A 288,358-nucleotide genomic window follows, 5' to 3' on the forward strand; every position below is an offset into this window, starting at 1 on the left:
ACAAGAGAGGCAGCAGCCTCTTGTTTGAGTAGATGCCATAGTTAATTTAGAGATGACACTGCGAAAACAAAATTTCTCAGGTCTTACTTGGTTTTCTTCTTCTCTATCAAGAACAATCTTCGAGCCAGCAAGAAGAGCAAAACCCCAGCCAAGAGGAAATGAAAGTCTGAGATAGAGCAGAGATAAGAAGACAGCACCTAGCTGCTGCAGCTATGTCTCCAGGCTTGGATGAATGACATTCCAGAGCTGTTTGAATTCTGAACATGTACCCAGATACTGTAAGAGAAGCACAAAAAGCTGACAACAGAGAGTGGGAGAGAGAGAGAGAGAGAGAGAGAGAGAGAGAGAGAGAGAGAGAGAGAGAATAGACCCAGCAAGAACAAGAAATCATGATAGCAAATTCTGACACTCCTGGCAAAGCAAAGATTTCATGTTAGTGGTTCTGGTCTGTTGTTAATCAGAGCCAAGCCTTCAGCCCTGCCTGACCAAAACAGCCAGATTCTTAATGCCAAATACTGAACAGCCCCAATAGAATCTTTAAGGGATGCTCAAACTTCCCTCTGAAAATTTAAAAGCCAAATCTATGTCATCTGTACTGCTCTCAGCATTATCTTCTAAGTTCCCACAGTAGATCATTAAACTCTAAACCAGTGTCTCTGAACCTGTGGGTCATAATCTCTTTGAGGGTTGAATGACACATTCACAGGGGTTGCCTATCAGATATTCACATTATGATTCATAACAATAGCAAAATTACAATTAGGAAGTAACAACTAAAATCATTTTATGCCAGGGGTCACCCCAACATGAGGAACTGTATTAAAGGGTTTCAGCATTAGGAATGCTGAGAACCACTGTTCTAAACATTCCATGGTTTTTCTACCCCCAAATTTCAAAGTTCACCCACAATCCACCCCAAACAAAATGGCTGGATCTGCCACAGGAATACCCTATTTCTGGTACCAATTTCTGTCTTAACTGGGGTTTCTATGTTGAGATAAATCAGCATGATTAACAGCAACTAGGGGAGAAAAGGGGTTGTTTCAGCTTACAATTAACTCTTAGTTCACACTCCATTACTAAAGGAAATGAGGCTTCAGGTTTTGGGGTCACTTAAGTATACTATCATATCATATGCAAATAGTGATACCATAGAAAACATTGACACGACTGTCAAAAAAAATACAAAATGCAAAAAACTCCTAACCCAAACATCCAGGAAATCCAGGACACAATGAAAAGACCAAACCTAAGGATAATAGGTATAGAAGAGAGCGAAGATTCCCAACTTAAAGGGCCAGTAAATATCTTCAACAAAATTATATAGGAATAAATTTCTCCCAAACCGAATCCAAGAAAACATCAAAACAATCATCCACCATGATCAAGTAGGCTTTATCCCAGGAATGCAGGGATGGTTCAGTATTCGGAAATCCATCATCATAGTCCACTATATAAGCAAACTCAAAAACAAAAAACCCCCACATGATCATCTCACTAGATGCTGAGAAAATATTTGACAAAATTCAACACCCCTTCATGGTAAAAGTCTTGGAAAGATCAGGAATCCAAGGCCCATACCTAAACATTGTAAAAGCAATATACAGCAAGCCAGTAGCCAACATCAAACTAAACAGAGAGAAACTTGAAACAATCCCACTAAAATCAGAGACTAGACAAGGCTGCCCACTCTCTCCCTACCTATTCAATATAGTACTGGAAGTCCTAGCCAGAGCAATTAGACAACAAAAGGAGGTTAAAAAATACAAATTGGAAAGGAAGAAGTCAAAATATCACTATTTGCAGATGATATGATTAGTATACTTAAATGATCCCAAAACTTCCAACAGATAATTCCTAATCCTGATAAACAACTTCAGCAAAGTGGCTGGATAGAAAATTAACTCAAATAAATCAGTAACCTTCCTCTACTTAAAGGATAAGCAGACTGAGAAAGAAATTAGAGAAACAACACCCTTCACAATAGTCACAAATAATATAAAATACCTTGGTGTGAATCTAACCAAGCAAGCGACAGATCTGTATGACAAGAACTTCAAGTCTCTGAAGAAAGAAATCGAAGATCTCAGAAGATGGAAAGACCTCCTATGCTCATGGATTGGCAGGGTTAATGTAGTTAGAATGTTTCCTGGCTTGCTTCTCACAAACCACTTGGCTTGCTTTCTTTTACCACCCAGGACCAATTGCCCGCAGATAGCACCACCCACAACAGGCTGGGCTCTCCTACGTCAATTTCATCAATCAAAAAAATGTCCTCACTGACTGGTTCCACAAGATAACCTGATAGATACATTTCCTCAGCTGATATCTCTACATTCCAGATATTGTCTAGGTTTGTGTTGACAAATCTAACCAGCACAAAGTGTTTGCTGCCAAGCTTGATAACTGGAGTTGGATCCTTGACACCACATGTTGGAAGGAGAGAAGTGACTCTCTCTGACCTTCACACATAGGACATGCTCCCTAGTACACATCCCACATCCACCACTAAATAAAAAAAATAATTAAGGGGACAGAGTTCTTAAAGTTAAAAATAGAACCACCTCATGACTCATTAGTCTGATAGTTACATATTATGTAATAAGAGTAAATCACTACTTCACAGAGATATCCACATTCTGCATTCACTAAAGCATTATTCCCAACAGCTAAGGCATGGAAACAACTGACAGGTCCATCAAGAGATGAGTGAAGAAAGCAGTTGTGGAGTAGGCCAGGGTATGGTGGAATCCACTTTAGCACTAAGGAGGCTGAGGCGGTTGGATCTCAAGTCAAAAGCAAGCTGGACTGTTTATTGGAACCACACCCTCCTAAATAAGGAAGTTGAGGCATAAGTGTGTGTGGTGGGGGGGGGAGGGAGAGATGGGTGATTTATCTCTCTACTTCAAATCTGTTGAAACAGGCCTTATCTGTGTGCATTCAATAAGACTTGATTGAAGAACATTCTAGAAATCAGTGTCCTTCAATATTAGCAATAACAGCAGCCAAGATTTAGTCAGTGCCTGCTCTATGCCAAGCTCTTTCCCATGCCTTCGCTCACTAATCACCACAGAACATCATGACGATGGAAGCAAGCCGAGTGGCCAGAGTCAGACAAGTGGGCAAACACAATGTGTCATGCATATATGAAGGAATACTCTTCAATCTTAAAAAGGAAACACTGGCGTTTGCTAAAAACATAGAGGAACTTTCGAGACACTGTCACAAAAGCTATATGCTGCTACTCACTTACGCTCTCGTTCCACAGAGACCAAACCATGCAAACGGAGAGGAGAGTAGTGGTTGCCAGGGGGCTGCGCGGAGGGAGGATGAAGGGCTACTGCTCACTGAACATGCTCTCAGTTTTGCAAGATGACAAGCTGGGACGATGGATGACAGCAATGGCTGTGCCACAGTATGAGCTATCACTGAGCTTCGTAGATAAAGTCAGTTATTAGGATCCATTGATTAATTTGTGTGGGGTTTTTTTAACTACAATTTTAAAAGGCAAGGGGAAACTTTATAAACTAAAGACCATTTCTACATTAATTTTCTTTTCATTTTTTATTTTTTGAAATTATAATATAATCATCTGATTTCCCACTTCCTCTTTCTTCCCTTCAACCTCTTCCATGAAAACTTTGCTCTCAAATTCATGACCTCTCTTTCTTTCATTGTTGTTACATATTAAATACATACTAATAACACATATTCCTAAACACACAACTACAACCTTTCCAGTCCATACAATGTTATCTGGATTACATGATCCAGGTAACATTTTATATATATAAGGACGACTACCTGATATTGATTAGATAATCTTGGGGGACATTCTTCCCTGAAGAAGACTATTTCTCCTGCCAGAAGCATTCCCCAGTTATTCATGGTTCTTTGTTTTGGGTTGAAGCCCTGCAAACTTTCCACCGTCCACATCAGCATGCCCATCGTTCAGGTCTACCTCAGGAGCCATGGTGATGAGACTTCATAGCTGTAGCCTCTCTAACATTTCAAGAAGACACAGTCTCACAGCAAACTTCTTGCTCCTCTGATTCTTATCTTTCTGCCTCCTTTTACACAATGACCCTTGAGCCTTAGGTGTGGGGATTGTGTTGCAAATGTATCATTTGGGGCTGAGCATCATATGATCTCTTGTTCTCTGCATTTTGATTGGTTGCGATTTTCTATAATGGACCCCAACACCAGGCAAGAGAAACCTCCTTTTGAGTTGTTGGTCAGGGTGGTCCAAGAGACTCCTGAAACATTGTTGGGTACTGCTGTTGCCCTTGCTTGCCTTCAGATGTAGAACTTAAATCTCTACTGCTGAAGACACCATGCACTTCAGTCAGGACCCAGAGGACCCAAGGTGGATCTGACCTGAAGGCCTCTCCACGCCCAGGACTAGCTTTCACAGCACCAGAAGGCTCCCTGCAAGCTTCCAAAGGAGGGAGGCCGCCAACAGTGCTACCCAGCTCTGAGTTCTGTGAGCCACAAAAGTGACCAGCGTGGCACAGCAATCCTAAGTGTAGTAGTGGCACACGCACCTTGTTTGAAGCTAACAGTTCTCTAATTGGTCTCAAGGATCTGTTCAAAAAGAGAAAAACCAGCCAAGTACCCAGGGCTAGTGAAGTCATATTAGGGAAAAACCTACAACTGCCACTTCAGTGAACAGACATGATTCCTAACTACATTCTAAATACTTAAACTTATACCCATGGATACCTGGAATTTCCACCCCGGTGGCATCATGGAAATGCCTCTTTACCTTTATTTCATAGAAAAGATGGCCGAGCCTAAGAAGCTAAACTGCTGCTTATGGTCATGCAGTGGGCCCTGTGGAAGTAGAACTCACCCCACTCTATCATCAGTGGGCCATTTTCCTTAAGCCCTGTGCATGCCCATCCCTCTTTATGGGCCTGATGCAACCCTGTTGCATCAGCCACATGGTGATGGGCTGGAACACCTATGCAGACAGACATTCTTTGTACTGTATCTCCGAGATTTCACACTTCTTTCCAACCTTAGGAATTGGAGTGTCTTGTTTAGCTGAACAGAATTGCTATCAGTGTGGACTGTTTGTCAGGGGAGGAAAGGAAGTCTGGGAGCCTTCACCAAGGAAAATTCATATGAAACACATGTTGAGAAAATTCTAGTCCACAGGTTAAGTAAGCCTCATGACAACAACCTTTAAAGAACTACTCTTTGTTCACTTGACAAATATTTATTAGATGCCCTCCTCCCTCTATGTGCTTTATTGGTCTAGGTGTTTAGAGTGCAATAGTGAATGACGATGGCAAAGATCCCTGCCTTCTGTCAGGTGGAGGAGAGAGAAAATAACCAGGGAACATAATAACCAAGTTAGCGATGTGTAGCATACTAGGAGGCAGTGAGGACTTGACAGCTGCGGTTTTAAATTGGGTCAGCAAGAGAGACCTCCAGAGAAGGTGACATCTAATCAAAGGCCTGCAAGGGGCCAAAGAGGCAGCCATATCTGGAGGAAGAGCATTTGGGTGTGTGTGTGTGGAGGGGGAGGTTGTCCTGGAATCATCCAGTGCAAATACCTGGCCCAAGAGCATGCTGGGAGGAGTTGCTGCAAAGAGGCAATTGACTAGGATGGTGTTAGGAGGAGGAAGGAAGGAGCAAAGGGGGCGGGGCCTTTCAACCATGCTGAGCCTTGGGCTTCTCACCAAGCAGGACAGTAAACTACAGCAGAGAAGCAATAGGAACTGATTTACACCGAGTCTAATTAAATTCACTGTATTCAATATTGTTTTGACTTGAAAATATCGGTCTTATCATCACTGAGACCATTGCCCACAGGGACGTGAAGCTTATGTCTAGGCAAATGCCAGTACCGTGTTCAGAGAACCATCCAGGCCTACGGCTGAAGAGGGTGTGTGTGTGTGTGTGTGTGTGTGTGTGTGTGTGTGTGTGTGTAGGGGAGGTTGCTGAGTAAAAATAGTTGTGTCCTTTAGTTCAAAGAGCCTCTGGGAGGAATAGCTAATAACAATAGCTGTAAAGGTCAATGCAAATATTAAATGCTATCAAATTCTAACTACTACTTCAAAATAAAAAGCCTGCCATTATTCATTGGCCCAAGAGTCAGGACCTCTGGCAGCCTGCAGCTGGTCAGAGCCTTGGCGACTTTAAATAGTTGCAATAGTTCTCTATCCACAGCTCTGATGGAAGGGACTGTTCTCCCCTCCCCCATGTCCTCTGCAGCAAAACACAATCACGAGGGGCAGGGTTGGTGCTAATTTGTCTTCTATTCTGTTTTGTTAAAAACCATTAACTCTTAAAAGGTACTTACAAGGCTCGCTCCACAACCTTGCCCATGTGCACGGGCACACACGGAGAGAGCACTTGCTACGAGCTGTTTACAGCAAGGCACACAGTCATGGAAATTTTGCTGGAGATTGGTTTGTGTGGGAATCACACTGGAACACTGGCTGCTGGTGCCAGCTTTGAAACACAATGAATAGCTATTGTTCTCACAGAGGATCTGGCCTCTGGTGTCTACACACACCGAGGACTGTCTTCCTCTTCAGAAATAACTTCCAGGCATTATGTATTTTTTTTTTATAACTGTCGTCGCTGTACCCAATGTTCTAGATGCCTGGACAGAAGGAGAAGTACCTAAAGACATGTCAGTTGTCCTCCACAGAGGATTAAGTGCCTCGGTTTTGCTAAGTTAGTCCTGATTGTTACTTCACATGAGATATGCTTACAGACATCAGGTGACCTGCTGAATATCTACTAAGTGCCAGATTCTGTGTTTATATCATTCTCCTAAATATCACAGTGCAGTGAGAACAGACAGTAGATAGTATTTTGCAAATGAAGAGCTGAGGTTCGGAGATTAAGCCACTTGCTGGAGTTGTTTAATTCGCATCAGAGCTGGGATTTGAACCTAATTCTATTGACTAAACTCATGCTGCCATCAGGCAGACGTAGGCTGAGAAAATTGTCATCCAGTGGGTGAGGTAAGATGTACACAGATGGTGCAGATGGTGGCCCACTGGAGACTCTGCTGGGCACAGTCACATCTTTTCCCTGGAGTCCTACTGTCTGTAGGACCAGGGCTTGGGACAGAACAAGTACAAAGAACCCCAGCATTCAGAAGGCTGAAGCAGGAGGACTGCTGTGAGTTTCAAGTCACCTGTGCCTCAGGCTGTGACTCTGTATCAAAATCAATAAATTCATTAAAAAAAAAAAAAAAGATTTGCTAAGACATTGAAGAAAAAGAAAATCTGAGGCTACAGCTGTAACTCCCATGCTGGGAATGAAAATAAATCTAAAAGGTGATTTATCTCCCAGTGATGTTTTAGGAGACTCAGTTTCTGGGACACCCAGTCCGTTTCCTCTCAGCAGAGCCACACACCCTGGGAGCAGGCATTTGCTGGATGCTTAGTTATAATCTCTCAGCTCGAAATGTCTCATTCTGCTTTGTGGTTCTGTTCTGGGAGTCTGGCCTGCCAACTCCCTAGCAGGCTCTCTGCCATGAGTGCTGAACAGAGACGGGGAGGTTGGGGAGGGGAGAAAGGCCCCATTTTCTTTCTGCATTCTGGCTGCGTTCTATTTGCTTGGGCTGCCCTAGGCCCACTTTTTCAGCCCTGGTCATGATAGGTTTTACTTGAGGAGCCATAATTTATTCTAAACTTGCCGAGTGATCACTGTGAAAGAATGCAGGTGTTAATAACTCTGACCTCTTCCCGTGTCTCTCCAACCTCAGGGTTGGTGATATTTCCTCTGATAACTAGAACCATGAAATTTACTACACAATTTGCCCTTTAGTTCTTCAGTGTTTTCTTAAAATTTATGTTAAGATCTCTGCTTTAAAATAACCAATGTACTTTCTATCTCCCAACTGACATACAATTAATTCTGTTGTAAACTTAAATGGAAGCAAACTAGAAAGGCTTTTAGTATAAGCTAAGGTCCAATGCCATGTTTACAATATCTAGCTTGCTCCCTATACATACAGGAGGTTGGCTTTGCCTCCACCCAATTAAAGCTATACAATGGTTGGTTCTCCGCTGAAGGAGCCCACGTCTCCAGCACTAGGTCCTCCCTTACGCTCTGCTTACCTTTGCGCCATCCTCTCAGCCATGCCTTCTGTGGACCCACCATTCAGTTTTCCACGCCCTATGTTTCTCTTCAGCCCTCTGCTTAGTATTTATCCTTCAAAGTCCATCTCAGCTCGACCTCTTCTAAGAAAGCTTTTCTGTCTCTACTCTCTATTCATTTTCTACTCTGTACCCCCATGTGCCCAAGAATAAATATCCTCTTTTAGTGACTCGGAGCTTCGAGCTTCTTGAGGCCAAGCTGGGCATCGCTGCTTTAACTCTTGGTGGTCCTTCACAATTCATGGCTTAGAATTGTAATTTTTCCACTGTCTGCTATACAATCTTGACAAAGAGCTGGGGGGGAAAACCCAACTCATTGTTTAAGAAACTTTGAAACTCACTTTCTTTCTTCCTCTGTTTGGATGGAACACTCCTACGAACACAAAGCTGTTTGTATGTCTTTGCATTAGATTACATCCCTAGGAAGTGAGGATATTAGAATTGCCCGAGTGCAGTGCCAAGGAGGGCTGACATCATCAAGAACACAAAGCTGCAGATAATGAAGAAGGAAACATGGCCTCTTAGAATCTTGGAAAAAGAAAAGTAGTAATCCCTCTAGCCAGGGCAGACACTGTGGTGCTGAACCATCTCTCTCTCTCTCTCTCTCTCTCTCTCTTTTTTTTTTTTTCAATTACTTTGATTTTTAAGAGATGGGAGTCTTGCTATGCTACCCAGGCTGGCTTCAAACTCTCCGATTTAGGGGCCCACTTTGCAACAGTTCTCAAGTAGTTGGACCTTCGAGTGCATGCTACCTTGCTTATCTGTAAACCTCAATGTCACTTAAGAGCCCTGATCTTGCAGGAAGGTTAATGACGTGTCAATCAGAATCCAGCTCAATTCTTTTTTGTCACTAGCTGTAGGAGTATGGGATTTTAACATTTCCATTTGAATTGAACACAGTGGAAAGGTTATTGGGAAGTGATTCCGTCCCACATCTCCAGAGTTATGTCCCCTCCTGCTGGCTAACCACACTGGTGCTCCATAACTTGATGCCTCATCAAAAAACAAAGCTGCCCAGGGAACTCATGGCTACAATAACTTATGAGAACCAGGAGGCAAAGCAGTCAGTGTTATCCAACACTGGTCAAGGCTGCTGTGTGGTCAACACTGTAGAACAAAGACAAGAAGAAAAAGGAGGAGGAGGAGGAAGAGGAGGAGGAGGAGGAGGGAAACAGAAAGAGAGAGGAAAATGGAGGCAGGAAGGAGAAGAGAAAAGCTGGGGGAGGAGGGGAAGGAGGAGGAGCAAGAAAAGTGAAGGAGAGAAGAAGGGAAGGAGAAAAAAGAGGAGGGAGGAAGGAGGAGGAGGCAGTGGTGACAACAGCATAATGTCCTTTGGGCCTGTAATCCACCTCTTGTTCTTCTAGTAGGGAGATTGTCTGCTCTTTCAGGGAAAGAAAATGAGTTTGTTTGGTCAGAAGTAACTGTGACCTCTGTAAGACAGTGTGTTTTACACACAGAGATGGAACTTGACACTGGAGATGGCACAAGTACTCGCTTGAATTTTACTGAGAATAAATGAGTACCTGACACAGTCTCAGGGGTGTTGACATCTATTGGTTTCAAGAATTTCTGCTAAACAGCTTCATACCTGTTTTGTTGTCAGTTAGCATCTTAATAATGAAACTTTGTGTAAACTGGTCAATTGTGAATATTGACTTGACAGACCCACCTTTGGTTTTGTATTAAGCACAGCATGAAGAATGAAGTGACGAACCAATGAAAGAGATACATTCTTTTAAATCCAAAATGATAGCAGCAAGGGTAATCTTTAACATTTCCTCCTTATGAAGTGTAGAACACTTTATGTGGGATACGGATAGGAACTATTCTGAAAAGATTCACGGGACAATTAGACCATGGGCTAGTGTCTTCCCTTGGTTCTCCAGGGCCATTCCCTACCCTCATCACTCAGCACTGCCCCAGGAGGTACAACCTACAGGTAGTCAGTGGTTTGTGGTGGTTTGAATATACTTGGCCCATGAGAAGTGGCACTATTAAGAGATGTAGCCTTGTTGGAGGAAGGTAGTCACTGTGGGGGTAGGTTTTGAAGCTCTTCCCAGTGTGGAAGAGTCACACTCCTGGCTGCAGTCAGATCAAGATGCAGAACTTTCAACTCTTCTCCAGCACTGTGTGTGCCCGCACACTGCTAAGCTTCCTGCCATGACGTTAATGGATGGAACCTCTGAAAGTGTAAACCAGGCCCAATTAAACATTGTCCATTATAAGAGTTGCCTTGGTCATGGTGTCTCTTTGAAGCAATGGAAACCCTACCTTAGATAGAAGTTGGTACCAGGGTATTGCTATGAGGGGCCCAACCATGTTTTTGTTTGGAGGAATGTGGGTCTTAGGACTTTGAAAACCAGTGGAATGCTTTAAGTGGGGCTTAATGGGCTATCCTAGTAGGAATATGGAAGATGGTGGTGCTGAGAGTGATTTAAACTGTGGAGGCCGGCTGGCTCAAGGGGTTTCAGAGGAGAAGAATTTTAGAATGTGACCTAGAGACTGTACTTGTGATGTTTTGGTGAAGAATGTGGCTGCTTTTTGCCCTTGTCTGAAGAGTCTGCCTGAAACTAAGGTGAAGAGATTCAGATTAATTGCATTGACAAAGGAAGTCTCAAAACAGCCAAGCATAAACTTTGTCCTCTGGTTTATTCTCATGAAGAATGTTTTAATCAAGCATAGCAAGTTTAGAAAGAACAAATACAAAATGTATGGTTTAAGTTTGAAAGGGACACCAAGAAATGGAATGGAGCTAAATCCTATGTTCAAGGAGATAAACAGATTAAGAGAGTGGTGACCTCAGGGCAAGATTCCACCCAGCTAAGTTTATCGTTTATGTGTTTGCAGATGAGCAAGGAATAGTTATATCATGTAAGGCATTATTATGAATTGGTTAGTATTTTCATTTATACTTTTAATCTGGAATGAACTACAGTCCAGAAATGGAGGGCATACTTATGATCCAGATTATAAGGCTGAAAGACACATGCTTTTGATTCAGATCATGAGGCTTAGTGGCTGTGAACAGCTTAGGTTCAGGCATGGTGGTACATGTCTTTAATCCCAGGAGTTGACACAAGCATATCTCTGAAATCAAGGCCAGACTAGTACAGAGCAAGTTCTAAGAAGAGAAAAACTTAAATCCAGGTGTGGTGGTACATGTCTTTAATCCCAGAACTCTGGAGACAGAGGCATGCAGATCTCTTGAGTTCAAGGTCAGTTTACAAAGCAAGTTACCGGAAAGCCAAGCTTAGGCAGTGAAGGATGTAAAAGAACAAGGAGGGCATGTTCCACCTCCAGCAAGCAGCAGAACTTGGAAGCTTTGGCGATGTGGCTCTGGCTTTAGAGTCACGAATAGAAGGGTTTACTGGGATAATCGATGCTGGTTATCTAAGATGGTTAGAAGAGATCAGCATCACTGAGGTGAAATCTTCTGGGAAGTGTTTTCTGAGATTACAAAGAACTTATGTTCCAGAGATATCCAAGGTTGAACTCTTACACATTACCAAGGTAATGTGTAAGAGTCACCCAAGTGGTACTAGGTTTGAAAGCATGAAGGGGTCATGAAGAGCAGCTGAGGCTTGGTATTGTGAGAGGCCATGGAAGGCTATTGGTGAAAGTACAGACTCAGTTGCAGTTGACTTCCCAGGACTGAAGGGGTCGTGTAAAGAAGTTGATGCTCGCTACCATGAAGGGAGCCTGTGAGAGGGTATTGGTAAAGCCTAGTTGAAGTGAAAATTCCCAGCATGCTGGAAATGCCAATATCATGAGATGACCACCAAGAATAGCAGCAACAGTAAAGTGGAGTCAAGCAGACTCTGGAGTGCTACACCAGGCACAATTAGACATGTGACCCAGGTCCTTTGGAGGAGCATAGAGGATCATGTGTGAATCCCAGAAACTGGAATAAGAAGCTGTAATGTTGGTTGCCTTGGAGACCCCAAGATGTTTGCAATGCCAGAGCCATGGGATACCTGCCAAGGAAAGCTGCTAACAGGGAATGGAACTAGCCCAAGAGAAAGAATTGTGTTGCAGTCAACAAAGCCAAGTGGGGTTGGATATCAGACATGGAGATGCAGAGTTTGGAGTTGCCCCGCTGATTTTTGGTCTTGCTTTGGTCCAGTATTTTCTCATTAATGTTTTGGAATGGTAACATATATGCTTTGGTGTTGGAAATATGTGATCTACTTTTTGATTTTAGTTTTATAGAGAATTTTAATGAAGAGATTATATGAATTTCAGAAGAGTATGAACTTTGGACTTTTAAACATTGTTGAGAATGTGATAGACTACAGGGACTTTTGAAGTTGGACTAAATGAATTTCGTATTATGCTATGGCTAGGTATATCCCCCATAGATTATGTGTCTGAGCAAGCCCATGGGGGCCAGGGAGTGGAATGTGGTGGTTTGAATATGCTCAAAGTTCAGGGATAGAAATGTTCTATTCTTGTGGTGATTTAAATATGCTTGGCCCGTGGGAACTGGCACTTTTAGGAGGTGTGACCTTGTTGGAGTGGATGTGGCCTTGTTGGGGGAAGTGTGTTACTGTGTAGGCAGGTTTTGGGGGCTCCCGGTGCTCAAGCTCCCCCCAGTGCCAAAGAGTCAGCCCTCTCCTGTCTACCTTCAGATCAAGATATAGAACTCTCAGCTCCTTCTCCTATACCATGTCTGCCTGGAGGCTGCCATGCTTCCTGCCATGATGACAATGGACTGAACCTCTGAAACTGTAAGCCAGCCCTGATTAAATGTTTTCCTTTATAAAAATTGCCATGGTCATGGTGTCTCTTTACAATAATGAAACCCTAGCTAAGACAACTATTTTTGGAAGTCTACTTTCCAGGAAATTTGGTAACATTGGAAGTGCTACCAAAATCATTAATGCTACAGCAGCATACTGGAGCCTCTCATTCATGTATTAGATGATATTCCTTCAGTTGCTATATTACAGAAGGTTTAGAAAGTCTAACATAGAGGGTAGAAAAGCCAGAGCTACAAGCATCAGAAAGTGGGTATCAGTATCATAACTTTACCGATCATGGGAAAGGGTTTTGCATTTTCACAGCTGGTGCATCTCAGCTGATATTAGTTCAAGCAACATGTCTACCTATCTATTTGCGCCTTTGGGTTACCAGAAAGTTCATTTCTATGGTTACCTGATGTACTCAGAAAGCAGAAATGCAAGCAAAACATTAGCAGGGAACAGATGTTGCCTTGTACACATGATGAATGAGCAAGAACTTTTGCATTCCTTCATCCATCCCCAATGAACCAAAAAAGAACCAATTTTAAGCCTCTGGCAGGATGGGTAGAGTATTGAAAAGCCTAACATATGAACCAAATTTCAAAGGGTGCCCAGGGCTACCAGGCGATTTTTGGAACTGTGACATTTGCATCGAAGAGTGTGTCTGCACTAAGCATTTCATTATCCCCTATGACAGTCCTTTAAATCCTGAACTTTGCATTTGGAACTTATTTGTTTGAGAATACAAAATATAGCACTGTTTTATCCTTAGCTACACACAAGAAGTTTCATGATGCTTTTAGAGCTGATCTTGGGTAACATAATTGGCTATTTCTTTTCTGAAACATAATTATATCACATATTTTCATATTTCCTTCTGCCGCTTCTATGGTGACACCATTTACATATCTCAAGTGATGAGTCACAAAAAAGGGGCCATATGCTTATAACATATACTATCTGGCTCTCTATCCTACTAACTAAGACATAGGCAATTAAATAAATTCTTATTCACTAAGTTGGAAATGCTAAATAACTATCTTGTTAATGAAGCATCAGATTTAAGCAATGGAATACATAATGATTTTACCAGACTTTGAAAACTGATCTTGTATAGAATGGTGGTTTCGTGCAAAAGAAAGCCCATTCCTCAGCTGCCATTTCAAAGGCAGCAGGTGACAGCTAGGTAGGAAGCAGAGACAGAATGTGCATATGTATAAAACCAGCTAAGGGACAGTAGACACAGTAAGCTACATAAAACCTATTCTGATGGTCATAAATCTACAATGTGCATGTAAGCCATGTATTTAACATGAATGGCAATGTCAGCTAATATCTAAAACATAATTCATCTGTTCCTCTTCTGTTCGATCTTTTATCAGAAGGCTAGCTGGTTAAGAAGGATATTCTGTCTTGATATGAAGATAAGATTTGTTGAATATGTCTCCTTAATCTAATATACAAAAATAATGAAACCAAACACTTCCTCCTATTAACAAAATATGGTGCTATTAGCCTTTGATTAAACCACCATGTCTGGAAGTACGAAGGTAAAGGGGAATTCAATGAATTAATTTTACCAACATTTTTCCCTGAAGACTTTAGCCAGGTATTGAATCATTACTTGAAATAATATCAATAATATTAATAAAACTAAATTATCAAGATACATCTAATACTTATTCATCTTATAAAATATTTCCAGAAGATTGATATTTGTTCAAGTTAAGTGAGCAAACAAATTGTTTCTAAATTTACTGTGTCAAAATTTGTTTAAAACTGTGACAATCCTAGGGTTACCTTAATTTCCCCTGCCAATATGGATGGTCCCAAGACAGAGAAAGCAGAAGCAGTCTTCTTGGTTTCTTATAGAAAGCTAGTTGTTCTGGGAGTGAAATTTATGTTTATTTAACTTCCAAGTTGGAAGTCTCCAGCTACAAAGTAGATGTGAAATGGGGAGACACAAAACAACAAAAACAAACCTCTGTCCACCCACAGAGACAGCTGTAAAGGCGTCCCACAATTCGCCATTGCCTTCTGGTGAGTTCCCATTCACTACTAAGGCGCAAAAGCTGGAAATTCTCCTCAAAATGTGCTGCCCCAGCAAATTTTTGCTCAGGAGATGCCAACCTGGCTTCAGGAAGTGCATTGGCACAAGGGCCAGACACAGCAGTCCTAGAGCTGCCTGTCTAAAACTGCCTCAGGGGACCTCAGTCAGAGGCAGACAGCAAGCAATTCAATAGAAAGGCATCAGACCAATTTGTTTTCCAAGTTAAAAAAAATACTGCTGATATTACAGTCTCAAAGAATCCTGAGACCGTGCCATCTGGAGTCTCAGTGTGGCCTGCTTCTAATTACAGGAGATGGGGCTGGGGGTACTGAGGTCAAAAGGACCTGCAGGGTCTTCTGTGGAAGGGCCAGTATCACTGTGATCTGTGTCCTTCCTGGTGATGACCCTCCCTTCAGGGGGACTTTTCGAAGGCAGTGTCCCACTGCCTGGTGTAAACTGACATTTGTTGGCATGTATTAGAACTCGCAGTCTTGTAATAGCCTCTGGGAGCCACTTCAGCGGTCATGGGAAAATTAAAAAAAAAAAAAAAATCCCTTTGCTTAGAATTGATGTTCATTGTCTTCCCGAAGCATTATCTCTCCAATCCAAATGAACACAAGCCTGTTGACTGTCTCTATCTGATTAAACACAGCGATTCAAGCAAGACAAAGTAGTAGACAACCACGTAGTCTTCTTCATGCATAAGAGTGAGTGCTATGCCTACACGATCCTTTGAAACTCACTTTTGGGTGGGCAGTGTAGCTTAGCAGGAGAGCGGTTGCCTATCACATATTAGGCCAGAAGTTCAATTCCCAGTCCTGTGAAAAAAAGATACTATGGTTGGTGAAGATGGATTCATGGGTGAAGGATGAAGACCCAAGTTTGCATCCCTCTCACCTATGTAAAATATGGGCATGGGTTGGGGCACCCATAGTCCCAGCACTGAGGGGGGAAGAAGACAGGTTGATTCTTGGGCCCTGCTGACCAGCCAGGCTAGCTGAAACAGCAGACTCCAGGGTTAATGAGAGACCCTGTGCCATGATGTAAAGTAGAGTATGATGGAGGAAGACAGCAGACATAACTTCTGGCCTTCACATGTCCATGCACAGGTGTGCACATCTACACAAACGTGCACGTTCGCGCCTGTGTACACACATTCTGTGTGTGTGTGTCTCTCTCTCTCACACACACACCCTTTACCCAAACTTCCACTTAAAAGTATTTTTCTCTTTTCCATAGAAATATAAACTTTTGTAAGGAACTAGGTGAACCCTGCTGAGCAGAGCCATGCTGGATGAAGGACAATGGGGAAGGGCAGAATGTTAGTTGTTTGTCTTCCTCTACTTTGTTTAGAGGTCCTAAACACACTTCTGTGGAGCCCCAAGGCCCCGCCCAATACTGTAGAAAGCAGGGCTGATCTGATGTGGAGTACCTCGGTTAAACAGCAGGTTTGACAACCAACCCCAGGATAAGGGCATTTAAGTCAGATCTCCAACATGAATTAGATTAGGAAACTGGGGCCAACACAAGCAGCCAGGCCCCTTAGCCAGCACAGATAGGGGTCTAAAGCCCTGGTGGACAAGAAGAATATGAATGTTACGCCTAGGTATTTGCACATCTCCAGAAGGAAACATTAGTTACTAGATGCTCTGAGAGGGATGGTGAGATTTGTGAGTTAGAAAGATGGGTATAGGGGTGATACTGACGGGTGGAGCAAAATCACAAAGCTCAGTATGAGGGTGTCACAATAGGAGAGATGACGAGAGCTTTCTGAGAAGGGTTTGTGTGGCAGGGGATTTATAGGAGTATTTTGCTAGTGAAAAGGAAAATTCTAAGATAATGCTAATATATCCTGTTTATTTATTCATTCGATGAATACTTGCTGAGAATCTATCATGTGCCAGGCACAGTTCACAGATGGACAAGAATAACTTTTGCCTGCAAGAAGGCTACAGTCCAGTCAATGAGACCAGGGGTAATTAGGTAATTAAGGGGTCACTGGGCAGAAGGTAACACTACAGAACCACATTCATGATGACAGGAGATCAGAGGAGCATAGGAGGCTGTCTCCCCAGGTTTGCTCTCTTTCATTTCAACCCTCTTCTAGCATACCTTTCCTGAGGTAAGGACCAGAAAACAAATGACAGAATTTCTAGGTTCCTTGCAGCATCGGGTATGGACTTTGCCTATGCCAAACAGCAGAAAAGACTGAGCAAACCAGTGAGAGACTGAGCCCATTGTCCATCCAGGCTCTTGACTTTTCGGAAGTGGTAATGCCAGTGTCTAGCCCCCAGCTTCTGGGTACCATGCTGATGAAGACCTAAGCAGAGGCAGTGTGAACCTCTACCTTCAGTGCCTTCCGTGTCTTCTAGAGTTCCAGTTGTGGCAGAGGCATATGTCCTTCGTGGGCAAGCTTTGAAGTGTGAACTTGGGAATTGCTCTTAGAAACTGCCTACAGCCTTTCTACACTTCCAGTAATTTTATGGGCACCTAATCCTCTCCACTGATTGGCTTTTCTTTAAGCCAGCTAAGCAGTTGCAGCTGACTACTGTTAGCCGCAACTAATCCCTAACTGAACCAAAGGGACAGTTAGTGCTAGCTGGAGGTGGACAGAAAAGGCTTCTAGGAAAAGATAATGCTTGGGTGGCTTTGGAAGGATGCATGTAATTCACACAAGCAGAGAAGCAGGAAATATATAGTCCAGTCAAAGCCAGGAAGGTAAAAAGAGAGGGAGGTATTCAGAAAACTGTCTGGGGTTTACAAAAAGGACCAGCAGAAGGGCAGACAGGTGTGCATTCCTTAGAGCCTGCGTTAGCCAAGCATGTTGAGTTTTATTCATGGAACTTACTGGAACTTGTAAGCCAAGAAGTAATCTAAGCATATTTGCACGCTCAGAAGACAAGCTTGCAGGGCTGTGAAACAGTGCTGAGCATAACTGGAGCCGGACCACATCTGAAGAAGACTGAAATGATTCTAGCAAGAAACCGCCGAATAAAGGAGTCTGGAGACATGGCTCAGTGGTGAGAAGCACGTGCTGCTCTTGTCGAGGACTTGAGGTCATCCGTATATGGAGTGGATGCTCAATCCACCTTTGTTTGCAATGTTGCTGTCAATGGGATTTTTTATGTGATTAAAAATAATAATAATAAGGGTTTGTTACAGTATTGGTTTATCTTATCAAATATACTTAACTTCTCTAAACTCCAGCTGCCTCTTCAGACAATTCCAGTATCCACCTTCATGGTGCTGTTAGAAAAGAATTAAAAGAGAACCCATAATTGAGTCAGTGTGACAGAGGGAGCCCACGGTGTGCACAGAAAACCTGATACATCAGTTACCTAAGTATTACTCTATAACAGGATATTTTTGTTGCTTCTATAGGAAGCAGAATTCTGGAACAAACACCCAAAGATGTAAATCTTTGACTTTAATGACCTGCCCTTTCTGCTTTTATTCTCCTTTATCTAAACTTTTTCAGAATAGAATTTTTAAAAAAAATAATTTTGACCTTCCCAGATGTTACAATAACCAATATTTACTTTATCTTGATTGAGGTTTTATAGGCTTATTTATAATACTTTTCTTTTTTTTTTTAAACCCAATGCCCCCTTTGTCTATAGATTTGTCTCTCTCAAGCATTCACATGAATTCATTCTTCAAGCTGCTTATCTGCCGGATGAAGAACAGAGGTTGCATCTGCATTCTAGAAGCTGCAGGCAAAGTGGTTCAGAGGTGAGGAGGAAGCAGCAGTGGAAACAAATGAGAAGTTAGAAATAAAGTCTCTGCCTACTTCCAGTTCTCCTTTTAGGGGAAGTCTCCCTGGATGTCACAACCACGGCCAGGAGAGTGGCCATCATATCTCATGCTTTTAGGCATAGAACAGTGTGAAGAAGAAGCTTCAAAGAGTGAAGGTCTTGCTTCAGTCTTTCCTGAGCCCCTAAAGCATCACTAAGAGTAAACCATGGTGTCAGTGCATCAGGAGCCTCTTGTTGGTCCTCTTGCTTACTGAGTGGCCAGGGAAGTGGGTGCCGATAAGTTAAGAATATTTTATATCTTAGGCAGCTAATCAGTGCCCATAATTCAAATTATGGAGATGGGAGGGTCTCTACCATACTATCATGGTATGGAAAGCATGGCAGGACAGAAAGGCACAGGGATGCAGTTCACAGACTTCTTTGATGTTTTCTTTGAATTACAACTTAGTATTCATTCTTTAGGCTGGAGCGGACCACTTAGCCTGGGATGCATGCAGACTGGTACTATAGAATCCATGTCTGAGGCTCACACTCTCTCAGCCTATGTGCATTCACCTCTGTGTTCTCACTTGTCCTGGGAAAATGTCTCACCACAGATATATTGGGATGAGCATGCTAGCTCTAGCTTTCCCTCAGGCTCCCAGCAATAGGAAATAATGGACACGTGTATCTAACTGTCCTTACACAGTTCATAGCCGTTCTTTGTACCACCTGTTCAATTAGAAAGGGTGACCACATAGTCAAAGCTCATGAGGAACAGCTAGTACTCAAATCAAGCTAACTTTGGGGGCATATTTCCAGGAGTGGTATAGCTGGGTCCTGGGATAGATCTATTCCCAACTTTCTGAGAAACGGCCAAACTGATTTCCAAAGTGCTGTACAAGCTTGTGCTCCTACTAGCAATGGAGAGTACACCTTGCTCCATATCCTTGCCAGCATGTGCTGCCACTTGAGGTTTTGATCTTAGCCATTTGGGTTGGTATAAGATAGAATCTCAAGAGTCATTTTTGATTTGCACTTCCCTGATGACTAAGGACATTGAACATTTCTTTAAGTGTTTCTTGGCCATTCAAGATTCTTCTGTTGAGAATTCTGTTTACATCTGTACCCTAGCTTTTAATTGGATTATTTGGTCTGTTGATGTCTAATTTCTTGAGTTCTTTATATATTTTGCATATTAGTCCTCTGTTAGATGTAGAGTTGGTGAAGATCTTTTCACATTCTGTAGGCTGCCATTTTGTCCTATTGACAATGTCCTTAGCCTTGAAAAACCTTTTCAGCTTCAAATGAGGTCCCATTTATTAACTGTTGATCTTAGTGCCTGAACTATTGGTGTTCTGTTCAGGAATTTGTCTTCCATACCAACGGGTTCAAGGCAGTTCCCCACTTTCTCTTCTATTAGATTTATTGTGTCTTTGATTCTCTTGGACTTGGGCAGGGTGACAGATATGGTTCCATTTGCATTCTTCTACATGCAGACATCCAGGCACACCAGCACCATTTGTTGAAGATGCTTTCATTTTTCCATTGTATAGTTTTGGCTTCTTTGTCAAATATCAAGTGTCCTTAGGTGTGAGGGCTTATTTCTGGGTCTTCAATTATATTCCATTTAAAGGGCATAAGGAAGGGGCCATTTACATGGATGTAGGTAAGCAAGCCACAATGTGATATCCCAAAGACAGCAACAGTGGTGTGACCAACCCAAGGCTTGAAGGAGACTTAGGAGATTCAGACAGGCGAGAATTCTATGGAGACGGCTGTGTTGAACAATAAACACCCCACTCTCTCCTGGGATCTTAATCTGTTAAGGTGGAAAGCAGAGAGTGGAAGAGAGCATACCTCTCCCAGGCAGAGAATGGGAGGAGGGAAGCAGAGAGCGGCAGTGGAGAGACTCACTGAAGCCACCAGAGAGGGAAAGGCAGAGCTCAATGTGGACTTCTCAGATCAAGAGGCTTAGGAGATAGGAAAAGGAGTGTCTGGTGATCAGCTGGATCTACAGCTTGTGCTGGAGAAGAACCAGGGCTCACCAGGCTCAGCAAAGCCTGCTGTAGACCGGCCATCATGATGGGAGAAGGAAGAGATGGAGTCCACGTACAGACCAAGCCTTACTAAGTTAAGGGGCTGGAGAGAAGGGGCAGCAAGGACCGGAGTTTAAAAGATGGGCGTTCCTACATCACAGACAGCTCTCAGGTGTACTGTGCAGCAGGGAGGAGTCTGTGGGGCACAGCTACATGCAGACCATGTTATCAAGAGTGGGAGCAACGGATGCTTACTTCATGGGCACAACTCTTTTGAGCTCCTGCAGCAAAGAGAAGAAAGCAAATGGGAACGGGCTGGGGATGTGCAGTGGGGAGTCTGATGGTTGTTTTTAAAGAAGGAAGAAATACCAGTGTGCTTCTGTGCTCACAGGAACAACCCAAGGGAAAGAGGACATAGGGCTGTGACAGCAGGAAGTACCTGCTTTCCTAAATAAGGGGGTGGAGTGGCTGTCAGTTGGCACCTGGCTACTGTAGCCACCAAGCCTCTGTTTTCTCAGGGAGCTACAAATTGACCTTTTTCTTTACATAAAAAAATACGAAGTCTCCTGATATTTAAATGTTGGCAGTTAACTAAATATCTTTAACTCTGTGGAGGCCATGGAAAATTCATCTGTAGGCTGCTGGTTGGCAACATGCAAGGCTTCACCCCTCTCTGATTTATCAGGTGTAGCCCTGTTCTGGGAACGTCTCGATGACACTGGCTGTTTAATCTCTACAGTCTTTGAACCATCAGTGCCCAGTGCCCGGGCAGGGTAGCTAATGACACAGTTTTTGTCCCTTTCATAAAAGGCAGCGGAACTGAGGCTGCCAGAGCCTGCCGTACATCCTATACTTAAGTCCTCACAGTTAATACTTAGGCGTCACGTGTGCCCTTACCTCCTCCCACCTCCTCCTCACTAAGGAAACTGACTATTATCTGCAGGCCAATGCAAATAAAGGTCACCAAGAGACACTTGCAGGCCAAACACCAAATGCTGGCATGCAGTAGAAGGGCCTATTGTTTCAATGTTCCCAGCTAATAAAGAAAGTGTCAATCAAAGGAGGCCTCTGGCCTGCTCCATACTCCAAAGAGACCATAACTGTCAGCAAAGCTCCAAACTGGACAGCACTGGGCTCTCCAGAGATGACCAGCACCTGCTCAGAAAACTGCACAAGGTGTGACTTCACAGCCCTTTTCTGACCAGTGGAGGACACAGGACCCGCTAGGATGGGAGGAGGGAGAGTCAACTTCAATTTCAGGGCTGCTTTTCTTCAGGGGCAAGAGTGAGGAGGGGAAGCCATCTTGGAGCAAGTCTACATTTTTATACTCATGAAGGGCTGTTCCATTTATAAAAGAGTAAATCCTAGATCTTCCATTTTCCCCACAGAATATATGTGTTAGGAACACTTCTTGGGGCTGGAGTGAAGGACTGGAGGCGAAGAGCTTATCCTGCTCATACCTGAGTCTGCTCCAGATGGATCACAACTTCCTGCAGCTCCTGCTTCAGGGGATCTGACACTTCCTGGTCTCGGTGGGTACCTGCACTGTGCACATAGACCCATCCAGACACACAAGCACATAAACAAAAACAAATCTTAAACTGCTCCTTAGCTACAGGACTGGCTTGACCAAGTACCATGTGCCTCTGCCTGAAAGTAATTAGATGTGAAATGACTCCCTCCAGGTGAAAAGGATAAAAGCCAGGGTGTGGCAGCCACGGTGCTCACGCTCAGAACATAGCACCACCTTTTGCTTCATTTCTTTGGAGACCAACATGTTCCAATTATCGTTTTATACCCTAAGCTTTAAAACTGGTATGTTTCTTCCATTTTGTTAAAACTTTCCTGGGACAATGAGGGAGATGAAGGAGGTGTGAGCAGGTCAAAGAGAGACAAGACATGGTGTCTTGATTAGAGTTTTATTGCTATGAAGAGACACCATGACCAAGATAACTCTTATAAAGGAAAACATTTCATTGGGGTTGGCTTACGGTTTCAGAGGCTTAGTCCATTACCATCATGGCGGGAAGCATGGCAGTGTGCAGGCAGACATGAAGCTGAGTTCTATATCTTGACCCACAGGCAGCAGGATACTGGCTGCCACTCCCTCCACCAAGGCCACACCTCCTAACAGTGCCACTCCCTATGGTCCAATCATTCAAGCATATGATTCTATGTGGACCATTCCTATTCAAACCACCACACGGGGGGGGGGGGGGCTGAGGAGTTCAGCGGCTGAACTTAGCATCCGTGAGACCCTGGGTTTACTCCCTAGCACAAAACCAAGCCAACCAACCAAAAATCACCCTGCAAAGCTTGGCATGGTTATGCATGCTTATACTCCCAGGACTTACAAGGAAGCAGGAGGGTTTCTACAACATAGGTTAAAACATTCTCATTCTTTAAGAGAGAAATTGGTGCCTACAAGGATATTTCTCAAGAAGTCCCCACTGGAGACAGTGTAGGAGGACAGCAGTGGTGGCAAGTATAGTTTTTCAATGTAACATTTCAACAAAACGAGATGAATCCCCAAACATAAGCGGTTGGACTCAAGCTACCAACATTGTAAGATCTGTGTGGAGGCCTCACTGGTGTATGAAAGAGAAGGTGAAATGGGGCGTGGGGGGGGGGGGGCTTTGATAAATCCAATAACAGGTCCACAGCTACTCACAGGAAAGTATGGTGGGCCAGTCTGAGAACAGTGGAAACCAGGAAGCACTGGCCTTCACTGATTGCTCAGGATAGCCCAAGGCACCAGCTGTAACAAGGATGAACAGCTGCCTGTGGGCTCCTCAGTCCAGGTCACCAAGACTCTTTGTTAGTACAAGACCCAGTCTGATAACAGCTGCTGAGAGTATAACTAAAATGGATCAGAACCAGAATGGAGACAGAGTTGAGAAGAAAGCAAAGCAGAGAACCAGGACCAAGCCATGCAGAAAGCCAGCTGCTGACTATATGTGACTACTACTCAAGCTTCAGCGGGAGCTCAGGGAAGCAGGAAGGCTTTCCCCAACCCTGCACGGAAACAGTGAGAAGACACATGTCTTCTTAAAGAACCCAGCCTGGGTGAAGAAACAGCAGATTCCAGGGAGTGCAGCAGGCTAAAAGGTAAGCCTGGAACACCTCATCAAACCAAAATGGGGAAGCTTCATTGATCACTTAGCTTATGTGGGAGGATTTAGGAGCACTGTGAGGAGCACTGTGAGGAGCACTGTGAAGAGACTTCTGAGGGTCACAGATGCTATCTAGTTTTAAGTTGCAATGTGATATTAAATAAAGAATATTGAAATTTGTTAATAAGTTGACATTCATGAGTATTTTTTTAAAATAAGATTTATTCTTATATGTACAGGTGTTTTGCTACATGTATGCCTGGTACCTGAAGAAGCAGATGTTAGATCCCCTAGAGCTGGAGTTACAGGTGTTTGTGAGTCTCAGTGTTGTTGCTGAGAAGAGAACACCCATTCCCTGCAAGAGCGACAAATGTTCTGAACTGAGCCATCACTCCAGCCGCCACCCATGAGTTCTTAAGTGATGGTCCTAAAAAGAAATACTATAAAGAACTAATTACCTTGAGAATTAGTAAATAAAGAGAAACATGAGCACTTACCCATTCCCTACATGAGTTATGTCTTTGATTAGTCAATACAAATGAAATATCTTGTGTGTGTAGTGTGTGTGTGTGGTTGTGTGTGTGTGTGTGTGTGTGTGTGTGTGTGCATGTAGGTCAGAGGACAACCTTAAGTCTCGGTCCTTACCTTCTACTTTAAGATTGGTGTGTCTCTTGACCATCATTACATACACTAGACTAGACTAGTGAGCCTGGAAGTTTCTGGAGATTCTTCTCTGTGTTTACTGCTCTTCTATCTTATAGAATAACATCCTGAAACCACAACAGTGATTATGAAAACCCAAGATATGGTTACTTTTACTAGTACAGAGGGGCCTACGAAGAAATGGGGCATAAGGGAGGGGCTGAGTGACCAAGTTCTCTTCTTTGATGGAACTACACTTTATAATCATTAAATTCATAATAATTTAGTCAGTCACACACTCACACTGCAGCTTTTTTCTGTGCCCACACCTTATGTTTAATCATCTCACCTCATAGCCTCCACGAAGCTTAGCAGCTGGACCAGACAAGCTATGAAATCACCTTTTGGATAAGAGTTGATTAAATAGTGGAATCGAGCAATAAAGAGGGCCAGTCTCCACTAAAGACAATGCAGACACATAGTCATCACCAAAAAGACAAGAGACACAGACACTGCTCCATTGGCTCAACAACTGCTGGATGTGGGGAGCACTGTACTTCCCGTAGAGTGCTGGGATTTAGAGATCTTCTGAGGAAAAAGTAAAAGGATGAAAATATGAAGTGAAAAGGAAAGAGTGAAGACGAAGTCCCAGTCAGCTGAGTTGAGCACCCACCAGAAAGGGCTCTCCTGCTGTGTACGTGGGAGCAGGCTCTGGTGAGGTGATTCTGCAGCAAAAGCTACAGAAAGCTAACCAGGAAACAAGACCCCTTTCCTAGGATGCTGATGGACACACCAGAACTTTCTTTGGTCTTCCTCACCCTGGGGGAAGGAGAGTCATTGAACTTTTCTGAGAGAACTGTTAATTAATATGGCAGATACCTGAGGTTTTCACATCAGGAGATGAATGGAAGCATATTTTAATGGGGACAGGTCAGGAAAATGGAGCCTCACTCTGCAGACACCTTGTCAACAGGTTGTATATGGGCAAGGATTGGCAGGGGGTGTATGAGCTTCCAGAAAAGGCAACAAACCTGTCCCAGCCCTTCTGGTCACATTTACTGTTCCGCGCCCCTTCTGAGTCCCCTCCGCAAGAGAGACACGGGAGGCAGTGTTCGGGTAGTTACTACAGCAAGGCTTTATTCTTGTATCAGCTGAAGCAGAAGACACCAAGCCCGGAAAAGGCACTGCTTATATGCACCCTAGAGTGGCGTGTTCACTTCTGATTGGCTGTTCACTCATCACCCCATATTACGCCCTGGGATGGGCAGTGGCTTGGCGTGCTTTTGCCTCTTGCACCTGCGCAGTTTAGTTGTTTACTTGTGGGAGCACCGGATGCCCGTGCCATCTTGTAATGGAGAATTTTTTGCCCAATTAAACAAAAGTTCCCATCACAAGATCCTCCTAGCCACTAGAATAGACAACTAAGTGAAGCTCTTGCACAGGAGCCTGGGGTGATGTCTAGTTCGAATCCCATAGGTGAAGGAGTAAGTGCAGACAGGTCTAGCATCTGCCCAGGCATCTGCCCAGAAGACCGCTCACACTGTTCATCACTGCACAGACGAGCTGACCCTCACAGGAAGGCAGGACATCCTAATGGCTGGAAAGCAGGAATGACCAAACACTGGAGTCCTGACCTCTTCCACTTCCAAGCCCTGGAATCTTGTGTAAATTAATTAACCCCTCTGTACTCATTTTCTCATTGTAGAAAGTAGTTAGGTCTGCTTCACTAGCTGCTGTGAGTGTTCAGTGTAAGAGTGGATGAAAGGGCAAAGTATTTGACATTCTACAAAAGCTCCCTAAATGTGACCTCTCCCCTTTATTATTCTCAATATTGTCATTGTCTCTAAAAATAGACCATCAAGCAGCAAGTACTTTAGAACAAGGGTGGCTAAAGTATGCTCCCTTGCCTGTGGACTTGTTAGGAACCCAAGCTCATCCCACACCAACCTCAGATCTATTGAATCAGATCTTGGGCAGGGCATGGGAATCTGTTTTAACAGGCTCTTCGAGAGTCTAGGCCCATTGGGGATATGAGAACTGGTGATTTATAGCAAGTATATGCAAGTCTCTTGGAAATTTTAGCAGTCAGAGACAAGCTTGAGTTTTCCAGGAGGGCTCCGAAATTTTGTTTTAATGGACAGAGAACAACAAACATGAGATCTAGCCTTGATTCCTTCAGCTAGTGAATCTCAGCACAGCCTTGTTAGCCTTCTAAGTACAACTGAGGGCAGAGACTGTAGTTTGTCATCTACACGTTCCCAACATTTCCCACTGTCTGACAGGTTGCAGACACTTGATAAATATTCATTGCCCCAACAATGGATGAGCAGTTAGGAGAAAGGCTGCAAACAATTATCGATCATCGTGTCCAATCATCAGGGATCTCACATCTAAGGGAATCTAATTAAGGATTTTGTTTTTAAAAATCTTGGTAGAACTTAGGGAGCACCCATTTCTTTAGGTTAGTCAGCAACTTAAACACATTTTATTGCCTGACTTCCAATTGAAAAGGAAAAAATATTGAGTGATCTGAAAACCTCAACTTACTAAATCCCCAGTGAAATTGAATTTGAGTCAGTACTCAGTGAGCCCTGAGGTCAATGGGCGAGCAGACAACACATGGGAGTCCACAATGCTAGTGGTGCTTTGGCTCCAAATCTGAAGCTCTATCTTGGAAATAGAGAGGATGTAATTACTTTCTTGGTATATGCATATATGTGCACACACATTAATTACAGTTGAAACATGATGGCTTATCTGCTTATATCCTGAAGCATGACAAAATGCAGATTAATCAAAGAGAGACAAACAGAATAGACTCAAAATAATTTATGATGGGGATAAATAAAAATTTTGTTTGGGATGGATCTGATAATTCAATATTTCAATTAATCCCCACATCTCATTAAACTTGCATTCCTGTTAATTTAAAGTTGACGTATTTTGAACGTAGATGTCATATTATTGAGTTAAAATACCACATCTTCACAGAGAAAAACATAATATCCTTTAAGAATTAATACATAATACCATTGCAATTCCAGAAAGTACAGGAAAATTCAATGTAGTCTGGCATACATCCACACTTATAGACTGTGAAAAAATATTAAAGTAATAAAAAGCTGTCAAAGGCTATGATGTGAGAACCATCCATGTTTATTTTATGTCTTATATCAGTCTGTGTGGATAGCCCTGTGTGGAAGTGGACAGCTTCAGCTGCAATATTCTCACCAGAATGTATTTGGTTTCATCAATGCAAAATCTATTGTCACCAGCTTCAGAAGACTGGCCTCCTGGCCCAGGGACACTGCCGCTCTTGATATATTGACACACAGAAAGAATGGCAAGCATACATTAAGTGGAGTGACTCTATACATTAGAGCAAGAGAGAAAACCTGGATGAGTGAAAATGATTCCTTGGTGGTAGAATTAACTAACGAATTAATGAGGATGTTAGCACTGTCGGGCTTCACTTCTGTCTTAGGAATAACAAAGAAAGCCTCAGGCCCTAGAGCACATGGCAATAATTTTAAGTGGGCTGAGGAAGCTAAGAGATATCCCACAGAGCCTAACTTCCTCTCACGGTGATCTGACCCACTCATTCATGCATTCAGCACCTAGCTTTCTCTCACTTTTGGACTTGAGTGTACCTTTAGAGGTACTCCAGTATTTGAAAGTAGGCCAGCTGACTATTTTCCTTCATGTTCTACTGACTCTTTTTGGGGGGGAGGGAAGGTGTTCCTCATTTAAATCTTTACAATGTTCCACTAAAATAGTGATTGACCCCCCTATAGCAGTGGTGTTATAATGGAGAAAAATGGTCACATCCTTGTTTTTAAAGAGCCATACTGTCTGCTGGAGCTTTGACATGAAGGGATTTGGGTGCAGAAGAATGTGAAAAGTACCCCACCCCCTGGCCCACTCTAATCTGTGGGTGCCTGTTCAGACTATGTATCTGCTTGCCATCCTGGTGCTGTCTCTGTGATGGGTCAGAGGAGACAAGGCCTGTATCAGATGCCCAGCCATCATGTCATGCATGCATGGGCACATGTGTACATAGGTAGCACTTAGTATCTGCCAGCATTGATTCAGGAAATGGCTGTGAGGAGTGGGCCTCTAGACAGGGCAGAAGCTAGATGCAGATGTCTGAGCACATGTTTTCTTCCATGCCTGGCTCTGATGTAGTGTTGTCAGTGGCCAATGATTGGCCCCTCTAGATGCCTGGGCATCACTATTACTTTCCCAGTTGGCTGACATTTTTGAAAAAGCAATGGTATCACATGCTCCAAGAAACTGATGAATGGATAGAAAGAGACATTTTTAAAGGGAACTTATTGGATAGTTCCACAGAACTATATTCTCAGCCAAATAATCAAACTTGCTGGCTGCTTGTTTTTAGAGCTGTTTTCCCTCTGCTCATCTGCCCCAGAGTTCACTCCTTTACAATGGGCTTCAGAGCACCACAGTTAGGCAAAGACGATGAGACTGTAGAGGAGAGACAGCTGGAACCACTGGAGCTGGGATTTACCTCTCTCATGTGTGTCCATAGCATCCCTGATGGAAGAGAGACTTTTCGATTACATAGCTAGAACAAATCCTTTCTTGTTTAGGTGACTGGGAGTAAGAAATTATCACAGTTCCTTTCATGTATACAACCTTTCATATCAAAAGTGAACCCCATGGCCTTTTCGGTAGGAATTTGATCTAGGCACTTCACAAGGCCAAACCCATCTATCGGATTCCTTCCAGCACCCCAGCTCCTCTTCCTTCTACCATCGCTCTGACTGGTAGGATTTGCCTAACTGTACCATCACCATGACCTATGACTTCAACAATCTGGAGCTCCCTTACTCTTCAGTTATTGGGCCAGAGATAGAAGTGAAAGGTGGACATTTGGCAGGTGGGTCGAGTTGACAGATGGAACAGACTACCATGGAAATAGAGCCAAGAGTCAGGTGTCATGGCTTCTGGCCTCCAAAGAGACCTCCACAGTAAACATTAGAGCAACAATTCTCAATCCATTTGGGGGTTGAACAACCCTTTCACAGGGGTTGCATATCAGATGTTTACATTATGATTCATAACAGTAGCAAAATTACAGTTGTAAAGTAGCAACGAAAATAATTTTATGGTTGGGGTTACCACAACCTGAGGAACTGACAGGATATCTCAGCTACTGTCACCTTCTGAATTTCTGAATAAAGCCAGGAATGATGGAAGCTCTGATGGGTATACAGCAGATGTAATCCTTAGACAGGAAGACAGGAAGAGGTAAAGGAAACCACTCACTGGGTGAGTCACAGCTAGATAAGAAAGGGCAGTGTGATGATTTTGTGTATGTCAATGTGAATAGGCTACAGGGACCAAACACTTGGTCAAAAAGAACATGGGTGAGTAGGTGGCAGATGGGTGGAGACAGTGCACTCTGAGTAGTTTGTTGCCCATAACATGAGACCTCAGTCCACTCTTAGAAAACCTAATGAAAGAAGACTAGTTTCCCCCAAGCAAGAAGGAATTCTGCCCACAGACAGCTGTACACCTGAACATGGACTCCTTAGGTCTCTGGAGTGCCAGCCAACCTGCAGAATCTGGACTTTGTAGTCTCTACTCTTCGGAAGCTAATTCCTTAAAATAAGCTTCTATCTACACCCACACATCCTGTTACTTCTGCTTCTCCAAAGATCCCAGGCTAACACGGAAGTAAGTCACGAGAGAACAGACTTAGTGAAGGGGCAGTATGTTCTGGAGTCCCTGTAGGAAACGGCTGGCTGCTGGGAGCAGGAAGGCTGGAGTCATTAAACTCAGGTTCCGAATGCAGAACACACAGGAAGTGCAGGGGGTGGGGCATGAGAAAGCCTTTGAGGCTCCTGCTGGACACACTCCTTATGCAGCTGGACAGGCCCCACAAGCCCAGAGAAGCTATACCTCAATTGGAATGATGGGTTTGGAAAGGGGAGAGAACTGTGAGCCATGTTGCAGGCTGGGACAGTGCCTGTTAAAATTCTTCATTATCACCTGTGTCTTAATGTCTTCATACTGGACAAAGGTCTTTCCTGCCCAACTTACCCCTTTGCACCCTCCCAGCTCAGCTCCAGTCAGATCCAGGTCAGCCACACACATCTGGAAGCTGACTATGCTCTTGGCTGTCAAGACTTTCAACTCTAATCCGCTTGTCCGGGCCTTTTGCTCTGGCTCCATCCCTTGCTTTTCATAAGGAAGCTTTGAATGACACCCAGGAGGGTTCTTGCTTTGGCAAACACCCCCAGTATTCCAAAGACTATCTGGGCAGCAATCAAGAACCAGTCTTTCTTTCTTAAGCTTGGTGACTAAATGAGCTTTGAAGGGAGTCAACAGCATCTTCTGTGCAGCTGCTATGTAGGGCTATGAACCTACTAAAAAGTTGTAGGTACCTCCATCCCAGGCACACCCCAGGGTGAGAGCCCTCTCACTTTGTGGTAGGTGGCACAAGGGAAACACATATGGGCCTTGCAAAGATTCTGATGTGCAAGAGCAGGTGGCAGATGGGGACATTTCCAAACTCTTTGTTTTTTTTTTCTTCATAGTCTTGACTACCATCATCTCTATCAGATTTCCAATTTCAATTTTTAGTGTGAATCTGTGCTTTTGCAGTTGATTTCTAAACATCTCTTAACGTTGGCGCTTTATTTACAGAGTAATAAATAAAGCACATGCCTGATTTTAATGTTTATAGTAGTACAATAAATAGACAAGTGGACAGATGTTAATCAATTACACCTGATCCATCGCTTTCCCACTGACACACGTATCAGAGGCTCTGGCAGTACACTTTAAGGAACCAGGTGGGCTGATTTCCTTTGTGATGTGAGGAAAATTCTCCCTGTGATTCATTCTTTCCTTCCATAAAAATTGTTTGGGGATGAAAAAGGAGCATTAGGAACAATTCCTTTGCAAGTGGCTACCCCCGGAAGTTCAATCAAACCATGGCCTCTGTCTTCTCTTGCAGCACAGAAAACACCATTATGTAGTTCCACCTATAGCTGTCTTCCCTTGTTAGCTGTTCTCTTCACAATTAAGCAAGCTGGAGTATTTAATGGCAGAAATAAAGTATAATTTCTTTCTTCCTTAAACTAAATATTCTCTTTCCTTATTAAACTTCTTATTCACTGTGAAATTGAAAACACAGCTTTTTTCCCAATGACCAGATGGCCCAGAAAATTTAATCACTTCAAGCATTCCGCACTTCCTCTCCACCAGCATCGACGATGGCAGAACCAAGACACAAACTCCTCATTTGTCCCAGATGCCAATCTCAATTGAAAGACTTTCACAACACGATTATAAAAACCAGATATGCATGAGAAGTAAAGCTGGGAGAAGGAAATGTTACTGTAAGCTATATCATAAATCCTTCAGAGAAAAGTAACAGTAAATGAGTAAGAGCAATAAGTAAATATTACAGTCTTGATTAATATTTAATTCAATAAGAATGGCACAAAGTTTTTTCCAATTTATCTAGTAAGTCTGTTTGAGTTAAAATTTCCCAAGTTCACATTTAGTACTCCAGAAAGTCCACTAAAGGATTACTGAAGAGTAACACAGACAATGTGCATGGTACCAGAGTCACACAAGGCTAAAGACATAGCTCAGTGGGACAGTACTTGATTAGCAGACACAAGACTTTTGGTTTGATGCTACACATAAAAAACCAAGACCCCACTGGTTGATACCCTTTCTTACTATAGACTATTCCAAAGAATGTAGGCTTGTCATCTTTCTTAAGTATGGTTTTCTTTGATAGTTCAATCAAGGTAAATTGATGAACCTTTCTAAACCTGTTCTTCAATCTGAAAATCAGTATTGGGAATTACCTTCCTATGATTTATTGGTCAAGGAGACCCCAAAGCCATTCAAGCAGAACAGGTTATTGTCAATGGCCACCTTAACTACATGGCAAACTCACTGGTGAAGAAACTATACACTTTGGTTGCAGGACATAGGAATCAATCTTAAATTGGCTAGGAAACTCTACTGGTTGTCTCTTAGAGTCCTGGAAAGAGCTATGCAGGCTCCTGCAAAAGACATCTATGATATTACCAACACTGGATCCCATCTGCCACAACACTAACCTTTTAGGCAAGGTGTGCTCACTGGTACAATAGGGGCATGGTAGAGTGTGAGGTAAAAACTACTCTCTTGGTTGGATTTGAGGCCTGCTCCACAGGAAGCAATTCATGTCTGCTACTGTAAACATGGTCCATAGCTAGGGAAGTCATAGTGTCAGTATTGCTGTGTCATTTCGCTAAGTGGTCATGCTTTCAAACATCCTTCTAAATATTAATGTTTTTGTATTACTCCAAACCTTGGCCAGAGAAGCTTCCTAGAGTGGATAGTAGCTAATACAGAGATGCACTACTGTTGGAAGTGCTGAAAATAAGCTTATGAACATCAACATCAACCTTCCTCCACAAATGCTCAGGGAATATCACAGAAAAGAGGACAGAAAGATTGCAAGAGCTGGAGGATAAGGGACAGAATGCTGGGAAAAACTGTCCTCTGGAGATGACATGGCTACAGCATGCATCAACTCATAGCAGCTATGGTATCTGCACAAGACCTGTAACAACCCCAGCATGAAGTGGGACGCCCACCCCCCCAAACCCCACCAACTGAGGAGCTATTGGCAGTTGATAGCTACTGGGGAATGACAGTCACTTTTCTTTGGGAGCTACTGGTTGACCCATGCCCCAGTGGATGACCCCCACACCAATATGCATCTGTGTACCACTAGTTGGATTCAGTGGGTTTTAAAATTTAACAACAATGACAAAGAACAGCACATGAAGTAGGAGGGAGATGTGTGGGGAAGAGGCCCTGAGGATTGGAGTGAAGACGAGGGACAGACATGATGAAGACACATTCTACACATGTGTACAATTTTAAAACCCATGTTGTTAAGATTGGTCACATACAGAACAATTAACCACACAGAAAGGAAACTGTCCATAATTTGGTCTCTCCTATTATCAAGAGGTCTATTCTCTCTTTTTCCTCAGACAATTTTAGTGCTCTTACTTAAGTGGCAACCCGTAACTCTATAATATTTAAAATAATAGTCTGTTAGGGCTCCTAGGATTTGTCAAGGAAAATTACTTTGGAACAAGGATTTTTATTAATAGAGCTGTGAAGTGAAACCAAAACCAAAGAGTTAGCACATATTCCATGCTTGAAATAATGCACTTAGAAATATGTAGATCAGCCACAGCCACACTTGCTTTTAGAAGCCTGGGATGCAAAAACACCCTTAAAAGGCCAGCAGTAAGCTGTCATTCTGAAATAAGATGACACAGGCCCTGGCCTTGGGGCTGAGGTGACATGTCTTCCCAACCTGGCATTCCTCCTCTGCTGTTCCATATTCAATGAGGAGGGTTTATTGTGATTCTTCATTTTTGATAATATAATGAAAACTGAATTGTGAGATAAAGAATTCTATGAAAATTCCTGCTAAGAAAAGACAGCCTTCCCGAGTCAGTAGAAAGTAATCCCTAACTGATCCAAGTCAAAGAAACTTCCTTTTTCACAAAACACAGACAAACTAATGATGGGTTTGGATGGTTTTGCTTATTGGTGATGTCATGGGTAATGTTTATAAAATATCACAGGAGAGACTGAGTAATGGTACTGCTGGACACTGAGGATGCCACTGAGGAGACGGAGGACACTTCATCCTCCTTCCAAAATCACCAAGACAGGAATTTAAAGCACAGCACATTTCTTGTCAGTAAGAGAAACATCGGTCATGCAGTACAAGGGAGTGTGCACCCCTAAGGTCCTCCAGGTTCTTCTGCAACAGTGAGAAAATGGGGGAGGAGGGAAGACCTCAGATTTTAGTTCCCAAAATAAACTTTATGCAATCACAGGAAGCATTTAGATCCTTCCCCACGTGTTCTGCTGGAAAAACAAGACAATCTGAGCCACAGAAAACAACACAAATTCAAGAAAACCCCAGTGGAATAAGAGAGACCTTCAAGTGGACTTCAGAGTCCCATAAATGAGGTAAAGAACAACAGATGTGCAGACTCAGCTACTCCAATAAGTACCTGACTTATTCTCAGTGACAACACCATCTGAATATCTTGAAAAGAGAACAGGGGTCACACAAAAAAACACACTCAATATCTGGGCACAGCTGGGTACAGCTTCATTTCAGCAAAACAAGGAAGTGCAAGGTCAACAATAATGTCAGAAGTGTAGAAGAAATGAGGGCTGAAAGGTGTAAGGTGTGAGTGCTAGCCGTTTTTATAAAAATCATTAGAACGGTGTGTGTGTGTCAACATTAATGGGACAGATTAAGAAAAAAATAACAATCCTATAATGTGTGAAAAATCCATATCATAACAAAAAGTAACTGGAAAGAGGCAATGTTTATAGCATGCTGTGACGGGGATGTGTCCCTAGGTTGCAGCTTAACCCAAGGTAGAGTCTTAATCACATGAGTAGGACAACAGACCTCTGTCATCATGAGTTGGATTAGTGTCATTATAAAACTGGTCTGGGTGCCAGAGAGATGACTAAGAACACAAATTGCCCTTCCAGAGGGCCTGAATTTGGTCTCCAGCACCAACATTGGCAACACACAATAGCCAGTATCTTCAGTTCCAGGGGATCCAATGCCTTCTGGCCTCCTCAGGCAACTTCATGCAGATGGTGCATATAAACTCTTTTGCGCGCGCGTGCGCGCGCACACACACACACACACTCACACACACACACACACACACACACACACACAGGATGAGAGACAGAGACAGAGAAACAGAGATCTCCCCAAATAGAAGCCTTGCATGATTTATAATAGCCAAGTTATGGAATGAGTCTATATTCATTCATATCAACGAATGAATGGAGTGCAGTATATATCACTTTGAGCATTTTAGCCATAAAGAGCAGAATGTCATTTGCAGAAAAATAGAACCAGAAAGCATCACGTTTTTTAAAAAGCCAGATTCAGAAAAAACAAATAACATGTTTATCTGTTTTATCCAGACTCTAGGCTGAGAAAGAGAGAGAGAGAGAGAGAGAGAGAGAGAGAGAGAGAGAAAGAGAGAGAGACAGAGAGACAGAGAGACAGAGAGACAGAGAGAGAGAGAGAGAGACAGAGACACCGAGAGAAACAGAGAGAGGGAGACAGAGAGAGAGACAGAGAGAGACAAACAAGAGGAGGCTGGGGATGTGACTGGTATATGCTTGCCTACAACGCATAAAGCCCTGGTTAATCCCCTCTACCACATAAAAACCAGGAAGCCTGCTGCAAGCCTGCAATCCTAGACTGTGGAAGCTGAAGACAGGAGATAGCAAGTTTGAGGCAAGACAGGGTCATAGGAGATCCTGATTCAAAAAAAAAAAAAAAAAAATTCAATTAAAAAATGTTTTGATAACCCACTAAGTCTAATTAGCATTGTCAATGTGTATAAAGGCAAGGGGCCCAGCCGGCGCACGGGTAACCTGCTGGCCTCAAAGAAGCAGCAGCTCCTGTTCTCCAACAGATATTTATTGCCAACAGCTCCTCAGTTAGGGTCAGAGCCTGGAGAGTATCTTCCCTGTTTTTTGGTAGAATTTTGGTTGGTTTCATTGTGGAAGTGGTAGTCACAGCTACTCTGAGTTCATAATAATAATAGCCATATGTTTAGGGGTGGGGACACTTAGGAGGAAAGAGTATTAGGCAGGAAACGGAGGTGGTGACTGGAGAGGGATTTTTTTAAAAAAATATCTAATTGTAAATATGTACGAAAAAGAATTTACACACACTGTTTAAAAGACACCAAAACAGAAGGAGAACTTTTAGGAGGAAAAGGGGGATAAGAGCAGAGAGGGAAATGGAAAGGCAACCCTGAGCAAAAGGTGCCAAATCCACTGGTGAAGTGATCTCAGACTTCTCTGCTCCAGTCACATGAGAAATAAACTGGTATTATTTATAAATTATCCACTCTGGTATATTTCACTATATTTAGTCCAAATAGACTAAAATGGAAGCTTCATTAAGTTTAATTGTAGTTGCCAAGAGAATAAACCATGACACTCCCTTTTTGCTTAAAATCTTTCACTTAAAGTAAGTGCCCAATTAGATGAGGGACTCTGACATAGCTCCTTATTGTACATGAAGGGGCAAATGATTTTAAAATCTTACCAAAAATTCATCAATTAAGTCCTCGTTATGATAAAAGGATGGAGAGTAGCTCATAGAGCAAATAAAAAGGGGGCTCATCCCTGTGACGTCATCCCTGTGACGTCATCCCTGTGACGTCATCCCTGTGACGTCATCCCTGTGACCTCATCCCTGTGACCTCATCCCTGTGACCTCATCCCTGTGACCTCATCCCTGTGACCTCATCCCTGTGACTTCACATAACAGGAGACTCCACACGATATGATGAGCATTGATGACATGAGAAGTCTTAATCATACCTTGAATCTGACAGGTCATTAATAATAAAATAAATCGCATTCAACAGCACAGTCTGAAATATGCTTCTATACAACCTTTTAGACCGTTGGATTTTGACAACAGGAATTAAGCAGTGTATGTGTGTGTGTTAGCACTTGCTGTAGGGGTCATGCCTCCACTTCTCCCCGAGCTACCTTTGGTTCTATTAGTCACTGTTTTGGGTGCCAGTTTTGTGTGACTTTTCCTGGGGAGACAAATGTCCACTCATTTCAGACAGGGAAGAAATATTCCCTTAGGAGTTGTTGGCCAGGAAGGCCCTACAAACTCTGACATAGCTCTGACACAGAGGGTATCTTTGCTGCTGTTCATTCCATCCAAGAACAAGATTGAACATTTTTGTTACTGATGACATCACCTTAGTGTTATGTTGCTGTAAGGAGACACCATGACTATTGTGACTCTTATAAAGAAAAAGACTTGTTTGGAGTAGGCTTACAGTTTCAGAGGTTTAGTTCATTATCATTATGGCAGGAAACATGATAATAATATACGCCTGTAGCACAGGCAGACATAGTGTTGGAGAAGTAGCTGAGAGTTCTATATCTGGAACAACAGGCAGTAGAAAGAGACACTGGGCCTGGCTTAAGCATTTGAAAGCCCAAATCTCACTCCCAGTAACACATTTTATCCAACAAGGCCACATCTCCTAATCCCTGTCAAATAACACTACTCCTTAATGACCAAGTATTCAAGTATATGAGCCTATGGGGGCCATTTTTATTCACACTACCACAGCATCATATGTTTTGACTACAGGACATGGAGAAACCAAGATAGGGTTGAATGAGAAGTTCTTTCCTAGTAGCCGGCTTTCATAGTACCAGAAGGCACCATAAAGGCTGTTAGGAAGCATTTTCATCAATAGACCTGCTTAATTACAGACCCTGTGTGCTACAATACTAACATGGCAGACAAGATGTACTCACAGCTGTGACTGTGGCATGGCTGTTATGGGTACAAGCAACCGTTTCACAACTGGGTTTAAGGCCCGCTATACAGGAAGGAACTTACATCTGATATTTTAAGCCATAGAAAAAGCTCATAGAACCCACTGGGAATTTAGCAGGTATTATTTACCTGAATTGCTGTGATATATCTATCAATCTGTTTTCTAAACATTTGTGCTTATACTTACAGATCATTGCTGCTGTCAGAATCAATCAGGCATGGAATCATACCTGGTCATACCTGGTCATACCTGGTCAGTCTCCTGAGACTGTTAGCATGACACAGAAGTCAGATACTCAGCCACAGATTGAGGAAATTAACCTGACATCTATACCATACTCTTTAAGGCTAAGAGAATTCTGTGGAAGAGAGGGAAGAAAGAATGTAAGAGTCTGAGAAAAGGTGAGATGTCCTCCAAATTGAAATATTCCATCTTGAAGAGGGGCCTATGAAGGCTCCAAGACTCAGGAAGTAAACAAAACTAGATACGTCTCAGAAAGCTCCTAAGACTTAAAAGATTCATAAAACCCCCTTCCCATAGTTCAGTAAACATCAAACAACTGTTAGAGAGGAGACTCTATCTGCCTGCAAGTTGTGCATGTGGTTTCAGGCATACGGCTCTTAAGGAAGTCGCTCTCGGCCTTCCTAATGCTATGACCCTTTAATACAGTTCCTCGTGTTGTGGTGACCCACAACCATAAAATTATTTTTGTTGTTAATTCATAGCTGTAATTTGCTTCTGTTATGAATTACAATGTAAATATCTGTGTTTTCTGTTAGTCTTAGGCAATCCCTGTGAAAGGGTCATTTGATTCCCCCAAAGGGGTCATAAGTCCTACAAATAACTCTAATAAATTCACTGAAGCACAAAGTTGGACTTTGGTGGGATGGCTATTCTGGTCTGTCATCGGTTTGTATCTGGCATGAGTAGATATTTGATCATGTTTCCCCAGGAGAAGCTGCACAACACTGTAGTCCCACAGCCTCCAGCCTCTTCCAAACCCTTGCTCTCTCACAGTTGCATTCTTGTGATGGATTTCATTGGTCCTGTTACTGACTGCCACTCTCTCGTGCCAACGCTAGCATCTCATTTCCCACATATGGTTTTCTTTCTAATCTTTCTTTTAAAAATATATTTTCTATAAGTCATGGCAGAGTCAAGAACTTATGAGTGCCAATTTCTTGGTAACCTTACAGAGATAAACACTAGTGTCCACGTTTTAGTGCAGATTGCAGCATTTGTCACATTTTCCTCATTACTCCAGTCCAGATCACTTGTATTGCCATATTCTCTAGTGAGTGTATGTGTAGCAGGATATTATTCTGCTACATTGTATTCACAGTGGAGCTTGGTGATTAGGCAGTAGAAGAGGAGGCGGAGCTGGGAGAAAAAGAGGAAGGGGAGGGGAGAAATAGAGGAAGGGGAGGAGAGAACCATGGATGGGTCTAAAGCTGTCCTGGGTAGCAGCTTCTATCAAAAGGTTAGATATTGGATAATTGTGTGGGCATGTCGTTGATTGAGCATTTCTAAATATATAAATCCTTTAGATGATCATTAAGCTTTAAGAGTCTCATTCCTACCTGGTACTGCAAGGACTGAAGATATTGTCTGGGGTTCAGCCAAGCTTTGTGGATGCAGCATGGTGGATTGGCAGAGCCATCCCTCATGCTGGCGTCTTGTGGGTGCCAGGGCCTGTGCATCTAGCTAGCCGGAGCCCCAGTCAGAGCCGAGGAGGAGCAGTAGCGGGAATATGGTGGCTGCCTGAGAACAAGCCAGACCAGGCACTGTTTTCTAAATATCACCCCTACATGTATGTGTGTATATAAGTGTGTTTGTGCATGGTTGTATATGTGCATGTATGCATGTGAGTCTGGAGGCCAGATCATACTAATGATTCTGTTTCACATGCCAAAAATAACTCGTATCTGATCTCACAGGTCCAGCATGCTTCTGCTGCACCATCACACGATTCTATTGTTTATCATCCCTTATGTTTCAGAATTTTTTATTATACACACACATACACACAAACACACACACACGTGTTTGTGTGCATATGGCTCAGAAATTAGTTGAATTTAAATTTTATAAAATGATATATTGTAATAGTTGAGCAGTGAACAGTTTTCTTTTTGCTCCTGAGATCCATTCCTTCTTTAAGAGTAGCACTGTTTGGAGCTGAAGAGATGGTTCAGTGATAAAGCACTGGCTGCTCTTGCAGAGGACCCGGGTTCAATTCCCAGTATTCACATGGTGGCTCACGACTATTTGTAATTCTAGTTTTAGGGAATCAGATGTCCTTTTCTGGAATTTGAAGGCACCAGGCACACATATGGTACACAGATATATATGAAGACAAAACTCTCATACACATAAAATAAAAATCTGAAGTTCCACTGGTGTACAGTGCTCTGTGTGACCCTTACAGTGGATTTATACTCTTCTGTCACCAGATGTCTTAGTCTATTAAGATATTTTATAGGATGCATAGCTCGTAAATTACAGGCTGATAAGTTAAAGGCAAAGCTGTCTGGCAAGGGCCCACTCCTGTATTGTAGACAGCTGCCATTACACTGTAACCTCAAATGGTGGGAGGCAGCAGGCAGCTCTCTGGGATCTCTCCATAAAGGCACTAAATCCCTTTTGTAAGGATCTCCCACAAGGCCCCACCTCCCAAAGTTCCACAGCCTCACAGCACCACCTGTGGACCAGACCACAATGGGCCCTTGTGGGGCACAGAAACAACAGCCAAATAAAGAGGGAAAACACACATGTTCGAACAATAGCAGTAGAGAGCTCATCTGTCTGCAGGTCTTTGCTATTTTCAACATCATTGCCATAAACATTACGTGTGTCTTCAAGTGACATGTATAAGCATCTCTGGGTGTTCAAGGGACAGAGTGGTTGCAGACCTGACTATATCTTTCTATATCCCCGGCAAGTCACAACTCTTCTGACTCTTGCTCAGACCTCTGAATTTCTAGCATCTAGTGGGTATGAAAGGACATTTTGATGGTTTTCATTTGCATGACTTCTACTAGGAATGAGTTTTCCTTAAGCTTACTTACTAGCTGTCCAACAGTTTTGGCTATGAAACCCTGCTCACTGCTATTGGTTAGTTTCTAATTATACATGTTTTCCTCTTTGGCTTTATAAGAGTTCTTGAATTATTCCAAATAACCTGTTTCATGCTGTATCCAGTCTGCTATTTTATATGTTTCTTTTACTGAAGAGGAATCTTCCTGTGACTTTATCTCTTCTTTCATGATCAGTGTCTTTTGTAACCCTTTTAAGGGATCTCCTCTTTCCTATGGTCACAAAATTCTTCATTTTTTTCCTGGGTTTTAAATCTTTGCCTTAAACATTGATTTTACATAGCAGGAGACAGGGCTCATTTTCTTTTTACATGGCTCAGCAAAACTGTTTTGTCATAGCTCAAGTGTTCAGATATGTATGGGCTATTCCTAAGTTTTCTATCTTTTCAATTTTCTAGCCCTACACCAACCCAAAATGTCTAATTACAATAGATTTCCAGTAAGGCTGAATTTCTGGGATTCTTAGATCTTTGTTCTTCACATAAAAATTAAAATCAATATATTATATACATATAAAAGGGAGAATAATGTTTCATAGAAAGCCTTTTTGTATCTCAAAGGCATGTATTATAAATATATATATAAATATATATATAAATATATATTTTTTGAGGATCTAGAAAAATGGCACATAAGAGAATTTGCCGTATGCTCACTAGAACCAAAGCTCTGATCCTAGCACCCATGTAATAAGCTGGGTACCATACACATATGTGCCTGCAACAGAAGCCCCCAGGGGAGCAGAGTCAGAGAAAGAACTTACCTCAACTAGAATAGGCAAAATTAGAGGGAGACACAGGCATGTGATTCCCACACACAAGTGCTCATGTAATCATACTGATGTATACACACACATACACTGACACCTACACACACACACACACACACACACACACACACACACACATTCTCAGTCCCCAAGAACTAAGAATACAGGATGTACAACCATGGATGATTTATACATAGACGGATTTAAAAAAATATCTTAGAACTCTCCTTGTGTTGAGGTGAAGCTTATCACTTGTCACCTGAGGCCCTGTACACCCTAGCTGGTTTTGATCCACCATGTGACTTGCCATTAGCTGCAGGCAGCAACTGCCTCTCAGTAGGCTGGTTTCTCTAAAGCTTCCCCATACCTGCGATTTCTAGCACATTCCAACAGCCCGCATTTATTTGCTCACACCATTTCCTCATACTAGCCACCCTTTCTTCAAGCTTAATTCTAAATCTTCTTTCTTCAAACAATGAAGATACTAAAAGTCGAACTTTGGTTCATGAGTTTTAAATTGTACTTCATTTTTGATAGCTTCATGTCCTCATTTAAACAATGTGTTCCCAGGATGAAGTATAGACTGGAAAAGAGTTGAAGAAATATTCCTGATGGTTCTTATCAAAGTTAAATGCATTTAGATTAGTCACTATTGCCACTCTCTGGCTACAGTTACAACATGTTGAGTTTGGGTATGTGGACTTTGTTGTACTTAATCTATGAACACCTATGATTAAGAGGCTACGAGAGAAAGCCAATGTTTAATGGAATTTGTTTGCAAGGAAGTTTTACAGCATAATTCAGGAATACTTTCATCACAGAGACAGCCTAATGATACATTCCCACAGAGACTTACAATGCATCTGTAGACTTCTCCATCTGAAGAGATGATAAGGAAACAACTGTGTGAAGCATAATTAAACCCATCAGGCACAGTGTGGGAGATAATGTTTAAACAACAGCTCAGCAGATGCAACACCCATAGCCACCACAGTTGTTTCATGCTCCAAACAGATATACTTGAATGCAGTTTCTTATTTCCATTTTACTTATCAGCTAAAAGAAAATGAAAATCCCTTTGGGTGGGTATATTTAATTGATAAAAGACAACTGATGTTACCCTGAACTGATATGCAAGATAAAAATGAGCAAAGGCAAAGGAGCTTAATAACATGAAAGAAAGACCAACTGAAGAATTTCAGAGACCTATGAATGGTTAGAAATCGTAAGCACCAGTAAACACTTCCATACGCAGACTCCTTTTTGCCTTTTAATTTCAAGAGAATTCTTTTGTATTAAAATTCTTTTTTTCACTTGGGTGTGGTGGCCAATGGCTGTAATGCCAGCACCTGAGAGGCTGATACGAGATCATCCGAAGTTTGAGGCCAGTGTGAGCAACATAGCCAAGACCCTGTAGCAAGCAAACAGACACACCAAACAAAACACAAAACGTTTTTTATTAACCAACTTATCTGCTGTCACCAGTTTGATCTTCAGGGAGGAAATTGTACTTCTCAGTGTATGAGTACTTGGCAAAAGCAACACAAGAAAGGATTTATTTTGACCAACAGTTCAAGGGGACAATCCATCTCAGCGAGGAAGTAACGGTGGCAGGGGCATGAAGCAGGTTGTCAAAGTGCATCAGGACGCAGATGCAGATGCAGGCTGTGTTCAGCTCACTCTCCCTTCTATTCATTTGAGGGCTTCAGCCCATGGAATGATACCATCCATATTTTGGGTGTGTTTTCCCACCTCAATTAGCCTAATTTAGATAATCCATATTAGGTATGCCCAAAGATTTGTGTGCATAATAATTTTAAATCCTATAAGGTTATAATCATGGCTAACAACATCACAGAGCTAGAAATGTGACCCATCACTAACATGCAGACCAGATGCCTAAGCCATTCCATGTGTGATCTCCTTTCACCCAATAGATCTGTATGTGACTCTGGGTATACAGGTTTAAAAAAAAGTACAAAACCAGACATTTACTGATAATATATAGTAAGTTCTTTAAAAAAAAAAATTCTTTGCTATAAATATAATTTTACCACTTAAAGATTTTTAAGGTAAATTTACATATGAATGAGGTGGCTGTGCTTGTCTACTTTCATAAGAATTATTGGCTGAATATCTGACACTTCGGGACACAGAGCACTGTCTTAGTTACTGTTCTATTGGTGTGGAGATACCATGGCCAAAGCAACTTACAAAAGAAAGCACTTCATTGAGGGCTTGCTCACAGTTGGGGAGGGTTGGTTCATGGCCATCAGGGTGGGAGCATCACAGCAGGTAGGCAAGGTACTAGGGCAGTGCTGAGAGCTCGTATCTTGAGATAACAATAAGGAGACAGAGAGACAAAAATAATGGCAAAGGCTTTGGAAACCTCAAGTCTACCCCAAGTCATATACCTCCTTCAACAAGGCCACATCTAATCCTTCCCAGAAAGTCTCACCAACTGAGAAACAAACATTCAAATATGAGTGTAAGGGGCTCTCATTCAAACCACCATAAGCATCTTCAACATTTTTCAGAGTTGATTAATATCTGATTTATAACTGTCAGGGCTAAGAAGGACACAGGACACCAGCGTGTTGTACAAAATGGCATGCATGTGTAGACATTCATCTCAGAAACCACTGGAAATTCTGTCTTAATCTCAAGCCAAACTTCATTCAACTTTTTAAAAATGAAACTTGTCAGCAACTCAAATAGAAATTTAAAAAAATCATTCTAACACAATATAATCCAAAGAAATACTAACTTGATTTGTGCTGAGGAATGACAATGAGATCTTTGCTATTTTGTCATTACTAATGCCTAAGACCAGAAACCTTTGTACGCATAGTAAAAACCAGTGTAATTACAGCATACTGTAGTCTAGAATCTGGGCGCAATGTTTTGTGCAGCATGTTCTGGTTCTATGTGGACAATGCCCCATGCAATGCAAAGTGCACATGCCATTCAGAACCACAACTGCAGTACAGCACAGGCAAACACTGACGGGGCTGCTCAGGATCCGCTATGTACTTAATTTTGAATTAATTTCTAGTCATTGTACATTCAGGAACCTGTTACCAATTGCCAATTGTTTCTTAACACTCCCATTTAGTTATGTGGCCCCATGTGGGATCATGACCCACAGTTTAAAGAGCTGAGTATTTGAGTTCAACAAAACCCTCAGGCTCTTCTAGGAAATTGAAACTGATGACTGAGGTTAAGTGTTGTTTAAATAAGGAAAATGTTTGAAGGTCTTTGGTCACTATACTCTGAGGAAAAAAAAAAATCTGATGCAGAGTCTCACTCTGAAGATTACTAGCCTGGAACGCACAATGTAGCCCAGGTTTGACTCAAACTTGTGGCAATCTCCTACCTTACCTTTTGAAATATTGAGATTATAGACACAAACCATAAAACCTTGGTACTATCTGGAAACTTTTATCCAAATCATTTAAAAAGCAATAAATGTGAAAATAAGTTGTTGCTCGAGATCACACACACTCAAAACAAAATAAATTCCCAGAGACTCTTTTATTTCTACATTGCTGAAATATTTTTTACATCATAAATGAAGAGTTTTCATCATATGCTTTGTTGGTATCTGCTGAGCTAAACATGGCCTTCCTTTTTTAGACCATTCTGTTTTATTCTGTTTATTTAATTTGCTGTTGATATGGATTGGCTTTCAACTATTGGCTAACCTTCTATTTCCGGTTTTTAAAAAAAATCAAATGAAAGAAACTCTTGGTGGTGTCTTGGTTTCTTTTCCTGTTGCTGTGATGAAATATCCTGACTAGAGCAACTTGGGGAGAGGGCGTTATCTGGATTACATTTGGGGGTACAAGTCATCATGCTACAAGAGTCAAGGTGCAGGAGCTTGAGAAGCTACTTACACTGCACCACAGTCTAGATGCAGACAGCCATGAATGCCTGCTGCTGTTCATGCAGCTTCTGTTTCCTCCAAGTAGTCCAGGAGCCCAGCCAGAAAATGGCGTACCCACAGGGGGCCGGTCTTCCCACTTCAATTAAATGAATGAAGCTACTCTCCCACAGGCATGCCTAGAGGGCTATCTCCCAACTAGATCCTATCTAGTTGAAAATTAACATTCACTATTATAGTCATATGCCTCTCTTTGGAGAAGAGATTCCTCTGCTGTCTGAATTGTTTGTCTAGAACTGGCCCTGTTTTTCCTTTACTGCTGGGAAGACTTGCCAGCGAAGGTACTGAGGCCTGAAGTTTGAAGCTGTACTTCTGTGACTTACACTGTTCAGGTTATTTATTTTTAGAAGGCACTTTGATTACTTCTTTCATGGTATGTATATTTCACCAAGTTGCTAGTTTTACAGGCGTAAAATTGGTAACAGTTCCTATTGTTTTTAAATTAACTATAGCACGTTGGCACCACCTAACTCATTCCTGATTGGGTGATTTTCGCCCCCTCTCACTTCTTAATAAATCTGACTACAGCTTATTGATTTTGTTCATATTTTCAAAACGCCAGCATTTGATCTCAGTATTTCCCTTACAGCTTTTCCTCTCCATTTCATCCTCCCCTGCTTTGGGCTTAATTTGCACTTGTCTCTAGGTCACTAAGATGGAAGCTCACTTCACAGATACATCTGTCTTCCTTTCAAATATAAAGAATACCATAAATTTCCCTCTGCACCTCACAAAAGTGGGTCATGTCTAGTCAGTTCAGCAAGTTTTATGACTTTACTTCTTTCTTCCTTTTGACTCATGAGGAATTCAGACTTGAAAAAAGAATTGTGCTATAGGAGATTATTCTAAACACGCCATTGGTCCACCATGATAAGTGTTCTGCTTGCGTAAGAACACAATACTCATTTTGCTGTTTGGGACTAGAGTGGCCCATAAGTGCTAAGTTAGTGACTAGGTTCTTATATGCTCACTGATGACTTGTTCATCTCCATTGATGGCTGCAAGATGAATATTGAAATTTCTAACTACACAATTGTGAATTTATTTGTGATTAGTTTACCAAATCATGTTTTCTGCATTTGAAGACTATTTTGTTATGTGGGCACAGAGTTAGAATCATAATATCTCCTTGGCTATAGCAACTTTATCATTACATGGTACCTTTCTCCATCCCTAGAAACACTCCTCACCCTGAAATCTAGGGTATCTACTATAGTCACTTCATTTGTCTTTTGGTAAATGTTTGTGTAGTATAACTTTTTCACCTTTTTCTTTTAACCTACTTATATTTTTATATTTAGCTCAAGCCAGTTTACATTTTTCTATGGAGTAGAAAGGGCTCATGGCCCTCCATCCCTAACCAAGTTGCTATGGACATCTGTTAGCTACTAGGGGAAGCAAAGTCAATCATCTATAACGGCTTGACTCCTTAAAGGTCGACCCCACTCCATTGGATGGCCCCACACTCAGGTATGGATAGCATAAATTGGAATTTGTGGGTTATGGGGCAGGAAGAAAAGGGGCTGGAACTGAAAGAAGTTAAGAGAAAGCAGGGTGTGAATATGTTCAAAATACATGGAATAAAATTCTCAAAGAATTTAGTAAAGATATTAATAAAAATACTAGATAACTTGGTCTTCATGTGGTCCCCCAACGAGTGGGGCAGGGGCTGTCCCTGACTCTGTTGCTTGCCTGTGGATCTTGTTCCTCATGTCTGACCTCAGTGGGAGAGGATGTAGCTAGTCCTGCAGTGACTTGACGTACCAAGGTAGGTTGGTACCCAGGGGAGGTTCCCCTTCTTAGAGTGGAAGGGAAGGGGTATGGGGGAGGGGTCATGTAAGGTGGGGACTGGGAGTAGAGGGCTGCTATCAGAATATAAAGTGAATAAATAAATTAATGAAAAAATACTGGATATGGCATTTTGTACTTGTAGTCTTGGTTGTTCATGAGGTAGAGGTAGGATCACTGGAGCCCAGGAGTAAGAGGCCAGTCCAGGCCACAAAGTGAGACAGTGTTTAAGGGTTTGGAGGGTGGGCTGAAAAGAGGGATGGAGACAGGTGGCTTTCTTCTAGACAATATAGAGTTGGGTCTTTTTATTCAGTCTGACAATTTCTTTTCATTAGTATGCTTGGAAATTTTTGGTTACTGAAGTTATGTATATGTTTGAATAAAAACATTCCAGCATGTTACTGATTTTCAATTTTCTCTTTTTATTTTTATTTCTGCTTGGTTTTAAATAAAGTTTGTTTCTATGTTTTAAATAATTCTATTTTTTACCTTTACTACTGGCTTATCTTATTTTTAAAACATTAATAGTTGCTCTAAACTTTATACTGTTTGGCTTTAACTATTCCTGATCTACATGCAAGACAAAGTTCTCATGTAGGGCTTATTGGTAGCACGCTCTCACCACTCATCATTGGGCTCCACATGGGACACCATATATGTTGTTTGCACTTGTTATTAAACCACCATATGTATGCTGCCATCACTTTCAACATGCTCAATGGTCTTTTAGAGTGATTTAAAATAAGGCACTACATAATGATGATCACTCCTGTGCCCTAGCACTCAGGACACAGAGGCAGGAGGATTTCCAGTTCAAGGACAGTCTTATCTTCATAGCAAATTTTATTTTTAAAACAAAAACCTACCAGAAATAACAGGAAATAAAAGACAGTGACCTCTTTAAGGTGAATGTCGTATGTATTACATCAGAAAGTCTGGCCAAGAAAGGAGTGGAGAGAACTTGCAAAGGTGTAGCCAGGCATTTTCATTATAGGATGCGCTAACTCCCAGAGAGCTGCTGTGATGGGCCGACATGCCCACTTAGTCTGAAGGTCATTTGTGGTTGCTACGGAACTTCACTTGTTGAGTAGTTTTGAGAAAACTAAAACTCTGTAGTTCATATATGTTTTCCTCCCAGTGTTAAGTGTGGGTACAATAGTGTTCCTCACCCTCCCATCCTTAGCCAAACTGAAATTTTCTCCAGTTTTGTTGTTGCACTTGGATTTCACAAGCTATTTATATGGGAAGGCAAAGAACCATGCACTGTAAAATATTCTTGGAGAACATAGTGATGATAAACAAGTCAGTGAGTTATTGGTATGAAGACAAACATATACACCAGTGGACTAGAATAGAGGCCAAATAGCCACTGACTTGATATAGATGGTGGTGGCAAAGGACAAAAGACATTGCCAGCAGTACTAGAAAATCATATCTCCATAAGGAAGAACAACAACAAACCACATCCATCCAAAGCTGCATTTTCACAGGCCCTAAGATATATTACTAAAGTCAACAATGTAGGAAAAAGAATGGTAAATTTGAAATAGTGTAAGATTTTTTTGTTCAACAAAGGTCAACATTATGAGAAAAGGCAAGCCACAGAATGGTAAAAGAAATCTCCAACACAAAAAACTAACAAAAGATCCATATCAAGGACATACAAAGTGCCAACAATACAACTCCAACACAAACAGGCAAGAGGATCAGCAAGGTTCTACATAAAAGAAACTACTCAATTAACCAGCTAAGGGTACATAAAATTGTACAAACTCATTTGTATTTTGGGAATTTCAAACTAAACTCAATGATTTATCAGTTAACAACTGTCAATAGTTCTACTTTAAAATAAATAATTCAACAGAAATCCACAGATACCAAGACACTGTTTAAGAAAGTTCAAAGTGGTTGGATTTGGAGTAAACACTGGAACAATGCAAATGTCCATCTACAGTGCTCTGTTACGTATGTATTAGTTTCACAACAGCCCCTTCCAACTTCTTTAAAAAGCTTTTTAGACCAGTGAGATGACTCAGTGGGTAAAGGTGTTTTCCACCAACCTTGATGACCTGATTCTGATCCCTGGAACCCAAACAGTGAAAGTAGAAAACTGATTCCCACAAGTTTTTCTTTAAGAGTTAGTATGAGGGGGCTGGAGAGATGGCTCAGTGGTTAAAAGCACTGCTTGTTCTTCCAGAGGTCCTGAGTTCAATTCCCAGCAACCACATGGTGGCTCACAGCCATCTGTAATGAGATCTGGTGCCCTCTTTTGGTGCGACTGAAGACAGCTACAGTGTACTTGTCATATATATATAATAAACAAATAAAATATTTAAAAAAAGAATGAATAACTTGGTCCAAACATTTCACCTTACATACAAATTTTATTTAATTTTTTATTTTGTTTTGAGATAAATACAGATTTGCATATAGTTTTAAGAAGCAAAACAGAGATTCCGAGTGCCTGTAACTACAGTTCCTTCAGTGAGTAATAACTTGTAAAACTGTAGTACAATCTCAAAATCACAAAGAAGCAATAAAAAGCACAATAGAGAAGACTTCCACCAGCTCAGCTTTATAAATGTAGCTTTTATTTCCTCATAGGAAAGGCTGAGATGAGAGCCATACCCATGTTGTATGAATATACAGCCTGAGCTGAGCCCAGAGCATTTCTTTCTTTGTTTTATCTATCCCTAGGCCTAGACCTGGAGGCTTCTAGTCTCAGTACAATTTAATCTTCTTCAAGCTTGGACCCTGAAGGCTTCAGATTCCAGTCTCCACCTGCTAACCTAAGCCTAGAACGTTTTCAGCCTCCAAGACTTACTGCTGAATAAGCTCACTCTTTCTAGTGTTTTTTTTTTTTTTTTTTTTCCTGAACTCTGGCTGGCTGGTCCAACTCAGCTTTTTTGGCTTAAACTCCTCTCCAAGTTCACTGATTCAGTCTGGCCTCTCTTGGCTTCCCACTGAATTGCTCTGCTTGGCATCAAACTAATTCTGGAAATTTGTTCTAATCTTCTGTTTCCTTTTTATTCTCTAGCTCGTTCTGTCTAGCTTGTTCTCTCTGCAACCTGTCTATAAAACTGCTTAAATAAAATCTGCCCCCCTCTTCCTCTCTCTTGCTCTTTGTGCTGCTCTCAAATAGCTTTTCTACTGAGAGTTGGGTGGATTCTACCTCTGACTCATTCTGTCAAATCTTTCTCTGATTCATCACTTTGTCTGCCTTTCAATTAGATGTCATTGTTTGGGATTAAAAGTGTATACTAAGAACTTGTCTGCATTCCAGCTAAATCACAGCTCTAGAAGGTCTTTGGATATAATCAGAACAGCCATGTTGCTGGATTAAAATTCCTCTATACTGGTGTAGGCCTGTAATCCAAGCTAGCTATAGGCTGAGGTAAAATATTGCAAATTCACTGCCATCGTGACTTACACAGCATTTTCAAGGTCAACCTGAAGAACAGTGAGAACTTGTCTCAAAAGAAAAAAGAAGGATATCAATATACTTCCATGGTAGAGCCCTTGCCTAGCATGTGTGAAGCCCTAAATTCAATCTCTAGTAATGCAGTGGGGAAAATATTGTCATCCTTCTGGGATCCCCCATGTTGCTTTTATAGTCAAACTTAATGATCTGTTTCCACCCATTCTTTACATGGCTATAAACTAATCTATCATCCTTTTAATTTCAAAAGCATAAAAGTGGATCATATGGCTCACTGTCTTATGAGACTGTTACACAAATACGCCATTTTCTCATTTTCAACTGTGGAGAAATATTTCATCGTATAGATGCTTTATAACCAATTAAATATTCACTCACTGCAGAAAACCTGACCTTTTGGTTTCCCATATAGTGCTAGAAATGTCCATGTAGTTGTTTGTTTGAGGGTGTATTTGTCCATTGATTAACTTTATAGCTGCCAATTAAAGATCAGCATCATAGGACATCACAAGATTTGCCAGAGTCACAGACCACTTCTGTATAACTGACCAAGAACCACAGATGCACTCCTGCACTCTTATCAATACTTAGAGCTATTCTGACTTTGGGATGTCCTTTACTATCAATTAGACAAGACATATGTTTTCAAAGTATATTCTTGGAAACATGATCACCTTAGAAACATAAAATACTCCTAAAAAGGGGGTTGGGATGTCATGATCACAGAGAATACTAAGCCTCTTTTTTGCAATTAGAAAATGCTTAATATTGTACAAGGGAAAACCCTAGCAGTAAACTACCAAAGTGGCTAAATCCCAGCTTCAGCATCTGGTAGAAAAAGGAAACTACCTTTGATAAAGCACTTACCACAGCTCATTTCTCATTTAAAAATGAATAAATAAACAGTGCCCTGATATAAATCAAAGATTCTAAGGGTACAGAAATCACTTGATAAAAGTTATTTTTTATTATTATACTTAATATCTATGGTGGTCTGAATAAGAATGGCCTCTGTAGGCTCCTATATTTGAATGTTTGGTCCTTAGGGCATGGCACTATTTGAAAGAGATGAGGCATATGGCCTTGTTGGAGTAGGTGTGGCCCTGTTGGAGGAAGTGTGTCACTGGGGGGGTAGGCTTTGGAACTTCAAACCCCAAGCCAGGCCCAGTGTCTCGCTCTTGCTGCTGCCTGTTGGTCTAGATGTAGAACTCTTCGTTCTTTTCCAGCACCATGTCTACCTATGTGCTACCATGCTTCCTGCCATGCTGATAATGGACTAAACCTCTGAAATGTTAGCAAGCCCCAATTAGATGCTTTCCTTTATAAGATCTGCCATGATCATGGTCATAGTGTCTCTCCATAGCAATATAACACTAATAAAGACACTATCATAATCAAATCATTATCAATGTCCTGACCCCATCCTGAAGATTCAGATTTACTAAGTCTGGGTAAGTCTGTGCCATATGAAGTAGACGTTCTTTCCATCAAGTACGTGTTTAAGACAGGACTACAAGGAAGATCAAACTGCCTGGTGGTAAGGTGTTACACTCATACCCACATCCACATTTAGTGAGCCCTCTGAGTGACACACTGTGCTTCAGTAGTTCTCTGCATACCTGGGATGGTAGCATCGTGAACTCACAGTTTCTCAGGAGATGGTTCAATGAAAGCCATGCAGTGCAGCTGAGATGCCAGCTGTCAAGACCCCAAATACAGACTCATCAGATAGCAGCCAGCACACACACATGAACATTTATTTGTGAGTCATAGTTTGTCAAATCAAATCTGAAAATGAGACATTATTTCTTTAGAAATGAAACAAAACAATCAGAACTGTCATTATTTTAGTGGGTTCCACACTACCACAACACTCATTTTTGACAGTTCATGATTATCAAATACCGGGACAATTTCCAGGGCACGTGGGAATCATTCTGGAGGTGATTTCAATCTTCTTACCACTTCTGAAGCAATATGCAGGTAAGCTTTGGCCTGGAAAAGAACAGACTCATTGTTCTATGTTTCTCAGCAGACACTGAATGACTCCTGAACTGTTCACCATAGATGCCCACTGTATCTGATCAGAAAGCAGCAGGCTGGGGTGTAGACTTTAACAGTGAGCATAAGGCTCTCTTTAGAAGGCGTTTTCTTCACTCTCCTTGAAACAATTTACAACAGCAGTACTGATCACAAGACAGCTCTTCTCCAGGTGAATTTGGGCACTGTGCAAAAATTTTCTGTTCAGGTGAATGAATCCTCTATGGAATTCCCAGCACAAAGCATTGCTAGGAATGGATCCAAAGACACAGGCTAACCCAGGACCCTTTACTCTAGTTACAACAATGACCATGAGATCTGAATTTAAGAATTCTCTTAAGCAAATGTAATAGTATCTGCTAATCTTATCCATAAGCAGTAACTATGAAACAGCGAGACTCTATTTTTTTGAGGCAGAGTTTCTCCATGTACTCTAGATGAGCCTTAATTTTATAATCCTCCTGCCTCAGCCTCTCAGGTGCTAACATTTCAGCAAGTGCTACTATGCTAATATGACAGCAAGCGTTCCATATTAACATTTTGGAAAAGCACAAATTTCTACTCTGCTATAGTTCAAAGCATACAACCACTATTAAAAACTACTCGGCTTCCTATTTGCCAGCTAACTCCTAACCTCATAGATCAGGGATAAATACTATATTCACCCTGGGAAATGAGGGGAGCATGGCCTGGAAAAGACCGTCTAAAACATGTCTACTTGTTAATAAGTTGGACTTTAAGTCAAAGTGACCTGCCTCCTGGTCCCAGCCTCCAGTGATGTATACTACAGAGAAGTCCTAGCATCTGTTTGCTAAATGACAAACGTATGTAACACATCTTCATTTATGCCTAAGCCCCAACAGCTGGATCAAGGACATCATGCATAATCATTGAGCTCTTGCCTATGTTAAATTAGAGACACAAACCTGCCACAGTACAAAAACAACCTCTGAGTGATTCCACAATAATTAAACTTTTCGCACTCAGCCTTTGCTCTTTAATGGACTTTAGATTCCCAGTGTATCACAATCACGGTAATGGTTAGATTGGCATTTTCTGTGAAGTTTCCAAGTGCTGATTTTTTAAGAGTTTTGATCTCTACAAAACTGTTGAGACTGAATTTTTTTTTAAGGCAATGCTGTATCAATTCAACAAATGCATTTTGGTCCTTACTGCATCTGAAGCACTATGCTGGGAAATCTGTAAGATGTTATGATTTAGAAGGAGGCAGAGCAAGCTGGGGCCCTGGAGTCACACAGGCTGGGCTTGGAGTCTTTCTTTCATGCCTGATTAGCTGAAGGGCCTTGGGCTAGTTACATATTCCTCCTAGGCTGCTTCTATAGCTGTGAAATGGCTGTGGGACCCGCACACACTTTTGAGGATTTTGAGAAGGCATGTCAAGTGCTGGCACACAATGCTATTACTATAATGCCCCAAGAAGTGGGCAGCCTGGCCAGACATGGTATCACACACCTGTAATCCAACAGTTGGGAGATAGAAGCAGAAGAATCAGGCGTTGTAGAATATCCTAAGCTACAGTGAGTTGAAGGCCAGACTGGGCTAAATAAGACTCTGTCCCCAAATTCCAAAAACAGAAGAATGAGAGAAAAAGAAAGAAAGAAAGAAAGAAAGAAAGAAAGAAAGAAAGAAAGAAAGAAAGAAAGAAAGGGTGAACAAGAGAAAAAGAAAGAAAGAGAGGGAAGGAGGGAAGAGAGTTGGGTGGCAAGGAGAGAGAGCTACAGTCTCTGAACAGTTCATATAAATGCTTTTGGAGGACATTTCCCCTTGAAGAATAATAAAATCCCTATGTCCCTTCCTTCATCTAACATAAAAGTCAAATACATCTATGTAAAGGATACAACTGAAATTTCTGTTAATCCTCTTCATTCATTAACTCAGCTTCCCTGCCACGACTGTAGATCTGTCTAATCGACCATTCACAGGCACCCTGTCTGCTCTGTCACTATGAAGTAACAAGGAACCAGAGTGCCTAGGACCAGAGTAAAAAATATACAAAAGTTAGGTTTTTTTTTTTTTTGAAATATTTGTAGTTAGCTTATCATATTTAGTTCATATTAAGGTAGTGGGGTGATAATCTAGAAATTATAAGATAATAAAGCTTCCATTTATATTTGAAAATCTTCACTAAGAATGACTTGAGAGGACATCATTCTGTGTGCTAATTTTTTATTCGATACAAATGATAAAACCATAAAAACCATCTGGCATCAGTCCATTCTATGTGTACTGCTCTTAGTTGAAGGCGAAGGTCAACAACTCCAGTGCCACCAGCATGAAAAGATGCTAAGACATTTAAGAGTTCTAAAATCAAGCCCTCCTCTCCTCGCTCACTGTACTCTCTGGCTGTCACACCACTCATTTTTGTGTTGTGCTCGCTCTACTTTCCTAACTGGAGCACATTCACTGGGTAGTTACCAACCATTACCCCTTCTTAACTGGACACAACGCTTCCAACTTCTCACATGATGCCTGGTTCACCAGAGCCCACCCCTTTCACTGAATCATTGCAGTGCCCTTTCTTCTGAAAGCTAAACATTCCTGATGAGTTCAACTTTCAGAAGCAAATTTTCCTTGTGTTATAGGGGAAAAGGAAGTTATCAGGAGGCAAGATTCATTGTAGCTAGAGGCAGATTCTAGGACTCAGGAAATATTGTCATTAATGCTGAAGCTGGGAACTCCACTTTCATGCCACAGACTGCTGCTCTGAACTGTAGATGCCAGGAGAGTAACGTTTACTTGGAGATCTGTAAGGGTAAGGGCATAAAGGGACCCAGCCCTTTAATGAGGGGAGAGGAGAGGCATCTGTCTGGTGGCCAGGACACTTTAAATAACCAGTTTTAAGGATAGCAGGAAGGACAGGTTTAACCTATTTTGCATCTTCCAGTGCAGTTTCTTGTATTTTATTTAACCCTCTTACCATGACATAAACATATAGATGGGGAGAAAGATTTAGAAGCATAGAGAAGTCTTTTTTGGGTTCTGCTTAGTGGCATGCTTAGCAGCGACTCCACATGGCTCTGATTTTGGGCTTTTCCATCCTTCACAGATCCCCTTTGTGATTTCTGGGCAATTTCCCAGAAAAAAAAAATGACATGGTTCCAGAGATTCTCTGACCAGGTCAGTATCCATGCCCTGTCCCATGGCTGTTCTTGCACCAGAACTCAAGGGGCTGTCCTTGGCCTCTCTCCTCCAGAGCTCTGTGCTGTATGAAGTGATCTGGATGTCCGCTCACATGCACTCTAACCTCGAACTGGCTTGGGATAATTAGAAAGTCAAGCAGAAAGTGAAGTAGAAAGAGGAAGCATGAGCCTGTATCAGCTGAGTGTGCAAGTGCCTTCTAGTACTATCCTGGACCAACTTCCTCAGTGTAAACGAACTGCTGCCTGGGGAGTAAAGGAGAATACACTTGCTTCACAAGGATGCATGGGCATCGTCTAAGAAATGGTACTAGTTAGTGAACCCAAGCATCATGCCAGTCTCTTGGAAATCAATTAATATGGGAGCCAGAGCCTGACACAGGTAAAGGGGTTGTTTTCTGTAAAGTCTTTTACTATCTCACAATCTACTAGCTTCATGACAGTCCTGGGGAAATGATTCAGCTTCCTTGAATGTCAATTTCCTCATCCTAGAAGATGGGGATTCTCTACACATCACTTTGCATTGTTATAAGGACAAAATTCATGTAAATAAAAGCCTGGCTGGGGTCTGGCCCTGTAACTACTATTATTAGAAAATGACCACCAACAATGCTGCAATCTCTGAACAGGAAGTAATGGCTTCCATGGAAGGACGAACATCCAAGCACGGTATGCTCTCCTTTTTGCGGCGATCCCTACTTAAAACTGAAGCCTTTGTATTTAACATTAATAATGAGCACATGAGACTTTTATCATTGTTGAAGAAACTTCATTAAAACTAGCCTAGACAAAAGACTGGACCTGGTTTTGGAACTTCAGGACTATCACCCAGGAACAGAACAGTGAGACCAAGCATTAACTCCAAAAATCCCACAAATACTATTGTTTAGCATTTAAAATTAAATTACGTTTGAATGGCTTGTTATTTGTTCTCTGTTAGGTCATATTTCTCTAATTCAATATATTGCTTCTTATTTTTAGAGTATTTTAAAGAAAAAAAAAGCAATAACAAACAAGTAGAAATACTTTAAAATCTCAACTCATAATTGAAATTAGTAGTAAATACTATTACTTATAAGGGATCACCGTAGAATACCTTTAAATACTCTGCTTTTGGAAGTCATTTTAATGTGCATAATTAAAAATCCTCATTTCAAACTTTTCATGTACTTTATATTGAAAGGATACTTTTGATAGTTGGGATTACCACACTTTAATATGAAAGCAATAAAGAGCTATGGTTTTGCTTATTTGAAAGCTCTTTAAAGAAAAATAGGAAAGGAAATTTAATCTGGGAAAGACACAGAAAAAGAAAACATTGATAAGCACCATATTGTATTTACGCAAAGGTCACACTCCAGCAGCTGCACCACGTCGGCTGACAGGGACAGGGAGAGGCGCTGGGCGCCCAGCATAGGACAACTGTAGATGAATCTGTGCAGTTTACTCATGATTCCAGATCACATCTCCTCTCACTTTATTCATGGTATTAGCCAGGCTTGGCTCTCTTACAGGAGTGGAGAGGGAAGAGCAGAGTAGCTGTTACGATGGCAGGGCCGTAGTGCGGGACAAAGCTACTGGGAGACTGGGGTACAGAGGAAGGGTGCACAGAAACTATGTAAACAAGCACAGAGACGATAACTGGGCTTCCAAGTTAAACAGTAAGACTGAGCAGGAAAAAGGTATGTACGTAACTGATTTCTTGACTGTTTTTCAGAAAACATTACAGTAACACATTTTATCCCTAAAATTTTCATACTTTAGCAACTTTGAAAATCTATCAGTTATATCTTTCATGATGCTGGCTGATGAAACACTCAGGATTATGTTTTTTGCTCTACTCCCCAGTCCTATTCATTAAAATAAACAAAACAAAACCCCATCTCTACTGATTGAGTACTCCATGAACCCCTCTCTCTCATCGGGTTCCCTTCTCTCTCAATAACCACTGAGGGTGTAATACTAACGTGTCATACTCTTGGGCAATCAGACGTTGCCAGCCAGCAGGATGAGAATCTAAGTTCTCATTATGGGGTTCTTCATGAGAAAACTGCTGGGAGGTAGCTGTCTGTTCTTGAACTGAAAGTTTGGTGTCCACATTTGTGTCCTAGCATATGACATGATGAGTGACTTAAAATCAAGGTAAGCTGCTTTTGTCTACATGTTTGTCCTGTGTACAAGCAAACTTGACTTCATCTCCAGTACATTCTGCATATCATAAAGAATACATTCCACAAAAAGAAAGACATGAAAAAACGTAACTTACCTCATCACTTTCAGGCTGAGAAAAGACAACTGGCTGGCCCATATCCGAAGCTTCCCTTATACTGAGGTGTAAGGGAACGTCTCCTGCAGAAGACCAGGAGAAAACATTAGAGCCAGAGAAACTGACAGGGGCATTCGTGATCTCACTACTCCATCTTTGGAAAGAAATAAAATCTGAGCTAAAGTTTCTTAAACTAAGCTGAATTATGTCTACCTGCCCGTGTGTGTGTGTGTGTGTGTGTGTGTGTGTGTGTGTGTGTGTGTATGTATGTATGTATGTACAAGCTCTGGGCAACTAACCATGAAGTGAGGCATCTGGTTTGTTCTTTGCTGAAGATCTCCAGGAGGCAAAGGCTAGCTCCGAGGACATCTGAGTGGTTTTCCCTGGAATAGCTGATATAGATGCTTTGTGTCCTACACCAGGAAGGAGATGGATGAGGAAAGAATGCTGAGGTAAGAGTCCCAAAGACTCCTCATGGTGTTGCTGGATGAGTATGTGAAGAGAGCTGCTTGTGAGGCAGGAGCTGGCAAGATGGCTCAGCAGGTAAAGATGCTTGATCCCAAACCTCATGACCCAAGGTTGATTCCCAGCATATAATGAGAAAATCAACATTCAAGTTGTTCTCTGACTTCCACATATGTGCCATGGTACTTGCATGCATACACATATACACAATCATAGAGAAAGTGTAATAGAAGCACTTAAAAAGTAAGTCAGATATGTATCCAAATGTCAGCCTCCTTTTGAGACATTGTTCTTTTTCTTACTATCTACTAACCCATGTAGCATGACACATGAGCTCGTGAGCCTGGTGTGTTCCTGGGAAGCACTGCCAGGGAGCAGCCATGTGCATCTGACAATGCTGCCCCCGTAGGTGGGAGAACTTAAGGGTAGAGTACTTTGAGCCGGTCTCCTGAAGGCTGAGGACTCACACGCAGTAAATGGAGTCCTAAGTAAACTACCTCGTGCCTCAGAGCACTCTCACAAGTACCCCAAACTCCTGCATAGACTACCACAGTGTGTGCTTAAATGGGTGCTTTATGTCACACAGTACCCTGACAGCAATATAAACAATGCAGAAGTCCGTGTCACAAAACATGGCATGGCAGAGAGACAGGTATCAGCCAACTTTGCTATTGTATTGCTTTTTAACCAGTTATTTTATGTTTTTCAGTTATTATAAATAGGCTTCCTTAATAACGTTTTCACACACATACTCTACTCATTCAATCTTCACTTTCTTAGGTACCCAAGATGTCAATCCTGGTTGTCACCATGACTATATCTGTAGCCAACTAAAACCCAAGCAGCTGGGCACAACTGTGAGAGATCTGCTTGACTGGATCATGTGAGGTGGGAAGTCCCACCCTAAGGCTGGCCATGCCTTCTGCTGGAAGCCCATATAAAAGGACACAGAGGAAGGTAATTTCTGCTTTTTGACAATTTTCCTTCATTCTTGCTGGCAAGCTCATCTATTCTGTTCCTGAAGAATTACTTTGCTGGTATTAAAAACTACTTCTTCAGGATTGTAGTATAGATGGAAGGCCAGCTGAGACATCCAGACGCGTTAATTGAACAGCTACTGGATTATTAGCTGTTTGGTATAGGGTCTGTGTGTGTGTGTGTGTGTGTGTGTGTGTGTATGTGTGTGTGTGTGTGTGTGTGAGAGAGAGAGAGAGAGAGAGAGAGAGAGATCGCCATTGTTAGACCAGCCTGACTGTAAGCTATTCTAATAAACTATGCACATTCTCTCCCTCCTTTCCTCTCTCTCTCCCTCTCTCTTTCTCTCTCTTCTGTTCCTTTAGAGAATCCTGACAAATATAATATCCTGCCAGCCAAATTACAAAATATAAGACTATTTTAATAGCCATTTAAGGATTATCTTTGCAGCAAATTTGATGTCCCTTCTACAGATCAATATAAAACTATAGGGGATTCTCACAGGGCAGACAGGGTAAATGTTACATAAAGTGTTTAGAAACCCAGAAAGATTTTTATCTTGATTTATGAATAGCAAGGAAACCTGAATTGCTTCCCTTCTGCTGCAGAAATGGAGTAAAAGAGACCACCCCTGTATTCCACACAATCACCTACTGACATGGTATTTGCCATTCAGAGAGTCAGAACATTACATGCAGACACAGAATACCATGGAGGCCACAATAAAAATGGGAATAAAGCCCAGGGAACAGGCTGGGAGGAAAGAGCATCTTAGTCAGGGCACATTTCAGATGCTGGGTGGCCTTTTCCTTGTAATGGTGTGAGAGTTAACTACTATGCATCAACTTGGTTCATATGGATAATGGTCTAAAGAACCACTTCAGGCCAGAGGATGGCTCAGTCAGTAAAGACACTTGCCCGAGTTCAAGTTCAGGAACTTACACCATGGAAGGAGAATATCAATTCCTGAAAGTTGTTCTCTGACCTCCACATGCACACAATGGCACATGTACCACACCCCTTCACTCTAACATACATGACAAAAATATATTTTAAAATACAGTTTAAAAAATTCCAAGAGCTGTTTTAGGAATAAGCAACCCAACAGGTGAGAAAAGAACGGGGGCAGAGATGTTAACCAGCAGAACCTTAGTTGAGCATGCTCTCCTGGTTCAGTCCCTCATCCCTAGTCCCAACCTCTTTAGTAGAGACCTCTCGCTGCAGTCCATGCACTCTCTGGGGTTCCCTGACTACAGTAAGTAGACAAATAGGAACCCCGAGTTACCTTTCCTGTAACAGTGTTGAGGTCTCATCTACAGCAAGTCCAGTGCTCACTACTGACATGCTTTAGGGCATCACACATTCGTGAACCGCTGCTTAACAAACAACTTCCGGTCTACGAGGCTTCAGCATCTAATAAATGACTTACAAAACTGTCCCGCTTGTTCTAAGTCAGGAATTAAACCACCAGCATAATTCAATAACGCCATTATAATTATACATTTACTTTATTATATAAGGGAAAGTCAATCTGTTACGTTATTATGTAGATTTGGAAAATTGAACTCTCCAGGTTAGTTAAGTATAAAACAGTTTCAGAATATAATTAGTGGCTATAATTACAGTAATGTATCAAAATATATCATTAGCATTCACCTGGTATTGTAGTTGCTGCTACAGTGCAATGAATAATAACAATAATACATTTAGCGTTAACTTTCAGAAATGTATTATAATAGAGAATATTTGAAATTCTTTCATCTCTAAAAGATCTTAATTTTCAACTATCTATAGCTAGTAACATCTGTCTTTGCCCAGAAAGAAGCTCATTTACAATTACAATATAAAAACAAGTTGTCTTAAACATCTAAAGATTGCTTTAGTTTGGGTAAAGATTGTTTGGGTAAAACAACCATGTTTTACCCAAAATCTGTTTACTTTATTTTTTCACATATCATGTGATTTTTGTTGTCCTCCTAAACTATTTGATTCTTTGATTCAGTGCTATGAACAATATATACAATATATATATATATATATATATATATATATATATATAATAAAATTTCTTTGATTCAGTGTTATGAACAATATAAACAATATACATAAAATAAAAATTCACTTGCTGTATCTTATAGAAATGGCAATCGCATATCACAATAAAGCAGGAGGAGATACTGTGCAGCTGAAAGGCCGCCGAGCAAAGAACAGCTCATGAAGGCATTTGCACATAATCCAAGGACATACTGTTAGAGAACGCGCTGTAACACAGAGTGAGCATGTCTGCATAAACCTATTTATACTGTAATGTCTACATCCAATGTTGCAACCAATCTAACTACTATCCTTTAAAACATGACTTTAATCTATGGTGCTCAGACTACATCTGTCTCCTCAAAGTGAATCTATAGGCTATTTTTATCTATCATAGAGATTATATCATAGCCTATAGAAAAAGCCTATTCACAGATGCCCAGGAGAGCTTAATGAACGCAATGAAACTATACTAACACTTTAAAGATGCAAAGCTCCAAGCAACTACTTACTGATTCCCATTACCAGACTTTACTGCCATTTCCCCTCCTGTAATTTGCCCTGTGAAAGAGGGTTCTAAGGTCTTACCTAGAACATCAAGATGAAGGGTCTGTGCTAGTTTTCTTGCACCATCAGCACCAAAAATATGAGTTTTGTGTTTACATTTTGGACACTGGAAGACACTCATGTTTTGGACAAGGCCAAGAACCTAGAATAACACAAACACACGTCATTGAAATAAAATTCAGCATGTCGTAGTATATGATGCAAACACATTCTTGCTGAGAACCTACTAGTTCATGATACAACGGTGAGTAAGGCAGGGCTCTCTGCTCTCTGGAGCTCAGGCTGGTGAGAGATGAGCATGGGAACTAACGTAGTGATGAATGCTAAAGGGGATAAGTGGGAACTAGAATGCTTGGCCTGGGAAGAATGAGAAGAACCTTTGAGTTACTTGGAGACAACTGTTTCTTCAGATTGTGTTTGCAGGTCATCACTGAACAGGCAGTGATGTCTGCAACACAAACAGTCAGAAGCAGGAGCACAGCCAAGGCAACAAAAATGTAGCAAGCTAGACCTGTCTGGTAACCTAGTGGCCTGGTCAGAAGGGACTGGTAAGGAAGGTCAGGCTCTGATGCTGTTATGCTTTGACTATTCAGTCCCCCAGAGGTTCTTGTATTGAGCGCTTGCTGCCCAGCTACTGCTGTTTTGGGAGGTGTTGGCAACTCTTAGAAGTGGGGTCCAGCTGAAAGAATGAGATTACTGGAATTGCCCTTGGCAGGGGTAACCTGCTATCCTTCTCCAGCCTCTTCAGTTTCTGTGTCTCCTTCTGTCTGTGTGTCTCTCCCCTTCCCATCGCACTCTGTGTTTGCCTAACAGAGTGAACGCTTTTCCTCCGTATGCTCCCCAACCACATGGAGCTAAGCAACTGTGGGCTGGACCCTCAGAGCTCCGAACCCATTTAAATCTCTCCTTTTCATTCTTCTGGGCATCTTGGTCACAGCAATGAGAGCAGTGACAAATCAGAAGACAGGACAGGATTAATGTTCATCAGACACAAGAAACAACAAAGACTTCTGAAGCTGAAAAGATGCTACAAAAGAAGTGGTAGGCCAAAGTGTGCAGCGATGCCGATATGGTGAAGAACAAGGGAGAGAGAAGAACAGAGCCGAGGACAAAACTCTTAAGCGCAGCGTACACACTCACAGCTCTTTTAAGTCATGTCCTAGAATAAGCACTTGGAAGGTGTTACTTTCTTCACATAAGAACACTGTTAAGTGGGTGTTTTTATTATCCCCGTTCTGCAATGGAGAAAACTGAAGCTAGCACAAGATTCCGTCAGCTCTTACTGCTGCTATTTGAGTAAAATTTTAACATTTCACCTACAGTTCCCATCTTTTTTCTCAGTTTCCCTGGCTTTAGGCATAAATCAGATCTTTAAGAAATATTATTATTCAATAGTACCGTTGAGTAAGCAGATAACAGGCTCTGCAAATATCATCTGCACCCACGCACCTTTCACCCTCACATTCATACAGATTTAACCAGTGGCTCTCCTGTGGAAGAAGAATGCAGCGCACACGTGAGAACACAGAGATAACCATGTCTGTGCCATCCTATCTGCTCCACCATAACATCATCACTATAGGAGATTAGTACATCATTTGCATCTTAAATGAAGAATAGCACTCACAGCCCACAATGGCTCTGATAGACAGAAAGATGATAACATTTATTATTGTTCCTGAACAGAAGAGCAGAGAAGATGAAGGCTATCCTCACACATGGAAATGAAGACAAGCACTGAAGGAGTCCTGTGCAGCACAGCTTTTCAAAGCATCTCATACACACCCTTCTACTGATGCAAAGGATCAAAAAATAAATCACACCATGGTTTGGTAATTTAGTACCACCTCCAGAAAGCTAGGAGAAAGCACAGGTTAGTACCACAGGCTTTATTTATTTATTGACTGTGGGTATATAATGTCCTTGTTGCTTGGGCAGTCTAACTGCCATTTATATTAAATGTCATGTATACCCTGACTGTAAGGTTTTCAACTTAAACATAAAAAACATTATTCAGTAAAAGAGAACACAAAAACACTTAAGAAAGTAAAAATCTAGGTGTGCTGTATTTTAATTTAGAGAGAACAGAAAAAGCATTCTTATCCTGGAAGCTTTCAGCCCCCATGGCATAGAGGTATGGTATAAGTGTGCCTGCCATTTATGTGATTCATTTCTCATGAGCCAACTGTCCTCTGTGGACTACAGAAATACCCCAGACACATTCTCTGCAGACTGCATAAATGTCACAGACATAAAATATACTGATATTACCAAAAAGCATTTAATGTGCACTTACACAGTAACTGGGCTAGACCCAAGGGAGAGCATGCAGTGAGGTGAGCAGGGCATTAAAGCTCACATTGTAATTGAAGAAATGGATTGAACAAAAAGATTTGTCCTGGAAGTAAAGGACAGAATGTTATGAGAGAGCAGAGTGGAGAAGACTTAATCTACTTCAGAACCAGAGAGGAAAGATTTCTTGGAGGAAAGATCTGACCTAAAAGTTATAGAAAAGCCACACAAAAACAAGGAAAGAGAGAAGTATTTAATCCTGAGTAGGAAGTCCATGTCTCCCATTAGAAGCTGCAAGTCCATATGAGTCCTCAAGGGGCTGGTGTTCAAGGCAGAGCTGGAGATGGAACAATTTTGAAAGGAAAGGTCTCTATGCCTATACTCAGAGTAATTTTAATTAGAGATTTAAAAACAACATGACTTTATGGGAAAAGACAATGAGTTTGTCTTCTCTGTTTATTTTTCTTAGACAAACATAAATTCAGGGGCATGTGCTTCAAAATCACTAATGTAGGAAGTGATCATTGGTCTCAAATAGATCCAGCTCTCCTCCTGGGCACAAGGTAAGGATACTTCCCCCTATCCAATCATGTGCGTTTATGTAGTCTGTCTAGGCCAATGAAATGTGTGCGGAAGTACTCATGTCGCAGTCAAGATTTAGGGACAAACTCCCCATTTTGTTGTCTTTATCTTGGTGTTCTGACAGTGGCTGCTCTGTTACTACCAATGCTAAAGTTAAGCATGATACAGAGAAAACAGCCATGCAGCATGAGAGAAGTCAACTACTGTTGACCAAACGTACCAAAATAATTAACACACGTAACCCACCTGCCTCAGCTGACACAGAAGAAAACAATTTTTGTTCTACAGTTTCTGTTTTATGATTTCTGTAGTATCAATTTTATATTTTATAGTGAGAATAACATAATAGTACCATAACATACATGTGCTAAAACATGAATACTCACATATAAAGCATAAATGTGCATTGGATATATAAAGCATCATTTATTGACAAGGAGGCAAATCACAAAAGTGAAATAAAAAAACAAAACAAAACATTGAGAGCCAACAACACTTCCTTTTGCACTAACAAGATGTTCTGTCTTCCAGCGTAAGTGTAAACACTTAATACTGCTTGTTCACCCGAGTAAACTACTAATACCGCTTGTTCACACGAGTAAAGTACTGCACTTGACTGAGACTCTCTGTCTCAAGAACTTCACCCATTTACTACTTTGATTCAATATTAACAACAACAAACAATAACAGCAACAAGTCTGGCTATAGGGGAACATCACAGAGCCCAGAATAGCCCTATGCATGAATGTCACTGCTTTGTAATGGGAACGACACAGTGCTTCCACATTAACTGGTGGCCACGTGGAAATTAGCGTTATCTTAGTCCACCGTTTACACCATACAAACGCTAACTTCACGCAGACAAGAAGCTAAGTGTGAAAGGCTTACAACACTCTGAGGAGTACACTTGCAATCTTGAAGGCAGACACAAATGCTAGAGATAAGCTTCAGTAAGCATTTTCATTAAATAAGATTTTAATAATATTAAGGAACAAGCAGATGTCATTTAAGGGAGACTATAGAGCAGGACACGACTCCTACAGCACAAACTGTGTGATAGACTTCCTATTGGAAGAGGTAAGAAACCAATCTAGTCAGACAGCACGATGAGAACCAGGTAAGAGCACTGTGACTGCTTTATCAAAGAAGACAGCCAAAGCACCTGAGTAGACAGAATCGAGCATCAGCACGACCAACACAAAACCAACGAGGACACACCCAGGGCTGTGAGGAGGAGGAGCAGCTCCTTTTGTTTTAGCCGTTCTGTAAAACTATTGGGCCATATCCACCTGAGTTAGACTACAGTGCACTCCAGGTAACGTACCAATACAGATGTCAATACAATCACAGCACAAGAGCTGGAAAATGACCCAACAAATCAGACACATTCTTGTATGTCTTCACAGTACAGTGAGTCAAGGAATGGCAGCCAGTCAAGTGCCTAAAGTGAATTTTGTGGTCATGACCCAGGCACACTATTCATAAAGACAAGCACTGCGTCACCCCAGTCACAGAAAGCTCACAAGCCAGACTCCAGCTTTAGAAGTTGGGTACCCATGGGCAGGAGGCTCTGGGTTACTAGTAACGTTTTGTTTACTCTGAAGTGTTGTATCCACTGACTAACATCTTTCTTGCTTGAGCTATCACCCCTGTCCTACTCCCAGCTCTGATAACCACTATTTTATTCCCTACCCCTGTGAGTTCAGCACTCTTAGATTTCACATATAGCTGAAATCATGGAGTATTTGTCTTTCTGTGCCTGGTTTATTTCACTTTAAATACCCTCCAGATTTATCTATATTGTTGAAACAACTCAATTCTTAAAGGCTGAACGCTATTCTACTAAGTATATAAATAATGCTCTTTATTTCTTCAAGCTATGATGGTTCAGAGCTTGGCTTCTGTGAATAATACTGTAAAGAACTTGGGAGTGCATGCATGTTTATGCTGTGCTTACTTTACTTCCAGAGGGTGTCCATAGAGCAGTGGGGATGGCGGATCATATGGCTTTGCTCTTTAACTGAAAAATTTTTTTAAAGTGTGGAGAGATGGCTCCATAGTTATGATCAAGTTCTGCTCCTGCAGAGGACTGGAGTGTGGGTGACAACTCCTTTGTCAATTGCCTGTAATTTACAGCTTACGCTTGCCTGTAACTCCAGCTCACACACCCTCTTCTGGCCTCCATGGAAACCTGTACTCTTGTGTGCTCATACCACCCCAACACATATACACATAATTAAAAACAAAACCTTAAAAAATGTAAACCAGATCTCTATGATCCCAGAAAGCTATATTTCAGCTGACATTTCCACAGGCCATGTACAGGAGGAGCCCATCTCTACTTCTCTCAAGCCTGTCTTTATCTGTTGTACAGCATCCCCCGCAACAGGGCGCTCCAGTGGTTTTCCTTTGCATGTCTGACAATTAGCAATATTGGACACTCGCACACATGATAGGCACTTGTTTGCCTTTTTGCACCATTTTCCTTGCAATTGTGTTTTGATTCTTTACGTATTTTGGATAGTAGCCCCCCCACCCCCCAACATGCTGGTTTTTGTCAAGTTGACATAAACCTAGACACTTAGGAAGAAGAAATCATAATAGAAAAAACCACCTCCTTAAGATTAGCCCGCAGGCAAGTTTGGGGGGGCATTTTCTAATGAGGGCCTAGCTCACTGGGCAGGTGGCCCTGGGTTGTATAAAAGAGTAGACTAAGCAAATCAGTAGGCAGTGTTCCTCTGCCGTTGGCTTCTGCTTCTGCTACTGACTAGGCTCCCGCCCTGACTTCCCTCAGTGATAGACTGTGATGAGGATGTGAGAGATGGAATAAACTCTTCCCCCAGTTGCTCTGGTCATCTTTCACTGCAGCATTAGGAACCCTAACTTTGATGCCCTTGTCACGTATGGAGATATGTTTACCATTTCATAGAATTTCCTCTGTCTTGTCACTTGCTTCTTACTTGTGTCATCTGGTCATTCATTTCTGTGTCTGTTTCTTCCAGAAAGTCTCTGCAAGGTCATAGGGGGGCTTTGCTCAGGTTTATAGTTTCACAACATATATTTATGCTTTTAGCCCAGCTGAAGTTGGCTTTTGTATAGAGTGATCTAACTTAATTCTTTCATGTGGATGCCCAGTTGTCCCCACACCATCTATTGATGAGACTGCCCCTTCCCCATTCCATATTTTCCACATTTTGGTTTAAAAATCAGTGATCAAATGTATATATTTACTTCAGGGCATTTAGTTGCCCTGTTTTGTGAAGTCAAACAATAATTATGCTCATCATATAAAAATTACTTGAGCTATTCACTTACAATTGTGCCTTTTAGGCAGGCATGTTGCAACTCAGTAAAAAGTTGTCTTCAAAAAAAAAATAGATGATCATGGGGCCGAGGAGATGGCTCCAAGCTCAGCTACCAATAATTCCAGCTCCTGGAGACCAGTGCCCTCCGATGGCCTCTGTGGGCACCCGCACTAAGGTGCAAGTAACCCCGCTCCTCCCTGCCTTGCACATAATTAAAAACTTTTTAAAAGATCATGAAAAGAATGGTAATAAAACATTAAGAACAAATGACCAAGATGATGATATAATAGGCATCCACAGACCAGCAAAACAGCTATCTACTTCAAATGGAAATTGTCCATAAAAGCAAAGGAGGTATGGGAAGATTATGACAAGCTCCGGGAAAGGGTAGTCTCCTGCCCTTACCTAACACTGCAGTGCGGAGCTGAGACGTCTAAGATGATGGAGTTACACAGCCTATCAAGAGTAGCCTGTAGTCACATGTAGCTGCTGAACACTGGCAGTGAGATAGTCTACAGGGTATGAAATCCAGGCTGCCAATGACTCAGTCAGAAGAGAAAAATATTTCTGGAACTGTCCATAAGTTATTTAAGGTTTTTAATTAGAGTATATCACACGAGTTAGAAGTGGACATCTATATAGACTTTTGCAATAAGTACACTCATGTTACCAAGGTTCTGTTAAGAGAAAAAACAATGGCAGGATTCCAGATGTTTCCTTATATACCCTTGAAAATATTTCTCAAAGAAACATACAGACCTGATTTTTAACACAGTAAACTAATTTTATCTGATCTTAAACTTGATAGGAATGCAATTATACAACAGAATTGTTTTCTTTCCATGAGATAAACCTAGTTAAGCCACTTATTGTAATACATTTTTCTGGAGCCCCAACATTCTATAATCCACTCTTCTATTACTATATGGGCTATTTCTAAGCTTTGAATATTACAAATAAGCCCTTATGTATGCTTTTATATTTCTTTTTTAAATTCTGAGTATTAGATTATACCCAGATACCATTACTAACATGGTTTGAATTTGCATGGCCATAATTCTGAGTGAAGCTGAGCACATTTTAAATGTGATTTTGGTCATTTGTATGTCAGCTTCTACAATCAGGCATTCAGCCTATTTTTGCAAACTCTTATTTTCTTCTTACTGAATAAGAAGGATTCCTGGGGGAAGGGTGGCAGGGTGGCTCAGTGGATAAAGGCATACATGACAACCTGAGTTTAATCCCCAGAATCCACGTAAGACAGAAGGAGAGAACCAATTCCACAAGTGGTTCTCTGATGTTCACACAGGCATCATGGAATATGAATCTCCCAAACACATTTTATACATGTGTGCACACACACTTATACACACACATACATACACACAATATTTTTTTAAAAATTCCTTTGGATTAGTTTTTACGATTTTTAAATGGATTTCATATTAAAATGGTATTTTTAATGTATTGTTAAACTTAATTTTACCTGCTTTGTTTCATTTTTACATTAAAAAATATAGCTACCCAAAACTTTAAAGTTACATCTGTGGCTTACTTTGTATTTCCATTGGACAGTATTGCCCTAGACAGCATCTGACCATGAGTGTAGTTTGGAAGTCACCCTATCTAATGTCAAAATGTGTAAAGATGTACAAAAATATTTTATCAGGTTTTGAGATTTGTTTTAAGTATTGTACTTAATTGATTATACTTATTATTAATATTGCATACACACATTTATATATATATATTTTTTATATGTATATATACATGTTATTCATGTATATATATGAATAATATATTTAGTTTGTCACACACACACACACATATATGGCATATATTTTCTCTTTAAATAATTAAAAGGGAGAAATTCATTATTGATAGAAGCAGACTACAGGACAAATGACTCTATTAAGACAGGGTTAGTTATGGGAAAGCCAGAAGGGAAAGTAAGCTTAGAATCCATTGTACTTTCTAATGGGACATCAGGCCTCAGTCATTGAGGTCTGAAATAGGGCAGCCAAGGGTACTTAAGAAGAATCTACAACATCCATATTCCAATTTTGTTCATAGAAATTCTTCTCCTGAATAGGAAATACATGTCTACATGACCCACAGTAAAATAAAACAGCCTCACAGCTTGTGACTACTTTATACATTGCTAAGCTGTTTGTGTTTACTATAGGGCTGTTGTGTGTGTCCTTTGATAGCAGACACATTGAAAACAGCAGCATTGCTGTGGCTTCATTTGCATAATACCATAGAGCTGCAGCTGTAGGCATCATGTTTAATGCCTCATCAAAGTATATGCTCCCTCTTCTTCTTACCTCAGCTAGTTTACTATATGCCTAGCTAACACCCACTGCCATCCCCCATTTTACATGTTATTCCTACATAATTCCTATTCATCACTGGCTCAAAGGGGTACTTCTTTTATTAACATTTTAAAAACTTATTCTTGAAATGTCAACATTGCTCTGAATATTGGATTTTTCTGTCTAAATGTACTGAATTAAGCAGTAATAAATTAAAATAAAGTAAATAAAATTTTAATTTCTTCTTGCTATTTGAAACCCTGATTTAGGCAAGCAACAAGTAAGACTGTCAGGCTACTGTATAATCCAATTTCTCAAGGTTAGAATCAGGTTAAATGCTGGCTGGAACCTGTCACAAGCATTAAAAGCTATCTTTTAAGAAACTGTGTGTGGTGGGGAAGTGTACTGTTACATAGAGAAATGAATATTAGTAATGGAAATAGATTAGATTCATAAGTGCTTTTCTGCTCTGCACCTATTTCTGAAGCATGCATACAGACACTATAATTTTAAAAACAAGATGGGTGTCCTGTTTTTTTCTTTACAATAAGTTTGATGTGAAAAGAATGAGTAGGGAGGTCTGTGTCTACACAACTTTCATGAACCAGAAAGGTGGCCATGGTCCATGAGGTACAACTCTTTGAGGCCTCGTACTCTTAGTCTATAAAGGGAGGATTTATATTGGTTTCTGAAGCCTGCCACCAAAACCGTGACAGTCAGAGCTACCAATCATAGTACTGCATGCTAAGTTATGCCAAGTACTGGAAATGCAATCTTATCCAACTGCTCCTTACAACCAGTGGGGCGAGTATTACAGCTCCTATTTCATGGACAAGAAACCTGATGCTGAATTACTTGCCCTAGGTCACATAATAAATTACAAGGCTAAAATCAGTCCAGGTCACTGACTTATGATTTGAAAACAGGACTGGGGACTTAATCATGGAAGCAAGTGGTCTTGGATAAAGATGAGTCAATACAGTTTAGAAGAGCAATTTAGCATGATAACTAGGGGATAGTCACAGACAGGCCCAATTTGCATTCCCCTTTGCACTCAGGAATGCAGTCAAATCAAAGCCTTCCTAAAGATCATGGCCATGGCCATGGCCATCTCTCTCTTGACTGTCCTTAGAGCCTCAGCCCACTTCTCAGTGCTCCTTGTTTCCACTAGCTTCACATCCTTACTTGAACAAGTAAACCTCAGTGATAAGCAAACACTAGACTCCTAGAATGTCTCTGTGATATTGCATGACGCCCACAGTGCCAATCTCAATTACAGTTTAGCTGCAGAAATCACAGGCAAGAATGTGGGCCCTAGAAAGAGTGGGGTGCTTGGGAGTGACTAGTGGAGCTCAGTGCCTCACTAAGCAGATGGATACATTTATGTATGTTTCCCTGTAAAATAGGAGAAATGATGCGTTCTTCCTCACAGGGGTGTTCTGAAGGTAAGATGAGCTTAATGCATTAACTAACTTAAAAAGGTAGTCTAGTTTAGAGCACATGAGAACTAAGAAACCCTGTGGAAAGATAGAGATGAGCCTGCATCTGGTCACTAAGGTATGATTATGGCTGAAATGTACAATATTATCAGTATATTTCTGTAAAGGGTAAAAGTCATTTTTTTAAAAAAAAAACAACAAAACAATAAAATTTCTTATTGTCAAGAAGAAAGTCATTGGTTACATTATATGCAAACTACTCAACATAAAGTCCTCAAAAAAAATTTAAACAGTGTGTTGCAAGGTCCTCTTTGAAACAATACTTGTCTAAATACATCTTTAATAATCTGTTTTTATTGCTCTAACAAGCTATCTGAGGCGGGCAAACATTATAAAGAAAAGAGACCTACAGCTCACAGTTTGGGAAATAATAGGACATGGTCCCTATATCAGCTAAGCTCTCATGAGTATCTCATGACATGGAAGAAACTTATGGAAAGGAAAAAGTCATATCACCAAGCAGGAAGCCAGAGGGTGTATTGGGGCCATGCTTACTCTTATTACTAACTGATCCCATAATCTTGGAACATGCCCCAGTGACTTAACAAAGGTACCACCTCTTAAAGGTCTCACCACCACCCTGAGAACAAGTCTTCAGTACAGTCCCTCTGAGAGACAAACTACAACCAAACGACAGTGGTATCACAGGTAAAACAGGTTGACACTTAGCATGCAGAGAGTAAAGTACTGTGGCATGGTGCAAAGCAGAAAACCAGCTCCAGGTAGATTAATGGAAATATAACTCCCCAAGTTTCTTTGCCTTCTGCTTGTTTTGTTTGAGCCCCCTAAGCAGGCCGTTCCAGGCCTGCCAATCCTCCTTAAATGTGCAGTCCTTCCCTTTCATTGCTGTTATTCTGGATCAGGTTCTGATGCCTAACACCTTGGCATTTTACATCCTGATCCACTAGAAATGCATATATATGTGTGTTTATAACTGACAATGGGTTTCTCTTAGGGATTTAGGCTGATGGTGTGTAAAACCTTTGGTTCTATCTTTTACTGTACTGATACATGACCAATGGTGCATCACATTCAAGTGTCTGACCCTTCAGACTTCCTCATTGCCTCCATGCTTACTTGGAGCCTGTCTTGTAATCTCTAGCAAGTTGAACAATTTAAAGCTTCACCCTAACTATACCTACTTCTTGGTCATCTTTTTATGGCTCCCCTCACAAGAAAAGTCCAAATGTAATATGAAAGATCAAACCCAAATGGACCCCCAGACAGACTTATTAAATTAACAGGCTGGCAAGCCAAGAATGGGTAAGATTCTGCACAGAGACTTACCAACCTAAGACATAAATGCATTGCTTTTGATAATCCATATCCCACAATGGGTAAGGAAGGCATTCTTGTCAAAAAAAACCTAAGACAGACTCAGTCTTGTAAATGAAAAGAAAAAAAGGGGGAGAGGTGGAGAGCTTTTGGGGCTGCTTGGCAAGAATCTGACATGGGCCAAGGACAAGGAAGTGGGCTGCTTAGCAGGAATAGGACATTGGCCAAGGACAAGGAAGTAGGCTCCAGGCAGGAATCTGACATTAGACTAGAACAAAGAAGTAATTTCAGGCACGAATCTAAATCTTAGGCTAGAACAAAAAAGTAATTTCAGACAAAAATCTAAATTTTAGGCTAGAACAAGGAAGTAGTCTTCAGACATGAAAATGACTTTGGGCTAGGACAGGGAAGTAGGTTCAGATATTTTGGTCATCTTGATAAGCCCTTAGAAACAGTGATCAATGGAGTGTTCATGTAATTGTGTTCAATGCCTTGCTTGTTTGACTATTTGTGTTTATTGTCTTGCTTGTACTTTGACTATTTGCATCTATTGTATTGCTAGACCTGCAACCTAGAACTGACCTTAATACATGCGTGTAATTAAAATAATATAAAAGCAAAAAGGAGGAGGGGGGATGGGATAGGGGGTTCTAGGGAGGGGAAAATGGAGAAAGGGGATGACATCTGAAATGTAAATAAATAAAATATCCAATAAAAAACCCCAAAACAATAAAGAAACAAGAAAAAAAGAAAGAAAGAAAGAAAGAAAGATCAAACCCAGATCATTCATCTAGTATATATTTAGTGATCAGCTACATGTTTAGACACAGACCAAGGCAGGTCTCCATCTACAGAGCTTACAGTGTAGAACTGCAAATGTGAAAGGGGAAAGAGCATAATGAAATCATAAACAGAAGGAGCTCTCATAGTAAACAGCAGGATGAAAAAAGGTTTCTTAAGCAGAAAGTAAGTGTAAAATGTGCCTGGGTGTCAAAGCAGCATGCTGAAGATTCTGAGGACACATGGGACGGAAGAATGCTGCAGAAGTGGAGGAAGAGCAAAGTGGTTATGACAAGGAAACGGGTAGAGCAGGCTATGCTCTGGATCACAGTGAGAGCATGTCTGTGGGCCAGGAGGCTGAGGGTGTTCAGGGCAGGTTCCCTTGCCACCCAGAAACTCAGACTCTTGTGTGAAGACTGAAGATAAACCTGTAGTGGGGTGAGAGGTGAACTGGACAAGTGTACAAAGAGTTCACAGGAAGTATAATTAACTTTACATGACATGTTGGGAAAGGGGGGTAAAAACCTCCCCAGGGCAAGTAACTCCTGAGCTGAAATCTGAAACATGAACATGGGTTATCTGGGCAGGAAATGACTGTATCAGGCAATAGTTCTCCATGTCCAAACTTACAGTGAAAAGAAGCAAATAAGACAAAGGCCTTCCCTTTACACCAGCCCCACTGGCCCAAAGAAGAAAGTTTTCTTATTCTCAGAACTTAGGGCCCCTTCAACATCACAAAATTAATCAACAAATCAAAAAGTAGTCAGAGAAAACAGGTCTGCTTTTCTTTCTGGGATTTTCATAGAAGCAAATAGTCCATGTTGTGCTGGGGTTCACTGTGTGAAGGTGTGTCTCTGTATATTCAATTATTAACCCTGTACTGGCAGAATTAATGGCTCTTCACCACTCTCGCATTTTGTAAATATTTGTTCCTTCCTCACCTGTTTAAGGCAATCTATAATTGTATCTGACTGGCTTTACTAGAGATCTGGTGGCAAACAGCTGGGCAGGAAGTGGAAGTTGGAACTGACAGGCAGAGCTAGGGACATTGGGCAGCTGGCTGGAGCAGGTCCATTCCCCCCACCCCCCATATCCTTTCTTTTCAGTACCTCTGATGGGTGGTGGGTTACAAGGAAGGTTAAAACATTTAAGATTCATCATTAAAAGTGGGGTTTGAAAAATTAAAGTTACAATAATTCTTTCTGGAAACACCTTTAGACATACTCAGATGTGTATGAGTCAAGTCAAAAATCAACTACCACCATGACCTATTTCTTGCTCATTGCAGCACAGTGAAAGTGGTGGGACGTAGGCCAGAATTAGTCAGGATAGAGTAGTAAGAAGACTGCCCAGCTGAGGCCTAAGCTTAAAAACATTAATAAGTCTGTGTCATTATTTATATCGCTGGCGGGTCCGAGTAAGTCATGGTATAGTGCTGGGTAGATTTTGCCAACTTGGTATAAGCTAGAGTCAGTGGGAAGAGAAAAGCTCAGCTGAGTAAATACTAATTACTAGTTGACTCAGGAGCATCCAGCCCACTGTGAGCCAAGTCATTCTTGGGCAGGTGGGCCTGGGCTGCATAGGAAAGGCAGTTGAGCAAGGCAAGAAAAGGAAGCTAGCAGGCATCACTCTTCCAGGGTTTCTGCTGTGAATTCCTGTCTTGGCCTCCCTCCCCTCGGTGATGGACTGTGACTCTTAGGATGAAATAAACCATTTGCTCCCAGGTCGCTATTAGTCATGGTGTTTATCACAGCAATAGACAGTAAACTGGAACACAGTACTACATTACAAAGGACAGTAAGAATCAGCAAATATGTACTCAAGGAATACACCAGTTACCAACTGCTGTTGAGGTAAAGTTACATGAGCCCCTGTGTGACTGTGGAGTAAGGGAGTGGATATACAGTGCACTACTCTTCCGGAGCTGGATGAACTTCCAAAGAAAGGCCTGGAAAAAAAATCCCCAGGAGACCAAACACTCAGACAGTGAAACAGCAGCAAGGTACACAGGCGCTCTCAGAACGGAGGTAACAAAGTGGGTCAGAAGGATACCATCCATGAATTACTCACTACTAAAAGTGGGCTGAACATTCTTATGTTTTTGAAAAGAGCAGTCTACAGACAAATCCTGCTATAATTAAGGATTTTTCAGTTTTTTTATCATTTCAGGCAGAGGCCAGAATTTAATCCCTCATCTCTTTCCTCCTTTCCCAAGCTATGCATTGAGTTAAGAAATCATTTAAATTAACTTCAAAAACGTTCTTGCAGACATCACTAAACTCTGTCCATACCGATGAATTCCAATGACATCACTGTTTCCATGGTAACTAATGCACTACAAAAGGGGAAAAAACAGAACAAGACTGAAAACCAGGGGAACGGGAATGAAGTGGGATAAAGTGTGCAGCGTCGCCTCTGCATGATGGAACACTCTCTAAGTCAGAACACTGCCATTCCTTAGACTCTGGAGCTTTTAAGAGCCAGAAGGCTCTCAGAAGTCACCACATTCACGTCTCACTGATAACTGAGACCCGCTTTTCTACAGAGCAGCACCATGGTTACTAGACTGCATACTGAGCTCAGCGCTGAAGTTCTTGTTCACTCGTGAGCCTTACAACACACACGCAGGCTTCCTCTGGGTTTAAGAGACGATTAAGACATTCTACTTGTTTTTAAACTGATTTTGCAGTATAGAGGGCTAATGATTAAAATCAGGGATTAAAAAGAGTGCTATCACAGAGATACAGCAGGCAAATGTCTAAAATGCCAGAGCAGGGAATGACTAATTCCATCTTAAAACAGCCTCAGAATACACAGCTCTGGTGACTTTCATTTCTATGCCATTTAGTCCCAACACAGCCATGATCACATCCTGGCCCTGTCAAGACACAGAACTGTTCTAAGTCTGCAAACTTAAAGTTACTTGTGTGATCCCAAACAGCTGTTTCCTCTTTTCCCCAACCAACCTGGATGCAGTCCTGTGAGCCCTTGCAGACCACCACCCCTCACTTCCTTGTGTGTTTCCTTGTTAACATCCTCAGCTTTTATCCTTACGTGGCATCTAGCCAGCGATAACCCAGCTGGACTTAGTGACTGGCTTCTCTTCCTCTGTTATGTTCTGTTAGAATTATATGACCTACTCTCTGTCTTGGAGACCAGAAAAAAAATCCAACACATCAGTATGAGATTGTTTTCTTTATTATTTATATGTCAAGACGTATCAAGAATACGTCTTGTCCGAAAAAAGAAACACCTGAACTAAAAGCATACACTCTGGATGTGATAACTGTGGTCACTAGACTTTGAGTAAACAGAGTCCATGAAGGGTGTGGCCCATAGCCACTAGACCTCAAATGACAGCTTAGTTAAAATGATCTGGTAGTATATAATGGATCACTTCTGAGGTGAAATGGAAGACAAAATCTTATTCCCTCTGTTTGTAAGTCACTTCCTCATGGATTTGCTGATGTTGAGTACAGTAGACATACCTCTGCCTTGATCTGAGCACAGGCAAAGTTCAGCATTCTCATCCCTGCAGGCAGAGGGCTAGTATCCAGACCTTGCAGTGCTATTAACAGACCAGTGGTCCCGATACTAACTTTTTCTTGTTAACTCAGTGCCATCAACTGTGGTAGAGGGCTGCCTCTCTCTTTGCCACTTAACATTTTAATCTCATGTAAGAGGACACACTAGTCAGTGATCTCCACAGCCAGTGCTTGCATCTAGTTTATCCTGGAGGACATAATACAAGTCACATTACTCAAAACACATGCAATAGAAAAGGTTTTCTGTCAGTAGTAGTCATGTGATTAGCATTGCTTCAATTTTTTTTCCAAGCTAAGTTTCGGAGCCTAGAACACCTGCTCTAAACCCACTAATTACACATTCAGGTCCATCAGTGAAAACAGCCATGGTTCCCTGGAAAGAAAGCAGACAGGGGTGTCCCTCACTAGACTCACTCTCACTAGTGCCTGTTTGTCTTGCCAGTGTCCACAGTTCCACTCCAGCTGGCATGGGAAGAGAGGTACTCCTGGGTAAGGCTACCTTGACTCTATTATATACACTAGTTTACATCTTTCAAGGTGCCTCTCAGAGACAAACACCTAAGAAAGCATCCCTGAACTTTATCTTGTGTCATGGTCTCTTTGAAGAATTTGAGGAAAGTTATAAGTTCTTCCCATAACCAAACAAACAAAGTTATCATCCAGTTTGTGGTGGAAGGAAGGCAGGAGACAGAATTATGAGAACCCTGATGCTAATCCATGGGTCTAAGACTTTAAAAATTGTTCTTTATTGTTACTGTGTATGTGAGCACAGCTGTGCACTGCATGATGCACATGTGGAGGTGAGAGGTCAGATGTGGGAGTCAGTTCTCCTTTCACCTTCACATGGGTTCTGAGAATTGAACTCAGGTTGTTAGGCACATACAGCAAGCGCTTACCACTGAGCCATTTTTCTGGCTTGAACCAAAGTTTTAAAAGCCCTGTTTCTCTTAGCTCTAAAGATGCCCATGGAGAGCTGCTAGGACAGAAGCGCTGCAGTGGTCACGTTCTAACTGCTCTCGGGTACTAGCCTTGGCTTTTGTTGAGGCCACTAGAAGGAAGAACCTTTCCCTTAAGAGTAAAGAAGAAGGGAGTGTATTTAATATAGTTTCTTCCTCACAAGAATCTAGTGAAAGTATGTGACTCGTCTCAGCAGGGCTTCTCTCGAGCAAGCAGCTTGTTCTAACCGTACACAAATGGACAGTGCCTTAATTGGTATCATGCTTCTTCCCTTTGGCTGCTAGAAAATTCATAGCATATTTACGTTCCTTAATGGCATGCAATTTGTTTGCTGACTTTACTCTGGGCTCCATCTGATCTTAATTATTCTATGTCTATTTTTATTACATTCTTACATTAGTTTTCCATGTACAGAAGAGCCTAAAATACTCCTTAGAAGAACCTGAGCTATCAAGACTTAAAATGTGGTGCGCCAGAAGGAAAAGAAGTTACCTTTTCACCTCCTTTCCTACAGGTGGTTTATTGTAGTCTATCATGAGAGCATTTCCTGAGATGCTCCTGTGATTCCAACAGCACTGGAGAGCGTAGTTTTGCAGAAAACTTGAAATCCCTGAACCCTGGTTCAAAATTCCTCTTGATTAGCATGATTTGGACATATTTGTAACATTAAGTATGTTTTACGGTAACTGGAAAAATCAACTAGAAGTTTCATGAAATGTTCAACAGAAGGTTAAATTAAAACATGGATGATGCTTTGTTAATGACTTGTTTTAGGCTACACGGGTCTCGTCCTATTACCAGGGAGGGTGTAAATGCTTACAGGCACATTGACTTTCCGAAACATCTCCGCACCCTTGTGTGCATCCATCAGGGCAATGTCCTGAGGCGTGGAGACAATCACAGCACCTGACCAAAGAGAAACAAAGCAAAGTATCTTTTAATACTTCAGAGGAAGCTTGCTTCCAACATGACTTGATTCACATGCTTACAAGGTCTCTGCACTGCTTGGCCAATTCACACAAGTTTGACACAAGCAAGTTCCCTTTCCTGCTTTTGACCCCTGGCTTCTGAAGAAACAGCTGACTGGGCAGCACAGCCAGAGCACTGCAACCTCTTTGTTCAGACATGTGTTGAAGAGACGTGTATGGGGCCCGCCGCCCAGAAGCCAGGGTCTCACTGGTATACCAGAAAAAACGAGGACTGCCACTCAGAGTACTAAGTGCTAACACGAAGGATGTGCATGGAGTCCTAGAGTTATACTGAGCAACAGACAGGAACACTAACAGGAAGAGGGAGTTGAGAGTGTGATGTGTAGCGCGGAGAAGTGGAGACAAGGAGAAGCAATTGGGAAGTTGCCTAGAAAGGCAATTCCTACACTGAGTTTTAAATGTTTGTGTTCTGAAAAATTCACATTGTGATGGATGGTTTGGGTGGGGAACAGCCAAGGGCTATGGGAGAAATGTGGATGCAGACTGGACAGTCTTGAATGGAGTCAGTATCAGTGATGGGGATAGAGCTGTTCGGGATCCCCACCATCACTCTGCATGCTCAGATGGCCCTGGGATAGTGTGCGTTGAAAAAACAAAGACTTGGTATGATTAGTGGATTCTGTGACCTTCTTGAAGTCTGTGGTTTAGATATCTCAATAACCAGTATCACACAGCTTACATTTAATACACATGTCATTTCAGAACCTACAGGGACAGTCTATCAGAGCAAATAAAAATAGAGGATTAGCAATAAATATCTGATTAGGTAAAGTAAAGGTCAAGTGGTACCACAGAGCACTGTCTGAAGGTCCTTTGGGAGAAACTAGATGAGGGAAAGGGGCAGGACTACCAAGTGACACAGCATACAAACGGGAAGACAAGCAGACCAAGCTAGAACAAGCAAGATCCTATGGCATTTCTCCAACAGGAAGCCACAAACTCTTCTTGTAATCAACATGTCTTCTCATCAAAATCTTTATCTTTTACATTAATATCAGTAATTTGAATGTCATTGATTTTTCTAGTTTTGGTTGTACATCTTTATTAAATGTTTATTTGGCTTTTTTTCTTAATCTAGAGGTAACTTTAGAAGGAGAGGTTTTATCTATTATCAACTTTGAGATACAAATATATAAGGATTCAAAATCTGATCCTAGTGCCGGTTCGAGTCCCGTCGTCTCTCCCGTCTTCCCGCGTCATCTCGTGGGAAAAAAAAAAAAATCTGATCCTATAGCTGATGCTACGTGCCCATGTGGGCTTCAGTTTCTTTCTCACAAGTGGCACAGTAATATCACAATATCACATCCACAGTTGCAGTGCTACACATCTGCTAGACACTGACGTCTGAGATGATGCCTTGCATCCAAAAAGAAACATCATCGCTGCTATATTTGTTATTATTAATAAAATGCCTCAGAAGTTGCCAGGAAGGCCATTTCCTTGTGCCATTAGACAGATCATTCTAGTCTTAAAACAGTTTTGTGGGTTGTTCCAGCTTTCTTTTCTTAATTTCTTTGCTTAACAACCCAAAAGCTACACTATAATTTTTTTCTTTTAAAAGATGATTAATCACATCTCTGCAAAATTATTCTCTGTACATATAAAGCATTCTGACGATCTGCCACCTCCTCAATTCTGTTATTAATATATTTTCATATCCAGTCATGTGAAAGGAATTAATCCTAGCTCTGGCCCCAGCTAGCTGTGACTAATCTTGGGCAAGGAACTCAGAAACACCATAGGTTTCAGTTTTCTTGACTGTGAAACTGGCGTGTGTATTAGATTGTTTCCAAGGCCTCCTATGACTGTGTGCTCCAGCATTAGCTCCTAACTGTATTTCTCAACCTTGCTTCTGTTCAACCTGACCAGCTGGTTATCTTATTAAGTAGAAGGAAGTACTGCCTCTCAAACCCAGACTATTTTCCATAGAGGAACAAGGAGCTTTGTGGGTTATTCCCTCCCAGGCTTCTCCCTCACAATCACCCATTACACAGGGTCTTCTCTATTGCATTAGCTCTAAAAGGGCCCTGAACTCCAGCCACAGGACATACATGGGTTCTTGCTTAACTATTCTTGTCTTCTATTCGTATCTCATTACATAATACAAGTTCACGTTTTTATGGTCTATATGTTTGTCCTCCAAAGAACTGACTTATTAGAGCCCTAGTCTAATGGTGGTACTGGTGTGATAGGACCTTTAAAAGGAGGGGTCCCATGTTCTACTATCCTGCTTTCTGTGGTTACTCTAGGTTACAGACTCATATCTAATGATATAAAAGGGGAAATGGGAAAATAGAAGGGAGGCTTTATATGGAGTCAGTGGAGGGATGGAAATGCTAAGCAAAAGGGGAAAAAAGAGATAAAGAACACCAAGGATGACTGAAAACACCATAGAGAAACATGATTTTATGTTTATTTAAAAGTACTATTAGAAATTATATTATTTTGGGGAAAATGTAGTAGCAAGTTCTCTTCTCGGGTCTATGACATCTCTAGCCATGGATAATTGACTAGGTTTATAGTAAGTTGATTTCCCTCCTATTAAGTGCCATTTGTGAGAAAGAAACTGAAGCCCACATAGGCATGCAGCATCAGCTATAGAATCAGATTTTGAATCCTTATATATTTGTATCTCAAAGTTGATAATAGATAAGACCTCCACCATCACCAACCGTGATGAACCCCAAGAACCCCCAAGAACAAGCCACAGCAGCAACTCCAACCCCCCTCTCCCCGCCCCTCGCCATAGCCTCTGAATTAGCTCCTGACTCTAGATTCCTGACCTGCTTGAGTTCCTGCCCTGACTTCCTCCTTTGATGAACATCAATGTGGAAGTATAAGGCAAATAAACCTTTTCCTCTCCAATTTGTTTTTGGTCACAGTGTTTCATCATAGCAATAGTAACCCTAACATGGACAGTATATATACACATATAAGTAACTTACATAAAGTTATGCCACAAGGGGTAAAAAAGTTTTTCTCAAGAGCCAAAGGCTACCTAACAAAAGCCCTGGTGCCAAGCCTGGAAACTTTGAGTTGTTGGTCAAGGGACTCCAAGAAGACACCTCAAGCAACACAGGATACTATTGTTTCCTTTGACTGCGTCCCAGAACTTGAAGGTAAGAACCTATTGCTGAAGACACCACATAAATTCAGAACAGAACTTGAAGAAATTAAGCTTCAATTGACCTGGAAGTCTCCTCCCCGAGGGCTGCCTCCTATAGTAGTCAAAGGTGCCATTGCCAAGGCAGAAAAGGAACCAGTAGTTCCACTCAGCTGTGACACCTGTGAAGTACAACAATGGTTGCATTGGCAAGTGATGGACAACAGTACCACAGTGGCACCTTTACCAAAGGGGTAACCAGCACCTGTCTAACTGGATTTAAAGCTCACTTAATAGGAGGGAAATCAACCTACTATAAACCTAGTCAATTACCCATGGCTAGAGATGTCATAGACCCAAGAAGAGAATCTACTACTATATTTTCCCCAAAATAATATAATTTCTAACTGCATTTTAAATACTTATTCTTTAGTATTTACAAATACATGTACCTCTTACCCTTTATCAAAGAAGATTCTATTTGCAATAAATGCAAATTACAGAGATCCACAATGGATCAATCTGCAGAGAATTGGTGACTGTGGGATCTCTGACCTCAACAGATACATCTGCAACATGCACCCCCTACACCTAAGGCTCAGGGAGACTCACCAAGAGGGGAAGAAAGAGCCTAACAGCCAGAAGACCAGTCAGCTGTGAGATAGTGTCTTCTATATATGACAGGGAAGTACCAGCACAGACTCTCAATAAGATGATTGCTTAAAAGAGCATATAAACAATACCAATTGACATCCCAACAGAACAGGGGAAATTCCACATGGTCCTACCCGTAGATAAAGACCTACAGACGGTCAACACTTGTTGAGAGAGAAACAGTCTCCTCCAGGGACAAGCTTCTACACTGGTTGTCCAATTCCCAGTGGTCAGCCATGGACATAGGAACATGATGCAAGCAAAGCTAACCAGACTCAGCACATTACATAAATGTGTGTATATATGTATGTGTATACACATATGTATATACACATAACAAAATAAAGAAGAGATCACTATGGGGGGATACAAGTGGAACTGGAGAGAGAAGAAGGGGTACCAGTGAGGTACATGAATTGCTCATGTATGAAGTTCTCAATATCGTAGGATTATTCTAAAAGGGGTGGGAGAGAGCCCCGTGGAAGGCAGCGAGGGAACTGTCCGCAGAGGATTTAAGGTAGTATTTCCTGTGGAACCTCACAGAGGCCTTGAAAAGCAGTTGTTATTGCTCGGAATTTTTAGTCTCCTATCTGATGGTTAGATCCCTTCCTGCCTAAGCTCCTGGCATGATGCCTACTACCATAATGTAACACTGTCAAGGAAGCCCTGATCAGAGGTCAAGCAGATTGGGCTACTGAAAGCTTGGGCTTTTAGATTCTAAAATCATGAGCTAAATAAATCCCTTTTCTCTATAAAATACACAGCCTTGTACATTTTGTTACAGCAATGGAAGCAGACAAATATAATAGCCAATTGTATTTATGTTAATTTACCTTAGCAACCAAAACTAATAAGAAAATACCCTGCACAAAATGGGCACTTAGCAAAAAACTGAAGGTCTAAAACTACTTTTGTTCATTTTCAAAATCACCTCTCTTAGATTAGCACCGCATGAAATTTTCGCAGTTCTTTAAACCAGACGTCAAGAGCTCTAGCTTCTAGTTTTGTTAATGTATTCTATAACTCTGAATAACTAACTCACTAAATCTAAATCAATCTCAGCATATAAAATGGACCTATTTACACTGGCCCTATTTAACTAAAAAGTGATGTTCATTTTTTTAAAAAAGAATGTAAAAGTGATTTTAAAATGTTCAGTGACATTTAGCCACAAGAGTCTAGAGAAAGATGAGAGTGATTCAACCTTAACTTAATCATTAGCATCCATTCTATCTGTTTCTTTGTACCTAGACTAGTGCCATTCAAACACTGCAAGGATAGCAATCACTTTTCATGCCACCAAATGCTCATATAATATGTAATATACCGCAGAAAGTACCAGCCAGGTTAATAAAAGATACTTTGGTATAAGATCTTTTTTTTAAACAAAAGTATATACTATATTTTGAAGAATTAAGTCCTTGATCCCAACACAGTTTAGGGCTCACTGTTTTGGTTTTTTTCACAGAAACATCCTCTTTTATTGTTTCAAAATTCTGAGCATTTCATATATACAACGATTTAGAATAGTCCTCTAATAATATTCAGAATTTATGAAAAATGCAACATATACAAAGCTTCCAATAAAATGACATTTTAGTTCTTAACCAATCTATATATTATCATCCAAAAATGCAAATTTTAAAGGAATCATGCCAATTTTTCTTTTCTGATGAATCTCACAGCTCAAAATACAATCTCTTAACTTGATGAAACATTTCATTCTTGCCTTTCTACATGGTAATATTTAATTTTTTATAGTTCATAACACATGAAGCAATAAGAACTGTCTTAGAACTGGCTCCTTGTATGCCATTACAAGAGATGTCACTTCTGTTCTCTGACAGATTTGGTAGAAACTTGTGTTCCCTTTACTGATCACAGGAAATGCCACCAATAGTAAAAAGTGTTTAGTTTGCAAAAGGTGTCATTATTTTGGTTGTTAAAAGACTCAAGGATCTCATCAATCTCTATTCACTTCTTAGGTTAGATATCTAGTTATATACTGTTCTCAAATATACTTTCAACTGGAACCTTTTAAAGGTTTTGATCTGCTGAGATTTGCCACCAAAGGCTATCTCTGGTAGATCCTGACAAATATGCAAACACCTCACAAAGCAATTACTTAGACTATGATCTTAATTGTTAAGTCACATGACTATTTAAAGAAGGATCCATAACTGCATGTCTGGATTTGGGTCACAGTTTAGAGCAGTTAAACATTTAAACCCAATTACTCCAGGTTAGCTGATCGTCATTACAGTGGGGTAGAACTACTCAACTGTACAGTACAGCTTGTGGGGCACAGATTGGATCCAATACCCATGTTTGGCTGCCAGCCTCAGCTGGGAGCATAATAAGCATGGACAAAGCCGGCTCCGAATCATGCCTGTGGGACAGCACTGCATCTTACAGCTTGTGAGCACTCTAACATAAAACCAACAGCGGCTCAAAGGACATGACTTGGTCTTCATGCTCACTGCTGCCAATTCTACTTGACTTATTTAGATACACACTTACAGCACCAGAGAGCCAGCATACACTGGGGATGTAGCTCAGGGGCAGAGCATGTGCTTAACACACATGAGGGCCTCGGTTTGAGCACAGCACCACAGGGGGAAAAACCCAGAAGAACCACTCAACTTGTGCTGCTTTATCATGACATCAAGTGCGTAATTGCTATTTACTGTAAAGTAGACTGGAGTCATTATTGTCAACTGACCTACATCTTTTGTCACATCTGAACTTCCCAAATTATATCATCAAAGAAAGTATTAGCTATCAAATTAAGTAAAATGTGATTTAAACCTAAATCCTCAATTGTGCTCACAGATTGCTTCAAAATATAAGTAATTCTTGGATGAATCACTTTTGACAGCTTTATACTTTCTTCAATCACAGATGTTTTATTAATTTAAGCATTACCAATATTTTGCTAATCTTGAAAATAAATTTTGCAAGCCAGGCATGGTAGCTCATGCCTATAATCCCCGTAAAAAGGCAGAGACAGGAAAATTCCCACAGCTTTACAGTCAGCCTGTTTTACCTAGTGAGTGTTAGGTTGGCCAGAGTTGCATAGGTGAGGCTTAGAAACTAAACAAGGAAGAAAGGGAAAGATAGAGGGAGGGAGGGAGGGAGGGAGGGAGGGAGGGAGGGAGGAAGGGGAGGAGGGGAGGAGGGCAGGAAGGAATTCTGTTAACTGAAATGAAAAAGAACTGTCAAAGCAGTAATGGATGAAAACCTTCTACTTCAAAGTTACCGGTAGAAGAGGATATCCAACTTTATCACTTCTTTACTATCGGACTCTGGATACAAATCTACGATACAAGAGATGATGGGCTTCCAGTTACTCCAGTTACTAACACCACTAAGAACTAACCAGAGTACTTAAGCTGCACTCCTGAGGAACTGTGGGAACAGAAGAGACTTCACAGATTCTTGAGTATACGATAGAACCAGATAGCTCGGCCATGTGCACTTGATCTTTGTGTATTTCTTTTACTCAGTCACTTCCTTCTCATTCCCTCATCACACCTCACCTCTTCTTATGACTACTAAAGATAAAATTCTTACTTCTTGATCATGCTCATTGATCAACACCTTAGGAAGCTTAACTGTTGGACATATATCTCCACCACACAGAAAGCTCTCATTTGCCTGTAAGCATCTGTCTACAATTAAGGCTAAGATTAAAACTGTTGTATCTTAAATTGTGTTCAATACCCATGTGGCTCACCTGCCCATACTCTCCCTGAAACTACCAAAGTTTGTTTCAGAATAGAACAAATTTTCTTTTCATCTCTTTTCTTTTTTAAAAGAGTGTCTTAGTTTTTAGTTTAGGCTGTACTTGAACTCATGACTCCCTATCCTTAGCTTCCCGACAAATGGACCACAGCATGTGTTGACATTCCTGGTTCTTAGCTTTGTGTTTGCTCATTTCCATGTTGTGAGTCTAGCCCAGGACCTTGTGAGCTAAGCAAACCCTCTGCACTGAACTATTTCCCAGCCTTCACATCAATTTTTATTCTTTCTTTTTCTCCCCCCGCCCCCCACACGCCCTCACCTAGGTGCAGATCTCAGACCTGGTAGGTATCCCCGGCACCTATTCTTTCTTAAAAACGAAACTTCAGATGAGGGACTGACAGGCCCTGATCACTGTAACATTTACTGACCAAGCATGCTTCAGAAGATAGAGGAGCGAGGCCTGGCACTTTTCAGGGGAAACCTTTGGTTCCCTGCAACATAATGCCCAAAATGTTCACACTTCTCAGGTTTTCATCAAGCCTGGAACATCTACAATCAGATGCAACGCTGCCTAGACTGTGAGCCTTGAGCTCTGCCGGTGTTTGAAGAGCAGTATGTGGATCTGACCGCACACCGCCATTAACCTACTTGCTCAACACCACAGCAGCCACAGGGATCTTAGCTGTCAACTTAAGCCATGAATGACAAGTCGCAAACATTCCTAAACAACAAAATAGAATGGACTACTGTAAATAAAATATGTCTGAAACAAGTCTGTGTGAGATGAGCACCTGGAAGAAACTCAAGGAATTTAGACACCTGTCAGTCAGCTGGTTCATACTTACGATTCTGATTTAGACACCTGACATAGGTTCACACTAGTGATTCTGATTTAGACATCTGTCAGCCAGTTGGTTCACACAAGTGAGTCTGATTAAACACCTGACATTGGTTCACACTAGTGATTCTAAATACTGATTGTGTTAGAAGCATCTGCAGATGTTTTTAAAATATGGTCTCCTTCATGTAACAGTATAGAAATATATTCCTTCTTAGGCTATTTCATCAAATTGGTAACTGATGCGCTATAACTTATACTTGCAGTGTATATGTTCAGCCAAATAAAATGGCCCTTGTTAACTTTCTTTCTTCTTAAATTGAGATAGGAAAGACTGCATTAGCATTGGCATTACATTTAATTTTAGAAACTTAAGTCTAAACTGAACAAGGCCTGAAGTTCAGCCTGGGACTAAAGCTCACTGCTAGAATGCCTGCCTCACATGCAGGGTCCAGGCTCACTACCCAGCAATCAACAAGGACAGGGAGATAGACAGATAGCAGAAATGCCCTAAAGATCAACTCCTGAAATAGTTTCTAGACTTCAACAGTTGCTTACATTTTTGTCTAATTACAAAAATAATTTTATTTAACAAATAATTTTCATAATTCAGCGACTGAAACAATAACAGTCTGTACCATGCAGTGATTACTAGGCATCAGAGAGAGCCAGAATCTAGTAGGAGGTACACTTCTGGGTATATCTTTGAGGATGTTCCCAGAAAAGTAACTGAGAGAGGAGGACTAACCTTGCATGTGAGTTGTATGATCTCACAGGTCAGAATCCAAGACTGAGTAAAAGGGAAGAAATGGAGAGGAATGAAGGACCAGCATCCACTTCTCCCTGTGGCTGATGTGATATCAGCATCTTGGGCTGCCACCACACCATGCCTTCCTAGACTGTGAGCCCAAACATGCTCCTTCCTTCTCTCCTTAAGCTGTTTCTGTCACAGCAATGAGGAAAAGTCACAGACATGGCATCTACTAATGAAATGCCAACCAAAGTTTGCATAGAGGATCTGGAAGGACAGATTAGCAGTTACCAGCACATGATGCTCTTTCATGTCAGACAGCTCACAGCTACCTGCACCTCCAGCTTAGGGGATCCAATACCCGCTACCAGCCCTGTGGGTGTACACACACACACACACACACACACACACATACACGAGAATTAAAATTTAAATCAATCTTTTAAAAAATAAATAATTTAATGTCTCTGACAACAAAAGAAACTCTAACTTAAGTCTCTCCATCTTGCTGGTGTTATAGTTGGAGGTCATTACAAATTTTATATAATTATAGAGAAAAACAAAGCACTAAATTAAAAAAAAAAAAAGACTTTTCTTGACTTTACAGTAATTTTCCAAAAGATTAGTATTAGTTGATCTTTAAAGACTTAGTCTGAAAAATATAAGAATTATTTTTAAAAAATTATAATTTGTTAATAAAAGATTTTATGTGATTTACACATGTAAAATAACTGTTCTTTTGGCTTTAAAGAGTAAATACTAGAAAATCAAGGAACTATTTCAAATAATGGTCTACAGGCATTCAGTTGACACAGCAGCAAACATTTTTGGATCCACCAATCCCAAACAGATTTTCATTTTATAAATGACCATTCAAATTAGCAAAGTGTTACCACAGAAGAGAAAAGTGATCAAGGAAACTGCTGATGGAGGAGAGAAGAAAGAGGGTGAGCGTGCATCGCTTGAACTCAGGCATTTTTATGAGTCAATAGTTCAGTCATCCTGGCGCAGGGTGGATGCCTGTATAAGCAGCACATGCCTTTCACTTTAACCAGTGACTGGAGTATTAAAGTGGCTTAATTAAGTTTCCTACCCCATCTCATTTAAATGAATGAGACACAAATGGGCTCCTACTGGCTTCCTCTATCTATAGTGCCCAGACAGGGAAAGTCCAAGACAGGAAGAAAGGACATCACCTCATTATCATAACACAGCAGGAGACTGTTGTGCAGCTTCTCTGGACCCAAGACAATTCAGAATCCTAACCAGCTGACTATCCTGCCACAGAGCAGCTTTTCCTGGCCCAGGAGATAAGAAATGAAAACAGGACTCACACCAGGCTGCTTGGCTCTTTTCTGAAAACAAAGAAAGAGCAATGGCTCCTCTCAGCCTCTTAACCTTTCTCCTGGCTATCATCTGAATGATTTCCAGTATTTTATTTCTCTATCAATCTTTACTTAGTAAGGTGAAGGTTAATTTCCACCTGACTATACATTCATTACCACACTAAGTGATTTACCCCTAACTTTACCCAACCAAAATAAACTCTTACATCTGTTCTTCTACACCATACAAAATCAACTTGATTCAGTATTTATCTACAATTTAATATTCTGGTCATAAGGCTGACAGCCATCACATTTGTACCTTGTGAGCATAGGTTTTTCACTAATTTGACTGTTCTACTCCTGTCCTTATTAGCTCATAAGGTTTTAAAGGCCATAAATTCCAAGCAGTGCTTAAAGCTTCATTGGTCCCTGCCACTAATACGCAATGAAATGATGGCCACAAAGAACAGCAGCTATGTCAGTTATTCCACTGCCTCGTCAACCCCTTCCCCACCCATTACTGTTGTGACCAGTGCCTAGGGAAAATGATGTTTGGGGGCTGTCTCCCTGAGCTTCCTTGCCTTGTGGCTCAGAAAGGTGTCTGCCAGCATCAGGAGAGAAGACAGTGGGAGGTGGGAAGAGAGACTTTCTTCTTACCATGCAGGGCTTCTGGGAGTGGCTATCACTTCTAACAAGCACCTCTTTCAAAGATTCCAGGACTCTACAGGATACTAACACCTTCCCCCTTGCCTTCTCAGGTGGAGGGGCAGGAAGAACCTCCTGCCATTAGTCACTGGCGCTTCATCATCTTTTAGTGTTACTAATACTGCTGCCTACATCTCTGTACCCAAACTCTTCACTAAATTAAGATATGTCATCTGCTAATATAACACTTTCCAAGATCCCCTAGTCCTTGGAAAAAGAAGACATGTTTCACATAGTTAATGTAGAGCACATACTCTGCTTAATTCTAAGAGTTAAACATAAAGCTAAGATGGTCCTCAGATGGTCACTCAAAAACTTCAGTTGATGTCAAGAGTGAAAGAAAAATCTATTAGAATTTGAAAACTAGAATAGTGTACATGTTTTAAAAACCTTTAAGAAAATTATAATGCCTCTATTATAGAAAATAAACAAGTGATCAGTAACTCCTAAGAGAGCATCCGTACACATCTGGAGTGCAAAAAAGAATTCAACCCTGGACTCTACCCAATCCAAGACATAGCAACAAATAATTAACAAAATAAACTATCAAACAAAACCCAGTAAGCTGCATCATCAATCAGAACAAGGTAAGAAACACAGTGAAGTTGACGTTAATGCCACCTTTGGCATGTTCAGTAAGACAAGAACAACCCGAAGGCCACAACCTCACTCCCCATCCCTTCCCACCTCCTTTCTTTCCTGAAGTTAACATCTAGGAGTGTCTGCACTCACAGTCCATGTAGGCTAAGATTTACACAATTCCTCACTGATGGACTGCTAACACTTCATCTCTGCTGCTGTACAACACTTTAACACAAATAAGAGAACAGTTTTTAAAATTTCTTCCTATACTGATCTCTCTCTCTCTCTCTCTCTCTCTCTCTCTCTCTCTCTCACACACACACACACACACACACACACAAGCAAGAACAAAATAGAACACATACCAAGAGTTGTTAATTAGCAGTTAGAAAGATGATCTTTTTGCTTGTACAGTCTGCTATGAATTTCCAAAATAATGCCTCTTTCCAAGTATAAAACATTCCTTTTGTTCTCCACATAACTTGGAGCAATGTGAACCTCATATAGACTGTGGTTCACATCATCTCAGTAGCACCTATATCAGACAGTGTTTTGTCACTGTGGCAAAATTGTTGAGAAAAATAACTAAAACTAATTATGTCAATTCATGATCAAAGGTCCGCAGCCAGTTGACCACAGTTGCACCACTGGGAGGCACAGAACCCTGCAGGGGAAAGGAGAATAAAACTGCTTCCCTCAGAGTGGCCAGAAAACAGGAAGAGGAATGAAGGAGCAAGACAGGTTATCTAACCCACTGATGAAGCTACTAGCACCCTCAGAACCCAGCCATCTCTCAACAAAGCCAATGGCTGGAACCAAGCCTATAGCACACAAGTCTTCACGGGGAATATTTTATCAAACCATATCCCCTTCAGCAAATAGCTCTTTTAAAGCACTTAAACGGTTCTAAAAAGATACCATATATATGAATTTAGATAAGAGCTTTTACATTATCTCATTAGATCCTTATAAATTGTGGGGCAGGCAGGGCTTCTTAAGAAAGGGTACAGTCAGAGAGGAGGTTAGTAACCATAGAATGGAACAATGCTAGCTATTCTTGCATCATTTAATGCAGAACCTGCAACCAAAGGACAAGTCCCTCCTCATCTCAGAACAATAAGAAAGGGGCCATTAAACAGTATCAACTGTCTCCAAGGAGGGCACCTACACCAAAATAAGTACCTAAAATGATATGATCTTTCTCCCCGGCTTTAAAGAACTGCTTTGTTTAACTTATTCATCTATAAAGTTCTTGTGTGAAAGTAGTGGGGGAGTTAAAAGACTGAGCAGTAGACCACTAAGAATGCTAAGAGCATAGTAATCTTTTCACAAGAACAGTGACAACTGTCAGCCTAGCACTGTCCATATTAGCTGCATATGCTACTGCCCAGGCACTCTAGGAGACACTAGGATGAACAGAAAGATGGTCTGGCATTCAAGCAACTGGAGAGATCATATGACAGTGATAAAACAGCCATTCACTGATGCTCTGCTCCTGAGTACCTGCAGGAAGACAGTGAGTCGAGCCATATGGGAATGCACCGGTGAATGCAGACCTGTGCTGGGGAGGACAGCATTTCAGATGGTGTGCAGGCTGGTGTGCCAGGAAGACCGTCTAGGTCCTGAGGAGTGGTCCTAATACATTAGAGCATTAGCGTAGAAGGCTTTTAAAGGTCATGTAGAACTTGGGCATGCAACTCACTGCAATGGAAAGATATTCTAAATGAGGATCAAATGTGTGTAGAGACCCAGACTCAGAAAAGCTAAAGGAAGAAAGTGGGGAGCTGTGAGGGTGTGGGCATAGGGGTGGGCTCTCACCTGATGTGAAAGAATTTAGTGGGAAGGATCGAGAAGTCTCCTCATAGACAGGAGTCTAAAGGGGTTTTGTGTCTTGGACAAATATAGAACATAAGAAAAAGTAGAACAGACAATCTTAAAAGAGTTTTAATGTCAGTGATAAAGAAGGGACAGGAAACTAGGTTTATAAATAGGAAAGAGATAATTCTGAAGGGCAACTGATAAACCTGAAGGGCAAACACGACTGACAGGCTGTTCCAGGTTATACAAACTGATGACAGCCATGCTGCAGCCAAGCCAGAAACTATGTCCACTGATGCCTAGAGCCAGCTCAGGGCTGATGTCTTAGATATGCTTGCGGGGAGATGGAATTGCCCCAAATAGAACTAAGCTTCAAGAACTAAGCCTCAAACAAACCTTTTAACAAATACAGAGAGAAATGATCAAACATACCCCCATTCTCTTAGATATCACTCTGGCAGGTTATTTTTATTGTTTGATATCCTAGTCCCCACTTTTGAGGGCTAAACTCAAGATCTCACATTTGCAAAGTACCAGTTCTACCAGCTCCTTCTCTCTTTTGAATTATAATGTCAATGCATGCTCACTAGAAAATCCAGGGTCTTTTCACTGTTCATGTCAATACTGGCATGCCACGGCACATGTACACTAATCCTAACTACTATGACTCTACCAAGGGCTAGGGCGGTCAGTGAGCAAGACAAGGAGTATAGGTAAGCTCAAAGACAGAAGGCCCTTCAGTGATCGCCTGGAACTCTACTGAAATCCAAGGAGCTACTGCTCAATGGTCTTCAGACTTTTCCCGGAACAGGTAAGTTAAGGAGGCATAGAGTAGTCTCTCAGGACTCACAACTTTACTCCTTGCAGTAAACCCCTCTGGCTAGATAGTTACTTCATAAGGGCACAGGTTTGACACATTCACCGGTAAATGCAACTTATCACAGAATCACCATTACCGACTTAACTTCAGTTTAAATGGGTTGGATGCCCTAAGGCTGAACTCAGCAAAGAATGACTTAGATGTTACCAGAGACCGTTGAGGCAGAGGTTCAAATCAAGAGCTTTAAACTCAATCAGAATTGTGTTCAGCTATGACGCATTATAAATGTGGGACCTCGAGAAGTCAGTTAACTCTTCTACTTTAAAAAGGAAAAGGCACATTATACAGTAGAGAGATCATCAAAATGATAAACTATTTTATTTGCATTTTATGCCAGTTTCATCTTTTATAGCCCGCCTTACCTGAATACTCCATTACAATAACAAACACATTAAAACATTTAATACTCATATTAACGATGCTCTTCCACCAGTAACAAAGAACACTTATAGCTTGCCAAAAAGTCCTAGATTTAAGCTTTGTCATAAATTAAATGTCAATGGCAAAGCTAAAATAACCAATAAAAATTATCTACAGAGATATTTTAAGTTTTCATTATCTTCCTAGAAGCCCAATATGTGTGTGCACATGTACACATTTGCAACTGTTTCAGAGAAACTGTTAGAAATGAATTCAAAATAAAGAGTTTATTACCACCAATTTCTAAATTACATATACAGGATATTAAAACCTTGCATACTTGCCCAAAGAACCCATTATATTTATTTTCTTGACTTTAAAACTAAGGATATAGCAGAATATAAGAATTTTCCATAACTACATTTGCCAAAAAGCCAATTTTCCTACCATTTACTCTTCATTGGTTTCATTAACTAATATTTTCTGGTTGTTTGTTAGCACTTTGCTGTTAAAAGTTGAACAACTGTCAGCATAGCCATATAACCACGATTTACCTAAATATACTTAAATTCTGCAATTTTTCTAGAGTATAGATTTATATTATTAACTTTAAAAATACTTTTGTTTTATAAACATACATATTTTCATCAAAAGCTCAATATATAATTCTGATCTCTAACAAGCAATCCATAAAGAATTTTAAGACAAAAATTTGTCAACAATCTAGTTTATTTCTATGTATCAAACGGAGAACAAATTAACCTTTTAGGATTTACCTGAAATGGGAATGTTCTGTGAAACTGATAACTGCACGTCTCCTGTTCCTGGTGGCATGTCAACAACTAAATAGTCCAGTTGACCCCAATCAACCTAAAAACCAAGGTGATATAAGTAACATCATTGTATAACAATTTCAATGAATGTTGATGTAAACAAATGTAATATATACATAACATATCTAAAACAATAGCTATCCCTTGAGTTCCCTCCAGGTACCAACATTATGTTGCAGGCTAAGCATAATGGATGACTATGTGATCAAACACAGCCTACTGGACCTGCTTTGAATGATAAACATGAATTTCCAGGTGACACAGCCTTTATATATACACCTCAATAGCCTCTTTATTGTGGTCTTCTAGTCAGGATAAATCATTTATTTATATATAGCTTACATTCTGTCTGAGAAGGTCTTAGCTTTCTGTCCCTGAGAAGATTTGCTTCATATTTATTTGTTTGCGTTAGTATAGCATCATCTTATCATTAAAAATAAGCATACTAATTATAATAATAAGCATAATGAAAACAAATATTTAATAACAGGAAAAATGATGTAATTTTAATATAACTGATCTCCTAGTACCATCACCAGTTGATTCTTACTTTGTAGGCATTAAGGATTCATCACATAATTACGTCTGTAATACTCTACTTCAGTTTAGATAGAGAAGCCTCCTGTGCCCTTTTCCCCTCAGCTGGTTATTCCCTTGGCTTCTCTAGCCTCTATGAAAGACCCTGGGATCCTCTTAGTTACCTAAACTGGAAAGCTGACCTCATAATTAATGCTTCTCTTTCCCTCATTTCCCCCAGCCAGTTATTCTGTCTGCTAAAAATCTCTCCAACACACCCACTTCTTCCTTCTACTGTCAAGAATTAAAGCCACAACCATCTGTTCTTATTAAAGCCTTTGGGCCACTATCTGCTTCATCACTGCCAATCCAGGTTGTCCCTAGTAACACACACACACACACACACACACACACACACACACACACAGGCACCAGCTGCAACCAAGCTAGTACTTAATTGCTTCTACTGCTCTTTTAAAAAGCCCGAGTTTCTGCTCCCGAACTGTCTTGGTTTTCACTAATTCCTTCTCAGCTTAAAACCAACTTCCTCGGGGAAACCTGCCTAAGCCCACTAGACTAGTAGTGCCCACTATGCATATCACCAACTTGCTTTTGTCCTATCCAGTGAGTGGCGAAATACTCACATATATTGGGAACCGAGTTAATAACTGATAATTAAATGCTTTACGAACATACAGATATTAGCAGGTAACTATTGAATAGATATGTTATTTCCAGTTCTACATAAAGAAGGCAGTAAACTGTGAAAAGGAAACAGCCTGCTGACTTTCGGAAACTAAAGTGAGCGAAGACAGTCATCTTACTGCTGCCTTATGAGCCATCTTCTGTAAATCTGTAAACTGAATTAAACACCTTAACAAGAAAGGATGGTACAGGAGATGCCTGCTACCCCTCAAAGAATGAACAAATACAAAGCTTTGAGACTTCTTAAGCATTAGGGAAAATGTGTAAATAATTCTATATTCTGTCTCATAAAAGTGCAGCATGACTTTCTATACCATTTTTTTGAAGAGCAAGTGGCTTAAGCCGACCATGTTTACACAGCACACAGTAGTGGGACTCTTCAACACATAGTTATTAGACTATTGGGTAGTCAGCACTGTGATTGGGATACAGTAAGAAATAATCCGAAGTCTCAGTCATTGTGGAACTAACATTTTAGTGAGAGAAACTCGGAGATGGGAAGTCAGGAGGCAGTACATGGTAGGAAGAAAACTAGAGGCATCCCTTGCTATACAAAACTATTTGGTCAGAAAGAGGTGCCTTCAAAAGCTCTTCTTTATTCTCTGAACCGCAGGTGGCTAGTGTTACAAAGTCAGATGGCAAAAGATTTATCAATGGATTTCATTGACTCTTTCACCCCCAGTCATGTGGTAAGAATATCCACAGTGCAGGGAGAGGGGAAGGGGTTAGGAGGGGCCTCCTCAAAAGTTGGTCAGGAAGAAACCTGCTGAGTCAGCCTTCTGAAGGAAAGCTGGCACACTGAAGGGTGGCTGGGAAGGCAGTGCAGCCTTCCTAAAGTAGCACCCACCCCAGAGCCACCCATCTCTTGCCTTCCCTGGAATCATTTTTCTTTAAAACATGTACCAGTAGCTGCCACTATACAGTGATCTGCCCTTTAGGATCCCTTGTGATTTCATAAACATGTGCATTTGATAGCGGTATAATGACATATTTTAAGAAAGTAATGAATACAGATTGATTTTTAACAGCTTAGAAAACAGGCACCCTAAGGCTACCCTTAGCTGCCATCTATGAAACTCTACCCAAGAAGATTAAGGACATTTTCTCTTTTTCTATCCTCATCTGAGACTGCCAGCACTGGCAGACAGGCAAGTCTCTTCATTTCAGAGACCACCAGATGCCCAGTGCCAATAACTGATCATTGTTGTTCCCTGCCATTTAAGCATATTGATCATGCTATTTCCAATTTCTTATTTCTGAGAACTAAGGTCCCAAAGGACTAGAAATATATCACTATTATGGTAGTCCATTTCAAATGACTCTTAAATTGAATTCCTACTATCTGAAAAAAAAAAAAAAAAAAAAAAAAAAAAAAAAAAAAAAAAAAGCTGGCCCAGGACCTGTGTGATGCATACCAACTTTCACTAGAAAAGCTTGCTGACTGGAACTGCACTGAACAGTCAGGAGGCTAATAACCACAGCCTTTCATCAGCAGATGCATGTGTTGGCGCCATGGCCTTTATTCATGGCCTGTTCAGCTCTCATGATAGAAACTGCTCTGTTGGGGGTTCATAGTGACTAACTTTTTGACCAAGCTAAGAAGTCAAAATTAGAACTGTTGCCCTTTGTTCATGGGCCCTTTCTAGTCTACACCTACAATTCAGCTGTAAGACGTTTATGATCCCAGCATCTGTGGAACAATGTCTAAATGGTTGCTATTTTGATCATATTTTATTGTTGTTGTTCATTTTAAAAGTATAATACACTCATAAGAAATATTTTGAACATATTTGACCTCCTCCATTTAATCCCTACAAGATATACCCCTAAACTCTCCCTCCCAACTTTTTGTTCTTCTTCTTTTTTTTTTAAACAGTTCACTGATTCTGATGAGTGTTGCATCTAACTCATGAGTGGGGGGCCAGCACTGGAGTGTGGTTTATCTATTAGGAGCCACATTCTTAGAGAACCTGACTGACTGTTTTCTATAAGCCACCAAGGGCCAGTGGCTGCTCATCAAGGAGTTTGATCTGATTCTTATTAGAAAGTGTCCCTGGAAGAATCTGATCCATTATTATTTTTTCCTTATTCATAGCACTTTCTCCAGTCTTTCCCCAAAGGTTCACACACCAAAAGCTCAGTATGACAATGTTGAAAAATAGTAAAGATTTTAAGAGACACTGTAGTATAGTTACTTCCTTAAAAAAAAAAAAAAAAAAGTACATCCAAGAGGAAGAAGGAAAACTCATTAAGACTTAGAAAATCAATGAAAAGCAAATGGAAGTACACAATGAGAAGTCATAGTATCTGAAACTTACAAGGTTCACAAGGCAAAGCAAAAGGAAGTAAACAATAAGAAGTCATAGGAAGTATCTGAAACTTACAAGATTCACAAGGCCCTTGTTCAAGTTAACAACTGCCAAAAAGAACAGATTCTAACTAGCTAAGTTGTCTGAAAGTTATACAGAAAGCACAGGGATACAACTTTTAGGAATCCTCACCCATGCTGTGGTGCGCTTTTCAGTGAGTTGTCCATGTTGCAACTGATGCTCACTCATGCTCCTATAAGTATATGCAATGCACTTACTGGCTCATCAAACTCAATTTAAATGGAAAAAAAGTTTCTTTTGGTCACTGGTGCCTTCTGGGGTGAGTAGACATCTGTCCACTCCCCACCAACCCCTGTCTATGCTGCCACAAAAGTTACACAACCAATAGAACTTAATGCAGGGAACTTAAGAGTGTTAATCTATTCATACCTGCCTCAATCCTGCTTTAAAAAAAAAATCTCATAACCAAGAGAACTTAGTGCAAGTTTACAAATGTAACTACCACTAAAGGATATTAATACCGGTCTAATAGAATGGGTTAGGTCTTAGAGAGAGCTATTACAAAAGAGCAAGTCTAGTCCCTGAATCTATCTATCTATCTTCTGTCTCACCATGAGCTGATAGTCTTGCATGGGTTCCTACCAAAATGTTCCCCACCATGTTGTGATACACAAGGGGCCCCAACCAGGAGCCAAATAGATAGAACCAGATGATCTTGAAATTTCAGCCTACCAAACTATGAGTTAAATGATCATTTTCTTATAAATTATTTAGCCTCAAGGGATTCTGCTTTTGCAACAGAAAATGGACTAGAAAACTTGTATAGAAGATGCACTCAACCTGACATCAGCTCTCCTAGGCAGATTTTACAAATTAGGAAGTTCACAGATTTTTTTTTTTATATTTCTAAAATGTGAAACAGTTCTTTCAGCATTGAGTTATTATTTTTATATAACTATCTTCTCAATTTCAGATGAGATATGGCATGTTCAGAGTCATATGCCCATAGACATATTCGCAATCCCATAGTATGTCTCTTAACAGAAAAGAACACCTTCGGGCATGGCTATGCTTCCTCTCCATACCTAGACTCTGCCCTCATAGCTGACCAGTGCTTAATCAACAGGTAGTAAATAATTCTGATTCAAATTGTCTGTTACTTGCAATTAAATTATACAACTAAAATGAAAATGTGCTCCATGTTAAGGACCCTTTAACATACTTGAGCAATCTAAAATACTTTTTTTATGTCTTGACTACTTGTGGCTTTTGTTCTTCCTAGTAGCTCATGCAACATTTCATTTTGGTTGTACAAAGAAGCACAAAGGAGAAATTACTGAAATATAAGTTCCTTAGAAAACCCTGAAGGATAATAAAGTTCTTTCTTCCATCGCTGCCTTCCTAACTAGCACAAATCAATGACTCAGTGGATGTAACACGCCAACCTTGTAACCCTCAACTTTGTGACCTTCAACCTTGTAACCTTCAATCTCGTTACCTTCAACCTTGTTGCTGACTGCAAGAACGCACTGCTTGAGTTATAACACAGAGTGTGTTCTCCACAAATGATTTCATTTTCCTCAAATAAAGTTCTCTGAGCCATTTTCAAACTGTTTCCCTTCTACAGAAAATGGGAGGAGGGGTGGTTACCTGGATAAAACTGAACAAAGTCACTATAAACCCAACAGAGTGAGAGCAGATACTGCCCTGAGAAGGCGGAGACTTTGCTCAGGCATCTTCCATTTCCTAGGCCTCTAGCAGAGTTCTAGAGTCAGCTGACTCTGACACTGAGAGACCGTATCGATTCACAGTGTGCACAGTGTACAGTACACGGTATCTAAAGCCTGACTCGAGGGTCCTCTGCTCACTCTCAGCCCATTTACTGAAATACTATTTAAAGCAACATCCCACAGAGACCTATATAAATCTACAGTATGGGGAAAACAAGAAAATTTCAAATATAAAAATAACAGCATCCCCATAAAAGTCATGGTTATCAGTGATTTATAGGAATATCTAAGTTCTCTTAAGTAACAATTTAAGGCAACTGCTTATATGTGCAGATATTCATAAGCAAGAAGTAGATGTTAATGAAGTATAGGATTGTGACCTGAAATGTGCCTAAAATATTAGAAACCTAATTTAAAACCCAAGCTCTTTTCAGTTTTAAGGAATCACCTTCACTGTCAGTTATCCCTTTTCTATCCCCCCATACTCTGCCTCCCATTCCCATCCCATCCCCATGTAATCTTCCTGTTTAGTTTCCTCTTTATCCCTTTATTAAACTATACTCTGTTCGCCCTTCTTTGAAAAATGTCCCTACTCCCCACCCAGAGCCTTGCTAGCTATCTAACCTCTGCGGGTAGGTATTCTAAGTGAAATACAAGTATCTAAACCTTAAAATCAAAATCCACATAGAAGAGAAAATGTATGTTCATCTTCCTGGGTCTGAGCCATCTTCTCAGGATAACTATTACTATCTCCATCCATTTACCTGCAAATCTCATAATTTCAGTTTTCTTCTATGGAGTGACACTGGGTATGTATCAGTCACAGTCCAGGACAGGCTTCATTTCAGGAGTAGTTGACCAGTACAAAATGGACTCTGTGGGCTTTTTTGTCTTGTGGTGTGTGTGTGTTTTGTTATTTCTATTTTTGTTTTAAAGAGAGAGAATTAACATGAAGCTGGGTGAGCAGGGTGGGGGAGGATCTTGGAAGACCTGGGGAAAAGAATATAATAATAATATATTGTATGAAAAATTGTAAAATGAGTGTTTTGTCAAAATGGTTTTTACTTTTTTAATCCTCTACAGACATTTGAAAAGCTAAAGTGGAGGATGTTACAATTTACTTTACTGATCTAATTTGGAGTAGTTTGTAAAATATATTTAGATATGTAGCACTTAAAGTTACAAAACTATTATATACTTTAAAGAAAAGCTTTTGACAGGGCAAAACTGTAGTTGCCATAAAAGCTGCTTTCTGGATCCCCATTAGAAGATCTACAGCCATTACTCAAGTTCCGGTTCTCCAAGGCATCAGAGAACACAAATAACGCTGTCTCCGAGAGACCAGAGCAATCCAAAGAGCTGCCCAGCCGAGGTGACTCTTGGCCCTAGCCCCTGCCAACTGCTTACATCTTACTTTGCGATCGGAAGTCCTCATGTGGAGCTTGGCTAGTGAAGAGAAGGAAGCAGAAAATGGAGCAGCAGGTGACAGGTGTGGTGCAGTAGGATGACTGAGCAGCTACTGAGAGCTCTGTATGGACAGAACAAATGCTTGGAACATGCATGCTTGGGATAAAATGGGCAGTGTGGTCCGTTTTACATCTAAGAACACTTGAGAGTTAAAAGTTCCTAACATTTGTCAAGGTGATGCTGCTGCTGAGTGAGAGACCTGGGACACCACAGTACTATCCTCCAAGCTTTGGCAGAGTTCTACGAGCAAAAACTCATGACACCAAGAACATAAAGAGTTTTTTCAGTAGGTGATTTGTGACATATAGACACATAAGACAGAATCCACTTAAGACTCACAGCAAGTCAATTATTTATATAAAACAGATAAGAATTATGCCCCTTGTTACTTTCAGGTTTATTATAATGGTATTTATTCCGTGTGTGTGTGTGTGTGTGTGTGTGTGTGTGTGTGTGTCTGTCTGTCTGTTTCTCTGTCTCACACTTCTACATGTCTGTTTTCATTCAGACAGTATTCATTCCTCACATGATCCTTGAGAATATTTTATATTAGAAAGTAAGGGTCCTAGTAACCACAGAAATCTTAGGCACAAATTTCTCAGTTTTGTGCTAATGAAGAGTATTTCAGCTCCCAATAATTTGCCATCAAGCAGGTCTTGTTTGAAATCAGTGCCATTCCACCAAATACCTAAATAGGAAAATTATGTGGGGCAAACACTTAAATCCCAATAAACCATCTACAAGAACAGATGAAAATACTTAAATAGTTTCTCAAAAATATCTGTAGCTTTTGAACATATTTTTGAAACTAGGTCAGTAAATTCCATGTTTAAATGCAAAGATTAAAGTCATCAAATAAGAAACCAACTGTGAGAATTTGAGCTGGATATGAAGCTACATTTTAAGTACAACCTTTTATATTGAGGCTTGTGGGGTTTTAATTCTGATACATTAATTTTAATTTTAAAAAGTACACTGAAAATGAACTCTAGAAAAAGCTAAGCATATGAACTTAGGACATAAGAACTGAATCCAGGCATCTGTTCACAAAAAAAGAATTTTAATTTGGAAGAATATTGTATCTACATTGTAATAATTTTGTGATAAATTAGCTGTGTGGCCAGAGGTCAGACCATTGAGTTCTGTGGACTTTAGTTTCATCTGTAAAAGACAGGACTCCAGATTCAGTGATCGTTAAGATCCTTTCAGCCATTTCTTGAAAAAAAAAAAAAAAAAAAAAAAAAAAGAGGGCACTAATGCTGTGCTGCTGGGTAAAGAACTAGCTGTGGAGAACTGTTTATGGGAAAAGTGAACAAAAGATAGTTTTCCTCGCAAAACAGTAAAGTAACAAAATAAATACTTTACAAATAAGAAGAAAGCAGGTATATTGCATAAGACAAAAATGGGCCCGTCTTAGCATGTTTAAGAGATTTTACTTACAGAATGACCACATTCTACCTGTTAATTTTGCTGAACTTCACAAAACGAGATTTAAATTCACGTTGAACCACAGTCAACTCTGGATTCCCTCCTAAGTACCATACTCTCTCTCCCCGGGGCTGCTAAGTTATAGCAACATCAATGTTGTGCTGCCTCAACAGATGTAGTCTTGAATTGCTGAGGAGACTGCCCACACACAGCTCCCAGGAGCAGAGTAGGAAGGGGTTTTAATTCCAACCCTGAAGGCTGCAGATCTAACCTAATTGTGCAGTACAAATAGACCTTCTTTGTACCCACATATGAGAGATACATACTTAGCCAAAAAAATCAAGCTGTTATCCTTATTCTATGACTTTTATACACCTAAAAACCAATGTTGGAACAAAGAGAAGAATGAAAGAGAATGTCACATAGAAACCTAATGTTATTTTTTCTTTTTATATGGAATTTGTTTACTCTGTAAATGTATTTTGAATTGAAATAGAATTAATTACTTCAGTTCCCTTCCTTTCTTTCTTCCCTCTAGCCCCTCATACCTGCCCTTTCTCAACCCCCTCTTTGCTGGCTAGTCTTATGTCAATTTGACACACAAATTAGAGTTATATGAAAGGAAGGAACCTGAGACAAATGCTTCCACAGAATCCAGCTGTAGGGATTTTCTTAATTAGTGGTTGATGGGCAAGGGCCCAACTGGGTTCTGTAAGAAAGCAGGCTGAGCAAGTCAGTAAGCAGTGCCCTCTGTGGCCTCTGCATCAGTTCCTGCCTCCAGGTTCCTGCCCTGTGTGAGTTCCTGCCCTAACTTCCTTTGATAATAAACTGTGATGGGAAATATAAGTCAAACAAACCCTTTTCTTCCCAGCCTGCTTTTGGGCATGGTGTTTCATCACAGCAATAGAAACCCTATGTAAGACACTCCTATGTCCCCTTCTAGCCTCACACTGGTAGCTCCTTATTTATTAATGTACATATATGTTCATATGTGTACACAAATATATGTTTAAGTACAAGTGTGAGTCCACTTTTGTCATCTGTGTGTAGATGCACATGGAAACTTCTCTAAAGCAGACTACATGCTGGACCACAAAGCAAACTTTAGCAAATATAAAAAAAAAAAAAAGAAAGAAAGAAAGAAAGAAAGAAAGAAAGAAAGAAAGAAGGAAGGAAGGAAAGAAAGAAAAAAGGAAAGAAAACAAAAAAGAAAAAAAGAAAGAAGGAATCCCATGTATTCTATTTGACCATTATGCAATAAAACTTAAAATCCATGGCCAATAAATCTCTAATAAGTGTATGTAAATGTATAAACTCATGGAGATCAAACAACTCATTACTGGAAGGAATGATGACTGGGTCAAAGAAGAAATCAAGAAAGAAATTAAAATATTCATAGTACAAGATGAAAACACAACATAATAAAACCTCTGGGACACACTAAAAAGCAGCTCTGTAAAGGAAACTGATGCCTCTAAGTGTCTACATTAAAACAATCATAAAGAACACAAATAAGTAACTTAATGATGCAACTCAAAAATCTGGAAAAACAAGAACAAACCAAATTGAAACCTAGTTGACAACAATAAATGATAAAAATCAAAATAGATATTAGTGAATAGAAATAAAATAACACAAAGTATCAGTAAATCTAAGAGCTAGGGTTTTTTAGGGGGGGGGGTATAAACAAGACTGATAGACCCTTGACCCAACTAATCAAAAGAGAGGACCCAAATAAACAGAATCATATGAAAGAAATACATAATACTATACAGGAGAACTTAAACTGTGATTCCAGTATGTTGGGAAATCTAAAACAAATTGATGAATTTCTTGATTCATCCAAACTAACAAGTTAATCCAAGAAATCAACAACCAGAAAGGATCCATAACAAAGAAGATTGAAACAAGGAGGGGAAAGCCTTGCAACAGAAAAGCCTGCTACCAAAAAGTTCAGGTCCTGATGGATTCACAGTGGAAACCTACCAGACTCTCTAAGAAGATAAACAATTGATCCTTCTTTAACTATGAAAGAAAGAGAGAGAGAGAGAGAGAGAGAGAGAGAGAGAGAGAGAGGAAGGGAGGAAGAAAAGTAAACTGAAGGAACACTCCCAAACTCCTTCTACAAAGCCGGCATCATTCTAATACACAAACCAGGTTAAGACAAAATAACAACAAAAATTAAAATTACACATGGATACCCCTGATAAACATAGATGCAAACATCTTCAATAAAATACTAGCAAACCAAATACAAGAACATATCAAGAAGACCATCATGATAAAGTTGGGTTTATTCAGAAATGTAGGGTTGGTTCAACATACTTAGGCCAATAAACATAATAAATAATATAAATGAACTTAAGATAAAAACTATATAATCATCTCAATAGATGCCGAAAGGCTCTTGACAAAATCCAACATAACTTTATAAAAGTCCTAGAGAGAGCAGGACCAGAGGGAACATACATCAACATAACAAAGGCTGTACATGACAAACCCACAGACAATACTATCATAACTAGAGAAAAACTAGCGGCAATTCCATTAAAATCAGGAACAAGACAGGCCTGTCCACTACTCCATTCCTTTTTTAATACAGTTCTGACACCACTACCCAGAGCAATAAGGCAAAAGAAGGAAATTAAAAGGATACAAGTAGAAAAGGATAAATCAAAATATCCCATTTTTAAATTATATATGAGATCCCGAAACTTCTACCAGTAAACATCTAGAAATAATCAACAATTTCAGCAAAGTGGCAGGGTTTAAAATCAACTTGGGAAAACTGAGAGAGACAAGAAGCCATGGACACAACATGATTTGCAATAGCATCAAATAATAAAACATCACAGAGATGAGAGACTTCTCAAAGGAAGCCTTCAGGTCTCTAAAGAAAGACTGAGAAGAACACTAGAGAATGGAAAGGCCTCCATGTTAACAGATTGGCAGGGTTAATACTGTGAAAATGATCATTCTACCAAAATCAATTGACAGACTTAATGTAACCCAATCAAAATACCCATAGAGTTCTTAACAGAAACGGAAAAACTCATGCTGAACTCACGTGGAACCAGAAAACAACCGATAGCCAAAGCAATCCTGTGGGGGAAAATCATACAGGAAGGATTGATATTCTGGACTTCAAGATGTATTATAGAGCTATAGTAATACAAATCATATGGTACTGACACAAAAATAGACATGTAAGCCAATGAAATAAAGTAGAAAAGCCAAATATGAGTATATTTGACATAAGAAAAAAATATACACTGGAAGAAATGACAGCATCGTCAACAAATGGTGCTAGAAAAAACTGAATGTCCAAAGTGAAAAAAAAAACCCACAAAACTAGACCCATGTTTATCTCCTTGTGCAAAAATAAGATCCAAGTAGATCAAAGACTCGATTTAAAATCTGAAACACTAAAATTGCTAGATGAAAACGGGCAGTAACTTACAAGATTAGTGTAGAAAAGAACTTTCTGAAGAAGACCACATTTACAGAGAAATTAAGGCCAATAGCTGGTAAGCAAGGCCTCTAAAGCAAAAAGGCTTCTGTACATCTAGGGAAACAATCAATTGTGTGAAGAAATCACAGAATGGAAGAGAATCCTGCCAGATATACACAAGACAAAGTATCAGTATCTAAAATACACAAAGAACTCAAAAAACCAAGTAAAGGAAACACACCACCCAATTAAAACTTGGCTAGAGATCTAAACAGAGTTCTCAAAAGGGGAAGCAAAAATGTCTAAGAAAACTCTCAAAAAAGTGCTCATCATCCGTAGCAATCAGGAAACTGCAAATGAAAACAACAGAGATTCCAGCTCACCTCAGTAAGAATGGCCAAGAGCAACACAGCTGAGCACAAACGCTGCTGAGGTGAAGGAGAGCCCGATGCACTGTAGGTGAGTGCAGAGGCGCAGCCACTCCAGAGGACAGGAGAGGCCCTAAAGCTAAAAGTAGATCTGCCACGTTCCAGCTATCCTACCCTCAGCACATGCCCAGACGACTTGGACGCTGATGCCACAGATACTGGCTCAACCATGCTCACTGCCACCCTAGTCACAACAGCTCTGAAACAGAAACAGCCTAAATGTCCTTCAAAGATGAATGGATAATGAAAACAGGGCACATATACACTAAGGAATACCATATAGCTGAAATGAAAACTGAAATTTATTTACTTTTAACTTACAAACCTTTTTGATTTCCAAAATCATTTTCTAAGAGGTAGCTTCTGGGCTCAAATTCAGGCCTTCCTTGTCTGCAAAGCAAACTCTTAATGAAATGAATGAGCCATGCTCCTGCCTCACATACATTGTCATATTCAGATATGTTACTGGGGAAACTGCTCCTTGCGTGACCTCTCTCCCTTTGGTAAATGTTAAGAATCTACTGAAATACAATGAGAATTCTTTGGTATGCAGAAATATACTTGAAATTTTAAAACAGTTACTTGTAATATAATTTTTAAAAACTGTTTTATTTCAACAAGGAAAGAATGACAGGCAAGAGAGCTGTGTGCGAATATCTGCCAGCATGCTAATTAGAAAGGCAAACATCAGAGTTTTATTAGTAACTCAGCATTTCAATCTAAACAGCTTGTTTCCGCTTCCCCACTTCAGAGTGGTAATACAGAGACCATTACATCGGGAAAGCACCCTAGAGATGAGCATGCTAGAGCGTCACTGTTTACAGATAAAGAAGCTGAAGTTGGAAGTCAAATATTTTGCCAAGAATGTCTACACATTTTATCTGCCTTTCTGTGGTTTTGTTTTTAAAGAGGAAGTAAGATTATAAATTTGAAAACAAAAGACCCCACTAATTAGGTGGTACTATCACAATGAGAAGCTGTTCTTAGTGTATCATGTAAATAAAATTTAAAAATCTTGTAACGAACACAATGGTCAACTCTATTCTTACAAATAAATACTATGAAAATATTCATGAATTTGTGGTGTTGCCACATTCCAAAATTACCCAAACAACCTCTAAAATCTCTTTTGCAAATGCCTTGGTGATTAAAACAGGTAGATGCTTTTTTTGAAAATCAAAGGCAAAATTCTCTAGAGTAAAAGTGAGCATGGAGATAGCTGGTCTGCTCCCAGGAAGACACCATATTCAGACCCATCCCAGAGGATCTGCTGCACTCAGAGCAGTTGGTAAGAGCCCTCCCCAACAACCCAAAGTCCCACAGGTGCAGCTGGGAGACCAGAAGCAGCACACTAGGGGCTCATCACCTACCAAAACCCTGCCCTCCCAAATATCAATCCCCTTCTACCCCCTTCCTGCTTGGGCAGACTCATAGCTGGTCGGCTCCCAGGAAGACACCATATTCACACCCATCCCAGAGAATCTGCTGCAATCAGAGCAGCGGACCCATACCAGAGGATCTGCTTCATTCAGAGCAGTTGAGGATCCACTGCACCCAGAGCAGTTAATTCCAGGCTGGTTTGCTCCCATGAAGACACCATACCGTGACCCATTGACATGGATTCCTTCTGATCTGAGCCAGTGCACTGAGCAGATGTTGGGCACTACTTCTGCAACCAATCCGACAACACCCAGAGGATGCTGGACTCCCAAGAGCTCTAACACACCCAAGATCATAGAGGAAGCTTAACTCCCAGGAGCTCTAATACCACCAGGATCATAGAGGAAGGTAGTCTCTTAGGAGCTTTAAAATGCCCAGGATCACAGGATTATAGGACCCCAGATGCAGCCTGACTCCCAGGAGCTCTGACACACAGGATCGCAGGATCACAGAGACAGCTGGACTCTGAGGAGCTCCGACACAACCAAGAAAACAGGAGAAACAGGCTCCAGTCAGAGACAGTGAGTGCAGGGAGCACTAGAGATAACAAGATGGCAAGTACAAGATTGTAAGCAACAGAAACCAAGGTTACTTGGCATTATCAGAACCCAGTTCACCTAACATAGCAAGTCCTGGACACCCCAACACACTGAAAAAGCAAGATTCAGATTTAAAATCACTTCTCATGATGATGATAGCGGTCTTTTAGAAGGACATAAATACCTCCCTTAAAGAAATACAGGAGAACGCAGGTAAACAGGTAGAAGCCCTTAAAGAGGAAACACAAAAATCACTTAAAGAATTACAGGAAAACACAACCAAACAGGTGAAGAAATTGAACAAAGTCATCCAGGATCTAAACTGGGAAGTAGAAACAATAAAGAAATCACAAAGGGAGACTACCCTGGAGATAGAAAACCTAGGAAAGAGATCAGGGGTCATAGATGTAAGCATCATCAACAGAATACAAGAGATAGAAGAAAGAATCTCAGGTGCAGAAGATGCCATAGAAGACATTGACACAACTGTCAAAGAAAATGCAAAATGCAAAAAACTCCTAACCAAAAACATCCAGGAAATCCAGGACACAATGAGAAGACCAAACGTAAGGATAACAGGTATAGAAGAGAGCGAAGATTCCTAACTTAATGGACCAGTGGATATCAACAAAAAAATTATAGAAGAAAACTTCCCTAACCTAAAGAAAGAGATGCCCATGAATATACAAGAAGCCTACAGAAAAAGAAATTCCTCCCATCACATAATAATCAAAACACCAAATGCACAAAACAAAGAAAGAACATTTAAAAAGCAGTAAGGGAAAAAGGTCAAGTAACATATAATGGCAGAACTGTAAGAATTACACCACACTTCTCACCAAAGAATATAAAAGCCAGAAGACCCTGGACAGATGTCAAACAGACCACAAATGCCAGCCAAGGCTACTATACCCAACAAAACTCTCAATCACTATAGATGGAGAAAACAAGATATTCCATGAGAAAATCAAATTTACCCAATATGTCTCCACAAATCCAGTCCTACCAAAAATAATAGATGGAAAGCTCCAACACAAGGAGAGAAACTACACCCTAGAAAAGGCAAGAAAGTAATCTTCTTCCAACAAACCCAAAAGAAGATAAGCACACAAACATAATTTCACCTCTAATAAGAAAAATAACAGGAAGAAACACTTACTTTTCCTTAATATCTCTTAACATCAATGGACTCAATTCACCAATAAAAAGATATATACTAACACAGGATATATAAACAGGACCCAGAATTTTGCTGCATACAGGAAATGCACCTCAGTGTCAAAGACATACACTACCTCATAGTAAAAGGATGGAAAACAATTTTCCAAGCAAATGGTCCCAAGAAACAAGCTGGAGTACCATTATAATATCAAATAAAATCCACTTTCAACCAAAAGTTATCAAAAAAAAGAAGGACATTTTATACTCATCAAAGAAAAAAAATCTACCAAGACGAACTCTCAATTCTGAATATCTATGCTCCAAATACAAGGGCACCCACATACCTAAAAGAAACTTTACTAAAGCTCAAAGCATATATTGCACCTCACACGATAATAGTGGGGAATTTCAACACCCCACTCTCAGCAATGGACAGATCATGGAAACAGAAACTAAACTGAGACACAGTGGAATTAACTAAAGTTATGAACCAAATGGATTTAACAGATATCTATAGAACATTTCATCCTAAAACAAAAGAATAAACCTTCTCAGCACCTCATGGTACCTTCTCCAAAATAGACCATATAATTGGTCACAAAACAGGCCGCAACAGATACAAGAAGACTGAAATAATTCCATACATCCTATCAGATCACCAAGAACAAAGGCTGGTGTTCAATATCAACAACAACAGAAAAAAAAAAAAAACATAAAGCACACATACACATGGAAACTGAAAAACGTTCTACTCAATGATAACTTGGTAAAGAAAGACAAAGAAATTAACGACTTTTTAAAATTTAATGAAAATGAAGGTACATCATACCACAACTTATGGGACACAATGAAAGAAGTGCTAAGAAGAAAACTCATAGCTCGAAGTGCCTACATAAAGAAACTGGTATACACTAGCAACTTGACAGCACACCTGAAAGATCTAGAACAAAAAGAAGCAAATACACCCAAGAGACGTAGAAGGCAGAAAATAATCAAACTCAGGGCTGATATCAACCAAGTAGAAACAAAAAGAACTATAGAAAGACTCAACAAAACCAGGAGCTGGTTCTTTGAGAAAATCAACAAGATAGATAAACCCTTAGCTGGACTAACCAGAGGGCACAGAGACAGTATCCAAATTAATAAAATCAGAACTGAAAAGGGAGACATAACAACAGAAACTGAGGAAATTCAAAAAATCATCAGATCCTACTACAAAAGCCTATACTCAACAAAACTCGAAAACCTAGATGAAATGGACAATTTTCTAGAGAGACACCAGGTAGCAAAGTTAAATCAGAAACAGATAAACTACCTAAACAGTCACATAACCCCTAAAAAAATAGCAACAATCATTAAAAGTCTCCTCACCCAAAAAAAGCCCAGGACCAGATGGTTTTAGTGCCTAATTCTATCAGACCTTCAAAGAAGACCTAATACCAATTCTCTTTAAACTATTCCACAAAATAGAAACAGAAGGAACACTACCCAATTTGTTCTATGAAGCCACAATTACTCTCATACCTAAACCACACAAAGATCCAACAAAGAGAACTTCAGACCAATCTCCCTTATGAATATCGATGCAAAAATACTCAATAAAATTCTCACAAACTGAATCCAAGAACACATCAAAACAATCATCCATCATGATCAAGTAGGCTTTATCACAGGAATGCAGGGATGGTTCAATATTCGGAAATCCATCATCATAATCCCCTATATGAACAAACTCAAAGAAAAAAACCACATGATCATCTCACTAGATGCTGAGAAAGCATTTGACAAAATTCAACACTACTTTATAGTAACAGTCTTGGAAAGATCAGAAATTCAAGGCCCATACCTAAACATAGTAAAAGCAATATACAGCAAACAAGTAGCCAACATCAAACTAAATGGATAACTTGAAGCAATCCCACTAAAATCAGGGACAAGACAAGACTGCCCACTCTCTACCTACCTACTCAATATAGTACAAGAAGTCTTAGCCAGAGCAATTAGAAAACAAAAGGAGATCAAAGGGATACAAATTGGAAAGGAAGAAGTCAAAATATCACTATTTGCAGGTGATAGTATACTTAAGTGATCCCAAAACTTCCACCAGAGAACTCCTAAACCAGATAAACAACTTCAGCAAAGTGGCTGCATATAAAATTAACTCAAACAAATCAGTAGCCTTCCTCTACTCAAAGGATAAACAGGGTGGGAAAGAAATTAGGGAAATGACACCCGTTACAATATTCACAAATAATATAAACTATGTTGGTATGAATCTAACCAAGCAAATGAAAGATCTGTATGACAAGAACTTCAAGTCTCTGAAGAAAGAAATTGAAGAAGATCTTAGAAGATGGAAAGATCCCCCATACTCCTGGATTGGCAGGATTAATATAGTAAAAATGGCCATCTTGCCACAAGCAATCTACAAATTCAATGCAATCCCCATCAAAATTCCAACTCAATTCTTCACAAAGTTAAAAAGAGCAATGTTGTTGTAATTATTTTTAAAAATGGCTGCCAGTCAAGCCGACTGTCTAGGCTATGGCGGCTCTAGCTAGATCAGACACCATGTTCCGAGGCCATGTGGGCGCACCAGCTAGAAACAGCCAGCCAGAGACACCAGCCCTGCCACCCACAAGATGCCAGTGTGGGAGATGGCTCTGCCAGTCTTCCATGCTGTCTCTGCAAGGCTGGGCATTGCCCACACTATCCCGCCAACCACACATGTTCGGTACAGATGAAACTCTAATGCTTAGATTATCCAAAAGCTTATAAATTTGATAATGATCAATAACAAGATGCCCATACAATCAGAAGTGTAACCCAATACCCAACCTAGATATACCAACTATCTTTGACTGCTACAAACAAGCAAACAGCAGATTCCATGTCCCTCTCATTCTCCATCTCTCTCCTAGCTTCCCCTCTTCCTTCTCCTCTTCCTCTCCTTTTCTCTTCCTCTTCCTCTCCTTTACTCCTCCTCTTCCTTACCTTACTCCTCTCACCTTAGCTCCTCCTACAGAGCCATTCTCAAATTCATTTGGAATAACAAAAAACCCAGGATAGCGAAAACTATCTTCTGGGGAAATCACCATCCCTGACCTCAAGCTATACTATAGCAGAGCAGTAGTGATAAAAACTGCATGGTATTGCTACAGAGAAAGGCAGGAACATCAATGGAATAGAATTGAAGATCCAGAAATGAACCCACACACCTATGATCACTTGATCTTTGACAAAAACCAGATACACTGAAACTAAGAGAAGAGGAGGTAGAGAAGAACTTCAAACACATGGGCACAGGGGGAAATTCCTGAACAGAACACTAATGGCTTATGCTCTAAGATGAGGAATTGACAACTGGGACCTCATAAAATTGCAAGGCTTCTGTAAAGCAAAGGACACTGTCAATAGGACAAAGTATCAATCAACAGATGGGGGAAAGATCTTTACCAATCTTATATCTGATAGAGGGCTAATATCCAATATATACAAAGAACTCAAGAAATTAGACTCCAGACAATCAAATAACCCTATTTTAAAAATGGAGTACAGAGCTAAACAAAGAATTCTCAACTGAGGAAACTTGAATGGCCAAGAAGCACCTAAAGAAATGTTCAGCATCCTTAGTCATCAAGGAAATGCAAATCAAAATAACCCTGAGATTCCACCTCCATACCAGTCAGAATGGCTAAGATAAAAAACTCAGGTGATAGTAGATGCTGGCGAGGATGTGGAGAAAGAGGAACACTCCTCCATTGTTGGTGGGATTGCAAGCTGGTGCAACCACTCTGGAAATCAATCTGGTGGTTCCTCAGAAAATTGAACATAGCATTACCTGAAGACCCAGCTATACCACTCCTGGGCATATACCCAAAGATGCTCCAACATATAACAAGGACACATGCTCCACTATGTTCAAAGCAGCCTTATTTATAATAGCCAGAAGATGGAAAGAACCCACATGTCCTTCAACAGAGTAATAGATACAGAAATTATGGTACATTTACACAATGAAGTACTACTAAGCTATTAAAAACAATAAATTCGTGAAATTCTCAGGCAAATGGAACTAGAAAGTATCATCCTGAGTGAGGTAACCCAATCACAAAAGAACACACACGGTATGCACTCAGTGAAAATTAGATATTAGCCCAAAAGCTCACAATACCCAAGATACAACTCATAGACCACATGAAACTCAAGAAGGAAGACCAAAGTGTGGGTGCTTCAGTACTTCTTAGAAGAAGTAACAAAATACTCAAGGGAACAAATACAGAGACAAAGTGTGGAGCAGAGACTAGAGGAGGGGCCGTCTGGAGATGGCCCCTCCTGGGGATCCATCCCATGTGCAGTCAACAAACTTTGTTGCTGTGGATGCCAGAAAGTACATACTGACAAGAGCCTCATATACCTGTCTCCTGAAAGGCTCTGCCAGAATCTGACATATACAGACACAGATCCTCGCAGCTAACCATTGAACTGATCATGGGGTTCCCAATGGAGGAGGTAGAGAGAAGACTAAAGGAGCTCAGGTCTTGTGGACCCACGGGAAGAGCGAAAATACAAACCAACCAAGGCTCCCAAGGTCTAAACCACCAGTCTGGGAATACGAATGTAGGGACCCATGGCTCCAGCTGTATATGTAATGGAGGATGGCCTTGTCAGGAACCAGTGGGAGAGGAGGTCCTTGGTCCTGTGAAGGTGGGATGCCCCAGTTTGGGGGAATTTGAGGGCAGGGAGGTGGGAGTTGGTAGATGGGTGGAGGCATACCCTCATAGAAGCAGAGGGAGAGGAAACAGGATAGGGGGTTTCTGGGGGGTGGGGGAATGGGGAAAGCAGGTAACATCTGAAATGTAAATAAGTAGAATATCCAATAAAAATGCATTTTTAAAAAGTGAGAATGGAAATATGTGGTCAAGTTTAACAAAAATATGCAAATAACAAAAAACAGGGACTAAGAAGTGAGCAGAAAAAAAAGGCCCACCTGTTGTTTGAATAACAAAGTGCTCCATTTTGATGACCCGTATTTTAACTCTGGTTAAAGCTGTACAGAAAACAATGCATTTACTTTCATTAGCATCATTGAGTAAAACCCAATGCCACACGTTTTAAGTGTAACTTCTTTTAATCCAAAAGATGCTAAGAAAGATGAATGGTTACAAGTATTAGAATTGGGCTAGAGATGTCAAAAACAAGCACGCTGGAGGCCTGGGGGAAATGGTGAACACAGAACAACCTGATTCCCAAGGACAGACTTAAAAGCATATCAGAACTTCCAAAACTACATAATTACTTCAGAATTACCAAAGACAGCCAAGAAACCTAGATCATGAAATTACAAAGAAATAAGGGAATAGATGAGTTTCATACATCCCATTAAAAGAGCATTAAGTGAGCAGCTGTTCCTCCATTCAGTTAAGTACAATGTCATTACAGTATGTTGCTCAAAATAACTTTGCACCTGATAAGCAAGTAAACATGGTTAAGTATCTAGAATTTGCTCCTGCCTCAACAGGTATCTGGTGAGTTCACATTTATCAGATATTATAGATTACACATTAGTATGTATGCTTAAAGCCATTATGTATAAATGACTCAGTATGAAAGATAATTAATATGGAGTTTAATTGTAAATTAAAATATAGGCCAACAGAGTACCAAGCACAGTTTTCTACACTGTTCTCTAAACTATGGAAATGTGTAACACTGATGATGCCCCTGCACTCATGAAGGGAGGAAAGGAAGACAGATAAACCAGTGAGTACACTGTGTGTCATCCTGGTGACAGTCATCCCAGTCTATTATCAATAAAAGTGGAAAGACCATACTGATATGTAAGTACCACTAGGTCCTTTTCAAACAAAACTTATGTCGAAGATCAGTAAGAATGGAACACTAATTTTTCCGGACCTATCTCCATCTCCAGTGGTGCAAACAACAGAATGCCAACCTGAGTCTGACACATTAGTCACAACAAAAGCTAAAGGAAACAAATTGGATGGTAAGGCTCTAGTATGCTACTGTGCTGTTTAGAACTTAACTAGAGAAGAGTCCAAGATGGTAGATCAAAAGCACCACTGATCACCTGCTGCTACTCATGACAGGCAATTGGGAGACAGTGCAGAAGTTTAATTGTCATGATAGACTTGAGATCTATCAACCAGCTTTTGTTTTAGTCCCCTGAGTATCACAGAACCTTGGTCATCTGGAAAAAAAAAAAAAAGCTTGCAAGTACTAGGAGAAATGAGTCAGGCTTTAAACATAAGCAAGAGGGTAGTGGGCTTGATTATTGCTGATATAACAGCTTTAATTACATTAATTGCTAGCACCGCTGCTTCTGCAATTGCTTTGACAAAAGAAGACAGCTACTTTTGTTAATCATTTAGCAAAAAAAATGTTACTAATGTGTTGAGTATACAAAAGGATTTAGATAGGCATTTGGAAGAATGAATTGATGCTCTTTTTCCTATTCAAATTACTGGAAGGAGGTTCAGAATTTAATGGTAAGGAGCTATCTTAAGTGTCATGCCAAATACCATTGAAGTCATGTTAGTTCTAAAATTTACAGTCATTATAATTAGGAAAAAGCTTAAAGACACTTGGCAGGGTATTTGGCATAATTCTAACACCTCTCTTGATATTTTAACTTTACATAGGAGCTTATGAATTTAAAGAATGCTGCTCTGCTGAGCATTGATGTGGCAGATACTACTGATAAAATTACCCATGACCTGAGGTCAATATTTCTATTTTGGTCAAGCTTCAAGAATGGCATATATAGCTTGATCATGCTAGCTCTTTTTGTCCTGGGAATAATTTTATTCCTGCCCATCATGTTAAAGCTTTTCTTTAACAACATCAACATGTTGGCAGCCAAAGTACATGGCTTGAACCTGAAAATGGACCCCCAGACAGAGTTATTAAAGTAACAGGCTGGCAAGCCAAGAACGGGTAAGATTCTGCACAGAGCCTTACCAACCTAAGACATAAATGCTTTGCCTTTGTTAATGCATATTCCATGACAGGTAAGAAAGACATTCTTAGCAGAACAACCTAAGACAGGCTCAGTCTTGTTAATAAAATAAAAAAAAAAAAAAGGGAGGGGGAGAGGCAGAGAGCTTTTGGGGCTGCTTGGTAAGAATCTGACATGGGCCAAGGACAAGGAAATGAGCTGCTTGGCAGGAATATGACATTGGCCAAGGACAAGGAAGTAGGCTTCAGGCAGAAATCTGACATTAGGCTAGAACAAAGAAGTAATTTCAGACAGGAATCTAAATTTTAGGCTAGAACAAGAAAGTAGTCTTCAGACATGAAAATGACTTTGGGCTAGGACAGGGAAGTAGGTTCAGATATTTTGGTCATCCCGATAAGCCCTCAGAAACAGTGATCACGGGAGTGTTCATAGAATTTCTTTTATTGCCTTTCTTGTTCTTTGACTATGTTTATTATCTTGCTTGTACTTTGACTATTTGCATCTATTGTATTGCTAGTTCCTCAACCTAGAACTGACCTTACTATTTGCATTTAATTAAAATGGTATAAAAGCAAAAAGGAGGAGAGGGGATGGGATAGAGGGGTTCTAGGGAGGGGAAATGGGGAAAGAGGATGACATCTAAAATGTAAATAAATAAAATATTCAATAAAAAAACAAAACCAAAACAATTTAGTTTTAGTTTTTTTAATTTTTAGTTTTAGTTTTTTAAAATATTAAAAAAAGAAAATGATATCCCATGAATTCCCAAAGCAAGCATAGGAAAATGTGTTCATATCTGATTTTAAGCTCAGTAGTTAAAAAATTCATCAAGAGATATTATGACTTATTATGACTATAAACATATAATCACCTAAAGAGAATCCAATTTCATAAACCACTACTGTACATAAAGGAGACATAGGCCCCTGTATAACTGATTTTTCAGATCTCTCATACAAATAGATCAATTTCCTTGACTTCTATCAAATCAACAACAACAATGGAAATTGAGAGTTAAGCTAGACCAGACTAGAGTAGACTAAGATTTAAAAGGTATCTATGCAACATTCCCCCTAACAGTGGCAGAATGTGTATTCTCTTCATTGATAAATAAAACTATTGCTGAAATTGATCTTTTTAGGCCTTGTTAAAGATTAAACAAACAGAAAACAAACACAAAATAATTCCTTGTATCTTATCATACCAATGGAATTAAAATAAGAATGAACAACAAGGAAACTATAAAATGTACAAACAGTTTAAGATTAATAATGCTTTTTAGAATAAGTAGTAAAATCAGATGAATTCTGAAACACCTAGAATCACATACAAATCTTTGGACTGAAGTCTTCACAGGAAGAAATTGTATAGCTATGAGCACCTATGTTATAGAAGAATGATCTGAAATAAGTAACCTAATGATAGACTTCAGAACTAACAAAAGCAACAAACTAAATAAAAACTCATCAACCACAAAGTAATGATGCAGATCAGAACAAAAATAAATAAATCAAGGACCTATGAAACAAAGAGTTGGTCCTTTGACATGACTGGCAGGTATGAAACACCCTCAGGCAAACCAATGACAAAGAAAAGAAGAAGAAAACAATGTGGCTTACCATAGTAAAGCTATAATCACCAAGCCTGTAGCCAATATCATACTGAATGGGTAAATAACAGAAAGCACTTCTTCTACGATCAGGAACAAGGAAGACATTGGATCCATGTTAGTTCTAAATTTTACAGTGATAGTCATTATAATTAAGAAAATGTTTAAAGACACCTGTGGTGTGTTTGTGCCCTTTATCCCTATATTCAGTAAACGATTTGAAATTTAAGCTAGAGCAATCAAGCAAGAGAATTAAACACAAATTAGAAAAAAAAAACAAAACAAAAAACCAACCAGTAGGGAAGTGATCTTGCAAATTCAGTCTGACACGGAACTGCAGGAATCATGTTTAATTCTGAGGATTTTGCTTTAATCTAATGCTGTTCTCAAGCTGTGGGTTGTGGTCAAACAACCCTTTCACTGGGGTCGCCTCAAACCATCAGAAAACAGGGATATTTATGTTTCAATTTATAACAGTAGCAAAATTACAGTTATAAAGTAGCAATGAAAATAAATTTATGTCTGGCATTCACCACAACATGAGGAACTATATATAAAGGGTTGCAGCATTAGGAAGGCTGAAAACCACTGGTCTAATGATCCTTTACCATGAACTATTCCTTCCTTTTGGAATGGGGATGTTTATTCTGTATCACACTGGAGTAGAACTATATAACTGTTTTATAATTGTTCAGATCTCACAGTTAAGACATTGCCTGAGCCTTAGAAGAAACTGTATATTTAAAGGAGTGTGTGTGAGTGAGTGTGTGTGTGTGTGTGTGTGTTGTCTGTATGTGCAGGCAGGCATTCGTACATGTGCATGCATTTGTGAGTGTGTATGTGTTTCTGTGTCTGTATGTGTCTGTCTACATCAGTGCAATACCTTCAAAGGTCAGATTAAAACATCAAATTCCCCTGAGTTGGAGTCAGAGAATGTGATCTTCTGATGTAGGTACAGGGAACCAAGCTTAGAACTACTGTAGAAGCAATGTGTGGTCTTAGTTTCTAAGCCATCTCTCTAACCCCTGAAAACAGACTTTTAAATAATGGAGGAACTGCTAAGACTACGGGTCTTTTGAAGTTAGACTGGATGCATTTTGCACTATGCCATGACTATGAGTCTGTGGGGACAAATGGTGGAAGTGTGGTTTAATAGTGATGTCAGAGGTCAGGTTGACACAAGGTACGTTTGTGGTGGTAGATAATGAGTTTGACAGGGTCTGGATGTCTCTGGTACAAGCCTCTGGGCATACGTGTGGGGATTATTCAGACTAGACCATTGAGTTGGAAAACACAGTAAGTGACAGGGTGCAGAGCAGATGACCACTAGCATTCATCACTCCCCACCAACTGACAAGGTTCAATGTGACTAGGTTCTGCTGTCATGACTGCCCCACCATGATGAACTGTGCCCTTGATTTGTGAGCCAGAACAAACAAGAGCCTTTAGGTTGCTTTTATCAGGATATTTTATCACAGCAACAAGAAGAGTTTGGAATGAACCAATTTGAAATGAACAAACAAGCAAAGCTCCCTACAATTAATTTGTCCTAACAAGGGGCCAAACCTGAAATAAGTTTCCAGATGTGCAGCACTAGGTAGCAGTAAGAATGAGAAGGAAACTGCCCCAGCTTTCCAATGGGAAAGCCATGGTCTAAAAGCTTCTCTGACAGGCATGGTAGAGGGTAAGAGGAACCACCTTGGCCATGGCCAAATGTACCTAACTTTCACTATCCCCTGTACTGTGGAGAATACACAGGGCAGGATGCAGCAGTCCCTAGGGGAGATATATGTACCCTATAAGAATAGTGGTTCTGTAAGCCTATAATGAAGCTGAAATGTCCCTGCTGCTAGTGTTGCAGTGTGCTAGCTGAACACACTACTTGCACATTTTGAGGATAATGGTATATAAACAAAAAAAAAACTACTAAGCCTCCAGTCACATCTAGCACTGGACAGCTATGTGCTGTGTATAACTGACAGCCAAGATAAATGACTGTTACTAGTCTTTGTGTTATATGATATATTTTGTTATCTTCTGTAGAGCAGATTTTTACTTCAAAGGGACTGGAACCAGTATATGGTTTTATCTAGCGCAACATATCAAGTTTTCATATCTTTCACTGAATCAAGGGGCTACACCATGGGATGGACCTCTATCATCTGGGTGTGTATAAGGACAAACCGATGTTCACACAGTGAGGAAATTGCTAAACAAGGCACTTGCAGACACATTGCTACAGTTGAGTGATGTATAACTAGATAACATTTTTATGGTGCTTCCTTTTAATAAGAGGCCTCAAAATTTTACAATCTCATCTCTTCTAAGCACTTATTTATAAAGTATTAGTTCCTGCTTCATAGAAGGTATAATTATATGTATTTCATTGACATTCACATGAACTAAGAACTGTTTGCCAAATTTTCATATCACATATAAACATACCTCATAAATGTTAACCTCTACTTATCTAGATATAAGAAACAGAGTAGACAAGATATAACATTAATTATCCAAACTACAAATATTTTTATATAAATGCTATGAGAGATTTTGACATTTTCTAAATTTTTCTGAAGCTTTGCTAACAGAGCTAATTTTCTCATACACGAGGCTTTGAAATACATTAATAATAGGAATGCCAACTGAATTTTAAATACCTCTGCTAGGCAACAGTAGCATGTATTATTGATTATATATATGAATAATGCTCTTAAGATTCAACAGCTTTTCAAGCAGTGGTGCACTCAATTCCTGGGCATCTGCCCTATCTGCCAACCATACAAAGTCCTGGGAACATAGCAGTGGACAAGACAAGAAGTCAGCACCGCCCTACAGAACTGGTATCCAGTATCACTCAGTAACAACTATAAAGGAGCTATCAAATGCTAGCACGTGTTCTGATAAACTTCTAGGGTGTAAATGAAACTTGAATGTCAAAAGGAGACAAACACTAGAGATCTGGGGAAAGAAATGTCTAGACAGAGAGAATAGCATACACCCAAGAATCACATTAAGATGGATAAGTTGGGAGAAGCAAAGGACAAGGGAGGCAAGCGTGGTGAGCCTAAGGAAAGTAGACATCAGACTCGGTAGAGCCTCAAGACTTTGAGTTACAGCCTAAGTAAAACGGCATTTTTGGGTTTTTTGTTTGTTGTTTGTTTTTAATACTTAATGACAGATTAAAACATATAAGAAAATTTAAAAATGACTGTGTACAATTCATCACTGAGTTCATCAACTATTTACTCAACCACTCTTGCTTGTGCCCTTTCCCGTTCCCTATTCGCCCTTTAAATTGCTTGTCAATACACGTACTTTACCATATTCTCGAAAAGAACTCCCATTGTAAATACGACTACAGTCTTCATGACCTATGGGTTATCCTGTTGGCTTCTCTCTTTTCATACTATTGTGGAGGGAGGAGCTTTTTCCATGGCTTTTCAGACTTAACGCATTCTCCATGTCAGCTCTGTTTGCTTTTAGTTGTTATTTCACATATTCACTATAAAGCCATAGCTAAGTCTGAATGTTTAATCATACTCAGGTTTAAAATTTCTGAAAGACTAGTCCTCAGTTTGTCATGAGCTTCAACCAGGAAGCAGATAAATTACAATCTCTCCCTGACATTACAAGTGATACTTAGTACCTAATTATATTATATCATTTCATTAAAGGTTATAAAATGCTGATATTAAAATCATATTCTTTTTAACTCGGCTGAAATGCTTCTATAGAGAAAACTTTCCTTTAACCATGCATTTTGTTAAGAATTATAAGTATTTAGTTACAGAAAAAGCAGAACACTCAATTTTGTGTATTTCAAAGTTTACAATGAATGATTTTTGTACCTAACACAATGGGATGTGTAGCCAGGAAGTGTTTAAAGACTATTTTTAGCTTTTTAAAGAGCAGAAACACACACACACACACACACATACATATATATATATACACATATATGCATATATACACATATATATACATATATATACATACATATATATATATATATATACATACATATATATGTATATGTATATATATATAGTTAAAATAGTAGGAAAGACAAAGGAGCCAGACTTCAGACACATTTGGAAAGCAAACCCAGCAGGCTAACGGATATTCTATAGGTACAATAGGGGGAAAAAGTTATGAATGAGTCTTAAGACTGAAAAAGGTCATTAGGAGGGTATCTTCCTAGATACATGGAGTCCCGGATCGAATATCCCTGGCACTAGAAAGAGAAGGAGGGAGAGACAGAGGGATGGAGGGGGTGGAGAGGAACCTGGGTATTTGACTTCAGCAACATGATTTTTGGGAAACAGTGGGAAGAAGGGGCTTAGGAAACAGTATCACCTTGCTTTGACCTGGGTGAAATTAAATAGATATGTATCATCTCATTACTGTCTGTCTGCAGTTTTATGTCAACTTGACACAAGATAGAATTATCAGAGAGGAAGAAGTCTCAACTGAGAAAATGCTTCCATAAGAACAAGCTATAGCAAGCCCCTAGAGCGTTTTTTTAAATTAAGATTGATATGGAAGGGCTCAGCCCACTGTGGGTAGGGCCACCTATGGGCTGATAGTTCTGGGTTCTGTAGGAGAGCAGGCAGAGCAAGCCATGATGAGCAGACCAGTAAGCACCACCCATGCTTACTCCATGGCCTCTGTATCAGCTCCTGCCTTCAGATTCCTGCCCTGCTTGAGTTCCTAACTCAACTTCCTTCAGTGATGAACAATAATTATGAAGTAAAAGCTGTTCATCACAGCAACAGAAACCCTACCTAAGTCAGTATCCTACCCCCCAAAAAATTAGTGTTCAAAATTAAAAAAATAAAACATGGCTTTATGGTTTTAAAATATATACTTTTACAAGCTGGGTGTGAAGCTGCATGCCTTTAATCTAAACATATATACACATATGTATACATTTATATATAATAAATGTATTAACTATAATGTATTAACTAACTTTTAACTATAATAAAAATATAAGACAGAATTAATCTTTCTTTTTTTATTTGACATACTTTCTCACTTTTCCTCCTACTGTAAACAAAAGATGTACTAGGTATAAACATTTAAAAGGAGAAAAACGTATATTTTGCCCCTGACTCTCAGCCCCTCACATCAGCTAAGATCATGACAAGCTGATGGGCTACACAAGCAGCTATAAACCAGAGCAAAGGAGAAGTGGAACTCAAAATCAATAGCCAATCAACCAACACTAATATATTAGTTTTGGAAGAAATGGAAACACCAATTCATTTTTAGAAGCTAATTTTTTCATTCCTAATGGAAAACTAGTAAAATTCCAATTCCCTATTGAGATTCTGTTTTTCCCTACAAAAAAGAGAAGACTATGGAATGTTTAAGGGAGAAGGTAAAGAAAGCTCAACATCAATGAGAGAAAAGATAACTGACATTTTTTTCTAAATGGCCAAAGATCTAAATTCTCACACAACAAAGGAATGCATGCTAGACAGCAAGATAGCATGATTGCCTGTGCAAGACCAACACAAGAGCAAGCTGTAAGCACTGCAGCATGGATGAGCAGAAGATGCTCATGGATGGAGGAGATGCTCATGGATGCGGGAGATGCTCACAGATGGATGAGATGCTCACGGATGCGGGAGATGCTCACGGATGGAGGAGATGCTCACGGATGGAGGAGATGCTCACGGATGCGGGAGATGCTCACGGATGCGGGAGATGCTCACTGATGGATGAGATGCTCACAGATGGAGGAGATGCTCACGGATGCGGGAGATGCTCACAGATGGAGGAGATGCTCACGGATGGAGGAGATGCTCACGGATGGAGGAGATGCTCACGGATGCGGGAGATGCTCAAGGATGGGGGAGATGCTCATGGATGGAGGAGATGCTCACAGATGGAGGAGATGCTCACAGATGCGGGAGATGCTCACAGATGCGGGAGATGCTCACAGATGCGGGAGATGCTCACTGATGGAGGAGATGCTCACGGATGGAGGAGATGCTCACAGATTGGGGACATGCTCATGGATGGAGGAGATGCTCAAGGATGGGGGAGATGCTCACAGATGGATGAGATGTTCACGGATGCGGGAGATGCTCACGGATGCGGGAGATGCTCACGGATGGAGGAGATGCTCACGGATGGAGGAGATGCTCACGGATGGAGGAGATGCTCAAGGATGGGGGAGATGCTCAAGGATGGGGGAGATGCTCAAGGATGGGGGAGATGCTCACAGATGGAGGAGATGCTCATGGATGGGGGAGATGCTCAAGAATGGGGGAGATGCTCAAGGATGCGGGAGATGCTCACGGATGCGGGAGATGCTCACGGATGCGGGAGATGCTCACGGATGGAGGAGATGCTCACGGATGGAGGAGATGCTCATGGATGGAGGAGACGCTCACGGATGCGGGAGATGCTCACGGATGGAGGAGATGCTCACGGATGGAGGAGACGCTCACGGATGGAGGAGATGCTCACGGATGGAGGAGAAGCTCACGGATGCGGGAGATGCTCACGGATGGAGGAGATGCTCACGGATGGAGGAGATGCTCACGGATGGAGGAGATGCTCACAGATGGAGGAGATGCTCACGGATGCGGGAGATGCTCACGGATGCGGGAGATGCTCACGGATGGAGGAGATGCTCACGGATGGAGAAGATGCTCACGGATGGAGGAGATGCTCACGGATGGAGGAGATGCTCACGGATGCGGGAGATGCTCACGGATGGAGGAGATGCTCACGGATGGAGGAGATGCTCACGGATGGAGGAGATGCTCACGGATGCGGGAGATGCTCACGGATGGAGGAGATGCTCACGGATGGAGGAGATGCTCACGGATGGAGGAGATGCTCACGGATGGAGGAGATGCTCACGGATGGAGGAGAAGCTCACGGATGCGGGAGATGCTCATGGATGGAGGAGATGCTCACGGATGCGGGAGATGCTCACAGATGCGGGAGATGCTCACAGATGCGGGAGATGCTCACGGATGGAGGAGATGCTCACGGATGGAGGAGATGCTCACGGATGCGGGAGATGCTCACAGATGCGGGAGATGCTCACAGATGGAGGAGATGCTCACGGATGCGGGAGATGCTCACGGATGCGGGAGATGCTCACAGATGCGGGAGATGCTCACAGATGCGGGAGATGCTCACAGATGCGGGAGATGCTCATAGATGCGGGAGCTGTTCATGGATGGAGGAGATGCTCATGGATGCGGGAGATGCTTATGAAGTCCCACCTCTAGCTAAGGAATTGCATGCAGTGGCTGGCTACTGAGAAGGGAAAGTCTTCCTCTGCAGGGGTGTGGCCCTGCTCCTGTTCCACAGGGTGTCTCCATACCTCCGTGCATACTAACAGCACTAATCAGTGCATTGTTACTGTTTTGTAAAAAGAGCACATGAAGCTAGGAGAGGGGCATCTGAAGGGACTTGGGTGAAGTAGGGAGGACTGGGTAGTAGATATGGTTGAGGTTCACTGAATACACATGTGAAACTGTCACAGAATAAGTAAAAATATACATTTAAAAAGAATATGCAACAAATGACTCCTACAAATAAAAATCTTTGATTATACCACTTGATGATACATATTTATAGAGTATTTAAATTATTATATAGATTAAAATGATAAATAAAATTACTATATCATCAATCATTCATATGTACTTTTATGCATAATAGTTAAATACATCCTATTAATTCCCATGAGGCCTTCAATTACATTTATGTGTGAATATACCTTATTGAATAACCAGGTCTAATTAAATTTCTCAATATCAGTGCTGCCCCATAACTGGACCCTGCCCACTCACTCAAGGAGTAGGAGACATAGCTACACCACTTGACAACAAAGATAAGTATAAAAGTATAAGTCTAACTTGCTACTCAAATACCTCAATAATTACACACAGAGATATGATAGACAGAAAACCTGCTGAAAGAAAAGAGACTGGGGTCATTTACAAAGGCTGCAAAATACAAATATTTACGCTATGGGTAAAGGGTGAAAACTGCATAGATACTTTCAATACACTACATCCATTAATGTATATAAAGTAATTCTATTATCCTTCGTGGAACACAAAATGTTGTGTATTCTGCATGCATTTTATTTTTAAATGCTTTTCTTGACATTTATTTTTAAAGAAACATAATTAAGTGCTTTATGCTTTTGTGTGTTCCTCTTGCTCAGAACCATCATGAATGTTTAAATGCAAATTGGTTCCATCAAACATCGTCACAGATGACAAATTGTATTGTGAATATCAATTATTCAAAAATGCATAGTCAGAAGATTCCAAACTGCTTGTTTAAACTCTGAATGTACAAACAGAAGACATATCTATTTGTGCTCTTTGTAATACAAAACAGTTTCTTAATATTTATATATGTGACATATGCCTGAATGAAGCCTCTAAGCCTCAAGCTTCACACTAATCTTCCATTTCCCAGCCAGGAAATCAGTTTCAATCTGTCTCTGTCTCTGTCTGTCTGTCTCTCTTCTCTCTCTCTCTCTCTCTCTCTCTCTCTCTCTCTCTCTCTCTCTCTTTCTTTCTTTCTCTCTCTCTCTCTCTCCTTTCACCCCTCCCTTCCCTCTTAACCTCCCTCCCTCTCTGCCCCACTCCCTCACTATCTCTCTAGTTAATGGCTAACCCTACCCATTCCTGGAATGAATAGCCAACAAAATCTTTACTGCCCATCTAGTCTTCACTGTCTTAACCTGGGTAAGAGACAAAGTTATGACTTAGACACCTACCTTCATCTTTTAATCTTTCCAATCACAGTTTCTTTTATTTCCCCTTAAAAATGGTCCATTAAAGCTTATTCTATAAGAATCACCACAATGTAGTTTCTAGAAAGTAGGATTGTAACTTTAACTTTTTCAAATCCTATTTTTAATGTGGTTCTTAAACACTTTAACCTCCCTTTCAGTCTACCACCCACCAGAAGTAGTGGAAAAGAAAGAATATTGGGAAGTGGACCTGCTTAGAAAGGTTCTTTGGAGCAACTCCCATCTGTGTTGTCTGGAAATCAGCAGTTAGCAACTGTAGCTCAATCCACTCACAAACACTTCACAAATACACCAGCAGTCCAGTTTGGCAGAGTTGGGTTAGCAACAGCAGTGATAAGACCTAGCAGAAACAGCTAGGCCTCAGCCTCCTCATGAGTGAGCAGAAGGGATTAGGGAGGAATGCCAGGAAAAGTTGGCTGTGCCTCTCTCAGTGAAGAGAAAGATCAGTGAAGACAAGACCAACAAGCATTGCACAGCTAGCTCTAAAAGCAAACCAAGCTCAGCTTCTATCATTGTCCATAGAGTCTTTTCTATATCCCTCCAAGCCTCACATGTCCTCCATGGGTTTTGCCTCAGCATGTGTCTTGTTTTAGCACATGACTGTTTCAGCTGACATCACTTTGCCAATCAGCCCCAGTCTGTGGAAGCGGCAAGAAACTGTAGCACACCACCAGAAGTATTTTGGTGCATTTCTTTCTATGGAGTCCTGACAAATTGAGCTCAGCTACGAAATGTAAGGCAAACCAATACTTGTGTGTCATTAGTGAAGAATCCTTTCACATGCTTGCTTTAAGAGAACATTGTTTCCCTGTGTCTGTTTCAGTGAAACATTCCTTCATGAGTTTGCCCCAGCAAAACATCATCCAACATAGCTGACTTATAAAGAACCCTTAAGTTTTCACTCCATAGGATGGTCTAACTCCAACTACTCTATGGTGGTTTGAATAAGAACAGGCCCCATAGGTCCATAAGGAGTGGCATCATTAGGATGGCCTTGTTGGGGTAGGTGTGGATTTCTTGGAGATAAGTATGTCACTGGGGAGAGGGGTTTGAGATTTCAAATGCTTAATCCAGGCAGTTTCTCACACTGTCTTCCTGATGTTTGCCAATTCAGATGTAGAAATCTCAGCTACCTCTCCAGCAACTTATCTGCCTGCATGCTGCTATGCTTCCCACCATGATGATAATGGACTAAACCCCTGAACCAATAAATCAGCCCTAATTAAATGTTGTCCTTTATAATAAGTTGCTGTAACCATGGTGTCTCTTCACAGCAATAGAAATCTAAGACACAGTCTGAATGAGTTGAATTACATAGAACCTGGATTTCAGCAACTATGGACTCTGGAAAATTCTTGTCAAAGTTTAAGGTATTTACTGTCCAACTACATCACAAGTTCTATACACAAGTGAGTGAGAAAATTCACTCATCAGAAGTATTTAAGATTCATAAACTGGAAGCTGAAGAGGTAGCGCAGCAATTAAGAGTACATATTGCTATAGAAGATCTAAGTTCTATCCCTAGCACACACATTGGAGCACTCACAACTCGATTGCCTCTAACGCTAGTAAGGGGGATCTGATGGTGTTCATGGGCACTTGTACTCATGTGCACAAACCCACACTCAAATACAGACACATAATGAATTTTTTTAAATATAAAAAGAAGATTCTTAAACTGATTAGTTAATTCAAAGCTGACACAAAAGAACTGGCTGATGGGAGATCTCACTACCACCCATGAAGAACAGTCAGACTTCACCTATTTAAAGGGCTACATAAACATACACAAACTGCATAAGTCATAGGCTACCTCTAAAGAATCACTGAAAATGTTACTTGCAAATTTCACTTAACTAAGGCATCAATTCCATATTTTTACTTAATTCAACATACCTTCACAATAGCTAATAGTTCTCAAATAGACACATCAAGGTATTTTGCTTTTCCATTAAGGCAACAGTTTCTTGATAGCATGCATGTAGATAATGTGGAAGTCAATAAAATATACACAAGTTAAACCTGAGGGTGGGAGGCACTCTACACAGTGTGCTTTCACTACAGGATGCAGCTAATTAAAGAGAGACTCTGACTTCTCTTCCTTTTGTGTCTCACACCGTTGCCCTTTATTGACATCAGAGCAACGTAAGGAAGTTATCAACCATGGCAGGATTGTGGAGAAGTCATGAAGAAACAGAATCACGAAGGTAAAATAGCTATGGACAGGAGAAAGAGCAAGAACTGAAGGGAAGATTCATGCTAAGGTGAACATGGGCAACCATGGGCTGTGCAAGGCTGACAGAAATGCTGAGCAGTGAAGGATCAGCACCAATTGTTGAGAATCAAAGCTCTCCCAATTGTTAACAAGTTAAGGTACACTTTGTATTTTCAGGAATGCCACATCCTTGTTTTCAGATGGCTATGGAAATGGAGATACTAACACCAATTGTAACCTAGGAATGAGAAGCTAGAAACTGGAGACAATGGTGAGAGTCATCAGAAAGTTGGTCATAAGCTTTAGGTTCAGCAAAAAGAATACACCATAAGGAGGGTCTCTTAGGCTCAGAGTGTTGGGGGCCGACTTTTAACAGAAAGCGGCTATCAGCTTTGCAGCCATCTTGAGCCATATACCCTGACATGAGATTTGGATTACAATAGCCTACAACAGCTGAGTACACTCCGATAATCTTGGTTTAGATACCTTGAGATTAAAGGTGTGTGAGATTAAAGGTGTGTGACTTTAGAGTATTACTTAGAAGTATAGAGATCAGAGTTAGAGACAAGACCTAAGGGCATGATTAAAGGTGTAACTTAGAGGCGTGGCTTAGAAGTGAGACATATAAAAGGCAGAGACAGAACAGATCAGAATCAGACTACTGAGATCAGATACATCAGACATTAGGTAGAGTCTGCCCTCACCCTCGCTCTTGCTGAACCCCGACCCGCGGAACGGAGCAGCAGCTTGGGCCGGGATACAGTGGCTGCCCAAACGTGGGTTGGCCCAGGCCTCAACATTTTGCCTGGGCTGCGATGTTTTTGGCCACCCCAACGTGGGGCTAGTGTGGACCCCAACATTATTTTGGCGCCCAACGTGGGGCTAGTTTGGACCCCAACATTATTTTGGCCGCCCCAATGTGGGGCTAGTGTGGACCCCAACATTATTTTGGCACCCAAACAGGGACTAGTATGGACCCCAACATTATTTTGGCCGCCCCAACGTGGGGCTAGTGTGGACCCCAACATCAGAGAAAGTCAAAGCACCAGGATCTGAGACCATGTAAAGATCAGCTGTGTATGTCTAGGGGCTTCCTGTTTGGTGCCAGATTACAGACTGAAGCCACCACATCCAGCTGGGTCTTAGTGTCTGTGTGTATTTTCCAGGAACAACTGATACAGGTTTTCATGAGTGTTCTTACCTGCTGAGTCTTTTCACTGTCCCTGGGGTGTGTGTGTGTGTGTGTGTGTGTGTGTGTGTGTGTGTGTCTGTGTCTCTGTGTCTGTGTGTGTGTCTCTGTGTGTGTGTGTCTGCCTGCCTGCCTGTCTGTGTGTGTGTCTTCCTGTCTGTCTGTGTGTGTCTTCCTGCCTGCCTGTCTGTCTCTGTCTGTCTCTGTCTCTCTGTCTCTCCCTGTCTCTCTCTGTCTCAGTGTTTTGTTACTAGCATCTCTTTTTGGTTATTTCTTAGAACTTCTGTCTCTGCTTTAATAGCTATTTGTTCCACGTGCTTCCATTATAGCCCTAAGCATGTTAGTCAGAGCTTTTCCAAATTCCTGATCTCATCACTGCAACATCCTCACCATGTCTGAGTCTGCTTCTGATCCCTGCTGTCGATTTTCAGACTCTCTTTTGCTTCAGTGTGGACTGCACTTTTTTTTTTCTTTTGGATGGCTGACATGTGCCATGTGAAAAGAATTGCTGAGAACTAAGCCTTTGATGTATTCAGTGAACAGTGGGTGAGCATTCTATAGGCCTGTGAGGAAGTCTCTATCAAGTAATGAGTTTGTGCTTATGGAATATGATCTTCGAAGCCTTTGTCAGACCACTCAACCCACCCTGAGGAGCCAGAGGTGGCTGTGGTTATATGTTCTCTCTCTCAGGTGTATCAAGATCTGATACAAACCCAGCAGGTGAGGCCCTGGTGGGATACCATCTATGGTAGACCCACTTTGAAAAGACAGAGGGTTCTGCTCTATTTCAAAATGGCTTTCCTCCACCTGTCATCAAGTCAGGGGGTGTCTTATTTCCTTCTCTCATTCAGACATCTACTATAAAAATCTGCATGAGTTCCTGAAGATAAAAACTCACAAAGTGTGTACAGACTTCAGCACAAAACACAGTGCCCAAAAAATGAGATTTAACTACAAAGGCAAAACCCACAAGAAATAGGAATATCAGAAAGAAAAAAGGAGAAAAAAAAGAAGAAATTATATATAAACAGAAAATCTTACCAAAATAATATTTGACATCAAAGCAAAGAAACTCAGTGGCTATGGACAAGATAAAAGGAAACAGGACAAAAGCTGACAGCCAGGCACTTCATACCCAGGTCCACATAAAAGAAACCCTTAAGAAAAACATGCCAGCATGAAAAACAGCAGCTTCAGAGCAGGCAAGCAAACAACTGCACCTGCCATTCAGACATGTTAAAACTGAAGGTGCATCATGACAGGTCGAAGACAGACATGGTAGTGAAGGACCTGCCAAGCACACAGCAAGCCCTGATCTGCTGGTTAGCATGGAGAAGGGGTGAGGTCACCAAAGCAGATGAACAGAAAGTAAGGAAAATACTTAAATCACCAACCAAGAGTGCTGTACTATACAAAATCATTAATACTGACAAACCCTTAGCCAGACTAACTAAAAGATGGGGAGAGAAGATCTACACCAATATAATTAGAGATAGAAGAGGAAGATTACAACAGGCACCAAGTAAGTCCAGAGAATCTTAAGGATGTGCTTAAAAATATATTTGTCAAACTGGAAAACCTAAAAAGAATAAAAATATATCTCACCAAGGTTAAATCAAAATGGAAATAACAATTTAGATAGACTCAGAGTCACTAGTGAAATAGAAAAAGCCCCCAACAAAAGCCCAAGATGAATTTGGTGCAGAACTCTACCAGCTCTTTAAGGAAGAACTAACACTAACACTCCTCAAATCATTCCACAAAATAGAAACTGAAGAAAATATTTGCTACTTCTTTATATAAAGCTACTACTATGCTGATACAAAAACCACACAAAGACCAACAAAAAAAGGCAAATTACAGACAAATATCCCTTAGGAACAAAAATACAATTATTTAAATAAAATACTTGTAAACTGAATTCAATAACACATCTAAAAGGTCATCCACCATATCAAGTTAGTACCACCCCAGAGATACAGGGATTGTTCAACATGTGTAATCAATAAACGTAATCCATCATGTCAATAAACTAAAAGACAAAAATCACATGATCCTCTCATTAGATGCAGAAAAGGCCTTTGACAAAATCCAACACCCCTTCATGAAAAAAGTCCCAAAGAGACTATAAACAAATATACTACATACTACAACCTAGGAAAGATAAATTTACAGCAAGTTCACAGTCATCATCATCCTAATTGGAGAGACATTCAAAACATTTCCACTAAATCAGAAACAAGACAAGAGTGTGTCCACTCTCCATAGCCAGTCAGTGTAGTACTGGAAGTCTTAGCTAAAACAGTAAGACAACTGAAAGAGATCAGGGAGATACAAATGAAAGAAGTCAAAGTATTGCTATTTGTAGATGATATCACAGATATTACCCTCAAAGCTCCACCATGAAACTTCAACAGCTGATAAACACTTTCAGCAAATTATACAAACAAACACTCAAAAATCAGTAGCCTTCCTATATACAAATTACAAAAGAAATGGGAAAGAAGTCAGGGAAAAATACTTTCACAATAGCCTTAAAAAACATCTTTGGATAACTGTAATTAAGCAAGTGAAAGACTTGTACAATAAAAACTTTAAGATGCTTAAGAAATTGAAAAAGATATCAGAAGATGGAAAAGAATTTCTGTAAAGCCCATTAACTACAATGTCTTATCTGCCCCTCCCAAAAGGCTGATTTCCCATTTTTTTTTTCTTATTAGCTGCTAGAGTGCTTGCTGTGTCTGTGACATGGTCTAAAGGTTAAATCAGTCCAAGTGATTTAGTGACAGTAAATATACTCATTATTGTTTTTAGAATATGTGAATTATAAGCAGCAACAATAGTTAAATATTGGCTATCAAAAATTAAGGCTACCAAACTGTCATACTTATATTTAAATAAAAGCAATCATGCAAGAATTATATCAATTCATCACTGAGTCATTTCGTAAGTAAGACATATGGCTAAAAATGAAAATGAAAAAAAAATTGTTCCCAAACTGTGGGACATCAGAATGTCAGAGGCCCAAGACAGATGGGGTCCAGTTACTTACACTCTTTTCAAAAGGGAGAGAATGAAGGGACGTAACTAGGAAGAGCAGAAGCAGAGTTGGTTTGCAGAGCCTAAAGACGTGTGCGTGAGACACTCATGGACATGGTGGCCAGACACCAGGGTGCCCGTCACATGGATGCTCACTTGATTTGCATCCATTCTGTCCCTGGAATTAAGTGTTGGAACAGCCCGATATCCATATGGAATATATGATTAATGTTTCACCCTCATTAAAAAATTAATTTGAGAGTGACCACAGACAAAAATATAAAGACTGAAATAACTAACCTTCTAAAAGAACCACAATAATGAAAGATTTTTCTTAAAGAAAGATTTTTTTAAATAACAGACATAAATATTTCATCAGTTTCAATAAGCTCAAGTTAATTAAAAACTTTTCATGAGAAGAGTGAAACACACTCCAGAGACTGAGACGACGTCTACAACACATGTGGAAAGGATACACTGATTTTACACAAATCAGGAATAAAAAAGGCAGCAGCCAAAAATGTCCCAAACAAAACAGACACTTCACAAAAAAGGACATCCAAAAGCCAAGAAGCATCATTCAACAGAAAAATGTTTTTTAAACACAATGCAAGCTAGAGTGTTGGCTCCCTAGTTAAGAGCACTGCTTACTCTTGCAGAGGACCTGGATAGATTCCCAGCATCCACACTGAGCCTCAAAACTGTGAATATTGGTCTAGGTGGTCTGGTACCCTTTTTGACTGACATAGACACATATAAACACATTCAGAGACATACATGCAGGAAAAACATTCATACACATAAAATGATAAAATTTTACAAAATTAAAATACACCAAAACCTACTCAGCAGAACTTCAAAGGGTCAGACACACAAAGTGCTGATAGTTGAACTCTTACTAAGACTCAGAGATTACATGATGTGTCCACTTAAGAAAAATGCTTAGAAATGTGTGACATATACAAACTCACATCCACAAACGGTCCTCCTAGCACCTGAATGAATGAGTGTATCCAACTACTGGAAACACACAAGAATGTTTACAGCTGTATTCGTAAGAGCCTCAAAGCAGAAAACTCTGATACTGGTACATGTGAGAGTAATGAGACTGAATGTACGAGAAGAAGCCATGACAAACACTCTAGGACCAGAGAGGAAGCATGGTTGGTAAAGTGCTTATCCTGTAAATCTAAGAGCCTGACTTCCATCCCCAGAACCTGTGGGTGACAAGTGAGCCAACAACAGCATGGAGATGCTTACATGCTTATAACTATAGCACTGGGAGGGAGGGAGAGACAGTGTGTCCCCAAGGCTCTGGCCAGCCAGTCTAGTCTAATCTGTGTGCTCCAGGCCAGGGAGAAGCCTTTGCTCAAAACAAAAGAGGTATCTCCAAAGGAACGACACTCAGGTTGGCCTCCAGTGTCTACATCCTCTCATAGATAGACATTGTAGATATTGGTCAAATTGCATGATTATGTGCAACATATTAAGATTAATGTACCTTATATTACTATATTGTTTTGCCATTACATAGTTTTTAACATTTAGGTTTTTGTTGTTTTTCAAAGTTAGGGTAATGGGCTGAACGGTGAAAAGTATTTCAAAAAGTCAGGAGAGAAAAACAACATTGAGGCTGCACTAGGAATACCATTTGGTGGTAGAGCACTTCCGTTGTCTGCATGAGGTTTTAGGTTCAATACTCAGCACTGAAGAGATAATAATATATTTCTTCAAAATTGCATTATAAAATAACTTTCAGACAAATATTGTTTATAATGGAAAAAAGCAAGTGCCCAAGAAATCACACTATATTTCCAAGAATTAAGTAAAGTTAATAAGACAGAAACATACACTAATGCTATGAAACACAGTGACTGCAAGCTGTTTCTTGACAATAGTTTCTTTTCACGAGGATAGTGTGTAAAGCATGTGGCTGACACTTATCACACAACCTAGCCAAGATTATAATTGTTTATTCATCCTGATTTTTAAAACTAGAGTTCTTCTCCTGTAAAGTCTTATGGAAACACATCTAAGCAATAGACTCAGAATAGAGACATGCCAGTCCCCTGCAGTCATCAGGGTTGGTTTCTGGGCAATTGATTTTGTTTTGTTTTTGAAACTAGGTCTCCTTATGTTGCCTACATTAGCCTCAAAATTCTGGTCTCCTGGCCTCAGTGCTGAGCATGGCAATTATAGGTTGTATCACAGTATTCAGCTTCTTCAGTTATTTGAACCATACTTTTAATTCCAAAGGTCAGATATCACTTGCTACACCCAAATAACGCAGGAGTGGTATATCATTCGTAAGGCCCCATCATTTGGAGCAGCTAACAGCTGACTTTGCTCTGTTCTTCCTGGTTTGCCATGTGAAACCATTACAGAGGCTGAACTATGGATCCTGTTCTATTTTCCTTTCTGTCACTGTGATAAAACATTCTGACCAAAAGCAACGTAGGCAAGAACGGGTTTATTTTAGCTTACAGATACTATATAATCCACAGATGAGGGAAGTTAGGGCGGGAATTCACAAGACCTTGAAGCAGAAACCATGGAGAATAATGCTCATGTATGGCTAGCTTTCTTTTACAACCCAGGCCTATCTGCCCAGGGAATGATGGTGTCCACCACTGGGCCTACCAATATAAATTAACAATCAAGACAATCCTACCCAAACATGCTCACACACCAACCTGATCTAGGCAATCCTTCAACTTAGACTCCCTTCAGTCGACTCTAGGCTGTCTCAAATTGACAGTTCAAACTACCCAGAACAAATCCCCAGCAAACATAAAAGACTGGACATGGTAACATTCCATTCCTCTGTAACCACAACACTGAAAAGCAAAAGACAGGCAGTTCTCAAGCTTGTTGGCTAGCCAATCTATCAAAACAGTGTGTGTGTGTGTGTGTGTGTGTGTGTGTGTGTAGTGGAAAAGCAATGAGAAAGATATCCGGGTGTCAATTTTTGGCTTCCATAAATGCCCATATGGGAAAGCATACCTCTACATATATAAACACAAACATCATATACACAAAAACATATATTACATAAAAACACATAAATAAATAAATAAATAACTTACTACCTACTACCACAAATGACAGAAAGAGACCCAGAGAAGTAGCTATCTAGCAGGTACAATTTTGGCCTTACTTTTGCTATAGGACATATGACATTTGTCCACAGACATTGTTAATTGAACCATGAACAACTAGTCAATCAAAACCAGAGAGGTTGCTAAACTTCAAACACACAAGACAGCCCACCCTCTTAAACTCCAAAGAATTATCATTTCAAAATTTCAATAAGAAAGAAAAAAGGGGTAGGGAAGGAAGGAAGCAAAAGTAGAAGGAAGGAAGGAAGGAAAGAAGGAAGGAAGGAAGGAAGGAAGGAAGGAAGGAAGGAAGGAAGGAAGGAAGGAATCAATCTTGAGCCAGAATTGGTATGGCAGGGACTATAAAATTTGTATGTCACCTGATTATCTTGTCTTATCTTTCCTAGCTATTACTTACAGGTCTAAGACCAAATCTATAAATAATCAAAATTCATGGAAAGAAGACAGCTAGAAGAGTCTTTGACTTTCTAAAGAACCATTGGTGGAGGTGGAGCCCCACCTGAGACTCAATGTATTAAGGTTACTGCTATGATAAAATACAACGACCAAAAGTAACTTAGAAAAAACTTTTTTGCTTACACTTCCACATCACTGTTCATCATCAAAGGAAGTCAGGACAAGAACTCAAAAGCAACAGGAACCCGGAGGCAGGAAATGATGCAAGTCCATGGAGGAGTACTGCTTACTGGCTTGTTCCTCACGGCTTGTTCAGCCTGCTTTCTTATAGAGCCCAGAACCACCTGCCCAGGTTTGGCCCTCCCCCATCAATCAATAATTAAGAAAATGCTCTACAGCCTTGCTTACAGCCCAATCTTATGGAGACATTTTTCTCAAATAAGGTATCCTCCTCTTAGATGACTATAGTTTTTGTTAAGTTGACATAAAAGTTGGCTAGGACACCAAGATACACAGTATTTCTGCAGTGACATTTGTTTTTAAACTATGAACATCTATAACCATGTGAAGCTGCAAAAAGCTCCATAAAACTACACTGAAGATGAAACCTATGACTTCTTGACACTGGCCACCTTAAAGTTGCAGTACAATGCCTTCCTAGGTTGTCATGGTGATGCAAGCAAACTCATCATGTACAGTGGAATAGAAACAGTGTGTGGGATTCCTTATAGGACATGATGCTGTAGAGTAGGGGGTGTCTGGAATATGCATTTACTGAGGTATAAATTTTACCACTATTTTAGAGTGTATTCTTTTTTTGTTGTTTTAAGCTTAATGTAACATGCTGTGTGATGGGAGCAGCAGACTCATGTATATTTGTATAATTGTAATAATGGCTATGCTCATAATAGCCCCTAAAGGTGTAAACACTATAGATACCCATCAACTGAAGAACAATTAACAAGTTACAGTGTATTCTTAAGATGAAACACTATCCAGATTTTTTAATTACTAATACATAGAAGCCATGTGAATGTCAAAAAATGTTATGTTGGCCAAAGACCAAACTACTCTATGAAAAAAAAATACTCAGAAAGTGGTTGCCTCTGGATGTGAGGAAGAGAACTGCTGTGCAGGGGTCTTCCTGTGGCTGGAAAAGCTCTTTACCTTGTTTGAGATACTGACTGCATGACTGCACACAACATATCAAATCCACCGAAATCTTCACTTCTCATTCTTACATTTTATTCATATTTCAGTAAAACAAAGAAAACAACATATAAATTTAATCAATAAAACTATAAGATCTTTTTGTAAAAATGGGTAATAAAATGACATGTTGATGAATCTCACTAAGGAAAAGAACTAGGAATAAGAAAAGGGGCTAGGAGACGGCTCCACGGGTAAAGCATGTGCTACACAAGCTATAAGAGCTGAGTTTTATCTCAGGTGTGCTGGTGCTGAGATGGGGGGACAGTCAGAAAAAGTTCAGGAACTTGTTATCCAAAATAGTAAGTCCAGGTACAAGAACACAAACCAAACCTTAGATAGATAGATAGATAGATAGATAGATAGATAGATAGATAGATAGATAGATAGATAGATGGATGGATGGATGGATGGATGGATGGATGGATGGATGGATGGATGGACGGACGGACGGACAGACAGACAGACAGACAGACAGAGTAGGAATTGAAGGTAACATCCAAAATGTTAATTTCTAACCTCCACATGCACCCAGGAAAATCTGCTACACTTAGACAATGCATGCATCAATAACACAAGAAAGGAAGGGTGGAAAAGGAGAAAGGAGAGATAACATCCTTTTTCTAGTTTATTTAAGCCTGTGCTTGTGTTGTGTGTGTGTGCACGTGTGCATGGTGGTGGAAAGAGGCTGACTACAAGTTCCATGGTCCTTCGCTTCCATGTTATCTTTAAGGACATCTCTCATTAAGCATGGAGCTCAAAGATCAGCCCAACAGCTGGCCGGCAAGCTGCTAGGACCCTGCTTCTCAGAACTGAGACGGCATGGGACTCTGCTGCACCTGGGTTCCTCTGTGTACTGATGAGCCAGCCTTGGGACTTAAGCAGCAAATATTCATTCAGCCCTATCTATTGCCCAAGTTTTTTAGATTATAAGAAAATAGCAAATGCGATATCATGCCAGGAGAAGAAAATGGATCACAATTAAAAAAAAAAAAAAAAAAAAAAGTTCAAAACTGACAGAGAAACTGAAAGAAGCCTGGGAAGCACCAGCCCCTGAAAACTGATCTGCTGACTCCTTCAGATTCCTAAAGGCATTTGTCCTGGTAGTCTGCAGGAAGAACTGTTTCTACTTGGAGAGTGTAGATGCAGAAAAACAGAAATCTAACATGATCCTCAATTTAAAATATGATGCACTAAATCAATAGTGACAAGGAGACATCCTGGAAATGTGAAATTAATAAAGCACAAAAAAACCTACTAATGTAATCCATTGAGTTCAGCAGTTTTAAGTGTTTTCAAATCATTGCCATAAATCTCAAAAGAACAAATTAGTAAAACTCGAAAAAGTCTTCTGATTATTTGAGAATCTACAATATACTTTATTTCACACTGTTAAATACAGTAAGAACCTTAAGATTATATAAAGAATTTTGAAGAAGAAAAAAGTTCTGAAACATGAACTAGTCAAATGACTTGCCTAGAGTCTAATTTAAGTAGTTTGGAAATGGCCAGTTAAAGTAGTAAGTACACAGTGAGGTCAGTATGAGCGGTAGCAAGCTAGAACCTTCATCTCAGCTGCCTTTTCAAAGCAGAAGACTCGGTCTGAGGAATGGATGTAAACGCTGAACTCCATCCTTAGCTTATGTATTCAACTAAGCTGAGTATAACATTCAGAAGAATGTCCACTGATACCTATTCTGACAAAGACTAGAAAAGCAGTCAATATTCCCGAACGCAATGTACAAATGTGGCCAGTTCTCCCAAGTGAACTCCTGACTACCTGATCACCCGACATGAGCTTTCCAGAGCTCTGGGACTCCAGGGAATTCAGCCTCAGTCATTCTACTACAAACTGACCCTTCACAGCAGTCCTTGAGGGCCCCACAGGCAAACTGTTTATATATGCATATATAAAAATATTTCTACCACCTATTATAGCATCTTGCAAGTTTGAGCCCAGTGACCCCAGTGAAAGAGTTACAGGAAGGACTGAAGGAGCTGAAGGGGATTGCAACCCCATAGGAAGAACAACAATATCAACTAACCTGATCACCCAGAGCTCCCAGGGACTAAACCACCAACCAAAGAGTACACATGGAGGGACCCATGGCTCCAGCTACATATGTAGCAGAGGATGGCCTTGCCAGGCATGAATGGGAGGGGAGGCCCTTGGTCCTGTGGAGGCTTGATGCCCCACAGAGCTAGAGCAGTGACGTGGGGGTGGGTGGGTGGGTAGGTGAGCACCCTCATAGAGACAAAGGGGGTGGGTGGGATGGGGGGTTGTGGAGGGAAAACCAGGAAGGGGGACAACATTTGAAATATAAATAAATAAAATAGCCAATTAAAAATGGTTTACTTCTATCTCTTCTCAGGGATAAGGGATTGTAATGCAGTTAGCACCTTTTGTTTTTCCCTTTATCCATTATAGAGCCAGGTACAGGAAGTTTTGTCAGAGACAAGAAAGGGTCTCATCACTCCCTGAACTCTCTCTCAACAAGTTTGCACAGCATTTGATAATTTACCAGTATCATTTATATTGTACTGCTTTATAAAGCTCCCAGTTAAAATTGGTTTCTTTTATTAATTTAAATATTTTTCTCTTAGAAATGCATAAAATTAGAGGAGTAGAGGGAGAGGAAGCTGAAATCAGGATGTATTCTATGAGAAAAGAATAAAAAATCCATACAAATAAAATTTATAATTCACAAATTGTGCTATGTTCTACTACTCTTTACTTTTGAAAGTTTGAAGAACTTGAAATGTTTCAGTATCCAAATTAATAAAATCAGAATTGAAAAGGGAGACATAACAACAGAAACTGAGGAAATTTAAAAAATCAGCAGATTCTACTACAAAGGCCTATACTCAACAAAACTGGAAAATATAGATGAAATGGACAATTTTCTAGACAGATATCAGGTACCAAAGTTAAATCAGAAGAAAATGTTTCCTTATATAATGATTTTTCTTTCAGTGCTGGGCATCGGGGATAGAGCATCCAAGTTAGCACAAGCTAGATTTTTCCATGTCCTTTGACTTCAGTATGTGTTGTCTTTAGCAGTAGGCTCTTACTATCAAGTCCTGGTGGCCAACAAAGAGCAATGGTACTAGCTTGTACAGTTTGCAGGGAGGGGTTTATGTGATCTCACTAACAACCCCCACAACAGTATCGAGAGGGAGAGAGAAAGAGAGAGAGAGAGAGAGAGAGAGAGAGAGAGAGAGAGAGAGAGAGAATGAATGTATAGCATTGGATAGGTGGAACAATGAGTGGGGAATATCTTGTAGGAAATGAGGGAGGGGAAATTATGATCAAAATATATTGTAGGAATAATAATTTTTTAAAAAAAAATAAAGTTCTGAAAATTAAAAAATTCACTCTCTCTAGAAGTTCACTTTCATAAGATGATCTCCAAATCCCAGGTTGAAAATTAATAACAACTTTTGTTTTCAAGCAAGTGAAAGGTGATGAGATCACTATTGCTGAAGCAACTATTAATAGCATCATCTCAAGAGAGGGAGTGACAACAAACACCTAGGTTAGGGACTGCATGCACCACGTGAGATGGTACAAAAGGAATAAACACCACCAGCAGTATTCACCAAGCAAGCATCGACCAGATGAAACTTGCTCAAGTTTCCATGCTCACAGGAAAGCTGGATCTAGTTATCTAGGGCTTTAGGTAGTCCTGAGCTCTAAGACGACTATAACAAAATATCCATTGTATCGACTTGGGAAATATGTTTTAAATAAGTCTATCAAAAATTATATAGCACGGAGCAGGAAAGGAAGCAGTGCTATCTAAATGGCTGTCAGTTTCCATTTCCTCACTTGGGCTTATGGGAACTAATAAAGATCAAGTTTAAAGCACCTGAATCCACTGAAAATATGAGTGTTTAAACACTGTGACAGAAAGTGGTTGGAAACACGAGCTTCAATGTTTCTTTTTACAGTGTAACAAAACTTGGATTTCAGCTGACAATTTCTATACATGGTTTTAGCCCAAAGCAATTTAGAAATAAACAAGTCAAAAACTCCTTAAAATAGGGTTTATAATGAAAATGCTGACAGATGCATCTTTATAATAATGTTTGGTAAGACTACTATATTTTAGAAACAATTTCATCACAATATATATGCAAGTATTATATATTAAAATGTAAGAATGGCTAGACTACAATTAAATCAGAATCACAAATAGTTCAGTATAATATGTTATAAAGTATGATGTGACAAGAAGATGCAGAGTTCAAATACAATGCAAGCAGAGATTTGTAAAAACTAGAAATTAAATTTAAACAACAGGAAATATCAACCTAAACCCCAGGAAGAAGACTCAGTGTGACCAACTGCCAATATGGCTGCTGCATTCCATGGTTACTCATAAAACCGCACCCATTATGTGATGATTAAACCCCAGACCAAGACAAAACTAGACATTAAATACATATATCCACAGAGTTCTAACTGCTTCTAGAATTCTCAGCCAGCTTATCATAACTGCTCTTCCTTCTGCTATCATGCCTCATGTGTCTGTGTCACCAAGAGTTAAGCACTGCTGTTTCTACCAGCCCATTTTGAACTCTTCATATCTGTACTGAAACACATAATGGTTTTTAAAGCATTTTCAGAGTAAAAAACTAGTGTAAGAAATTCTACCAGCATACAAGGAAAACCTTCATTTACTAAGAAGCTAAAACCAAAGAATCAACTTGAATTTATATTTCAAAGCAAGCTAAAATGTATAATCAATATACAGATAATACTTTCACTCTAAAAGTTACATATCTGCCTCAGCACACAAATCAAACCAGTGCAGGATTCATCTTAAATAATTTAAAATGGTCTTTCATCTAAGAAAAATACAGTCTGTTGGCATGGGTATACTCTAGTGAGTTACTTTTTTATTTGTTTGTTTGTTGTTTGTTTATATACCAAATATTGCCCCTTCCTGGTCTTCCCCTCACAGAGTTCCTCCTCCCATCCCCACTTCCCTTTTCCTCTGAGAGGGTTCCCCCCCCCATTTCCCTGCCCCCACCATGGTATATCAAGTCTCTACAGGGTAGGCCCATCCTCTCACTGAGGCCAGACAAGGCAGTCCTGTTGGGAAATGGATTCCACAGACAGGCTACAGCTTTAGGGACAGTCCCCACTACAGTTGTTCAGGACCCACATGGAGACTGAGCTATACATCTACTACATATGTGTCCATACATATGCTCTTTATTTGGTGGCTCAGCCTCTGAGGGCTCACAGGGATCCAGGTTAATTGATTCTGTTGGTCTTCCTGTGCTGTTCTTATCCCCTTCAGGACCTTCAATCCTTCCCTCAACTCTTCCATAAGAGTCCCTGATTTCTGTCTAATGTTGGCTGTGGGAGCTGCATGTTTTGGTTGGCCACTGGGTACAGCCTCTCAGAGGACAGCTTTGCTAGTCTCCTTTGTAGCACATGCAGGTAGGATTTGATGAGGGAAAGAAGGAGGAAGCAGGAGGACCACAAGTCAACTACTCTTGAAATCAATGATTTCAACAAGGGGCAAAAGGCCTCCAAAGAGGCATCTGACAATCTCTGAGACATCTTCTATTGTCACAACTGGTTTATTTCATTTCTTATTGGTATCTCATTATTTAGTAGCCAGAAATGCTACTTAAAATATAAGATGTACAGAGTAGAACCCCCCACAAATGCATCACTGGCCCAGAATGCCAACACTGCCACTAATGAGAAGAACAACACTGCTCTTTCTTTAGCAAGCAGGGACTAGCTATAGTTTCTCTTCCCTGTGATCAATAAATAACAAATACTCAAACAACCAGCCAAAAATCAGTACTGAACTATAGAAAGGGGCAGTAAAATATCCAAATGATAGCTGAGAAAATGATAGGCCCACTGATTCACTGCACAGATATACAGACACAGCAGTACACACTGAGGGTTCTGAGAGTTCTGTGATGCCCAATCAGACAAAAAGATCTTGTATGGCTTAGGCTTCAGTAAATCTGAGCTATCAAGACTTTTAATATAAATCAAATCCCCAATGCCTGACACATTCTGAAAAACTGATAAAACTATTTACAAATAGTTCCACTGACACTGTTCTTTCTATTTCTGGAAATTGCTTGACTTTAATGAGCTAAAACAGTCTTCCTGTAGCGTTCCACACTTGAATCATAGTTCCACTCTCTTGAGTCATCGAAACCAATCCCTGTTTTCTATGGAAGGCCTTTATATATTTAAAGATAGCTATCATGCCACTGTGGGCTTCTTTGTCTCTAAAAAGCTAATACAATTCTACAGTGCTTCAGACAGCTCTTTTAAGAACTGATCCTTAAGATTACATAGATATAAGATAGATCCAAGGCTCCATAAAAATGTATTGGTTAATTAATAACTGATATATATACTTTAAATGATTGTTCTCATTTGCACTTGAGATACATTGTCACATTTATTAACAATTCTCTGAAATATATGATCTTCACTTTAGATATCAAAAACATACTCAGAAAATTACCACAATTTCTCCAATATTGCACCCTTTACTTAGCTCCATGCTCTTTTCACTGCACTGTGGCACTACCTGAAGAAAGGGATAACTTTCATCTTTAAACCAATCAATAAGCTCTCATCACTGGAAACTAGCTTTACAATAAAGTTAAATGTGATGGTAATTTATGCCTACCTATATAAGAATTTTGTGTAGCTAGCTACTAAAAATAGCATTGCAATCAGAGCTTGAGAAATCAGTCTCTTGCCAGGCAGTGGTGGTGCACACTTTTAATCCTAGCACTTGGGAGGCAGAGGCAGGCAGATTTCTGAGTTCGAGGCCAGCCTGGTCTACAGAGTGAGTTCCAGGACAGCCAGGACTACACAGAGAAACCCTGTCTCAAAAGATAAAACAAGGAAACAGTCTCTCTAACTCCCTTATCTGAGTTCTTCCTTCCCCACTTCTCTACCCTTGTGGCCTTGTTTTGCTCGGGAAGGCATTGAAGAGTTAGACCTTATCTCCACGTCTATAATTTTTCTGCCTTCATGTGGCTATACCTGGGTCAAGGTCTATGCCTGAGAAAGGAACTGCAGTCCATCTGAACCACAAAAAATAAGAATCCAATTAGGCATGCCAAAAAAAGATCTCACTTGACTTCATAGTCAAACTGAACTAGATTTTCCAATTAAAAGATACATATTTCCTAAATAGACAAAATAACATAAGACTCAACATGATGCTGACTACAAGAAACTAACTTTATTAATAAAGACACACAGACTAAAAATAAAAGGTTAGAAAAAGTATATTCCACACAAACAGAAACCAAAACCAAACAGGAATAGCTAGAAAAACTAGACTTCATGACAAAAGTGCATAAAAGACACATAAAAATCAATAGCCAAGAGAACATTGGATGTTATTTTGCTAAATATATTTATCAACCATAGGAGATTTCTGGTGTAGCCCTTATGGACTTCTCTTTTTATTTATAAGTCCTTATTGCTCTAGCTAAGACTTCAGGTACTATGTTGAACAGAAAGGGGAAGAACAGACATCCTTATCTTGTACCAGACTTTAATGGAAATGCTTTAGGTTTTTCAACATTTAACAAGATGTGGCTTTTTATGTATTGTTTTATTATGTTAGGTGAGATATGACCCTGTATACCTAGAATCTCCAGGACTTCTATCATGAAGGAATGTTGGATTTTGTCAGAGGCCTTTTCTGCATCTAATGAGATAATCATGTGGTTTCTGTACTTTAATCTATTTATACGATGAGTTACATTTATTTATTATTTATTTGTGTATATTCAACTATCCCTGGGACTCTGGGATGAAGCTGGGGTGATCATGGCAGATAACCTTTTTGATGTGCTATTAAACTTGGTTTGCAAGTATTTTATCAAGAATGTTTATGCCTATGTTTATCAGATATGCTGGCTTGTAATTTGTTGTTCTTATTGTTGGGCCTTTTTCTGCTTTTGGTATAATAATACTGACTACATATAAGTAATTTCAAAATGTTTCTTCCTTCTCTACTTTGTAGAATAGTTTAAAACTTTAGGGTTTTAGGTGGTTTTGTTTGTTTGTTTGTTTAAGGTCAAGTAGATTCTTCACCGGATCCATCTACTCTGGGTTGTTTTTTCCAGTTGAGAGATTTTTAATTAATACTTCTATTTCATTGGATGCTATGTGTCTATGTAAATTATTTGCTTCAACTTGATTGAACTTTAGTAGCTCATATAGTACATCAATTTCATTTAGATTTTCCAGTTTGGTGAAATAAAGATTTCTAAAGTGTGTGAAGAATATTTGATTTTCTTCAGTATATGCTGTAATATCTCCTTCTCATCTCTTTTATTAATTTGGATCCTCTCTTTCTTTTGGTTAGTCTGACTAGAGGTTTGTCAATCTTACTGATCTTTCCAAAAAACCAAGTTTCCATTGCATTAATACTTTGTATGATTTTTGTTTGCTTGTTTGTTTATATTTCATTAATTTGGTTATGATTTGCAATTTCTATTACCCCAGCATATCAGGTTATAAACAGGTGAATGGAGCTTAGGGTTCAGCCTGGAGGCAATTCAATATTGTGGCTCAAAATGAGTCTCAGAAGTAGTCCCAGATCAGCTCAGGCAAGGTGTGGCTTCTAACCCCAAGAGAGACCTCCTATACAGTTAAAAGATTCTCATATCCTTAGTCATCAGGGAAATGCAAATCAAAACAACCCTGAAATTCCACCTCATACCAGTCAGAATGGCCAAGATCAAAAACTCAGGTGATAGCAGATGTGGAGAAAGAAGAACACTTCTCCATTGTTGGTGGGATTGCAAGCTGGTACAACCACTCTGGAAATCAGTCTGGTGATTCCTCAAAAAATTGGACATAGCATTACCTGAGGACCCAGCTATACCACTCCCGGGCGTATACCCAGAAGATGCTCCAACATATAACAAGGACACATGCTCCACTATGTTCACAGCAGCCTTATTTATAATAGTAGATGCTGGAAAGAACCCAAATGTCCTTCAACAGAGGAATGGATACAAAAAATGTGGTACATTTACACAATGGAATATTACCCAGCTATTAAAAATGATGACTTCATGAAATTCTTAGGTAAATAGATGGAACTAGAGAATATCATCCTGAGTGAGGTAACCCAATCACAAAAGAACACACATGATATTCACTCACTGATAATTGGATATTAGCCCAAAAGCTCGCAATATCCAAGATACAACTCACAGACCACATGAAGCTCATGAACAAGGAAGACCAAAGTGTGGGTGCTTTGGCCCTTCTTAGAAGGGTTAGCAAAATACTCATAGGAGCAAATATGAAGGCAAAGTGTGGGACAAAAACTGAAGGAGGGGCCATCCAAAGACTGTTCCACCTGGGTATCCATCCCATGTGCAGTCACCAAAGATAGACACTGATGTGGATGCCAGGAAGTACATGCTGACAGGAGCCTAATATAGATGTCTCCCTAGAGGTCTCCCAGAGCCTGAAATATACAGAGGCAGATGCTCACAGCTAACCATTGAGCTGATCATGGGGTTCCCAATGGAGCAGCGAGAGAGAAGACTGAAGGAGCTGAAAGGGTTTGCAGCCCCATGGGGAGAGCAACAATACCAACCAACCAGAGCTCCCAGGGTCTAAACCACCAGCCTGGGAGCACATAGGGAGGGACCCATGGCTCCAGCTGTATATGTAGGGGAGGATGACAGTGTCAGGCATGGGTAGGTGACGAAGTCCTTGGTCCAGTGAAGGGTGGACGCCCCAGTGTGGGGGAAATCGTGGGTGGGAAGGTGGGAGTGGGAGCATATCCTCATAGAAGCAGGAGGAGGGGGGATGGGATAGGGGGTTCCTGGGTGGGAGGGATGGGGAAAGGAGATTACATCTGAAATATAAATAAAATGTCCAATAAAAAATTTTTTTAAAAAGTTTCTTACAGTCAATCCTAGAGCCTCTGGGAAAGATTCGCTGTACTTCTTATGCAACAAAAAATGAAACTGTCAGTGTGAGTCTAAACTGGAAGTGGATGTGTGGGAACAGAGGGCAGATTATAGACATGGGCTGAGTTGGCAGTGTGAGTCTATGGTACCTACCTAAAAAGGAGTAGCTGGAGGGTGGGGCCATAAGGATGGACAGAGTTGGTAGAGCAATTCTAGGATCCTTACCTTAAGATGGAAATAAGTCTATTCATGGGTTTTTTTCAATTGATAAATGTATATCAAAAAGGCAACAGTGGCTTAATTTCATAGTGGGAACATGGGTTATAATATAATGTTTTCATCTTGAATCTTTTTCTGGTTAAAATTACAAGTATGGGAATTTTTTATTTACACAGTAATATAAACATTTGCTTTGAGGCCGTGAATCTAAAAACAGTCCCTAAAGTAGGCCTACCTACATCCATAGCTATTCCACAGAAGAACTGATACAACCAAGTCCTAAGTCCATTATAGTCAAGAGACAGCAAACTGAGTATTAGGGACTTTTGTTGTTGATGGTGGTGGTGGTGGTTTTGTTTTGTGTATAGGGGGGTTGTTTGTTTGTTTTCCTTTAGAAAAAGCTACCTCAATTTAAATGTAGAAAATAGATAATTTACCATTTATTCTTAACATTTTTCAAATGTTAATTTTAATAAATGTTGCCTAGGTATGAGAAGTAGTCCCATTTCTCAAATGTCTTAAGTCAACAGCCAGAGAAAAGACTTGTGAGACCTACTTCTTTTCTTTGTCTTCTTCTTCCACCACACACACACACACACACACACACACACACACACACACACACACCCCTGTAACCTCCTCTTCCTTTTTCCTCCATCTTTTTCCCTCTCTTCCATCTTTCTCTGACTCAGAGGCAAAAGACTGCCTCTATGGCTAAGACCACCTGTGGTGGTTTCAATATGCTTGGCCCAGGGAGTGGTACTATTAGGAGGTGTGGTCTTGTTGGAGTAGGTGTGGCCTTATTGAAGGAAGTGTGTCACTGTGGGCATGGACTTTGAGACCTTCCTCCTAGCTACATGAAAGTTAGTCTTCTGTTTGCCTTTGGAACAAGATATAGAACTCTCAGCTCCTCCTGCACCATGCCTGCCTGGATGCTGCCATGTTCTCAGCTTGATGATAGTGAACTGAACCTCTGAACCTGTAAGCCAGCCCCAACTAAATGTTATCTTTTATAAGAGTTACCTCTGTAATAAATATCAAATAGAATGCTCCCATATAAACATGTTTTCTGCCATGTTGGGAGCCCTGTATCACAGCTTAGTCAGGTAAAGGTAGAATCCTATAAACACCCATTATTAGTTTCCCTTCATTTCGCATTAGGTAGGGCTGGTAATAACTCTCGTGCTGGAACCCTGATTTAGATTGGAACTCTCTAAACATATGGCTGTCCATATACTTGTAATGTAATAGGAAATGCAGTATCATCTTATTATTTTATTCTGTATAGTCATGCAAAAACAGAGATTTATTCTGTCCATATTCTGTTTCAATTACTCAAGCTCATTTGATATACAGCAGACACTATATGCTGAAGAAGCATCTCAGCAAATATTAATCATTTTTATATGTGCATGCCAGCCTTCTTGCACTTAACAAAACCTAGACTTTCAAGCTCTAAATTTAGAGTTACAAAGAAATCTTGACCTAGCAGAGATAAGCCTATCACAGAGGTAAATGGTCTTGAACTCCTCCTCATGTCTAAATATGGAAAAAAGCCAAATTGGACAGGCAACAGAACAACTCTGTTCATTCATCAGAAAACACAAATGCATTTAAAACTATAATTTAGTCACAAAACTATGCTATAAGATTAGAGTAGTATTTATGTGAATAGCAAGGGGACAGCAAAGAGATGCTGACAGAATAACATTTTCAACCACTCAAAAAAATTTTTTTGAACAGTGTCCAGAATGAAAAGGAAAGGCTGCAATTAAAAGTGAGTTCTCATTTTAGATGATTAAAAACACAGTTTGATTTACTGGACTCAAATTAGTTATTACCTTATTTGTATGTTTTCCATTAAAGCATCCTGGCAGAGGACAGTTTTTCTCTAGGTCTCTTGCAAATAAGCCTGGGGATAAATAGCAGCAACTGGATCATTAAATAAATACAGCAGAACTGATAGAGGTCAGACAGTGAGGCAGCAGCAGACCTGGGAGGATACCAGACCTCTTCACTGGAAGTCTGCAGCCCCTCCATGACAACACTGAAATTTCCCGGAGAATGAGTCAAGGTATACAGGTGAGCATTCCCACTAGTGACACCCGGGACACACAATATAGCTGTCAACCCTACGAGCTGCCTCAGATGTGTAGCTAGTATCACACAAGAATGGAGCAGGCAAAGTCACTGAAATAATCACACCATAGGCAAACAGAACTCAGAAATCTGCAATAGCAATTAGCCACCAGAATCTCACTATGTTTCTGTGGTCTGATGTCCATTTCCATGGAAACAGGAAAAGGAGTGAGAGGCAGCCAAGAGAAGAGATGTCAGAACTTGTCAGGTTCAGTAACTGGGGCTGAAAGCTGAAAATACTTTTTTTTTTTTCCTTTTTTACAAACAGAATCAGCTGACTTCTGGCACTAAATCAATTCTCAAGTTGGGCAACGTCAGTCTGCTTAAAGAAGTAAAAAGCTGGAAAAGGGTTCTAGGTTTTATTTTTAAAAGCTTAAATTAAGGGAGAAGAAAAATTAAAAGATAACTGTTGGAAATTCTAAATTTCTAAAACATAAGAATACAATACTGCTTCAAGTTTCTCAAAGTGAAGATAAGACCCTCTTGCCAGGATGGAGGGAGACTGAGCCCACTAAGGGGCACTGCTGGAATGAAGAGCAAAGGGGAGAGGGGCAGCAGGCAGAGGGCAGAGGCAAGAGGGACTCCCTCTCGGGGCACTCAAGAGCACTGTGGGGTGAGAGTTTCAAGAAGCCTTTCCAAGGAGGTGACAGCTAGGCTGAGGCATTAAGATGAGATGAAACTACAGAACCCATTTCAAAGAGCAAAGACTCAGAGGCAGGGAAGCAAAAGAAATTGAGGAGTAGCAAATGCTTCAAAACCGGCCCAGAGCGGCAGTGAGAACACGGCAGATCAATCAGGCCTGGATTTCCAGAGTCAGATTTTGAACTCTTGTGCGGAAAGCAAGATGTCACTGGAGATCTGAGTCGGGAGAGAACTGGGCAGGATCTGCGCCTTGGGAAGGTGAGTGAGGCTACCTCAGCCTACATGAGACACGGCACAGAAAAGGTGTGAAGGGAAGACTACTCCCAATGACAGGAAGGGATAGAGTGGGCAGCAGTGTGCGTGGAAAATAGGATTCAGTGAACACTAGCAATGGAGGGAGGAGGAGGAGCCAAGGATTCAGACCTGAGCATCTAGGCGAGTAACAGCTCCCAACAGTTCGTGACCGAGTGTCGGTCACAAAGACTTTCAGGTGTGTGAGACAGTGATGAGCTCACTCAAACCTTATGATTTTTAGACATCCCTGAGACAGTCAAAGAGAGCTACTGATTGGCAGTGGTGATGAGTGGATGGATCTATGACCCAGCATGCTGGGCCTCAACATATGGATCTGGACTTCAGAACTGGATACATGGCCCTAGGGTCAGGGGTGGGGGTGGGGGTAGGGAGAGGAACAAAAATCACAAATGTTCTAGAGGTAAACTGTGCAGGCTATAGGCTTATCTTATTTGAGTATAAATATATCGAGGGGAGGGGTACATGCCTGCCAGGGTGTGCATGTGGAGGTCAGAAGCCAAGCTCGGGTGTCAGTCCTCACCTCCACCTTATTTGAAACAGGGTCTCTTATTGTTTGCCCCCTGTCTGCCAGGCTAGTTGGCTTCCCATCCCACTGTAGACAGGATTACAGACATGTGCCACAACATCTACCTGAACATGAGTTCTGAGGATCCAAACTCAAATCCAAACTCAGGTCCCTTGCTTGTGCAGACTGCTTTACTGACTGAGTCATCTCCTCTGCCCAGGATTCAGACTAAGTTTAAATGCTGACTGTATCATTTGCTAAGCTAACAACCTTGCACAACATAATTTTTAAACTTGTGAAATCTGAATAAGTATTCCTCTGCTGAGGACTGATGCCCAAGAAATAAGCAAAGAAAAGAGAACGTCTAACACAGAAGGAGAAAGGATAGAAGCAGACAGCACAAAAGGAGACACTGTCCAGGAAGGAATGGTGAAGAGCAGTTCATGGTTAAGGCGGGCACAGCAAATGTTGCAGACAGAGAACTTTAAAAAGGATCCGAGCCTAGAGTAGTAGTATTCACCCTTAATCCAATCCCAGCACTCAGGAGGCGGGGCCACCAGGACTCTGTGAGTTCCAGGCCAGCCTGTGTTGTGAGAACTAGGCAGCCAAGCTGTATAGTGAGGTCCTGCCTCAACACTGATGGTGATGACCGTGGTGGTAATGGTGGTGATAAAGAGGAAATGTTGATGAAGGTGGTGGTGATGACTGAAAAGCACGTGTGTGTGTGTGTGTGTGTGTGTGTGTGTGTGTAGGTCAATGTTGGGTATTTTTATCACTCTTTACCTAATTTTTGAGACGGGGTCTCTCACTGAACCTGAACTCATGTTACACAGTTGAAAGATAATTTCTATAGTTTTAATATATCTACATGTTTACCATAAACATAAAATATATATGTCACACACCTTACATAATCTGAAGATAATTTCTATAGTTTTAATATATCTACATGTTTACTATAAGCTGCCATATGAGGTCAGGACACCATTTCCCACTTGGGTAATCATGCTTTAAATTTTGGAACACTCTGAATTTTTAATTTGCAAACTTAAGATCTCTACGCTGTATTTCTCTGTAGTGAAGAATTTAACCTTTCCTAATAAGGCCACGAGTCACCAGCTTTTGAGCTCAGCTTCTGACAGTAACTAAGGTCTCTGCCGGCCGACAGGCCCTGAGCTAGCCATCCGTATGTGCGTGTGGCTCTGAGTCATGCATGAGAGGCGGGAGACTCGATGCAGGGATCAGCCACCTCATCACTGAATTATGCCTCAGGCCCCAGACTTCCAATAAAACCCTGAAAAGCAAGACTTGGGTGATCGCCACTTGGTGATACTTTGTGGGTAAATGTCATACATCAGTGCTGAGAAAAGACAATGAAAGGCTACATCTGATAATTCACTAGACTGTAGTCTGTGCATTTCTTTCCTTGACTGATTTTAATATGCAACCTTTTTCCATTAATAAACCATAAGCAGGAGTATATAAATAGCTTTCGGTGGGTTCAGAAGACCTTCTAGCAAATTCTTGAAGCTAAGGAAAGCCCTGAGCTGTCAATGTCAGAAAGCAGGAAATCTTGTGGGTACTGCAGCCTCTAATTCATTCTTTGACCTAAAATTTTCACAATATCTGGCTGGTGATTTGGTGATTTAAAAAGAACTCAATGACTGAAGTTAACCAAAAACATCACTCAATAGGAACTAATTTTTGAACTGCCAATGGCTACCTGCTTCCATAAATCCATGAAAACACTATAGAAGTTGTGGTGGTTAATTTTGTCTGTCAGCTTGATGGATCTAGAATCACTAAGCAAACAAGCCTCCATGCATGTCTCTCATTATTATCTAGAAAATGGTAGCCTCTGGGCATGTGTATGAAAGATTACTAGATGAGGGTTATTGACCATGGGTGGCACTATTCCATAGTCATGAGGTTCTAGACTATATGGGAGAAAAGTAAGCTGAGAACTAGAATTTATCAGTCTCTGGTCTGGCCACAGCTGCATCATGACCTGCTATCTCAAATTCATGACTTCTCAACTAGGTCTGTCTTTACTGACACACTGAGAGTCGTGGCTCTCCCACAATGATTGAACACATTATCACACTGGGAACAGCTGTACCATCACACTCGGAGCCAAAACAAACCCTTTCTCCCTTAAACTGATTTTGTCACAGCAAGAAAGAAAGTAATTAATTGAGAAATCTTAGTAATTAAGAAAAAAACTACTGTTTTAACTTCAACAAAACCAATGAATTAGCAGGTATATAATGTCACTGGTCTTCCCTTCTGAATAATACTTGTCCTAAGTAAGTTGGAAATGCGCTGTGTCTAGGTGCTACATAATCAAATTCAAACAGTAAACAAGGCAAAACAATGTAATTGAGTTCTGTGAGTTTATTTTTAATTTTTGATTAACTATATTTATGTAGTATAATATGGTATTCTGACATTATATGGAATGATTAAATCAAGCTAGCAAAACATACCCTTCACTGTATATACTTTTTTTGGTGGCAAGAACATTTAAAATCTAATCTTCTAGCTACTATATTAATAAATGAATTATATTACTATATTTACTGACATAATAACATAAAAATTACCAACTTTATCAAACACAACAGAAGACTTTGTAATTTGCCTTTATATAAAAACTTCCTCCAAATAACATATTACTTGTGTTAATAAAAAATGCAATTGACAGGGAATGAAGATGGGTATTTAAATAATAAATACCAACATAAGGAGATTTACAAAGTTATTTTCTCAGAAACACCCCTATTATGAAGCACAGGGCCAGAAGGCTTAGCAGGTAAAGACACTTGTGACCAAGCCGGGCAACCAGAGTCAGATCCCCAGTACCCACATGGTGGAAAGAACCAACTCCTACAAATTGTTCTCTGGCCTCCATACATGGTATGTGCACATCCAATACATCCATATACAGAAAAATAAGTATAAAATGTTCAGATTATTAAGTATAAAACAAAAATTTTGACTAAATTATAAAAAGAAAACTCAATCATTCTAATATCATTTTGTATTTCAGAAATTATGCAAATATGTTTTTACTTTTTAAAAGAGAAAATGTAGAACTATTAAAACTTAAAATGTGCATTTTAGTTAAAAGCTCAGAGGTATGCTATGGCACCCTAGCATAACCTTCTTTTGCCTCAGTTTACTCATTTTTAAAATCAGCCTAGTAATGTTAGAATTTTGTGGGTTAAAAGAAATAGTATATATAAATAAAATAATGTTTGACACATAGAAATAGTTATTAAGAAGGTATTTTAGGAACATAGAATTCTCTAGGGATAGTACATAACTTGATCTATTAAATTGATACTTTCTATATTCAGGTAACACTTGAGCCTTTGACTATACCAATACACAAACTATAAAGACCTAACATTGGTTTACATGGCCACACAGGTAGGACATAAATACACAGGCACACAAGAGAAATAACAACAACAAGAAAGATTTTTTTAAAAGGTCGTTTGCCATTTATTGTTGGATGATTTATAAACTCCAATGGTATTGGAGCAACCATCAAATACCTATGAATGAAATAGTACAGTTACTACTCTCAACTGTAAATAACAACAGGACACTGACAGTGTTTTGAACCTGTAAGAGAAGGTGACAGTAGGCAAAGGACCTTTGGGGCCCAGATTTCATGACTTTACTATTTACAGCATTACTTCCAAAATCTAATTGAAGGAAGGTATAAAACAGTAAAGGAGGCTGTCTTTAAAAGTAATACTGACACTCTTTCAAATGATTGACAACAGGAAAATTTGCTTTAGGAAACATAATATATCTAGCAGCCTTTGAGTATGTGATAAGAAGGAAAATCAAAGAGGCATGTGGCCTCCCCTAAGCTCCCAGGGCAGGGTGCTCCCTGTCCCACAAACTGCTCAAACTAACACTACGCAGAAAGAGGAGTGGCTCGCACAGCAAGCAGTAATGCTCCTTTTTCACATCTGATTGCTTTGCTTTGTTTCTGCCACTTTCTTACAAAAATTACCCATCTAGAGCTTCAGATCACTAAGTAGTTTTATGAGGTAAAAAATGTCTCTACCCCTACCTTAATGGGGCCAGAGACAGATGTAGATTGGTGAAGAAATGACAGATCTACTCTAATGCTTGAGCAATTTGGTATAAATGACTTAGAAACAGCCTAAAACCTGCCATAGCTTGTGGTCCTAGACTCTGTTACAGCAACATGCAGAAACAACTGTGCAGCACAGGACTGGAGGCTACATATAGAAGCAGTGTCATCACTGTGATGTGAAGGCTCTCATGTAAGTCATCTCCAGTCATTAACAGGGAAAAAGCATTTCAGTAGGAAGACATAATAGCAATTAATATTCATGGGCTGCTCCTAACTCCTCTGACAACTTGCTCTTTGGAAGCTGACCACCAGGTTTCTTCTCTGACATGGAATCTAAATAAGACAGCTGCAACATCTGTTATCTTATAGATACCCCACCAGCCAGGGTGCTCAACACTACATGATAGCTTGTTAAGTTCCAGCCTTAATTGCCTCAAATAACACATTGCCCACCAGTGTGTGAAAGTCTTAAAACTTCCAGTCTATGTAAATTTCACACTCATAAGTAAAAAGTAGGTTTGTAACTAAAAGTTTTATTTTACAACTAAAATGTGCATAACTACCCATAGCACATTCTTTCATCTACAGCATCTAATCAACACACAAACAATACATGTTAATGGCTGACAAAAAGGCTTAGGACATATTGAAAATTATCTTGTATCAGCAAAATAAATAATTGGTTAATGAATGAATGCATGATCTCTAAAAGATAATCAAGCCAGACTTCTTACTAGTAATACTGCCTTCTAAAAATATCTCAAAGAAACTGGGCATGGTGATGAACATCTTTTATCTCAACACTCAGGAGGCAGAGGCAGGCAGATCTCTGTGAGTTTGAGGCCAGCCTGTTCTATAGAGTGAGTTCTATGACAGCCAGAGATATACAGAGCTATAATAAATAAATAAACACAAAGAATGGTTTTAATCATAATATATTTCTATAGTCTTATTCTAATCTATGTTTTTAAAATGGAAAGGAAAACTCAAAACTGAGCTCAGCACAATCAACTCTTTAGCCTTAAAGTTTTCAGAGAAATCTAACAGCAATAATTGAGCTAATCTATCTAGAAACCATGCTTTTTGTTTGTTTGTTTAAGATCTTATTCTTTAATGTACAAGTTTATTGTGCCTGAAAAACTACTTTTTCTCCAATTGAATCAGTGTTCTTAATTCTTTTTTTGTTTGTTTTGGGTTTGGGGGGTATGTTTTTCTTTTTAAAATCATCATATACATGTTAAAAGATAGAACATACATATGACATATGCAAAACTATGTTTTCTGTAATTCTACCACCTCCTTGCCCACCCGTCACCCACGCTGAACCTTGTAGCCTCTCCCCTCAGTCTCTTCTCCTCTCTTCCTTCCTTCCTTCCCTCTTTCCCTCCCTCCTTTCTTTCTTTCTTTCTTTCTTTCTTTCTTTCTTTCTTTCTTTCTTCTTTCCTTCCTTCTTACTACCTAAGGATTTACTGTTCTGCCAGATACCATGCCAGAATAACATGTAGCGTTGTAACACTGTGAATTAACAAGTGTGACTGAGGTATCTGTGACCATGCCAGAATAACATGTAGCGTTATCAGTTACTGTGACACTAGTGGATTAACAAGGGTTACTGAAGCACCTGTGAGATTTCTAGTCACACTCCAGTTTCTGGGTACTACACTGTGACTGTTACCTCAATGGCTGTACTCAGCTGGTGGAGCAGAGCATTGTAGTATTCTTAATTCTAAATGCGACGGAGAGATCCATCAAATCACTTTTAAATATGATGAGCACCTGATGAATATGGTCGGACACCAACTGACCATGATGACACCCGATGACTTTACCTGTAAGTGAATGCATCCTCAGAGAACCTGTCCCCTGAAAGGCAATGTATCTTCTTGGTGTACTTAGACATAACTAACTTAATTGTCTTAAAATGTCATTTAATATTGTATCCTTCACCTATTGGTCTAAGAACCTTTGAAACTTACTGTATAACAAAGTATTTTATATTACTTATATGTCAAAAGAAGAAAAATGGATAATACCCTTAGAAACTGCTGACTATGAATGGTGCCAAAGAAACTCGTATGCTGCGATGTCTTCCTGCCACCGTTTGTTACTATTATCACTACTGTCCACAGGAAGAGTTAGAACTTGTTCAGTTAAACTCAAACAACTACTAACCTTAAGCTGAACTCTGATAGATGCCTACCTGTGATCTGCAGGTATAATAATGAATATGATAGAAAAACAGCTTGAATCAACTGGATAATACATGCTTTTGTTGTGTAGACTTCATACTGAAATAGTACTGCTAATAAAACTTTATATATACTTATTTCCACAAGAGATTGATCATTACCTAATAAACCTCTATTCTTGCAAACATTAAATACAGAAAAGAACTTGGTTGTTAATTAAGCAGGCCTATTATAGCTTCTTGTATAATCACTTGCCATTTGCAAAACTATGTATCGAATTCGTTTGGCCCTTCCCACGAGAGGTACTTAGGGGAGTTCAAACATTTTCTTTTTTCATTTTATACAGGATTAAGCAGAGTTTAGCCTAACTCAAAGGAAAAATTCTTTAGGAAACCAAGGGCTGAGAGCATTCCTTATTCAAAAGTGAAATTCCATTGTCAGGGAAATCACTAATACCAACTATCAAGGGAAATGTCTCATTCCTATTGCAGGATCAGCTAAAATGAACTGCTTCTCTGGTTGCTAGGAAACAACCACTCATTATCTGCCATTATCAGAGCCCTAGAGAAAAACCTGGCATCTGCTCCACATTTGGGATATGAGAAACTGAACTAAAACCTCTGACACCACTGCCAAAATCCGCAGCTCCAAGGTGCACTGTGCTGAGGCAGTGTCCCCATCTACCAGACTGGGAAGTTTTCCCTTCTTCACTTCTTCCTCTAATGACTAAGATTATTTTTTTCCAATATCCTACATTTCCAAACTTAAAGATTCTAAGGAAAAAAAAAAAAAACAACTTCCTTAGGAATCATAACAGAGGAATTAAAAACCAGTTGTTATTCATGGAGTCAAAGACACTAAATTGTTCTACTTTTAAAGATTAAGATCAAACAGAAAATAAAAACATTATCTCAAACATGAGGAGAATAAGAATCAGTAATAAATTCAGTACTGATATGGCATTCCGGCATTTCTCTGCCTGGTTTTCTGCTTTTATATCCTGACATACTTTTCTGCAGTGCATCACAGAATACACTCCTGTTGGGTTATAGGCCTGCATCTGCTCTACCATAGAGCATGGACGCAGGGGTGGTGGGAGGGGGGCGTCTAGCTTGTCCCAGCAGAGGATTGTCCTTGGCTTTACAGTGGCAGGCTTGGTGACAGTTGTGCTAGGAGTGCAGCATCCTTCTACAGGAGATTAGGCTGCCTCTCTGTAGGCAAAGGTCTTCTTCATGGCTCCCCACGGTGGATCTTGGTGAAAAGAGGCTGTCCATGGTTCTAAACAGTTCATTGTCATGGCGGAAAGTGGATGCATAAAACCATACCCCTTTCTCAGGGCGGGTCTGAGATTAAATACCTTTTCCAGGGAGGAAAGTCTGGGAAGGGATACTTATTGGCTAAGTCCTCTGGGCCTCTATGTACCTCATTAAGATGAAGAACTCTGTTTTGAGCCTATGTGACCACAGGTCACTTCTCTTTTATGTGAGAAGCATGGCACGTGTTTCAAGTCAGAAGTCTGGCTGGGAGCTGGGAGTCGCCTAAGCCTCAGGAGTGTGCCCACAGAGTCTCCAGGTCTCTGCTCTACCATACCAAACTTCCTGGCATGGTTTTACGTCCCGCACACTCCCAAACATTCACCATATTTATTCGCCAATCTTCTCCCTTCCTTTCAACAGATGAGGCTCCAAGATGATTGGGTGAAAACATACAGATACTCTACTAGAAATTGGCAAGTTGAAACCAAGAAATTCCCAATTCTATCACTGTGTATTTTGAGAAGTAAGATACTCTCAGAAGCTAATGTGAATTGGTTAAAGTCACTGACAACCTGTCCTTCACTGCATCAGGATGATGCTGACAGGGTTCCATCCCACAGGGATGCTTCTCATCTTCATGCATGGTCAGGGCATTGCAGTGATTCCTGGCTTCATTCTGAACTCAATATCTAGCCCTTGGTGTAACACTGAGTTTGCTCTCAAGGAATCTGCCTTACTGAAATAGCATGCCCAGCTTCTCCCAACCTCTTCCTTCTTCCCATATTAACAGATCACCTCCTACTAAGGCTGAAAGATATAGAAAAAAAATTACAGGAAACTCATTTAAATATCAGATTCTTTTTAAAAGTATGGACATGCTGTAAATTATCCCTTATTCTCTAGTACTCAAACTACCTGGATATCTCAGTTTATCCAGCAACTTGAATCCTATTCTACTGTGTGATGCCTTGATCCTTGACTCTTTTCTCTGTGTATAAAACCTGACTTTCCTCACATAACCCCACTTCCAAATTCTATTAATTTATATAATAAATTAATGTATTTTTAAAAATAGCCTCAGATTTTTAACACCCTTACTTCTCTGAACACAACTAATTTTCCTGTGACTTCCTACAAAGTTCCACATCACAGGAGATTCTCAATTATTGGATCCTATCCGTTTTACCCTGGCTCTGGATTCCTCCTGACTTTGTGTTTTGCACAAACAGAATTTAACTTCCTTGATTCTCTTCCAAATCGACTGGCTATCTCCCCCTTTGGATTTCCTGTACTGCTAATTCTAACTCTAGATCAATCGACTGGCTGTCTCCCCTTTGGATTTCCTGTACTGCTACTTCTAACTCTAGATCAATTGACTGGCTGTCTCCCCCTTTGGATCTCCTGTCCTGCTACTTCTAACTCTAGATCAATTGACTGGCTGTCTCCCCCGTTGGATCTCCTGTACTGCTACTTCTAACTCTAGATCCAGCACCAGATTTGTCCATGTGTGTCGTCTACGACTTTACAGCGTTACCATGGAGGCTCACAAATGCTTTGATGTTTAACATCCTGCTACAACGGCTGCTACACTGGGACACCACCGTTCATCTCTTCATCTTCACTGGTTTCTCTGGAAGAAGCTAAAAGCATTTCCTCAGCACTACTGTGTTGAGGACTTGATGTGTGCTTACATGGGAATTCTGTCCCTGCCAACAGTTGGTTTTTTAACGGGTCAATAAAGAGTCAATGGCTGAGCAGAGGGACAGAGGCGGGACTTTGAAGCTTCCCAAGAGGAAACACTGGACAGAAGGATCAGAATCGCCATGACGGGGAAGCAGAGAGACCAGACTTAAGAGCCCGCCGACATGTAAGAATCCAGGAAAGTGGCCCCAGGGGCCACTCCCCCAATTTGGATCTGGGGTAGCAGAAATGAAATATAGATTTAGTAAGTATCAGCTCAGGAATATTGGAAGGCAGTATGTTAGCCACGTGGGGATTCTGGAGTGGCCCAGCATTGAGGTAGTAAGGCATATTAAAATAACGCTGCACGTGTGTTTATTCATTTGTGAATCCAGAGAACTCTGGAGGGTGGTGAGAAGCGCAATCACCCGCCAGGAGCTCAGATCGACCCCTACACTACTGACTAATTTCAGAAATCTGGAATAATATAATTAGAAATGCTATTTCTATGGCCCTACTTTCAACCCATCAAATTAAAATGTTCAAGTGTGTAGGAAGCCGCTGTTAGCGGTGATATAATTCGCCATTCCAAGATGGCAAGGACATTGTGTCCTTCCCACTAGTAAACAATGGACTGCGCAGGTGCAAAGGCAGAAAGCCCGCCAAAGTCACTGGCCAATCCCGAGGTGTAATATTGGGTGATGAGTGAACAGCCAATCAGAAGTGAACACGTCACTCTAGGGTGTATTTAAGCTGTGCCTCTTCCTGTCTTTGGCCCTTCTGCATTCTTCACTTCTGCTGATACAAGATTAAACCCTCGCTGTGGTAACTAACCAAATTCTGCCTCTCGTGTCTCTCTTCCACGGGCGAAAGGGGACACGGGAGGTGCGTGGAACACAAGTGTACAAAATGAGTGGGAGATACCTTTCCGTGTAGTTTTCCAAATTCTGAAACTTGTGAAACAGTGTTATTAAGTAAACTCACTATCCTTTCCCTTCTACTGGGAAGATCAAGGCAAGAGTATTTTATTTAATGCTAGTTTACCTCATCTGCCTTTTTCTGATTTCAGGTTTGAACTCAGAATTACAGACTTCCTTCCCAAAAGCCCTTCATCCATCTGACTTCTAATCCCACCCCTCTGCCTCCTTTCTAACACTCTGCTTCACTAATCCTCTCCTTTCCTCTAACCTTCAGTTCCTTGGAAAGCATAACCGCCACCTTGGCAGAGGTGTCACACCTTCATTGGGCACCGTTCCTCTTTAAACCACCAATCTACTTCCCAACCCCCTTCCTGTCGTCTGTCACTTCATAAACAGAATGTATCCCTGTGTCCACTGCCTTGCTGTAAACTTAGTCTCAAAGCCCTATAATCTGACTTTTTCTGACAAAGGTTCAAAGAACCACACTGTATGTCAACTACAACCTTCCCTATCTCAACCTTCATTCTCATCTCACTGGATTATGTCAGTTTTAAACTCTCCACGCCAGAGATCCCAAACTCATTTGTGGACTAGAATCCAGTAAGACTTCCAAAGTGCTGATACATGGACCATACGCCCAGGTCTGATTTAACTGCCATGGGAGTAACCTGAAATCTGAGTTTTTAAAAAACTGTTCAATGATTCTTTTATGTAAACATGCTGGAAAACCAATGATCCAAACATTCTAATGATTCATGGAGAATAGAATGCATTATTTATGTTAAGTATTACAATAAAAAACAAACTGCCTAAAAGAAGCTAGAGTCTAATAAAAGAACCCTACATAATGCTGAGACTTCAAGGAACCAAGTCCTCTTTAACTAAATGTACCTGAAAAATTCATGATTTAGAAAGAAGCATGTATCTATCAACTTTTGCCTTTACAGAAAAAAAAAAATTGAATTGGGGTGCCTTCTTATTAGCATGAACCACAAGTGATCATTTTTGCAGCTTTCTGCTCTGAATTTCATATAACCAGAGTAGTCACAGAAACTTGAAAGAGAATTTAGTTGAAAGTTGGCTCAGGATCAAAATGTCCCCAAATAATGGGGACATAACAAACCTCTTAGAGAAAACTTGAATTTGCTCCAGGGATGGAGCAATCCTAAAAGGCCATAAATGTGAAAAATGTTAGTATCTGAAAAGAAAGTTATATAGTAAGTGGTAAAATATGTCAGGAACACACTTATATGATGATGTGTTTTCTGAGTATATTATATACTAAGTCACATAATCTTTAAGGTGAAGTAGCTAAGACAAACCCCATGTTACACAAGAAAAAAACAAAGCTCAGAGAAGTGTGGCTGAGTTACATTGTACAGAAGAGAATAAAATGAGTCAGGTGAGGTTAGGGCCGTGTCCCTAGCACTGTGCTATGAACTTAAATCTAGGATGTCAACATTAATGAAGTTGGCAAGAATAAACAGTTAAAGATAAATTATGAGAAGGCTAAAGGAAGTTATAAAAGCTGCCTACATGCACACGGTGACACTAGAAAATGGTGAGAGACTTCTCTTCACAGTAACCAGGGAAGACAACAGAACACCATTCAGGAGCTTTAGAAAACAGTATCATATCAGAATTCTACATACAGTGAGAATATGGAGAAGAAATGGATTTTCAATAGGTAAGATATATAAAGTGGAAATGTCTGGTTTCATTAGAAACTCAGTTGTGTCACATGATAGTTTTCTGGAAGCTGTCTTGTGAGAAGAAATGTAAAAGGATGTTTTGTTGAAGCAGACACATGAGAGGTCATGTGACCTTTGCTGGAGTGGATGCTTTAGAGGGCACATGATGTTTGGAAAAAATATAAATGGAACCCACCAACAGTGAAAGGATGCTCTTGCATTGTGATGCTCTGCAATGCTTTACTGGTCTCCTGATCTTCTGCTGGCCAGGCAACACTTCGCTGGTCTTCACTGGCCTTGCAGTGCTATGTTGTTCCCATTTCTTTATTGGTCTTAGCTGATCTTTATTTTATAGAGAGAAATGCACCAAAGAACTCATGATTTCCCATCTGAGTCTGGCCACTTCTGCTGATTCATGCCAATTTGGAGGAGCCTTGTGGTTTCTGCTGGATTGTACCACCACTAATGATTCATGCTTGGTGTTTGCTATTGAACTAGACTGCTGGTATCCTGACAACAAAGAGTGGAATTGCCCTAAAGAACTCCATCTAAACAGGTCCACAAACCCGTTTTCTTATTAACCTTCTTTCTCCCTGACTTCTGGTTGGTGGGCTAGAAGGGAGTACTTAATTGAAGTGTTTAAGAACCCTAAATAAAGTAGGTTTAGAAAAAAATCTAAGCCTACAGATAAGAGAAAAGATAGCAGCAATAGATAAATACCACAGCAAAATACAGAAGAAGAAAATTGGGAGGGTAAAGAAAACAGACACTAAAACTTAGATCTAAACAAGTAAAAACTATTGAAGTATAAAATCTGAGAATAAACATAAAAGATCATTTTCTTAAAGTACAGCTAAGTATATTAACTACATAGCAGTGTTTATAATTATTCTTATATGTATATTTTAAAAATATCACAATATATGAAGTACAGTAAATGGCAAATGAAGCTGTACTGTTGCAGAGACCTTAACTTTATATTACACAGTACAGTATTAGTATTGTTTGTTTGCTCATTTCAGAAAGTCTCCTGCATCAGAAGCTGGCCTCAAACATGTCATGTAGAAAAGCTGATTGTGAACAATTGTTCACAAATGTTCACAAATGCACAAATAACTAATTAAGGATAAAGAAGGTATTGCCACATGCTGTAGCCAAACTTAAAATGTAACAATGAAATACATGATCAAATTTCCCACATTGTACAACTTGTTTCTTTTCCCTAAACCCTTTGAAGATTTCTAAACTGAGCTTCTGCCAAAAGTTGAGAATGAGTAACCTCGGCTGACTGAAGTGTTCAGATGGTGACTGACTTTGCAGATCCCGTCTGTACAGGGCAGCCAACTGACTATATTTTCTTTATTCTATATGTTTCAGCAGTAGAGAAAAGAAAGGCTGGGATCAGACAACGGAGGTCACAAGCACACAAGATTACTGAGGAGGAGCATTGTGTCACATGACTATAATAACAGCAGGACTTGGAGGAAATGCAGCCAAAGCTTAACAATTGGAACAGTACAAGAACACTGGTCCAAAGATCAAAAAGAGCATTCTTCAATTCTTCACTAACACAAGTGTTGGAAAGATAAAGATGTTATAGTGAAACAAAGAATCTCAGAGATCATGGCCTATTCACTAGTTGCACAATCATCTGACAATAAAAACAGAAATATTCGTCATTATAGTCCATAGCATGATACAAGACCCAATGCAGAATCTGAACAAATAAGGGATAGTTGTAAACTGATGTGACAGATTTAATAGTTACCTAAAATACAATTATAGCCTCTCACTTACTAAGGAAAAAGTAGGTTATTCTAAGCAAACTATAAAAGAAATATAGTCCAACTGGTAAATTTAGATTATGTAGTCATATGTGATATCCTTTGATAGGAATGAAGATGACTGAACATGCACTAAATATAAATCACATGCAGTAAAAATAATAATAAACATACCTGTTGTAAAAGAATTTACATCACAAGAACTATCATGGCTCCAGATACATTCATCTACAACTGAAGAATTTTTACAAGGTCCCTATAATCCATAACTAACCACTGCGAGATTAACCATGAATCTAGACTCCCTTCCTACAACAGACTGAGAAGACGACACAAAGGAAGACAACAGATTGTTACATTAATATGCAACAGAAAGACTAAGTTGGTGAAATTTGGTCTCTGCCATTCCACATCTCACAGATCAAGTAGGTCCCTGTGTCAGATATGCTGATATAAATTTTAACAATTCTTACATTAGCAAATACGTTACCCACATTTTTGCCAAAGTAAACTAATATTTAATGCAACTTTCTTACCTGTCTCAAAAGTCTCTCAATGGCTGACATTACCATAAGGCCTCTCCAAACAAGTGGTGCAGTCTCTTCAACCAGAAAGCCCATCGACATACTGTGACAGTAATCCAAAAGTAAGACTCATTTGTACAGGTTAAGAGTATTCTTCTGAAAGTACAAAACTTTCAAATACACTTACCAAGCAATACCATAATTCAAAAGAGGCCTCATTAGGTTATCTGGAATAAGATGGGGAAAAATCTCTGTTAGAAGAGTATAACATTGCACATATGCACTTTCTTCACTTTAGACACATATGGTGTGTAGAACAGTTAAACTGGGCTTAATTACCTTATGCATTACTGCTTATATTTATTATTTCTTTGAGGTTAAAACACTTAAATCTACTTTCAGCAATTTTGATGTGCATAATATTACTAAATTATGCCTCTGCCTAAACGGTACTATGTGTCCTTTGATTAAGAGACCATGTACTCTTGAATTAAAATCCTTCCTTTTCTTATTGTCCCTGGTGAGGATTAATTTTCTTTGCCACTTGCCTGGTTAGAATTCCCATGGAAACTCTGTTCTGACTATGTCAGAAGGGTGTTTCCACAGACGCTTAAGGACAGTGGGAGACCCACCCTGAGTGTGGGCAGCACCAAGCCCTGTGCAAAGTCCTAGGCTGGATTAAAAGGAGTAAGAATAGACCTCTAACATCCATCTCCTGTTCCTTGACTGTGGCTGCACAGTGGTCAGCCACATCACAATCCTGCTGCCACACCTTCCTCACCACACTCAACTAAATCTCCTCATTCTGTAGGCCCAAAGAAACCTGTCCTCCTATGAATTGCTTTTTGTCAGAAATTCTGTAACAAGAATAAGAAAAATTACTAATACAATCTCTCATCAAAGTCAAAAAGTATTAGGAGTTCATTTCTCTCCCACATCAAACCTCTCTGACAGGTCTTCTCCTACTACATGCATTGTGCCAGGATTTAACCTGGGAAGTCCATCTGATCCCACCGTTCCCCACAACCCCCAATGCCTGGTTCTATCCCAGGTCCAGCATCCAGTTTAGGCAGCACCACTCCCAATCTCCAAGCTTTGGCCAGGATATACATTACCTTCAACTTTCAGACTTCAGCCAAGATATACATCCTGCTATCAGCAGAGGTAGAATCCTACAACCTGACTTTATCCCTCCTCTGCCAATCCAACCTCCAGGCTCAGCCATCTTACAATGGGACCCAGTCCAGGAAGCCTCCCCAGTTCCTCCCCAACATGAACCCTATCCAATCCCCAGATCTAGGATGCATGCCATATCTCTTGCCCTGGCCTACCCTGGTCAGCACAGGTAGCCATCCCAAAGTTCTATACCTGGAGCACCCACATCCTTTATACCAGACTAGTCCTTGTACACACTTGACTTTATCACACCCACACCATATCCAACCATCAGGCCTGCCCTGTCCTATAAATGCTGGGCTCTGTTCCAGAGTGTTGTGTCACTTTTAAACACAGAACTAACAAAAGAAGTCCATATGCCTAGGTCTCATTGCAGAAGCACAAACAGTATGAAAGATCAAAGTAGTAGCCCCCAAAACATCCACCATTCCTAAAGAAATGTTCTGCAATGAGAATGCTTAAAATACAGAATTTAAAAGAACAATCAGGGACATCATCAAAGAGTTCAAGACATTTAAAGAAGACACAAAGAAACAGCTCAATGAATTTAAAAAGAATAAACTTTTTAAAATATATATGTAAATGATTGTCGGGCCTAACACAAGGTCTAATCTCCATTCCACCTTTACCCTTCAGTCACTTACACAGATTGAGGGCGCAAACAGGCCCTAGAGAGATTTACATACTAATGAGGTACCTGAAGGCCAGAGGAGGAGCCATTAAACATTCCTCCCCAGTCCCTCCCCGCTTCTCCCCTACCCTTTTTAACTCAGGTCTATCCTGGGTTTTAGGGGATATGCATCAGATCCATCCACCGTCCGCCTTGTCAATAAACCGGTTTTGGAAACTCAAGGGCTTCCTCGTGTGTTGGGGCCGCGCCACCATGAGGAACTGTGAGGAGCCAGGGAGAGGCCTTTAGTTAATGAGCAGCTGGGCCCAACTTCCAGCTGGAGGAACCCAGAGCGTTCCCAGCCAACTGCCCACAGCATGGCGGAGGAACCCTGGGATCCCCAGCTTTATTTTTTTCCCTACAAATGATGACCAAGACAAACATAAGACTAAGTGAAATGACAAAATTCAGAATTTGAAAACTAACCTCAATATACAACAGAAATACTGAAGAGAGATAGCTCAAGCAGAAATGTAAATGGAATTTAAAACTCAATGACCCAATAAGGAGACTCAAGGGAAAGCCTAGCAAGTAGAATGGATCAAATAGAAGTTAAGCAGGACTCAAAACTAAAACAGTCATTAGAACACACAAAGCAAAGAATATAAATGTTTTCAAGCAAAGGAAAGGAACATGCAGAAATTGTGGGTCACAATGAGAAGACCAAATCTTCAAATAACAGGCATAGCAGGGAAAGAAGAATCCTAAATCAATGGCATAGACCAGATGTTCAATGAAACCATAGAAGAAAACCACCAAACTAAGAAAAGACATACCCGTACAAATACAAGAACATAGATCACTAAATAGACACGACAAGAAACTGCCCACAGCATATCACAGTTAAAACACTAAGTATACGTAACCAAGAAAGAGTACTGAATGCTGCAAGAGGAAAAATACAGGTCACGCATAAAGGAAAACCCATTAGTATAACACTAATTTCTCAATGGGAACTTTGAAAGATCACAATTACCAATCTAGGCTATTGTAACAAGCAAAACTACCTGCCATGGTTAAAGGGCAAAGAAAAACTTTCCAAGATACAAACAGCATATAAAGACCTTATATCCACAAAACCATATCCTCTGAATATCCTACTTTCTCCAATTTATAGGTAATCTGGACAAAAAAAAATGAATAGAGAAACATCAAAATTAAGTAAATACCATCTTTAATTGTTCAGGAGTATTTTAGCTATCCTGGGTTTTTTATTTTTCCATATGAGGTTGAGAATTATCTTTAAAGAATTGTGTTGTAATTTTGATAAAAAATAGGGGATATCACCATCCCTGATTTTAAGCTGTACTACAGAGCTATAGTAGTAAAACCCACATAGTATTGTCATAAAAACAGGTACATTGATGAATGAAATCAAATTGAAGACCCAGACATAAATTCCAAAAGCTATGGATATCTTGGTTTTAATATAGAATTCAGAAATGCACACTGAAAAACAGAAAGCATCTTCAACAAGTGGTGCTAGTCAAATGGATGTTACATGTAAAAGAATGCAAATAGATCTATATTTATCACCTGCACAAACTCAAATCCAAATGCATCAAAGACCTCAAAATCAAACCAGACAAACTGAACCTGATAGGAAAGAAAGACAGAAACAACCTTGAACACACTGTCACAGGAGACAACTTTCTGAACAGAACACCCATAGCACAGCAACTAAGATCAACAGTTAATAAACAGGATGCCATGAAACTGAAAAGCTTCTATCAAAAGACACCATCAAGCAGACAAAAAGGAGGCCTGAGGAATAGGAAAAGTGTGTTTTGTTTTGTTTTGTTTTGTTTTGTTTTGTTTTGTTTTGTTTTTCAAGACAGGGTTTCCTGGCTGTCCTAGAACTCACTCTGTAGACCAGGCTGGCCTCGAACTCAGAAATCCGCCTGCCTCTGCCTCCCAAGTGCTGGGATTAAAGGCGTGTGCCACCACTGCCTGGCAGGAAAAGTTTTTTTTTACCAACTCTACATCTGATACAGGTCTAATACCCAAAATATATAAGGAGCTCAAAAAACTGGGTACTAAAAAAAAACAAATAATCCAATTTAAAAATGAGGTACAGATCTAAACAGAATTACCAATAAAGGAATCTTCAATGACTAAAAAACTTAACAAAATGTTCAACATCCTTAACTGTCAGAGAAATACAAATCAAAACTTTGTTGGAATTCCATCTTACACCTGAGAGAGTGGCTAAGATCAAAACCACAAGTGATGGCTCAGGCTGGCAAGGATGTAGAGCGAGGGGACAGTCCTCCATGGCTGGTGAGAGTGCCATGAGAAACCAGTACAACCACTACGGAAGTCAATGTGGTGATTCCTCAGAACACCGGGAATCCATCTACTTCAATCAGTCTACTTCAGACCACTCTTGTGCATACACCCAAATGACCTCCATCCTACTACAAAGACACCTGCTCAACTACATTTGTAATGACTTTATTCATAATAGGCAGACACTGTAAACAACTTAGATATCCCTAAACACAATGGAGATTTACTCTGTGTAAAGGGGAAAAAAGACATCATATAACTTACAGGCAAATAGATGGAACTAGAAAACATCCTAAGTAAGGCAATCCAGAGTCAGAAAGACAAATATTGTATGTATTTACTTACAAGTGGATATTAGCTATTAAGTAAATGATAATCAAGCTACAATCCACAGGCACAAACTGGTTAGGAAAAAAGGAGGTCTCTAGGGAGAATTCATGAACCTCCCTGGGAAGGGGAAATAGAATAAATTTTGTTGGTGGACTTGGAAGGGTGGAGACAAAGTGGGAAGGATCAAGTTCAAGGAAGAAAGGTATGGAGAGTACAGGAAAATCAACTGGAATTGCGAAGCACTGTGGGCACAGGGTCTAGTGCAGTGGAAACTTCTAGAATCTCTGAGAGTGACCCTAGTGAGGATTCCCAGTACTAGAAGATAGAGAGGGCCGGGCGGTGGTGGGGCACACCTTTAATCCCAGCACTTGGGAGGCAGAGGCAGGCGGATTTCTGAGCCAGCCTGGTCTACAGAGTGAGTTCCAGGACAGCCAGGGCTATACAGAGAAACCCTGTCTCAAAAAAAGAAGGGGAAGGGGAAGGGGAAAAGGGGAAGGGGAAGGGGAAGGGGAAGGGGAAGAAGGGGAAGGGGAAGAAGGGGAAGGGGAAGGGGAAAGAAGGGGAAGGAGAAAGAAGGGGAAGGGGAAGAAGGGGAAGGGGAAGGGGAAGAAGGGGAAGAGGAAGAAGGGGAAGGGGAAGAAGGGGAAGGGGAAGGAGAAAGAAGGGGAAGGGGAAGAAGGGGAAGGGGAAGAAGGGGAAGGGGAAGAAGGGGAAGAAGGGGAAGGGGAGGGGGGAAGAAGGGGAAGAAGGGGAGGGGGAAGAAGGGGAAGGGGAAGAAGGGGAAGGGGAAGAAGGGGAAGGGGAAGAAGGGGAAGGGGAAGAAGGGGAAGGGGAAGAAGGGGAAGGGGAAGAAGGGGAAGGAGAAGTTGAAGGGGGAAAGGGAAGAAGGGGAAGGGGAAGAAGGGGAAGGGGAAGAAGGGGAAAAAGGGGAAGAAGGGGAAGAAGGGGAAGAAGGGGAAGAAGGGGAAGAAGGGGAAGGGGTAAGGGGAAGAAGATAGAGTATGAACTAGCCATTTTTTGTAGCCAGGCAAGGCTTCCAGTAGTGGCTAGGTTGCATTTCACTGAACTGTGAGCCAAGGAGATCCTGTGGAGATCCCTAAACAACCCAGGCTCATGCTAGAACAGAAGGTCCCTCTGAAAACTGACATCTGAGCTCAATGCCAACGACAGCATCCACACAGCTCATTGAATGTAGAGAGGTCAAGCCGCTGTGGGCTTGGAGCCTTCACTCTGACATTCTAGTCTATTTGGTATTGGAGGTAATTTTCAGGCTATGAAAAGAGAAACCTGGACACCAAGCCAAACACAAAATCCTTCACTTACAACCTTTCCTGCCTGCAAGATGTGCTGAAGCAATGGCGGCCCAGAACTAAGGGAATAGCCACTGAAGTTTGATTTAACTTGAGTCCCATGCCATGCCACAAGAGGGAGCTCATGCCCTACACTGCCTGAATGGCCAGAAACTGAAGCTTGGATAACCCAGAGAGACCTAAGAACCAAACACTACCTACAAAACAAACAAACACACACACACACAATATTCTGCTATACTCATATATCAGTATCTTGTCCAGTCATCATCAGAGAGGTTTCTTCCTGCCAGCAGCAGATAGGAACTGATACAAAGACCCACAGCCAAACATTAGGCAGAGAGAGTCTAACTTGGACTTTCCATCAAGTTTCCATCAAGTCCCTCAAAGATCAGGGAACCATGCATAAGAGTGAAAGGAAGAAGGAAAGACACCAGGAGAACATGGCCTATCAAATCAACAGATATACATCTGACAAAGGAAAAATATCTAGAATACAGAAGGAACTCAAAAATCAGCCATAAAAACAAATGGCCCATTCAAAATAAAAGCAATGAATCTGAACAAATAGTTCTTAAAATAAATAAATAAAATTAAAAATGGATAAGAAATATCTTTTTTTGAAAAAGGTTCATCATCCTTCGCAGTTAGGAAAATAAAAGTCAGACAAATTTGAGGTTTCATCTTTCCCCAGTCAGAAGTTATGATCAAAAACCTCCCCTCCCCCCCAAAAAAAAACCAAAAAATAAACAAAAACAAAAACCATACAACAAATACTGGCAAGGATGTGGGGAAAGGAACCCCCATGGACAGTTGGTAGAATTGCAAACTGCAGCCACTCTGGAAATCAGTATGGAGAATTCTCAAAAATCTATAACTGTATCTACCGTATGATCCAGCTATGCCACTCTCCAGCATATGACCAAAGAAATCAACATGCTGGATACTGAAACAAAGCCAACTGCCCTGGGCTAGTGAGGTGGTGGATCTTGAAGGAGAACCTTTGTCACTTCATTGAATGAACATAATTCCTAACTACATTCTAAGTACACACAGGTGAGTGCAGTTCTCCTCTGTTCTCTTTGTACCATCTTGCTACCCTGCATCACACATGAGCTCCTGACCTGAGCTGAAGGTCAGCCAACCTCTTTCCCAATAAAAGCACTCACCTCTTCCAAATATATATATATATATATATATATATATATATATAAAGTGTGTTTGGTTGAGTAATATATATATATATATATATATACACTTTATCAGGAGGAGAGATTCTATTAGGAAAACAACTTGACTCAGATAAATTACGTTATAAATTTAAGCTTGCAAATTCTGGAGAAACTAGACCCATCTTTCCTACCCTATACCCTACCCCACCTCAATAATTATGCTTTTAAGAGCTATTTTTAAAAATGGATCAATGTCCTCAAAATAAGAGCTGAAAATTTAAAACTGCTAAAGGGAGAAGTAGAGGGAAGACTTCAAAATAGAAGCACAGGCAAAGATTTTTTTTTTTTTTTTTTGAAGAGGAGTCCAAAAGCTCAGGAAATAATCCCAAGAACTGACAGATGGGGTTGCATGAAATTAAAAAGCTTCTACACAGCAAAGGACACAATCACCACAGTGAAGATGCAGTTTACATGGTAAAAATAATTTTTCCAACTCTGTATTAGATAGTTAACATCAAGAACATGTAAAGAAATGCAAAACTTAAATCTTTTAAACTAAATCATCTGCTCAATATAAGAACTAACAAACTAAATAGTTCTCAAAAGAAGAAGGCAGCCAGAAGTGGGTTACAAATAAAACCCATAGTTTTATTGGCCAACGTGTATGAAGAAGCTTTAAGAAAACCCATCACTTTGCATACAGACCTAAAAAAAATCAAAGTAGTAATATTTTTTAAACAAAATCCTAACGTTTGTTTAAGCAGAAACAGCTAGTTCATTAGAATTCCAATGGCAGAGCACACAAAGCATGCTGATAACACATACTCTTGTCTGTGAATGTAGTGAACAAAAAGGTCCTCTCTAGGGCTACGAGAGGCAAAAACTGCAATTGACATACTTGTTATTTTATTGAGTTTCTGATATTCCCAACCTTTCTGTTTATAAGGTAACATTTCTAGCCTTCTTAACAAATGTATATGACATACAAAACTGGGGTATTCTTTAGCTCAATTTTTTAAAATTATTTTTATTAGCCAAGCATGGTGGTGTATGTCTTGCTGTGATAGGCCTGACCATGCTTTTGTTTGGAGGAATGTAGACTTTAGAACTGTGGATGAGAAGAGCAGTTAAATGGGACTTATGTCCCATTAGGTGGAACTTAATGTGCCATGTAGCATGGAAGACAACGGTGCTGAGGGTGATTTGAGTTGTAGAGCCAGTCTCAAGATATGTCAGAAGAATATATATGTACGTGACCTACAGACATTTTTGTTTGTCTAAGAATGTGGTTGCTTTTTGCCCTTATCCAAAAACTCTGCCTGATGCTAAACTGAATAGTATTGAACTAAAGGCATTGGCAGAGGAAATTTCAAAACAGCCTAGTATTGACTCTGTTCTGTGGTTACTGGTGACCACACTTAGGCAGATCTATAATGAGGAGGAGCAAGCTGAACAAGGGAAATTACAGAATGTGCAGCTCAGGGAGAAAAGGGGCACCAGGAAGTAGAATGGAGCTAAAGCCTGTGTTCAAGGAGAGAAACAGATTAAATAAAAGCCTGAGGGAATCAATCGAGTAATGAGAGTAATGACCTTGGGGCAAACCCCACCCAGCTAAAGCTTCCAACGTGTGAAAAGGAATTAAAGAAAACCAGCACTCCAGAGGCAGAGGCAAACAGATTTCTAAATTCAAGGCCAACCAGGTCTACTGATTGAGTTTCAGGATAGCCAAGTTTAGGCAGAGAAGGAAATCATTGAAACGACTGAATTAAGAGACCGGAGTTCCAACCCTAGCAAGCAGCAGAACATGGCACCTTCAGGCATGTGGTTCTGGGTTTAGAGTCAAGGATAGAAGAAATGGGTAACAGAATCTCCTTCCACAACTAAGGAAAACCACCAAGGCCAGGTATAGGCAGGGGTGTCGCTGCATGGAGGCCTACAGAGGTCCTTGTGTGAAGTTGTGAGGGTGAAGTCTGGATTGCCTTGGAGATCCCACAGCACTGGAGATGACAGCGCTGTGGGGTAACAGCCTAGGAGAGCTGCACACAGGGAGTGGAGTCAGCCCAAGAGAAAGACGTATGTTGCAGCCACAAAGCTGAAAGGAGCTAGAGATCTGAAAAGCATTTTAACATCAGATGCATGGAAATGAAGACATGGAGATGCAGAGTTTGCAGTTTGCCCAGCTGGTTTGCAGTCTTGCTTTGGTCCGATACTTCCTCATATGTTCCCTGTCTTCCCTTTTGGAATGGTAATGTGTATCCTGTGCTATTATATGCTGGAGGTTTATGCACTGTTTTTTGTTTTTGTTTTTGTTTTTTTTTTTCATTTTGGTTTTACATGAATTACAGCTAAGAAATTGCCATGAGTCCTGGAAGAGACTTTGGACTTTTAAACAAATTTGAGACTATGGAACTAAATATATTTTGCATTATGATATGTCTACAAGCCAGGGGTCCAGGAAGTAGAATGTAGTGGTTTGAATAAAAATGGCCTCCATAGGTCCATAGGGAGTGGCACCATTGAGAAATATGGCCTTGTTGAAGTCTGTGGCTTTGTTGGAGGAAGTGTGCCACTGGGGAGCTGACTTTGAGGTCTCAATGCTCAAGCATGCCCAGTGTGACATTCACTTCCTGCTGATCAAGATGTAGAACTCTCAGCTCCTTCTCCAGCACCATGTCTGCCATGTTTCCCGCCATGATGATAATGAATTAAACCTCTGAAACTGTAAACCAGCCCCAATTAAATGTTTCCCTTTATAAGAGTTGCTGTGGTCATGGTGTCTCTTCACATCAATAAAACCCTAACTAAGACACTGTCTTTAATCCTAGCACTTGGAGTTTGAGGCCAGCCTGATCTGCAGAGTAAGTTTCAGGATAGCCAGGGCTACATACAAGACTCTGGCTCAAAAAGCCCCTCCTAATTATTTTTATTTCTTCTATTAAGGGGCTGATATAGTGGGTGGGCAAACACAAGGCATAATACAGTGCAGAAATTACAGGACAATTGTGTGGAGTCCATTCTCTCCTTCGACCTCTATGTGGGTTTCAGGGATTAAATTCCACTTTCCACACTTGAACAGAAAGCACCTGCATCATCTTGAGGATCCTAGTCTGTCTTCTAAAATTCCTGTCTTGGTCACTGTCCTATTACTATGAAGAAACACCATGACCAGGGCAACTCTTATCATTTAACTGGGGCTGGCTTAGAGTTTTAGAGGTTTAGTCCATTACCAGTATGGTGGGGAGTGTGTTGGCACACGGCAGACACGGTGCTAGAGAAGTAGCTGAGAGTTCTACATCTAGATCAGCAGGGAGCAGGAAAAGACACGCTGGGATTGGCTTGGGCTTTTGAAACCCCAAAGCCCACCCCTAGTGTCACACTTCCTCCAACAAGTCCACACCTCCTACCACTCCCTGATGGTTGAGCATTCAAATATATAAGCCTATGGAGGCCTTTCTTATTCAAACCACTACAGTTCCTTTTCAGTAGGAATGAGGAGCCATGGGTTAGAGGGATGCCTGAGCTGGAACTTGAAGTTTCTAAGACACGGCCACCAGGAGAGATAAAGAGTGGTACAAGACACAGAGGGGTGAGAAAGAGAGTCCTAACCAAGACTGCACTATTCTGTTGACTGAATACTCACAGGTGTGTACCCAGCAACACAAGCCTGACAGCATTACAACTGCCAGCACAGAGAGACAATTGAGGACTTAAACAGAACATAACAGATACAGAAGCAATTCCATGACAGGGCCCTTAGTGTGGCCTACAGAATATGTGGTTACAACAATGACATAAACACAGCTGATTTTGAAAGGAAAGGAACAGACACAAAGCATAAAAATGAAAAAGTATTTTAAAACTGCTGAGAATTATTATAATATTATTACATAATAAAACTGATGTATAGGTATAGCTGCAAAATGGAAATAAACATGTTATAATGAAAACTATAAAAGATAACGTATTACTAATAAATACTAAGAGGCAATCCTTGCCACAAATGTTTAGTACAGACATTATAAGCCTTACTCTACTACCATCTGGCTCAACTAGAGGTTTGAGAGTTTGCATGGCCCATATGGCAGCATTAGTATATAAAAAGTCAAGGTACAGAAGAAATAAGCACAGAGTCAGAGTCACCAACACTGATGACACACAACAAAGTGAAATGTGCCCAGAGAAATGAAACTAGGGAAGGCTGGAGGACGGTGACTTCAGGTCCAAAACAGTATGGAATCGCAGAACTGCTGCCTGAGTTACAGAATCTCCTCTGTGGCAGATTAGATTATCAAAGAATTCATACAAAGAATTCATACATTCATCCCTACAAAAAAGACATACCAATTATTTTTATTCTTAAACTTATACTTTAGAGGCTCACTGAATCCTCACCGGGTAAGAGAATGGTTTCCCTTCACTCATTGGCATATTTATTGAATGCCTACTTAAGCCAAGGAGAACAAAGCCAGGGACAGAAGGGCAAAATCAGCCAGACACAGGATCTCCTACAGTCTAGGTGAAGATAAATATTAACACTAACCACAAAATCACTATAGAGAAGAGCTGCCGCCAACCAGCCAACAAAAAAACAGCTCTGACTTGGTCTAGTCCCCAACATCTTTGGAATAAAAGAAAACATCAAAAATGTTTGAGGTAACCTGAAAGCTTGATAATTTTATAAATTTTATAATAATATTGGATATATTTTTGATGAAGAGAAAAAACATTACTTATCTAAAAAAAAAGCAACATTTGTCTAAAAAAAAAAAAAGGCAAATTTAATTTCTTACTCTGTTTTCCAAATAAGCAGAAGTATATCTGCTTGTGGCATGCAAAGTAATATACTGATACACATATATTCTGTAAGATTATTTAATCAACTAACATATCTATTGCTTTACATGCTTAATCTTTGTGATGAGAACATAGAAAATCTACTCCAAGTACTTCCAAGCAATGACTTATGGCTAACTGCTGTCACCGCACGGCACAGCACACGGCACAGCAGATCTCCTGAGCTCACTGTCTGTCCCTATCTAACTAAAACTCTGCACTTCTGAACACATGCTGTCCCCGAATGCTGCTGCCCATCCCCCAATCCCTAGTAACAACAATTGTACTTTCTGAGTGTGTGAATTTTGTTCTTAGGGATTTGGTGTGAGTAAAGTAACACACTAATACAGTATTGATCTTCCTGTCCCTGGCTTATCTCACTAAGCAAATATTTTCTAGGTTCATTCAGGTGGCTGAAAATGGAAGGCTATCCTGCGACTGAGTAGTACCCTACTGTACATATAAACTACATTTTCTGTAAATTCATCTGATGACTAACTTTTTTTCTACATCTTGATTTTCTTAAATAATACTATAACAAACACAGAAGGCCAGAACTCATCAACACGCAGATGTGATTTCCCTTGGATTTATATCCAAACATGTTTCTAGAATCTGTGGAAACTTTTTTTTTTTCATTTTTGTAGCTGTTTTCATTTTTTTCATTTTCAAGCTGTTTTCCACTACCATTCTGCAATTTACATTTCTACCAACAGTATAAGTATAGCATGGGTTCCCCTTCCTACATCCACACCATGACTCACCTTTTTTGTTTGTGGGTTTGTTTGTTTGGTTGGTTTTGTTTTTGTTTTTTTCCAAATGGAATCTCACATAGGCCAGGCTGGCTCAGAACTTTGGCCGCCCTGCCCCATCCCCTTTAGTACTTGCTTACCAGAGTGCACTACTGTCTGTCACTGTGGAAATCCGCTTACCAGAGTGCACTACTGTCTGTCACTGTGGAAACCACAATTCTACCAGTAGGACTGTTTCCTTGCTACCGAATTTCTCACATGTTTTAACCCTTTGTAATATAATTTGCAAACATATTCTATGATCCATCCGTTAAGAGAAAACTGTAAGACAGTTAGTCTCATGCTTTTAAAACCTAAGTTAAAGTGTAAGACATAGCTTGACTTTTAAACAAACATTCAAATATCTGGAACAATGTCAATATTTCAAAAGTCTTAAAACACAAGTGTTTTAATAGTAGTTGGATCTCTAAGAAGTAACCAATGCCCATTAAATCTGAAAGTGTTTTTCAATGAAAACCACTCCTAAGGAATGCTGTTTGTTTGCATCTCTACATATAAATAGTCACTCAGAATTATAAAGACACTGACTCACTCATGAGTGTGGCTGATATTTCTGAGCACACAGTCATCCACAAAGGAGTGAGTTTAAATTCCAATCTCCTAAAAGCAAACACCTAACTTATCAACGCATAATGATAACTATTATTCAGATTAAAAACTATCTGCTCCTCCTTAACAGATATACACTTAGATGTTTGGGGGTGGGGGTTGTTGTTGGTTGGTTATTGTTCTGTTTTATTTCAGAAGGCCTAATTGCATGTGTTCATGTTACATCCTCAGGCTTATCTCTTTAATGTTAACTTAGTAAATTTTTTAGGCCAAAATTATTACCCATATGTCCCAGTTTCATTTCTGGTGTTGTGATAAAATACACCAACAAAAATTGCTTATCTATTTTAGCCTGTAATTTCAGGTCACAATTTTTCATGGCACAGAAGTCAAGGTAGGACCCTGAAGTGGCTGGGAATGGCTGGTCACTTTACACCCAGAATCACAAAGGCTTGTGTGCTTATCTGTGCTTACCACTTCTCCACTGTCCACAGCCAGGACCCAAACACAAGCTGGGGCTTCCACAACAGTGGGTCCTCCTCCATAACTAAAGCAATCAATACCATTGTACAGTGAAAAATTATAAAAATCATTTTATAAAATATATACAGGCTCTTCTCTAAGCCTCACTTTAAAGGGCACGGAAAATTTTCTCTGAAGCAAGCTAAAAATGTAGACTGGCCGGTTTCAGGAACCGGCTAAACCACAAAGGGAAGAAAGGAATGCAAGTCATCTAGGTGGTGCTGAGATACTAGTAACCACAGTGACAGGGCAAGGCCACAGTGACATGGCAAGGCCACATTTTTGAGAAGAATGAGTATACAGAGTGTTTTCCACATGACCCTGACTCACTTAGGTTAGGTTCCTCTGGAATTTTCTGCTACTTTTATGTTATATTTCCTTAGCAACCCCTCACACCTTCCTCACTCCCCTGGCTTGTGGTTTTCCCCTTTTAAAAAGGCCCTCAGCCAGCTGGTCTTTGTCAGTTCAGCTCCTGCGTGGACAAATTGACCGTTAGCCGGCTAACTCTCCCTAATAAAGCCTCTGCTGTTTGCATCCAGATTCGGTGTCTTGCGAGTTTTTGGGTGGCTGTGACTTCCTGAGACTTGAGTGAGGGTCTCCCCAGAGAGGGGGTCTTCATCATCACTCACAGACATGCCCACAGTGGCATTCCGATCCACACAACTACTCATTGAGACCCTCTGTCTGGGTGATTCTAGATTGTATCAACTTGACAATTAAAACTAGCCATTTTATTATAGTTCCTTATGTTTAATATCTAAAGTTGCATGTTTTTAAGCTGTTTTATAAATCTTTAGTTTGCGATGTAAATCTTGTTATTGGTATAGTTAATAAATAAGTATTGAAATAAAAATTACTTGTATATTTTATTCATATTCAATTGATTACAAATTAAATTCTCCTAAACTATTATCTTCAATTATAAAACTATAGTTAAATTAAATAACTTAAACCTACATTCACAAACCAAGTAAACTAACTCTCTAAAGCATCTCAACTGTGTCACTTGGTTGCCTTGCAAATCTTAACAACCAAAATGTATCTAAATACATTAACAAAGCATGGAAATCTAGTAAAGCTAATAAATGGAATAAATCCAATTATCTTAACGTCAGCTTATCATAAACGTTCTAACATCACTGAAGAGCAAGAGAATATTATTTTACATTTTTCTTTCTTTCTTTCTTTCTTTCTTTTTGTTTTTTTTTTTTTTTTTGGTTTTTTTTTTTTTTTTTTGGTTTTTTTTGTTTGTTTGTTTGTTTTTCGAGACAGAGTTTCTCTGTGTGGCCCAGGCTGTCCTGGAACTCACTCTGTAGACCAGGCTAGCCTCAAACTCAGAAATCTGCCTGCCTCTGCCTCCCCAGTGCTAGGATTAAACATGTGCGCCACCACTGCCCAGCTTTTTTTTTTTTTTTTTTTTTTACATTTTTCATATTAAAAGCCTCTAAAAATAATAAAATGGTGAAGTAGAAGAGATTTAGGCTCCCTTGTGCCCTTGTGTAATAGGCATGTTGCATCAGTACTGGTGGCTACCAACCTCTCACGTGGAAAAGAAATGCGTTTCTTGTTTTTACTACTGTGGTATTAGATTTTCTTTCATCTGCAACAAAATGTCATCTCAGTTCATTTACAATATATTTTTAATTTAACTAAACACTTCACCTTAAAATTCCTAAGGTAGGGCTAAGGATGTAGCTCAGTGGTAAAGACCTTGCCTACCATTTGAGAGACCCTGAGTTCAATGTACAGCACTTCACGGAGTGCTGCCACTTGCTGGGGATCCTATTAGGAGGAACAAGGTTAGTCTCACTTACATAGCTATTTGAGGTCAGCCTGGGCGGAGATCCTGTCTGAAAAAGAAAAGCTAACAGATTCTCCTTTAAACTTTTTTTTTTCCTAATAAATGCAGGTTTATTGGGAAACTGCTCTCACGAAGAACCAAGGCCAGCGAAGTTACCACGTCAAGGGAGAAGAGAAAGAGAGAAAGCACACATGCAGAGAGAGAAGAGGAGAGAGAAAGCAAAGGGAGACAGGTTCTTTTAAAGGCTTTAAGCATCTTTAATAAGAGATGTGTAGTTTCACAATGATTATTACATGCAAATGTTAAAACTAATGTATTTATTGACTTTATCTCTAAGAGTAATATCAAAATATGCTTTAGGAATCTGGATTCTTCATCAGAAAATCAAGACAGAGCTACAGGATGAAGGCATTTATTTCAAAGAGCACCCTGCCTGAAAGTTCCCAGGGATGGTGTTAGGAATTTTCAAACCCATGTATTTATTACAACTCAATAAAGCATACACCCTTTCAATTTTTTAAACACGCTGTCAGCCAACTTTAAATTGCCTGCTTTCAACTAGTGACATTCTTTGAAGACCTGAAGATGCTCAGTGAAGAAAAAACTTAAGCCAAGATCACAGTGTGCAAATATCTCAAAGGTTACCAGAGCAAACAAACTTGGAATAGGTAATTCTTACGGGGACAGAATGAGGTAAACATGTCAGAGTTACATGGAGGTCTGCCCTTTGCAGCAAGGGACAAGTTTTCTAGACAGCGAGGCATCAGATCTTCTCCCCAGTACTCAAACTCTCCTACTTTCTTTACTGGAGCAATGCTACAATCTCATTCATTTTGCTGACAGTGAAGATGTGACAGAGAAACCAGACTCTAGTTTACTGCTATAACTGTTAGAAAGTAATAATCAACAATTAGATGATAGAGACCTAACTTCCAAGGATGAGTCCTGGCTAACCATAAAAGATAGAAGATAATCTCTTTATAAGAAATGCTGAGAAACAGGCTACATTTTTTAGTGCAGTTAAAATTAGCTAAACAGCAAAACAGGGAGATAAATATAATAATCAAAATTCCAGGACCACAAGGTTGCTTTTATTGAATATGCATAGGTGAAACTGCAATGTATAGATTAAGTATCTCACAGTGGTTAACTGTTGGACAACTCCTTAGGGATAAGAAATTTGGACTTTGGGAGTGGAGAACAAAAATAACCAATAGGAATAAAAAAAGGTGAAAGAATGCATAGAAAGAAGCAAACTGGCTGCCAGGCAGTGGTGGTGCAAGCCTTTAATCCCAGCGCTTGGGAGACAGAGGCAGGTGGATTTCTGACTTTGAGGCCAGCCTGGTCTATAGAGTGAGTTCCAGGACAGCTAGGGCTACACAGAGAAACCCTGTCCCAAAAAAAAACAAAAAAAAAAAGAAAAGCAAACTGGCTCTCAGTTCACAGATACTCTTTAAATGCATCATCACAACCGGGGACTGCATCAGTCTAATTCTGAAGTCCAAGATCTTTCTACCACAGGACTCTGCCATAGCAATAAAAATCACAGGCCTATTTCCTCATTCTTTTAAAGTCTTACTTGAAGCTATGATCCTCATGGAACCGTTCTTACCTTGCCAGTCTTCAATCCTTCCCTCCTCTGACTTCTTACATATTACTTAAAACATAGATGTGCTAGCATGCAGTTCATTACACTGTCACATCTGAGTGTATTAACCAACAGCAAGCAGCTTGGGGACAATTCCCATCTTTATCCCAACATGACATAACAGCTTCATTACCATCGTGTTCAGCTATAATAGCTTTGAAAATGTACTTAGAGGGTTTCAATTGCTGACAAACCAACAGCACTAGTAAGTAAGAATGAGAGAAGAGCCAGTGGGATGCCCACAGAACTTCCACAGTGTGTCTTAATGCTTCCACTTTAGATAGAACTGTTCTGCTCGTAGAGCACTCACCTCTGCGGGATTCCGTAGAAGAAACAGAAACTTATTTCACAGGACTGTAAACCCATAACAATGATTACTAAGCCTCTGAGTTTTGGCAGAACCATCAATTATCCAAGAATGGTCACTGATTCTCTAGAGATGACCAAGAACCTTTTAATATCGTATAAACCAGCACGACTGCTTTCATAGGTATAGTAAGCTTCATATGCAGAAATGCCACAGTGCTCAGAACTTGACCAGCTTTCTTTTTCACTGATAATACAAAGCATGGTAGGCAAAGATGGCAGTCTTTGGGTCATGACGGCAGCAGCACAGCCTATAGTCACTGTGTTCATCACTGCCAGGTACTCACAGGGAAAAATAGGCCCACTAATAAATCAAACTAATTTGATTTATTAGATCTCAACCCTTGAGAACAGGTCTTGTTGACATTTTGTGTGACATATGAGGAAATAGAATAGAGCATCTCTGAACTACAATGGTTTTCCCTACAGAAAACCCTAGCACAGTGGTTTGCATTGCACGCTGAACTACAGCCATTTTTCATGGGGCATCATCTTTACCTAAAAGTAAGACAGGTAATAAAGGCTATCGAGAGTTGGATATTTGTCATACAAAATGAAACAATTATTTCAAAAGTACAACTGACACTATTTGTTGACTATAAAAAAATAAAAAAATTTAAGTAACTAAATTTTTTAGAAAACCTGTATCTGACCATGAATTTTACAAACTCCTAATACTTAAAGAATTATTTGTTAAGTAATAATGTCAATCAACAAATATGATTTTAAAAATCACATAATAAAATACACAAACCATTATAACTAGTAATATTCTTCAAATGATGAATGCATGATGCTATAAAGTCATTTATAAGATACGACTTGTCAGCAAGACTCCTTAGGAAGCAAGTGCACTGCTGCCCAGCGTGACAACTTGAGTCTGATCCCCAGGACATAGAAGGTAGAGAGACAGAACTAACTGCTGAAGTCATTCTCTGACCTCCATGTGTGTACTGTTGCACATCTGCCCACACATACACACAAAAATAAAAGTAACTTAAGATCCAACTCAAATTCAACGTCTAAACGGATTTTTCTTTAAGCCAAGGCCCACACACATCCACTGAAGAAACTGGGGAGGATACTAGAAAGTGAAAGATTTCCCTTACTCCATATTGACCTAAAGTCACCAACCATACTTAGGTCTCCAAATGCCATGCTAACGTTTCTACCACACACACTTCAGGAAACAGCAAACATAGTTTGACCTCATGGCCAGGAATCAACTATTTCCCATGCCTATTAAGTACTCAGAAGACAATAAATGTTTGGTAATAAAAATAATACCTCTTTCAATAGTGAAGGTACAAGAAACAAGGTTTTCTTAAAGAAGCAATGTTCTGCTTAAATACGTGCTCCTGTGCTCATTTTTAGTCACAGAATGTGTGGTGATCATTTATATGAAAACTCACTTATATAAAACACCTAACTGTTCTTCCAACACCTACGGAACCTATGGATACATCCAAATACGACCATCTGGACTCAGGGCCTCCTGATTATTAAAACTACAATAGCTTAACTTTTAGTTACTATTCTTGCCAAATTCTGACAAAATATTCTTGCTACTTGAGGATTATAGGTTAAATGTACAATGTCTACTACCAAAGTGTACAATTATTTGTTTGAAATGAGAAGCCAAATTATAAAAATATCAAATGGCCATCAGTTAAAACTTATAGGAGCACATAGGGAGGGACCCATGGCTCCAGCTGTATATGTAGGGGAGGATGGCCTTGTTGGGCATAGGTGGGAGAGGAAGTCGCTGGTCCAGGGAAGGCTGGATGCCCCAGTGTGGGAGAATTCAAGGGCAGGAAGGTGGGAATAGGTGTGGGGGGGGGGCATATCCTCATAGAAGCAGGAGGAGGGGGGTAGGATAGGGGTTTTCTGGGTCGGGGGAAATGGGGAAAGTGAATAACATCTGAAATTCCTAATACTTACATAAAATCTAGATTATGGCAGAACTGGTAACCCCAATATTTGGGGGAGGGCGTAAGCAGATCCTAAGAACTCACTTTTACCAGCCTAGCTGAAACAGTTTCAATGGACACCTTGTCTCAAATCACTAATGCAGAAAATGGCAGAGAAAAACATTCAATTTCTTGCTTCAGCATTCTGCACACACAGATACATGAATCCACACTCACCCCTCCCTCTCTCTCTCACTCGCTCTCTCTCTCTCTCTATCTCTCTCTCTCTCTTTCTCTTTCTGTCTCCCTCTACCCTCTCTCTTTCTCTCTCTCTTCTTTTTTTCCATCTCTCCCTCCCTCCCTCAAAAAAAAAAAAAAAAAAAAAAAAAACCCACCAGGCTGTCCGATTTTTAAAGAAGTTAAATATTCAGCTTTAGACTTTAATATTAACAAACTTACATTTAAAAAATTAAGTCACCAAATTGAAAAGAAAAAAAAAGAAAAAAAAAGCAGCCATTTTATTCTGTGTAACTTCTTAAGACAGCTTTTAAGCAATTTCTAAAAATCATACAAATATTCCCTTGAGGTTTACCATTGCTTGAAATAAACTCTGTAGTGTGCTGACTTAATACATTGGGGATCATCCCAAAGTCTTCTAGAGCAGCAGCATTTTGGAAGAATTGCACATCTTCTCGGGTCCCGGGCACTGTGCTGTTATGGACAAGAAGAGACATGTACAGTGTACAGGCTTGAAGCAACAGCTATTGTATAGCCTACTCTGTGCAGTTGCTCAGAGCCTATAAAAAATGTTTTGCTACCATGGTGCCTAAAACAAGAAACAAGTGAACTCCTTTAATCCAAGGACTGGAGGCAGAGTCAGACTGATCCCCATCAGTTTGAACACAGCCTGGTCTACATAGCAACTTCCAGGCCATTCAAAAACTACAGAGGGAGAATCTGTCTCAAAACAACAACAACAACAACAAAATACACCAGTGGCATCGTTGGACATGATAGCACCCTGTGGTGGTTTGAATATGCTGGGACCCTGAGAAGGGACACTATTAGGGGGTGTGGCAATGTTGAGTAGGTGTGGCCTTGTTGGAGGATATATGTCACTGTGGGGGTGGACTTTGAGGTGTGTATGCTCAAGCTCTGACCAGTGTGGAAGAGCGCCTCCTACTGGCTGCCTTCAGAAGACAGTTTTCCTTTGGATAAGGATGTAGAACTCTGCTCTTCCAGCTGTGAGACTCCCAATCATAAATGTAACACAGTTCCTCAGGCTGTGGGACTCCCAATCATAAAATCATCTCAATGCTACTTCAGAACTGTACTTTTGCTACTGTTATGAGTCATAATGTAAACATATGATATGCAGGATATCTGATATGTGACCCAAGAGCTCATGATCCACAGGTTGAAAACCACTGTTTTAAACAAGTCCTTTCCCATGACTATGCCAGCTGTGAGTCCCAGCTAAGACAGCATGCAGCAGAGCAATAAAACCTAAAAAGTAACTGACTAGTTACTAGCTTCAGAATGGCAAAGAAAAACAGTTTGCATAACACACAGATAGTTAGGTCAAGTATCTCCAATAAACTCCTCCCTCTCTCCCTCTCCCTCTCCTCCCTCTCCCTCTCCTCCCTCTCCCTCTCCCTCTCCCTCTCCTCCCTCTCCCTCTCCTCCCTCTCCCTCTCCCTCCCCTCCCCCCCTCCCCTCTCCCTCCCCCTCCTCCCTCCCCCCTCCCCCTCCCCCCTCCCCCTCCCTCTCCCCTCTGTCCCCCTCTCCCCCTCTTCCCCCTCTCCCCCTCTCCCCCTCTCTCCTCTTTCTCTCTCCCCTCCCTCTCCCCCCTCCCCCCTCTCCCCCTCTCCCCCCTCTCTCCCCTTTCTCTCTCCTCTCCCTCTCCCCTCTCCCTCCCCCTCCTCCCTCCCCCCTCCCCCTCCCTCTCCCTTCTGTCCCCCTCTCCCCCTCTCCCCCCTCTCCCCCTCTCTCCCCTCCCTCTCCCCCTCTCTCTCCTCTTTATCTCCCCTCTCCCCTCTCCCCTCTCCCCCTCTCCCTCCCCCTCTCCCTCTCCCTCCCACTCCCCCCTCACACACACACACACACACACACATACACACCTCTACACACCTCTCCCTCTCTCCTTCTCCCTCTCCTCCCTCTCCCCCTCCCCCTCTCCTCTCTTCTCTTCTCTCTCTCTCTCTCTCTCTCTCTCTCTCTCTCTCTCACACACACACACACATATACACACATACACACACACAGAAGCATGGGTGGGAGACTTGATAAACTACAGTGAGGAAATTCTTCTAAGACCACATACCTCACCTCTGAGATATTTCAGGGATAAAGTGTCTGAAGCATGAGCAAAATGTTTTTAAGATTCTTTTCCCTACTTATGTTGAATGTCACCTCGCCAAAGAGTCCACGCACAAAAGAAGAGCAGGGCCTTGATGAGCAGGCAAGATGAAATTAAAAGGATTCTGGAATGTACCCCAGAATATCTGTTATCGGGGTGAAGGCCAGGGTCCAAAGGACAATGACCAACACAAACTAAGTCAGAAGTTCTGGGTTCTCCACTGGAGCCACACTTGGACAAACATATCAACAGCTTTACCAACTAAAATTACCCTAAAATCTCTTCCTCTGTTGAAATAACTAGAACTGATTCTCATCCTTTACACAACTAAAGTACCTAAAAGGGGGAAAAACCTCTTTGTCCCTTCCTCATAATCGTAAGTGCTATTATAGAAAGTTATTTTCTCATGATGATTTTCCAAATTCCCATAAGCTACATACACATCTGCTCCTAGACAGAGCAGAAGAAAGCTGTATCTGGTGCAAAATGACTATCTCACAACAGTAGAAAAGACCAGTGTGGGTCTCGCTATTGAGTCATTAATATGCACTGTACATCCTCAATAAAGTCATCTGACATTTACATCTTAGTAACCTCTTGCTGCAGCTCTTAAAATTTTCTTACTTCATTAGCTCAGTACATTAAAAGACACTCCTCGATAAAACTAAACTCAGTAAATCCACAGATATTCTGGTAATGAATTAGTATCACAAAACATGAAAAAGCACAATCATTTCTACCAACAAATGGCACTTTAGAAAGCTTATCACAAAAAGAATATTACACAGAAGGCAGGGATGGTGCACCAGTGGGTAAAGTGCTTCCTATAGAAGGTCCTGAGCTCAGATGCTTGGCATCCATGCAAAATCCAGGTGTGACGGCATGCCATCTGGACCCACACTGTAGAGAGGCAGGACCCTGGCAGCCTGCCGCCTAGCCTGTGTAGCTGAAATGGTGAAACCCAGATTTAGTGAAAAATCCTGCCTCAAAAAGTAAGCTGGAAAGTGATCAAGGAATACATACAGCCTGTATTTTTCCTCCACACGCACATACATACATACGTATATACATACACACACACACACAAATTTGTGAACCATGTCAACATATTCTTGAGTGCAACTACCATTTAATATTTATTTGCCACTTCAACTACTCAATTGTGCTTAAGATTCTGCTTTGGCTGGACTATAATATGAAATTCCAGTGCTATGTTACTTCAAAAGAAGAAATGAAAAACAACTGGCATTTGTTCTTTTTAAAAACAAAGCTTTATATTCAGACACAAATGCAAGCCTCAGCAACTAGCCGTTTTGACTGGCTGTCAAAACAATGTCAACCCATTGATGTTCTTGTTCAATATGCTTTCTACAAGCTAAGTAGAGATCACACTACCTCACCTCTGAGATATTTCAGGGATAAATCCCTCAAAGAAAGCCAGAAAAACACAAACAAACAGATGGAGAAAATACATATATCTCTTAAAGAAAGCCAAGAACAGCAAACAGTTGAGGAAACGAATGAAACTATTCAAGATTTGAAAATGAAAATAGAAGCAATAAAGAAAACACAGACTGAGGGAATCTGGAGACAGAAATCTTAGGAATGTGAACAGGAGCTGCAGAGGCAAGCTTTCCCAACAGAATACAAGAGATGGAAGAGAGAATTGCAGGCACTGGAGATACAACAGGAAAAAACAACAGTCAAAAAAACTTAAAACTAAGACTCCTGACACAAAACATCCAGGACAGATGATGGACAGACACAGAGACAAAATGATCCCTACTGATATTCTGCTATACTCATAGAGCAGAGCCTTGTCCAGTCGTCATCAGAAAGACTTCCTCTGGCAGCAAACCGGAGCAGGTGCCAGACATGTGGAGAGAGTTCAAAAAGGAGGTCCCTCCTCTCAGAGTCAGAGAAGCCCTCAGAAGAGAGGATGGGGATGGAAAACACCAGGAGAACATGGCACACCAAAGCAACTAAGCAGGGCACACATGGGCACATGGAGACTGCAGTGGCAAGCACAAGGCCTCCAAGAGTCTGCAAGAGTCCAGTCCTCTGAGTGTATTTATGGCTGTTAACTTGGTTTTGTTTCTGCGGGAGACTTCTAACAGTAGGAGCAGGTATATCTCTCACTCTTTTGCCTGCTCTTGGGCCTATTTTCCTCCTATTGGGTTGCCTTATCTTGCCTTGTCTCTTGCTGTATCTTCTTTTGTTTTGTTTTGCTATTCTCTCTTAGAGGCTTGCTCTTTTCTGAGAGGGAGTGGATCTGGAGAAGAGGGGAGGTGAAGGAGAGTTGGGAGAAGTGGAGGTAGGAAAAACTGTGGTCAATATGTATTATATGAGAGAAGAATCTATTTTCAATTAAAATTTAGAAATTTAAAAACCAAAAACTATTATAAACTTTGGGTTTTTATATCAATTAGTAAATTCACTTTTCTGGATCAAATATGAAATTTCTCTTGGCAATCAAGTCTATAATGTCCTAATTCCACAAATTGTAGAATTCTCTCAATAAGAAAAAAATCTGAGGAGAATGGGAATGATGCATAGTCTACCAACTTTACCACAGGATTTTTAATGAGCAAATTGACGAAAACTACATTATTGCATCCATTTAGATAATGAAGAAAACAGGCATTACTTAAGCTGTCTGGCCCCCAGAGTTTCCAGCTTAGTCCAGGAAGAGGAAGGCCAATTCAACAGAATCTCTCCCAAGCCTAAACCACTGAAACATATGTCTCATAGTCTGTCTGTGTTGTTACTGAGATAATTTTATGTGTGCTGCAATCACAGTAACAGAGTAACACGGCAAATTAACATGACAAAGTGCAGAAATGTCAAAATGAAACCTGTTAGTATGATGGTAGCAACTTTTTCTAAGACTCAAAAATTAATGCACAGTTGAGACTCTAAGAATTCACACTTGGGAATGAACACCTAAGTCATCCTGTTTGTTTCCTAGGAAACCAAGATCACCCTGTTGGCACAGAACAAGTTTGGAGTTGTTTTGTTTTCAAGCTTCCCAAGGTTTCTAGTACACTGAAGTTCTCCTCAAGTGTTCACACTGGCAGAGCCTGAACAGACTGCCTGAGAAAGAGTGAGCTCTGGTCACACCTGTGACATGGGGGTCAGTTTTCATGCTGTCCTTCAAGACACAGACACTCAGAGTGCCTGAAGTCATTTCCACTCTTCCTTGGTTAACACTCACAGTTCTTCACGGCACATGTTTGCAAACTGTACTGCAACAAAAGCAGAAGCTTTTTCCCTGTATTTTCATGAGATAAGGAATCAGCTACATATGGGGTTGTTTGCAATAAAATAATAAAAAAGACCCCTCAGGTCACCCACTCATAAAGATTAACCCAGACTTCAGTACAATTGTGTCTGAAATCACATACATAACCACCCTAATGAGCAAACAATGTTTAACTAATTTTTAATTACAACAAAAGATAATACTATAGGCTAAATAATCTAATAACTAGATCAGTATGCGTATTTTTCTAGACCCATAGAAAATAGGCCTATAAAATTATTCAATTTGATGTTATCACGGCTAGAAATCAATTTTTAATTCAATATTTTATTTATTTACATTTCAGATGTTATTCCCTTTCCCCATCCCCTCCCCCATTAATCCCCTATCCCATCCCTCCTCCTCCTTTTATGCTTTTATACCATTTAAATTACATGCAAGTATTAAATCAGTTCTAGGTTGAGAAACTGTAATACTACAAGATAAATAAATACTATAAGATAATACTATAAGCTAAATAATCTAATAAATAGATCAGTACGTGTATTTTTCTAGACCCATGGAAAATAGGCTTATAAAATTATTTAATTTTATGTTACCATGGCTAGAAATCAATTTTTTAAATCAATATTTTATTATTTTTAATATGTTTTATTGGATATTTAATTTACATTTCAGATGTAAATTACCCCATACCCTCCAACCCAGGAACCCCCTATCCCATCTGCCCTCCTCCTGCTTCTATGAGGATGTGCCCCCACTCCCATCTTCCCACCCTCGAATTCCCCCACACTTGGTGTCTAGCCTTCATGGAACCAAGAATCTCCTCTCCCACCTATGCCCACAAGGCCATCCTCCCCTACATATACAGGTGGAGCCATGGGTCCCTCCCTATGTGCTCCCAGGCTGGTGGTTTAGACCCTGGGAGCTCTGGTTGGTTGGTATTGTTGCTCTCCTCATGGTGCTGCAAACCCTTTCAGCTCCTTCAGTCTTCTCTCTCACTCCTCCAGTGGGAAACCCTTGATCAGTTCAATGGTTAGCTGTGAACATCTGCCTCTGAATATGTCAGACTCTGGCAGACCTCTAAGGAGACAGCTATATCAGGCTCTTGTCAGCATGCACTTCCTGACATCCACATCAGCGTCTACCTTTAGTGACTGCACATGGGATGGATACCCAGGTGGAATGGTCTCCAGACAGCCCCTCCTTCAGTTTCTGTCCCCCACTTTGTCCCCATATTTGTTCCCTTGAGTATTTTGTTACTCCTAAGAAGGACTGAAGCACCCACACTTGGTCTTCCTTCTTCATGAGCTTCATGTGGTCTGTGAGTTGAATCTTGGGAATTTCAAGCTTCTGAGCTAATATCCAATTCAGATATTATCCCCTTTCCCCATCTCCCACTCCATTAATCCCCTATTCCATCCCTCCTCCCCCTTTTTTTGCTTTTTTGCTTTTATACTGTTTAAATTACATACAAGTATTAAGGTCAGTTCTAGGTTGAGAAACTAAAAAATATGGAACGCTTCACGAATTTGCGTGTCATCCTTGTGCAGGGGACATGCTAATCTTCTCTGTATCGTTCCAATTTTAGTATATATGCTGCCAAACTGAGCACAGAGATCAATTTTATTTAGAACATTTTCACATAAAACCATTTTTAATAACCAGTTTTTACCATTTTTATGATTGTATTTCCTATACTTAAGACTTTATATTTGGTAGCCTTAAAAATACATAATAACAAGAACAGTGAAAATACTACAGATTCATTCAAAAGCTACTTCTTCCAATGCCAATGGCAGTAAAACTATGGGGCAACAAACCATTGTTTTGGGGAGGTCGTAAATGCTCTAAGAAAGATCTGAAATAAATATGGTTGCAAAATAAATTTTTCATTTAATACAAATGTTTCTACTGAAATATTCTCATATGTGCATATACTTAGTATAAACAATGGATACTTAATATTTTATCATACACTAGTGCCATGAATCATGCCAAATGCTGCATTTACATTATTCTTCACAGCAACTGTGACCTTACTGCAAGTATGGGGGCCAAGGCACAAGATCCAATGGATTCCACACAGTTGGTCAATGGCATGATTTCTGAACTGCTACTCTACATGACATAGCAAGCACATATGGTGCCTGGAACATGAACAGTAGGCCCTCTTCATCTCTTCTGTACTTACTTGGTGATAATTCTGGACTTCCTCTCAGGTTCATCATCTTTGGAATGGAAGGACCATACACATCCACATCTAACAAGCCCACAGCCTTGGACTGCAAGAAAACCAAATTCATCAGAAGATTATTCTTCAGGTTCACCAGACAAAAAAAGACAACACAGTAATGAGCCTGTTAAAAAGAAAATGTAAAATATCCCCAAAATCATAACCTAAGCAACAGGAAGTATAAATTGCCAGGGGCAGTTTTAAAATTAGATTTAGATAACTGACTCATTCGGGTCTCCTGTATAGTCTCAAGAAAACTAAGACATTTTGATCTAAGCATAATTTCTGAGAACTAACAAGTAAGATGCAAACAAGATTGGAATGATTAATAAATGCCCAACAAAACCCCAAAATAATGGAACACTGACTTCTGGAAGGTCCTAAATTACAAAATGAAAAAAAAAAAAATGGAAACAAGACTCGTCTATAGAAAATAAGAAATTCTGTTGTGTATCTGGCAAGAGAGAAAAGGGAGGAGAAGCAACAAGGCTTCTGGCACATATGATAGAGGCCACCCTTGCATACAAACGATAGCAGTCTTTTTGGAGGAACCAAAAACAGCTAACCAGTGTTCTTTGATGGCTGTCCAGCTGAGAAGGGCAGAAGATCCTTACGGGTCTCTGCCGGGTACTAGTTAATCAGCAACTTAGTCAAGGCAAAAACAAATTTTTGTTTGAAAAACAAAATTTGCTGCTCATAAATACACTTTCCCTCTATCTCCCAATCTATCTCTGTTGGTTTTTCTCATCTATGAGTAGGCAATACTGCCTGTACCTCACAACATCTGCCTGTACCTCACAACATCTGCCTGTACCTCACAACATCTGCCTGTACCTCATGACATCTGCCTGTACCACACTACATCTGCCTGTACCACACTACATCTGCCTGTACCCCACAATATCTGCCTGTACCTCACTATGCCTTACAGCTCTCCACCCACTATCCCCAAATCCTAACAAGATAACACTCATAATCTCTCAATAACCAGAAATTCAAGAAACTGAAACAACCCTAAATCTTTCATGATACCTGTCTCCAGGCACACAATTACGTTTCAACCCTTATCATCTGTTTCTGTAAAACAAGGTAAATTTAACATTTAAGTTACTAATCTTATACTGATTCAATCTGATTCAGTCTGCAATTCTTATTATCCTATGTGATTTGGTCTTGTGGGTGTGAGGAGAGGAGACTGATGTCTGTCTGAAATCCCAGACTAATTTAAAATAAATAAGAAAGCAAAGGGGATATTTCGCTTTTAATAGGATGATTACATATAAAAATTAGTTTTAATTAATTGAGGTAGCAGCTATAAAAGGGGGAATATACCTGAGGAAATCTGTACATTAAACAAACAAGAAAACTTAAACTTTAATTTACTGTGAATAAAAATATTTCAAGCAGGACTGTTGACACAAATAGCTAAGCTTCCTCTGATACTATTTCACTGTAGGACTGTTTCTGTGACAACTTCAAGGGCTAAAAAAAACTAGTGTAAAATAATAAACCTCAAGTTTAAAATGTAAGGTTACTTTCCTTTTCTTATCTATATTAACAGTAGTCTTACAGTACCTTGGGTGAGAGAGGTGCTAAGTTTCAATCAAAATTATCTAAAGTAAAATAACTCTGCCTTGTAAATTAATATTCTAGCAAAACAAAACGTAACTCTAAGGTATGGATGAGTGAAAGGTTCTTATTATTGATATGAGGAGAGAAACACTTTAGGCTTCTGGAAAAGTCCAGAGCAGACAGAGACTGGAGTAGACTGAGCATGGCCAGCAGAGTGGACTCGCCCATGAACAGAAAGGACAGGGGTTTGGGAGAGCAAGAGAGGAAGAGAATGAAATGACCAAGCGAGGGGCAAGAGAGCATAGCCAAACTAGCAGAGTTGTAAGGACAATGGGGGGTGAGGACCCATGAGCAGAAAAAGTCTAAGGTGAGGGACTGTATAAAAAGGGCCAGGATGCCAGCAAGGTCGGAGACATGTACAACAGGTACTTGTGATCTGAGGGAACTTAGCTACGTTACTAGGTGCCACAGAGAGCCACTTATCCCTTCTGCCAGTGGTAAGAGAAATAGCTCCTTTGGTAGAGGAAAAAAGGGAATGTTGGCTTTTGTCTAACTGCCAGAATGTAGATTTGATAATAACCATGTGTCATGTCCCTAACTGCACACCAATTTCTTCATCAATAGACTTTCAAGTTTTCTTCAAAATGTGGGAATGCATCTATCTTCTAGAAGAAAACCAGACCTTCCTCATGAACCACAGTCCAATAAACAAATCGAGACTTGCCTTCACATTTGCTGTGGTAAGAACAGACTCTACATACATGACTATAATGGTTAACATATATGGCTGTCACATACACAAAAATAATTACCATAATTACAAGGTTTAGAATTTACATCCCTCACTTACTACCTGTCATAGTACCACTCTGGTACTGTCCTTACTATGGTAAGAAAGAAGAGAGACTAATGCTTGTAGTGACTGTGTTTTCTCTATAGTTGTTTAATGTTTTCTTTCTTATGATAAAGCAGAATTAAAAACAAGCCCAACCACATCAATCTCCACCAGAATTTTAGCACAATCTAATTACAAAAAACTTAAACAGTGGACACATTCTCAGCAAGTTGCATTTATGCATATTTGTACATATATACACACAGAAGTGTGTGTGTGCATCAATAATAATCACAGAACAATATTATCCATTTGGGAAAGGAGACATGAAAGGAGATGGGAGTGAGAGACAGAAGCTGAGAAGGGCTGGAGGGAGAAAAAAGGACAGAAAGGAGTGCAATTCTATTTCAATTCAAAATGTAGTTTTTAAATTTTTAAAAGAATCATATTGATTAATTTTTATTTATTTATTTTATTTCTTGAGATTGTAATACCTTTTCTCAAAAAGTTAGCACATAAATACTTTAATCCTTGTGGATCATATGATCTCTACCGCAGCTACTCGACATTACTACTGGAGCATCAAGAACTGCCTGAACAACAGGAAGTGACTCAGCAAAGCTATGTTCCAATAAAACTTTACATACACACACACACACATGCGCAAACACATGCACAAATGTATGCACATGTCAAAGGTTTGACTCACAGATTATAGGTTTCCAACATCCAATCTAGAGAATAAAGTTTTCACAACCAAGTTAATCAACCAAGTCCTAACTTACTTAGTAGAGTCAAGAGTCAATCTTTTGTTGAGATTTTAATATAACTACATAATTTCTCTCTTCCCTTTTCTCCCTACAAATGTTCCCATACAGCCCTCCTTTCTCTCTTTCAAATCCATGGCCTCTTTTCTCACTAACTGCTACTGCATACATCTATATATTTATATATATTCTCCCAAAATATAACCTACTGAGTCTGTATTACGCTACTTGTATGTATGTTTTCAGGGCTGACTATGGCACTGGACAACCAACTGCTGTGCTCTTTCCTGGAGAAGAGCACCTCTCCCACGCTCAGCTTTCCTCAGCTGCCTGGTTCTCCATGTAGGGCTTTTCCTTATGGGTCTTTCCTGTCCAGTTTGGCAAGTTCATGGGTGTTGCCCTTGTTCAGCTCATAGGTGGGCAGTCATGTTGGTGAGAGTTAATGAGTACAGCTTCTGATGTTACTAGGAGACACAGTCTCACATTAAACTCTCTCATCCTCTGGCTCTTACAATCTTGTACTTCTTCTTTCACAATGTTCTTTTCACAGTGTTTCACAATGTCCCTAAACTATGGGACGTTGTGTAAATGTAGTCATTGAGACTGGGATTTCCAACTCTGCATTTTGATTAGTTGTAGTTTTGTGTACTGGTCTCCATCTTTTGAAAAGAGATGTTTTCTTGATGAACGGTAAAGACTTGAAGACCACAGTTCATCACTGAAAGAAGTCATGGCAGGAACTCATGCAAGAATCAGGAGCAGAAACTACAACAGAAACCATGAAGGCACATTGCCTTCTAGTTTACTTCCATGACTTGCTCAGCAACCTACCTGGGTCCACCTACCCAAAGCTGGCATGCCCACAGGCTGAGCAGTAGAGGCAGCTACTCAACTGCAGGTCACTGTCTCCCAGGTGTGTAAAGCTGACAACTAAAGCTAACTATGACAACCGTTATGTAGGCTTCTATTTCAAATATCTGGTCTTTAATTTAAATTTAAATTTAAAATTTAAATTCCAAGATGATTCTATACTATAGAAAAATAGATGAGCAAGGTGGGTTACAAATAAATTGTATGCAGCAATATTCAGCTAAGTCTCAAATATTTTTCCACCTCTTTCTTCCCAAAATAATTATACTTAGTCAAGAAAGCTTCAATTAGGATTTTCTTTATTTTTAATTTTATCAAGACTCAAAAGAAAGAATCACAACAGATACCTTATAAATGCACAGCAGCCGGGCGGTGGTGGCGCACGCCTTTAATCCCAGCACTTGGGAGGCAGAGGCAGGCGGATTTCTGAGTTCGAGGCCAGCCTGGTCTACAAAGTGAGTTCCAGGACAGCCAGGACTACACAGAGAAACCCTGTCTCGAAAAACCAAAAAAAAAAAAAAAAAAAAAAAAAAGCACAGCAAATACAATCACTATTAGCAAAAGCAATTTCAAGCTTACTACTGAAAAATGTAATTGTCATCTTTATCATCATAAACTCAGCTACATATACTGTCATCTAACAATGTACTCTTTTTCTGCAGGTCTCAATACCTAGCAGGTAACACAAGATGGACCAAACCCCAAGATACCATTTAGATTTTTGGATTGTTCCTTTATAATATAATATATATCAACCTGTGAAAGCTGTAAACAGTGGTGAAATTATTCAGAGTGATTATACTGTTTCATTACTACTGCATGAAAGCTGCAATTTGAGAGCTTGCACGTCCTATTTGTGTGTGTGTGTTGAATTTCAAAGGCAACAACAACAGTCCTGATGCTGCTTTGTTCTTCCAGCAGAATTTATCCTGAAGATTGCAAAGGTTCTGACACGTTCCTTTCATCTCTCTTGTCTACTAATGTAACCCATCAAAACAACATGTGAGAGCACACCTACCCAATCATTCCTAAATAAATATTCCTTTCAGACTTCCCTTACGCTTGTCCTTTCCACAGACATACCCAGCTAAGATTCCCATGATTCCTTACATAATATAATCAAAGTAATCTTAGACTGGTAATTGGTATTATTCAATTTGGAATTGATCCAAGCCTCTTCTTTCTTGTCTTTCTGCCTATCTTTGAATCGAGCTGTCATTCAAAAGAATTTTGTCTGTCACTAGGAAAAAAGCATGTTTTCTGATTCTGTTAGCTGGGATTAAGTAAGAATCTGACAGAAGAACTAATGGTTGAACAAAGTATAGAGAGCAGTTTCCAATCCTTATCAAAGGGATATCCAAATCTCCAAGTTCAATCAAGAAAGGAGCAGGGCACTATGAAGGACAAGGTTTGCCTGAGAGGGTGAAGCACAACCCAGGATGCCTGGCGGAGGGTACCAGAGTATTAACAGACATAGTCATTGCTTGTTAGAAAGCTGAAAAGCAAAAACAAGAAAGGATCATTTCTAACTTGAATCTTTATTTTTAGGGTAGAAACAAACCTAAGAGGTTACCCTTGTCTTCTGAAGAAACTGATGGGCTGGCAAGATGGCTCAGTGAGGAAAGGCAGATACAGACATATAGATATATAGATAGAGATGCCATTGTCTTTTATCATTGACTACTCTCAGATAGACTCCCTCTCTGTAGTTTCTTAAACACTTAAAGCACGCTTCAGCCTAAGGACTTTCACAGCTCTACTCCTCTGACCTGAAATCCTGCACCTCATTCCTCTACCATCCAGCCCTCAACCTCAACTCCCCTAGCTTACATCATGCATTAAACATGACTTTCACTGGCCACCCTAAAATCATAATACCCATAATACACTTGGCTTTCCCTATTCTCTTTCACAGCTTTCCTTCTTAGTAAATGTATGAATAGTCAACACTATAGTTTTACTTGTTTTTTGTACTTCTCCCAAGAGAACATAAAACACAATCAAAGAGGGTGATTTTATGTTCCCTTTGCTACTGTTCACACAGGATATGAAACAATGGGCACTCATGGGGACCCCTGTTCAATCCCATGGATCCTGATATTCTAGTAATCAGTTGAGGATACTCAAAGCACTTATATTAGAGTGCACAATGAACAGAGTGTGAAAGGCAGAAATGCACATCATACAGGAAAAGAGAGAGAGAGAGAGAGAGAGAGAGAGAGAGAGAGAGAGAGAGAGAGAGAGGTCTGCTGTAAGATCTAAGCCATGGAGCCAATAGGATCACAGTAACAGTAACTTAAGGATATCCAAAGTCTCTTTGTAGAGGTTCTCTTTAAATGTATGTTTGGTTTTCTGTTTATGACAGGACGTTAATATGTAGCCCACGTTGGTCTAGAATTCACTATGTAGAACCATCTGACCTAGAACTCTCAGTCCTCTTGTCCTGTCCACCTCGGTACAGGGATCATAGGTATGTGCCAACATGGCAAGCTTTAAATAAGCTTTTAAGGTAGTGATGAACATCTTATTTCATGTGTAGTCAATAAACATTGTATAAAACACATGTAAACAAAATTATTTATTGCTTATCTAAAATTCAAATTTAAAATGTGTATATGCAATAGTTAGTGCTAAACTAGAAAGCTGGTAGAGTCTACGCTAACCAGGAAGATAGGCTTCTGAGCATGCCTGCTGAGGGATTATCTTGATGGTATTAATTGAGGGGAGGACTCTCACCTAACGTGGATAGCATCAATCCCTGGCTGGGATCCTGGCCCATGTAAGGGGAGAAAGGATGATGAGCAACAATGTGTACTCCTCATTCTCTACTTCATGATCGTGGGTGGGATGTGACCCACTGTCCCCTGCTTCTCTTGTCTTGCTTGCCTCCGTGACGGACTGTACCCTTGAACTGTGAGCCATAATAAACACCTGTTCTCTTACATTGCTTTTGCCAGGGTATTTATCACAGCAACCAGAAATAAGTTAAGAAGGTGTCATATATTTGTGTTTGTCACATCTGGTAGTACTACACAGCACCTCTCAACAAAGAAGCCAGAATGATTCCATTAAGTTGGGTCATATTATTCTGTTCACACCCTTCATTGCACCACTCTCCTCAAGGCATTCTTGTAAGAGCAAATGCCCTCACTGCCTTGCACAAGGCCTCATATGATCTAGCCTAACCTCAACCCACTGCCTGCTCTTAACTCTACCCATTCTATCTAGAAGACACAGAAAACTTCCCACTGTTTCTTGAAGAGCACATCTGAGCCTGTGACTAGCTAGCTGGTCCATCTAGTACAGCCTAACATGGCACACTTGTTCACTTCCTTCACATCTCTGCTGCTGAAAATGTGATTTTTTTTTCAATGAAGCTTAATCTGTTCAATAGAAACCCACATTCAGTCTCATGGATTTACCTTTCCCTTATCCCAAGCTACCATTTTTGCCTTCTACATACTACTAACCACAAACTGTGAGGCAGAGCTATACTCCAATAGTGTCTGAGTGAGAGAATGAGCCAATGAATAAATAAACTTCCATTTGTTCCTCATTAAAACCTTAAGAGTGAGTTGTTATATAATTTCTAAGGACCCCACTTAGATTTTGAGAGTCAATGATTTCATTTAATTCCCCCTCCTTATAATTCTATGATAATGTGTTAAGATGGAGGACTCAAAAATCAGGCAATACATGCAACCTTTAGCCTGCTATTAGCCAGGCATGGTGGTACATGCCTGCAAAACCAACAGGAGGCAGGGGCAAGAGGCTCATAAGTTCAAGACTAGTCAAGGTTACAAAGTAATTTCTAGATCAGTTCTTCCCTGGAGCCTACCTGGCCTGAAATGGACTTGAAGTGGGGCATGGGATCAAACATTGCTTTAAAGACTGATGGTCTCTGGCCTTCGAGCTCTCTAACCATGTTTTTGCTGAGAACTTCTAGAAGGTTCTAAAAACTTCCTTGCTTATTCTATGGCTTAAAATGCTGGCTTCTTTTCTCTTTAACTCTGTGCTTTATTAAACATTATAACTCTCTGTGCTTTATTTAATTCTTTATGCTTAAATAGGCACTAAAGAAATTTAACTCTTACTGTTCTATGCAAAGAACTTTTTCTTACTGTTCTGTGCTAAGAACTTAACTCCTTCTTACTGTTCTGTGCTTCATTAAGTGCTAACGCTAATATCTGGCAAGTAACACATACCATTTAGCAGCAGGGAATGAAGTGGAAGGACTTATTGCTAGTGTTCCTTTCTCTGGTGAATCAGCCAAAAGCCTCTCTGGCTAAGCTGTTAACTCCTTGTGAACAGGGAGGAAGGAAAGGAAATGAATTAAGCCTTATACAGGAAAATATGCACAGACACATATATACCCAATACTCAAACACTCACACTCTGGCCAGGCCCAACCATCTGTCACAATCAACTCCACAATTATTCATGCATGCTTACACAGACACATACACACACACACACACACACACACACACACACCTACGCACAAACATATAGACAAACAGACATACACACTTGGATGGATGGATGGATGGATGGATGGATGGATGGATGGATAAATGGATGGATGGGTAGATGGGTGGATGGATGAATGGATGGATGAAGGATGGATGGATGGATGGGTGGAGGGATGGATGGATGGATGGATGGATTGATGAATGGATGGATGGGTGGATGGATGGATGGATGGATGGATGAATAGATGGATGAATAGATGGATGGATGAATGAATGAATGAATGGATGGATGGGTGGATAGATAAATGGATGAAGAATAGATGGATGGATGAAGGATGGATGGATGGATGAAGAATGGATGGATGAAGGATGGATGGTTGGATGGATGGATGGATAGATGGATGGATGGAGGATGGATGGATGGATGAATGGATGGATGGATGGGTGGATGGATGATGAAGGATGGGGCAAAGCTCCCCAAGGCAAACCATTCAACCAACAACTTTCTTTTCTCTGTTCTTTTTACACCTTCTTAGACAAAAATTTTTTGAGAAAATTACCTCAGAGATAGTATGTTACATAGAAGGAGAGTTACAGAAGGATGTTGATATTAAGTGCAAAGCAGTGTTTCATTATAATACACTCATAAGTTCAAAGCAACAGTTTTTACATGGCCTTGCTTTATCTTAGTACACATCTGTGACTTTATCCTTGGACCTAAACGCTCTTCCTTGAACACAAAATTGTCCCAATTGTCCCAAGTCTATTTCTCTTTTTAGTGTAATTATGAAAGTTCATTATATTTCTTTTTTGTTTGGTTGGGTTTTTTTGTTTTGATTTTTTTTTTTTTTTGAGACAGGGTTTCTCTGTGTAGCCCTGGCTCTCCTGGAACTCACTCTGCAGACCAGGCTGGCCTCAGAAATCCGCCTGCCTCTGCCTCCCAAGTGCTGGGATTAAAGGCATCTGCCACCACCGCCCGGCTCATTATATTTCTTATTATGCAGCCTTCACTTACTATTCTGAAGAGTTTGCACATTCTATTTTTGATTCTAAGTTTATTACATCTTTCTAGCAACTAATATCTAAAAAGCTCTTCCTAAAATTATTTTTAATTAAATCAGGAGTTCTATAGAATCATTATCTACTTGCCTATATAGCATTACTACAAGATAGTACATCGTAGGTCTGTAGAAATTTGCTGCTCAAAGGGGTAGGTCGATACCTAGTGATTGTTACATACTTAATAATAGCAGGAAAAGCATAATAATAGCAGGAATCTTTCCTCAGATACAGTCTCCTCAGCCTTGCCTAAGAAGCAAATCTGTCATAGATTTTAGTCCATGGCGGAACCATCTCAGGAAGATCACCTGCTAGTTTTTAGTTTTTCCAAGATGGCTCTTGGCAAGTTCCTACTACACAGTAAGGCCCTATCACAAACCCAAACCTCACCTACCAAATACACTGTAGGTATGGGTGTATATGGGTGTATATGTATTTTGGTATTAAAGAAAAGGTTATACAAGTGTTCTAAAGCTTATCTTAATCCTCATACTATAAGGTTAAGATAGAAAGATCACGAGCTCAGGGCCAGCCTCGGCTAAAAGAGCAAGATTCTGTTTAAAATACAAATAAGATGAAAAAGACTTTAAAAGGGTTAAAGTGTCGTTGCAAAATACTCCTAATTACACATTCTTCACAAGAAACTCTTCTGTGAGCTTCCAGTCACTAGAGATCTCCCATGCTAGAACTCTGTGGGAGAGCAGCTAGTGGGAACAGTGGGCTGATAGAGAAACAGGACAGGATGGTGCATACCACCTAAAGCTTTGAAAACTAAAGCCACACATGGAATAAAAAAGCTAATTAAAAAGAGATTTTAAATTCACTAACTGGCAAAATAAGGGTACAATAGAGTTTCTAACATACCAGGCCTGCAGAAGTTTGTTTTGCTATGTTTATCCCTTACGGAACAAGATTATACAAAAACAAGAAGGAACTGCCTTCAGTCTCACATTTTTACTTATGAAGTAATGGAGAAATACATGAACAAGATTAAGAAAAATCTTCGATTCTTGGCCTGTTTTTTTTTTAAATATTAATGTGCTTAGTCAGTAAAGTTTTAATATGCAGGAAAAATTAGAGACCTTTTTATCTCCATGGTAATGCTTATAAAAATGCAGGAAAAGATGCCTCCAGACACTAAGTCCTAAAAATACCATTCAACCTGATGGTAACATCAATGAATCTTTTTGTTGCCAGATCCTCAGCCTGGAAAGCCAGAAATGTAACTAAACACCGGAGCCCTTCCCAGAGAGATAACGTGCTCCAGCTGGAGCACTACACGATCTCAAGACGCCTCACCCAACTGCAGTGCCAAGAGCAACCTGGGAATGCTGACTGCAGATCCTGCAGAGAGACAGGAATCACACACCTACAGGACAAGGAACCATTCTCGAGACAAAATGCAGTTCCAGGGATCCACATGCTTATTCCTCCCTCTGGATAACTCTTCCAACAGTGCCCTGCTTAGGTTAAGCCCTTCACGCTCCTCAGAGAGGAGAGGGAGGAAGATAATTTACTGAGGAAAGTAATTGTTTCTGGAAAAAAGTGAACTGGTGAGAACCCACTAACAAAGTAAGAATTAAAAGGAGAAATTGTTTTTGAGAAAAATCCAGGTAAGCTTGTAATGAGGTCAGCTAATGAAACTCCACTCATAGTGTTGACACCTATAGGTAGTTAAGAAAACAAAGAATATATTACATGTAAATTTCAGGTCATTTCTCTAACTCAAAAGCCAATTCAGCAACTTCCTGGAACAAAGTAAGAGAATCAATTACTGCAGCAAGCTGCACTTTATCAAAAGAAATGTAAGATGGGCCAAAGGTACAAAGGCAGAAGCACCATCTGACAGTTTCTTAAAGCTATCCAAAACAAGGTTGCTGCTGCTTCTGGTTACAAGTTTCACAGTGCAGTGTGCAAAATTGGTCTCGCTGAGCTGTGCGTGGAGAACACAGGAGAAAGCCACTGCTGCTTCTCTCCGAAGGCTGCTCAAGACAGCCTTTCATCTTACTGTCTAGCTGCAGTCAGGCCAGTGTGCTGTCCATCCAGGTCCTCATGGAAAAGGAAGAGCAAGTGACGAAACTGACCTCACAAGACTGGCTCGAAGATGGAGCATAATACTTTTTTGTCTCTTTATTATTTAAAATCTTTCATTTCAACAGCTGATGTTAAGTTCCTTATTCAGCACACTAAATTATTCTTACAAAAGACACCACAGAGTAGACAGATACATACCTCAAAACAATACCATTAGCATGGTAGTGGCTTTCAATCAGCAAACATGACTGTTACTATTTTTATAAAACGTATGAACCTTGAAGATTTTGGTAATCAACTTAATCACAGATTGCATCTAAATCATGAGAGGAACAAGCAATTATACTTTATTCAAATATAAACATAATAATAAAGGTCTATCAAATTTGAAGACAATTAAAAAATTATAAAAATTCTCAAAGCATCATTACAATATTTGCAATATTTATAGAACAAGGTTATAAAAATATCACTACCTAGGCCCAGGTAAATTACAATTATGTAATTAATTTCAATTAAGTTGCTACTGCAATATATGTTTAAATATTATAGCAATATTTTAAATTAAGGGAAATATTACATCTTCTTAAAAATCTCAGCACTGGAACTGAAGAGATGGCTCAATAGTTTAGAGCATGTGTTGTTCTTACAGAGCTTGGTTCCCAGCACCCACATGGTGGTTCACAACCATCCATAACTCCAACTCCAGAGAATCCAGTGTAGCTTTCTGACCTCCACAGGCACCAAGAACACACTTGGTGTATAAACATACACTCTCCAAGCATGCACGTGGGGCATGCACATACATGCACCAAGAGTGCACATGCTGTATACACACACCAAGCACAGATATAGTGTATACATATACATGCACCAAGCACTCACATGGTGTATACATGTACATTCTCCAAGCACAGACATGCTTCAAGCGTGCACATGGTGTATATGTGTACATATAAGAGAAACATTAACACATAAATCTAAATTTAAAATTAAGAAACAGCACATACTTAAAATTAAAACAGTTAATTATCTAGACAAGAAATAATTTTTTATGAATGAAATCAGTGCCATATAGAATAACTGATTATACCTTTTAGGTTATTTTTTTAAACAACATACTAAAAGCACCATAGAATAGATTAAGAAGGAAATAGTTGCTCATATTTCCAAGTCTCTATTTTCTGACTTATAAAATAAAAATTAAGAATATGCTCTAAGGCCAGAGAAATGGCTCATTGGTACAGGTATTTGCTGCCAAGTTCATTCCCAGAGTCTAGATAGTGAAAGGAGAGAACCAATCCCAGCAAGCTGCCCGCTGACCTCCACACATGTATGTGTATGTACACACACACACACACACACACACACACACACATTAAATAATTGTTTTTTAAAAGGCAAAGAAAAAAAGAAAAAAAAGCATTACACAGAAGGATTTCTAGGTTTGACACCAGCATGGTCTATAAAGCAAGCTCCTGGCTAGCCACAGTTACAGAGTGAGACCCTGTCTAAAAAAAAAAATATATATATATATGTGTGTGTGTGTGTGTGTGTTTGTGTGTGTGTGTGTGTACATATTATTGATATATATATGCATATATATGTATTTATGTATATATATACATATATATCATACTACGTCCTACATACTTTCTAAACATTTTATATATGTTTATATTTGTATAGTCAGGGATAGCAGCTTGTGAGCTGCCCTACCTCTGTGCTAGAATGTCCCCTGGCTTGAGCCTGTTGTGGGTCTTGTGCAAGCAACTGCAACTGCTATGAGCCGGTAAGTGCAGCATTCCTATCTTGTCTAAAAGTCTGTTTTCCTCTAGTTCTCCCTGACCTCTGGTTCTTAAAATCTTTCCACACACCCTCTTCCATGATGGCTCCTAAGCCTTGGGGTCGGGAGATATACGAGTGCCATCTTTGGCTAAACACTCCACAGGCACTCTGCTCAGTTAGTGTCTTAACCACCATTCATTGTGAAACAAAAGACAAACAAACAAACAAAGAAACCTTCTCTGATGGGATCTGGGGGCTGCACTAACCTATGTGTACAGAGATATGAGAGCGCAGTTTGACATAATGTTCATTTATCAGAATGATAGTAGTGTATTCACCCCTGGAGCCCATGAGAGTCCCAACCATGAGTTCTTGGCCAGAATTAAAGTACAAAATATGTGCTTCTTCCTGTGAAATGGGCCTCAAATCAAATCAGAAAGCAGTTGATTAGTCCATAAAACCAAGGCCACTATTGTACCCATGGCATATCTTGCCATGCTGGTCATTCTTGTAGTTCACAGCTGGGTAAGACTGTTGATAACTTCTTTTTCCTCCAGCAGCCTGCACAGCTCCATCCAGTACTATAAAAGCCACACGAGGGAGGAAGATTCCCTTTAGTGAAAAGTTGCTTTCTCCATGTACTATAACCAAAGTCTACGATGTCTTCGACAACAGAGTTTTACCATCAAGTTCCCGTGGGCAACCAAAAGCAACAGCAATGGCTTGCGTGTCAGTGTACTTAGTTCTAACAAAAACTCTAGGAAGTGGGTGCACAGTAAGTCTGAGAAACCAAGCCACACACTGGTTAGTAATTTCCCAAGGTCAGGCAGCTGTCAGAAGGAAGCAAGGAGAAGTCAGCAGCATACTTTCAGAGTCTGCAGATAACCACCCCAACATGCTACTTCTCTCCAGAGAAAATTAACTCAAAGTCCTCGCAACAAGCACAGACATGGGGTTACTGTACTTCTCCCTTCAACCAAGACATCTTTATGCACTGGGGAAAAATAAGCATTCCCTGGCAGCAAGTGGTTATTCACCACACAATACTATCATACAAAATAACATCCCAACTACTAACTCAGAGAATTCGTAACAAAGACTTCAAAAACAGCAAAATGATCCTTAAAGTGAACATGCTACTTTTATCTAAATTAATACTGTTCATTTTAAGAGCAAAAAACCATGCCTACCCTAAAGCTTTGAAACTGCTGTGAAAAATAGTCTCTATTAAATAATAAGTAACATTTTATAGAAACTGGGTTTAGAGAGTTTTATTAGCCCATTTTAAAGTACATACTTACATAGATTACATGGAACAGATCAGTCACAAATATAGTTAATGAAACAAAAAACCTTACTCTGAAGCCAGAGGATGCTTGGCTAAACCAATAGGAAATTAGCTATTGATAAGAAGAGATACTAAACCATGAGAGAAGCATTTACAATACACCGCTATTTATTTTCTCATAATCGTACAGAATAAAGTGTTTCTCTGCTAAATCAAATGCAAGATACTTAGAAGCTAATATACAAAAATGACCATTTTATTGAGCCACACTACTAGCTCTAGACATGATACCAGCAGTATCAAATACATAATATCTCTGTACTTCTCAGAACTCAGTAGGGTAGCTATCATTCCGTTGTTGTCGTTATTATTTCTGCTCATTTCTAAGATGAGCAACCTGAGTTCTGAGAAGTCAAGTTCCCTGCCCCAGTTCATGAAGCTAATAAGTGAAGAGCTGGCATACAGAGTGTGGGCTTATCGGCATCCAAAGGCCGGCGTTTTTCTACCCAAAGCTAGCTGCATCAGAATCACCTGGGAGCTTGTTAACAAAATTGATGGCCAAGTCCCAGACCTAAAAATACCAATTCCCAGAGATTCTGACTTATTTAACAAGCTCCCAGGTGATACTTACACAGCAAGCAAGTGCTGGTCGTAGAAGTAGTATTAACCCACAAGACTAACTCCATCTGCCTCCCCCATTTTCTATACATTCTGTGGTTTGAAAGTGAGATCGTAAGGTCCTAGTCATCAAGATTAAGATTCAAGTGAGTGAGCAGTTCAAGTAAGAGAGGACAAATCCAATTCAACCTCACCCTGGACACTCATTTTTTGGTAAGTGGCATTATGATCTTTTCATTCATCTCTAAAACCCAAAATCATCTTCAATACCCCTTTCCTTTCTTTTCTGTCTTAAACAGATCTCCTTGGCCATTTTGCTTCTGACATTAACATATGGCCATCTGTGGTTACCTTTAGATCCTAAGTCCCTGTCTTGGCTACCTTTCTATTGCTTTGATAAAATATCATGACCAAGGTAACTAATGAGGAAGTATTTAATTTGGAACTCATGATTCTGGAGGGCTACAGTCCATGACAACCATGGAGAGGAGCATAGCCACAGGTAGGCAGGTATGATGCTGGAGCAACAGCTGAGAACTTACTTATTGGTTCACAAACATGAGAGTGGGTGAGGGTGAGAGAGTAAGAGCAACCTAACTAAGAATGGCATGGGCTTTAAAACCTCAAATCCCATCCCAGTAACACACTTCCAACACCCTACCCTTTCCCAGCTGGTGATCAAGCATGCAAGCATATGAACCTATGTGGCCTGTTCTTACTCAAACCACAAGAGACCCTACTCCCACCCCCCCGCTTTTCATATCAAGACTTTACTTCTTTGAAAACATTGGATTCTATACTTGCCTAGCCTCTCTTGCAGCTGAAAGTTGGTCATAAGACTCAGTCACAGTCAGTGAAGCTAGAAAAGGACCAAATGAAAATTTTCCTCCATAACAACAAAACCAACCACGGGGAACACACCCTTTCTCTTCTCCTTTGCAACTGACTGCAACAGCCACCTTTCAAAACAAATGTAGGAAGCTACCCCAGAACCCTGATATACTTGATCTCAGGGGTCTATTATTATTATTATTATTATTATTATTATTATTATTATTATTATTATCAGCAGCAGCAGCATTATTGAAACACTTTTTACATAAAATATATTCTAGTATGGCTCCCTCCCCCAACTCTTCCCATACCCTCCCTACTTCCCAACCCAGCCAAATCCATAACCTTTCTTTTTCTCTCTCATTAGAATACAAAGAAGCACCTAAAACATAATAAGATAAAATAACAATGCTGTGACTTCCAGACATCTGTAATATACAACAAACACCCATACACACAGAGTAAAAATTAGACAAATGTAGATGTTTATAATCAAAGCATAGAGGAGACAGAGGCTCTTAAGAGAATTGGACGTTCAAAACCTTCCTGAGGCTACATAGCAAGTTCAAGGCCAACCTGAGCTACTTAGTAAGACCCTGTCTCAAAACAAAACAAACAAAACCATACTTCCCCATCCCAGAAAAAGTCAAATCTGTGATAACAAATTCTAAATTCCAATTCCAAAATTCTAGTTCCTTAAGTTTTCACTCAAACTAGGGAGAAACATGGGAGGAGATGAGTAACATATAAACAAGAGGTGACAGTGACCATGTCTCTAAAAAGCATAGTGGAGTTGTGAGAGAGAATGTAATGGTGGATGAGAAAGCAATATAATGGTTTTCCTCCCCAGGGCAAGCAACACTTCTCTGAAACCTCAGGTTAGGATCAGTTTCTCTTGTTTGCTTCCCTAACACCAGGACTTCTCTTCTGTAACACTCACCACAGCTTGCATAGCCTTTTTCACCACTCCACCCATAATTCCCACCACAGGGTCTAACATATAGCAGCTAGTTACTAACACAGTTAAAGGAATGCCTTGTTAGTTCAGTTTCACAAACTAACTCATAGAACCACAGGCTGTGTGATGGAATCTGCTAACTTCCCAGTTCTACCAGAGCCAAAAGCAATAGTTAACCATGAGACACATGAGGGTCATCTAGCCATCCCTGCCCTGCCACCTATGATTTACTACAGCTTCTGTCATATTTCCTGCAGTGACTCACAAGACACCCACTTAACAGCTGGCTTCCATCCTCCCTGTCTAATCATGTATAAAAATAAAGCATCGTCTATATTATCCCAGTCATTTTCATAGTGCGTGTGAAAATGTCAGAGCCCTAGCTCAAGGACAAGCAGCAGCCTTGCAGTCTCGTCAGAGGCAGATGTTAGCTGCTTCTGATCCATTTATAGGACTCGCTTCCAAACAGGGCTCTTCTTTCCTGACTTCATTTCCTCCTTGAAAAATGATACTTAGTAGACTAAGATTTTCAAATTTTCCTATCTTTGATCATAATATTTTCTTAGCAAAATAAAACCATATTTCTTCTGTGTTTGTTTTATAATGAAGGGAACAATTGCTCCGACCATACTACTTTTGAAATGATCTGATACTCAAAACATACAAAAGTGGAACAATTTCTTCAAAGAACTGAATTCACAAGCCCTGTGGAATGCAGATTGTAAAGACAAAACTGGGAGCTGATCAAGCTGGGTTTAATTAAAAGGATAAAAAAAATAATGCTAAGTCCTTGGTCACAAACCTATGAACCACTGTTTCTGGGCGTCCTTCCAACATTTGCACACACACCCTCCACCCTGTCCATCCCACCGAGGTGGTATGGTCTTTCCTCTGAAAGTCAGTCCTCTGGAAAAGAAAACAGACAAGGAGTCTAGCTTAAAAGCCTCTGCTGGTGAAGAAAAGAGCAATCACACAACTCCTCCCCAACACCTCGCCCTGGAGAGAAGCCACCTTTAGTCCTGCATGGCTAGAATACTCTTCATAAACAAGGCTCTTCTATTCTATTAGCACTGGCATCTATGAATTTCCTAATTGTCTCTGCCAAGGTAGTATTTCCAGTCTGTGTACCACTGGGGAATAATCCCTCTAGTCAACATTCAATTCATCCTGACACGTTAAGTCCTCAAGGGAGGTGGGAAAGGACAAAGCTTGCCACTATTGAGTCAAAGAAAGTAAGGGAAATAATAATAATAATAATAACAACAACAACAACAATGAAACAACTGCTTAAAATCCATCAGAAAAATTTAAAACCAATGTCATTTTTTTTATATCATTAACAACTTGGTCAAATCTTAGACATGTTCCTCCACCACATCCTCAAAATATACAAACAGCTAAAAGATCATTTTCTCAAATCTATTTTTCCTTCTCAGTAGTCTGACATGCTGCCTGTACTTTAATGACCTACAACTTTAAATCCACAGCCCCAACTTCCCCTCTGGGTTCTGGACTTCCTCAATACTCTCAGGTGTCTCTTGAGCATTTGAAACTTAATGTATATAAAAGAGAAGTGACATTAATTAACAATCTCTCCTTCATAGGTTGTCTCCATTTCAAAAAGACCATTAGCATTCAGAGAGTTGCTAAAAGTAAAACAACAATCCTAAAAACAAATTAAATTCAACATAAATGAAACCATACTGCTGAGAGAAATAAACCAGACACAAAAGGCAATTATTCTATGATTCTATTTGGATGAGGTGAGGTATATAGAGTCATCAAATACACAGAGAAAGTAGATGGGCCATTACCAGGAGCTGAGAGGGTTATTGTCAATGAATACTGAGTTTCAGTTTGGGAATATGCTAAGGTTGGGGAAAAGACATGGGTGATGATTACATAACAATGTAAATGTAGCTGATGCCAATGAACTGTGCATTTAAAAAGGTAAATTTGTGTTATCTTTATGTTACTATGCTAAAAGAGAGAGAGAGAGAGAGAGAGAGAGAGAGAGAGAGAGAGAGAGAGGTTATCAGATATCCATGCTATCTCTTCCTTCACCATTCTCGACCTACTAGCAGCAAGTTCTACCTTCATGGCATTTGTAGAAACTATCCACTTACCCACATCAGTCCAAGCTACTTACTGTCTTCAGCCTAGCTTCCTGCACCATCACTAGACAGTCTCTCTAGTTTCCTCAAGTCTATTCTGTACATTATAGTTGGATCCTTTAAAGCAAGGATAAATCATGTCAAGACTCTGCTTAAAATACCACTATATCATACTCAGCAAGAGAACAACAATTAAAATTTCCGCTATGAATTACATTGCTTTGTAAAACATCCACCCATCTACCTTCCCTTGGGTTCATTCTAGTCACATGACATTCCTCCTGTTCTGTCCCTCAAATATTCCAAGATAAAGGTTGTTTGCCCTTCTTGTAGCTCCATATCTCAATTCAGTCATTTCTCTGCTCAAATTCTGTCTTTAAAGGTCCCACCTCAGAAAACCCACTGGAAAGAGTGTCTCCCAGCACTTGCTGGTCCTTACACTGCTTTACTGTCTCATAACTCTCATTGCTGCTAAAAATCGCCCATTTACTATGCCTTTCCCACTGTAAGAGCCTTAACGACAGACACTTTGACCTACACCACAGATGCAGATCCTAGGGAAGTGCTTAGCACGGAAGTACCTAGTGATTTCCGGAAAGAACGGACGAACGCAGTTACCTCCATCTGTACATGCACTACATTCCAGTCCTTTGATTTTCATGTCGACATGGACTTTTTTGAACATGAAAAAAAAAACCATGTTATTTGAAAAAGCAAGATGAAACTTCAGTCATCCAAGTTTCAATAATGATCAGACTACAACACTAAGCAAACCTTTGATCATGCAATCACTTTGGACTCACAAGACACCTCTTCTATAATCACGACACTGTCAACATTAGAAACTCCCGAAGCGAAACGCTTCCTCCGACCAGCACCAGTAACTCCCAGACTGCCTCTGCTCAGAATCCTCCTCTGCTCACCAGTTCCTCACTTAGGCAATGAGAGGAAAGGTCAAAGTTCAGAGTCCCAAAGATAAACCACCAGATAACCTCTCCTACTTTAGCTACAAATAGGTCTTTTCAAAAGATGTATTACTAGACATATATAAGATCTTAATATTTAAACAATTTAATTGCTTAGATGCTTTTTGCTTTATTATCTCTAACATGATCATTTAAACCACCTTTTTATTGACAGTGATTTGATAAAGTAACAGCCATGCCTTAATTTCTATGACAAGTCCTCTATTACTAGGCAGGTAAGTGAAATTAAACATGTTATTCTTCTGTGTATAGAAGCACGGAGCACAACAGATAAAAATCACAAATTAAAGGAATTATGTTCATATACAACAAAAATTTTCACTCCTATCTCTTGACCCAGATACTCTGCAGCTGCATAAAATGTCTGAAATAGCCTGTTTGAAGCATGACGCAGAGAGCTCATTCTCAATTAACTACACTGCCTTTTTATCATTTTTAAAGAAAATGTACATTTGAAGAACAGGGTTAGACACAGTCATTTTTTTTTTCATTTAAGCCACCCCAAAGAACCCACAGGACAAGACTAGCACTTCCATCAGTTTCCATGGTGACAAGCAAAAAAAAAAAAATCACACTGCAGATAACATTCCAGTACAAGTTTAAGGCCAAAGCTGTTCCAAGGCTTGGAGAAGTCTTATGCTTTGTTTGGTTGACAGGAAAAATCAAAACAGAGAGCAATCTGTTCCCACAGAGGGGCCCCAGCAGCCCTCTGAGACTACCTGAGGAGCTTCCTCCCTTAATTCAAAGAGGTTTCATTGTGTAGGAGCCACAGGCACAACCCAGCTTGTCACTGCTCTTAGCATGGCCTAGCTTCTTATCTGCCCCCATGATTACATGGAATCTCCTTTTAGAGCCCAGTGGCCTGGCGCTCCCACAGGGAAGGGGCTTCGCAGACCACATCTCCTGCTCTCTAACTGGCTTTACAAAAATACAAAGGAAGCTTATGGGGGACAAGAGAAAGACCTTCTCAAGAAGCTTCTTTAAAAAAGAACTATTGAAAACAGCAATCCATTTCTCTTTTATTGTAAAACTGGTTGATGTGGTTAATTTGGCAAAGCCTATGAGAGATGGAAGAGGAAGCAAGACATGGTGAGAGGTTCAGCTCATAATTTTTATCTGATCGTGCCAACAATAAATAAAGGCTCTCTAAAACTGCTTCCCCTTCATGTGAGTGCTCTGACCCACTTCCGTAGAGCAGTGCTGACCCCAGCCCTTTCACACACTGCATCTGCCAAAAGGGAAGGACACATGTCCTGACCAGAAGGAAACAGGCTGCAACAAAGTCTATCATGTGAAATAGACCAAGGCCAAAATTAAAGCTTTCAAATGCCACAACCTAAACAGTACCACTCTGAGTTCAGATTTATTTTCCTAGCCTTTAATCTTATCAAAGCTTGTTTTCTATGTTCTTAGCCAGTCCACTGTGTTTTCTAGCATATAACATTTTCATACACAAATTTTGAGAATGTGCTGCATATGTTTTAACTGAAAATTAAAAGTGCTGAAACACAAACGCTTCTCTAAATGTAATTCTTCTAAGGCAAAAATGATTGTTGGTAATTTGTGGGCATTTGAGAAAGCACTGGAACTCATTCAAAACTTTGGAAATTTCCACCACACCTAATCCACTTTTTCAATCAGTTCGCAGGAGTTTACCAGGTATGTAGCAATGGGCCAGACAATAGTGGCAACTCATTTAAGATGTAGCCCTGACACCAGGGTCATCTAATGGCAGATGAACATATGAAGGGACAAAGAAGAAGTGATGTGGTCTGAAACCACTAAGAAAGCTCCACAGAGGAAGTGACATCAACAAGGGAGCTGAGAGATAACAGGAGCTGACACAGAAGGCAAGGAAGACATCTAGTCAGTACAAAGAAGTACAGCCAGGTACAGAGTGGGTAGAACCAACCCTAGACCTGAGCTACACAACTTGGGCAGAGACCTGGATGCAATAAGAACATTTCTACAAACAGTGTGAGAAATCACTATTTAATTCAACGTGATGGAGCTTAGAGTGATCAAAGTAAAAAACAGAGGTTGGTTTTTGGTTTGTGGTGGTACTGTTGTTGTTGTTTCTCCATTTTGTTTTGTTTTTTTGAGACACACCCTCATGTGACCCAAGCTGGATTCAAACCTGGTATGTAGATAAGGATAACCTTCAACTCCTAATCCCCCTGCTTCTACCTTCTAAAGTGTATGAGTTATGAGTGTATGCCACTGCATCTGCCACAATTATAAAGTTTTACCTAGATGCATAACAGAGAAATGAGCATTTCCTCAGTTAAAAGGGCCAACTGTTGGTGACTGTCAGATGAGAATGGAGTAGGAGAGCTAAGATGACAGGTTGGGACAATGTGAAGGCTGCAAGGGTTTCGGTGCTTCCTGCATTAGATGTGAGTTCTATGTCTCCTCCCATTAGACCTGAGAAAGCACACGTCAATTTCAACTAGGCTGACTAACCAGGTTAGGTCACAAAAGGCCATACAGCTTCCTCCATAGTGACCAGGACACTAACTTGAGGAACACTTAGTCACCAGCAAAGAAGTCCCACTCCACTGAGGCTGCCAAGCTCTGGGCAAGACTCGGAAGTAAGCAGTAACCATGCTAACACTCCATTCAACAACCCTGGCCAGTCCACCCTTGTTACCACAGCCAGTACCAAGCACATGAGTAAAGAACTCTAGATAACCATTTGGCCCTTCACCACTGAAGCTGCAGCACTGCAGAAGGAGCAGCCATTCCTCCTGCTCTGTCCAGATACCTACCCCACAGAAACTGGGCACATTCTAAAATGGATGGGGCATCACTGAGCACGGTTAGGGTGCACATCACTAACTCAAGCAGCTGGTGGCAAAATGTAGCTACTTACTACAGAATACACGGACAGAAGACTGTTGGGAGCCGCAGTGATTTGCCATTCCAAGATGGCGTGGACATACTGTCCTCCCACTTGTAAACAACTGACTGCGCAGTTGCAAAAGGCAAAAGGCGCGCCAAAGTCACTGCCCATCCCGGGCGTAATATGGGGTGATGAGTGAACAGCCAATCAGAAGTGAACACGCCACTCTAGGGTATATATAGCAGTGCCATTCCCGGGCTTGGGGTCTTTTCCGCTTTTGCTGTTACAAGAAGTAAAGCCTCGTCTGTAGTGATACCCGATTACTGCCTCCATGTCCTTTTTCGCGGGCGAAGGGAACACAAAAGAGGTGCGCGCAACATCTGGTGCCGAAACCCGGGTATTTCAAGGCGCCGCGGAAGACCACCCAAGTTTTGGGGCGGGTTAAAAGACTGAGGAGTCAAGGTACACCTTTGGAAGGTATGCTTGGGGTAGAAACCTTCGTTGCGGGTGGATATTCACCCATTGCACCGCAGCAATAGCTAGCCTCTTGATTGTGTTGCTTTCAGCTATTAGGGCAAGTCAAGAGGTTTCAAGACTGGTCCGATCCAGGCTATCAGAACCAGAGCATGTTAGTGTTAGCCGGCATCAGGCTAAAGAGCCTGGAGGTCAGGCCAGAGGGCATAGAGTACTCAAAAGGAACAAGGGCTACTAAAGAGCTATTTAAGCTTATGGAACCTCCACCAGCGGGTGGAGAGAGGTCAGAGGAAAAAAGGATCCTCCTTTATGACAGAATCTTTGGGGAGGCGTCTGCGCTCTGCTACCTGCAGTGGCTTGCAGCCTGGAAGAGCGAGAACAAGAGAGCGTGGCGGAAAAGGCAGGCAGAGGAGGGAGATAGTCTGCCCTGGGAAGCGTGGCGGGCACACAGGGAGTGCCCCGAGAGCTTAGAGCAAGCAATGCCAGTGATAAAACAGATGATCTTTGAAAATGCCACAGCTGAATCCCGTACAGCTATTGTCCCTCGTAAGAACAGGAGGCTACAAGATTGGCTAAGGGCCTGCTGTGGCCCGGGAAGGGAGGCTGTTTGTGCTTATTCTACAGGTGAAAACAATTCAATTTGGGCCCCTACTCGGCTGGTACAGATTGTGAAGAATGAAGCTGGATTGCAAGATTACGACCCTGAGTCTCCTGATACTGAAGTTCCATTTGGCGATAAGTATACCACTGTGGGACATAATTAGATCTTGGCCTGTTCCCTTGCCAGTATATTCAAATGCTGAAGTACTGCCCATTGTTTTCAGCTATTGAGAGTTACTTGGTTGCCCTGGCCTCAGGCGCATCTGCCAAAAGCCTGGGTCATAAATGCTACAAGTTTTCCATTAGATTTTACACTTTGTTTTGTGGCAGCAAAACTTTATAACATAAAGGTAATCCACTTGGTGTTGATTTGAGAGAAAATAATTGCTTACATAGTTAAAGATTGGTTTTTTGATTTGCCTATGTTTATAGAGAAAAGATACAACACGTGTCTTTTAAGGTTTACAGTTTAAATTTAAGGTTCAAAGCTAAAGCCAAAATACACAATTCGGCTTAGCCAAGCCTCAGAGAACAGGCCTGAGGGAGGTTACATTTACATTTGAATTAAGACAATACGGACTGAGCTACAGAAGCTCAGGTGTTAAAAGCTCCTTGTGTTCTGGGTCTTCAGACCAGGTCCTAGAAATGTGCTTAAGGGAATTCGTCTTTTGTCCTCATTGTTTCTTGTGAGAGGAGGGATAAATCTAAAAACCAAAGACTTTACAACAGTCTGTGGGCTAAAAGTTATGTTTATGCTACAGAAATTAAAATTATGCCTGCTTCCCTCCATGAGTATAGCTGTGCCTGCTGATAGAGTATGGTTCAGGTTGTTTTAATTCCTCTGTATTTGGAGTTGTTGAGGATGAGATGCTTTGGATTCCTTTAATATATACAACAATTATTAGAGGATAAAGTTTGGCTTTTATCCGATATTCTCGTTGGACAAAAAAAGATTGGTTATTAAATTAATCCAAAATAAAGTTCAAATTTAAGATTTATACAGCCTAACTTGTCTACTCCAGCTGCCATTTCAGTGAATGCTTATAGAATTTTATAGATATAAAAGATGATTTTTACCATCCCTTTACATTTCTGGTAAAGGAGAAAGGTTTACAGATAGTAAATTTATTCATAATTTTTAAGAGCCCATGAAGCGATATTTGTTAGAAATAATTGCTTCAGAAAATGGTTAATCGTTTTACATTTTATATATATAAATATTGTTGTTACTTTAATACAAAAAATTAAGAGGTTAAATCTTTTGGTATATATTGTGTGATACTTTATTAGTGGATTTAGTGGATTAGTGGATTTCTCTAAAGAAGTTTTTTTCTACAAGCCATTGCTCCAATATAACGAGCTTTAAAATTTTTTTGGAGTACTTGTTTCTCCAGGAAGGATTCAAAGACAGTGTCTTTCAATATTTGAGACCTCAGTTATATCCTAATCAGTTGGGGCTAGAGAGATGGGTCAGCCGTTAAAGGCTAGACTTTTAAAATATAAAGGCTGAACTCCCAGCAACTACATGGTGGCTCATAACCATTTGTGTTGGGGATCTAACGCCATCTTCTGACTTGTGAGTGTACATGCAAAAGAAAGTGGTTTACTTTTAATCTTGATTTGCTCTTAGTGATTTTTAAAAGTTGCTTAGAGATATTATTTGGCTAAAACCTCATCTTAAGCTTACCATAGGAGGATTTAAACCTCTGTTTAATGTTTTCAAAGGGATGCAAGTCCTAAATTAAATCATATGTGTATTTTCTTGAGTTTACCCTGCTTCAACACAATTAAATTATGTGTTGTAGCCACTGTTTAGAATGTTAAAAAAAAGGGTGTATCTGCCTTTGTCTTGTTGAATGGTATATTTCATGAAGTACAAAATGTTTCGGCTACAAGATTTAATATCTCTAGCCATTTGAATAACATTAAAATTAATAAGCTGTTTAGGAATGCATCTGCACAACCGGTGTCGGTGTGTGTGGACCCTCCATTTTTCTTTATGTTATCCGACTTTCAGAATAATTCTGATATCTTAGATTATAAGAATGTTACATGCCTTTTGGCACAATGCTGGAATGGATCACTAGACACAGACATGGTTAATAAAGTTACAGCAGCTACTGTTGCTGATCAAATTTCAGAAAAGACCTCTAAGGCTTTGACCATTTTACAGAAAGTGGATGCATAATTGGCATCAGACATTTTGTTGGTCAATCAGAGAGTTGATTGGCTCCAGGCCCATGTGGAGCAGCTCACGGATGTGGTTCAAATGAGCTGTGTGTCAGCAACCCCACATCCAGGTGTTACACCTCTGAGATTTGTGAATGATACATTTATTCAAAGCCATAATCTTTCTGCTTATTTAAAAGAGAATTGGACTGGGGAGCTGGACCAGGTGCAGCAGCAATTGCAGATCCAGATTTTGAGCCTTGATGGAACTCGAGTGGACCCTGTTACCCCTGGCGATTTTACTTCTTGGCCTACCTCCGCCTTTTCCTTCTTTCTTTCTCTCTTTCTTAAAGGGTGGGAATAGGCCTGCTTGGTGCAGCCCTATGTTGTGGATTAGTGTTCATGATGGTTGGTCTGCAAGCTCAGAGCCCAACAAAAACGTGACAAGGTCGCTATCGCCCAAGCACTAGTAGTCTTGGAGCAAGCATCTCCCCCTGAAATTTGACTATCTAGGCTAAGAAAGTAGCTGATGACTGAGACCCTCAGTCGATGCACCCCAAGGGTTCAGCCCATTTCACTGGGTCCATGAGAGGTCTAAGTCCAACCAGCCCTTGCCTGAATAACTGGTACCTGAATATTCAGAGGTGTTTGCGAGTGGGTACTCAACAGGGAATGTTCCACGAGTGTAGATAGATTTCCCGAAAGTATGCCTGATTGCACAAAGGTTTGATGCCAAGAAACCTCCCCTGGTGGCGCCCCAGGGTAGAGGCTCCCTTTCCCCGACAAAAGGCATCGAGATGGGTATGGGAAGTAAACCCATTACAACATCTCATTTTGCACAGGGGATCAGGCCTCTGCTTTCCCTCACTGAGTTGGTGCCGCGCTTGATAGGCAATAGGCTGTTCCATCTTAAATATATAGATAGGGGGAGATGTTGGGAGCCGCAGTGATTTGCCATTCCAAGATGGCGTGGACATCCTGTCCTCCCACTTGTAAACAACTGACTGCGCAGTTGCAAAAGGCAAAAGGCGCGCCAAAGTCACTGCCCATCCCGGGGTGTAATATGGGGTGATGAGTGAACAGCCAATCAAAAGTGAACACGCCACTCTAGGGTATATATAGCAGTGCCATTCCCGGGCTTGGGGTCTTTTCCGCTTTTGCTGTTACAAGAAGTAAAGCCTCATCTGTAGTGATACCCGATTACTGCCTCCGTGTCCTTTTTCGCGGGCGAAGGGGACACAAAAGAGGTGCGCGCAACAGAAGACTTTAGAGAGTGTGAGGCTGGCTCCGTGTATATCACTGAAATCTGACCTATCTGTTGGCATCAGATGAGGAGGAGGAATCATCCACATAAAGAATTCAGTTTTTTTAAAAAAACAGATGTTGACTGAGGAAGCGATATTTCTAAAACAAGGAGACTGTGTGGGAAACAAACCAAAAAAATGTATAGGGGTGAAATAATGTGAAAGAGGGGAAGTGAAAGGGTCAGGAAAACCAAGAAAAATATAATGCTGGGAAGGCTGGGAAACAAAGATCCGTCAAGTGTCAGCCCCTGTGGCGGACAACATCAAATGCAGCAGGAAGCCAAGAACCAGGAGAGAAACAGACCAATGAAGTGAGTCAACCCAGAGAAGCTGCAAAGCAAGTGGGGATGAAGCCCAGGCTGTCAAGTGGGGATGAAGCCCAGGCTGTCAACTGGGAGCAAGGGCTAATGCAGCTGAAAACTGAGTTTTCCCACACAGAAGGTGGATTTCCTTAAAATATGACGAATAGTGTGCATGTGCGTGTGCATGCATGCACACATGTCAAGATCAGGGGACAAACTTGGATGCCACTCCACAAGGCCACTCCCACCTTTGTTTCAGGCAGGGTCTCTTATTGGCCTTGAACTTCAAGTAGAATACACTATCTGGCCAGCGAGCTCAGAGGGTCTAGCTGTCTCCCAATCCCATCTTGCCATTACTGGGATTGCAGGCCACAACTGTGCCTGTTTTTTTATGTGGGTTCAGGGATCTGAAGTCAGGTCTACCGTATAGATACAAGGCAAACACTTGACCAACTATCTCCCCAGCCCTTACGAGTTTTACTTTTGTTTTCTTGGGGGTTTTGTTTTGCTTTGGCTTTGTTTTGTAACTCAATTTCGGGTCTTGGGCTTTTATAGATGACAATGTAGTATGAGAGTAGAAAAGGTTAAAAAGACCTGAAACTGACATGGCTTGTGTGCAACACTTTCAAGCTTGAATGCAAACACAGGGTAATCAGAGTTAGTGATTCACTCACTCACCCAACATACATTCTGTGTGCTATGAGTAGACCTAAGGGAAAGAATTAGTAGAGACAAACTGAAGATGACCAGCAGGTATTCACAAGACAAAAATCCTAGAAGAGCAATGAAATGAAGCATCAAGAACAAAAGTAAACCTCTTGAAACTGAAAAGCTTCGGTAAGGCAAAGGACACTGTCAACAGGACAAAACAGCAGCCTACAGAATGGGAAAAGATCTTCACTAACCCTACAGCTGATAAAGGGCTACTATCCAAAATATATAAAGAACTCAAGAACCCAGACCCCTGGGAGCTCCCAGAGACTGAGCATACATGGGCTGGTCCAAGGCCCCTGACCCAGATATGAAGCAGAGAGCTACCTTGTCTAGTCTCAGTGGGAAAGGATATGCCTAATGCTGTAGAGACCTGATGCCCCAGGGTTGAGGGATATAGGGGAAGCACACTCTCAGTGGCGAAGGAGAGGGAGTATGGGGGAAATAACTCTGAGAAAGGGGACAGAGGTAGCAACATTTTGGATGTAAATAAAATAATTAATAAAAGATGAAAAATAAGGACTGACATCTGTCTCTGGGGCAGAAAGGGAAAGATGTAAGGATGACTGAAGAAAAGAGATTTGATGGTGAGCAAGAACATGAAATGGGAAGCAATGGGAGAGAAGGCTTGTGAGCAGGAAAAGATGGGAAGAGCACCAGTGGCCACCAAGAGAAACAGGCCCCAGGCAAGGCAGCACAGGCATGGTGGCACACATTATAGTTCCAGTGTCTGGAAGCTAAAATGGGAGAATCACCAAATCAAGAACAGGCTGAAAATCCTATTTAAAGAAACAAAGGCATGTTGGGGAAGCAGTGTCAACTAGGAGAGAGCCCATAGAAATGGGAAACAAGAGTCTACTAGTCCCTCAGGGATAAATGGCCTGAAGTGAGAAGGGCAAGGTCTTTCCAATTGCGTAGAGCCTAGGTGACAACAGTCCCTCAAGACATGACTAAGCCTACATATTAAAGAATAAGGAAAAGTTACTCGTCAGAAATGCAGTGGATAAATGCATGTATATCAAATATTTGCAGGAAAAAAATCATAATTAGTATTTTTTCTTAAAGGTATGTCAGTTTTATAAAGATTAAAAATATTTTTAGAATCTCTCAGTAAATGTAAATAATTGTGAATTTCAATACACTTATAAATGTATTTCTTACTAAGAATTACCTTTGAATTTCAGAACAGAAAGAAGAAAGTAATGATTTTGCAATTGCTCCTCTAGGATTTGACTTCTTGACCCAGCTTCCCCTCTCCCTTTAAAATAATTGCACATTGAACATAAAGAGTGCTATCTTTCTTCCTCAAAATAGCTTGCCATGATACTGAAACAAAATGTTTTCATTAAGAAATACTTGCTATAATGAGAGCATCAAAAATAGGTCAACAGAGCTTGAGAGATGCCTCAAGGGTTAAGAGCACGGACTGCCTTGCTAGGGTCCTGAGTTCAATTCCCAGCAACCACATGGTGGCTCACAACCATCTGTAATGGGATCTGTTGCCCTCTTCTGGTGTGTGTCTGAAGACAGCTACAGTGTTCTCATATAAATAAAATAAGAAAATAAAAATTAGGTTAATAGATCAGAATTTAGTCCTCTTATAATACTGATGATAAAGAAAAGATAAAACAAACTTCATGAACTTCAATTAAGTAGACCCACCTGGATTCCCCATGTAAACTTGTGAGAAACATCCTTTTACTCCAAAATCACACCATAACTCCACTGCAGATGAGGATGTGTACAGGCTAGCATCTGCAGTCCTGTACCAGTAAAGACAAGAACCTCATCTTAGCACTGTCAGCATGCACCATGTGCTAGACACCATGTGAGCATTCCATATGCATCATCTTGTTCTAAACCGCTAGGAAGGCAGAGGCAAAAGTCACTCCGTGTAAAAGAGAGAGACAGCCAGGAACGGGCCCAGCTTTGCCTGAGAGCAAGAAGCAAGAATGTGAACTACTTAATGCAGAAAACACTGTTGTCGGTGGGAGCTACATAATATGTTCAACTTTTCCAACCCCCAAAACTACATCATTTGGGGATTTGGGGTGGAGGTTGTTTGTTTTGCAAAAAGGTCTCATGTAACAGAGGCAGGCCTTGAATTGGAACTTTCTATGTGGTGAGGGTGACCTTGAATTACTGATCATTCTGCTTCGGCTTCCCAAAGGCTAGCTAGGAGTTAAAGACATGTGCCACCATACCCAGCCAGACCCTGACTCTTGAGCTAAAAATGCCAGGTCCACTATAGAACCTCAAAGGCTTAGGACCATGTTGGTCATATGGAAAAGACATTTGTGAAAAAGCAGCACATCTGGAGAGAACGCATGTAAGGCATTATGTGATCACAGGAAAAGTCAAATATTTTGAGATACACATCAATGGAAAAGATAACCAAAAGACAAATTCTTTGAAGATAATACTTCTTCCTTTTCCATTTTTAAATCCAATTTAAAATCTACTTAATTAGTCATTCTAAAAATGAAATGAAACGGAGTGTGTTCTACCCATACTGAGCTGGGAATGCATAGAAAATGTTAAAGTGGTCATCTGCAGTGCCCAGGAGTGGCAACCTAGACTAGCAAGACACTAGTATCAAAGAAACAGAAATCATAAGCAGCTAAAATGACTGAGTATCATACAACATGAGAAGACCAAATTACATCTGAGTTGACAAAAACAACTCAGGAGAGAGAGGGTTTATTTTAGTCCAAAGTCCAAGGTTGTAGTCAGTCCATCACAGCAGGGAAGCCAAGACAGCAGGAGCCTGAAGCTGCTAGTCACGCTGCACAAATAGAAAGCACAGAGTCATGAACACTGGTACTCTGCCTTCTCCTTTTAATATAGTCCAGCTCCAAGCCCAGAGAATGGAACCACACCCTTCCTACCCCAACTAATCCAATCAATATAATCCTCACAGGCATGCCTATGGGCTAAGTAATCCCGCACAGTTGTGCCCAGAGCCTTGTGTGGTGATTCCAGATCTTGCCAAGTTGAAAATTAATTAATACCATAACAACCAGTAAGTTATCACCAATGTTCCCTGTTGGGAAAATGGGCGTCACACATCTGCCCTGGTGGGCGTCTGGCTATGTGAAGCCGTGAGACCCCACTCCGGGAGTTGGCGTGGGGGTCCCCGGGCCTGTAATGAGGCCAGGGATCATCTGGTACTCAGGCTCTTGGGCCCCCAGGTGCCTCTGGAAGCTGCAAAAGAGCTGAGAACAAAGTGGGGGCTCATGAGCTGGATCTGGCCCGGGGCCATGGGGAAAAGAGGGGGAGTGGGGGAGTCCTTGGCTTGTCACAGTGGTTGGCTTGCTTGGGCTGCTGGTCACTGTGGCTGGGAACACAGAGAGGTCTTCTGTGGGAGGTTAGTCAGCGGCTCTGTAGGCAAAGGCCTGTTCCTTTGCTCCCCACAGCAGATCAGGTTGAAAAGAAGCAGTCCATGGTTTTAAGATTTTTATTGTCATGGTGGAAAGTAGATAAGAAACTGTACCTCAGTTTCTCAGGGCAGGCCTGAGGTTAAATACCTTTTGCAAGGAGGAGGTCTGGAAAGGAAAGTTTAGTTGGCTAAACTCTTCTGGCCTTTAGGTACCTCATTATATGGAGATCTGTCTCGAGGCTACTTGTGGTCACACTTTTTACCTGTGGAGGGGCTAGTAGGAGTGTTGCCCTTTCAGGACTGAAAGACACTTATGGAGGGCTGCAGCCTCACGTCAGGAGCCTGGAGTCTGGGGTGTAGCGAAACACCTGCCGTCCCTCAGGATCACCTGGAGCCCTCCTGGGGCCCCTCAGGATCACCTGGGGTCTCTGGTGGTTTCTAGCCTGTACTCGACCAGAAACCAGGCTGCCTTTCATGGTCCAACAGTTCCCACCTCATATCACTTTAAAAAAGAAAAAGAAAAGAAAAAAAAAAAGAGTTTTGTACTTACGCACTGAAAATCAAACTAGATACTCAATTCAACCACAAAATAAAGGTGCATTTTGTGTTACACAAGCCATAAGCACTGTACTAGCTGCTGCAAGAGGAAGCTAAGACTAGAGACAACCAACTTGGGATAGAGGAATGAGGCTATTCATTAATTTATTTAGTTGGTTGGTTGGTTGGTTGGTTGGTTGGTTGGTTGGTTGGTTGATTGGTTGGTTGTCTGGTTATCTGGTTGGTTGGTTGGTTGGTTGTCTGGTTATCTGGTTGGTAGGTTGGTTGGTTGGTTGGTTGATTGGTTGGTTGGTTGGAATAGCATCTCAGCATGTTACCCAGGCTGGCCTCAAATGGCTAGCTCAAATAACTATCCTGCCTTGGCATTTCTAATAGCTGAGACTACAGGTACACGCCACACCGCAGGCCTGATTTAACATGAGTATCAGTGTGCAGCATAGGCTATAAGGTTTTTTTAACATTTATCTTTAATTATGTATATGACATATGCATGTGAGTACAGGTATCCTTGAAGGCCAGGGGCATCAGGGCCCTCTGGAGTTGGAGTCACAAATGATTATGGACCACAAAGGTTCAAGTCCTCAGAAAGAGCAATACACTCACTCGTAACCACCGTGTCCCACAGTAATGCTATCTAGTGCACCATCTAGGCTGTCGTAACCACCGTGCCCCACAGTAATGCTATCTAGTGCACTGTCTAGGCTGTCGTAACCACTGTGCCCCACAGTAATGCTATCTAGTGCACTGTCTAGGTTGTCATTCAGTCTCAGTGCCCTACAGTAATGCAATCTAGTGCACTGTCTAGGCTGTTGTAACCACCGTGCCCCACAGTAATGCTATCTAGTGCACCATCTAGGCTGTTGTAACCACCGTGCCCTACAGTAATGCTATCTAGTGCACCATCTAGGCTGTCGTAACCACCGTGCCCCACAGTAATGCTATCTAGTGCACCATCTAGGCTGTCGTAACCACCGTGCCCCACAGTAATGCTATCTAGTGCACTATCTAGGCTGTGGTAACCACCGGTGCCCCACAGTAATGCTATCTAGTGCACCATCTAGGCTGTCGTAACCACTGTGCCCCACAGTAATGCTATCTAGTGCACTATCTAGGTTGTCATTCAGTCTCAGCTATGTTGTTTTCCTCCTGGATGATTTTGAACAAGTCACTTAATTTCTATGTGCTTTTACTTCCTGTCAAGAATGGGGATTGTAACAGTTGCTGTTAAATATAATAATAAAGAGAATAGCTAGGCTGTGGTGGTGCACGCCTTTAATCCCAGCACTTGGGAGGCAGAGGCAGGTGGATTTCTGAGTTTGAGGCCAGCCTGGTCTACAGAGTGAGTTCCAGGACAGCCAGGGCTATACAGAGAAATCCTGTGTTGAAGAGAAGAGAAGAGAAGAGAAGAGAGAGAGAGAGAGAGAGAGAGAGAGAGAGAGAGAGAGAAAATAAAACAGCAACAGGCAGTCCAAGAAAGTAGCTGCCACATGACACACTTCAGAAAATGCAGTTTATTGAAAGACTTGGGGCCTAGAGACCATTACTGAACCCCAATGTGGGAAGGAGAGCATTAGACAAGAAATGGTATAATATATGCGAGAGACCAAACAGAGGGCTTACATAGAAGGAGAAGCTGACCTTGAAGCCCAGGAAAGGAGCTTCACTGGGGGAGAATTAGAGACAGGGAGAGACAGACAGGCAGACCATGAGAAGAAAGCCAGAGGAGCTCAACAGCAACCCCAGGAATAAAGGAAATACCAGACTTTTATAAACTGTGGGAATGGGAGAGAGGGTTTTACATCCTGTAATCTAGTTCAACATGGTGTATGTAACTAAGAGCATGGAAGAAAAGGTGCTGGTTAGAACCACCCACTAGGGACACTTGTTAATGCTGTCCCAGGGAGAGCAGCAGGGAAGTGCAGCCTGAATGCTTCAGATACTGAGATCTGGCCTCTAAGACTGACTTATCTCTTAAAGGGGCAGGCTCCTGTTTTAACAGAGCCTAGTCCTTCGCCACTGCTACAAAAAGGAAATGAGCTAAGAAACATGTCATGGGAATTATTCTTTGTAAAGTGCTAACTATCTGTGCTAAGTGTTCATTAAGTATTAGTTATAATAAATACTAGAATGACCACATGAATACAATAATAAAATACAAACATTGCCATTGAATTTCACAGCACTGGGGAAAGACCCTTACTTGGAGGGAATTCAGACAGCACTTTACTGACCTACCTTCAGAGAAATGCTAACTGATAAACTATTTGTGTAAGCACTATAATCAACCCACAGATGTGCATTAAGAGAGTAGCTGGATTTTTGTAAGCACTCAATTCTGCCTCCACCCAACATTCACACCCTTGTACAGAATATAACCAGGATAGACATATAGGTGGCCTGGAAAAGAAGACACAGAACTCTGGAGAAAACTGCACAGAGCACTCGTGTAGAAATGTAGAAGATTATAAAATAATAGAATGCTTTGCATGAGTGAATAGCAGCAAAGGTCTCGGGGTGTGAATCTGAGCAAGACAGCTATGTGATTCCAACAGTTATGAGTGAACTGGCAGGGCACGTGGGAAGAACTGGAGTACAGGCAGGAAGGACATCACAACATGCTGTGCTAGTCTATGCGCTTCCCAACGGCAAAGACTGTCTAGTCCATTTCTAGTTTCCAAACACAGTATGTGAGACAGAACAGGCACTCCATGATTGAGGTATAAATGAATGAATGAGCTGTCATTACAATGGAAATAGTAAGAACAGATGCATATTGGAAAGAATTGAGACACGGAAATGAGCTGGCTGAGAAAATACGGCCAGGCAGAGTGTAATCAATGAATCTCAAACTCATCAACATAGTGTGGTCTTCTGTACCTCCTTCCATGAGAATCACACATGACTCCATTCATGAAAAGGCTCTGCTGGGGGAAACTGCTTTTGTCTTAAATAAAAGCTACTCCTCCTGAGTAATTATTGTGGTATTTGCCCTTGGATCTATTTCATCATCTTAAGGCATCTGTCTTCCTTTTATCTGTGCTGGTTTATAAAACTTTGAGATTATACAATGTTTCTACTATTACAAAATAAAATCATTTTTATAAAATAAAATTTTATAGGTTTTGATTAACACTTTCTTATTCACAAAAGAAACTGCTAAAAAAAAACAGTTTCAAAAAATAAAAATAAAAACAGTTTCAACTATATACCATCAAAAAAAATCTCGCTAGAGCTAGGAACAGAACTCAGTAGTAGAGCACTGGCTAGCAAACAATAGACTTTGGGTTCAATTTCTACCACCACCAAAAAACTAAGAGACAGCTAAGACAGATACATAGATACAGACACACACACACACATGCGCACACACATATATACATACAAATAGTACATAGATGCATGTATGTACAACACACTTTTATAGATAAAGTCTTAGCATGTTTATTTTTTCTTTCTGTTCCCAGGGAATCTGACAGTGAATGTCACAGGCACTCCATATACTTCCTGAAATAAAATGACATCCACGGGCATTAAATATGCCCGTGGGAGACAAAGACATAAATATGGGTAAAACACTTATTCGCATAAGAATAATAAAGTAATACTTCTAAAGACTTTTTAAAAAAATGATACTGTGTAAAGTGTGTCCCACATGGCATCTGAGCCCAAGACTAAGTTATCCAAGAACCTGTTGCACACGAAGTTCATGCAAAGGGGGCCGGACTCAGAAACCAAGGAACAACCAGAAGAGGAGGAATGGGAGATGACCAGTGATGAGCACCGGTACCTGGATTTGCTGGAGTTGAAGGAGAAAGGGAGTTTCATCACAGAGAGCAGAGCTTCTCCCTGGGTGAGGCTCTTCTCTACGGAAGGACAGAAGGACATCACTCAGAGGGCTCAATCCTGACGTGGAAAGTTAAGGCTTCAGATGAATTCTAAGAACAGAGCAGCGGCAGCAGAAGACGCAATGGCAGCGGTCGATGTATCAGATGAAGAAATGGCAAGAAGATATGAGACTTTGTGGAAACAATTGAAAAAAAGTTTGCCAAGAAAAGAGACTGAGCCAATTACAAAGAAGATGAAAATGAAAATATAAAACCCATTAAAACTAAGACGATGTTCTTAAAGCCCCAAGACTAAAATGGATGCCTCGGATACAGTGGATGCCTGTGAGCACAGCGTGGTCTGAGCTCATCCCCCTGTCATCTGTGCTGGTTAAAACACTGTTTCCTTCTAAAGAAATGCATAATTTTGGAAATGTGCTGTTCTTGAGACAGATGTCTAATGGATGTTATACATCCTTTTTATGGTATTCTTCAGGGCCTTCAAATATGTGAGCACAGGCCACTCCCTGGATTTTCGACTTGACTCTGTGTGAATACACACACAGACAGGACATATACATACCACTCTCCAGTTACTGTCCAGGAATGACTATTGTAAACTAATTATTACCTTTGTTTAACTGCCCTCATATTTATATTTTACTTTTTAAATCATGTCAAGCCAATTCATACATTCACTTGGATTCAAATATTTGAGAACTTTTCAGAAGTGATTCGCCAGGAACAGACATGGCTCTCCAGCCTAGAGTATTTGCATGCTCTCAGGCCTTTGTCATGTAGTGTGGGGTTTGTGTATTTTAAACAGTCATCGAGGTCATCTGTCTAATGTTCTATAATAAACATGTTTTCATATAAAATACTGTAAAGGAATAAAACTCATAATAAAAGTAGTTTAGTACAACAGAAGAAAAATCAAGAATAAGACTGTCAATATTAAAGGTCAGCAGTATATATTAGGTAGATGTTCGAGAGAGAGGGTCAGGGCTTGATTTCCAGTGTTTGTGACACATGAACACATATGAACACAAATTAAACATACACCCACCCACCCACCCACACACACACACACACACACACAAACTGTTTAAACATATGGCAGTGTGTAACATGGCAGTATACACCTGTAATATCAGCACTTAGAAAGCTAAGGAGGGAATATGAGTTCAAAGGCCGGCCTGGATAAAACAAATGCTGAGAATAAAAAATTAAATAAATTAATAATAAATAAGCAAGCAAACAAGCAAGCTCACTTACTGGGTCTTCCCTCAAGATGGCTACCTAAACATGCATGTTGATTTTCCTTTTCTTCCAAACTCCACTGAAATATTAAGCAGGAGAGTCAGCTGAGACTAAACTATCCTGTATTTAAAACTAAAACAGAAAGGGGGGCTATTAGCAGATCAGACATTTTTAAGAAAACTCCAGATCACTATCCAGGTCCATGGTTTCAGACTTCAGCACTGAACCATCCAGACGGCTCAAACAGACGGCACCGTGCTGCTGCAGCAATAAGTTCTGAAGGAGGGCTGAACTTCTGTGTGTCCAAAAATTCCCCAGGTGTACTGATTCTGCTGGTCAGGGGCACTGGGAAAGCAACTATCCTACTATCCTAAATAAACAAAGACTAAAAAGAAACAAGAAAAAGGAAGCTATATTTCTCTTAATTAATTCTAATTATCAGAATTCTACAAACACCTCCCCCCTCCTTTTTTTTTTTTTTTTTAAGAAACATTAAATTGAAAGTAAGAAATGGGTCTAGAAAATTAGAGGAAGCAATCTCCAAACTTAAGAAATGTAGAAGGGCTGAATAACTGTAATGGAGCAGGGGGGTGGGCAAAGGAGTGTAAAGCCTGCTGAGAAACACAAATGACCAACAGCCAAAGAGCACAGGAGAAAATGAACCGCATGCATCAGTCCCTGCTCCCACCATGAGAAGAGACTCACGGATGAAGAACAGACACAGATGAAGAACAGACACAGATGAAGAACAGACACAGATGAAGAACAGACACACGGAGGCCGAGTCTACACTGAGAACACTCACAGCCAATTTCAAAGCATGCAGCAGCTTTTAAAGCCAATAACCCGACACATTTGTGACAATTTTAAACTTTAAAAGCCATAAAGAAAAGCTTAAAAGCTTTGAGGGGGAAAACAACACATGTCATTACAGAGTAATAAGGATCAGAAAAGCATCAGGCATTCTCATTAGCATTTCAGAAGAAAATGGAATATTGTTTTCAAAGTTCAAAAAGTGATTGTGAGCCTAGAATTCTACATTGTCATTTAAATTACCAAATATAAAGATAAGTTCAGAAATTAAAAAACTAGGAGAGCTAACTTCCTGTTTGTACTCCTCCGTGACTTCTTTCCAGACAAAAGTATGGCTGAAGTCCCCTGAGCCACAGTGGTGGGACTGGAACAATGCCACACCCACCGCTTCTGGCTCCTCCAGGTCCTCCTCACACTCTTGCCCCTCACTCTCTTACGACTGAGCTGAACCTACCAAAAACTCTAAAAACGATCTTCACCTTGATTACGCCACCAATTCTCTTCTGCTTTTAAAGGTAAGCTTCATGAGGAAGACAATTTAGCCATTAATCTGCCTACCAACCCACAGAACTCAAGGATGCAGCCAGAAAAAAAAAAAAAAACCAACCTCAGGGAAAAGGACAAGACAAATGAGATGCTGGAATGTATGTCCCCCAGAAAGAAGGGGAGCTGTAAAGAAATGGGCTTTTAATTTGACTTGACGGTATTCTTTCCTCCATGCAGGAACACGGCCTTAAAGAAACACTACAGCATCCGTTCTCCACAAGTCCAGGGAGGACAGTTGCTTCTGCAGTGAATGAGGAGAGTGATTTGAACTAACAAATACCATGAGTGTGTAATATCCTAACACTGTCAGAAACAAGGGCCAAATCTTAAGACGTGAACATACCTAGCTCCGCATTCTAGCAAATTCTCGATTCCTAGCTTAACAGTGCACTTACATACATAACACATGTCATTTCCACATGTGCTGTCCATGGGAAACTAAAACCGCATGACAAAAAAAAGTGAGAAGTACAGCCACAACTACACACATTAATTAATTAATTAATTCTAATTCTTACCTGTACTTCATATATGTGTATGTGTGTATATATATATATATATGAACATTTTTAAAACCCAGTAAGTTGAAAATAAGAAACCATATGAAATAATATTTCATAAATATGAAAGGAGTATTAAATTATAAAATAGATATGTATTATTAACTAATGACTTGCAAGGTTATATAATATGTTCAGTGTTCATTTTCATTCTAGTTTTAATATTTAAAAACCAGATAATATCTATCTGAAATAAGAGTATAAATATTCCTATAAACTATAACTAAGATAAAAGACAAACATATTTTCTGGAGAACATTTATATAACTTGTTCAGCATGGAAGACTAATTTAAGACTGCCATGGCAAAATCTTTCAACCAACAAAAGCATTGCCACAGAGGCCTCACAGCCTGAGCTTGATCCCAAAACCCACATAAAAACATCAAAACGATGTGGCATATCTGTAATCCCAGGATTCCAAGTAAGACGAGAGGCAGAAACAAGAAAATCCCCCAGAGTTGCAAGCCAGCTAGCCTGAAGCATGGAGCAGCAGTGCATGTGCACACAGACACACACACACACACACACACACACACACACACACACACACAAAGAGGCCCTGCCTCAAAAACAAGGTGGAAGGAACCCAACTCCCAAAAGCCCTTTGACCTCCACATCCATGACACGCATGTGCCTGCACACACATACACAGTATGAGTAACAGTATTTATTAGGAAGTGCAATTTAAAAAGTGAAAGGAAGAAAACAATGTCACTGCGGTGGGCGGGGAGGTGGTGGCTCTATGGCAGAGCATCAAGCCTAGAATGCATGAGGCCCTGGGTTCAACCTTCCAGTCCCAGAAAGAAACCCTGCTATAAGAGGAACCAACCTAAATATTTAAAAAATCATATGTAAACTTACTATTATAGAAGCTTCCTAAACTATATACAAATATAAAAGGAATTTAAGTTAGTTACCATATAAAGGGGAAGGCAATATCCCAACTAGATATTGCCATCTTATGCCACCTAGAGTTCCAGGAATGGGTAGCATCTCGTTGGCAAAGATATGCCACCAACAAACACACACACACACACACAAACATCACAGACTATAGCCAAGGCTAGTGGTTACTCTCCATTATCTGATGGTACAGCCCTATTACCAAAGACAACACTTGCTTATGGTCATTGAACATGGAGAAATTGAGCTGGTACCAACTTCACCCCTCCTGACTTGTTCATGATGCTGGAAAATACTTTGCATGCTACCAGAGAAGAAAAGTAACCATCAATTTCACCCACCTATCAATCCTGAGACCTATTTCTGCTCGAAGATATACTAGTGCAGTCAAGGCATAAATGTGTGGTAGTTATCAACTAGTCTTTGATTGGACTTCAGGCCTACTCCATGAGAGGCCTGACCCTGCCTGACCCTGCTAACGTGGCCAAGAACCTGAGACTTTATAGGTCACAGTCCTGGAGGGAAACCTAATAGCATTATTCTACTAAAGAAACACAGCAATAAAACCACTCCTGATGATGTCTTATTGCTAGACCCATAGACAAGTGCATTGCTCAGAGGGTTCCTTCTGCAGTAGTGGGAAGTAGCACAGAGACCCACAATTGGACAATGTGCAGAGTGAGAGACTTTGGAGCACTCAATCATAAACAGGATATCCTCACCAAACTTCTCCCCTTAAGACTCAGGGATCTATGCAGAAGAGGAAGCAGAAAGACTGTAAAAGCCAGAGGTGGTGGATGATTGTAAGGAAATAGCGCCTTCCAGAAACAACAGGACTGGCACTCAAACAGATCCTGCACAAGCTAAAACTGGACAAAGCCCAGTGCTGAGAAGGGGAGTGGACACAAAGTCCCATCCCTGAGGAGAAAGCGATCATCAGTGGATACCTGCTGCAAACCAGAAAGTCAATTTTCCTCAGCAGGGCGTCACTGGGAATATCAGCCACACTCCAAAGGCAACACAAAATAGACTCCATGCTTTTGTTGGACTGTGTGTGCTTTTTGTTTCAGTTCGGGTTTGTTTTTGGTTTCTTTGATTCTTTTTCTTAATTAGTTTTCTTTAATTTTTAGGTATTTTATTTCTTTTTTTTTTTTTTTTTTTTAGTTCATTATCTGTTTTGGTTTTGTTTGTTGTTGTTTGTTTTTCCTGTTTTTGTTTTTTCAGAGAGAACATGAAGCTGAGTAGATGGGGGAAATGAGGAGAATCTGAGAGGAATTGGAGGAGGGAAAATGATAAGATAAAAATTGTTGTTTAAAAAATTTAATAAAAAGTAAAAAAATCCACTGTAGTGGGCTAGGGAGATGAGAGTAGAGCACCAGCCTTGAATGTATAAAGCCCTGGACTCAACCCCGCAGGAAAAGGTAAATAAATCCTACCGTTCTTTAACTGGGGGAAAGGAGAACCAGCCTAAAGATTCACTCAGAAGGAAAGTGATCAACCATGAAGGCAGCAGCCAAGAGTGAGGTGCGGGGCTGTGGAGATGGCTCGGCAGTTTAGAGAACCGCTGTGTACGTAGAAGACCCAAATTCTGTTCCCAGAGCCAATATGGCACCTCACCACTGCATGCAACTCCAATGCCAGGGATATGACCTCCTCGGGCTTTTCACACACATGATGACAGACACTCACACAAGTACACACACACACACACACACACACACACACACACACACATATATATATATATATTACAAACCTTACAAATGAATGAGGGCTATCACAAAATACGCATGAATGTGTGGGTTTAGTTTTTATGTAAAGAGACTGAAAGCTGAACAAATACACACAAAACTAGCCTACAGCCAATTGTATGGTATAAAAGGGAGAATAAACAACCCTTCAATCTTACATTATACACAGTCTATTCAAATTCTGCTCCAAAGGACCAACACTACTTTTAGAGTATCTTGTAACTTGTTTTACTGAGTTAAATAAGTTGAAACATATTTCTGATGAACCAGGCAGGCATGGGAGCACATATCTGTAATCTTAAACCCTTGCAAGTTGAAGCAAAAGGATTCTGAGCTAGCTGGAGCTACAAAGTTAAGTTCCAGACATGTTTGGAAATCATCCTATGGCCCTAGCTTCAGAAAAAGAGTTGAATCCAGAATTCTACTGTCACAGATACAGACTGTAACAGTACATTTTTATTTTTAAAAGTGGCCCCTATGCAAGAACATGAAAGCTACCACGGGATACAGTCAACATTGGATTGCAACATCAATCACTGTGAATACATGGAGCCATACGAATGGCAGCATTTTTTAGTCCCTTAAAAACTTGCACTGACTGAAACTAGACTATGCAGCTCCAGGCAACACTTCATCACTGCCTTAAAAACACTGTAATGCATTTGTATTTCTATGGATGATCACCTACCGAGTCATTCGCTGCCAGCGCGAGGGCAAGGTTCACTGCAAGAAACAGAAAGAATTCAGTTTAGTAACTTTCCTTCTATGAAAATTCACTTACCTTTCAACATGTCTCTCACTTGTAAAGCAAGGATGGGGAGAGGATGCCAGAAACAAAAGAACAAAACAGAAAGTAACCGTGAAACTCCCAGCAGACGCCTACCTCATGCTGAACATTTTAAACAGCCCATTTATAATCTGTTACAGGAGAATTCAAATCTTTCACTTAGGTTTTCAGAAAGTAAAGTTAGTGAAATGCATAGTTTGCTTTCAAAGTTTATAAAAATTAACTGTTTGGTATCTAATAGATGTGGCCCGTTCTCCTTTGAAATAAACGGTGTTAGAGACGTCTGTGTAGATAACTCCCACATGCACTAGTATACAAAAGCCTGGGGTGCTGTGCACAGAGCGGGGAGAAGATAACTATGGCCGCCAAACTGCCTACGCCAGTGACTCGAGAGACAAGCAGGAGGGAAGCAGTATCCCCTAAACATGTAGCCAGCTCTGCAGCCAGGCTGCAGCTGAGAGCAGGGAGCACTGCATGTGCAAGGCTGGTCAACACAGGTGCTCACACGGCCTGTGTTCGAAGTGTGAATCCCAGTTCCCTGAGGAACAACGCTCTCAGTCCCACCAGGAAAGTATTTGCAAGAGTAAGCTGCAAAGCAGACCGGGATCTGAACCCAGCTCCACCACCGTCTATTATTGTGTAACCATGGCTGCCTTTTAAAATAAACGTTGTTCTAGGTATCTGTATCGCTGTAGGTTTTTATCTGTCAGTCTGATTCCTCCTCTATAAAATGAAGCTGTTTCCTACTTTTATAAGTGTTGTGAGGATTAAAAGAATACTGTATATAAAGTTTATTCAATCTAGGATATGGTACTTACAGATCCACTCATATATTACAAAATAATTTAAATTCAAGATTGATAGTAGGTAAATCATCTGATTTTAAATACAAACTTTTTTTTACATGGGGCTGATGAGGGTGACGGCACAGAGCTGTGTGTCACTAGAACCTCCAAAATACAGAATATTTATTTGCCAATATAGCTCACTAAGGCTGATTAGGTCAATACGTGACTTCTAATGGTAGGGCTACAAAAAGGTTCTCACATTATTATTTTTTATTATAATCTCTTTAGAAATAAAAGATTTCTTTTGGAAATAACTGTTAGTCTTGGGTGTTGATTCTATTCTAGATTAGAACTCATAATGTTTGGTGCTAAAAACACCACCTTAGTGACAAATTACAGTCACCAAAAGGGGCCATGAGAAAGATTCTGCATCACTAGCATAGTGATGAAGAAGATGTGAAGACCAGATGACCCAGAGTGGAGACCAATTAGGTAAAGCGCTTGCAGCATAAGGACCTGGGCGTGACCACAGCACTACGAGACAGGCAGATCCTGAGAGCTCAGTGGCCAGGCCGCCACTGAGAGAATGTGGAGAACAACAAAGACACCTGATGTTAACCTCTGCCCTCCACACACATGCACCTGAACACAGGGGACTTTATAAATACTAGAAATTATGTGGTTAAGTGAAAAACAAACACGATAATAAATGTTCTCATTGCAAATATTCAGGTACAGGTACATGTACAATGACCGACTGAAAAGGACACACATAATTTAGTATACAATTACTAGATGTTTTTAAAGTAACAGCAACCAATTACTGAGCACGTCTATGGAAAAGATACTGGGCTAAGCGGCCAGTGTAATTTGCATACCATCTCTGAAAGAGATTCCCAGTTAAGTGAATAGGATATCCGTAGACAATATAACTACGTTGTGGTTTATTGAGTAGGCAATCTGGTAACGAACGTGTTTATTAGTCCTGCTCCCCCACATTATCAGTTCCTAGTACTAAGGAACTAATGTCAAAAGCATCACAAATATGAAGCCTGAACGGTGGTCATTTACAGTGCATTTGAGAGCACAACATATTAGCCAGGAAGGGAGGGAACACCTTACAATACCTGCGGTGGTAGACTTTCCAACACCACCCTTTCCAGAGGCCACAACAATGACTTCTCTAACACCTTCTATAGGTTTCTGCTTAGGAAGTCCTCGGGACATGATTTGTGTTCTTCTTTGTTTCAAGGCCTCACCCTCAGCACCTAATAACTAAAAAAAAAAGAAAGAAAGAAAGAAAGAAAGAAAGAAAGAAAGAAAGAAAGAAAGAAAGAAAAAGAAAAGAAAAAGTGATTTAAACCAATCGCCCTCATTACTGGATTACTATGCTGTAAAAGTGAAAGCAACCCAGAGTTTGGGTTTATCAGGGCTTTCTTTCTAATTCTGTTCATTGCCATAGATTTAGCCTTTAGGTGCTCTTTATCAACTGCTAACCTCAACGTCAAAGAGAAATTGTTCAAGCTGCAATTTGTCTGCCAGTATAAATGAGGATGTTTAAAAAAAAAAAACTAAAGTGGCCTTTTTACCGAGTTAAGCCCTCCGCATATTTTCCTTCTCCTTAACCTATTCACTAAACAACTCCAAAACAAGAAAGCAATGTGTAAGACACACATCCATATTCGCAACAGTTTGGGACCACAAGCCCCAGCCACCCTCTAGGAAAGCCGCTAGCGGGAGCGCGCAGGCGCCTGCGATCCGGCCCGCACCACCCCGGCCCGCGCTCGGCACACACCTGGCGCCCACAAACCAAAGCTCGGCACCCCAGGGGCGGGACAGCAGACGCGCCACCACCCCGGAATGACACCCCGCCAAAGAGCAGCAAATGCCGCCAGGTCCCCATGGCGCGCGACTCTTCCCCCGGCCAGGGTGAAAGCACTTTACTCTGGCGCGGAGAAATGACGTCACATGGCAACTCTTGGCTTCCCTTGCCTGGAGATGAGCCTGGTTGGTGTTTCTTCAGCTCAGGAATTCCATTTAATTCTCTCACCAACAACAAACATTTTTTGCAGCCTTTGACCAGATATTCCCAAAGCCTTTTCACGTATAACGGTTTATCTTAGTCTTCCAGAGTAGACAAGAAGACTTATTAGGAAAAAAAATTTATGTTTGAAGAGTGGCTTTATGCTAGGGATGAACTCAGGGCCTCCTTCACACTAGGCAAGCACACTGTCAAAGAGCTATATCGCCAATCCTCCTCTCTTATTATTAATTTAAAAACTGAGATTTAGACATTTTAATAAGACATCCCGTCTTAACAGAAATGGGAAATGCTGGAACTTGAAGATTAAGTTTTCCTTACTGCACAGTACTATATATGGTCACTTCAGCAATGCCACTGTTAAGAGAATTACATTTTACACACACGAAGGCGCGCGCGCACACGCGCGCACACACACACACACACACACACACACACACACACACACGCACGCACCCACACACGCACCCACACACACACACGTGACCTACAGTACAACTGTGCACTAAGCTAGTCACCGCTTTTATGCTTCTGTTGCTAATGGTTCACAAAAGAGAGGTGAGGATCCTTTACTAGATTTCAAAAAGTTTAGCTACATCAGAAATAGAACGAGTAAAGAAGTCAGTTGAGAAGAGACCTAAGGGCTAGGCTAACGGTAAAGTGTTTGCGTAGCATATATGAGACCCCAGGTTCAATCATCTGCACAGAGAATGGAGTAAAAACGGAGCTTGAGGGAGGGAGGGAGTGGAATTTATCCTGGTGGAAGTAAGAACATGCCCACATAGATTAGATAATCATCAATCATCACTATATCCAAGACAGATGAAAGAGCAAAAGCGATCCCTTTAAGAAAAATAACTCACACACTTATCCAGACACCAGATCCACTTAAAGATGGCCCGAGGTACCGCTACAGTTTGCTTTCGATAATCTGCATAAGACTTTCTCAGGAGGGTTTTTATTTTCTTCGTTTGCTTATTATTTATATTTGTCATATCAAGGACTCAAAATCCATTTCTTTTTCTCTGATCTAATTCTTAATTTTAATATCTTTATTATAGGCATACCAACATCAAAGAATTGCCTGAAGGATTAGAATTACTAGGGAAGTACATTTTATTAAGCTCTGAAACAGCCTCCAGCTTCTTGTTTGCTCACCTCAAGCTCGGGCCCTTGTTTTTTTGTTCCTTTTTCTCTGCCTTACACTAGGCTTGCCGCTTTCAGCTTGCCTTCTCTCACGCATTCTTTTGTGGCATGTGTCCTCAAATAGCTTTAGGTTTATTTCCAGCTCAGTTTTTATAAATGAATAGGAAAAGGCACAGTTAAAAAAGAAACTATGAACTGTCACTATAATCTGTTCACTAAATACTGAAGGCTTACTTATTATAAGCAAACATTACATGCCAAACACTAGTCTTAGAATATTCTACATTGCACCAAATATATCGTCCCCAGCTAAAAGATATGGTCCGGAGCAAATGAAGAACAATTATGGTACGGCGTGATATGTAAAGAGAAGAGAGCTGAGCACTATGAGAGGCACCTCACCTGGTTAGTTAAGGACAGGTCCTGAGTGAGGAGACACCTGGGTGGTGGGAAAAAGTGGGGGCGGGCTGGAAGAATAGCTCTGGAGTTGTGCAGACAGCAAGTGGACTGTTAAGAACTGCAAATGATGTGCACCCCACATATGTTTACACTTATTACGTCAATTAAAAATAAAAAACATGCCAGGTGGTGGTGGCACATGCCTTTAATCCCAGCACTTGGGAGGCAGATGCAGGCGGATTTCTGAGTTCGAGGCTAGCCTGGTCTACAGAGTGAGTTCCAGGACAGACAGGGCTACACAGAGAAACCCTGTCTCGAAAAACCAAAAATAAATAAATAAATAAATATTAAAAATAAAAAACATGTTTCTCAGCTAGTAAAAACAAAGACATGAAATTTGCAGGCAAATGAATGGAACTAGAAACTATCCTGAGTGAGGTAACCCAGAGCCAGAAAGACACAGATGGTATGTACTCACTTATAAGGGGGCATTCGCCACTAAGTACAGGATAACTATGCTACAATCCACAGACCCAAAGAAACTAAGTAATAAGGAGAGCCCAAGAGAAGATACATGAATCACACTCAGAATGGGGAAAAAAATAGACATCAGAAGTGGATGGAGGGAAGGAACTAGATGGGAGAGGGGGTGAGGAGGGAAACGGGGATGGAAATCAGGTGTGGAAAAAAGAGAGAATGGAAATCTAGGGGGTTGGAGAGAAGCATCTCTGAGCTAGAGACATGGGATGGGGGAGGCTCCCTACACATTTGTAGCAGATGTGCAGCTTGGTCTTCATGTGGGTCCACTAACAATTGGAGCAGAGGCTGAATCCCATTCCCCTTAGCTAAACTGCCTGGTCAGGCCACAGTGGGAAAGAGAGCAGCATTTAGTGCTGCTGCAATCTGATATCCCAAGGCAGGCTGGTACCCAAGGAGGGGGCTCCCCTTCTCCGAGGAAGTAATGGGGGAGAGATTGGTGGGAGGAGGGCTGGGAGGAGAGGGCGACGAAGGAGGGGCCCAACCAGAATGTAAACAAGTTATTGAAAAATAAATAAACAAAAAACATTAAACAAACCAAAAGCAAGAATTTACAAATAATCTTAGCTATTTTTTGAGGATGGAATGACTGAAAGGGATATAAATGCCGGAGATGGGAGTTGGTTTTGCAAGACAGAGTTTCTCTGTATAGCCCTGGCTGTCCTGGAACTCACTCTGTATCTGGACTTGAACTCAGAGACCTGCCTGCTTCCTGCGTGCTGGGATGAAAGGCAGTGCACCACCACCACAAGGCTGAGATAAACAGATTTAAATAGTACTGAAACATGATCAGATTCGTGGTTTAGAAATACCATTATGCAACAATGTATTACGGGGAGTCCTTAAAATCCTCAAGGACAAGGTATTGTGGAAGGGGACCATGGAACTTTAAAACAGTATCTTCATAAAATAAAAACAGGGCAGGTATATCCCCGCACACCACAAATTTATTTAAATCATGCTATTTTATTTTAACATTTAAAAAAATTGGATGCCAAGAAACTTTCTGCTGAGTGTCTATGGCACCCTACAACTAGGTATACTTATGCATAGGTGAAAAGGAAAAATCCACTTATAGGCAGCATATGGCATGATCATGACCAGGTATCTAATATGGGGAAGAGGGCATGTTTGTGGTTTTTTTTTTTTTTTTCTGCAGGATGCTGAAGGAGCATGGTGGCTGCCAGAGTGATTGGTGAGACATGCTGATGCCTGGGCAAAGAATGATGCTGACCTGTGACTTGCTGAGTGCCCTAACAAGGGTGACTGGGGAGCTGTAGTGGATATTTGTTTCTGACCCACCTTTGCTTGCCTATATCCCAGATGGGAAAAGCTGCCTTGCCTCAAGTTTTTAGATCTTGTGGGACAGAGAATCAAAAATAGAAGTTATAATGACTCTTGTATTTTTCTTAAAGGTGACCAGTTATTTGAACTCAATCATGGACTGGTCTAGAAATCAATCCAACATTAGAAATAACAGTCTTCATTTGGAAGGCTGGATCTGGACATTATCAGAGATATATTTGGAAGTTAGCTGCAGTTCTCTATGATGTTATGATAGCAAGAAATCAAGTTAAGACAGGATCTGGATTTCAAACAAATGTTAGTGCATGTGTTAAGACTCTTAATTGTCAAGTTAAAATTACTTTTGACTCTTCTACAGTATTTATTGTAAATTGCATTAACTGTATACTTTATAATTGTGTTAGTGTGGTAAAACCTGGCATGTCTGTTACGGGGGTCTACCAGCTTTTGTCTTACTGCCCTGAGTATTGAAAAACCTTGATTTTCTGAAAAAAAGCTTGCAAGTGCTGGAAGAAGTGAGTTAGGCTTAAAGCAGAAACAAGAGGGTAGCAGGCTTGATTATTGCTGGTATAACAGTTTTTATTACATTAATTGCTAGCACCACTGCTTCTGCAATAGCCATGACACCAGAAGTTAAGACACGTACTTTTGTTAATCATTTAGCAAAAAAAAAAAAAAAAGTTACTAATGTGTTGAGTATACAAGAGGATTTATATAGGTGTTTGGAATGATGGATTTGATGATCTATATCGTATTCTAATGAAGGTTCAGGATTTAAAAGTTAGGAGCCATCTCGAGTGTCATGATAAATACCATTAGAGTTGTTCTACTTCTAAAATTTACAATGATAGTCATTATAATTAGAAAAAAGTTTAAAGACATTTGTAGGGTATTTGGCATAATTCTAACAACTCTCTGGATGTTTTAACTTTGCGTAGTGGGATTATGAATTTAAAGAATGCTGCTCTGGTGAGCTTTGATGCTACAGATAATGCTAATAAAATTATCCATGGCTTGAGGTCAAACCTCAGGAATGGCATATATAGCTTGATCATGCTAGCCCTTTTTGTCCTGGGAATAATTTTATTCCTGCCCATCATGTTAAAGCTTGTCTCTAACAACATCAACATGTTGGCAGCCTAAGTATATGACTTGAAGCTAAAACTGGACCCCCTGTCAGAGTTATTAATTTGACAGGCTGGCAAGCCAAGGATGGGTAAGATTCTGCACAGAGCCTTACCAACCTAAGACAGAAATGCATTGCTTTTGATAATGCATATTTCACATGGGTAAGGAAGGCATTCTTGTCAGAAACACCTAAGACAGCCTCAGTCTGGTTTATGAAATAAAAAGGGGGGAGATGTGAAGAGCTTTTGGGGCTGCCTGGCAGGAATCTGACTTTAGGCTAGAACAAAGTAATTTCAGGCAGGAATCTAAATCTTAAGCTAGAACAAAGAAGTAAGCTTCAGGCATGAAAATGACTTTGGGCTAGGACAGGGAAGTAGGCTCAAATATTTTGTTCATCCTGATAAGCCCTTAGAAATATTAATCACGGGACTGTTTATTGTCCTGCTTGTTCTTTGACTATCTGGATTTATTGTCTTGCTTGTTCCTTGACTATTTGCATCTATTGTATTGCTAGTTCCTCAACTGAGAACTGTCCTTAATACTTGCATGTAATTTAAACAGTATAAAAGCAAAACAGGAGGAGGAGGAATGGGATAGGGGGTTGAGGAGGTTATGGAGAAAGGGAATAATGTAAATAGATAAAATGAAATTTAAATGTATCTGAGATGTAAATAGATAAAATATCAAAGAAAAAAGAAAAAAGAAATACCATTATGAGGATGCATTCAGAATCTTTTTTCTCATATATGGAACCTAGTATACACATGACATGAACATAGAAGAGGAAGACACTAGACAGGACTAGCACGGGAGGGAAGGGGAGACACAAGAGGGTTCTGAGAAATGAATCTGGTCAAAGTACATGATCTACATGAACAAAATGGCATTAATGTATAACTCTTCAGCCTATTAAATCTTCAGAATAGCTATGAAGATGTTCACTATTTCTTCTACAACAGCCACTCTTTCTCACATGCAAACTCATACTCCTTTCTTAAAATATAGTCTTCCTTGCAGCCTAAGGTGTTTCCCCCAATTCCCATAACAATATCTTGCTTAAAGATTGATGGGGAGGGGGGAACCCTAAAGCAATCAGTTTTTCTCCAGAGAATTTGAAAGCTCAAAGTAAGAAATGTTAATAAATTTAATTTTTCATTTTCCTGATAGAGCTTAAATGACTTTTCTGCTACGTACACAGACAAGCAGTAAGAATCAATGTCACTCATAGGGGGAAGAAATACATCATACATGATGTGGACAGAGGAGATCCTGAGAGACAGAGGGAGGGAGAAGCACTGAGTACAGCTTCCCAGCTCTGGTCTACAAGGAAATGTAGCTTTACTTTCTGACCTCAAATCTATGAGATATATTCTAATCCACCAAGTAAATTGTCTCTGGGTCTCAGCCTACTTTGGGTAAATTATTGTCTGTTTTAACTATTGTAAGAAACCTTTTTAATATCAGATTTTTCTCTCTGTAATCTACTTCATACAAGCCTTCCTCAATCTAGAGAAATTATGTGGCATCATATCTGACTCAGAGAAACCTAACAGAAAAGTGTAACTCTTTTACCTTTGAAAGGGACCAGTGCCAGCAAAAACAACAAACTTGGAAAAGTTCTAAATGATCACACAAAACTGAGACTTTGGTTACACTTGGTTTCAAGAAACAGAACACTCTACAGTATGGCAAATGGGAACACACTAGTTCTATCTGTAAAGTTCAGAGGTAGATTGTACATATGGCGGTAATGGATCCACAGTATCATCATATACCAACTAATTCTTTTAGGGGCTTTGCTTTGGTTTCTTCACTTGCATCTCCTCAGAGCCTCCCAGTGGCTGTGGTGTCTGCAGGAATCAAGAATTCACAAGGAACCAAGATTTTCATAAAGAAAGAGAGAATGGCACGACAGAGGTAAAGGGTTTTCCTCAGTGAGACTCTCTACCTTTTACTTACGAAAAGAAGTCACACCGTGTGTGTGTGTGTGTGTGTGTGTGTGTGTGTGTGTGTGTGTGCACAAGCACATTTGCATCCTCAAACTGGATGGAACTAGATAACAAGACCAGTCTTTGATGAAAAAGAAAAAAAGACCACAGGTTTCTATGTGTCTAATTTATAGATCAGGGAAGAGCAGCAGAGAAGGAGACCAGAGATGAATAGTGAGTGAACCCAATGAATATCTATCTATCTTACACACTTCCTCAGAATGTGGAGGGGAAGGAGCTAGGAGAAAAGTGAGTCATCCTCCTCCTCTTGCTGACTCTTCTGGAAGAAATAAAGGAACATCTAATATTCACTCTGTATACAGAAGGCACCCACAGACCAAATGGTTCCACCTAAGCACAGCTTGGTGAGCCAAGGAGTTTGTGAGAGTCCCTACAGGAACATAGATGACTCACAGGCAGCCAGCCACACTTGAACGCCCTGAGTGCTGACAGTTATACCACCCAGAAGTCCCACTCCACTGTTTGCTGATTGTGAGGTAGCAACTGAAATCTCAGAGAGCAGGGAGGCAGAGGCTTCATGAGGATCTCCCGAGCCTCATAATAAGCCTTGTAAGTCCCGTAATCCTTTCCCTTCTCTCCAAGCAGGAATCTGGACAAACTAGACAGAGTGAGGGTCTTAGGCAGGGGATAGCTGCTGCTCTCCTTCAAGACAGTGATAGTAATGTAGACATTACATTAGAGGACACCAGAGGAAACGGCTACATTTAACTATTCAGCCTAGAGAGCCTTTTACTCACTGCACAGTCTCCTGTGCAGATTCTAAACACAAATCCAGCAGAAGTGTAAGTGCCCTGTCAGGCAAATAAATCTCATGTTGTACTCTTGGGCTGCTCTGTCATCTGGCTAAAAGCAAGCTGATCCTGAAGAAACCTCAAAGTCTCCTTGGCGGCCACTGGAATAATTAGATAGGTGGCATTTTCATGGTATGAATTGAAGATCTTTCGGATGAATTCACCACATCGTGTTCACATATGGATAGGACAGAGACTCCATAAACTTAACTACAACTCAAGTAGAACCCACACAGACAAGATTTATGTTTTCACGGTTTTGACAGAAATTTAAATAAATAAATAAATAAATAAATAAATAGGAAGGGCCCGCGCGGGAAGACTGCAGTCTGAAAGCCCCATGCTGCATGTTTCCTGCAGGGTGTGTTGACTGGAGACCGGATTCCAGGGAGATCAGAGTGCGCCCTTCTCCCCTAAACTAGGCTCATCCCCAGCAGCATGGGCCCCAGGATCTCTCGCCACGCACATCCCTCCCGGGTGAGCTCCTTCCTCCTCTCCATCCCCTCTCCCCTCCACACACCGACCCACACTCACCATGATAGCTACGGGTTAGAAGGCAAGGGTGATAGAAGCAGACACTGGGTCCCGGTTACCGTTCCCTACAACTAAGAGTCGAAAATGTGGGTTGCTGAAAACCGTGAGCACAAGGCAACCCTAAGTCACATGGAGGAAGACAGAACATGGGTCCCGGTGACATTGCCGAGCTACAGAAGCCTTGGCCTGCTGCATTGACTGAGCACGTTAGCAATAAACTCAGAGTCACCAATAATTCGTTGGTGACACAATAGGAGGAATCAAAGCATTTCCCCTTGCTGACATTTAACCAAGAGTGAGCCCAGACTTGAATTCTCTGCTTGGTTCTTCTTGTGTCTCCTGTGTCCTCTGTCTGTCCTGAGTGCTGTCTGGTGTCTGCACTCCTGTGTGTTTCCTTTTTAAGATTTATTACGTCTTTAATCCCAGCACTTGGGAGGCAGAAGCAGGCAGATTTCTGAGTTCAAGGTCAGCCTGGTCTACAGAGTGAGTTCCAGGACAGCCAGGGCAACACAGAGAAACCCTGCCTCGAAAAACCAAAAAAAAAAAAAAAAAAAGATTTATTTTATGTATATGAGTGTCCCGGGCTGCACTGCTGCTCTGGTCTTCGGGTCAGTTAACAGGGTCTAGCAAGAGAGAGAGTAGGGCTGGAGGGGCAAGAAACGTGAAGAGTGGAGACAAGACGGTGTGTGATCAAGTCTCATTTATTGGAAGGAAATCCTGGGTATTTATATGCTTTACCACCTGCCTTGCTGCCGTGGACACGCAGGGGAACACAGCTGAAGGCACTTTACCACGTGCCTTGTAGCTGTGGATACCAGGTGCACCATGCAGCTGGGGGCACTAAACAACAAAACAAGATATGTGAGCAAAACAAGATGTTTATCAGAGTGTACTCAGCTGTTGTGGGCTGTTGAAAACACGTCTCTTGTCAGGGTATGTGGTTCGAGATGGTTGCAAAGATGATAGAAGCTTTCTGCTAGGAGTCAGCTCCCAACATATGAGTACACTGTTGCTGTCTTCAGACACACCAGAAGAGGGCATCGGACCCCATTACAGATGGTTGTGAGCCACCATGTGGTTGCTGGGAATTGAACTCAGGACCTCTGGAAAAGCAGTCAGTGCTCTTAACTACTGAGCCATCTCTCCAGCCCCTCCTGTGTATTTCCTAATAAAGTGCTTTGGTCTTGCTTTTATTGACCAGCACAGAAAGCATCACATGGGAAAGAAATGGAGGATACTTCATAGAAGTCTTTAAGAAGCTTACAATGAATGAAGTCACCGACCCAGATAACAAAGGTTATCAAGCAGTATCTGTGCTGCTTCAGCATTTACGGTGGATACTTGTTTCATAAAGTTGCTTTTTGCCTATTTGCTGTTTTCAGGATTTATTACCGTAACACACACACACACACACACACACACACACACACACACGGATCAGGGGCAACAGAAGTTTTAGGTTGTAAAACATAATTACTTTGGAAATCCAAGGCAAAAAAAAGGTTTGATTGTTCCATTGTTCTCAGGCTAAACTGGCTGAGTTCACAGCACAACGCTCCTCAAGGGGTATTATGAACGTTGGCTATGAGGTCCAGCAAACGTTCCAGTCTTTTAGAATATAAGAGATATTTCTACAATACTGCAAGCAGCCCACCTCTGGATTTCCTATTGTAGAAGAAAGTTTGTTTAGGAATTTGGTGTGGTGGGGTGTGTTTCTGTGATTTGGAACTAATGGAAATTCACCAGTGTAGAGTCCTTGTGGCTCACACCTGTCATACCAGCTTCTGAGAAAGCAGAAGCAAGAGGATGGATATTTGTTCAGGGTCAGGCTGGTTACACAGTTCTAGGCCAGCCAGGACGACTTAGTGAGACTTTGGGTTTTTGTTTTATTTAGATAGTCCTGGCTATCTTGGAACTCACTGTGTAGACAAGGTTGGCCTTGAACTCACAGAAATTCACCTGTCTCTGCCTTCCAAATGCTTAAAGTTTAAAAGTGTCTGACCTGACACCCTGGCTCGAGACTATACAAAACAAAAACTAAGCAAAAACCCTCAAAATAAAACACAGGCGTGATATTAAATAAAAATAAATAAATAAATAAATAAATAAATAAATAAATCCTGATCACAAGAGAGTAGTCTTCAGAATGACCTCTAGTCGGCACCTATGGCAATGTCTTACGTTGTTTTCCAGAAAGGATATAGTTAAGTCTTCTAAGCTGGCACTCCCCCTTACCCCTTTAAAGAAATTCCTGTTAAGGGACCAAAGACTCTCTAAAAGTCCAGGTACTGAAATAGATGTGGAGTTTGCCCCATTCCCTGTCTGCAAGTTTGGGTGTGCCTCCGCGGCATCTGAGACCCTGCTTGTCACTCCCTGGCTTAGCTCCTTAGGAAAAAACAAACCAACACGTAATCAAGAGGGGCAAACAGGAGGATTAGGAGCTCAAGGTCATCCTTAGCTACATAGTGAATTTAAAGCTAGCCTGGGCTATCTGGGACCATGCCTTGGTCAACAACCAAAGAATAGAATGCAAAGACAATTTCCTATCTCTGTTGAATATACAAAATACAGCTCAGAAAATACTTCAATCCCATCACTTTACAGTGTTTCCCCATAACAAGACTTCTAATCCCACCCATATTCTCACCCAAAACAAAGTTCCTCACATTCAGGGGATTTGTCTAAGTGGCATCCTTTTTTAACTGACTCCACTTTGCCTAAGCATGGTTTGTTTCCAAACATCTTTGTTCATGGCTCTAAGCATAAAACCGGCTTAGATATTATAAATTTACACACTAAAATTTAGAACAATTCTGTTTAAATAAAGAGCTTTCCTATGAGCCCAGCCCTTTGTGGAAAATCTGGCCCAGGAGTTTGTAGATTTTCCCACCTCAAAACTTTGCTGGCCTTTCCTCAGTTCCCAGGAGCTATCCTTATCAGACAACTTCCCAGTTCTGTTCATTTAAAATTTTAAAGATACATAATTAGGCTGGCTAGATTTCTGAAAACATGCGTTCAAATGACTAAATCTGCCTCCAAAATGTGACAAGATTTTTTTTAATGCAAATATCCGAAGCCAGATAAATCACAGTTGATTTTGAATTTGAATCTATGATTTCTAAGACTAAACTAAATCCTTGGACAAAGGTCCTAGCCTTGCTTTCCTGCTGAATATCATCCTACGTGTTGTGTTTAAAGCTTCAGAGTTAAGCCTTTCCTGAAACAGAAACCACACAATCAGAATCTGAAAGAATCGTTTGTCACTCCAGGCAAATATTGCTGTGCACAGGACTGCAGTGTGTTCATGCTTTTCTTCTTTGTTATTCTTGAAACTGAACATGTCTGCTGGTTTGTTTGTTGGGGTTTGTTGTTGTTGTTGTTTCCTGCAAGCCCTTCCTATTCGTCCATTCTTAGAGATTAGAGTTCCTACAGACTTTGTCTGAAAGCCTACTTCATTGTGTATTCAGATGAGAATTCTTAGTCTCATTCTAGAGGACGCAGGAAGGACAATGACAAAGCAGGGCCCATCAAGAGGCCAGATCTTCACATCAGCGGATGTGCAGTTCTACTGTCTGTAGTTTTGTCTGTTCACACTGCTGACAGAATGCATGATGACCTTTACAATCAGAGGCTTGGATGATATCTCCGCCTGTTTGATGTTCTGGCTCCCAATCTGGTTGTTGCATTTATTAACCCTCTCTACTCGGGATTTGTTAACCATTCACAAAGATATTGTAACTTAGGTGTATAAATACAAGTAGATCCACATTTTATTTAATACATTTACATCGGTGAAGAATGCCTACACATCAAGATAATCTCTCCAAATACATTATATATTCTAATTTTGAGTAACAGAATAGAAATACCGATCTTAAGGAATATAGTATTCTTGGATAAATGGGCGACGTATAACATTTAGAGCTAGGAGTGTAGCTCAGGAGTAATGACCTGCCATGTAACTGCGTGTAACTCTGTGTAAGTTCAATGCCCCAAACTCTCTCTCTCCTCTCTCTCTCTCTCTCTCTCTCTCTCTCTCTCTCTCTCTCTCTTTCTCTCTCACACACGCACACGCACACACACAATGTACAAAGTTTATCTTTTCTTCTACTTAGCTCCATTGTTGCTTGAAGTACTTGAATTTACAAGCATGTCGGTGTGTTTCCCATAGCAATTTCTACAACTTAATTAAATTACATTGTGAAAATAGAATATTTTTGTTCACCATGATACAAGTTAATGAACCTACTCCCACTTCTATTATAGTATTAATTCACTAGTATAATATTAAAATACCCACTAACCATAACTCAACCGTCTAAGCATTACTGAAGCCAGAATCAACCCCTCCCATTCACCACTTTGCTGGATTTTTCTAGTTTTAAAACGATTTTATACAGAAACATGCTAAGAAAGGCCATTAGTGTTCTGTGCATTTTTACAGCTGATATTTTGGCCTTGTTAAGAACATACAAACAAAAATATCCTCATATACTTTACAAAGATTTGACTGATTAATGGAAGTCAATGACTTTATTATAATCTTCTTTGCAAATGTTTAGCCATATACAAGATCTTCTCTTCAACCAAGATAATTTTTGTAGAGGAATATGTTAGCAATGTGTTCGCTGAGATGCCATTTCTAAAAGATTTCAGTTACCAGCATAACAAGTGCAACCACGTTTGCTAATGAAACCCATACATAGGTGTATTCATTTAAAGCATTGCATTTTCCTTCAATGACTTTGTAAATGTAGCTCTGCTGTTTGCCGCTGTCTGGTGTAATGCTTTCTCCTTTCATATCTGATAGAACTGGAGGAAAACCATAGTAGTACACAGGATCTGGTAGCTTCTGCTTATTTATGATCTGCATGGCTAACTCAGAATGCACAATCGGAAAAGTGAATTTATTTGGAGTCTTAGAGCTGCAAGTCAGGAAGTACGGCTTGCATTGGCATCAGTCAGTGTTTCAAAGAAGGTAGGGAGAGTAGGAACTAACATCGACTACCACAGATTGAGAAGACTCAAGCTGAGGAGAAACAGGAGCTATAGAACAAAGATCAGTTCAAGAAAAGGAAAAGAATGTGTAAACAGAATGGAAATGTTCAGTTTCTCTTGGCGTGTATCTCGAACCCTGGGGCATAGTTTAGCAGATCATTCATTCTAGTCTTCCAGATGTCAGAACAGTGCGGGAGTCCTACTCCTAAAGCCTTCATTGTGAATTTTCACTCAATGTTCCTTTCATCATGATTTTCACACTATTGATACACTGTCGTTGATTCCTGCTGATAATAGACTTCACTGACTGTGACTTGTTGCCAGGTAGCTATATTTTAGACAAGCTATCATATGTGTAAAATCAATCAAACGTTTTCTAGCAGATTCTAAAACAGCCTCAGTAGTGCCTGCCTTTGGTATCCTTTCCTTTGTGTAACCGCCTCCAGTAAGAGTTAGCAGGACCTAGGACTTGCCTCAAACCCAGAAAACACATCACAGCTGACAGTTGTCTCCTGCAGTTTTAAGAGACAAGACTACCAAACTACACTGTGGAAAAACACAGGTAGCAAGGAATAGCCTCCTGGGCAGCATAAGGTTAAGGCCTCAATCTAACCACCTCTAAGGCACTGAATTCTGCCAACAGCCCCATGAGATTGAAGCTGGAACTTTCACAAATGAGATTTCAAGTGAAACTGCAGCACTGCTGACTGACCCTGAGAGAAGCCTTGTGTGAGAGAGAAATCATGAAGCAGAGGTCTCAGCTAAGCTGAATCCAGTCTCCTGACCCACAAAGTCTCTGAGAATAAATGGTTTAAAGCAACAAATGTGACTTGTTCTGCAACAACAAATACCTAATACTCAGTGGGGTGATTTGAATAAGAATGGCCCCCATAGGCTCTTTATTTGAATGTTTAGCTACCAGGGAGTGGAACTGTTTGAAAGGATTAGAAGGATTAAGAGGCGTGGCCTTATTAGAGAAAGTATGTCCCTAGGGATGGGCTACAAGGTTTCAAAAGCCCACACCAGCCACACACACTCCCCTCTCTCTCTGCTTTCGAAGCTCTCAGCTACTGCTCCAGTGCCATGCATGCCACCATGCTCTCTGCCACGATGATAATGGACTAAGCCTCTGAAAATGTAAGCAATTCCCCAACTAAATAAACACTTTCCTCTATAAGAGTTGCCTTGGTCTCACTGTCTCTTCACAGCAACAGAACAGTGACTAAGACACTTGGCAACCCAGATTTTAGCCAAGGTATAATTTCCTATGAATAATTTTTTTTTTAATTTGTGAGAAAAATGACACTATTTTTATTTATTTACATTTCAAATCATTATCCCCCTTCCCAGTTTCCCCTCCAGAAACCCCCTATCTCCTCCTCCCTCCCCCATCTCTATGAGGGTGCTCCCCCACCCACCCACCCACTCCAGCCTCAGCGTCTTAGCATTCCCCTATGCTCGGTCATTGAGCCTCCACAGGACCAAGGGGTCCCCCTCTCACTGATGCCAGATAAGGCAATTCTTTACTACATATTCAGTTGAAGCCATGGGTTCCCCCCACCCCCCATGTGTTGGATGTTTGGTTGGTGGTTTAGTCCCTGGGAGCTTTGGGGAATCTGGTTGGTTGATATTGTTCTTCCTATGGGGTTGCAAACCCCTTCAGCTCCTTAAGTTCTTGCCCTAACTTCTCCATTGGGGTCCCCGCACTCTGTCCGATGTTTGGCTGTGTGCACCTGCATCTATATTGGTCAAGCTCTGGCATAGCCTCTCAGGGGACAGCTATACCAGGCAGGCTCCAGTCAACAAGCACTTCTTGGCATCAGCAACAGTGTCTGGGTTTGGTGTCTGCAGATGGGATGAATCCCTAGGTGGGACAGTCTCTGGATGGCCTTTCCTTAAGACTCTGCTCCACTCTTTGTCCCTGTATTGCCTTTTGACAGGAGGAATTCTGGATTATTATTTCTGAGGTGGGTGGTTAGCCCCATCCCTCAACCAGGGGCCATGCCCATCCACTGGATATGGTCTCTAGAGGTTCTATCTTGCCTTTGTTGGGTATTTCAGTTAATGTCCTCCCTGTTGGGTCCTGGGAACCTCTTGGGTCCCTGGCATCTGTGACTTTCTAGTGGCTACCCCCAGTTACCCCTCCCCCACTGCTACACACCCCCTTTCAAATTCCTGACCCTCCATACTTCTCCCCCATCACCTCCTGTATCTGAATGCCCCCCCTTTTCTCCTCTCCCTCCCAGATTCCTCTCTCCCTCTAGCACTGGAGGTTATTTTCTTCCCCCTTCTGAGTAAGACTGTAGCATCCACACTGCAAGTTCCTTCTCTCAAGTTCCTCTCTCTCTGCAGGATGTCCCACTTCTAATCCTACCTCAGCATATTGACCATCAGATTGTAATTGACAGGTGATGCGTTTGCATAATGCACAGCCAATTATCCTACACCTCAATATGTATAATTTTATTTGATTATTGTATTTCAATTAAACTTGAAGAAAATATGTGATTTGTAAAGATTATGGTCCAGTGGAATTTCTAGCAGGTATTATCAGGAGTAGGTTCTATCACATCATTGATTTGGGATATCTCCAATGATCCTAACAGGCATTATCATATCCTTCCATGGGTGTAGATAACTGTATGTTATGCACACAACATATCAATTAACTATTTTATATGTACCGAGTCATCAGAATAATCTTCCATTATGTAGGCTGACATATGTGCATGTTACTTAGATGTTATTGGAAAATCTTTATTTGTATTACTTTTATTTATATATCAATTATAAAATGTTTGATTTATTTTTATAAAATTTGAACTCATTTTAAAATTTTTTATTATTGTTATGTTTTATGTATATGAATGTTTTACCTGCATGAATGTGTACCATGTGTATGCAGTGTCAGCAGAGGCTGGAAGAGGGAGCTAGATCTCCAGGAACTGGTGTTAATAGCTGGTTACGATCTACCTTGTGGGTGCTAGAAACTGAATAAACCCAGGTGTTCTGCAAGAGCAGCCAGTTCTCTTGACAGCTGAGCCATCTCCCCAGCCTCAAGCATTGATTTCTTTACACTTACACCTGAGCAATTGCACTATTGATGGATGGTGATCTGCTAGTGCAGAGTGTGGGGCAGAAGTGCCCATTTCTTATATAATCACAAATTTAAAGTCTGTACTGTCACTGAGAAGAGCAGAATATGAGCAGCAATAGTTTATGTAATTTTTCTTTTGGTCAGCAATGCCTAAAATGGATGTGGTTTTTACAAACAAGAGAAGTTGGTTATTGAAGCAGAGAGATTCTTCAGCTTACAACTTCCATGTTGTTATTCTATAGTAGATAATACTACACTATAAGTTATGAGGCTTGATAATTATTACAAAATAAAAGGATTTTTAATAGTAATTCTGCTACTGCTTCTGAGTGTGTGACCCTATCAATGAGGTTTTTTGCTCCATAAAGAATGTAACAAAACATGTAATTTTCAAAAAGTGTCATTTTAGCTTCATAAAATTTACAGGCAAATGGATGGAACTTGAAAATATCATCCTGAGTAAGGTAACCCAGTCATAAAAGAATACACATGACATGGTATGTACTCACTGATGAATGGATATTAGTCAAAAAGAAGCTCAGAATAGCGCAGCCCGCCTGCAGAGGGCGCGGGTCCCTCTGCACTCTCTCTCTGACCCGCGGGTTCGAATCCCGCTCACTCCTGCGCATCTCCCCCCTCCCCCCCCCCCGAATCTCGTGGGAAAAAAAAAAAAAGAATACACATGATACAACTCACAGACCACATGAAATCCAAGAAGAAGGAAGTCAGGTGCTAGAGGATACACCACCATGACTCAGAAAAAGTTGGAGGAATAAAACTGAGGAGAGATAACTAGCTATGTGACTTAGAATAGTAATCAAATTACAAGCTAGTTGAGGAACAAGCCTAGCTTAAAGCCTAGGTATTAATTTATAAATGGGGCAGACATAGAACGAACAAATGATTACATATAGGATTGTTCATGCTATGAGGTCGGCAAGGCTGTGTGTGTGTGTGTGTGTGTGTGTGTGTGTTGCATGGGTGTGCATGCACATGTGCATTTGTGTAAATGTGTGTACACGTGGAGACCATAGGAGAACATTGGGTGTTCTCATTTTCTGCTACAGTCCCTTGAGTTCTCACTGAACATGAAGCTCCCTATTTTGGCTGGGCTAGTTGGCCAGTGCACCCTTGAGATCCACCTCTCTCCATCACCCCAGTACTCAGGATAACAAGCATGCATAGCCATGCCCAATTCTTTTTTTTGTTTTGTTTTGGTTTGGTTTGGTTTTTTTTTTGGGGGGGGGGGGGTTCAAGACAGGGTTTCTCTGTATAGCCCTGGCTGTCCTGGAACTCACTCTGTAGACCAGGCTGGCCTTGAACTCAGAAATCTGCCTGCCTCTGCCTCCCAAGTGCTGGGATTAAAGGCGTTCGCCACCACTGCCTGGCGCCATGCCCAATTCTTTATGTGAGTTCTGGGAATTCAAATTTGGGTTCTCATGTTGGTAGGTGCACACTGATTTGTTGAGTCATCACCCTAAGCCCTCAGGGCAATTTGTGACTGTCTATTTTTAAAGATCAGAGTAGCTAGCTGATTTATTTTAGGGGAACTTGTTGAAAACACACAGATTTCTTAATACCCATACAGATGAATATATGCCACTGAGAAATGGTAGTTCACTTGGAGTGGCCACCACCAGAGAAGCACTTAGAAGAAACAGATTCATGGACACAAAATGAGATCTGGATACCTGTACTTCTGCTTAATGCAACACACACTTCTACATCTAAACACTTGTGTGAATTGGGGTGTTATTGGTTTTAGATAATAGCAATTTATTACAGAGGTCCATAAACATGTTTAATGACCTTCCTTTGAACTGCATTGGAATTCTGTTTTAATTTCTGAGGTATCAATTTCTCATTATAACATTGCTCGTGTCCTGATTGTGGTAATTTGTAATTTTCCTCCCTCCTGGACTTCAACATTCTTTGATATTCTATGTCTGATGTTTCTATTCTCAAGAAGACTTCTCTGGTTTTTTCATCAGTTATTGCTTTTCGCCTTCTGTAATAGCCCTTAACGTTTTCTTAGTTCAGCATAAATTTAAGTTTCATCGACTGCTTTTGTTTTGCACATTTAAGCTAATTTGCTAGGACCTATCTTATACAATCCATTTTCAGAGATAACTCTATAAAGTTATCTCTTCCATACAAGAAGAAGGTATTCAGCTAAATAATCTGTAGATTTCTCATATTCAATAAAAATAAGAAGTGAGAAAGCAAATTTGTATGACTGACTGCTCTTAAAATAATTTTGAACAAGGTCAGGGTAAGTCATTCAGAAAAGCTTCAGACCAGGAAGGGAACAAAATGTGCTGGCTAAATAGGACAGAAATCAAATACCGAGTAAAGGGCTTTTCCCATTTATCATAATTAGCTTATCTCAGAAATGTTTTTCTGCTCTGCCTTTTAAAACTCAGATCCTTGCCTTCTCATGATGCAAGTAGTCTGCACCAAAGACCACAGGCTCAGCCAAAGTCATTTACATCCAAATGATTCTTGACATTAGAACACTGAAGAAAAGACAACCTTTTCAATAAATGAGTGGGGCAATTGGGTATCCACATACAACAGGATTAAGTTAGACTCTTTCTCTTACCAGTTACAAAACTCAACTCTCAAACAAGGCATGATGGCACTCACCTAAAACCCCAGAACTTTGGAGATGGAAGCTGAGGACATTCAAGGCCATTCTTGACTATATTCCAAATCTAAAACTATCCTTGCCTACATACCAAGGACAAGGTCAGCCTGGGCTACATGAGCTCCAGCCCTAAAAAAGAAAATTTACTTTTAAAACTTACTGAAGACTTATATATAAGACCAGAAACTGAAACCACTAAAACAATTATAGCATAATAATATCTGTATAAAACTCTAAAAGCATAGAAAATAAAAGCAAAATTAGATAAAAGAGTAATGACATTGTTGGATCCTGAGATCCAAACTGGGAAGATGTGCTCCCACAGAAACACTCACAGACAGGGTGTTTGATGCAAAAGCAAGAGGTTTAATGATCCAGAGCACTGAGGTCCCCCACCCCACCCCATGCAGGCTAGAGGAACCCTGAGCTATAGCTAAGAGCAGTTTTATACAGTTTTCACAGGGTTTACAAGGGAGGTCTTACAATCACCTCTTAGACAATGTTAACCACAAAGGCTGACCTCAAACAGCCACTCCCATGCCTGGTTTCTTGGCAACATTATCTTAATGACAAGGAGTGTTAGCTAAGTCTATCTTACCATAGCTCCAGTTTACCCAGGTTTACTGTGCTAAGGGTCCAGCTTCCTGATAACTTTTTAATTCTCTTATCTTGGACCCTTCTCTTGGAATGTATGTGTAAGTCTTTAGAATGTACTTCTCCTGGAACGTGTCTCTGGAGAAGTTAATTTTTAAGTTTAGTCTGAGACCTGAGATTTCTTCAACATCAAACTCCAGCTCATACACAACAAAGGGAACAATCATCTGTGTGGAAAGACTGAGAAAAAACAGTTGCAAACTGCACTCTGACAAGGACTGCATATCCATTAAACATAAGGACTCTAAAGCCTCAATGCCAAAAACAAATAACAGTGGATAATACTATTTTCCCAATAAAATTATTAACACCAACTTGATATGTATTGACACTAACTTAGATAATATGTGAGAAGATGAGAACAGGAGGCAAAAGGAGCACCGAGAAAAGCGATGAGGAGTAAGACTGAAGTACACGATACACGTACAGTCATGAGACTGTCACAGTGAAGCCCATTATCTGCTCTGTCCTAGATTTGGTTTCTATTGCTGTGATAAAACTCCATGGCCAAAAGCAACTTGAGAAGAAGGTTTGTTTTTATTTTTGTTTTGTTTTGGCTTTGGTTCCCAGAACATTTAGCTCCATACCATCCCCCATCACAACAGAAAGTCAAGGCAGAAACTCAGGCAGAAACTGAAGCAGAATCTATGGAGGAGTGCTGTTTACTGGCTCTATCTCATGGTGAAAGAATCTCAAGTCCCAGCATAAATTTAAAAATTAACTTCACCAGATACGCAATCCAGGATAAGCACATTCCAAAGACTTACACATACATTCCAGAAGGGCCTAAGATAAGAGGTTATCAAGAAGCTGGGCCCTTAACTCAATAAACCTGGGTAAACAGAAACTCAATAAACCTGGGTAAACAGGAGCAAAGACAAGATAGACTTAGCTAACATTCATTGTCACAAGATAATGTATAAATATGAGTTGCCAGAAAACCAGGCAACAGCCGTTTAAGAACAGCCTTTGTAGATAACATTGTCTAAGAGATGACTGTAAAACTGCCCTTGTATCCTGTGAAAAAACAGTATAAAAACTGCCCTTAGTTTTAGCTCAGGGTTCCTCTAGCCTGCGTGTGGGGGCACCCCAGTGCACTGGAATCAATTAAACCTCTTGCTTTTGCATTGAACCCCCTGTCCATGAGTGTTTCTGTTGGAGTGTTTCCCACCACCACCCCCGACCCCCACCTACCTAGTGGTGATACCACTCACAGGGAACTGATCCCTCCGGCATAAATCTAAAAAGGGAACGGTCCACAGACTTGCCTACAGGCAATCTGATGAAAGCATTCTCTTAGTAGAGGTTTCTCTTTGTTGTGGATAGCCCTGGTCTTGTATTTTGGTGCTAATTCTGCTTTCCTGAGAGGGGCTGCAGATAAAGAGTGAATCAGTACACAGGTGACTTCTTGTGAACCTTCTGCCCACTTTAATTTGTAGAATAAAGGCTGGAGCCCGTGGTTGGGCAGTAAAAGGGGAGGTGGATCGAAGAGTTTTGGGGGGAAGAGGAGGAGGAGGATGACAGAGAGGAAGGTGGAAGGACAATGGAGGAGAAGCACGTGGCCTGAAAATACCGCATGTTATAAGGGATCTCATGGATAGGGAATAGTGTAGTGGTAATTCTGCCCAATCTAGGCGTGCAGTTTGTATTTATAATATTTGAGTTGTATTTTTATTGATTGGGCCTTCTTGGGTTAAAGATTTACTGCAACACCTCATCCCAGATTAATCTGTGCCAAGTAAAAGGCTAAGCATGGTAGTACTGACCTGTAATCTCAGAACTTGGAGAGTTCAAGGTCATACTTGACTTCTGTGTTAGTCAATAGTCTATAGGAGAAAAGAACGTGTATCGAAGGAGGGTTTAAAGATTGACTTATATGATACAGTCTGGCTAGTCCAACAGTGGCTGCCTCCATGGAAGAGGACAAGAACCCAAGGCTGGAGGCCTCAACAGGACTAATGTGTCATGGAAGGACTGAATGATTCTTGGTGAGCCACTGGTATACACCATATGGTGGAAACCTGGCGAATCTGTAAAGGAATACACCAGCAACAGGATAGATGCCCTTACCATCAATAATGAAGATAAGCAGGCAAAAGCAAAGCTTCCATCTTCCATCTCCTTTTAATTGGGCTTCTATCAGCAGGTACGGCACACACTTAGGGTAAGTCTTCTTACTTTAAATGATTGGATCAAAAAAAGACCCTGAAAGAGTCCACTTCCAGTAGACAAACAGGGCTCCAAGTGGAGGGATGGGGTTACCAACCCACAGTTAAAATTTCTGACCCAGAAGTGTTCCCGTCTAAAAAAAAATTACAGGGACAAAAATGGAAAAGAAACTGAAGGAAAGGCTGTCTAGTGGCCAGCCCAGCTTGGGATTCATCAGAGGGAGGGCACTAAGGTTTCACACTATTACTGATGCCATGATGTGTCTTTAAAGACGAGAGCCTACCATGGCTTTCCTCTAAGAGGCCCTATCAGCAGCTGACTGAGACAGATGCAGATACTTACATCCAACCATTGGAATGGAAGAATTGGGGGAAGGATTGAAGGAGCTGAAGGGGAGGGTGACTCAATAGGAAGATCAGCAGTCTCAACTAACCTGGACCCCAAGGAGCTCCCAGAGACTGAGCCACCAAACAGGCAGCATAAATGGGCTGGTCCAAGCTGTCCCCCTCACCCCTACCCCTCACATATGTAGCAGAGGACTTCCTGGTCTGGCCTCAGTGGGAGAGGATGCACATAATCCTCAAGAGACTTGATGTCCCAGGGAAGAGTGTAGGGGGAGGAAGCACCTTCTCGGGAACAAGCAGAGGGGAAATGGGATGAAGAACTGTGAGAGGGGAGACTTGTGGGGGGTAACAAATAGAAAGTAAATAAATAAAATAATTAATTAATTAATTAATTAATTAAATAGAAAGAAAGCTCCTGACAGGAGTGCTCACTGGTATGCCTCTTGATTGACTAAAGATCTAGTTAAGGTGACAACCAAGATTGATCACAGCTACTGTTGAGCCCTGTCCCCCTAGCAGAGCTCTAGCCATTTTGTTCCATGCCCACCAGCTATTTCCTATTATTGCTGTAATAATATGCCTGTCGGTCATTGACATGGAAAAGTAACTTGACTCAGAGCAGAGTCATGCTGACCACACAACCTGTTAGGTTCTGTGTGATATGAGGTTTGTTAATCTTAAGAAATCCCCCAGCTGCAGCCTTTACTCAGGACCAAGCAAGATAGGGATCATCCTGAATAGAGCTTAAAACCAGCCTAGGGTGCATAAGGCCTTTAAACAAAAATAAATAAATAATTTTTAAAATGCAATAGGTCTAAATAAACATTTGTCAAAAGAAAACAACCCTGAGATTCCACCTCACACCAGTCAGAATGGCTAAGATCAAAAACTCAGGTGATACCAGATGCTCGAGGATGTGGAGAAAGAGGAACATTCCTCCATTGTTGGTAGGATTGCAAGTTGGTACAACCACTCTGGAAATCAATCTGGTGGTTCCTCAGAAAACTGGACATAGCATTACCTGAGGACCCAGCTATACCACTCCTGGGCCATATACCCAAAGATGCCCCAACATATAACAAGGACACAAGCTCCACTACATTCATAGCAGCCTTATTTATATTAGCCAAAAGCTGGAAAGGACCCAGATATCCTTCAACAGAGGAATGGATACAGAAAATGTGGTACTTTTACACAATGGAATATTACTCACCTATTAAAAACAATGAATTTGTGAAATTTTTAGGCAAATGGTCTGAACTAAAAAATATCATCCTGAGTGAGGTAACCCAATCACAAAAGAACACGAATGGTATGTACTTATTGATAATTGGATATTAGCCCAAAAGCTCGAAATAACCAAGATACAACTCACAGACCGCATGAATCTCATGAAGAAGGAAGACCAAAGTGTGGGTGCTTCAGTCCTTCTTAGAAGAAGTAACAAAATACTCATGAGAGCAAATATGAAGACAAAATGTGGGATAGAAACTGAAGAGGGTGTCGTCTGGAGACTGTTCCACCTGGATATCACCAAAGGTAGCCGCTGATGTGAATGCCAGGAAGTGCATGCTGACAGGAGCCTGATATAGCTGTCTCCTTAGAGGTCTGGCAAAGCCTGAAATATACAGAGGCAGATGCTCACAGCTAACCATTGAACTGATCATGGGGTTCCCAATGGAGAAGTTAGAGAGAAGACTGAAGGAGCTGAAAGGGTTTGTGGCCCTATAGGAAGAGCAACAATACCAACCAACCAGAGCTCCAGAGTCTAAACACCAGCCTGGGAGCACATAGGGAGGGACCCATGACCCAGCTGTATATGTAGGGAAGGATGGCCTTGTAGGGCATAGGTGGGAGAGAAGGTCCTTGGTCCCATGAAGGTTAAATACCCCAGTGTGGGGAAATTCAAGGGCGGGGAGTTGGGAGTGGGTGTGTGGGTGGGGGTACATCCTCACAGAAGCAGGAGGGGGGGGATGGGATAGGCAGTTCCTGGGTGAGGGGGAAATGGGAAAAGGGGATAACATCTAAAATATTCCTAATCTTCAGGGACATGCAAATTAAAGTCACAAGAAGATACACTCCACTCCACTAAAAATTTCTATTTTCAAAAATGTATCTTTTAGATAACAAGTTGTGGCAAGAAAATGGGGAAAGGAGAACTCAGTGAACACTACTGTTGGGAGTGAAGATTAGCACATCATTATAGAAAGCAGTGTAAAGGGTCTTCAAAAATGCCCGTGTATACACAGCATGTGTGCTGTCTAGTTTTATGTCAACATAACACAAGCTAAAGTCATCTGAGAGGAGGAACCTCAACTGAGAAAATGCCTCTAAGCAGAGGTGTGGGCAAGCCTGTAGGGCATTTTCTTTATCAGTGATTGACAGGGAGGGCCAAGCCTCCCTTGTGGGGTGGTACCCTCCCTGAGCTGCTGGTCCCAGGAACCACAAGAAAACAGGCCAAATAAGCCGGAGGGAGCAAGCCAGTAAGCAGCACCTCTCGACAGCTTCTGCATCAGCTCCTGCCTTTGGGTTTTCTGTTTGAGTTCCTTTTCTGAATGCCTTTGATGATGCACTGTGATATGGAACATTAAGTCAAATAAACCTGTTCCTACCCAAGTTCTTTTGGTCATGATGTTTCATCACAGCGATAGAAACCCTAACAAAGACACCATGTGATCCAGCAACCCCAGTAACAGACAAATGTATCTGTAAAAGAAACAATATCAATGTCAATGAGACGGCCATGTTCCATCCATAGTAGCCAAGAAGTAGACACAACATCCTAGGTATCCATCAACAGTTGAATGGATGAAGAAAATGTGGTACCTATCACAACCAAATACTGTTCTATCATTTTATCTTATCATTTGCCTCTACATGGGTGGAATTAGAAGTGCTTGTGTTAAGTGAGCTAAGGCAGGTAGAGAAAAACAACTATCACATCTCTCATTCACACACAGAATCTAGAAAATGTTGGTCTCCTAGGAAATGAGAGTGGAATGCTGTTACCAGAGGCAGTTAGATAGGAGCAGGAAGTTCTGGGATGCACAGTAAGGTGACCATAAACAACAACTCTGCACTGCATATCTAAAAAACAAGAACAAGATTTTTCCATGTTTCAACTATGAGGAAATGTTTGAGGAGACAAAATTTTTCATGTTTTAACCATGAAGATCAGTTTGAAGAAACAGAATTAAACATCCTGCAATATGACACCATTAATATGTGTCATTCTTATGTCTAAATTATCTTTACAAATAGTTGTTTTGAGATAGAATCTCACTGTGTATCCTTAACTGTCCTGGAGCTTATTATCTAGAACAGACTGTCCTCAGTCTCACAGAGATCTGCCTGTCTCTACTCCCTGAGTGCTTCCTGTATGCCAGAATGCCTGGCCCATTCAATTAATTTCAAATAACTTTAAAAAGAAATTGTAAACCCAAATTCTTTCTGAAAAACAACATACAATGAAAGAAACACTATTATAAATTCTCTTTATCCTAAGATACAAGATTCTTGTTGCAGGATATTTTATAACACTGGAACCTTAAGATTTTCTTCTTTACTGTATTTACTAGGGGGGTGGGGGGGGGTGATGGGACTCGACCTTATCACATACCTTTAATTCCTCTGACTGGAATACAGACACGCTTTAGTACCACCTTTAATCCCAAACAAGGAAGGTAAAGTTAATTTGTAGAAGGAAGCACCCATGTTTCAAAGTGATGTCTAATTGAGTGGCAGACAAAGTGACGGATCAGAGAAAGATAGAAAGATTTGACAGAATAGGATATGCCCAACTCTAACGAGAAAAGAGAGGAAAGGAAAGCTACCTGAGGGCCAGTGCTGGGTGGGGGCGGTTTTATCTGGAGAGTTGTACAGAGACAAGGAGATAGGGTGCCCAGAGAGAACAAGCTAGACAGAGGTGAAAACAGAATGGGCCAGAGAAAGGGGACGTGGCTGCAGGCACACTCACAATGGCACACATGTAGAGGTTAGTGGACAGTCCTCGGGAGTTAGTTTTCTTCTTCCACTGTAGATTCTAGGGATTGAACCCAATTCCTGAAGCTTGAGTGTCAAGTGCTTTTAAACACTGAGCCATCCCACTGGCCCAAGCAAAGGTTTTTAAAACAACTAAGAAAGTGAAACTACAGGAATGCCCAACAGGAACAGTCAGTATTCAAACTTTTCAATCAGACAAGGAAGTGCAATAAAATATCCTACAGGCTCATCAGAATAGCTAGAATATAAGGAATGAAAAAAATCAAATGTTGACAAGGTTAGAGAGTTACTCTCTAACCTTGAGAGTTAGAGAGAAGTCTCATACATTTCTGGAAGAAATTGAAAACAACACAAACAATCTGGAATATATTCTGATGTTATAAGATTCATCCTGGTACCTAGCAATTCAATCCCAGACATCTGCCTGAGAGAAATGAAAATGCATGACCCACAAGACTTAAATAAAAATGCTCATGATAGCTTTGTTTCTAGTAGTCTTGAATTAAAAGAAAAAGCAGTTCAGATGTGAATCAAATAGAAGAATGGAAAATTGTACTGTATTCTTCAAGAAAAAGACATTCAAAAGGATAGTGAGACAATATATATGAATCCCAAGAACATGTGAGAGAAAGCTAACAACTATGAACATATATAATATGATTCCCTCTATGCAAAACTTTTAAAAAAGGGCAAAACTAAAACATCATTATAGTTTGATTTACCCATGAATATCTATTTGTTAAAATATACCAATACAAATAATATTTTCACAGCTTAGGTATAAAAATTGATGTTTTAACAGCTATAAATAGATATATTGAGCTCCAGTTGTTAATATACATATTAAAGTGTATAGGAGAAACTATATGATATTCATCAATTTAGATGAATTAACAGGTTGATAAAAGGATGAATTGATAGACAATAATGTGAAAGTGATGGAGTAAAAAGTGAATAAAATCTAGGCATGGAGAGATGGCTGAGCAGGGAAGTACTTCTACCTACATTGGATGATTCACAAGCACCTGTAACTCCAGCTTCAAAAGATCCAATTCGGGCTAGGACTGGGAAGTTGGCTCAGATATTTTGGTCATCCTGATAAGCCCTTAGAAATAGTGATCACGGGAGTGTTCATGGAATTGTGTTTAATGCCTTGCTCGTTCTTGGACTATTTGTGTTTATTGTCTTGCATGTTCCTTGACTATTTGCATCTATCGTATTGCTAGACCTTCAACCTAGAACTTACCTTAATACATGCATGTAATTAAAATGATATAAGCCCCAGAGTCCAGGAGTCAAAGCCGGTTGTCAACCTAGTCCTGTCCTGCACTCGCCTGTCTCTTCTTTTTTTTCTTTCAACATGACAGATGCCACTGTGCCCTTCGCCAAGAACTTTTTGGCTGGTGGAGTGGCCGGGGCCATCTCCATGAAGGCGGCAGCACCCATCGACCCGGTCAAGCTGCTATGGCATGTGCAGCATACCAGCAAGCAAAAGGGCAGATAGCAATACAAGAGCATTATAGACTACGTGGTTCGTATATCCAAGGAACAGGAGTCCTGTCCTTCTGGCGTGGTAACCTGGCCGATGTAAACAGATACTTCCCTACCCAGGCTCTCAACTTTGCCTTCAAAGATAAATACAAGCAGATCTTTCTGGATGGTGTGGACAAGAGGACCCAGTTTTGGCGCTACTTTGCAGGGAACCTGGCGTCAAGTGGTACCGCTGGGGCCACATCCTTATGCTTTGTGTACCCTCTTGATTTTGCCCGTACTTGTCTAGCAGAAGATGTGGGCAAAGCTAGAGCTGAAAAGGAATTCAAAAGCCTTGGTAGCTGTCTGATTAAGATCTACAAATCTGATGGATTTAAGGGCCTGCACCAAGGCTTAAATGTGTCAGTACAGGGCATCATCATCTACCGAGCTGCCTACTTTGGTATCTATGACACTGCAAAGGGAATGCTCCCAGATCCCGAGAATACTCACATCTTCATCAGCTGCATGATTGCACAGTCTGTCACTGCTGTTGCTGGCCTGACTTCTTATCCTTTTGACACGGCTCGCTGTTGTATGTTGATGCAGTCGGGACGCAGAGGAACTGATATCATGTATACAGGCACGCTTGACTGCTGGCGGAAGATCGCTCGCGATGAAGGAAGCAAGGCTTTTTTCAAGGGTGCATAGTCCAGTGTTCTCAAAGGCATGAGTGGTGCCTTTGTGCTTGTCTTGTATGATGAGATCAAGAAGTACACATAATTATGTCCTAGGTGTTCTCCCCAAGAACAGGCCTGTTGTATAATACACCATGTCTTGAACATTCTGGACAGATTCTCTGGGCTTGTCTGTTTTATCAATGGCAACTGTTTACCAGTTGATAAGTGGGAAGCAATAATATTCCTCTGACCAGTTTTCTCTTAAAGCCATTTCCATAATGACAATAATGATGGGGCTCAATTATATTTTTATTTCAGTCACTCCTGATAATAAAAAAATTGAAGAAATAAAAATATCCAAAACCAAAAAAAAGTAAAATAAAATGGTATAAAAGCAAAAAGGAGGATGGGGGATGGGATGGGGGTTCTAAGGAGGAGAAATGAGGAAAGGGGATGACACCTGAAATGTAAATAAATAAACTATCCAATAAAAAAAAAGAAAGAACACAAAGAAGATCCAATGCCCTATTCAGCCTCCAATGATCTCTGTACACACACACACACACACACACACACACGAGATAGATAGATAGATAGATAGATAGATAGATAGATAGATAGATAGAAGATAGACAGACAGATTGATTCTTTTTAAAAGGCTAATAAAATCATGATAGTATGAATCCTTCTAAAATTATTTGATTCAAACTCTTTCAAATTTGCTATTTGTTTCATTTTCTTGATGATTAAGAGATAATTCTCCCCAAAATGGACCTCCAATTTTAGGTCTTAAGTAAATCTGGATAAATCGAGAGATGGTGGGGCATATCTGAAAACTCAGAAGGCTTGGGACTTCAAGGTCATCCTAGAAAATAGAGTGAGGCAGATTTTTTTAATGGGAGCAATGAAAACCATGAGCTCAAAATTGTGTTTTTCTAGTTTCTTGCCATAGATTCATCTTATAAATGCTTGTGCAAGATTCTCTATTTCACATAAGAACTTCACTCCTTTCAAGGATTTTGAGTATTATCAAAAACAGAAATACTCAGGATCCTTGAAACTACAATTTCTACTTAAAGTTCTTCTTTTCTCTCCTTTTCACAAAAAGATAGACTCTAACTTACAGATTTTTATATCTTGGTAATCACATCCAAATATGGATGGAATGAGCATTGTCTAGTAATATTACCTCCAAGAATAAAGCTTAAAATGAGAGTTAAGGAAAAAAAGAAAAGGCTTTAAAATGATGTGAATAATATTATTCTCCAATTTCTTTTGAAAAGAAAGTGTGTGTGTGTGTGTGTGTGTGAGAGAGAGAGAGAGAGAGAGAGAGAGAGAGAAAGGAAAGAGAGACAGAGGCATTTCTTGGAAAAGTGGGTAATACAGATATTCATAAATTATCTAAGGAAAATGGCATTTAAGAACAAAACAAGAGCTGGCAAGATGGCTCTGTGGTTAAGAACACTGGTTGCTCTTCCAGAGGACCAGGTTTGAGTCTCAGCATCCACATAGAAATAAAAACTATCTGTTATTCCACTCCCAGGAATATACTACCCTCTTTGGCCTCTGCAGGTACTGTGTGCATGTGGTGCACAAACACACACATAAAATAAACTAAAAATATAAAATAAAATTTAAAAAGCAAAACCAAACATAATGATGTGAGCATGTCAAAGAAACAAGGGATCCATCCCAGTGCCCAAGACTACCACCATATGTACAACAAAATAAAGTCCAAAACAAAGTTATAGCACAATTAATAAAATGTGTATATATCCATAGTGGTATAGATAGACAGAAAGACAGATAGACAGACAGACAGACAGACAGACAGACAGACAGATAGATAAAACAAGGGATGGTGTCATTTATTACATAAAAGACATAAATCTCCCTTCTCAAAGAAGTCAATGTAGATTCCTTTTCCTCAAGGAGATTTACCACAGCTTCCCACATCCTAAATGCCTACACAATGGCCTTCAGTGTGCAAAGGGTAGAGAAAGAGAATAACTTTACAGAGAAAACCTGATAGACAATACCTCAGTCAGGCAGGTTAACTTCCACAGTGACAAGTCATGTTGATAGCACAAACCTATTTTTTTTCGAAGAATTGGGCTAGCCTTCACTCTTGGCTCCTAGAAAGGAGACGGCTCCTTGACATTTTCAAAGAAATAGGAGTGGCTTTGTTTTTTATAAACATCTCAGACCACATCTAAGTTTGTAACAAGATGGCCCAGGCCGGAGGCTGGCCATGGTAGAAATATCTGCTACGAGGGCCAGGCTTTCTGAGTTAGCAGGCTGGGAACTCAGAGGCAAGGGAGGCCAGCTCAGCCCAGCACCTTCCACAGAGGAGAGAAACACTGGAGACTGAGTCAGAAACAAAGTCAGAAATTCAAATAAGTTAACCCAAGATAAATCCTGGACTCCGAAACTCGGAAGCCCAGTGATGAACACAATGATGTCCTGAGAGTGTGGCCACTTGAAAAGGCCGTGGAAGCTCCATGCTGTAAAGTTGTGACCTAGTGACCCACCTCTGTGTGTCTCTTCCCTTGGATGATACCGATCTGTATCTTTTGTAATAAAGGTACACAGCATTGCCCCATGGTTGTGATGGAACACCCGAGAAGACCATGAGGGAGGAAGGTGGATTTTGGCTCATTGCTTCAGTCCGTGCTCACTTGGCTCCTTTGTGGCAGCTGAGGTGAGGTAGAAGATTGTGCTGGGGTTCCCATGGTGGAGCAGAGATGCTCGCCTCAGAACAGCAAGGAAGCAAAACAGAGAAAGAGGAAGTAACTGGGCTCTCAAGGCACCCTCTCGGGGCGTACTTCCAATGACTATCTTCCATACTAGCCTTTACCTCCTAAAGGTTCCAGCAACTCGAAATAGCACCACAGACTGGCAGCCAAGCCTTCAACACCTGGCCTTTTAAAGATGATAAAAAACCAAACCATAACAATTTACAATCAATGTTGCATTTTGTTCCTGAATCTTATGAGTGGTTAGAGTGGCTTATCACTACAGACTCGAGGAAATCCTTAGCTTTCAGCTAGCTGAAGATAGCATGGATGGAAGAGCACCAGACTCATGGAAACTAAGTCTTGTTGGATACCAGGCCCTTAACCCAGTGTCTACACTAACTACGAGCGGTTTGCTTTAGAACCCTGCAGTGGTATTGCAGCAACCAGATGATAATGTGAAAAGTATTCTATCTCTGTAATCTCTCCCCAAATACATGATCCTAGTCTAATGATGCATAAAATGAGAAGAATCCTAGTTGAGGGCCATGCTGTTCTTGATCATCAGTCCTCATAACTGTCAAAGTCATCAGAAACAGAGCAAGTCTGAAGATCATTTCAGCTGAGAGTCACCTAGAGAGACACAACAATTGATTGGAATCAGAGACTCAGGATTGGGTTCTGGAACAGTGCAAGGACACAAGGCAAAAACTAATGAGACTAAAATCAAATATGAACCTGACTAGTAATAATAAATAAATAAGCATTTGTCAATTGTTACAAATATAATTTTTCTGAGGGAATAAGGAGTATTGGTGATGGTGTCTGAGAATATTCTGTGTAGTTTTGTATATTTTTGATGAATCTAAATTTTCAAACTTTATCTTTTAAAAAAGGAACATAAAAGAAATATCTTGTGGTCCAGAACAGAACATATACCAAATAAGCCAGGAGCAGGTGCCTGCTAATCGGCTGGATTAGTTGCTGTTACTAACACTCTAGGAATCCTAGATCAATTCAACAAAATTTAAATACAATATTTATTGAGCAACCTCCCAGTTAAACAAACCTAATTGCATTGCTCATCTATCTCCTGCCACTAACGTAGGCAAAGGAAATGGGAAAGATATAAATTGACAAAGGTGAAGAGAATAAGAAAGAAGATGGTAACCAAGAAGTGACATCAAGACCTTCTTAGATATTAAGGACCAGGGATAGTTGCAGATCATGGGCTGGGAAACTGCTCTTAGGAGCCAGCAGGGACACTTCCTTCATAGCAGAAGCAAAGATATGAGGGGTCTATAACATGAGATATTTGAGGGATGCTTGAAAATACAGGAATTTGCCAAAAACCCTACAAGGTACCTGTAGAGCCTGCATTTATGACTAGTGCGTTTATGCCATCGCTGTTCTGGCTTCCATCTGCACAGGTTTATATTTGAATACTTGCCCTGGGGTGGTGGCTCTGATAGTGTAGGTTGTCGGGCCTGGTTAATGGAGAGGGGAGTCCTGGGGTGTGTCTTTATAGGCTATAACCCAACCATACTTCCAGCTCTGCTCTCTGCTTCCTGGTGAGGAAACATGGGAAGGTGGGCAGCCTCAAGCTTCTACCACTAACATGGAGCCTGTGGTGGTTTCGAAGACAATGGTTGTGTAGGCTCATATATTTGACTACTTGTTCCCCATTTGGTGGGACTATATAAGAAGAATTAGGAGGTATGGCTTGGTTGGAGGAGGTATATCCCTGGGGGAAGACGGAGATTTCAAAGGACTCACAGCAGTTGAGTTAGCTCTCACCGACTCCTGTTTCCAGCCAGATGGAGATGAGCGCTCTCAACTGCCACTCTTGCCATCTGCTGCCATGCCTTTGCTCCACCATCATATACTCTCCCCCCTGGAACAGTAAGCTCAATTAAATGCTTTATAAGTTGCTTTGGTCATGGTGTCTATCACAGCAATAGAACAGTAACCAAGCCGGGCGGTGGTGGCGCACGCCTTTAATCCCAGCACTTGGGAGGCAGAGGCAGGCGGATTTCTGAGTTCGAGGCCAGCCTGGTCTACAGAGTGAGTGCCAGGACAGCCAGGACACAGAGAAACCCTGTCTCAAAAAAACCAAAAAAAAAAAAAAAAGAACAGTAACCAAGACAGACCCATATCAGCTGCCATGCCCTCTCTCCCACAACGACTGCTCCAATGGTACTAAGAGCCAAAATACACTACTCTTCTGTAGGTTTCTCTGTCAGCTATATTGCCACAAGAACTTCTTTATTAGTATTAAATTTATTTCTGTGCGTGTGCATGTGTGTGTGTGTGTGTGTGTGTAGGGAGGCAGGGAGGAAGAGAGGGAGGGAGGGAGGGAGGGAGGGAGGGAGGGAGGGAAGGAGGTTAGAAGACAACCTGGTTCATCATATGGGCCCTGAGATCAAACAAGACCCTTTACCAGCTGAACTATCTTGCTGGCCCGTATACCTCTTTATCCTCCTATCACCCTGCCTCCTGTAGGTGATCAGAACTGTGGTCTCAAGAGAAATCAGTAGAAACACTGTAGTCAGGACGAGCAGACACAGCATGGCCAAGGTCACCCAGAAGCAGCAGTGACGCTCTAGAATGGTTCACAAGAGCCAACCGCTCGTCTCCCAGAGATTGTGTAAGGCAGCTGCTGAACACAGCCATGTTTTAACGTTAGATCACATAAGCGTGCTACTAAATAAATATAAATTGATGTGACAGGCGCTCAGAACACACAGCTTCTGGGTGTTTTCACTATGCCTCGCTATAATTTATTTCCTTTAAGCTATCTATATTATACATGTGTACTGTATGTCATAATACACTGTCTATGTCTTCCTCATTCCACATCGACATCATGTTAGCAGTTCGAGAATTGACCACAGGAATATTTATACCACATGTGTTGGCCAGTCCTGAGTGTCACATCCGTTTCTGTTGCTGTAGCTGTCCCTTAGACAGCTAGTTGTCAGTGTTCACCAGCACATGGCTGAGCAGGATGAGGAGCGGGTCTAGGTGATGAGTGGTAAGATTCATAACCATGTTCACCCACCCTGATTCTAGAATGTTTGCATATTTCTGTTTAAGAAATAAAACACACACACAAAACAAAAAAAACAAAAAAACACAGATTGATAGTGTGCAGGGAAGCAGGCAGGGGAGATTCCCATAAAAGCCATGCTTACACCCTTATCACTCTTCAAGGAAGTCACTCCACACACATACCAGGCTGACAAGCTCCCTCTGTGTCTAACGAAAGTGACTTAAGGAAAGAAGGGTTTGTTTGGCTCACATTTCAAAAATGTAGCTCATCACAGGGAAGCTATAGCAACGGGCACTTGAGGTGGCCTGTCACATTGCATCTGTAGTCAGGAAGCAGAGGGTAATGAAGGCCAGCAGCCTGTTCCCTGTTCCACGCCCCTTTTCGAGTCCCCTTTGCCCGCGAAAGAGACACGTGAGGCAGTGTTCGGGTGGTTACTACAATGAGGCTTTACTTCTTGTATAAGCAGAAGCGGAAAGACCCAAAGCCCGGGAAAGGCACTGCTATATGTACCCTAGAGTGGCGTGTTCACTTCTGATTGGCTGTTCACTCATCACCCCATATTACGCCCCGGGATGGACAGTGACTTTGGCGCACTTTTTGCCTTTTGCACCTGCGCAGTCAGTTGTTTACTAGTGGGAGGACAGGATGCTCGCGCCATCTTGTAATGGCGAATACTGAAACGCTCACTGCGGCTCCCAACAGTTCCCTTTCTTCTTTTTACTCAGTCCAGGTCCCTAGGCCCTGGGATGGTACCTTCCACATTTAAGATGGACTTCCCCCTCAGTTAGCCCAATTTAGAAATGCCTTAACAGACCAGAGGCCTGACTCCTAGCTAAGTCTAGATCCTGTCAAGTTGAAAATCCACATTAATTATTACAAGTGCTGTTACTAATACTAATTTCATCTTAAATCACCTCCAAAGATCATACATTAAAGACATAGGCCCCAGGACAACAGTATTAAAAGGCTTCCTGTCATCAGAATCATGCCCTTGAAGGGGACAGTGGTACACCAGGAGTTTCTTCTTCCTCTCTCTCCCTCTTGTATCTAGTCAACAAAATGAGCAGCTCTCACTCCATACAATCCCACCACAAAGTTGTCACACCAGACCCATTAACTAGGAGATGAAATCTACCAAAACTCTGAGCTGAGCATACCTTTCTTCTTTATAAAATTATTGTCTCTAATATTTGTTACATTATTAGAAAGTTAACAAAACACTATACTATACTAATGCAAAAAATGTCAGAACTGAAAGATGTGAATATTCAGAATGAAAGAGTGTATGAAAGGCCAGGTACATGAGCTTCTCTTGGGAAGATGAACCCCAGATCTATTCATCCCAGAAAGAAATGGTTCCATATAAGTAAAGCTTGGTGGGAAAAAAATAAATTTAATTAAGGTTACTAATTACAATTGGCTGTACTATTGAAGAAAAGGCCTCTCACAGTTCCCCAGCAACTGTTGACTACTTATATATCCTATGTCCTCGGGCAGGGGGTAGGGCTTTATAACTATAATCTCAACATTGAGAATCCAAGAGTTCATGCCCCAACACATAACAAAAGCAACAACAAACTTTTAAAGATAAAATGCTCTTGAATGATACATCCAAAGGTTAGGAACTTAGAACAGCATATACTTCACAACTAGAATATAGGACAAAAGCTAAGGGAGGTGTCCTAGCTACTGAGGAGACTGAGGAGGAGGCTTCTGAGTGTGCAGCTAGCCTGTTCAACATACGGAAACTGCATTTCTAAACTTAAAACACTACATTAGAAATTAATGATGCAATGCCTTCAAAACCCTGAGGGAAAATTTATGTTCTGTCTAGTTTCTGTAACTCCAATCTTCAAAAATGATGTAAAATACTCCAAGCCCCAAAATTCACCACCAGGGTACCATTCTTTGGGAAATTCATCAAGTGTGTGCTGCAGCAGAATGAAGGAATAAACCATAAACCAACTTAAGTCCTAAGACACCAAAGATATTGAATGAAAGCCTAGACAATACCTAAAGATTAATGAAAAATATATATATATTATCAGCCCAGAAGGAAAGTTTCCATGAAGAAATACATTTTTATGGTGCTTACTGGGCTCCATTATCTTCTTGGGGAAAAAGTAAAAAATGTTACATAGAAAACCAAGTGGATGGGGAAAAAAATAACCCATTTATGAAAAAAATCAAAGGCTGTGTCAGAAAGGAAATAGAAAGAAAATGTACTTAGGAATCCTATGAGAGGTATTATGTTACATTATTATAGACAATATTTATTTAACCAAAACCCATCATATAACTAAATTGGGATGATGAAATGAAATGTGTATCTGTTAGTCAATCGCAGTAGGAAGCAGATCATACACTCTAGTTCAGTTAATCTGAAGGGCTTCTTCACAAATATATGGGCAACTCACAAGAGCAGCAGAGTGATCCAAGGTTGGCTCTTGTAAGCTCAAAAGAAGGGAGGAAGCCTTTGAGGAGGGGCTGTTAAGTGTAAGTCACCACAGCAAGAAAGGTTAGCTATTTGAAGGACACTGGAGGGAGCTGGGGTTACAGACACACCAACCTCCTGACGTCTCTCTCTTAGACCTCTGTCTGCTCCACAGTGACCAACCCAACAAGAAGCCAAGGTCATAGGGGCAGCTGATGCTGTCCACTCAAGAGACACTCCTAAGGCAGAAAAACTAGAGGGTCAAATAAAAGGTGTCACTTCAAAGGCCTTTGTTCCTATTGCTGTGATAGAACACCAAGAGCATAAGCACCTTGAAGAAGAGATGGATTATTCCCCTTATTCAATCTACATCAGTCTATTATCCAAGGAAGCCTGGGCAGGAACTCAGGGTAGAAACCTGAAGGCATGAGGGAACGCCGCTCCTGTGCTTGTTTTTTATAGCTTGCTTAGCCTGCTTTCTTATAGCACCCTGGACCACTGGTGAAGGGTGGTAACAGCCACAGTAAGCTGGGCTCTCCGTCATCAATCTTCAATCAAGAAACTACAGCCCGTGCTTGCCCACCGGCCACCTTAGCACAGGCATTTTCTCACCTGAGGTTCCCTCTTCCAAAATGACTCTAACCTGTGTCAATTTGACATGAAACTATCCAGTACAGTTGACTCCTTGTCAACTTCACACACACACACACACACACACACACACACACACACACACACACACACACGCACGCACGCACGCACGCACGCGCACACGCACGCGCACACGCACAGACACATCATTATTAAAATATAACCTTTCTTCTCTTGTTGTTTTCGGGTTGTCTTATTGGTATCAATATCACAATATAAAATATATTACAAACTTTAAATGTCCCACAGTATTTACAAATTAAAACACTTAAAAAATGTCACTTAAAATATTCAACATCTCTTTCAAAGGTTAAAGTAGCTGAGACTGGAGGGATGGCTCAGTGGTTAGGAGTTCTGACTCCTCTTCCAGTGGACCCTGGTTCAATTCCCAGCACCTACATGGTGAATCACAACTGTCTGTAACTCCAAGATCTGACAACTTCACACAGACATATGTGCAGGCAAAAACATACCAATGTGCATAAAATAAAAATAAATAAATTATTTTTAAAAGTTTCTATAAAATATCCCAAATCTGTCAAAATTTTCTAATTCTCTTGACTATGGGCTCCTCTAAAAATCAAAAATAGGTTAAATACTTTCTTAGTATTAGAAGGAAGGACCAGGGCAAAGTCACAGTCTGGACACAGCAAAAGCAAACTTTAACAGTGTAAATTACTCAGTGTCCAGTGTCTGGGAATCCACTCATGGTCTTCTGGGCATCTCCAAAGACCACCCAGCCCACTTTACCCTTTTGGCTCACACAGTTCAGCACCTAGACTCAAACTGGCTCCAATCCTTGGTTCTTTATCCTTAGCAGTCCTCAGTGGCACCAGCAGCTCCAAAATGCTGGATCTCCTGCTGCAATGGGGAGGTACTTTCACCAATAGCCTCCCTTGACCCCTCTTAGGGGACACTGACCCTGTCACATGGTGCCAGGTTTCAGCTTCTCTCCATGACCCTTTTACCCCTGCCCTTCAATTGTAATTGGGGCTATAGCTGTACCAATGGCTTTTCCTGTCCTTTGATTGTATCAAGCCTCAGCTGTCCTCCATGGCCCCTTCATGCCTTCAAACCAGTACTACCTGGAGACTTGACACAATACCAAGGTTGGCTGCCAAAACAAGGTGCAGCCTTGGCATCCTCTCTGTGCTGACTCTAAGGAAACACTTCCTAGAAGATTTTGCCTCAATGACGTTAGTGTATTCCTTTTGCCCTCAACATAGTATTTTGATTAATTATTTGGGTATTTCATATAATCACTCTCCCCATTCCTCTCAGGTCCACCCTCCTACCCTTGTGCCTTCCCTCAAAACAAAACAAACAAACAAACAAACACCACTAAGTCTAATTTGTGTTGACAATATACTCACTGGACCATGGTCAGCATCTCAGTGGCCAGCCCCTTAAAGAAAACTGAGTCCTTCCCCACATCTTACTAGAAGCCATCAATTGTTAAGAGCTACATGCCAGCATCTTTGTCACAATTAAGAACTCTCTTTAATATCTTCCTGTCTGGACTTTTCTTTTGGGGGAGTAGGGTTGGGGAAGAGGTTGTCACAGAAGCCTTCAGTGTCTCTCATCCTCAGTTAGTAGTCTGCAGTCATCAGTACTACTACAAAAGAAGCTTCCCTGCCCACATCAGCCAGAGGCAGCATGGATCACGACATCAACATGGCCTCCAGTGGCGGCAGGGATCACAGTAGTCTTTAGTCGAGACCCAATCCAGAAAACGAACCATTCCTCATCTCAGATTTCCTGTTGCTGCTCAGAGTCAGGGTGACCATGCAGTTGGACGGCATGTCTAGGAGCAGGACCTGTGCAAGCTCCAGGCGGCTGTACACCACCCTGCCCACAATGCCAGCTGTGCTACCGGGCACCGGAGGCACAACCCTTGTGCCTGCACCTGGTGGGCAGCACCACAGCCCCTTGCTCTCCTCCTCAAGCAGGGCAAGCAGTGTGAGCAGCACCCCCAGCAGTGATGGCTCCATACCCAGACCCAGCCTGCAGATCAAGTGGCATTACCATCATAGTAGGTAGTGACAGGGCAAAAAGCAGGCTGTGTGGTGGCCTGAGGCTCCTGATGGCTGGAGGACAGGTCCTACCCAGCAACAACATGCTCCTTTATTCACCAGCCATACCTGTGCCGCTGTCACCACATTTCTTAGTAGTGTCTTCTTAATCACAGCTGACTCTTCAGCCCCAGCTGACCAATATTAATTGTCCCAGCAAAGCAAGGGTCTCACTTTGGCAGTGCTCAATTCAAAATATCAACAGTGCCAATGGAGTCTTTAAGAGACTAGAAGCTTCCCTCTGAAACATCACAAGCCAGGCCTCCGTTGAATCCATCGGTTTCAATATACAGTGGAGCTTGTTTTCCGAGGTCCACAGAGCAGCCCACGAAGCTCTATGCCTCCAACAGCGCTTCAGCTCAAAGTTTAAATGCTACTACCACGGCTCCAAGCAATGCTCCAAGCTCTATGACCAATTTCTGTCTTAGCTGGGGTTTCTATTGCTGTGATAAACACCAAGATCATAAGTAACGTGGGGAGAAAGGGGTTTATCTCGCTACACCTCCACTTTACAATCCATTGTCCAAGGAGCTCGAGGCGGAACCTAGAGACATTCAAGGCGGGACCTAGGAGGAACTCAAGGTGGGAACCTGGTGACAGGAAGTGATGTGGAGGCCATAGAGAAAAGCTGCTCACTGGCTTGCTTCCCGTGGCTTACTCAGCCTGCTTTTTTTTTTTTTCACCCAGGACCATTAGCCCATGGGTGGCAACACCCATGGTAATCTGGTGCTTCCTCCAATCATCAATCAAGAAAATGCACCACAGGCTTACCCAAGAGCCAATCTAGCTGGGCCATTTTTTTTTTTCCAATTGAGACTCCAAAATGACTCCATTTTATGTCAAGTTGACATAAAACTAGCCAACACAGTGATGTCCATCAGTATAGAAGAACTAAATGCTCTGAGCATAATAAGACAACTTTTAAAACTGAAGAATCAGTAAATAACCCTCCACTCTTGCTCATGTAAGCAATCATGATTAGATCTAGTGAGACTTTTAAAAGAGAACAAGGTAGGAAGGTATTTACTGACAAGGATTTCAGCAGGGGAAAAGTGGGGATTAGGAGAGACAACTGGGTGGGCGATAACTCTGTGTGTGTGTGTGTGTGTGTGTGTGTGAATGAAAAGTATCTGTTTAAACTTTATGTTGGAATCTAGGCTATAATCAGATTTGTTCTTGCTTGCTAGACACAGAATGGGAGCGAGGAAAATCATGCAATATCGATGGCTAGAGAAGCCTCCTATGTTCATTATTTTTTTTAAAAGTGAGGTAGCTTGTTCCAATGTCTAGCCAGGACCACAGTCTACTGGTTTCAAGAATGTACTTTTCCATAGTTCTTAAAGTTTCCAATAAGAAAGAAAGTAACATCTCCAAGGATACAATGATGTGTGCAGCTTAGAATGAAGAACATTCTGAAACGATAGAAAAGAAAATACTTCCATTTTGAATTTTAAGGCCAAATTCAAGAACTTAAATGTACTTACAAACATTAAAATGCATGCCAATCCTTATGGTACTTGCCTGCAACCACAACAGTTGGAAGGCCGTAAGATCAGGAATTCAGGGACAGCCTCTGCTGCATATCAAGTTTAAGGCCAGCCTAGGATACCTAAGACATTGTCTTAAAATATAAAAATTAAAATTAATGAAAAGTAAAATACAACACAGTAATTTTTCCTTCTAGAAAGTTCACCATGTGTATCTACATTCTGTATGAAATATTTTTCTGACATAATAGCTCTACAATATATAAAAGTATAATTTTAATTTCCTATAGATGACTAAATGTTTCTTGTAATATGTAAAGAGGATACTTAAGGCTCAAATTTTCAGTCAGCTTTCTGAAAGGCTTTCCATGAGAAAATATAATTGATTTCCATATACAATTGAAATAATGGAAATAATTCCTTGCCATGGATTATTCTGACTTCAAATCAATTAGAGATTCCCCACTGTATCCATTCTTTAAAAATCAATGTTAATTTGAAAGTATTTTAGAATTTTAAAATTGCTTCACTTTAATGTCAGATTGATTCATCTTGAGCAGAGCCAACAACCAAAAGAATCCATTATGGAACCTACGGCTATATGTGTTCATTGCAAGTTATCAACAAAAGAAAGAATTGTTATTTAAAAGCTATTTGTTGATTAATAATAACTGTGATGAACAATTTCAGCTTACCATTTGAGTGAGCAAGAAATCCAAATTTTCCTTCCTACAAATCAAGTTCATTTTTATTCTGAAGCCTAATTCAGTCTTTATGGACTTGGCACCATCTGACTGTCTTCTTGGATAACTTGAAGCCATTGGTTAGATAGTTCTCTTGGCACTTAGTTCAAGGAACAAGCCATAGAACTTTCTGTGAGAGATCTGCCTTTTTTTTTTTTTTTTTTTTTTTTTTTTTTTTTTTTTTTTTTTTTTGCATTGTTGCTGTTCTGTCTTGCCTCTCTTAGACACCCTGTAAAGGGAATCTGTGAGAAAGCCACAGCTAAGGTAATATTTATGGAGTGAAATATAGACCATTACTTCCCTAGGATTATGAACAAGAGAATGAAATAAAGATAATCTACATCTGGGTATAGAATCTGACACTTGTAGTCCCAGAACTCAGGAGGCTGAGGCAAGGGAATGGAAACCTGTGAGTTTCAGATCACATAGGCAACATAGTGAGAACCTGTGTCAAAAAAATACCACTATTATCCAGGAGTGATGGCTCAGACCTGAAATCCCAACCCCAGGGGGTTTACATAGAGTCATGAGATCAGGATAGACTGAACTGCATAACAAAACCCTAATGTGTGTGTGTGTGTGTGTGTGTGTGTGTGTGTGTGTGTGTGTGTGTGTGTGTGTGCAGAATAACACAAACTGTTATTTCCCTAAGATCAAGAGCAAGACCAGTAATAATTTCAACTGAAAAAAGTGAAACTATTTCCATGTACAGATAGTGTGAGCTCATGTCTAGAAAAATCATAATAAATCCACTAACAACCACTAGAGCTGGTCAAGCTTTTCAGCAAGGTGTCAGCACATAAGATCAATATCCAGAAATCAATAGTAGTATTTGCCTAGCATGCACAAGCTCCCTGTGTACAAACCCTAAGATAAATAAATAAATAAAGTAGCTTACATTCCCACCATAAGGAATTCAAGACAGTGACTGTGAGATCAAGGCTAGTCTGTGCCACATAGCAAGGCCTGTCTCCAATCAATGAATCAGTGATAAATAAATAAATAACTGTATGCTAACTATAAACAATCCAAACTGAAAGTTTTAAACTTCACTTAGAATAGCATTAAAACAACATGTTTAGAAGTAAATGTGTCTATTTTAAATGCTGATAATTCCTCACATTTATAAAGCATTGTGATCCTACCCATCTACCATTTCCCCTGCTGTGCTCCTCAGCTCCTACTGGCCTGCTGCTGTGAGTTCTCTTCCCAGTGAGTTCTCCTCCTACTCTGATGTCTTGTGCAGCCACCCACAGCTGATGTGTGTTCACGATCGCAAAGACTGTGGCGTATTGGGAAGGCAGCATTTTATAGTAGTATTTCAACCTTTCAGCTCTAAAACATTTCACCTCCTTCTCCACAGTGCTTTGTCGGCCCTTGGGGCAGGGAGGGAGGTGATCTAGGTATCACATTTAGAGCTGAGCATACAACAGTCACTTAGTGTAAGCACTATGACCGATTATGAATATTTGCAATAATAATCCGTGGCATAAAGAAGCTTCACTGACACAGGGAGGCTATGTGTTTAAACATTTAGAAAGCGTTTGGCAACGAGTCTGTTTAGCAAAGCATCACAGTAAGTTAGCCCCTAGGGACTGTGACCTCCTAACCCATGGGATTTTGACTTTTGTTTTTAAGAACCAGGAATGTATTCCCTCCTAGGAGGTGGGCCTCAAATTGAATCACAAACAAATGTACCAATGCTGCACCAGCGAGCATATCTTGTCTGGCAGATCAGTATTGTAGTGTGCAGAGCCCACCGATGGGTAACATCGCTGTTGGCTTTTCTCGACAAACAACCTTCATGGCAACTTCCAGAACTCTGAATACTAACCGGGTGGGGGGTGGGGGGTGGGGGGGGAGCTCCCATCTCAGTTCCAGCTTGATTGCTCTGTCTTGTATTCAACATGTGTTGTGTCTTTAGCTATGAGGCTTTACATCTAGATCTAGTGGGCAACCAGGAATGATGGCAATAGCTTGCCTTGATTTGCAAGCTTCTGGCTTAGAGAAATAATTCATACCTAGCACTGAGGTTTTCATTTAAAACACTATGGCTTTCTGGGAGGACATTATCTAGCCATGCAGAATACCTCCACTCAATCTCTTTAAAAAAAAAAAAAAAAAAAAAAAAAACCTAGGGCTTTGCAGATGGCTCAGGGGTTAAGAACATTGACTGCCTCTCCAGAGGTCCTGAGTTCAGTTCCTAGCAACCACATGGTGGTTCACAAACCATCTGTAATGGGATCCAATGCCCTCTTCTGGTTTATCTGAAGACAGTTACAGAATACTCATATAGATAATAAATAAATAAATCTTTAAAAGAAAATCTAGTTAGCATATAAAATAACAGGCTTCTATATGACGTTTTCACACATCCTTAGTTTTGACTAGCTTCCCCCACCTCCATCTTTCCCCCTCCCCACAATTCATTTTCATAAACATTTCTACACCTAGAATTCTCTCACTTTCATATCACATGTTGTTTTACATCTTCCTATATATATGTGACATGTGCGTGTGATATCACACACACACAACAACAACTTAGCACTCTCCCCTCACCATGGCTCTCTTCTTACTTCCTGACCTGTACAGACAATCATTCCATTGAGGCACAGAACTCTGAAACCTCAAAGCTAGGATCTGCATATAAGACAGAATATATATTTGTGTTGCTGGACCTTGATAAACATAATATTTTCCAATTTCATCCATTCTCCTGCAATTTCATTTTTTATACAATGGAATGAAATTCCATTATGTATGTGTCCCACATTTTTAAAATCCATTCACCAGCTGATGGGAATCTAGAATTAGTCCATGTCCTTGCTACTGTGAACATGGACATGCAAGCATCTCTGTAGTGGGATATGGAATCCTTTGGATATGTGCCCAGGAGTGGTATAGCTCTGTCACATGATAACTCTACACCAGTTTCACCAACAGTGAATAAATCCTCACCAATATTTGCGGTCATTTGTTTTCTTGGTAGTAGCTGTTATGACTGGGGTCAAATGGAATCTCAAAGTAGTTTAATTTGCATTTCCTTGGTACTTAGTGATGTTAAACTTTTTAAAAAATGTTTACTATCTCTATTTCTTCATTTGAGAACTCCCTATTCAGTTCCATAGCCCCTTTCTTTTTTAAATTGGTTTGTTTACTGATATTTAGTTTCCTTCAGTTGTTTGTATGTCCTAGATCCCAATCCTCTGTCAGATATTGTGAGGGCTGATCAATAAATAATAAATAAATAAATGCATTTGAAATGAACAAAAACCCAAACTGCTAGGCAGTCCTCTATGGAATTTTCTTAATCAGATTATTTGAAAGCGAAGACCACACACTCTGGTGGCAGCCATTGTAAAGGGACCTGGGAGAAGAAAGCTGCATTTTTGCCTGCTTATTCCCACATTTGGCATCTGTTGTAAAGTCTTTTTTTTTTTTTTTTTCAATCTCTATTATTTTAGGTCTTAGCTCCCTTCTCTTGATTAATTTGTCTGAGAGTTGTCAACTTTGCTTATCTTTGCAAAAAAAGAAAAAAAAAAAGAACTCTATTTCATTGACCCTTTTTGTTGTTTTCTTCATTCGTAGTTGGCTGACTGTATTTATTGCTTTGCATCTACTATTTGGGGGTATGATTTCATTTTGTTATTCCAAGTCATATGATTCATCATAAAGTCTCTGATTTTGTAATGTAGGCACTTAGAGCAATAACCTTTCCTCTCGGGACTGCCTGTTGGTTGGGGTATCTTGTATATTCATTTCCATTCCACTTCTAAGAACATACTTATTTATCTCTCCATTTCTTCAGTGACACACTCATCGTTCAATAAAGAAGTGTTCAATCTCCACAGGCTGTGTATTTTCTGTAGTTCCCCTTGCTGTGGATTTCAGGCTTTATTTAATTGTTGTCATATAGAATAAAAGAAGTTTTTCATTTCCTTATATTCCTTGAGACTTATTTTGTGTCCTTATCTGTGCTCTCTTTCAGAGTGTCTCCTGAACTGCTGAGAACAATGTGTATTCTGCAGTGTTTGGGTAAAATTTTCTATAGATATCTGCTAAATCTGTTTGATCCATAGTGTAATTTAGCTCCAAAGTTTATTTTTATCCAGAAAACCTTATTAAGAGTGAAGTACTGAAATCATCCACTGTTACTGTGTTGGAGTTGATCTGTGATATTATAACTTGAAGTATTTGTTTTATGAAATTAAGAGCATCTGTGTTTGGTACATATATGTTTAGAATTGTAAAGTCTACTTGGTGGACTTCCCCTGGTCAGCATAAGGTGACCTTTATCTCTGCTGACTAGATATAACATCTGTGGGTTTCATTCATTGGGTCTGAACTGGACCAATGAAGGAACAAAAACTCCAGCCAAAGAAAGTCCAAGCTTAGGCTGGCTGTCATTTTCTGTTACATAGATGAAAGAAGAAGAAATTGATTTTCAGAAAGAAATAAAGCAACAAAGACAACGCTTTAAAATGTTGAAATTACTATAATCTCTGCCCATTGATTCATCTGACCCAGCTGCATCCTGTTCTCAAAACCCACAAGTCACCACTGCAGTCACAATGATAAACGACCTCTCTCCCCAACAACCGCTTCTGTTTTCCTAAACGAACTCTGCCACTTGCTCCAAAAATACTGTGATTCAGCTAACGATACTTGCGCTGTGGAGTGTGCATTCTCTTTACAATATGGAAGAAGGACAGCTAATAAAGGAAAGGAGCAGATGCAAACGAGGCTAATCAAGAGCTCATTGGAAGGATCCAGGACGTTGGAAATCGGGTGTTGCCTGGATGTGGGAGGGACTGAGACAGGTTGGAGGCTGGGTTAAGTGCCTGAAGAGTAAGACAGGATATTGGAAAACATGGGAGCAATAGTGAGCTTAGGGATGCACAGGTATCTTGTATGTAGGCGCTTCACACAATTCTTGGGTCGTAGGAAGTACCCCATAGGTGTCAGCATCCCAGATCTACTCCCAGACCAACCCCATTTTATCTCCCATGTCAAGCAGTAAGTGCCGTGGAGGGTAGGATGACACATTTTACTTCTTTGCCCTCACAGTGCCTGCTCTGGTGCTGGAATACTGCAACATTCAGTGTTTGTTGAGTTTATGCAAAATCGTTTGTTCTGATTGCTTGCAATATCACATCTTGTCAAACTGAACAATCAGGATACCATTGTATAGAGCCACATTTGTAGACAAAGAATTAGAAGGATGCTTCCTCGCTGTAATCTTGTTTTAGTTTTGAGCAGCCTTTAGAGAAACTACATTCTAATAAAAGACCATCCCCTTCTTGATGGGAAGAAATAAGTAACATCTAGGCCCCAAAAGAATAAATTATTTTCATTTATAAATACGTATGAGTCTGAAACTGCTCTGCCATATCAGTGCACCATACTCAAAGGATAAACACATATGCAAATACAGATTCTGACTCAAAAAAAAAAAAAAAAAAAACCCACAAACTCATCAAAGCCAAGAATGGTGATTTGGAAACTGCTTCTACTGGTGAATGTAAATATGCACTTTGAATATAACTATGAAGGTTGGAAGAAATTAATTCCTTCTCTATATAAATGATTTTCATTGACCATATGGTATTATTACATTCATATATCCATAATCTGCAATTATAGGTAATATGTATTGTATAACTATTATAATATGTACTAGAAAATCTAACATACTTATGTGTAAAGTCACATATATTAGAAAGTACAGACGTGGTCATCATATTTGAATTGAATACTTTAAAAATTTGCCTTAACAAATTCTATTGCTATTAGAGGTATTATCGACAACAAAATGGTCAAGCAGTTTTTATTAATTTTAACCAAAGAAAAGATCAACCATATTTCATGCTTAGCTGCTGTGTATGTTTAGTCACAGACCTTTGGGCATTAATGAACGAGGACAAACCTAAGAAGAAACCCTGTGTGAAAACTGTGGGTCAACTGTGAGTTGTAAAAATGTGATCTGAGAGGAAATAAAATGACCACCAACCACAGTGCCCCCAGTCTACCCTGGGCACATTTTTTGAGTTAAGGAGACTGTGTCACCTCCCCTTGACTTAAGGAGAGATCTATTAAAATGCAGGCATGCTCACTGGGTACCGTGGAACTGCTCAAGAGGTGAAGCCAGATCATGACTTTGAGGCTGACCTGGACTACACAACAAAGTATTTCCCCCTTAAGTAAAGATGTACACAACAAGGCCGGACATGATGGCACATATCTTTAATCTCAACACTTGGGAGGCAGAAACAGGAGGATCTCTGTAAGTTCTAGAGCAACCTGGCTAAATAGAGATATGACGTGTGTGTGTGTGTGTGTGTGTGTGTGTGTGTGTGTGTCACTAAAACATGGTGAAGTGTTGATCTGGTGATACTTATAAACAACACAAGGTATGATTGGTTGGTTTTAGTAGCTTCCTGTGAACTGATAGAGAACCATGACTCAGCCCTTTCATCTTTGGCCTCTCTTCTGAACCTCCTTCCTTGTTATTCTCCCGAACCCTAGAGATCAGCGTTCTCCCTGCATGGCTGGTGCCTTCTTAGTATTTCAGGTTGCAGATAAGTGAGCTCCTGCAGAAAATCCTTCCCTCACTCTTCCCAGCCTGTGTGTGCTGCCAGAGCTTCCTTCAGAGCACCAAAACAAGATCTCGTTCTCTGCTCTGTCTCATCTCCCTGTTGGTCCATCGCCTTCAGCAGAGCTTGAGCTCTTAGTGGCAGGAGCCCTGAGTGTGCCACTTCTATTAGGACGTTAACTCCCACACAGTGCCAAGTGTGCTCCAATAATAAATGCCTGCATCTGGTTGTTAGTTGGGCAATATATGTCAATATATCTTAAAATATTCACCCAGAAGGAACAAATAACTTCAGGGATTTATCTTCAAAACATAACTAGAAATATACAGATTTATGTGCAGTTTTTCCACCGTGTTGTTTATAAAAAGAGTAACCAGAAATTACCTG

General features: G+C 40.5%; 1 protein-coding gene, 2 long non-coding RNA genes, 1 other non-coding gene and 2 pseudogenes across 13 annotated transcripts; 3 read left to right on the plus strand and 3 right to left on the minus strand.

Annotated features, from left to right (window-relative positions):
* Positions 1 to 14,627: 14,627 nt before the first annotated feature.
* LOC143443851 (uncharacterized) lies at positions 14,628 to 20,930 on the minus strand. The gene is made up of 3 exons (XR_013113166.1): positions 18,111 to 20,930; positions 17,767 to 18,024; positions 14,628 to 15,736 (listed from the first exon to the last, which is right to left on the minus strand). It is a non-coding gene; the product is annotated as an uncharacterized LOC143443851 (long non-coding RNA).
* Positions 18,538 to 24,425, plus strand: LOC143443852 (uncharacterized). The gene is made up of 3 exons (XR_013113167.1): positions 18,538 to 18,650; positions 22,080 to 23,799; positions 24,044 to 24,425. It is a non-coding gene; the product is annotated as an uncharacterized LOC143443852 (long non-coding RNA).
* Positions 24,426 to 52,642: 28,217 nt separating this feature from the next.
* Nubpl (NUBP iron-sulfur cluster assembly factor, mitochondrial) lies at positions 52,643 to 240,200 on the minus strand. Of its 10 annotated transcripts, none has more exons than XM_034513761.2 (11): positions 240,046 to 240,200; positions 239,378 to 239,525; positions 237,364 to 237,398; positions 194,442 to 194,532; positions 167,426 to 167,465; positions 167,251 to 167,341; positions 95,497 to 95,590; positions 79,789 to 79,874; positions 62,440 to 62,560; positions 58,378 to 58,460; positions 52,643 to 52,908 (listed from the first exon to the last, which is right to left on the minus strand). In XM_034513761.2, the coding sequence occupies exons 1-11, from the start codon at positions 240,151 to 240,153 to the stop codon at positions 52,846 to 52,848; spliced, it is 960 nt and encodes a 319-aa protein (XP_034369652.1). In that variant the 5' UTR covers positions 240,154 to 240,200; the 3' UTR covers positions 52,643 to 52,845. The 10 variants fall into 10 exon arrangements, with proteins under 10 accessions (XP_034369652.1, XP_076797990.1, XP_076797991.1 ...); XM_076941875.1 differs by lacking the exons at positions 237,364 to 237,398; positions 239,378 to 239,525; positions 240,046 to 240,200 and adding exons at positions 187,219 to 187,337; positions 214,311 to 214,364; positions 214,467 to 214,618; XM_076941876.1 differs by lacking the exons at positions 237,364 to 237,398; positions 239,378 to 239,525; positions 240,046 to 240,200 and adding exons at positions 187,219 to 187,337; positions 214,274 to 214,364; positions 214,467 to 214,534.
* On the minus strand, positions 193,756 to 193,862 carry LOC117717445 (U6 spliceosomal RNA). Its single transcript, XR_004607926.1, has one exon. It is a non-coding gene; the product is annotated as a U6 spliceosomal RNA (small nuclear RNA).
* LOC117716741 (M-phase phosphoprotein 6 pseudogene) lies at positions 230,670 to 231,330 on the plus strand (annotated as a pseudogene).
* A 20,261-nt stretch (positions 240,201 to 260,461) lies between the features above and the next one.
* Positions 260,462 to 268,401, plus strand: LOC117717045 (ADP/ATP translocase 2-like; annotated as a pseudogene).
* The last annotated feature ends 19,957 nt before the right edge of the window (positions 268,402 to 288,358 follow it).

This window comes from Arvicanthis niloticus, chromosome 11 (assembly GCF_011762505.2).
Source record: "Arvicanthis niloticus isolate mArvNil1 chromosome 11, mArvNil1.pat.X, whole genome shotgun sequence".
NCBI classification, from domain to species: Eukaryota; Metazoa; Chordata; class Mammalia; order Rodentia; family Muridae; genus Arvicanthis; species Arvicanthis niloticus.

Excerpts from the sequence above, each read along its gene's own strand:
- Nubpl (XM_034513761.2), bottom strand. The coding sequence starts at position 240,153 with ATGGGGACCTGGCGGCATTTGCTGCTCTTTGGCGGGGTGTCATTCCGG. Across the intron at positions 58,461-62,439 it reads CCTTCATCTTGATGTTCTAG|GAGACGTTCCCTTACACCTC; the intron begins GTAAGACCTTAG and ends GGTCTTCTGCAG. Across the intron at positions 52,909-58,377 it reads CTCAGCCTGAAAGTGATGAG|GCCAAAGCTTACCTGCATAT; the intron begins GTAAGTTACGTT and ends GTTCTTTTCCAG.